Source organism: Pinus tabuliformis, chromosome 4_1, assembly GCF_031772625.1.
Source record: "Pinus tabuliformis cultivar Carrire ecotype Pingquan chromosome 4_1, CPIR1, whole genome shotgun sequence".
In the NCBI taxonomy this organism is placed as follows: domain Eukaryota; kingdom Viridiplantae; phylum Streptophyta; class Pinopsida; order Pinales; family Pinaceae; genus Pinus; species Pinus tabuliformis.
Window position 1 is genome coordinate 930,897,313 of NC_142303.1, and position 288,358 is coordinate 931,185,670.

Consider the following 288,358-nt stretch of genomic DNA (forward strand, 5'->3'; position numbering starts at 1 on the left):
AGGTATGCACTGTATCTTACTGATGAGAAGGATAAAGTTCAACGGTTTGTCAGTGGTTTGCCATTAGCATTTAGAGATCGGATTGAGTATGATGAACCTCGGTCAATTGAGGAACTTATTGGGAAACTCAAACATTTCTATGAGCAATCAAAGTGTAAGAATGAATATCAACATGGATGGAAAGGAAAGGACAAAGGTAAAGGTAAATGGCAGCCTAAGAGGACAAGGCCTCAACATGCAAATGAGAAAGAGAATGTGGCACCGCGAAAGAGATTTAGTGCAGCTAGACAGGTACATGAGTCACAACAGCAACATAGAGGTGTTGGTATTGTCAGTTGGAGTGTTAGATATGTTGCAAGGAACACCTTAAGAGATATTGTCCACAGAATTAGGGTGGTCGGCCTTAGATATACAATGAACAGGAGGTGCAGACTGTTGGGGACGTTGGTGAGATTATTACACTTATCTATGCAACAATGGACAATAGGCAGGCAGAACACTAGGCATTTATCATTGAGATGGACGGTAAACTTTGTGATCAAGTCATTTCTATTTTGGTTGACCCTGGATCTAATTATAGCTATGTTAGTCCTGACTTGGTGGATAAGTGTGGTTTGAATAAGGAATTGCATGCAAAGTCTTGGTTAGTGAAATTGGCTACAGGTACAAAGAAGCGAGTTCATCATTGGGTAAGAGCTTGCGCATTTGATTTAAATGGTATGCCTACAACAACACATTTGAATGTATTACCATTGGGATCATATAATATGTTGTTGGGCATGGATTGGTTGTATCTACATAGAACCAAGGTTGACTGCTATGACAAATCTATTGAGTGTGTTGATGACAATGGAGAACCAAGAGTCTTGCAAGGTAAGAATAAAGCCACATCAGTTAGGATGGTGACAACTATGCAAGAAAAGCGTAGCCGCAGGAAAGGGTGCAAGCTATTTGCAGTACACATTTCTAGTGATAAGGGTAAGGAGGTTGAGGATGTAGATGTGTTGAACAGGTACCCAGTGTTGCAGCAGTTTCAAGATGTATTTCCTGAGGACATTACAGAGTTGCCACCTCATAGGGAGGTAGACTTTTCGATTGAGTTAGTGCCAAGGGCATCTCCAGCATTGAAAGCACCTTACAGGATGAGCACACCTGAGTTGGTTGAGTTAAAGTTGCAGCTAAAGGAAATGTTGGACAATGGATACATTAGGCCAAGTGTATCACCTTGGGGTGCACCGGTCTTGTTTGTGAGGAAGATTTATGGTACCCTTAGATTATGCATTAATTACATGCACTTGAACAAAGCTACTATCAAGAACTTGTATCCTTTGTCGAGGATTGATGACTTGTTCGATCAGCTGAAGGGAGCAACATTGTTCTTGAATATTGACTTGAGATTGGGATACCATCAGGTACGCATCAAAGAGGAGGACATTTACAAGTCTGCGTTCGAGACCAGGTATGGGCATTATGAGTTTGTTGTAGCTCCATTTGGCTTAACTAATGCTCCAACTACATTCATGTGTTTGATGAATAGTGTGTTGCATCCATATTTGGATAAGTTTGTTATTGTGTTCATTGATGATATATTGGTGTATTCTAAAAATGAGGAAGAGCATTCCGAGCATTTAGCAATGGTGTTGAGGATGTTGAAGGAGAATCGGTTGTATGCTAAGCTCAACAAGTGTAGTTTCTTTCAGACCGAGGTGCATTACTTGGGACATGTTGTCTCCAAGGAAGGCATTGCAGTAGATCCAGAGAAGATAAGGGCCATCATGGAGTGTGTAGCTCCTAAGAATGTGGATGAGGTGAGATCTTTCATGGGTATGGTAGGCTATTATAGGAGGTTCATCAAGAACTTCTCACATATTGTTTATCCCATTACATCCTTGTAGAGGAAAGGTGAGAATTTCGAATGGACTGAGGAGTGTGAGGCTAGCTTTGACCAACTTAAGCAGTTGTTGACGCATGCAACCACACTACATATTTTAGATCTCGACAAAGAATTTGTGGTATGCACAGATGCTTACAAGAGAGGGCTTGTTGGAGTCCTTATTCAGGATGGACAGGTGGTATGTTATCAGTCCGAGAAACTAAATGAGCATGAGAAGAACTACCCGACACATGATCTTGAGTTAGCAACGATTATACATGCACTGAAGATGTGGAGGCATTATCTTCTTGGCAGGTGGTTTGTGCTTATGAGTGATCACATTAGGTTGAGGTATTTGTTTGACCAACCAAATCTGAACACTAGTTAGGCTAGATGGTTGGCCATGATCAATGAGTTTGATTTTGAGATCAGGTACATCAAAGGTAAAGAGAACAGGGTGGTAGATGCTCTTAGTAGACGGGTACATGTACGTCACTTAACAGTTATGGGACAGATTTACAGGGAAATATCTTGTGGGCAGGACAACAAGATGTCAGATATATGGAGATTGTGCATAGGTTGCAGCAGAGTATAGGTACAGGTGATGGTACAGGTACTGCACAGGTAGTGGTACAAGTACAGGTACAGGTGCACAAGACTTGGACTATTATCTTCTAGCGGATGGATTAGTCAAGTTCCGAGATAGGATATATGTGTCTTGATGACAGTGATCTCAAGAAGGTGATCTTGATTGAGTTTCATGCGAAACTGTATTTAGGTCACCCAGGTTACCAGAAGACACTAACAGTAGTGAAGAGATCTTATTATTGGCCAAACTTGAAGAGGGATGTAGCAAATTTTGTGGCTAGATGTTTTGATTTTCAGTGAGTGAAAGCGAATTGTAAACATCCAAGTGGACTGCTACAACCGATCGCGATTCTAGAATGGAAATGGGAGGTTATTTCCATGGATTCATCGCAGGGTTTCCAAAGACAGTGAAGCAGCATGATTCCATCATGGTCATTGTGGACAGGTTAACAAAGGTTGCACACTTCATTCCGGCAAAGTCTACGTACTCAGCTAGCAATGTGGCACAAGTATTCATCATAAATGTGGTTAGACTACATGGTGTTCCAAAGAAGATTGTGTCAAATAGGGATGCAAAGTTTACTTCCAAGTTTTGGAAGGAGTTATTTGTAGGTTTGGGCACAGAGTTGGCCTTTAGTACAACTTATCATCCACAGACAGATGGACAGATAGAGAGGGTCAACAAGATATTAGAGGACATGTTGAGGATGTATGTGATGCATCAGTAGTGGAAATGGGAAGAGTATCTCCCCTTGGTCGAGTTTCCATACAACAACAATTATTAGGAGTCATTGAGGATGAGTCCTTTTGAGGCATTGTATGGGCGGAGTTGCAACACTCCCATTAGTTGGAGTGATCTGCTCAGCAGGGTATTGATTGGACCATATATGTTGGCAGACATGTAATAGGATATGTAGGTGATCAAGAAAAATCTTAAGTCAACACATGATAGGCAGAAGAGCTATGCTGATAGGAATAGATTGTTTAAGGAGTTTCAGGTTGGGGAGCAGGTGCACTTGCACATCAAACTGAAGAATAACTCCTTGTGTATTGGCTCATGTGCCAAGCTGGCACCACGGTTTTGTGGACCCTTAAATATCATTGAGAGGATTGGGCCAGTAGCCTATCGAATTGCACTGCCTCTCACAATGAAAGTCCACGATTTTTTCCATGTATATTTGCTTAAGAAGTATGTTAAGGATGTTGACCATGTGATTGACTAGTCTATATTGCAGGTGGAACCAAATGGAGAATTCCAGTCGATGCCTCAATGTATATTGCAGAAAAAGGTGCTCATGCTCCGAAGCCGAGAAATCGAGCAAGTTAAAGTGCAATGGAAGCACTTTGGGCCCGATGAAGCTACATGGGAGATGGCGGATCAGATGTGGGCCATGTATCCTTCCTTGTTTGCCAATTGAGGCAAAGCAGCTTTGATATGGTGGTTTGGTGATTTCTTATGGTGGTTGGTAGCTGCTTATGGTGGTTTGGTAGTTGATTTATGGTGGTTTAGTATTTTCTTATGATGGCTTGGTATATGCTTCATGGTGGTTTAGTATTTGCTTTATGTTGGTTTAGTATATGCTTTCTGGTGATCGATATATGCTTTATGATGGTTGATATATGCTATATGATGTTTTGGTATATGCTTAGATATGATGTTAGTATATGCTTGATATATGTTTTGGTATATGATATGGCATATGTTTTGGGATCTATATCTTTTATGATGTAGCTATATGTACACCTGTGTATGGATGTAAATATCATAACGAGCTAAGTTATAAAGCTCCACTATGCAGTATGGGTGTCATGTTATTATGCTATAATGTGGCTATGTTATCATGATGTTATGATGTTATATGAGTTGGCACTCAGCAGGATGATCATTATAAATACCGTAATGAGTTGTGATATAAAGCTCCACTATGCGGTATGTTATCATGTTGTCATGATGTTCTTCTCTTAAGCAAATCTTTCATTGTAAATATTGCATCGAGTTGCGTTATAAATCTCCATGAGCAGTATGTCTTCTTTTAGCGGGTTTCTGAGGTATATGTGTGATTGAACACCGAGGATGGTGTCCCCCAAAGGAGGGGGGTTTGTTACAGCCCTGGTGAAAATTCCATGTAATAAAAGTTAAAAACACTAACCATGGATGAATGGGACACTTATTCCAAGCTAAATGTTGGGTAGGACATCCTATGGGGTGTTCATTTGGTTGTTTATGGCTAAGGCAATGGCTAAGGCTTCGGAAAGGCAAAATGGCATTTTGGCACAAGTATTTATTAAAATAATGGAAATTAGGACAAAAAGGAGGTAAAATGTCACAGGTTGCATGTGAGGAGGAAAATGAAGGAAAATAATGGAAAATGAAAAAAATAGAGGCCTCATTCATAAAAAGGCTTATGAGGATCAGTTGGTAACCTTTTGTCATTTTAGCTTTGGAGTTCTTTCATTATTCTCTCTCTCTAATACTCTTGGACACTTAGAGTTTTCTTGGAGCACTTTGGCATTGAAGTAAGAAAGGAAAAGAAGGCAAAAGGAAGCAAGGATCAAACAAGGAAAGGCAGGATCAAGCAGCTACAACAAGATTCATTGTAGGTATCGACTTGCATGTGTATTTTCATTGTTATATTTTGCATGCATGGTATTACATATGGTTCTTTTCTATCATGGCATGGGTTTTTCTAGGTGTAATAATGTTTTTCAACCTAGCCTTGCCAATTTCGGATAGCCATGGTGTGATGGGGTTCTCATGTTTGGTTGAGCTAGATTGTTGGATGGATTCGAAACTGAGTGAGGTGGATCTTTGAAATGATAGAACACATGGCCTAGTAACCCCTAAACCGGACTATCAGTTGTGGTAAAGCTGAATTTTATGTTGCCTCGGATCGCCTAGGAATCCTTGCCGATGAACGACAAGATATACGGTAAAGCCTAGAGGTGGGTTTCTCTCATCTAGGCCTAGTAATCCCAGTTTGGGATATGCGGTAAAGCCTGGAGAGTGGGTCTTGGTATAGGGCCTAATGATCCAAGTTTGGATTGCGGTAAAGCCTGAGAGACTAGGAGATAGGAAAATTCCTCATGGTGTAGGTGGATAAATCGGTGGCATCCATGCTTGTTTGGCCTAGTGATTGGGTGAAGATCATGGTAAGACATGTTATGATGTGTTCATTGTGTTGAATTAGTGATCCGGGATGGATTACAGTAAAGCCTAGTTTCTGTTGATGAGGGTGAGATGGTTTAGCCTTGGTATGCCCTGGTTGAGTTCTTTTGGTTTGAATCCCACATTCATGCTTGGAATATGGCATGGGGGTGAATGGATGAAGAGAGATTTGACTCAACGATTCTATGGTCGGGTGGAACATGGTAGTCCCATCTCTAGTTGGTTCATTGCATTGATTAATTAAAAATTCATTCCCTTGATTTTCATGCGGAAATGTACTGATGTATATATGGATTTTGATGGCTAATATGTTTATGGTATTTTTGTTCCTATTATGTTGGTTATATGTACATTTTGTGACAGCATCTATGTATGGCTCTCAGCATATTTTTACATTTATTTGAATGGATATAGTATCTATGACCTAATAAGTGATAAGGAAGCAAATGGCATGAGGGAACAATGGTTCATAACGATTCTCTGATAAGTATGAGATCCCTACACTTAATTATGTTGTTTACACCTGTAGGATACATGTTGACAATATGTTTGATGAAATGCCTATCATGGTTAGTAGGGGTCTGGTTAAGGGCTTGATCAACTATTTACTTTTGCATCATTGCTTCCTTGTACTTTACTTGATTCGAAGCTTTCATTCCATTCTTGGCAGTGGCCTAGGCTTTGGGCCTGAAAAGGTGGCTTAATTCCTGGGGTCGCTAGCACAGAAATGGCAAGTCTGGTCCACAGTCGCTGGCAGGCAGGCCTATAACAGTGACTTTAGGTTTTTGGTCGCTCCCTTGTCCATAGCATGAAAGCAACTATGGCCTAAGAGACCTAAAAAAATAGTGGGACCCAAGGACAGGTTGTTTGAGTGGCTGACTTGTCTCCTGAGGGTTCTATTGATGATGTTGGATGACTGTGTGTGATGTTCCTTCGATTCCACTTCCTTGAGGTCACATAGGAGGTCGAATATGATCATAGTAGCCTCTCATCTCATGTTTACCTGATTGGCATGGTTACTTTGGGTAGGCCTAAGAGGAGGGTGTCACAACTTTCTAGGGCTTAGGAAAAACAAGTAGAGGTCAATGCAGTTATCCTTGAGAGTTTATCATATTTGTAGAGACAAGGAAAACTAGGATCAGTTATGGACAAGAGGACAGGACTAATGGGACATATGGTAACAAATCTCGATCAAGGCAAAGGTTAGACAGGGATGACACAGTTATAGATGGTAGATTCTTGGATTCACTTGACATCAGAGGTAGCGGTTATGGATTATATTCTAGTTCTGGTTGAGCGAGGTATCATGGTCATGATCACTATCATCCTTATAGGAGGAGTGAGAGGGGATACTTGTCAGATGAGTTCAAGAAAGCCAAGCATCCTACATTTGATGGAGAGCTGAAAAAATCGGAAGATGTAGAGGCATGGTTGCTTGGGATGAAGAAGTTATTTGAGCTACATGATTACTCAGAGAACATGAAAGCTAGGATAACTATTTTCAGACTCAAGGGAAAGATAGACATTTGTTAGGAAGATGTGAAGAGTGTTAGGGGCATAAAGAAAAAGGAGTTGAGTTGGAATGAATTCAAGAGACTTTTTAGAAAGAAGTACTTGTTAGAGAGATACTTTGATGGAAGGGCTAAGGAGTTATACAAGTTGAAGATGGGATCTATGATAGAAAAGGAGTACACAACTAAGTTCCTGGAGTTGTTGAGGTACGTGCCTTACCTCAACGATGAGAAGAAAAAATTTAAAAGGTTCATCAGTGAACTGCCATTAGCATTCAAAGATTGGATTGAGTATGATGAGCCTTGGTCACTAGAAGAATTTATTAGAAAGTTGAAGCATTGTTATGAGTAGTCTAAGTGCAAGGAAAAGCCTAAGCATGGTTGGAAAGGCAATGAAAAGACTAAAGGAAAGTGGTCACCAAAGAGAGCAAGACCTCAGGATGTAGGTGAGAAGGAAAAAATTTCTCCTTACAAGAAGTTTAATATGGTAGAGAAAGGACATGTATCTCATCCTGTAGAGAAGCAAAATAAGGGTAGTGGTAGAGAATTGTTTCAATGTTGGATATCTGGAAAGGATCACCACAAGAAGGATTGTATGTGTATCAGGGCAACATACCTCATATCTATAGTGCTCAGGAGTTGTAAACAGTTGGAGATGTTGGTCAGAGGATTCCTCGATCTATGAAACATTTGAGAACAAGCAGGCGGATCACTAGGCATCCATTATTTAGATGGAAGGTAAGCTTTGTGATCGAGTCATTTTCATTTTGATTGACCCTGGATATAATTATAGTTATGGTAATCCTGACTTGGTGGATAAGTGTGGTTTGAGAAAAGAAGTGCATGCAAAGTATTGGTTGGTGCAGTTGGCTACAAGTACTAAGAAACTAGTTCATCATTGGGTAAGAGCTTGTGCATTTGAGTTGAAAGGTATGCCTACATCAATGCATCTAAATTTGCTTCCATTAGGATGATACAGTATGCATTTGGGTATGGATTGGTTGTACCTTCAAAAGACTAAGGTGGATTGTTATGAGAAAGTTATCGAATGCTTGGATGATGATGGAGAGAACAAAATCTTGTAGAGAAAGAAGAATCCTACATCAGTAAGAATGGTTACAACTATGCAAGCTAAGCACAGTTGCAGGAAAGGGTGTGTATTGTTTGCAGTTCATTTTTCCAGTGACAAAGGTAAGGGTGTTGAGGATACAGAAGTCTTGAAGAGGTATATGGTTTTGCAACAATTTCAGGATGTATTTACAACATAGATTTCATAGTTTCCTCCTCATAGGGAAGTGGATTTCTCTATTGATTTGGTACCAGGAGCAACACCAACATCAAATGAACCTTATAGGATGAGCACTCCAAAGTTAGTGAAAATGAAGCTATAGTTGAAGGAAATGCTTGACAAGGGATACATTAGGTGAAGTGTATCGCCTTTGGATGCACCGGTGTTGTTTGTGAAGAAGGACGACACTCTTAGGTTGTGCATTGATTACAGGCAGCTAAACAAGGTGACAATCAAGGACATGTATCCGTTGTTGAGGATCAATGTATCAGTTGAAGGGAGAAACAATGTTCTCGAAGATTGATTTGAGATCATGATATCATCGGGTATGCATCAAAGAAGAGGACATTTACAAGACTGCTTTCTGGACCACGTATGGGCATTATGAGTTTGTTATTGTTACTTTTGGTTTGACTAATGCTCCAACTACTTTCATTTGTTTAATGAATAGTGTGTTGTGTCCTCATCTGGACAAGTTTGTGATAGTATTCATTGATGATATATTGATATATTCTAAGAATGAGGATGAACATGCAAAACATCTAGCAGTAGTATTGAGATTGTTGAGAGAGCATTAATTGTATGCCAAGCTTAGTAAGTGCAATTTATTCGAGACAAAAGTTCATTACTTGGGACATGTTGTTTCCAAGGAAGGTATAGTAGTGGACCCAGAAAATATCAGAGCTATCATGAAGTGGGCAGCTCCAAGGAATGTGGATGAAGTCAAATAATTCATGGGATTGGCAAGTTACTATAGGAGGCTCATTAGGAACTTCTCATGGATTACATATTTTTAGAGGAAAGGAAAGAAGTTTGAATGGACAGAGGAATGTGCAACTAGTTTTGAGCAGCTGAAGCACTTATTTACAAGCACCCCAGTTCTAAATATTGCAGATCCAGATAAATATTCATGGTATGTACAGATGCTTGCAAGAGAGGACTTGGTGGAGTCCTGATGTAGGAAAGGCAGGTGGCATGCTATGAATCAAGGAAATTGAATGAGCAAGAGTAGAATTATGTGACTCACAATCTTGAGTTGACAGCTATCATTCATGCATTGAAGATGTGGAGACATTATCTTCTTGGAAGGAGGTTCATCTTGATGAGTGATCACATTGGAATGAGGTATTTGTTTGAACAATGGAATGAGCTACTTGTTTGAATAACCTAATATGAATTCTAGGCAAACTATATAGTCGGTCACGCTTAGTGAGTTTGACTTTGAGATAAAGTAAATTAAGGGTAAGGTGAACGGGGTTTTAGATGCTCTTAGCGGAAGAGTGTAGGTAAATCACATAACAATTATGAGTTCATATGGGACAGATTTGCAGGAGTGGATCTTGTAGGTAAGGAAGCAGGATGATAGGTACCAACAACTTAAGCATAGGTTACAACAATAGAGTACATGTGATCAGGATGTAGAGTATCATCTCATGACAGATGGCTTGGTCAGATTCAAGAACAAGATTTATCTACCAGATGACAATCAACTCAAGAAGCTTATCTTGAGGGAGTTTCATGTCAAGTTGTATTGAAGTTGCCTGAGATATCAAAAGACATTGGCAACAGTCAAGAAGTACTATCATTGGCTGAAATTGAAAAAGGAAGTGACTGATTTTGTGGCTAGATGTTTGGATTGTTAATAGGTAAAAGCATAGTGCAAGCATCCAGGTGGTTTAGTGCAACCGATTCCAATTCTGGAATGGAAATGGGAGGTCATTTCTATGGATTTCATTACAGGTTTTCCGAAGACATCTAGGAAACATGATTCCATTATGGTTGTGGTTGACAGGTTGGACAAGGTAGCTCACTTCATTTGGGTGAAGTATATTAATTCATCCAGTGAGGTAGCTCAGGTCTTCATCAGGGAGATAGCAAGACTTCATGGTGTTTCTAAGAAGATCATACCAGGCAGAGATGCCAAGTTCACTTCTAGGTTTTTGAAGGAGTTGTTTGCAAGTTTGGGGACAAAGTTGGATTTTAGTACAACCTATCATTGGCAGACAGAGAGGGTCAACAATATTCTAGAGGATATACTAAGGATGTATGTCATGCATTAGCAGAAGAATTGGGAAGAGTATCTTTCGATGGTAGAGTTTGTGTACAATAATGGGTATCAGGAATCTTTGAAGATGAGTCTATTCAAGGCACTTTATGGGCATATTTGTAATACTCCCATCAGCTGGAGTGATCTAATGAATATGGTACTGATTAGACTGCATATGTTAGTAGAGATGGATAGGAAAGGTAGGTTATCAAGAAGAATCTAAAGGGAGCACATGACAGGAACAAGAGTTATGTAGATCAACCCAAGGCGTTTAAGGAATTTCAGGTTGGGGAGCATGTGTACTTGCGTATCAAACCCAAGAAGATGTCCTTGAGGATTGGATCATGTGCCAAGGTGGAACCTTAGTATTGTGGGCCTTTTGAGATCTTTGAGATGATTCGACCAGTGGCCTACAAACTTACTTTGCCACCAACAATGAAAGTCCATGATGCTTTTTATGTTTCAATGCTTAAAAGATATGTGAAGGATGTTGATCATGTGATTGAATGGTATGCAGTATAGGTGGAGCCAGAAGGAGAATTCCAGTCGGAACCTCAATGCATATTGCAGTGGAAATAAATCATGCTTTGGAACAAAGCAATCGAGCAAGTTAAAGTGCAATGGAAGCACTTTGGGCTTGATGAAGCTACATGGGAGATGGATGATCAAATGTAGGCTTTGTATCCTTCATTATTTGTCATTTGAGGTAAATGAGTTTTGGTTGTAAGAATCGCAATGAGATGTGTTATAAAGCTCCAATGCGTAGTATGATTGTGACGTTTTTCATGTTGAACATGGTTTTCAACAATTGTTTATTGTAAATACTGCATCGAGCTAAGTTATAAAGCTCCACAGGCAATATGTTTTTGCTTTCAACGCTTTTGTTCGTCATAGGTGTCATAGAACACCGAGGACGTGTCCCCAAGGGGGAGGGGTTCGAACACCCCGAGTTAAAAGTCAATGTAATAAAGTTAATAAAGGCAAAATAAGACCAAGGTCATGGGACATGTATTCTAAGCTAAATGTTGGGCAAAACATCCTAGTGGGTGTCACTTTTGGTTTATTATGGCTAAATAAATTGACAAAGGCATTGGAAAGGGAAAAGAGACATTGATTGGCAATTAGTTATGGAAATAAAGGAAAATATGAGAAAAGGAACGTGAAGGGTCATAGATTTGCATGAGAGGAAAATTGAAGGAAAATAGAGGAAAATGAAGGAAATAGAGGCCTTAATAATAAAAAGGCTTATGAGGATCAGTTCACAACTTTTGTCAATTTAGTTTTGGAACTCTCTTTATTCTCTCATACTCTGGCACACATAGAGTATTCTTGAAGCACTATAGCATTGGCAAAGCAAAGCAAAGGAAAGACAAGAAAAACAAAAAAAAAAGACAAGGAAAGTAAAGGACACGCAAAGAGGTTGGATCAAGCAACTTCAATAAGAGGGTTTTGTAGGTAACGGGTTGCATGTGTGATTTCCTAGCTGAGGTGTGAATACATGGTACATGCATTTGTGTATTTGGTTAATTTGATGTCATTGGCACGAGTTTTGCCTAGTTTGACAATGTTTCCAACCTAGCCTTGCCATTTCCTAGATAACCATGGTGTGATGGGATTATTTTCTTGGTTGAGCTTCAGATTGTCGGAAGGTTTTGGAATCGAGTGAGGTGGTCTTAGGAAAATTCCCAAGAGTTGGAAGAGGAGGTGGTTTAATCTACGGGAAGGCCTCGACAGGTGGGTGGAGACAAACAAATTCCTCAAGGTAATGGTGAAGAAATTTTGAGGCATCCAAGATTGTTTTGGATTTCTGATCTCTTGACCGATTTTGGCGAGATTACAGTAGCCTAAGGGTGGAATTGGTTTAATCTCCAAGAAGCCCTAGTTGTTTATGTCTTGAGATCCCACATTCATGCTTGGAATATGGCACAAGGGTGATTAGCTGAAAGAAAGATTTGGTTCAGCCCAATCTATGGTCGGGTGATATGTGAAAGTCCCTGACTTGGTTGGATTTTGCATATGTTAGTAAGAGTTATTTCTCTATTGTGATTCACGAGTACTTGTACTTGTTATTATGTAGCTTTAATGGTTGTTCTGTCATGGTTATTAATCTAATTATATGTTGGTTATAAGCTTGGATTTGTAATGTTATCTATCTATGACTTGTTCGGGATTTGATAGGTATTTTTTGGTTAATGAATGCATGGGCTAACAAGTGTTATTGCAACTATTATGAGAGGGTATTGGACCTTCTTGGTGATTCTCAGACAAGTTTCAAACTCCTATGATCAAATATGCATTCATGACCTGTAGTTTACATGTCCACCATATGTTTGACATAATGAATGTCATGGTTAGGCTTAGTTACGTCAAGTTCTTGTTCAAGTTTTGTATGAATAACATTGTTATTATGACATTTATCACTATGATAAGTTACAAAAAAATTTGGGCAGTGGTCTGGAGGCTGGCCTAGAAAAGTGGCTCAAGTCTCAAGACCACATCCTTTGAATTGGAAATTTTGGTCTATAACCATAGGGAAGGCAGCTTGTGTGTGCGGTTGTGGGCCCAAGAGAATGAAAAAGTTATCCATCTCAGGGTTTGGTCACTTGGCGTGGTTCTTTGGTCCCTAAGTGTCCTGTAAGCCTTGAGGGATGTCAATGAGTTGTGAGTTGTCAGCCCCATTTCAATAATTGAATCTTGGAGGTCGGGTCATGTCATAGTAACTCTTCATCTCATGTTTACCCTAGCAGTCCAGTTAAATTGGGCAAATGTGGGAGGGGGTGGTTACAAAGAAACTAGACCAAGGATTAGAGTATATCTCTTTTCCTATCCTTAAAATAAGTTTTGGAAAAGATATTTTTGAAGGTAGATAGTTGTTACAAGTCAAGTCTTGGGAGATCCCTGTGCATTAATCCAAATGATGACACTTGGGGAAAAACAAATATGCGGGTGCTTCTAATTTATCCTCAAGAGTGGGAAATCCAACCTACAATGTCCCCTCATGCTTGAGAGCTAATTTACAAAAAAATATAGACAAGCTCAAAACAATTTTCTAGCTCAATTTGGGATTATATAATATAATGAAAAGGAAATCTTAGCAATTCAACCTAAAATTAACTAAAATTTCCAATTCTAGAATAACTCTCTAATCCAAACACTAGTGCAAGGTAGCTAGACACTAGTAAATCAATGAAGCTAATGGAAATGACAAATAGAAATTATAGCAAGTATAATGTAAGCACATAATCATAAATCATGCCACAGAGATGGAAGTAAGAGACCACATATGAACCCCAAAGTCTTGTTATTTCATATAAATGCAAATGTAAAAGGCACGATAATCTCCCCAAGCACAAAAGCTTATTTTTTCATGAGTACAATGGAGCCAATGGCTCACTTAAATAGGAGAATGAAAGAAAATCCCAAGATAAATCCATATGGCAAGTGGAGATAGAGAAAATCTCAAGGAAAATTAGAATTTTTTTATTGGAGAGCCTTTATCCAAGTGTAAAAATGAATTCTAGTAAGTGGCAGCGTTTTCTAGCTTCTGCCCATGTGCAAAAACAAATTTCCTTGCTATAGATGTTAAGTGTGAAGAATGTGGGTGGAAAGGGGAATAAATTCCATGAAAATCCCACCAAGATTTGCTAGAAATCCATGTTGTGATGACATTTCTGTAAAATCATCACCAAACTACCTAGCGTTGAAGCTCAAAACTATTGTAGATTGTTGTCTTCATTTGTTGCGTGGAGCTTGGAATGAATAACATCGTACAAGTGTAATTTTTGTAAAATATTATGGAGACAATAATCCATGATAATCTCACCAAATATTTTATCGAATCTTTTCTAATGCATTGATTTCCCAAGTGAAAAATAGATCTCCCAAGAGGATGTGCGTACCTTTGATTCTAGCCCACCAACTTTGATTTTCTCCATATGACTTTATTCCTTGGATAATTTGATTGCCAACTCACGATATGACTTGACTTTTGACATGGGATTATTTTCCATCTCATTTCGACATCATTTGAGCACGTGGGGATTTTTTTAATTTTTTGGGTTATTTATTTCTCATTTCCCAATTAGATTTAAGAAAAAGTAGGTTTTTTGGGTCTATAGTGAATTTGCATACCTCAAAGTGTGTGTTAGTAGAAATTTGACAAGTAGAGGTCCACTTTTGACTACTCATACCCCCTACAACTTCTCTATACATCACTTATTACATTTTTTATAAAAAAATTATTAAAAATCTCGTCTAACGAAAAAATTTAATAATTTAAAAAATGATACCTAGACCTAATCAAATTTCACGAAATTTTACGAGTGATCTATCATGGTAATATACATTGACTCTAGACACTAGGACTCAGTTAAGGCCTTACCATCAAGCCACACTCCAACTTTTAGGTTGTATATGGGAGAAAAAGCTCAATTAATTATTAAGCGTTGAAAAGCACAAATAATTAATTAAGTTAAAAAAACTCGCTTGAGTAAACTCACTTGATAACAAAGTCGTAAGTTACCTAGGCCTATTACATGACTCTATTTCATCATGCTAGCATCACTTTACAATATCCTTGTAGGGTTGCAAAATATTAGTACGAGGAAGAAGAAGAGAGAGGAAGGGGCTTAGAAGACTTGATGATATATGTAACTCTATAAGTGCAAGAATGCTTTGACATATCCTCGGGCATGGAGTATGCAAGTGTAGTTCAATGGTCAACAGGTTGGATCCACCTCGCAGGCTTGAACCATTATTATATTGTTGATTCCTTTGAAAATTATATTATAACAACTTTGATTTTTGCTCATATTTAAGGTATGGGTGAGTGTCAAATCAAACTTTGTTCTAGTTCTAATCTTCCTTGCTCCATTGTAGCCCCTTTTTTTGACATTATGTCTTCCACTATGTTCAAGTGCATGTACACATGAAAGAATTCAAGTTGTTCAAACTTCCTTGATAGTAAAATAATCCTTTGAAGAATGGGAGGATGTCTAGGACTTAGCATTTCCTTAGTCTTCGACAATTGATGGATGATGAGCCTTGAATCTCCAAACGTTGATAATTTAAGTATATTCTTAGCTAGTGTTAGTTTCATGCCCTTCCATACCACTAGGTATTCAACTTGATTATTGGACACAATGCCCAATCCCCAAGCATATTGAGACTCATTTTTTTCATCGGTACGAAGAATAACCCCTCCCACTCCTGCCTCCCTTGTATGTGTGTGTAATTTAACCTTTTATTTTTTAAAATAACACCAAATGTTAATTTACACACACATACATTTATATTCATCTCGACTTTCAAACTTGTAAGTACTAAGAAATTTATTTCTAGTTATTTTTGCTTCCTTTTAGTCTTTTAGAGCTTTCAAGTTAAGATGGATATACAATAGCTATAAATGTTTTGAAAAATAAATTTGATGTCTCTATGTTGGATATTCAAAGAGAAAATGATTTTCATCCTCTATTTTTTTCATTTTCCAAAGTTCATAGATTTTTTTGTGAAAAGGGATTTTAGGTCTTGCCAAATGTCTTGTTCACTATGAAGTTCAAGGAAAGTTGTTTTTATCTTTAGCAATATCTAGTCTGAACATTCTATAATTTAGACTTTTCCCAACAATCATCATTGGAATATGCTTTTAGAAGAATGGTTGGAATTGAAGTTTTTTATCATTGAATTTGCATTTATCATTGCAAAAATGGATTCAAAATCCTAGAAAATCCTTATTGCACCTAGATTGTGCACTTTCAACAACTGATATTTGCAATTCCAATAGTTCTTCTAAACTTTTAGTTAGATTTTGGGCAAGAATGATTGGAAGAAGATGGTCAGAAAAGCTCTAAATCAAGTATGTTTAGACAAAACAATTTATTTTATGAGATTGTAAAAATGGAAAGATAAATTTGAACTTTTAACTCCGGGTTCACAATTTATATGTATTAATTTAGCTTTATCTTATTTTTAATCTCCATATCACTACATGTTTTCATTTTAAATTAAATTATGACATTACATTTAATAGTATTGATATCTCGGAGGGTGTCCTCCTTCATGTAAATCACCTATTGGGTTAAGCGAAAAACACCTCTACTTTAACTTTTTTAAAGCCGTAAATAACTTTTATTAGGACTTAGTGTGTACATGTAGATTAAGTATTTGATCATAGCCTTTCTATAAATGGATTAAAATTTGACTTATACAAAAAGGATATGATCGTGTATTACACTTAATTATAAAGTTACTTTATTTAAAGTGTTGTTGGATTTCTTTACTTTCATAAAAAATTCCCACAAAATAATATAAACCCATATCTCATAACCATATAAAATTGCTATCATAACAATGATATCAAAGGGCCTTCTCTTTACTTAAAACCAAAATTCTACGATATATTAAAGTTAAGTTGGATTTATACAACTTTATTCATAATTGGTATTTAATGAAATTTGGTTTTTAACATTTTGGTAACTATTAATAAAAATAAGGTGTTTGTTTTTATTTTTATTTTTATTTTTACTTTTTTGAGAAAAACTTTATTGGTAAACTCTTCGTATTTCTCTAGATTTTACAAATGATACCCAATGCAAACATTCCGATGTTGATATGTCTAACCCAGTAGGGACATTGAGTGAGGCACACAATAGAGACATCCAACTTGGGGAATCAACCTAGAGATCTCCTACACAAAACTTTGAGTATTTATCATTTAACCAATAGATTTAACCCTTTCAGGTTATTCAGAGAAAACCTTGTAAGATCTGCACTCTTCCTTGGAATGTCCAAATGGAGGGAGGCTTAACCGCCAACCACAATAGTGATTAATAAACCTAAGGGATTTGACTGGATTTGAACATTTGACCTATCCACTCCCCATTGGTAACATGTCTTGCATAGATGGTTCAAACAATTAAGCAAGCCCTTGGGGATTTCTCACATATATTTGTTTTCAAGGGAAACCCAAGGGATGCTTCCCCACGTTCAGCGATGACATCCACAATAAACTCATCAATGTAGACTACTATGCCTAACCAAGGGGGATTCAAATGGATATATTAGCATACAACTGACCAAATGCCTAATAATATTGGTGAGAACTAGCTAACTTAAACCCTTGGAATTCAACAGTTTGTGCACACACATACACACCACTTATAATTTTTTTTTGTAACGAAAACTTTGTGGGATCTTCCTTCTTCCCTGGAATATTTGAATGGAGGGCCCTCTACCCCGAGGTGAAATATCAATTGGCAACTCAATGGGATTCACTTTGAATCTAAACCTTATCAAAGTTAAAACTAGAGTCCTCACCATGAACTCTCCTTGAGATAGTTTATTTGAACAACTTGAGTTAAGCCATTAAGTTATCATATATACACATATATTGTATGAGATAATTTTTAGAAATATTGTATTCATTTTTAAAATCACCATTTGGGACCAAAGTATGGTGGTCTATGCTCAGGAATATTATAGTTTGGTCTAAAACATTGATTTAAAAAATGGATGCAATATTTTCTAAAATTCTCCATACAATGAAATTGTTTGCAAAAACTTAACTACTATGGTCCATCCTTAAGAATACAATAGTGGTTTACGACATTGATTTTAAAAATAGATGCAATATTTCTAAAATTCCCCATACAATGACACTATTTGTAGAAACTTAAGGTTTAACTGCCATAAACCCTGTAACATCTAACTTTTATTTCTTTTCATTGGACAAAAAAACATATACACTTTATTTGATATATATATATATATATATATATATACACAATAGTGGTTTACGACATTGATTTTAAAAATAGATGCAATATTTCTAAAATTCCCCATATAATGACACTATTTGTAGACACTTAAGGTTTATCTTCCATAAACCCTGTAACATCTAACTTTTATTTCTTTTCACTGGACAAAAAAAACATATACACTTTATTATATATATATATATATATTATATAGAAATGTTAACGAACTCCCATAAACACTATAACATCCAACTTTTATTTCTTTTCAATGAACAAAAAAACATATATAACCATTATTCATAAGAACCAAATTATATATACAAACATTATACACAATAAATTGTTGAAGGTCTATCATAAACCCTATAACATCTAACTTTGATTTATTTTTCATTAGACCATAAAGGCGTATAATTATTATTAATAAGAATCAAATCATACAAAAAAGGGTTGAGAGCCAAATATTGGCTTGGAATTATAACGAAGTTTTATAGTTGATCATTTCGAATTTACACATATCAAGAAACAAAAGACAAAACTTATCCACTCCTCACAACATGATCTGATCTTTCATTGCTAGTCTTGGAACAACTACAACAAGTTCATCTGGAAGTTTTAATTATATCATGGATGATCTCAGTACTCATTCAGAACATCTCTGGGAGAAATTTCCCATCAAAAAATTATAAATAACCAAAAGTTCATGATTAAAAGCAAGAGACTCTTTTGACAAAAGATTCACTTTCTAATTAAAGATATTGTGTATATGATTAATCTCAATTCCCTCCATGGATTCCTGCAACTCGTGAATCCATTTATGCCATCGCTCCAAGATCATAGTATTTAAAATCCTTCTTCCTTAGAACAAGTGAATAATAACCTTTGAATCACCGACTATCTATAGATGACATATTCTTCTTTCATTTGCAAACACAAGGAGAGCCTAAGGGACATTTTTTTTTAAATAAAAAAAATTAAACGAATGATATTGCAATTAAGAAAATGCACATTCATAATTAATATTTTTAAAGTTTTGATACATACAAACTTAGATCAAGGGTTTGATATTCATTTTTTATCCCTTTGATTGATTTTGTATAGTTAGTTACAACTAAGATTATGCACCTAACTAACTAACTAAGGTTGATAAGGAGATAAAGGATTGGTTTCACTTTGTTAGCTAAGGGTTAATAAGGAAACGAAGGCTTGAGTTTGTTTCATCAACTAAGGGTTTATAAAGAGATGGAGGGTTAACTTCGGATGAGAATTTCCAAAGCTAGAACGAAAGGCCCAAAACAAATTAACCCAAACTAACAAACAAGGCCTTCGAAAAACTAGAATGAAGTATTCATCCCTTAAGGGTCACCTTACTGTCATGATGTCATTATTGACAATATCTTACTTGACAAGACCTTCTTTCTCAAAGTATTTTCCTTTGATGACTTAATGCTTCTTTGCTAGCTAAGGGTTCATAATTAGACATTCAAAGGTGTTTCTTTTTCTCCTTATCATCTCTCTAGTTAACACAAGGTAATTGGATCTCCATTTGTTTAAAATAAGCAATCAAGCTTCATTTATGACCCTTTTCCTTGAATTTCTCCTAGTTGCGTTCCAACCAACGTATGAATTATTCACTATCATTATATCTACATCATCAATCGTTTCTCTATGTCTATTGAAGTCATCAAAATTGGCTCCCTTTCTTGATATGACAAATTTAATTCTTGTATTTTCTTTCCCATTTTAGAGACTAATCAACTAGATAAGGATTATCTCTTAGACCACATTAGTGAAAATGAATTCTCCATTGCCCTTATGCATTATAGTAGCTGTGGTTGCTAAAGGAGCAAGTACTGAGCCCTAAGAGTCTTAATTGGATCTATCAAATGGTCTTTTAGTTTTGACTTTTTCCACTGCTTTTGAACTTTTCCATTTGGAGATAGAGATGGCATAGATTTCAAACAAGAGTCTACCACATGACCACGGTTGAAGCAAACATTGCAATGAAAAAGAAAATACTCGTAATCCAAGGGTTGGGACATATTTCAATCACCACATTCCATCACTAAGTGGTTAGCAAGTCTTTTGCTTAACTATGCACATATACATTATCCTAATGTAGGCAGTGAAATCATAGTGTTTGGTTTTGAAGCCAAGGAGAGGTATGCACCCAACAAATTGCATTATGAATTAAGGTTGCATGATCCAAATATTGCATTATGAGTTAAGGTTGCATAATCCAAAAACTACATTATGAGTTAAGGTTGCATGATCCAAATACTCCAAAGGAAGATTGTATTGTCTAACCCATAATGAGGTTGTTGTTAGAGCTTCTATGCAGGGTTTGAAGTTTGACTACCAAATTTTCATAACATACATATGAATGAATATCATCTAATTTCTCTTAAAAAAATTCCAAAATAGCTTGTATCCAATATGCCTAAACTAGGGCTATAAGCCATTAACTTGCAAATGATGCCACGTGCTAGTAGATACTCCTTTTTTATAGCGATTTCATTATCCACAAACTCTATGGAAGTGTACATACCCAACCCTCTTTGGATTTGAACCCCTCTTAGAAAGAAACACATGCTCTTAGCCATTAAAAAACAAAAAAGAATTTCTCATAAATAAAGAAGCTTGGGCTTCTTAGAAGACCATTATTAAAAACCTAACTTCTTTCATAGTAAAATTAACTTTTCTCAAGACTAATATACATTTATTGATAAAAATAATTTATTAAAATTTTTTTGTTGAAAAATTTAATTGGAATTAAACATGATTTGGGATAAAATCACAATATTTCATTATTTAAATAGTATTTTTGAATGTAAAAATAAATTTAATATTTACCAAATAAATTAACCAAATATTAAATTATTAATAAAATAATTTTTTAATTTTTTTGGGTAGTTTTTATTAAAATTAAACCTAATTGGAGATAAAATCACAATATTTCATTATTTAAATATCATTTTTAAATGCAAAAATTAATTTATTATTTACCAAATAAATGGACCAAACATTCAATTCGGTTGACTAAACAATTTACGGCTACAGATTTTTTAAACAGAATTATCTTTAAAACCCAAAACAAACAAAAATATATTTAAAACTCAAAACATTTAGATGATGACATATATTTTATTAGCTGGAAAATGGGCTCCTTAAATGACTAAAAGTTCATCTACTTCGATGTGTATCCTTATGGGCAAACGATTTTCAATGTTAATATTAAGTACCTCGATGATTACATGGCTTTAAAAGTTGGTTGGAACTGTAAACATGAGGGGAATGAGGCAAAATACTGGTCAGATCTAACGTACGTACAATGAGAGCAGAATTATTGTAGCGAGTTGGTTTTGTATATGATATCAGCGCATTGCATTACATCAACTTAAGGAGGCGACGACACGAGAATATGCTTTTAGACTGACCAGCTGCTACCCACATGGTAGCTTTCTTGTAAATTGCAGAAGTATTACCATATTGTGATTAAATTAAATTGTGTGCTGTTTTTATAGTCATTCCCTGCATTTTTCCCTGAACGTTTCAATCCATTACAGGCCCTTTTTCTTGGTGTCGGTCGAATCGCGTGAGCCCTTTCTAGATTCCAATTCCGTCCACTGCTGCGTAGTCTATTCGTCTCTCTCATTCTGCTGTTTGATATGATTACGAGGCTTTGAAGCCAATCGCACTTAAAAAGCTAATCGCCAATTTAGCAGAAAAAAACTGACCCATCTTAGATAAGCCCTCCAAATTCTACTCATGAGCCCTGTTTTGCACAAAGTTTAGCATACAAATCGACCCCTCTGAGACAAGCCATCGAAGGTCCAATCCCTCTGGTTTCCTTTTCCTTCAAATTTAACCGAAAATCGGCAGATAAGGCCCCATAATCCTACCCATAAACCTGTTTTCTCTTAATTTTCGCATACGAGTTGATTGATTTCGGATATTAGTATGGCCAAGCTCATTGAGACTCATTCCTGCGTTCCTTCAACGGAGAGGGGCCGTGGGATTCTCATAGCAGGAGATGCGAAGACCAACTCTATCATATACTGCAATGGCCGATCCGTGATCATGAGAAACCTGGACAATCCCCTGGAAGCTTCTGTTTATGGAGAACATTCATATCCTGCAACTGTGGCTCGCTTCTCACCAAATGGAGAGTGGGTTGCATCAGGGGACACTTCTGGCACAGCTCGAATCTGGGGACGAGGTTCGGATCATACTCTCAAATATGAGTACAAGGCTCTCGCTGGAAGGATTGATGATCTCGAGTGGTCTGCCGATGGACAGCGGATCGTTGTATGTGGAGACAGTAAAGGCAAATCAATGGTCCGGGCTTTCATGTGAGTCACTCATTTCTTCTCTTTATATTATAGTTCAACTCTGTTTTCAAAGTTAATTTTTATTTATTGCTTGGCACTAGTAGGTGCAAATGAGTATTTTGGTACCATTAGACTCAGATACAAGTCTATCGTATAGTTAAGAAACATAGCTGAAAGTAGGCACCTGGGCATGAGGATCCGACCGTAGCTCAGTCTGGACAATATCTAGCGCCTCCAAGGCACGAGATCCAAATAGTTTTAATTCTATTTAATAGTTACTGGAAGAGTGTTACTGTCCCTAGCGGGGATAGAACTCGAAACTGGCCGGAGAATTCCCCACTTTGCTGTTAGACCACAAACTCATATCTGGGTTGTACTTCTGATCTTGGGTCAGAGTTTTATTGCTTTTAGAACCAGTTGGCTAGTTTTGATATGCAACAATTAACCATATTTCTTATCGGCGGCTTTTATGATTTTGAAATATTATTTGAAAAAAAATAGAAATGGTTAATATTTGTCTGAAAGAGAGCTGTGGCTGAACTGAACAGCTTAATAATACAAAAAGGGAAGAGTCTGACCACCACTTGCAGGTATAATGATCCGAAAAAGCTAATTTTTCCCTTCAAAAACTGATTTGTCTGTCCTACTCAAACCCTATGACTATAGATCTGGCAAGTATATTGCCCTACACGGATTTAAAAGAAAAGCTACCTGACAAAACATGTAACCAAACACAGGAAATTGCATTTAGTTTGGTTCACGAGGGGTTTCTGTCGAAGCATGTAACCAAACACAGAATATTGCATTAAGTTTGCCCACGAGGGGCATCTTCTTTTTCTCCAACTTGGTTCTCTGTGGTGTGCTTCGCTGGCTGCATGTCCACGTCTGCTGAAGTACCTGCTATATCTTCTTCTTCCATGGAGTTTGTGGTCACAATGAAAGGAGACGAATTTGTTGATGCTTCCTCCTTGATGTTGGATGAGCATGAGTGCATGGGGAGAGCTAGAAGTTGATGTTGGTTGAGTTTCACAATCCTGGAAACTAGCGAGTACATGGAGTCCAAGTTGATGATGGTTCACAATGCTGGAAACTAGTGCGTACATGGAGTCCACTTTGTCTACCACCTCATACCTCCTTTGGCAACTATGCATAAGGTCAAGATGTGCTTGGTCTTTTTCTTAGAGCGCATACAATGAAATATTGATTTCCATTGCTTGATCATCTTGAACTTGTGCTTCCACGAAGAACTTGTTGTCCCATCCTTCTTGTCACCTCAACCACCACTGAGAGGAGTTGGTGAGGGCACACTATGCCTTTGATATCTGTTGCACACCTCCTTATGCTTCTCCTCACCTCTTGTTATTTGTACATGACATAGCATCTAGACCAATTATGATTAGCCACTCTTTCCTTGAGCAAGTAATGAGACAAACCCAGAGATTGCCCAATGACCAAAACCCTGGAGACCTGCAAGAATTGCTAGCAAGCCCGACAAGATCCTCGCAAGGATGGGACCTTGGTCTCTACATATAACCAAAGATTCTAGAGTAGGAGGGTCTACCAGAACCACCAACTAGAAGAAACTCTATAGAGCACAGAATCCACATTCAAAAAGCCACTTCATACTAGTGTCCTTAGTAGAGCTTGGATCATGCATGGTGTAACAACTAAGCACACTCCTCGATGAATTTAATTCCCTCACCATAGTTGCATGCTTTTTAAAATTGGCAACTAGGGCCAAACTTCATGTGGGTCTACTTATTTATGAGCTGATAGTTTTCTTGGATTCCTCTTGTCGAGAGGTGTAGGATTGATCTAAAGGTCATCCGATTCCGACATGTCTTCATGGAGATATGAATTTATTTGTGTTATGTGACAATCGTCAAAGTCAGCCAACAACCAAATTGCCCCCACTTGTCCTCCATGTTTTATTATAAATAGAGGTGGCCTTCAAGTCATTTGATACACACCTCTTGTGATCTCTTCCTCTCCACTTGTCTTTGGGTTTTGGTGGGAGGAGAGATCTTAAGATGTTACGCTGCCCTAGAGGATGCCCTAGACCCTAACGCTGTCATGGAGGAGACACAGCTTCTTATACGCTGTCAAGGAGAGCCCTAATCACAGTCAAGGAGAAGCCCTGGACATGGTGCTGAAAGGGTTTTCTAAAGAGACCTACGCTGCCCTAAATTACAGTCCATGAAGCCAGCCTTAACGCTGGTATGGAGAAGCCCTAACCACTTCTAAATGATGCCCTAATATGCTGTCCTAGACCGCAGTCATTAGGGGTGTATACGCAGCAAGAAGAGGCACTTAACGCAGTCATGATGGAGACTTCCATTCACTGTCGAAGGGAGCCTCTATACGCAGCTAAAGGAAGATCCATAAAAGCCCTAACCGCAGTCCTCTATACACAGCTAATCACAGTCAAAGGGAAGATGTAATTTAGGTGCTGTTCAAGCAGGGAGAACTAGCACATCTTAGCCACAGTCAAGGAGGGTGCTATAGGCAGCTAAAGGAGGCTCCAAACAGTAGCATTTAAGTGTGCACTAGGATGCAGTCAATAAGGCTTTAATCTGCAGTCAGAGGGAGCTCTAGTCTCTGTCCTATCCGTAGTAAAGGAGGCCTAAGAAGAGGCTCCTATCTGCTGTTCTAAACCACAGATCAAGAGGTGACCCCATCCGCAGTTAAGGGTGACTGTCCGTAGCTACAGGAGGATGGTCACAGGCAGCCTTACACAGTCACCTAGCCATTGAGATTATGCCACATTGCTGTAGGTGACAGCATGGCCATTTGTTTGGGTATGTTATGCTGGGCAGAAGTATCCAATAGGGCTGCTGCATAAAGTCTGATTGGGTCACTGTGTGAAGGGACAAGCAAAATGAATACGCTGCCTGAAGACTGTGCGTTAGGCTGCAGGCCATAACATCACAATCAATTTCGTATGGATATTTAAGGACTCATATCATTAGCATTATATATGGAGCTGTTGTGTGTAATACTGCTGAGATCTCAGACTATTAGAGGGCTGTAAGGTGATGTTCCAATAAGAGATGGACAGAGCTATGATCATGGGTTCATTGAGGATCAGACAGCTAGCTAGGTGCAGCATGGTGATAGATGCAACATGATGGATGCAACATGGTGATAGATGCAACATGATGGATGCAGCATGATGAGATGCAACATGGTGATAGATGCAGCATGATGAGTGCAGCATAGTGATGGGTGCATCACAGTGATGGGTATACCATGGTGATGTGATCAACTGTGTTTAGATCTGCTACCTCATGTGTCATCTTCTTAGAGAAGATCTCTGCTCGTATTTTGACAAGTCAAAATGTTGACTTCTGAAGTATATGTACTATCTCTCTCTGTGCTGAACTATTGAAGAACATAAGAAGAATTGATCAAGGGTTTCTTCACATTGGGGTTTGTCCTTGGCTGGCACCACATCTTGTGTCCTCTTGTCTTGGCTTGTCTTCTGCGATTTATGTTTATGTTCTATCTGCAATTTATTATTATGCTGGTGTGATTGCTAATCTGGAAAAGATATTGAGTTAATTGGAAAAATTGAAATAAATTGCTCTAAGCATAGAACATACCAAAACTTAACATGGTATCAGAGCTGAGGTGAAGACAAAGCCCAAGCAAGAGTGAAAGAGCAATCACTGAAGACAGTTGGAAAGGACAAAAGACTCAATGGGTTCCTCATCCCTCTTCAAATTCACCAAGGGTGAAGTCGAAGCAAAAGAGATTATCAAAGTGGCGCAGCAGAAACATCTGGTGGCCTACCTACAGGTCACTTCAATGAGAAGTCCGGATCTAAGGATGGAAGGAAAGGCAGATGCTTTGCTTGCATCAAGTCTGGCCATTATGCGAAGGAGTGTTCGAATAGAAGGGACATATCACTTGATGACGATAACAACCATTCCAGGGGTCGAAGGAATGACAGGTACAATGACAAAGGAATAAAAGGAATGCAGGTCATCAAGGAAATGGCCGACTCTTCAAGGAAAGCAAGGAACTCCAGATATGAAGAATTAAATGTTGTTTATGAGTATTATCTTATGTCGGCCCTCTCCACCGGACTCGTTGGGAAAATTGATAGTGGTGCCTCAAGGCACTTCATTGGATTCAAGGAAGCTCTCTCTAATTTGATAGAGAAGGAAACAATCATGGAGATTATTCTTGGAGACAATGCCACCTATCCCGTAAAGGGTATATGGAATCTCTTCAATTGGATCAAGGTAGTGTACCTTATCTCAAGAAGAACCCGGGGTCCATTTCGGCAATGGAAGACAAAGGTGGCATTCATCAATGGAAAGGTATGTGTGTGGATAAGGAATTTTTAAAGATGCTTTTGAGTTCAGGGTTGGCAATTTGTATCAAGTTGCAGAAAGTCGATTGGGGACCATGTTAGTTGACACATCTCTTCTTGGGGCCCTACCTGATGTGAGTCAGATAGTGACAGGGATACCTGAATTCAAGAAGAGCATGGAGGTACATGTCGGAGATGTACCGAAGGAAAACTTACAAGGGGACCATTCCCCTCATGTAGCAAGTCCACAAATTTGGAACAATCCGAGGGGTTTGAGATTCATGATCGAGAATTTTATGTATGCAGGTGGAAGAAAGCCCTCTATGGTTTGAAGCAAGCACCCCGGGCTTGGTATGAAAGGATAAACAACTATTTGATGAAGCTGAGATTCACTAGGAGTGAAGCCGATCCAAACCATTGCTTGAAGGTTGTGGATGATAGACCTCTCATACTGACACCTTATGAGGATGACCTCTTTCTAATAGGTGCAAACCTTCTCATTTGCAAAAGTAAGAGGGAGTTGGATTCTGGATTTGGAATGGTGAACTGTAAGCCCGTGACTACCTCGATGAAGCCTAACTTTAAGAAGTTATGCGGTAGTGATGCCGGACTTGATTTGGGAAATGCTTTTGAGCTTCATAAACTCATACTAGCATTAATGTTCTTGGTGAACTCCCGTCCGGATATATGTTTTGCAGTTAGCATGTTGAGCTCATATATGGTTGAGCTTCACTGAATTGGTGCCAAGAATCTTTTGAGATATCTTTGGGGCACAATCTCTCATGGATTGAGATACACTGCCGGAAATATGAAGCTGAATGCTGACTGGGCAGGCAGTGTGGAGGATCTCAAGGGCACTTCTAGGTGCTGTTTCTCTTTGGGTTCTGCTTCAATATCTTGGATGAGCAGGAAGCAGAAGTTGGTTGCTTTGAGCACCGATGAGGTCAGATACATCGCTGCGAGTATGACCTCGTGTGAAGCTGTTTGGTTGTGGAAGCTATTCAGTAAGCTGTTTGGACATGTATTGGATATCATCGTGATCTTCTGTGACAACCAGAGGGGGATTCGATTGTTGAGGAATCCCGTGTTCTATGATCACTCCAAGCATATAGACAATAGGTACCACATTATCTAGGATATGGTACAACGGGTAGCAAGAAGGCTCCATCACTCTGGGACTTGTTGACCCTGCCGCCTACACCTACCTACAAGTCAGTGAGAAAAGCCTTCAACCCCACAAGGTGTGGTTGGTGGCAGGGAACTCAGAGAAGGGGTTGTCACACTAATCTCGACTCTCTCCGTTTGAGCTATCTTCTAGGTTAGCTAAGGGGGGTGGTCCTTAATGAAAAGTTAAGTTAAAAGATGTGAATTTCTAGGAGAGTGTATAGTGAAAATGGATTACTTTCAAGGATTTATGAGCAAATATGAAGTGAGCAACTTGAAATAACAATGCCAATCATTAATATGATTAAAAACCATAAAATCAGTGCCTTATAAAGAATTTGCTCAAAGTAAAATGCAATGCTCTCAAAAGAGAAAACAAAGTCACCCTGAAATGTAAATAAGAATTGTTAGCACAAGATATGTAAGATACAAAATGCTTTTGAGATAATCAACTTTATAAATCAAAACATGTGAAACATATCTTGCCAAAACCCAAAAATTAGTAAACTTGGAAATGTAAAAGAAAGGAAGTGCTAAACCAAGACATCAATATGCAATTAGAGTCGAAACATGAAAATAAAACACTTGTTTGAAATGATTATAGTATTTGGCATTTGCTTTTGGAATAGACTTTGCATATAAAAACTCAAACCATCAAGAGACAAGTAAAGAAAATGTAATGGAAAGTGCTCTTGGTTAATTTTATTAATTAGCTCTACAACAAGATTACAATTTAACTTTAAAATCCTTAGACCTCACCCTCGCCCAATGATATGGATCTCATAGTGAGGAGTCAATAGAAGAGTAGAGGATCTCTAAGATGTCTACTTCAACCAACTTATGTTGGAGGTAAAATTTTAATGAGGCTTGGGGCCTTCCTACACTAAAATGCTTAGATGAAATGCAAATTGTGTTAATTCTCCAAACTAAAATAATGATACATGCAAATGTTTCAAAGAGATTGATTTGCAATGCTTGAAAATGAAATAGTGTTCAACATAAGTTGCAATTATAACTTCAATTAGAGGAATAAAATTAGCTTACAAGTGTTGTATGTGTTCCATCAATGAATTAAAATGATACAAGTAATTTGCTTGAAAGTAAAATTTGTTTCAAATAGACAATGACAATAAATTGTAACATAAGTTGCAATTATAACTTCAATTAGAGGAATAAAATTAGCTTACAAGTGTTGTATGTGTTTCATCGATGAATTAAAATGATACAAGTAATTTGCTTGAAAGTAAAATTTGTTTCAAATAGACAATAACAATAGATTGCTCCAATATTCAAGATAACAATGTAGCATAAAATTGAAGCATGTATTCAAGTGCTCAATGGAAACGAATCAAAGTTTGTTAAGAATATAAAATGCTTGTATGTAAAGGATGAATTGCCCAAAGTAAAGTGTAAGCTTGCAGATCCAAGCAACAATGAGAAAGAAAATACAAAGCTCAAATGAATTTGTAACAAACTGTAACTTAATGAAATGTGATAGTGAGGTTGTGTTAATTCCCAATTAAAGCATGCATGTAAGTGAATGAAGTATGAAAGCTTAAACCATGCAAATGCCAATCCACCCAAGAGAAGCCTCCCTCTAAATGGGGAGATAGGATACCATGGGAGAAATCCCAAGCTCCCATGAGCAAGTTAGATTTTTTATTAATATTACAATGAGAAGAGGGTCCTTCAAAGTTCTCAACTATACTTCAAGGAGAGCCCTCACAATAATTGCTTGAAACTTGGACACTAGACCTCTTTTCTTGAGAAAGTAGTGACAAGATCTCACAAAACTTATGCAAGGGAAACAAGGTGTGAGTTTCCTCCAAATGCCCACGGCTTAGAGAGGAAAATGGCCAACCCTCTAGTGAACTCGACTTGGCCAAAATAAGCCTCAAAAGGGCTCACAACATCCTTGGAAATCGAATCCCCAACATTTGCCACAAGTCTTGCAAACCCTTGTTAGATGTTGCGGGAAGTTCCTCTTCAAAATCTGCCACACAAGAGTTAACAAACAATCCAAACAATGACTGCAAAATAAGTTAAGTATTAATGGAAAAATCAACAAGATAAAATGTATATGGACAATTATAATCTACAAAAGGCTAAGCTAAAGAGTGAGAGTAAACTCTTGTTTTTGCTTAGCCATCTTCAAGCTCTTAGATAGCAAATGAAAGAAATGAAGTACAATGTTTTTTAAAAGAGATTTAAATTTAGAAGTTCTCGGCTTGTGTACAAGCTATGTGTCGAAATCCCTGCAAAACCACTTTGTAAGATAAGACTATGAAGGTTCCAAGAACAAATGAGAGCTCCTTTAAGAATTTATCAAGAGTGGGTTGGTCTCTCCAAAGACTCCCCCTCACGCTTGATTATGTAATCCCAACAAGATGTTCCCTCTACAAAACTTCAATCAAGAATTAGTTCCATATAGATTTAGCAATAAACAATGATAAGAAACTCTAGAGATTTATTTAAAACCAACTAGAACATTCTATACCTAGAGCATACTTCTAAATCAAATGTCAATGCAAGATAGCTCTACATTAACAAATCTACATGAGCATACGGAAGCAAATTAGATTAAAGCATGAGTAAAAGGAATTATACCAATGCTCAACAATTCATCACACTCAAAAAGGAGGAACACCTCATGAATGAAAGCCCAAAGTCTTTATTGATATTTTTGAAAGTGTACAAGGCAGCGATGCTTCCGCAAGCACAATAGCTAGTAACAATATTATACAATGTGAGAACCCATGGCTCTATTATATAGAGAGTTGGGAGCAAATCCCAATGAAGAATGACAATGACAAATGGCATTGGAGCCAATCCCAATGTAGAGGTGATTAAACAAGTGGCATGAGGTGACAATCCCAAAGAGAAATTCGAATTTGTTGAATGGAGCTCCAATGCCAAGTGTAAAAATCGAATTCTGGCAAGTGGACATTATTTTCTTCTTCCATTATGTGCCGGAACGGCAAGTGTATATGGGTGGTAATCCATGTTGGGACAATTTCCCACAAAAATCTCCACCAAATATTCTCTCAAATCCTCCCAAATGTGCATTAACTTCACAAATTCAAATTTCCAAACAGCTTTTTCATTTAATGCGAGAAATTCAATTTTATTTGAGCACATGTCCTTTCCTTGATTTTAGGAGTCCACATCACCTTGGGACTTCACTTTAACTCTCCCATAATTTTCCACCTCATTTCCACAACATTGAGCATGTGTGGATATTTATTTTTCTCCATTTATATAATTTCTGACTTAATTAATTGCCAGATTTCCCACTAAACTTAGGAAAAGTGGGTTTTGAGGGTCCAAAACACATTATTAACCCCTCAGAGTGTGTTATAGTAGAAAGTTGAGGGTGAGAGGTGTAATTTTGATTACTCATATCCCATACAACATCTCTAGACTACACTTATTACAATTTAAATACAATTTTATTTGCAATTTTGACCTGCGGGAAATCTAAAAAATTAAAAAATGACTACCTAGACCTAACCAAATTCCACGAAATTTTGTGTGTGATCTAGTATGGTAATATACATCGACTCTAGACACTAAGATGTGTTAGGGGCTCAACCTTCAAACTGTCACCCCGGCTTTGGGATAAAACGTGAGTGAAAAAACCCAGAAAATTATCCGCCTCTGAAAAAGAAGGGATAATTAACCATATAAAAAAACACTCCAATGTGTACTTGTTTGATGATCGAGTTCCAACATCCTAGGCCTATTACAGACTCAAAACTCATCATTACTAGTATCACTTATTACAATTCTCTGTAGGGTGTGGAATCTAGGTATAAGAAAGATGATGAGAAGATAGAAGTAGAGTTAAAAAACTCTGTTGACTGACGATATCTGATGGTACAAGTGTCCTTTGGATCATCCTTGGGCATGGAGTCTTCATGTAATCATCAGGTGCCACTCCAGTGGTCAACATGACTGATATGCTGGTCGCCGTTATTCTAATGAAACCCCTGGGAAAGGTCAAATTCGTGAATTTTCGAGAACAACTAGGAGTTGTGGAGAGATTCTCTCTTAAGGGTCCTATATGATATGGACATTGAGCTCTGGGAGCTCCGGGGGGCTTGGGTGTACTTCATGGAGCGATGAGCAACTATAGGGTGAATGGTTCAGCCTTCCCCTAGTGGTCTGCTATGTAGGCAGGATGAGTGGTTCATCCTTCTCTTGTCGAGACACAGTCATAGGGTGAGTGGTTCAACCTTCCCCTAGTGATTTGTTGTGTACAGGGTGAGTCGTTCAGCCTTCCCCTGGGATACCCCTGGCGACATGTAGGCAGGATGAGTGGTTCATCATTCTCCTGCCGAGACATCCTACCCATGCAGTCTGGGACTCATGGGAAGTACCTCTCATCTGGCCAATGAGTAGGGAAATGAGGATAGGGACCATAATAATACCGATGGACGTATCGTGTAACTACCGTACTCCCTATGCTAGGATGACATTGATCTGGGATCAATTGGAACTGACTTCGGGTCACTAAGAGCGATACAACTCACTCTCTTTTGGAATTGACTTCGGGTCAATAAGAGTGGTTTGACACACTTTCTTTATTGGAATTGATTTCGGATCAGTAAGAGTGCTATGAGACAGTCTCTTTATATGGGACTGGCTTCGGGTCAGTAGAGAATGGTATGATACATTCTCAATCACTTCTTCTTTTTCATGGTTCAGTAGAGTAGTGCAGGGCACTGATGGCAGAGATAATACTGACTGGCAGATGGATTAGCAGATGGAGTTCTCCCTAGTTGAGAGGGAGTGTTAAAATTGGCAACTAGGGCCAAATTCCATGTGGGTCTACTTATTTATGGCAGCTAATATTTTTCTTGGATTCCTCTCGTCGAGAGATGTAGGATTGATCTAAAGATCATCCGATTCCGACATGTATTCATGGAGATATGAATTTATTTGTGTTATGTGACAATTCGTCAAGGTCGGCCAACAACCAAATTGCCCTCACTTGTCCTCCATGTTTTATTATAAATAGAGGTGGCCTTTAAGTCATTTGATACACACCTCTTGTGATCTCTTCCTCTCCACTTGTCTTTGGGCTTTGGTGGGAGGAGAGATCTTAAGATGTTATGATGTCCTAGAGGATGCCCTAGGCCCTAACGCTGTCATGGAGGAGATAACTTCTTATATGCTGTCAAGGAGAGCCCTAATCACAGTCAAGGAGAGGCCCTAGATGTGGAGCTGAAAGGGTTTTCTAAAGAGACCTACGCTGCCCTAAATTACAGTCCATGAAGCTAGCCTTAACGCTAGTATAGAGAAGCCCTAACCACTGCTAAATGATGCCCTAATATGCTATCCTAGACCGCACTCATTAGGGGTGTATATGCAACAAGAAGAGGCACTTAACGCCGTCATGATGGAGGCTTCCATTCACTGTCAAAGGGAGCCTCTAGACGCAACTAAAGGAAGATCCATAAAAGCCCTAACCGCAATCCTCTATACACAGCTAGTCACAGTCAAAGGGAAGATGTAATTTAGGCGCTGTTCAAGCAAGGAGAACTAGCACATCTTAGCCACAGTCAAGGAGGGTGCTATAGGCAGCTAAAGGAGGCTCCAAACAACAACATTTAAATGTGCACTAGGATGCAGTCAATAAGGCTTTAATCCGCAGCTAAAGGGAGCTCTAGTCTTTGTCCTATCCGTAGTAAAGGAGGCCTAAGAAGAGGCTCCTATCTGCTGTTCTAAACCGCAGATCAAGAGGTGACCCCATCCGCAGTTAAGGGTGACTGTCCATAGCTACAGGAGGATGGTCACAGGCAGCCTTACACAGTCACCTAGCCACTGAGATTATGCCACATTGCTGTAGGTGACAACATGGCCATTTGTTTGGGTATGTTATGCTAGGCAGAAGTATCCAATAAGGCTGCTGCATAAAGTCTGATTGGGTCACTGTGTGAAGGGACAAGCAAAATGAATATGTTGCCTGAAGACTGTGTGTTAGGCTGCAGGCCATAACATCACAGTCAATTTCGTATGGATATTTAAGGACTCATATCATTAGCATTATGTATGGAGCTGTTGTGTGTAATACTGCTGAGATCTCAGACTATTAGAGGGCTGTATGGTGATGTTCCAATAAGAGATGGACAGAGCTATAATCATGGGTTCATTGAGGATTAGATAGCTAGCTAGGTGCAGCATGGTGATGAGATGCAACATGGTGATAGATGCAACATGATGGATGCAGCATGATGAGATGTAGCATGGTGATAGATGCAACATGATGGATGCAACATGATGAGATGCAGCATGGTGATAGATGCAACATGATGGATGTAGTATGATGAGTGTAGCATAGTGATGGGTGCAACACAGTGATGGGTACACCATGGTGATGGAATCACCTGTGTTCAGATCTGCTACCTCATGTGTCATCTTCTTAGAGAAGATCTCTGGTCTTATTTTGACAAGTCAAAATGTTGACTTCTGATGTATATGTGCTATCTCTCTCTCTACTGAACTATTGAAAAACCTAAGAAGAATTGATCAAGGGTTTCCCCACATTGGGATTTGTCCTTCGTTGGTGCAACATCTTGTGTCCTCTTGTCTTGGCTTGTCTTTTGCGATTTATGTTTATGTTCTATCTGCAATTTATTATTATACAGATGTGATTGCTAATTTGGAAAAGATATTGAGCTAATTGGAAAAATTGAAATAAATTGCTCTAAGCATAGAACATACCAAAACTTAACAATGCTTGAACTGATGATTAGAGTTATGATTCATAGCCAAGTGTTGGTGGATTAACTGTCACGGGAGGGGTAAAAGAAGCGTTCCCCCCTGCTTTAATTTCATTATGCCTTCACCCATTTCAAGTCCCTCATTCTTAGAGGTCCACTTAGGTCTTGTGGTTGTGCAAGACCTAAAATAAATCTATTTTTTTGAATTCTTCTGCCTTTTGATTGGATTTTCAGGATGAGGTGAGATAGGGGGATATTAAGCATGATTGTTTCAATGTGTAAATGTCGAACTACCATTGTAGTGCCCCTTATCATTGTTTGGCATTTGATTTCCCTCTCATTGAGCTTGACGAGACCTTGATATATCAATAATGCCTTTGCCTCGTTGTTGGATGCAAGAGGGTCTACCGGAACCATTGACTGAAAGGAACTCAACATAGCACATAACCCTCAATCGAGAAGTTGCTTCATGCTAGTGTCCTTAATAAAGCTTGGGGTAAGCATAGCGTAGTAACTAAGCACATGCCTTCTTGATGACTTTATTACCTCGCCATAGTTGCATGCTTGAATTGAAAATTAGAGTTATGATGCATAGCCAAGTGTTTGTCGACTAAATGTCATGGGAGGTAAATAACATTTCTCCTCCATTTAATTTCATTATGCGTCACCCATTTCAACCCCCTCGTTAGCCTAGATTTCTATTCATATGTTGTGGTTAATTCTATTTGGATCCTCATCAAAATCTCTTTGTAAACTTTGTAAGCATTGAATTGTTTTTTTGGCAAAGTTCAGAAAATGTTCAAAATTCCCTTGGAAATTGAAATGAACCATTGTGATGGTTAGCCTTCCAAGGCAATCCATTAAAAATGAAGGCTGTGATGAAGAAGAGCATTGAATGGAACATAGAGGAGAGAGGAGGAAGAAATGAAGGGCAATAACAGAGATGAGAGCTCAAGGGAGTAGTTTGCTTGATCAAAGGAGAAGAAGACATTGAATCTGTCCTACAATGAGTGAAGATTGTTCTTGGGCCATGGTCATTTGGAAGATTGCCTGCCAGTGAGTAACAATACACTAAATTTGTGTGTAGCTCACCCTTTTGTAATCAATGTCCTTTTTAATGAAATCCAAATCCAATCTTTTTGCCATTTGGGTTCTAGGGTAAAAAAATCTTTGTTGTCTATGGTGTAAATTTGTTGTTGTGTGATTATCTGTAGGTTCATTTTCAATTCTAGGTTTTAATTGTTGTTTGAATATTATGTAAAACACACTGATTCTCTGCTTTGCCATTGATTAAACCCAATCACAATTCATTTGATCTATGGGCATTAGACTTCGAAGACCTTGACCTCACCGCCCTCATCATCTGATCTCTCTCTCCCCCTTGACAGGTTCATGAGTTGTCCAAACTCATTCAATGTTTTGTATCACCATACCTTTGTGATGGTTTTATATATTTGTTATGATGTTATACTTATGTATGTTTCTTTCTTTATATTATTTTCAACATTTAAAGGAGTTGTGCTTGCATTTCCACATTGTATTCATACTAGTTGTACTCTTCAATCTTATTGACCTACTTTTGTGGTCATTCATCGTACATTAATATAATTATCTTATCTTATTTGGCATCAACTCAATCCCTAACGTTGGCCATACATTCTATGTCTGCTTACAACCATACACTTTGTTCCCTATATCTCTCAAAAATCGTTTGGTTGTAATATTGTAATGCTAGTTGGTTAATTGGGTGCTTTATATTATGGGTTGCTTGACCATGGGTGTGGGTAATCACTAGCCACATTCTACACATTCTCTTGCTTGTTGGTTTTCTAAGTCGTTGGTGTGAAACTTGCTGAGTACACTACATTATACAACCAAATTGGTGGTTGCTTTGTTACTAAGTAATTTGATGATGGTTGAGTAATCATACCCTACAACCATGCATTGGCACTTCTCTTGTGTAGTGCAAGTCCAAGACACCCATACATAGGTGACCTATCATCTCAATTTGTTGGATGCTTGATTAAATCTTTGTTGTGTGCCTCACAAGCCATATCTCAACTGCACCTTGAGCATAGTGTTGGTTGACATCAACAAATCTTGTTCTCTATAGTGAATTGTTTATTTCCATTGAACCACATGCTAATGCAATGACTCCCATTTGTATTTTGAGTCAATCTACTTGAAGTTGGGAATTCTATTAAATTAAACTCCACCTTCATTTAATGGTTAATGAAGTGTGAATATGCATATGTTCTATTTGCCCTCATATTAGCATGAGTGGTAAATTGTGATTTTCATCATATGATAGGTTTTGCAAGTTTAACTTGCGGGGATGATGATGAGCTTGAGATGCATACCTTTTATTTTTGTTTGATGATAATGCATCTTGAGATTGTGATCTTCCATTATGTTGCTTGAGGATTGTTGAGCATAGTGGTCCTTCTAGATGGATTGTGTAATATCCCCAATTTTGATTTTCAGCATTAGAGATGAGTTTGGGGAGAGGATGCAATTCCGACACTGGGACTTAGGAGGAAAAGAGAATATTGCAGCTCTAGTGGAAAGTGGGGACCACAAGAAAGAGAAATTCGACCCAAGGAGGGAACTCACACTCTTGGAAGAGAGAGGAAAGAGAAGGGAGTGCAAATTAGGAGAGAGAGAGAGAGTGGGGACCACAAGGAGAGAAGGAGCCACGAATTATAAATAGAGCAAGAGGCACTCATTTTGGTCATTCATTCATCTATTTAGAAACTTGTCTTTGACATAGCACACTTGAGCGGAAGCCAAGTTTGCAAGTGTTGTTTAGCACACGAGTGTCTCCGAGCGGAGATCTCAACCCTTGCTTTGGTGGACTTTGAATGCCATCCTAGGGAGGGAGTTCCATCCTTTTCCGATTGTTCTAGCAGTGGGAGTGCGAGTTTGTGTGGAGGAGACACTAGTAGTAGCGCAGGGACTACGTAGTGCTTGGAGGTGACACACTTGGGAGTCGAGGAGTGAAGGGAGGTTGGGCCTAAAACTTGAGGTGGAGATCGGGGAAGTGTTTGGGGCTTTTTCCAACATTTTGGTGGAGCAGCAAACGCAACATTTTCTACAGGTTGCATCTTCCGCTTGTGGAGGAGGGCCAAGCATTTGGGATCAATTTTGGAGCGTCAAAACTAGGACAACCCCTTTCTGGGTTTTTGACAAGGACCTCAAAAATAATTTGGCAGAATTTTTTGAGCAGATTTGAGGTGTCAAATAGGGGTCCCAAGTCAGCCAATAGCTAGAGGAGCTAAGGGAAATTTGGGCCGAAATTCCGAGGTCAACATTTGGCCAATTCCTTCGTGGGTTTTTCTGGGTTATTGGTGGAGAGCCCAGGGTTAATTTCCCAGAATTTTTTGAGCACCAAAGGAGGCCCTAGCAGCAATTATTCACAGCAAACAACATATTTTTGGGCAGTTTCAGCGTAGATCCAGGAGAGAGCAGCAACACATTTGAGAGGGACTTCTTATTGTTCATTTGGGCTTAGCTAGCTTGCCTTGAGCAAGCCCAGGTGCACTCTTTCCAACACCTCATTGTACCCTCTTCTTATTATAATAAAATGGCTCAGCAGTGTAGATTTTGGTGAAATTTCATGGATTGATTCATGTGTTTGATTTTCGTGGTTTTATGTCTATGTTTGCTTTGTTTATCATTGTATATTTCCAATTAGGAATATTACAATGTTATTAGAGCCATAATCTTGGCTCACCCTGTGGGAAACCCTTCGTTCTATGATGAGACCAGAATAAAAAGCTAAGAAATCATGGGATCCAAAGAAAGGTTAGAATCAAACAACATGGCGGTAACTTTGAATGAGGTGATTAGGATGCAACAAATGATGATTGATGTGGGGGAGAAGTTGATTCATTTTGCAATTGGGAATCCAGACATGATTGCAACGGATGTGCAGATATTGGGAGCAAACTGGAGGGCATACCAATCATTGGGTCATGGCATTCAGGCGTTCCGCACTTTTTGGGAGTCCTGTGAACTAAGAGGCATGTAGAACTAGAAACCAATGGAGATTCAGTGGAATTTTGCTGGGATGATGAAGGGGATTAAGGAAGAAGACGAGAGAGTAGTTCAAAGAGCCATGGTTGGCAAGGAGACAGTTGAGCATACAGTATACACCCGTTGATGAGATGCCATCTGTTGTTGAGGTATCCATTGATGAGGTGTCTCGGGTTGTGACCGAGTTCTCAAGTGATAGTAGCGTACCACAGGTTGATGAGGTGCCGGGAGACATCTCCACTGTTGATGAGGAGGCAATAGGTACAGGGGTATACAGATCTATGATAGAGTTGTCGGACGACAGTCACCTACAATTGACTGGTGAGCATGTCTTGCATGTTGGGTTGTTTAGGAAGGAGTAGTTGGAGGCTCATGTTGAGCCCATGATGGAGGAGGATGTGCAACCATCCTTTGGGCTAGCCATTGATGAGGGGCAACATAGAGACCACACGTTGGGATTTCAACACAGTTCGCTTCAGAGGCGCACTGACAGGATCTACAACGTTATTAGCCCATCCCTACGCATTGGATTGAGAGAGGCGGAGTTGTCTAGACATACCAGAGGGGATGGCCAGGTTAGTAGCACTGTTGGGTCACCTTTTCCCATTGGAGAGAGAGAGACATAGTTACCTAGTTAGATCTCATGTGTTGACTTGGGTAGCGGGATGAGACGATTGAAGTTGCATAGGGTGCAACATCCGCATGTTGGGGTTGTTCTATGGGTAGGACTTCGTGCATTCGATCCCTCTCTTGGGGTTAGATAACGAGAGCTTCTGAGTTGGTACCTTGTGGAGTGGGCTATGGAGATGGTGGTGGACCTGGGTGTAGCTTAGTAGGAGCTTCCAGGCACTGGGGATACTGGCAGTGCAGACTGGCATTAGTTTTCGGGTGGGATTACCTATCATTTCCCAGGTATGCCGGTTGGCTACAACCTGGATGGTATATTTGACCTAGCAGTTGAGCGTGTACATTCGCTAGGGGAGTCTCGGTTAGCACCAGTGGCCAACCAGTTTATGGACAGACTCCTTTGGCTGTCTTGGTATGACGTTTGTACATAGGATCACAGGGTAATCATCATACTCTGGTAGGAGCTTGTCAGAGGAGGTGGCATTGGCAGGCCACTTGACGGTGCCTTGTATGGGGCTAGGGACTCTGCACTTTTATGTGGGGCACAAAGGACGCAAAGGAGTAGCACAGTGGTAGCATCACTGTTGACACATAGGGAGATTCACTTCTCGGATCCCTCAGGGGGGATTTGGAGTGAAGATCCATTCATTGGCGGGTATAGTGATGCGATGGTGGAGGTGATGATATCGATCAAGTGTGGGCCGACACGTAGAGACACAGCTCTAGGCCATCACATCCAGGGATGTGTGGGAGCATCTAGTATTGAGCAGTGGACTACAGGTGGACATGGAGATGCATGGTGGTGTACCGTAGTGTGTTGGATCGCGTTGTGGAGTAGGAGTGCCTTACATCACATTGAGTACACGCAGGGAGTGACTGGTGCCTTGATGCAGACAGGACGCGGGGCGGTACAAGATGGTATAGCCTTAGCCAGGGGTATCTAGTGGTGTACAGGGACAGGTTGCGGCTTATAGTGGCATGACAAAGAGTACAATGATACTTGATGGTATGTAGTGACACATGATGCAGTACAACAGACTCTTGGAGTGTTGTCCCCAACGAGACTTATGGGCGGGGGCATTAGGTGTACCATTGAATGCAACTCACTTAGGATTGATGAGGACATTGTTGAGCATATAGGGACACCGTGTTTAGCGGAGACAGGGCTTCGAGGGAGTTATTAGCAGATTCTAGGCGGAGAGAGTGTCGTCCGTAGGATCACTCTTGAGCATTCTGATAGACTTTTGATCATACCCCTTGGGACATACCCGCCCATCATCCTCCAGTGTTACTTACAACCACAAAGTGTTTGGTTGTTCCCCCTTTACACTCTCCATTCAGGTTGCAGGGCACGGGAGGCTCACCCTAGATAGTTGGATGAGACACCGCGCTTCATGAGCCGGGAGGAGACTCTCCAATTGAGACCCTAGGTAGGTTCACGAGTTCTCAAATACAGGCTTAGGGATGGCGTGGTTGATAGTTGAGGTAACATATGTTCCACCCCTGAGCTCACACTTGAGGGACAGTGGATGGTAGACTTCGTTTTCAAAAGGGTACTCAGACTCCGAATAGTGTCTAGGTGTATCGCCATGAGTTGGGATAGCGGATTTCTCTGCGTGGTCTGGCAGGAGCAGGGCAGGTTCGCATGCGTGGGACATACTCCTAATACCTGGGGTCCACCCAGGGGATACATATAGGGGTAAGAGACGAGGGCCAGATGGGTTCTAGTAGATAATAACGCTACGCAGCGACTTTCTGTGAGGAGAGGGAGTTATGAGCTCCCTGTATGTTTGGGGGATCTAGGGACCCGGTTGGCGGGCGAATCACCCCCCTTTGTGATGAGCAGGGTCAAGACACAGGGAGATCCAGTTCACTTTGGGTTTGACACATGGGGGATCACTGAGACCTCCATGGCATGGCAAGGCAGACTTATCTTGTTATGGCTCAGGGTCGAGATTGGTAGTGGAGGGGTAGATATTGGCATCATGGGGATGCCTGGGCAAGATGAGCTTGGCTCTCACAGATCTTTCGCCACTAGGCCTCATGAGAGGAGGATACAGTCCGCACACGGTGGGGAGTATGTCATAATCAAGGTAGCGCAACTTCAGCATGGTGGCACCACTCTGAGATTAGCAGGTGACCTGATCATAATGCTCTTCACAACTCAATAACCTTTAGGGATGAGCTGGATACTATAGGGGGAGATCATGCAAATCTTCCATTGGGCTTTAGCAAGTCACCGATGGCGTGGGGGACTTCATTAGCATGGCAAGTGGGCCAACAGGATGATATCAGGAGAAGCTCATGTGAGCGAGACGCTATCTCTGCAGGGATTGGGTGGTATCTTCGAGAGTATACTCTTGGAGTGCATGGGATGGCCTACGTGGTAGGACAACTTCACGAGGAGTTGGGCATGGTGCCACATTATCATGATCCCCTACTCATTGATGGTATACAGGGGACTTCTGGTACTTATACCGGGCAGGATAGTGAGTGGAGTGAGGGGAGCTTCAGGTGGGACAGGATGGATTGGGATCCTGGTATTGAGGGATTCTTTCATGTCAGGACAGTGTAGAGACCTGGGATGACTCAGCGGCACGTTTGGGACCCCGATATTACTGATGGTGATAGGGGTGATCAACAAACAGAGGAGGCGCTGGTTCAGGCATTGCTTGAGGACAAGCAATTTTTGGCGGGGAGGACTGTAATATCCCCAATTTTGATTTTCAACATTAGAGATGAGTTTGGGGAGAGGACGCAATTCCAACATCGGGACTTAGGAGGAAAAGAGAATATTGCAGCTCTAGTGGAAAGTGGGGACCGCAAGAAAGAGAGATTTGACCCAAGGAGGGAACTCGCACTCTTGGAAGAGAGAGGGAAGAGAAGGGAGTGCGAACTAGGAGAGAGAGAGAGAGTGGGGACCACAAGGAGAGAAGGAGCCACAAATTATAAATAGAGCAAGAGGCAATCATTTTGGTCATTCATTCATCTGTTTAGAAACTTGTCTTTGACATAGCACACTTGAGCAGAAGCCAAGTTTGCAAGTTCTGTTTAAAACTTTAACACATGACTGTGTCTGAGCGGAAATCTCAACCCTTGCTTCGGTGGACTTTGAGTGCCAGCACAAGGAGGGAGTTCCATCCTTTTCTGATTGTTTCAGCAGTGGGAATGAGAGTTTGTGTGGAGGAGACACTAGTAGCAGTGGAGGGATTGCACAGTGCTTGGAGGTGACACACTTGGGAGTCGAGGAGTGAAGGGAGTTTGAGCCTAAAACTTGAGGTGGAGACCACGGAGGTGTTTTGGGGATTTTTCTAGCATTTTGCTGGAGCAACAAATGTTTGCTATAGGTTGCATCTTCTGCTTGTGGAAGAGGATCAAGCATTTGGGGTCAATTTTGGAGTGTCAAAACTAGGACAAACCCTTTCTGGGTTTTTGACAAGGACCTTAGAAATAATTTGGCAGAATTTTTTGGGCAGATTTGAGGTGTCAAACAGGGGTCCCAAGTCAGCCAGTAGCTAGAGGAGCTAAGGGAAATTTGGGCCGAAATTCCGAGGTCAACATCTGGCCAATTCCTTCGTGAGTTTTTCTGGTTTGTTGGTGGAGAGCCCAGGGTTAATTTCCCAGAATTTTCTGAGCACCGAAGGAGGCCCTAACAATAGTTCTTCACAGCCAACAACATATTTCTGGGCAGTTTCAGCGCAGAGCCAGGAGAGAGCAACAACACATTTGAGAGGGACTTCTTATTGTTCATTTGGGCTTAGCTAGCTTGCCTTGAGCAAGCCCCGGTGCACTCTTTCCAACACCTCATTGTACCCTCTTCTTATTATAATAAAATGGCTCAGCGACGCAGATTTTGGTGAAATTTCATGGACTGATTCATGTGTTTGATTTTCGTGGTTTTATGTCTATGTTTTCTTTGTTTATCATTGTATATTTCCCATTAGGAATATTACAGATTAGGTGCTTGATGGTCTTGGTAGTCTTGGATGCTTCATAATAACATACTTCTTGATGTTGATAGATAATGATGACATGCTTATCTGTTGGCGATCTTCATGACTTTGATCCATCTTGTTGGATGATGATGCTTTGCTTCATGATTGTCACTCCATGCATGTTTTATGGTATGATGGAATATGGCTATTGAGGATACCTCTATCTTGCTCTTTGCTCATTAAAGGTTCTCACCTCGAATCCCTCCCCCTTAGGACATACTTGAGGTTGGTTCTTAGAGGCTTTTCAGCTTCTCCAATCACTAACTATCTCACTTGAGCACCTACCCACATTCAGTTTCTCCTTTGATGCACCAATCCATCTCCTGCTATATGATTTTTCCTTGGGATGCGTGCCAATAAATGCTGTTGCCCAGATTTGCTGAAATGTCTTCTTGTTTCTCTCCTTCACTTCCTCACTGCTCAGAAATTTTCTCCTTGCTCTCTCTTCTCTTTCTCTCAAATGCTTATGAAAGAAATGAATTATCTTTTCCTCTTCTCCTCTCCTTTTATTCTCTAAATGACCTTTTGGGTTACCCTAAGATCTAATCGCTGAGATTCATTTAGATCTAGGGATGAGAATAAATGTGCATTTAATTCTCACTTTCTATTTTTTAACTCACCCACTTAAATAAAGACTCACTTAACCTTTTATTTCCATAGTCACTTTTTCACTTTCTAATTCTTCATTTGTTTAATAAAGTCACCTTTAAATTAGAATGTAACATTACCACTTATAAAGTCACTTTTAAATTAGAATGTAACTTTACCACTTATAAAGTCACTTTTAAATTAAATTGACTTTACCACTTATAAAGTCACTTTAGGAGAAAAGTACAAATAAATTTGGACACTTTTCCTTAGGCCAAAGATCAAAGCCTTAGGGAACCACTTGTCCTCTGGTACTAAAATTTTAACAGAACGATTATGAAGAACAATTAAATTTCCTTGAAGCATGGTTTGCAACACCATGTCTAGATGAGGTTTGCATAGAAGCTGTAAAAATGAATGTTGAAGACAACATGCATGATGAAGAAATTAATGAAATTTTTATGTATTGGAGTCTTGAAGAGATGAAATTGTATTATGGTCTTATGTTGCAACAGATTGATGATGAAAAGCACACTACAAAAGATAATATGTGGCAATAATCCACATACAAGCCATTTTTTGAAGAATTCCAAAACTTGCTTAGACAACTTGGAACAGTGGAAGACCTGCACCAACAAATGAAGAAACCGAAATTTTAAGGATACAACAAAAAGAAAAAGTTTAAACAATTTAGAGGCTATAGGATTTGGAAGAAAAGAAAAGGAAATCTAGATGACCTCAATTTTTTTAAATTGTAAGCCTAGTTGAGACATAGACCAACAGGCATCTTAGTTTAAATTTTTTATGTGGTTGTAATTAAAGGGGAGTGTTGGAGAATCTAATTCCAACCACTTGTTAGGTGTCAAAACCAGTGTTGCGAACATCTCGAAAACATCCCAATTTTATCTTGAAATCACAATTTTTTGGCCTAGCCGATGTTTGCTGGTTTTTACAGATATTTTGATGGTATCTTGATTTTGTGGATGTTTGCCGATTTTTAACGATATTTTCCCAATTTTCCCGATATTTTGGTTTTCTTGACCCTTGTCGATTTTATCCCTATCCCGATGTTCGCAACATTGGTCAAGACCATCCCTCCAAGTGTCCTAGTTCAGTTTCACTTAGTCCAGTTTAAGTCGAGTTTCACTTCAGTCATTTATTAGTGATGTTTCCAATGTAATCTTATTTAACTGATTCGTAATACTGAGAAGAGCAATCCTCTGCTCCACATTTTGTTCTCTTCAATTTTGTCACTATGGTCCCTATCCACTTTTCCCAACTCATTGCCCAGGTGAGAGGCACTTCCCATGAGTCCCAAACTACATGGGTAGGATGTACGTTGGGGCATCCGCAGGAGAAGGTGAACCACTCATCCTGCTCATATGCCATAGGAGAAGGTGAACCACTCATCCTATGCATATATCATCAATCGTAGGGAAGATGAACCACTCACCCTACATGCATGTGTCATAAATCGTAGGGGATGGTGAACCACTCACCCTACACACATGTCAACCATAATGGGGTATCATAGGGGAAGGTGAACCACTCACTTTGTACACAACGCACCTATAGGAGAAGGTGAATCACTCACCCTATGGTCGCTCATAGCTCCAAGAAGTACCCCGAGCTCCCAAAGCTTAGTGTCTGACTAAAGCGGGACCCTCACGAGAGGGTCCTTCCACGACACCAAGTCTCTCTCAGAAGGCTAAGAATTTGACCTTGCCTAAGGGCTTCGTGAGAGGCACTTCCCATGAGTCCCAAACTACATGGGTAGGATGTACGTTGGGGCATCCGCAGGAGAAGGTGAACCACTCATCCTACTCATATGCCATAGGAGAAGGTGAACCACTCATCCTATGCATATATCATCATTCGTAGGGGAAGATGAACCACCCACCCTACATGCATGTGTCATAAATCGTAGGGGATGGTGAACCACTCACCCTACACACATGTCAACCATAATGGGGTATCATAGGGGAAGGTGAACCACTCACTTTGAAGTTTGTACACAACGCACCTATAGGAGAAGGTGAATCACTCACCCTATGGTCGCTCATTAGCTCCAAGAAGTACCCCGAGCTCCCAGAGCTTAGTGTTTGACTGAAGCGGGACCCTCACAAGAGGGTCCTTCCACGACACCAAGTCTCTCTCAGAAGGCTAAGAATTTGACCTTGCCTAAGGGCTTCGTGAGAATGTCAACAATCTACTCATCAGTCTTGATGTGTTGGAGCCTTATTGCTCGTTGTACCATATTCGAATAAAATGGTACCTGATATCAATGTGCTTGGAGCGGTCGTGGAACATGAGATTCTCTGAAAGGCGAATCCCACTGTGGTTATCGCAATAGATCACAGTGGTATCCATCACGTGCTCAAATAGCTCACTGAAGAGATTCCTCAACCAGACAACTTCACAACAGGCCATACTAGCAGCAATATATTCGACCTCGGCTGTGCTTAAAGCAACTAATTTCTGCTTCCTGCTCAGCCATGAAATTGAAGCAAACCCCAATGAGAAGCAACATCTTGACGTGCTCTTTCTATCTACCACATTGCCAACCCACATCAGAATATCCATGTAGCTTCAAATTTCCAGTAGAGTATCTGAACCCATAGTTGATTGTGCCACAGAGATATCTCAAGAGATTCTTAACAACAACCCAATGTATGTGATGGGGCTCAACCATAAATTGACTAAGTATTTACAACGAAGCATATGTTCGGTTGGGAGTTTACCAAGAACATCAGGGCCCCCACAAGTTGTTGATATTCAAAAGGGTTTGTGAATTCAGGCCCAGCAACACTTCCACATAGCTTCTTGAAATTGAGTTCCATCGAAGTAGACACAGACTTGCAATCCACCATCCCACATCTCTCTAGCAACTTCACAATGTATTTTTCTTGAGAAAGGAAAATCACCCAGCTTTTGCCAGACCTCCAGGCTCTAGGAAGTAGAGCATCAGTCCTAGGTCCTTCATCTCAAACTCGGAAGTCAACTCCCTCTTGCATTGATAAATGAGAGAGTTCACACCAGTGAGAACATAAAGGAAAAAAATGAGAGGCATGTTCTTTTCATCTTTGAAGTATAGGTTAGGATCAACATACTTCCTTGTAAATCCCAGCTTCACAAGATAACTGTCGATCCTCTCATACCAAGCCCTAGGGGCTTGTTTCAACCCATAAAGAGCTTTCTTCAACTTGCATACATGTGACCTTCGATCTTGTACTTCAAACCCCTAAGTTTGTTCCAAGTAGACTTCCTCCTTAAGTGAGCCATGCAAGAAAGCAGTCTTGACGTCCATTTGATGTAGGCTCCATCCTTGATTGGCAGCGAGAGCAATAATAGATCAGATAGTGGTATATTGGGTGACCGGTGAAAATATCTCGTCATAGTCCACTCCTTCCTTTTGAGAGAAGCCTCGAGCAACGAACCTGGCCTTATATTTTTTAGCACTCCCATCAACTCCATGTTTAATTTTGTAAAGCCATTTAGAAGTGACCACAGACTTGTCCTTGGGTCTAGGCACCACATCCCAGACATCATTCTTCATGATTGACTCATACTCCTCATTCATCGCATCTTTCCAAACTTGTTGTTTTACGGCTTCCTCGAACGTGCTTTTTCAACTTGAATAATAGTACTCATAGCAGCCAAATAACCTTGATACCTGTTCGACTTCTTACTTTCACGAAATGTCCCTCTTGGAGCAATATGTCTTTCAACATCTTTGAGAGTATCTTTGAGCCATAATAGACGTTTCCTTGAGGTAGAAGTATCACCAGGAGGTGGATCGATAAGATCCATCGGGCCTTCAACATCGGGCATAGGCACATTTGTCAGAGGTTCATCCTGTTTTTCGGCATCATCATCATCGTCCTTCCTTGGTATAGGGATATCTTTGGCTTTCCCAAGGGTAGTGTCTTCGTCAAAGGTGACATCATGACTTACTTCCACATCTCTTTGACCGATCTCATAGATTCTATATACCTTTGAATTTTCATTGTAGCCGACGAATATTCCTTTCTTCCCATAAGCTTCCAACTTATTCCTTTTCTCTTTAGGTACATGGCTTCCATGGTTGTTTGATTCTTCCTTTCGGCAAATCCATTTTGCGCAGGAGTGTATGGAACAATTGTCTCCCTCTTAATGCCATCCTCTCTGCAAAAGTCATTGAATTCATTTGATTCATATTCAGTTCCATTGTCGGTCTTCAATATTTTGATCTTCTTCCTTGTTTGATTTTCCACCAATGCTTTGAAAGAATGGAATCATTTGAGCACTTTATCCTTCCTCTTCAAGAAATAGGTCCATGCTTTGCGAGAGTAGTCATCCACAAAGATTGCATAATATAAGTATCCTCCCAACGATGTTATTGGAGGAAGTTGAGGATCTCAACAAACTTCATGCTACTTTTAGTAAGCCAGTTGTTGAGATTATTATTATATTGTTATTCATTGGAAAGAAAAGTGGATCTAAGAAAACAAATTATTTTTTATTGCATGAGGAGATGGAGCTTAACTTATATAAGGGTTTATTCTCTCCATTTGCAAACTGGGAATTTGGTGAATGAAAGAACTTGTGAGTAGAAAGGCTCTAAGCTTTGGAATTAAGGTGAGGAGATGGAGCTTAACTTATATATAAGGGTTTGTTCTCTCCATTTTCAAACTGGGAATTTGGTGAATGAATGAACTTGCGAGTATAAAGCCTCTAAGCTTTGGAATAAAGGTGTGTTAATTTGTGTAAGTTATTGAGAATTTTATGGACAACTTTATGTATGTGTGGTAGATATTCTTGTTGTGTGTTGGCAAGTCTTTCATTGCAAGTTTGGATTGTAAAAATTAATCTGGGAGACATAAAGGAGTAGCTTTGTTACGTTGGGCGAGGTAATCATAGCCTCTATGTCACTTTGTCTTATGGAAAAGGAATTATATGCGCTAGATGTCCTTAATGAGTTAAAGCATATTTCCCTTCTTTAGATAGGCTACTTCGAGATCAATTTGTTTCTGGAGCTCCCCATAGAGAGTCCCTTCCCTTTGTAAAATCTGTTAAGTTCTATTTGCGAAATTAGGGCTGCTATAGGACATATCACCTTGGTTGCTTATAGCTCCTAATCTTTCTTGAAGAATAGCCCTCTTAAGTTGCATGCATGACCCCATAGCCTAGATGAATAAGGCACTGGTCGTTCCCTTTCATCCACCACCCGAAAACCATAAAAGCACATAACACTTTTTCCTTTTGTTTCACTATTGCCAAGCTCTCTCTTGCTCCCACTCTACACTGCACAAATTGAGCTTAGTTAACCTTATGGAAGCCCCTCCCCCTTTGATTAGTTGTAATATTCCCTCTTGGAAATTACCCGAACACCATCTAGGAATTTAAGAGTTCTGTGATTATTTTTAGTGTGTAATTTTTGCCAAACAGTCTGACTGTAGTGTGCTGTAGGTGCGAGTTTGTTTTTCACTACCTCACATGTAATTACACACTGGGGAAGAAATAGAGAGCGGGCATCATGCAAATCATTGTTTCATGTATTAAACTCAAGAATAAGAAATAACCACTAGCATATATTATCATAAGGTGGAATGGTTGATACATACACATCAAACTCAACATTTGTCAGACCCATAAATTATATTTATATATGTATATCAGTCCACCATACACAGTCTTCAATTATGCCAGGGAAAATACCATACAAGTGGAGGAATAGAACCTGGTTTATATATAGAGGTACATGCTGCCACAAAAGCTCCAAACCAACATTGCACGAAGCAGGGATGTTTTTTGGAAGCAGGGACGCAGAAGCGTCATTTTCCAAAAATCTAGGAAGCGAAGCGTCTCGGAAGTGTCTACTATATATATATTTGCATTTATATTCAAAACAAACATCTCAAATACAAATTAGTTGTAGAAGACATAAAAACATGCATATTTTTACATAAATCAAGATAGATATGGCATCCATGATTCCATTGTACATCAATGTTTAATTATTCGAGACTCAACCATCTATATTCTAGAAATTACAAACGTACATCAAATTTTTAAGCGTATCATAAAACACAAAACATTTAAGCATATTATAAAACATAAAACATAAAGCATATTATCTAGCAAGTGAGCAATTGTTAACATTAGTCATGTCCAAAATTCAAATAATAATGTTTACAAAATATGCCACTTGGCCACCACCAAGACCAAAGAGTTCAAATTCACAACAAGCCTACAAGTCTAATCTGTGACAAAAGTAGTAAATTGTGAATATATCTACTAACTCTCCTCCTTCCACCACGAAGAGTACGTGGCAATGGGCCTCCACGTGGTGGCAATGAAGAAGATGGTGTCCATGTAAGTTGTGGCATTGAAACTAATGAAAACGAAGCCCCTACTGTGGGTGTTGAACCATGGAACCTGGGAACCAAGGGACCATATCGGGGTGGCATCTCAACTCGATCATCATCATCTTGGATAAGAGCATCCTCTAATTGCTCTAATTGCAACACTCCATTCTCCAAATTGGGCTCCTTTGGATTCCTGTCCCAAACCTCAAGGTCTTTATTAGTCTTTGCATCATCACAATAATGGGACAACAATTGCAAGTTGTAATAAACATAAACCAGGCTCTCTGCTCGGTCTAAACTCAACCTATTCCTTTTAACACAATGGATGAAAGAATAAGAGCTCCAACACCTCTCTGCAGAAGAAGTGTTTACCACCTGTGATAGCACCCACAATGCCAAAGTTTGTAGAAGGGAGTAGAACCTCCATGCATGTTCCACCACTCAAGAGAAGAAAAAGTCTCTCGATCTCCAATTGCATGCATGCTCCCAAATGGACCAGTGTTAAGTGTATGTTTCTGTACCATGGCAACCTCCTCTTCATCAGGGACTAATTTATCCGATGCAATCATATATTTTTCTAGAACCCATGGATCTAGGTGTGGTTTTCTCCTGCTCCCCCCAGGTGCTAGTGTTGAAGGCCATGAGGGATGATAATATTTAGGTGTTAAAACATATGCTAATGCATGCAATGGAACATTTAGCATATCCCATTGCTTTTCCACCTTTGCACGAATATAATTGTACAAGGTGATATCTCTAGGCTCAATAATGTCTTTAATCTGCCCCAACAAGCTCTCCATTTGTGCATACACCTCCCCAATTATTGGTCAATCTGAATCTGCAAACTTGATCATGTAATAAATTGGTTTGGTGAATTGCAAAATATATTTAACTTGTGACCAAAAGAACATGTCAAGAATAGTGTCCTTGGCTACATTAGCACCATCTCTATCAGTGTTAATTTCCTCCCATGATTCAAGGGTCACCATATTAGTTAAAGCTTGTCTCACCTTCACTAGCTGCCTAAAGGTGAGGTAATAACTTGCAAATCTTGTTTTTGCAAGTTTAAGCAACTGCAACTTGGAGTAAGTGCCAAAGAAGTAGTTTACCCTTGTATGCCCTGTGTGATAAATTTAATGGGCTGCTTTCCTCTCTTGTAAAGCTCATTAATCCACCCACATTCTTTATGCTTCATAATATCATGCATCAAAAGGTTCAATGTGTGCACCAAGCACCCAAACCAAAAGATGTGTGGATGAGTACGCTCAATAACTTTTCCTGCTGCCTTACAATTTGCTGCATTATCTGTGATCACTTGAACCACATTATTAGGACCAACATCTTTGATTGATTGCAACAAGAGATCTGCAATGTTTTGGGAAGTTGCACTAATGGCAGAGGAGTCATGACATGTAATAAATACTGCACCACTAGTAGAAAAACTAAGAACATTTATCAAATGTTGGTTTCTAATATTTGTCCACCTATATGATACAATGGATACCCCAGAATCTGTTAAAATTTGTAAGACCCAAATTTCTACTGCAACAACTGATTAAGTATCTTCTATTTGTTAAATTACTGAACAAATTATTTACTACATCCTACAACAAATACTGAAACTAATACATTGTAGCCTTCACCAATTAAATTAAATGCGGAAACAAGAAACTGAGCAAGAAAGAAATACACAACACATGACATCGTTATTTTTGGACAAATGTCCCTGGAAAAACCCAATGCGGGAAAACCGGTGCAACAACTGAGGGTTTGTATTATTAAGTAGTAGTTTTCTGAATACAATCTTTGGATGCCTTGTTGGCTATCCAATACAGAGAATCTGATTGGCAGAAGATTAGTGAGAAATACCTCACACTATCACTGGTGATCCAACACTAATCCAGGCCCTAGATGGCTGGCCCCACGCTGGCTCTACGCAGCTACTGCGTCAGCCTACGCAGTTCTATGTCAACCTCTCTGGGGATCTGTGTCACCTCTTCCCGGATCTCCTGTTGTCTGGAGCTTCGTTCCTCTGTCTCTCCGGTTTCACACCCTTACTTCTGGCTCAGGGACTTGACTTCCCAGCTGAATTTCAGAATCTCTCTAAAGCTCTACGTTGCCTCTTCTAGATCTCTCTCTGCCTCCTCTGCGATGTATTCTCGGATCAGGAAAATCTCCAACCGGAACTATCCCTTCTCCCCACTGCAAGAAATCACTTCAATATTGTCTCTAGCAACGGTTGTGCTGCCCTCTTTGAGAAATTCGATCTCTTGATCTCTCTCCAATGTGTTTTCCAAATGCCCATCGAAGTCATTCTTATAATCCTTTAGTTGAGTAATCAACGACCCAAATTAGGTTCTAATCAATGGCTTAGATCATTTGGACTTGATCTTCGTCTTCTAGAAGTTTCATCCTTAGTTTGATTAATACCCTTTAATTATTTTAATTTCCTAAGTTTACACTTAGGCACCCATTAAAAATAATTAATTATTTTAATAAAATTGTCTCTGAGTGGAATTTTCTAAAATGATTTCTGGGTATTTTGGAATACATGTGTCCTAGCCTCCCTGCAAAATTTGAGGCCTAGAGCACATTCAATGCTACCAGAAATCAACACTCCCTCTTAGCGAGGAATTTGCTCTAGTAATGCAACTTGCTGAAGCATCACCCAGACTCTGTAACATCTCCCTCTGCGCTGCTGATGTTTGACATCATTGCCCATCGAAGTCCTTATAATCCTTTAGTTGAGTAATCAACGACCCAAATTAGGTTCTAATCAATGGCTCAGATCATTTGGACTCGATCTCCGTCTTCTAAAAGTTTTACCCTCAGTTTGATTAATACCCTTTAATTATTTTAATTTCCTAAGTTTACACTTAGGCACCCGTTAAAAATAATTAATTATTTTAATAAAATTGTCTCCATGTAGAATTTCCCAAAATGATTTCTGGGTATTCTGGAATACATGTGTCCTAGCCTCCCTGCAAAATTTGAGGCTTAGAGCACATTCGATGCTACCAGAAATCAACACTCCCTCTTAGCGAGGAATGTGCTCTAATAATGCAACCTGCTGAACCATCACCCGGACTTTGTAACATCTCCCTCTGCGCAGTGATGTTTGACATCACTGCCCATCAACTACTGCGCAATGTTGCATCTGTACTACTGCTGACCTTGGCACTGCGAACACTGCATCTATATTGCAAAGCTCATAAGTTTTGCATCTGTGCTGCTGCTGGCACTGCCATTGCCATTGCCAACACTGCATCTGCATTGTAAAGTGCAAAATTCTCCAACTGCTGCTGCTACTGCATTAGCAACGGAAAAGCATCCAAAATTACTAAATAGGTGTTCAACATGATGCATCTGTTGCTAGAGTTATGACTGTTGCTAGTCTCTGTGCTGTCACTGAAGTCTCTACGTTGTTGCTGACTATGTACTGTGCCAACTGCATTGCTGTCAATTCTGCTTTATGCTACTCAGTCTCTGGCGCTCCTAGCCATGCAACTGTCACTCCGGCACTCCTCTGCATCAACTGACACTGGTCCATCTTGCTACTTTTGATTTGGGCTCCCATAGCAAGGTATTGATCCGAGAGGTGGACTCCTCAAGGATCCTTCCCATTTGCAGTTCTTTCGAACTACAGTACTAGATCACCCCACCTCTCCCCTGGAGGTATCTGGGCAACCATGGAAAACTCCTCCTCGAACTTTGCGGATGTAGCCTTCGGATCATGTTTCTCGTCCTTGTCCTTCATCTTGAGAGGACACTACGTAGCGTAGTGACCAAGTTCACCACACCAGAAGTACTTGATCTTGGAGACATCTTTCTTCTTCTTCCGTTGCTCTTGCTGCTGCTTTGATACAAGCGCTGCATTCTCTTCTCCTCCTTGGGCTTCTTCCCACTATTGTTGCTGCTATCAAGTTTGCACTTGACTAAGTCTCTCCTCATCTCGTCCTGCTGAAGAGTGGCCCATATCCCTTCCCAATCTGGCAATGTCTCTTTGCCCAGGATACTCTGGACAAACACATGCCATTCTTCTGAAATAGAATTTAGGGTTAGCCTCACCATTTCGATAGACTGAGGTGTTGACCCCACGGCTGCCAACGAGTCTTAGATTTCCTGAAGCTTCATTAGGAACAGATCAATGCGTTCCCCCTTCTGCGTTTGCGTGGATCTCATCTTTTGCTCTAAGTACATCTTCTGCTGCTCGGAAGAACCTTTGTATAGTGTAGCCAATGCTTCCTACATCTGTCGGGCAGTATCCTTGCTGGCAATCTGACACACTACGTGATCTCTCACTCCGTCGAGGATCAACCGCTTGGCCTTTTAAATCTCAACCTTGTACTTCTTGAGCGGATTTGGATCCGCGAGTACAACTCCCACACCGTCGACATAGGTTTTGAGATTGTGCTCATCCAAAAGGCATGAGATCCTTGCCTTCCATATCACATAGTTGGATGCACCATCCAACCGATCCTAATCTCTTAACCCACTAGCTCCCATCTCTGCCAACGAAAATGTCGAACTGCCGCCTCTCTCCTCTACACAACACTAGGCTAGCCTACGCACTTCCTGCTGGAGTTAGTTGATCTGCTCCTCTCTGTTGCTGCTTAGCAATAGAGAAATCGAATTCACTGGCTAGGAATTCTTTGAGGAAGAAATTCCCTCAACAATGTCTTCTTCTTCCTTCTGACACTTTTTTGCCCTAGCAATTGTTGCAGAAGACCGCATCTCACCAGAAAACTGCTCTGCGCTGCTCCCTCTGACATTGGAAAACTTCGAAATGGAATTTTTTTATCACTGTCGACTCACTCAAAGAGAGATTTTCCCACGAAAATTATGCCCTCCTGGCTTGGACTGCGCAATCCCTCTGGGGATTTGATTCGCTACCTACACAACACTTCAACTTCCCTCCTTCTCTTTAGGATTGGGCTCTTTCGACTCTGCTCTCTTGCTTCACTTACACTCTGATACCATGTGAAAATTTAGAAGACCCAAATTTCTACTGCAACAACTGATTAAGTATCTTCTATTTGTTAAATCACTGAACAAATTATTTACTGCATCGTACAACAAATACCGAAACTGCAGCCTTCACCAATTAAATTAAATGTGGAAACAAACACCGTTATTTTTGGACAAATGTCCTTGGAAAAACCTAATGCGGGAAAATTGGTGCAACAGCTGAGGGTTTGTATTATTAAGCAGTAGTTTTCTAAATACAATCTTTGGATGCCTTATTGGCTATATAATAAAGAGAATCTGACTGGCAGAAGATTAGTGAGAAATACCTCACACTATCACTGGCGATCTAATAATGATTCAGGCCTTAGATGGCTGGCCCACGCTGGCTCTGCGTAGCTACTGTGCCAGCCTACGCAGTTCAGCGTCAACCTCTCTGGGGATCTGCGTCACCTCTTCCCGGATCTCCTGCTGTCTGGAGCTTCGTTCCTCTGTCTCTCCGGTCTCACACCTCGACTTCTAGCTCAGGAACTCGACTTCCCAGCTGAATTTCAGGATCTCTCTGAAGCTCTGCATGAGCTTACACTGGCCAGTGTGGCCTCTGCGCTGACTCTTCTGGATCTCTCTCTGCCTCCCCTATATTCTCGGATCAGGAAACTCTCCAACTAGAACTATCCCTGCTCCTCATTGCAAGAAATCACTTCGATATTCTCTCTAGCAATTGCTGCGCTGCCCTCTCTGAGAAATTCGTTCTCTTGATCTCTCTCTTATGTGTTTTCCAAATGCCCATCGAAGTCCTTCTTATAATCCTTCAGTTGAGTAATCAACGACCTAGAATAGATTCTAATCAATGGCTTAGATCATTTGGACTCGATCTCCCTCTTCTTCTAGAAGTTTCACCCTTAGTTTGATTAATACCCTTTAATGATTTTAATTTCCTAATTTTAGACTTAGGCATCCATTAAAAATAATTAATTATTTTAATAAAACTGTCTCCGGATAGAATTTCCCAAAAGGGTTTCTGGGTATTCTGGAATACATGTGTCTTAGCCTCCCTGCAAAATTTGAGGCTTAGAGCACATCCGATGCTACCAGAAATAAACACAATCCAACCACTCTTTTGTAAGACATGTCAAAGCTCTTTGAACCTTTGCTTTTTCTCTTTCTAATAATACTATTCTGGCTTTCTCATAGTTGGGGTCCTTGTATCCTTTTGGGGCTTCATTGATGGCCTTTACCATTTCATGCCAATAGGGAGAGCGAAGCACATTGAATGGTACACCATAAGCACAAAGAAATCGGACAATCTTTCCATCCACATCATCCCTCCCAACAACATTAAGGAAATCCCCTATTGTTCTTTTACCTCCAGAGCTTGCAGAAGTACCATGAGGATATGAGCTCCCAAATATAGAGGTTGCACTTGATTCAGATTGAATTTTTTGTTTCTTGATTTTTTGTTGTGCAACCTTCTCTATTTGGATGTATTTTCTTGTTTGTTCCACTGAAACTTGTGGGAAAATTGGTATCCCCACAACACCCTTTTTCTAAGCACTGTCCATCACCCCACAAAGATGCCTCCTCACATGGGTATATGAACCACTATATGGCTTTCCTCCATGACAACCATGAGGGCACAAAAACTTGTAGCTTCCACCACCTTTTCCCCCTTCAAGTTTGGTCACATAGTTCCATAAGCATGTCAATGCAACTTTCCTCTCTAGTGTTTCAATGTTCTCATCAGGTTCATCCCCTTCCTCCTCATCATACATTGGGTCACTCGTATGGGGACTACTATTCTCTTCTTCTTCTCCTTCCTCTCTATTCCTACTCCCCCTTGCCATTATGAAAACCAAAAGTGGAATGATACATATAAGCCAAAAAAACGCCATATTGGAATATGAATATAGGTGGTGGACAACCTGCAAATAAATGAGCAAGAAGAAAGAATGGGAAAGAGTAGGAGAGGGAGGAGAGAAAATACAAAAAAAATGACAAAAAAATGAGGGAGTTTGGGGTTTGCACTTACCTCTTTAGCTCTTGTAGATGGAAGCCCTTCTTTACTCCTCCAAGCTCCTCTTCCTTCAATGCTCCTAGCTCCTCCTTCACTCCTCCTTCACTCTCCTCAACTCTCTCTTCTCCAAGCTCTCTTCTCCTCTCTTTCTCATCTCTTCTCCAAGCTCTCCAAAAACATAAGAGTGAGCAAATGAGAGGTGAAAAGGACTTTTATCCTTTTCATTCTATCCCTAACCCAACAATAACCCACCCCCCAACCCAACTTAAGCCAAAAAAAAAAAAGGTTTAAGTGGGCTGCACGGTGGAACTGGTCGACTGGCCTGTGGAAGCAATCGGGATCTGCCCAGAAGCGGCCCCAATCTGTGGCGGATCCACAGGCAAATCCGCCCTCCGAAACAAGGATCTAGTGTACGGAAACGCGGATTGGGCTACACGGTTCCCACAGGCCAATGATCGTCCGGCCTGGCTCGATTCGCGTTTTGATTTTTCGGAGCCGCTTTTTGGAGGGCGGATCGGCCACTTTTCCGTACGAGATGCAGATCGGGCTTTGGAGTCGGGGGGGGGGGGGCATTTCCTGCGACACTGCTCCAAACCACAATGGACATCATGCTCTCAATAGGAAGGCTGCTAAATGCACAATAACAATGCATACTCTTCCAATGAGATGCTCTGGCATATGGTCTTAGATCTGGTGCAATGGCTTTTTGGTTCTGCAAATTCTGTCTCCTTATGACTGGTACCAATGTCTTCAAGCAAGGCTACTCAACCTCTTCATAGAGATTGTTGGACACTTCTATTATTTGGCCCCTTTTTCCCTTGTAGACGGAGAGGAGATGATATAGAGCAACTTGGTTCAGATCAGGGATTTATGGTTCTACTGATATGGCCCATTAAGATAATGACACTGAAGCTGATTTACCAGCCCACAAAGCATTCGACCTCTCAACAATTCTGCATTGAAACGATGCTGGTATACACTAAGATTCGACCTTGCTGGAACACGAGTAATTTGGCCTTGAGACTCCTATTGTAGCATAAATAAATTTGGTCCTCCTCCTGTGTATAACTCAACCTTGCTGCACAACTGATTCGACTACTCTCCCTGTGACTTTCTCAGCCTCTTGTTGATGGAATCCCTGAGAAGATTATAGAGGAATGGCGCTGGAACCCATGACCTATCTGAAGAGGAATTTCGGTCGTAAGTGATGAAAATGGGTTTTAAGATGGTTGCTAATTTCAGCCACTCATTTGGTCACCTCTGGTGCATAGCTCTATTGGTGTTAAGATGTGAAACTCGGCCCTCTAGCCCTTGGCATTTCATCGCTTCTCTGAAAATGAATCTCGGTCTCTTGGTGTATGGAGAATAGTCCTGCAATCTGAAATACAATACCAATAATCGCCTACAAATAAGAATCTCGTTAAACCTTCAAGAGACGAGTCAAACAACCAACCCAATAAGCTTTGATGGAAGATAAAAAATAATATGCCCTAAAGCTAACTAGGGTGGCACTCGAAGTCCACCAAAATTAACTATTGTGTTTCGCTTGAAACTCTTAGAAACTTGCTTGAGCTTCTTCTCAAATGTCAAATAGAAATGATGAGATAGAATGATTTGCAATTGAGTCTCTCTTCTATTTATAATTCTCCATGGAGCCTCCTTCTAGCTTCTAGATTCTCCTTTTCCCCATTAATTTATTGGTGGGGCCCATTTTCCAATAGGAGACTTTTTGCTGCCACTTTGAATAAAATAATCATTTGCCTTCTTTTTCAATAAAATATTATTTTGCCACCATTCTCCAATAAAATAATGATTATCCTCCATTCTCCATTAAAATATTATTTTGCCACCATTCTCCATAAAATAATATTTTCCCACTTTTCTCCCACAAAATAATATTTTCTCTTTTTTATTTAATATCACCAAAAATTGTTAAAACTCCTCAGTTATATTTGCATGCACAAAAATTGGGAATATTACAGTCCTCCTTGCCAAATATTGCTTGTCCTCGAGCAATATCATCCTATGCTGCTACTCCACACGCTGGCCTAATGCTAGGGTCCTAAATGTGCCACTATACTACTCCTCACTGTGGCACCGTCCCCACATTAATAATTCCTTTGAAACCAGGGTCCCAGACCATCTTGACCCATGGGAAGCCTCCTTCGCTCCACTTGCTGTCCCGTAAGGTAAAGTCGCCAAAAGCCCTCTTGCATAAGTAGAGCACCCTAACAATGTAAAATCCAGAGCAGACCCTCGAGAAGCTGCCCTCCTGCATAAGTAGAGCACCCTAACAATGTAAAATCCAGAGCAGACCCTTGAGAAGCTGCCCTCCTGAGTAAAATATCTCATGCTCTTCAAGAGTGGACTCCTGAAGATGCAGTCGAATCCCTTCGGAGATGAACCCTCGTATGCATTGTTGAAATGTGTAACTAGGTTCAGTCTTCATAATGTCTATTGTAATCATGATTTTATATATTTGATATTAAAGAGAAGAAATTTATTATTGTCATTCTTGATGCATGGGTTTCATGCTCAAGATAAATTTATTTATAGGTCAAGTACCCATTGAGTGCTTCTAGGTTTGTCATAGAATTATGAAGTCAAAAGAGTCATTGTCATACATGTAAGACCCCTTTGGGCATGTTGTATCTTGTAAAGAAAATTTTTGTAGAGTCAAAAGTGTACTAAAGACCCGCCAAGACCTTGTTAAGCAAGTCAGCCTATAAAAGGGATCAAGTCAGCCTCATGGACAACAATACAACCTCCTTAGAAGCCTATATATAAGAAGGAACTTGACCTCATTTGGACACAATGAAAAGCATGTTCGATCTTTTGAAGAAAGAAGCAGTAAGATCGAAAGAAAATGACGAAAATCAATGATAAGAAGAGAAGCAAGATCGAATTTTGGATCTCTCTCTCTATTGTGTTAGAGTTTCTAAAGCAATTGTTGGATCGAAATTACAGAAGTTGCTGGGCAAGTTGAAATTGCAAAAGTTGCTGGGCAAGTTGAAGTTGCAGAAGAAATTGCTGGGCAAGTCAAAGTTGTTGGGTCGAAGTTGTTGGTAGTTGTTGGGTTGAAGTTTCTAGAAGCAACTAGGTCAAAGTTGCTAAAAAGGTTCATCAACAAGGAGAAGTTTGACTTGGTCTTGGAGGGGTCTTTGTCAAGGGTCTCTGGTCTTGGAATTCGTCATCTAAACATTCTATAAGAAGAGAAGAATTCTTGTGGGTTTTCCTCTCAAGAGGAGAGGCTTTGGCTTTGGCTTGCAACTTATATTTTGTGTCCTCTTGTCTCATTAATCCTCATTGTTTGGTAGCTGTTTGATGATAGAGAACACAAATAATAATCAAGTGAAAAAAGATGCTAATCAAGTTAAGTAAAAATACATCACAAGCAGTTATCAAAGCAAGAGAAATCACCTAATCTAGCTAACCCTAGATTTATCAACATGCATGTGCTCTCCCTGATCTCCTCCTCCTGGACATCCTGCCATACTGGTGAAGTCTCCCAATTCATCAACATATCACTAAAGCTCAATGGAAGATCTGTGATCTTCCCCTGTAGAAACCTGCTCACCCTTGAGGATAGCTGAACCGTTACATCTTGTGATGCTCAGGTCCAATGTCAGTCTTAGAAGGGTGCCAACATGGTGATGCTGCGCCACTCTGACTATGACAGACAACCCATTGTGCGCAAACGGTATCCTCCTTTCCTGGAACATGACGACGAAAAATATGTGAAGGCCAAGCTCATCCTGCCCAGGCATCTCCATGATATTAATGTCTACCCATCCACTGTCAATCTCAGTCCTGAGCAACAACAAGAGAAATCTTCCTTGCCATACAATGGAGGTCTCAGGGATCCCCCATGTGTCAAACCTAAGGTGAACTAGATCATCCTCTGTCAATGATCCTGCTCATCACGTGATGGAGTGTCCTATTGGCCAACTGAATCCCTGTATCCCATAGCCAAATCTACGGTGGCTGAGTTCTAATTGCTGCTAGAATCCACCCGTGCCTCATCTTTGGTCCCTGCATGCTATCCATATAACTACTCCATATATCATGAATAGATCTGATGCATGCTAAACTGCCCTGCGCCTCCCATACCACACAGTGACATCTGTGATCTTGTCTCTCGCAGTCACCTCTCATCTCGACCATGTGCCTCAGCTGGGGAGCCTGCCCTTCAATGTCTTGTCCTCTGTCCAGTTGTCTCGGATGGACCTCTCATGCCATGTTGCTCATGAGGTGAGCATCAAGAGACAAGATCTAACTCCTCTGCGACTGTGTGTGGTGCCAAAGAGTGATAGATGTGTGGGCCCTGATGGGTATGTCCAAGAACCTATACGAACGCTCACAACCAACCCTGTGTCCAACCCACTCTCCAAACCTGGGTATGCCCACCTCAATGGCATGCCTGACATCCTCGTCAAGGGATCTCCCAGCTAGTAACACTCCCCTAGTCCGCAGTGTAGCCCTGAACACTATTGCGCACCACCTTGCACCTCCATGCTCCTTTGCACATCGCTGTGCATCGTTGCATCCCATACACTCCTGGGTGTCATGGTCTAAAACTTAGTCAATGGGTATTTGCCTACATCCTGTTAGTATCTCCATCTCCACTACCACACCTCCATAACCTTGGATAGGTGGATCTCTCCTCCTAAACCTCTTGGAGAGATCTGAAAAACACCCCTCCCTAAGCGCTAATGGCAGTGTCACTAAGGTGTTGCGGCTAGGTGACCTTTGCGCCCCACATATTCGCGGAAAAACCTCATCCCCATACAACGATCTATCTTATGGCATGCCGATGCCACCCCTACAATCAATTCCTACTAGAGTATGTTGGTCATCCTATGACCCCATTCTTGACTAGCACGCTAGGACAACTCATGATGTCTGCCCATTGTCATGTCAATCCAACTTGTCACTAGTGCTTCCTAGGCATCTGATGAAGACCTGAACGCATGGGCATAATCAATCTTCATATCCACTACCTCGCTAACACCATCACTAATCGAGTCCATGATGTGACGGGGAATCCCTCTCGGATCCCAACAACAGTTTGGCCCTCTAGCCCCTCTAGTAATCCACGACCTCTGCTGAACTGTGGCCATGCATGTATCCAACTTCCTGTTGAGAAATCTATAGGGAAATGGTTAGAGTGATTTCTCTTTTCTTGATAACTGCTTGTGATTTCATTTTACTTTTTCTTACTTATTAGCTTCTTTACTTATTATTATGTTTGTATATCATCAAACAACTACCAAAACTAGAAGAACAAGAACACAGAATGTAGGTTGCAAGCCAGGGCCAAAACGTCTCTACTTGATAGGAAACCCCACAAATCTCTTCTCTTCTTATAGATTCTTCAATTGACGAATTCTGAGACCAATACCCTCCAAGACCAAGTCCAACCCTTTCGGATGATGTGCTTCCCTTGTCCAAGTCAAACCCAGTCAAATCTCTTCTAGCAACACAACTTCGACCCCCAACTTCAAAATTTTGGCCTCCACTGTAGGTCTGAAATTTTCGGCCCTCCTGGCAACAGTTGTTGACACATGTGTGAACTTATTCTGGCCTCCCAAGACTTCTTTAGACCTTCGCTTGGCTTTCTCCTTTTTCTAGTGCTTGAGGATGGCCTTATGTGACCTTTGTTGACCTTCTTTCTCTTTCTTCTTCAAGATTGAACCGGCAGAAGAAAAGCCCTAGACCAGCAGCAAAAACCCTAGCCTTCCTTTGCAGATATGAGAGAGAAATAGCCCAAAAACAAGTCTTCTTCGCTGTCTTCCTTCTTTGCTTGAATGAGTTAGTGAATGAATGTCTTCCAAGGAGGTCGAGTTTCCTCCTTTATATAGGCTTTTTAAGGTGGATGTGGCTCCTCAAATTAGGTTGACTTTCCAACTGCCAGGCCGACTTGGTCTTGAAGGGTATTTTGACACTTTTAATGACAAAAATAATTTTCTTTACAAGTTACAATGTGCTCGATGGGGTCTTCAACTTATGACAATGACTCTTTTGACTTCTTGACCTAGGACAAACCCTAGAAGCACTCAATGGGTGCTTGACCTCTAAAATAAAAGACCTTGAGCATGAAACCCATGCTCCAAAAATAATAATAATAATTTTTCTTTCATTTTACAATATACAAGAATCAAAAGTACATTTCATATTTATGAAGACCGAACCTAGTTACACATTTTTCAACACTCCCTCTTAACTAGGGAGGTATTCATAAATGGTACATGGACATTCTTAATCTGAAGAGATCTCATAAGAAGACTCAGCTTGGTAACCCATCTGTTTAGCATCATACTAGCTAGCATTGTCATATAGCAAGGCCTTGACTAACAACTCTATCTCTGTACAAGATCAAAGCACAATGCTGGCGAGACCAATGATTGATAGACACCATCATCATTGTCTCTCTCAAGAAATACCCCACTCGAGTTCTCTCAAAGTATGTTCCATCAGGACTATTCTTATCTTAGATAGCCAATCCTCAAAGTATTAGTCCCCTACGAATACTCTTATCTTGGATGCCCTACCTCATCCTCAAAGAGTATCAGATGCCATATGCTTACCCAATCCTCCATTCTTTCTTCCCAAGTGAAGACAAGAATGATGTGCTTATCTCTCCCTCTCAACCAAGGAGGATATATCAACCAAACCAAACTTGTCTCTCAAATAGACAAGCTTCTTGTTAGGAAGAGATTTTGTCAAAATATCAGCTACTTGTTCATCAGTGGAGATATATTGTAGCTGCAATACACCATCTTGTACTAGCTTCCGAATGTAGTGATACTTGTTGTTTATATGCTTTGTCTTTCCATGAAACACTGGGTCTTCAGACAATCTTATACAACTGGTGTTATCACAATGTATCACTGTAGGGTCCATTGGTCCTTCAAACAAGTCAGACAACAACTTCCTCAACCAGACAACTTCTCTGCTTACTTCACAGGCTACAATATATTCAGCCTCAGCACTACTCAAAGCAACTGTATCTTGCTTTTTGCTCATCCATGAGATCATGGAGGATCCCAAACTAAAACATCCTCCTGTGGTGCTCCTTCCATCCTACTAACTGCCTCCCTAGTCGGAATCTGGAATGTTTTAAGACTCCGACTCCGACTCCGACTCGGCCGAAGATCGACTTCGAGTCCGACTCTGAAACGGTAATGACTCGGCCGACTCGATTTCAATGACTCGGTCGTTGTAAAAAATACATTAAATATTTATTTTTTTTATAAAAAAACATAATTTTAAAGACTTTAAACATAATTTTAAAGATTTTCATTCATGTTTCCAAACACACAGCATTATAATATAGATGGAAGACAACATATGATCAAAGTAGGCTCATGAACCAATCCATTATATCAAAATGGTACCCAATGGCAATACATAGTCAACTGTCATACATGATCGAAGACTCAAAACAAAAAACACATAACCAAGGAGGCTAGAAATGGCCTCTACAACAAAAGTAAACTGTGACGGTGACCAGACTCCAGTACTAGTACTACAGTACTACTGGGCCACTGGCTAGTAGCTACTGTCAGAGGAGCCAAGATCATGTCGATCAATCTCTGGATCATCATCATCAGAGTCAGACAGGGGGCCCCATGGCTCCTCCTCATCATCATCATCCCCAACTGCAACTGTAAAAGTGGTACCACTAGCAGGCTGTGCAACTGCAGTAGATGCAAGCTGAGATAGAGTAGATATGCGGCTGCGCTTCTGTCGTGGCTGAGCAGAGGAAGCACCTACAATTGGAGTCCTTGCTGGTTGTGAGACTGAGGCTGGTGGATTGGGATCTGCATTCAATTGAATAGGCTGAAGTTGAACAACATGTTCAAGTTCAACTGATGTCTCCAGATCTAAATCTAAATCAAGATCCTCATCAGGATCAAACTCTGCTGGACAACTCTCCACTACCCAATCTGATGTTGGATCAATGTCTTCCAACACAATGGGATCTGAATCAAGTCTTTTGTTCAGCAAATGGTTTCGTCTGAGCCGAAGGTTGTATTGGACAAAAACTAGATCATTTAACCGTTTTTAATCCAAATGGTTTCTCTTCTTTGTGTGAATCCTCTCAAAGACAGCCCAATTGCGCTCACACCTAGATGCACTGCAAGTTTGACTCAAAATATGAATTGCAAACCTTTGCAATTCAGGACAATGGCCACCAAAGGCCTCCCACCATTGTGCTGCAAAAAACATAGGAGTGTAATGAGTTAGCTCAACAAAATTACAAATTATATCTAACTTTCAAATTATAAACGATTTAACAAACTTTAAAAAAAAAGTAAAACTATTAAGAATTTGAAAATTGAAATTTTTGTTTACCTGGCTCATCTGCTTCTCTTGCAATCTTTGCTAGGTTCTTCCCAAAGGTACCTGCTGCATTGCTGAAGATATTGGCCTGTCGGTGTATCTTCAGCTGATCAGACTCCAATGGGATCATGCGTTCAATGCAATCAACCAGTCCATATCTGACCTCCCCCCTCAAAGCTCCTGACTCCTTAGCTTTAGAATGATACCGTGGGTTCAAAAAATACCCAGCTGCATGTATAGGGCGATGGACTTGATTGTTCCATCTTTCATCAATGATTGCCCAAATGGGCCCATACTTTGCCACTCTATCCTTGTATACCGTCTTTATTTGCTCCTTTGCTTGATCCATAGCCTCATAAATGAAGCCCATAGCCAACCTTTCCCCATCCACCAACCGCAACACCTTAACTAGTGGCTCAGTAAGCTTCACAATCTCTGCTGCCTTTCTCCAAAAAGTTTCTTCATGGACTTTCCTTTTCAATTCTTTGCCTTCTGGTTTGTTAGACCAATTGCTTTGATTCCATTCATCACTGGAAAACATCTTTTGCAAGTTTCTATGTTGGGAAAGCATAGATTGCAATGTCAAAAAATGTGTAGCAAATCTAGTGATGGCAGGCCTAATAATATCCTTGCCCCCAGTGTGTTTCCTCATGAGGCTCAAAACCAATGTATGATTGTAGATAAATTTTGTTATGCTTTTGGCATGATCTATAGTGTTTTTGACCCAATCTAATTTTCCAATATCCTCAAGCATGAGGTCTATGCAATGTGCAGTGCATGGGGTCCAAAATATGGTCTTGTGTTTTTCCTCTAACAGTTTACCAGCAAGAACATAGTTAGAGGCATTATCTGTGATGATTTGAACAACATTAGCCACCCCCACCTCCTCAACAACCTGATCCAATAGCTGAAACAACAAGTGGCCATCTTTTATCTTATTAGATGCATCAACTGATTTTAAAAACATGGTTCCCTGTGGGTAGAAGACAAGAAAGTTTATGATGGTACGGTTTCTTTGATCAGTCCATCCATCTGACATGATGGTACACCTTGTTCTTGCCCATGAGTCCCTGAACTCTTGCAAATACTCATTAATGGATTGAACTTCTTTCTGCAAACGAAACCCCCTTAGCTCATGCATAGTAGGGCCTTTGAAGCCTTTTCCAGCAGCATGTATGGCATTAAACATAGGCTCATAATATGGTGAACGAGCAGCATTAAAGGGGATATCAGCATCATACCACCATCTAGCTATGTAATCACAAGCAGTCTCCCTCAATTCTTTCTTCCAATGGTCATCTAAAGTGGGCTGCATTTGAGTTTTACTAACTTCAGGACCATGTGCATCTGATGGAGAGGAGGGAGTGAAATAACTTTTGATAGTCACATCACCCTTTTTCAAATTCATTCTACCCTTTCCCTTATCTTGAACAAAACCAAAAGAGGGAGGAACATATCGGAAAGGGTTGGATGCCTCAGTTTGAGGGATAGAGGAAGAACCCTCAAAATCATAGTGGGGGTTGGTAGCCATCATTTTTTGTATCTCCCTCTTCCTCCCAATTTCAGCCTGTATGTCTTTTTGCCTAGCCTTATCTTCTTTAAATTTCTCAAAGCTGGCCAACAAATTCTTTCTAATCTCCCCAATTTCTGGTGAGGTACATGGGGTAATTTGGCCTCTAATCCCTGCCAAGTGTTGTTTCAGCCTATTAATGCCCCCATGACCTTCCTTAATTTTCCTATGGCAAAATTTGCATTGCATTTGACTATCAACCATTTCAACATATGCCCAAGCAAGATCTATTGCTCTAGGTGCCATTTTTTGACTAGGAAATGAAAGCAAACAATCTGAAAATGACAAAAACAAAACATTGATTCAATGTTCATTTATTTGACAAAAAACACTCTCTAAGCTTTCTAGATATGCACCTAAAATTTACTAAGCAAAAACAGAGTTATAGAGGTGGAAAAAAATACCTCCAGGCACAAACTGCCTCCTCAAGCTTGCTCCAAGAATCAGCTCCTCAATGCTGCTCCAAATGGCTGCCCAAGAAGCTCCTCACTCCAGCTACAATGCTCCTCCAAGACTCCTCACTGCTGCTCCAAAACAAGCTCAAGAACTGCTCACTAACTCTCAAAGAAGACTCTCACTCAAATGCATAAGACTGCTGTGAGTGAATGAGAGCACTTGGGTGTGTTAAATAGGGTTTGGGAGGGGGAAATGGACCCCAAAAATCATTTAGCATATTCATATAACTGTTTGGGGTCCAAACCAAACAAAAAACAATTAAAAAATCCATTAAAAAATATATATTTTTTTGCTGTTTATGCTGCCTGGGCTGTTCCTTTGTGACTCGGCCGAGTCATATCGGAAACGGCCGGGTTGGCCGAGTCACCCATGACTCGGCCAACCGGACCGTTTCCATGGCCGGGTCACTCTCCTTGCTGGCGAAACGGATCAAGCCGACCGTTTCGGTTTCGAAAAAACCGAAACGGCCGTTTCTTAAAACATGGGGAATCTGTATATCCAATCAAGTGGACCTCATTCCATTTATCGTATTTCAGGCTATAGTGGATTGTTCCTTGCAGATATCTTAGCATATGTTTTGTTGCTATCCAATGATCATGCTTCGGCTCCACTTGGAATTAACTGAGAACATTTACTACAAAACATGTCTGGTCGTGTATTCCCAAGTACATCAGTGAGCTAATCAATTGTCTATATTTGGACGAATCCACAGGGCTCTATTTGAAACTCCTTAGACTTTTCAAGTTTTTAATCATCGGGGTTGTCATTGGTTTGCAATCCATCATGTCAAACCTCTTCAACATCTTGATCACATACTTCCGTTGACCTAGATAGATCTCATCAAGTCCTTGCCAGACTTCCAGTCCCAAATATTTGTGCATTAGCCCTAGATCCTTCATGTCAAATTCTGTTGCTAGATGCTTCTTACATTCTTCAATTTTACCTTCCACACTTGTCAAGAGAAGATCATCCACATACAGAAGAATGATTACCGACTCTCCCTTCAAAACCTTAATGTAATTTTCAGATCAACATGACTCTTTGTGAAGCCTAATCTTTGTAGGTATGTGACCATTCTAGCATACCATGCCCTTGGTGCTTGATTGAGGCCATATAATGCCTTCTTCAATCTGTAAACATATGCCTCTCTATCTTTAACTTCAAATCCCAAGGGTTGCTATTCAGGAATGCAGTCTTGACATCCATTTGGTGGATGTTCCATCCCATCGATGCTGCCAAAGAGACCAATGAACGTATAGTTGTATACCTTGTTGTCGGAGCAAATGTCTCTTCATAATCGATGCCTTCTTATTGAGAGAAGCCCCTAGCCACAAATATTGCCTTATATTTATCAATACTTCCATCTACTGCATGTTTAATCTTGTAGAGCCATTTAAAAGTTACCACAGATTTGTCTTTAGGCCTAGGTACGATCTCCCAAACTCCATTTTTCATTATCAATTGATACTCTTCATTCATGGCATCCTTCCATTCTTGGTGTGTGACAACTTCTTCAAAGGTGGATGGCTCTGCTTCTATCAATTTCGTCATAGAGGCTGCATACCCAGCATATCATTTGGGCTTCTTGCTTTCCCTGAATGTGCATTGAACTGCTTCATGACCTTCTGCATCAAGTAGTGTAGACCTCAACTAGTTAGGTCTCTTTCTAGTTTCGGGGATTACCATAGGTTGTATAGGTTCACTGGCACCTTCATTTTCATGATTTGATTCTTCTTCTTCACTAGCAACTTCCTTTTCAAATACTGGAAGTTCTTCATTATCAGAGTCTATAGGGAGATCCTTTGATTTCTTGAATGCAATACTTTCGTCAAATATCACATCTTCGCTGACTTCTATTCAGTGTCCTTCCTTTATGTAGATCCTATAAGCCTTAGAAGAGTACTGTAGCCAACAAATGTTCCCTTTATGCTTGATGGATCCAACTTCTTTCTTTTGTCCTTACGTATATGAATATAGACAAGACAAACAAAAATTCAGAGATGATCCGCGGTTGGTTTCTTTCCAGTGAATACTTCTTCGAGAGTCTCGTTATCTAGTGACCTATGGGGACTTCAATTTTGTATGTATACAACTGTCTTCGTAGCTTCACCCCACAAAAAATTTGGTAAATCTTGATCATGTAGCATAGCTTTTACACTTTCTTCAATGGATCGATTCTTTCGTTTTGCAACTCCATTTTGTTCGGGATTATATGGGACTATCAGCTTTCTCTTAGTCCCAGACTCCTTACAGAAGGCTATAATTTCCTTGGATGTGTATTCTCCTCCATTATCAGATCTTAATATCTTGATCTTTCTTTCTATAAGGTTCTCTACTTCAACTTTGAATCCTTGAAATTCGGTAAATACTTCATCCTTTGATTTCATTAAGTAAACCCAAGTTTTCCTTGAATGGTCATTTATAAATGTGACATAATATAGATGACCTCCAAGTGAATTTGGAATCATAGGACCACAGACATCGGGATGAATAAGATCCAAGATTTCTTTTGACCTTGAAGAATTTGCTTCGAAATGGTCTCTTGGTGTTCTTACCTAATGCACATCCCTTCATACTCCGTGATCTTCTTTTAGTTCGGGGATTCCATCTACTATTGAATTTAGGGTTGGAAGGATTTTGAAATGGAGATGACCAAATCTTCTGTGCCAAAGTTCACATGCGCTGATTTCAATGTGAACTAATGCTTGAGCAAGGGGAGTTAGTAGCCTATAAAGGCTTCCTTCATGAATCCCAATCATTCTTGCATTTTCTATGCTTGAGTTTTTACCCCATACTATCATTAATGAAAGCCACTCTATCACCTTTATCTTCTAGGCTTGAAATGGAATGTAAATTCTTATGCAAACTTGGAACAAATAGGATGTTGTTGAGATGGATATTTCCTCCATTCTCCAACTCTAGTGAGGTTGATCCAATTCCTCTCACAGGATAGCTCTTATTATCACCAAGCTCTATGGAGTAAGAGGACTTTCCTTTTGATAGTGTTTTTAGTTGCTTGTGATGGCCGGTCATATGTCTTGATGCTCCACTATTGATCACCCAAATGCTTTCATCTTGAAATGTGCCAGTGAGTGCTGAGAAGAGTCCTTCATCCTTTGTCTTGATCACTTCCTTCTTTGGAGTAAATAGAAGATTCCATACTTCTTTGAAGCTCTTCTTGAGATGGATTGCTACCTTTGAACACTTCTTTAGAACCTTCTTCAGTGTGGTAGAGATCTTCATAATGCCCTTAGCCAACCTTAGCTCTGATACCATGTTGAGAAATCTATAGGGCAATGATTAGAGTGATTTCTCTTTTCTTGATAACTGCTTGTGATCTCTTTTTACTTTTTCTTACTTATTAGCTTCTTTACTTATTATTATGTTTGTATATCATCAAACAACTACCAAAACAAGAAGAACAAGAACACAAAATGTAGGCTGCAAGCTAGGGCCAAAACCTCTCCACTTGAGAGGAAAACCCGCAAATCTCTTCTCTTCTTATAGATTCTTCAATTGATGAATTCCAAGACCTCTAGACCAAGATCAATACCCTCTAAGACCAAGTCCAACCCTTTCGGATGATGTGCTTCCCTTGTCCAAGTCAAACCCAGTCAAATCTCTTCTAGTAGCACAACTTTGACCCCCAACTTCAAAATTTCGGCCTTTACTATAGGTCTGAAATTTTCAACCCTCCCACCAGCAGCTGCTACCACACGTGTGAGCTTATTCTGGCCTCCCAAGACTTCTTCAGATCTTCTCTTGGCTTTCTCCTTCTAGTGCTTGAGGATGGCCTAATGTGACCTTCGCTAACCTTCTTTCTCTTTCTTCTTCAAGATCGAACCTGCAGAAGAAAAACCCTAGACCAACGACAAAAACCCTAGCCTTCCTTCGCATGTGTCAGAGAGAAATAGCCCAGAAACAAGTTTTTTTCGTCCTCTTCCTTCTTCGTTGCCTTCTTCCTCTTCCTCCTTCGCTTGAATGAGTTAGTGAATGAATTTCTTCCAAGGAGGTCGAGTTTCCTCCTTTATATAGGCTTCTTAAGGTGGATGTGGCTCCTCAAATTAGCCCGACTTTCCCACTGCCAGGGCGACTTGGTCTTGAAGGGTATTTTGACACTTTTAATGACAAAAATAATTTTCTTTACAAGTTACAAATTACAATGTGCCCGATGGGGTCTTCAACTTATGACGATGACTCTTTTGACTTCTTGACCTAGGACAAACCCTAGAAGCACCCAATGGGTGCTTGACCTCTAAACTAAAAGACCTTGAGCATGAAACCCATGCTCCAAAAATAATAAAAATAATTTTTCTTTCATTTTACAATATACAAGAATCAAAAGTACATTTCATATTTATGAAGACTGAACCTAGTTACACATTTTTCAACACTTCCTAGCCTGCTCCGTTGGGTACCAGCTCAATACCTCTTGCCATCCAATCCCAAAGGAGGGATCGAATGTACAAGATCCTATGTACGGAACAAGCCCTCCATGCTGTTGCTGTGCCATACTCAGCTCAAGTTGCTCGCTCCTGCTCACCTAGTCTTCCCCTATGGTCTGTTTAGTTAACTCTTCCTCTCTCAGTCCAATGCGTAGGGGTGGGCTAATAATGCTGTGGGCCCCCTGCCTTGGAAGTGAAATGTGCTGAAATTCTCGCATGTTCTCCCTATCGATGGCTAGCCCAAATGATGACTGCCCATCCTCTTCCACCATGGGCTCAACATGAGTCACTAGCTGACCTTCCGTAGGTAGCTCATCATGCATAACATCCTCATCAAGCTCATGTCCCTCTATGTGCTCAAATCTCCTTTGGTGCCTCAATGCCTCCCATCTGGCAGCCTTGGGCCCACGCTAGATGTTTTGGTACCCACCTGTACCTCATTGATGGCTGGCCCCAAAGATGAATACTCACTTGCCTCAACTATCTCTTTCTCTTGAGCCATGGGAGGGCTCTCCAAAGGTGGAAGCTTATAATCCTCATGGTATAGATCTGAGCTATAATACTCCCCATGATCATGTGAGTCAATGAGCGCCCCGTATGTCACCTTGCCAACCATGGTCCCTTTTATCTCCTTCCCACTCTGCTGGTCAGTGTCCCTTGCTGTTCTTCAATTTTTGCAGCCTCATGTAATGGTTCTAATTATGTTTGAAGGGCTGTTTTAGGGCTTATTTCAGCTCCTTCTTTAGGGTCTTGAGTCTTAGGTTTGTAATTTTTCTTCTCTTTGCCATCTCTGATGATACCCATGCTTCCATGAGTTCTGCCACCTTTAAGAAAGTTCTGTTATAGTCTTCAAATTTCTGAGCAAATTCTTCTTCTCTTGGAAATATTCTAAGTCCCACAGCCGGCCAAGAATGTGGCTCTGATACCACTGTAATATTCCCTCTTGGAAATTACCCGAACACCTAGGAATTTAAGTGTTCTGTGATTATTTTCAGTGAGTAATTTTTGTCAAACAGTCTGACCATAGTGTGCTGGAGGTGCAAGTTTGTTTTTCACTGCCTCACATGTAATTACACACTGGGGAAGAAATAGAGAGCAGGCATCATGCTAATCACTGTTTCATGTATTAAACTCAAGAATAAGAAATAACTGCTGGCATATATTATCAGAAGGTGGAATGTTTGATACATAAACATCAAACTCAACATTTGTCAGACCCAGAGATTATATTTATATATGTATATCAGTCCACCATACGCAGTCTTCAGTTCTGCCAGGGAAAATGCCATACAAGCGGAGGAATAGAACCTGGTTTATATATAGAGGTATGTGCTGCCACAGAAGCTCCAAACCATAGTGGACATCGTGCTCTCAATAGGAAGGCTGCTACAAGCACAATAACAATGCATCCTCTTCCAATGAACTGCTCTGGGATATGTTCATAGATCTGGTGCAATGGCTTTTTGGTTCTGCAAATTCTGTCTGATTATGACTGGTACAAATGTCTTCAAGCAAGGCTACATGGCCTCTTCATAGAGATTGCTGGACACTTCTATTATTTGGCCCCTTTTTCCCTTGTAGACAGAGAGGAGATGATAAGGACAGCTCGATTCAGATCAGGGAATTATGGTTCTGCTGATATGGCCCATTAAAACAATGAAACTGAAGCTGATTTACCAGCCCACAAAGCATCCGACCTCTCAACAATTCTGCATTGAAACAATGCTGGTATACACTAAAATTTGACCTTGCTGGAACACAGGTAATTTAGACTTTGAGACTCCTACAGTAGCATAAATAAATTCGGTCCTCCTCCTGTTTATAACTCAGCCTTGCTGCACAACTGATTTGACTGCTTTCCCTGTGACTTTCTCAGCCTCTTGTTGATGGAATCCCTGAGAAGATTATAGAGGAATGACGCTGAAACCCATGACCTATCTGAAGAGCAATTTTGGCCTTAAGTTATGACAATGGGTTTCAAGATGGCTGCTAATTTCAGCCACTCATTCTGGTCATCTCTGGTGCATAGCTCTCTTGGTGTTACGATGTGAAACTTGGCCCTCTAGCCCTTGGCATTTCGTCCCTTCTCTGAAAACGAATCTCGGCCTCTTGGTGTATGGAGAATAGTCCTGCAATCTGAAATACATTACCAATAATCTCCTACAAATAAGAATCTCGGGAAACCTTCAAGAGACTAATCAAACAACCAAACCAATAAGCTCCAATGGAAGATCATAAATAATCTTCCCTAAAGCTAACTAGGGTGGCACTCGAAGTCCAACAAAATTAATTAATGAGTTTCGCTTGAAACTCTTAGAAACTTGCTCGAGCTTCTTCTCAAATGTCAAATAGAAATGATAAGATAGAATGATTTGCAATTGAGTCTTCTCTTCTATTTATAATTCTCCATGGAGCCTCCTTCTAGCTTCTAGATTCTCCTTTTTCCCCATTATTTTATTGGTGGGGCCCATTTTCCACTAGGAGACTTTTTGCCGCCATTTTGAATAAAATAATCATTTGCCTCCTTTCTCAATAAAATATTATTTTGCTGCCATTCTCCAATAAAATAATGATTTCCTCTATTCTCCATTAAAATATTTTTTTTGCCACCATTCTCCATAAAATAATATTTTTCCGCTTTTCTCCGACAAAATAATGTTTTCTCTTTTGTATTTAATATCGCCAAAAATTGTCAAAACTCCTTAGTTATTTTTGCATGCACTAGTAAAAAATTGGGAATATTACACTAGTTCTAACCATAGTCTGAAGTGAGAAAGGGAAGGCTACCAAGGTGATAGTGGGTACTTGCCTAAGTTGCCACTGGGGTCTCACACTTGTGATTTGGACTTTTGCCCCAAGTGAGAGTCTAGGTGGTAACACGTTCTGCAATCTTTTAAATTGATGCATGGTCAGCAATAACACCTACAACCATGGAGATGGCCATTCAAATTCCCTCACACAAAGGAAGAGGGGAAAACAATCAATATAGTCAAAAGTTTTATGAAGTGTCCAACTGAAAGAATGGATAAATTTACAAATGGTTTTGTGCAAAATCATAGAATGTTGTGTAATTGATATCATCGATAGAGCCATTATTTTGTTATTCCTATTGGTGATTAGCAACAAAGAGCATCTTATATTTCCATAGAGATTTGTGTTGATGAAAGTTAAAACAGATAGGCCATAGGCCTATCGTTTTGAGGGTCAGTGGTTGTGCAAGACTTGAGTTAATTCTATATTTTCAAATTCTTCTATCATTGCTTGGATTTTGAGGATGAGGCAAGATAAGTCGACATCAAGTGGGATTGTTTTGCAATGTAAATGTAACACCAGTATTATAGTGTCCCCTATCACTATTGCACATTTGATTCTCCTCTCCTTGACCTTGACATGCATGCCTTCTTGTTGGATGCAAGAGGGTCTACTAGAATCATTGATTGGTAGAATCTCAATAAAGCACAAAATCCACATTCGATAAGCTGCTTCATACTATTGTCCTTAGTATAGCCTTGAGCATGCGCAGTGGAATATCTAAGCACGTGCCTCCTTGATGACTTTAATTCTGTTTCCATGTTACATGTTTGTTAAAATTGGCAACTAGGGCTAAATTCCAGTTTGGACAACTCATTTGATGGAGATGATGATTGCATTGAATTCCTCTTTTCAAGAGAACCAAAATTGACCTAAAGATCATCAAATTCGGACACGCAGAAATGTGTTTTTGAATTTATGCCCACTTGCAAATTGTCAAGGTCGTGCACATCATCATGTAGGCTCATGAAGCCCAAAAGGCATGTCACTTCACCCTCAACGATTTGTATAAATATAAGTGACCTCCAACCTCATTTGGCACCTCATTCACTCACACATTCTTCTCTCTCCTTCTCTCATTGGTTCGTACAACTATTGGACATATATTCTTGCTCACACATGTGGCAAGGAAGACAAATTTTAGACAGAAGTACAGGGCCGAAAATTTTAGAAGTTGACTGAAGTTTGACCAGCATTGACCAATGTTGACTAAGGACTGTTTGTCCAAGTTTGACTGCGATTTTGGAGGGTTTGGCTCTGTTTGACTAGGACACAATGATTGGCACAGAAAACAATATTTTCTGGGCTATTTGACCTGCGTTGACCACAGTGTTGAATTCAGGTTGACCAAGTTTGACTGCAGATTTTGTGACTGTTTTGGGCTGCCTTTGACCACTGTTGAAGGCCGAGTTTGACTGCCTTTGATTGAGCAACAAAGAGGATGATTTGCTGCTGCATTGACCATTTTGACTTTCTAGTTAGGGCTGAATTTCACTGCAGTTGACTGCAGATTTGTCAGGGCTGTTTTGACTTTGATTTGGCAAGTCAATTTTGACTTTTTGTACTCTCTCTTTCTGCTGAACATTTGATATAATAATAAGAAGAATTGATCAAAGTGTTTTCTCCAAATTGGGGTTTTTCCTTGGCATCTGCCAAATCTGTTGTTCTCTTGTCTTCTGCATTTTTTTGTTTATGTTCTATCTACAGTTACTGTCAATGCGATTTATGGTTAATCTGATTGCTATTGGAAAACTAAATTGGAAATTGTCATTGGACTGCTAAAGGAACATTGAAGTAATTGTGTTAAGCATAGAATATACCATTGTTAACTAAAATTAACATTGCTTGAATTGATGATTAGAGTTACGATGCATAGCCTTAGATGATAGGTCTGAGGGTACTATTTCAAGAAATTTGATTGGGACTTGCACTTCCCACACTGCATTTTATTGTGTCACTTGGGTGGGGTAGACCATAGTGAGAATGGAACCCAGGTGGATAGCTTAAGTTTTAACACTTTGTTAGCCTCGTAAGTGAACCAAGGCCCCTTTGGCATTTTGTATGATGTATTCAATTTGTTCACCTGTGAGCTTAGAATGTGTTTCTTTGTTCTTTTGTTGACTATATTTTTCTCTGGTCTCGATAGCTGACGTATGTGCCCATGGACAGGAAATGTCATTGATTCGCTTTAGGGTTAACTAGCCAATACTTTCTGGACTTATTTCCTAATTTGTGAAGGATGGTGCCTAGTTATATTTCCGCACATTTCTGTTATTTTCTTTGAAATTTTTTCTAAAAGATTTCATACCCTTATCGTCTCTACATGGTTTTGTATGTTCCTTGCATTTTGTTATTGTGTGCACCTCAATTTAATGTCATATGACAGTGCTTGGCAATGATAACAAACATGGAGCTCATTTAAGCTGGTATGTTTTTATCTTAGGCTTTTAGACAAGCGTCTTGTTACTATTATGTATGGAATCGCAATAGTAGGTTTTCTATTACTTATGATGACTTTCAGCTTTAGTGTTGCAGGTGGGACTCTGGCACAAATGTTGGTGAATTTGATGGGCATTCAAGGCGTGTTCTAAGTTGTTCCTTTAAACCAACGCGACCATTCCGTGTTGCCACATGTGGAGAGGACTTCTTGGTGAACTTTTATGAAGGACCACCCTTTAGATTTAAGACATCACACAGGCAAGTTTGTCTGGATTATATTATATACTAAAGGAAAAAAGGGGACCATTTTAGATATTTTAATTCATATTTTCATGATATCTATTTTAATCTGTAAGTGGACAAATGTTTTTCATTTTTCAAACAATAAATGATTGCTTCAATGAGAGGGATCTGAGGCTTATGAAAAATATCCCCAGTCACTGGATAATCATCTTGACATGGTTTATTTGAGACAGGGCCAATGCAAGCTCAGTACTTATTTACTTTTGTTTCTATTAAATCTTGATTTTAAATTAAGCAATAATAACAATAGTCAAGGTCCTATTTTCCTTGATGTTACCAGACTCGGAATCGGCAATAAATTGGCGAGGCAAAAGAGCGAAGAGTTTTAATTGGATCGGGGAAAAATAGGGAAAAAATCAGTTAATTCAATAATTTAAGATATACACATATATTGAATTAAAAGAAAAACGTTTTTCATTGATATTCAATAAAGCCATGTCCAAACAATGCATAATATCAATAGATGTCCAAAATATCATGAATGAATAACTATCTCATATATGTTATGAGTCCAAACATGATCCAAAGTATTGGGTCTTGACTCCTAACCTGTGATTACATCGAACCAGAAGCATCTGCTTCTAAAAGTTTATAAAATACTGCATACTAATCAGTAAAACAGCAGTAACTGAAATCTGTTGATTGCTGCTAAAATGATACGATAATGGTTTGCTACTGAAATCTCTGACCAAGCAATGTTGAAGCTACAATGGAGCACACTGCATACTGCACATCTATTACACTACGACTCTATTACGTGGAGTAAATTGAAACTGAAAATCATGCCTCTATTACCTTCTCAACGTATGAAAAGTCAATTACAGACCGACTTTTAATTTTTAACCTAACTAAACTACGCAACAAAAAATGCGGGAACCCTAAAAGTTAAAACCTGTGCCCCTCGAGTTGAGGGTTGAAAATCACCTCAGTTGCCTAAATCGCAATTAATCGGTGAGTCGCAAATGAAACTCACATTAACCACGAGTCAAACATGGCAACGCGAGTTTGACTCGCCCATAGTTGAATCGGATCGTTTGAGGGAAGAGCAGAGTTTGACTTGTGATTAATTGTGAGTGATCGGAGATTAATGTTTCACTGATTTTCCTAGATATCTTATTAAAAATAAATTCTTTAGCTGCACAACAGTGGGGCTGTGTAGATTAGAACTATTGAAGTGTATGCTAACAGAAGAGGACAAGGGAATTGGCTATAAGAGCATGCATTCCGAGCCATTCCTCTCATTGGTGATCCTAAATTGTGCAAATTTGACTGTCAACAACTTGTGACTCATGAGTTAATGGCTCCTATTTTATTTGTCTGATGAAAAAATTTCCCACTAACATAGTCTTATTCAAAAAACATTTGGGCACATATCAAATATTGATGGCTTGTTTCTTTAGAGTGCTACAAAAGTCCACATGATCTACTTCAAAATATTTGAAGGGTCTCCATCTTATCTTGAGCATATCTGACATTAAATCTCTGAATTATCTTGATGTATGTTAAATATTGTTAGCAAGCTTTTTATGGCCCGAAAATGTATTTTGGCTCCTTTGTGCTTTTTAAGTTTTTCCAATTCCATGTCAACAAATTGCTGTTGAAATCAAGGGATAAACTCGAATAAACATGAAAATAAAAGCACAACTGAAATAATGATGCGAGGAGGCTACATACTATTTAGCATCCCAATCACAGGTTTTCTTTGAACTTATCAGCCAACTAACCTACTCCATTCAGACACATCATGCATAGACTGGGAAGGAGCTTAAGCATGGCCACTAGCAGGTTTGAGTTGAAATCATTGCCAACTAGGTTGAAGAACACAAGCACCTAGCTTTGTCAACTTGTAACTTAGTCATTTTGTTGCTTTTGAATGCTCTTTTCATTTCATAGAAGTGCTTTTCTCAGATATGTGCAATTATAGCAAGCGATATTTCCATACAGAGCCTCGAATAGCTCAAATACTAAATGAAAAACAACTAACTTCTTGCTGTTGATATCAAAATGTTTGTCTTACTGGCATGTCAACAAGTTGCTTTCTTCTTATGTTTTGATTCTTCACATTCTCCTCTGTCCCTTGGCTACCTGAAGTCTCTTTCAGGAGCTTCTCTGAGTGTTTCTACGTTGTTGCCACTGCTTGCATTTTTTTTGTATATCTGTGCCCTCTCAGTATCATTGTTGCTTATGGTTTCTGAATCTTTCTTCCAATCAGGTAAACCTTTCTGATATCTTTGCCACTGGGAAATCCTTTTTCTGTTCCATGAATCATTTCTATTTGTTAGAATAGTCTCAAAGGTGGACTTCAACATGGCTGTTTCACTGTACATGTCAACTGAAGATTCTTCTTTCCTCCAATGCTCTACCAAAAGTGTCATTTTTAATTTTGCATCAATTGTATTTTGAATTTCCATGTACCATTTATTGACCATGTCTAACTTTTGAGAGCCAAACATACCAATTTTCCCATACTGCTAGAATGGCAGCCTGTGCTGTGAAGTTTCATAAACAGAAAGTAATATGTGGGAGATTTATCTCAGCAAATGGCTATTGAGCTACACTAAATTTTGTTTAATCATAGTTCATTGAAATCCATTATTTGTTTTATCGAAAACCTGTGATCTCAGTGAAATTGTTAAGTTTGATTGTGAGGTTGCAGAGGTCCACAAAATTTAAAGTCTTTTTAAGTTGTATCAATGAAAGCTACAGGAGGTTCAAGTTCCTTGGGGATATCTGCAATTTTTGTAAAAAAGTCAACAATAAAGATGGTGGATGGTCTGCAATATAAGCCAGAATAAGGCAAAGGGAAACGACTAGATGAAGTTGGAATAACAGAGAGATGGGCTTGAAGATGCAATTGAACAAGGAAGTTAGTGAAATAGATGGTCGAGGAAGCATATTCTGTTTAGAAAGGAGGTCATTTCACGTCGAAAATGACTTGGAGGAGGTCTTCCTAGTAATCAAAGATTAGATCAAGGTACTTAGATGACAATCGCTAAATAGTAATCCCATGTCAGATAACATCCAGTTTCTGTCTGTTTCCATTGAAGGACAAGTTATAGCCCTGCTACTTTAGCATGAATGATAACAAACTCCGTTTTTTATCAAAATACTGATACACAAGGAAGACATGTAGAAGATTATTTTTCAAAAAGGCTTCACAACTCAACACGGCAAGGAGATATTGGGCACAACACTGTCTTGCATAAACTAGAGTTCCCCAACAATAAAAAGGGCCACTTGATTACCCTGTGGAATATGAACACCTGTGATGATACTAAAGAAAGGAAGCTGAATGGATATGGCGATTCACTTAAAAACTGATATTATTGTTGGGATTCCAATCATCAACAGTAATCATGTATACACATACGTATAATTTATAACAAATAGTGGGAGATTAGGCAAGTGTAAAACCCGTGGTCTGTTTAAATGCAAGCTTCAAAATACAATTTTTGTTTCTACCTTGCATCCTTTTGTGTGTGTTGTTCTGAGTATATGCTTGTGTTATTGTTTCTTCCTTTGGGATTGTCTGATTCTTGGTTGTTTCTCTATGAAATGAGATTATTGGACAAAGAAACTCAGTCCTGCATCAGGGGGAAAACCCTTTTAAGATAGAATATGAAAGCACTTGTAATGGTTGATCCATGAGTCTATCCATGGTGCACTCTTCCCTTTATTCAATTTCTTGATCGGAAGATATTGCTAAACTGTTTGTAAGATTGCCAAGTCACATTAATAAGGAAAACGATATTCACTACTATTGTGGTGTCTGAACTTCTGCAAATCCTTTTGATGCTTTTATAGCTATGTGGATTGTGCCTTTGTCTTCCTCCTCAGTCATGTCTAGTAGATTTCATGTTTGATTTGATTTCAACCTTTACGTCTGTCAAGTTGACTTTATTCAATTATACTTTTAGCCTTGTCACAGGGCCTCAGAGACATGTTTTCTTTGTTGTTCTGCTCATGCATCCCCCTTATGCAGTACTGCACCTGATTGGAGTAAATCCAATTATTACACTATTGTCAAGAATTTGTGGTGGGCTTTTGTAGTGGTGCAGTGGTGTCCCTTAAATACAGCTAAGTCAGTCCAAATCACAGCTTTCAATTCTGGTGCAGAATTGAGATCCATGCATTATGGCCTTCGCTGGTCTAAATATTTATCTCAATTGGTCAATCTTCGTAAAGCATTTTTCTGGAGCAGATTCTTTATCATTGCAAGGTGTACTTTTCCTTCAGGAAGACCTGCTTATCACAGAAACCAGTTTTGTCTACCCGACTACTTCTTTAGAACGCCATAAGGAGGTTCCCCCTCTAGTGAAAATAGAACTGTCAACATGGTTGACCGGAATAGCTTGATTACCCGCTTCTACAGGATTATAACTATAATTATGTATATATCAAAGTCCATATGAGTTGCATAAGAATGACTAATGCATCTCCTACATCTGTAGCCTACCCCATAGGACAGTAAATGTATATAATTTCATAATTCGTAACCTTGTTTCCCCATGCAAAATGTCCTTGGGTAAACCCTCTAGGCACTTCCTCAGCTTCTGTGAATGCATCTGAGGTAAATACCTCTGGTGTACAACATGTTCCTCTAACCCAGAGGAACTTTAATGGCCTGAACCCTTGACCTCTGAGTGGTCTCTATCTTGAAACTGGTGAGTTCAAACCAATTGAGCAAACATAATGGGCTTGCAAATGTTTGGAACATCTTGTCCCACACTCAATCACTTAAGTGAGTGAGATTTCTAGTACCTAGCCATCCCCAATCAACTCAAAAGGGCCAAACATGTCACAAGTGGGATCTGAACCTGGATGGGGACCCAATCAAAACTTTGTTATCTACATGGTTTCATCTAAATTAAATTTCACAACTATTAGTTGTGAAATTTAGACAGCTAGTTTGGCATTCTTTATATTTTTCTTTTACACCTTTTAATTCTTGGAGACAATATTTTTAGTTAAACATATTTTAATTTTTACTTCAGATCGTTTGATCTGGGACACGGTCAGGATGTTAATAATAAATATTTGATATTGGTTTAACAGGTTATACATTTAATTTACTGGACTTCTGTTGTAACACAAATTTAGACATTTAAACATGACTTACAGGGTTCATATTTTAACAGCAGTAACAAATAGGTTAATGCTTTAGACATTCTGAGTGATATCTATTTGTTATTTGATTATGATGTATGACACTTCTGTTTTCAACTTCAGAGATCATTCAAATTATGTGAACTGCGTAAGGTTCGCTCCAGATGGAACCAAGTTTATTACTGTTGGTTCGGATAGAAAAGGAATGATTTTTGATGGCAAGACGGGTGAAAAGATTGGGGAGTTGTCTAAAGAAGGTGGACACACGGGCAGTATTTATGCTGCTAGCTGGAGCCCTGACAGTAAACAGGTATGCATTCCGTTAGCTTTCACATCCAGTGTATCGCACATGTGATGTGGGTATATGTATTAGTATGTTATATTCATATGCTTGCTATCTTAGTTTTAGTCTTTGTTTATAGCTGCTGGCTGTCTAGAAAGGGACAATATATTGTTCATTGTTGTAATTAATTTATTGGTATTTCCTTATATAAATAATTCTAGAGTCATGTTGTGTATCCCTATCTACATATTTTCCTGCTGGATTGACTTTATTTTTTACTGAAATTGGAGAAATATGTATGATAAAAGGCTGCAGTGTAAGTCCCCACTTAGCAAGTTTTGCTAAGTAAATACAATTTTGCACAATTTTGGCATTTTGGCATACTTAACTTAGGAAAAGTGGGTTAGGAGGACCCCACTTGACTTTTTGAGGAAAGAAGGCTCCCAAACATTAGAAGAGAAGATAAATCAAAAGTAAAGTGGGATGTGGGGACCACTCCAAAAAGGGAATTAGCACCCCTTAGGAGAAATTCAACTTGTGGGAAGGAGAAAGGAGGGAATTCGACCTAAGGGACCCACATGGAGGGAGCAAGAGGGCAGCAAAGATAAATAGAGGTGGAGGGCCTCATTTTGGGACTTTTTGCCAATTTGATAATTGAACCCCTTGTACGCTTGAGCTGTTGAGCCAAGTCTACACAATGCTGTTCAACACAAGAGATTTCCGGGTGGGAATCTCACCTCCACCTTTAGTGGACTTCGAGTGCCACTCTATGGGAGATCATCGCTACATTTCAGAGTTGTTCCAGGAGGATTTGTAGGCATATTGACCATCATTTGGAGCAGACTGGGCACAGGAGAAGGAATACACACCTCTTGGGAAAATAGCTATAGAGCACCCTTGTTTCCACGCTTTTCGGGAGGAGTTGGACCTGGTAATTGCTGGAGATTTGAGGGATTTTGCAGGTCTGAAGTGCTGGGAATTTTGGGGAAGTATTTCTGGTGCCTTTGGGTTGTGCGTAGGGGGTCCCTGGTTGGGTCTGCGTTTAGTGTGGAGTTGTGGGGTTGGGGGAGAGATATTTGTTGGGAATTTTGGAGCTGCTGCCATGATATCTGTAGGGTAATTTTTTGAGGAATTTCTGAAGGGAATTTGGAGGGTAGCAACATTTCTTTATCAGCTGGGCATACACCAGTCCAGGGAAGGGAGTGTACATTTTTAGGGCTTCCCAGGCCAGTCGGAAGTAGCGCAATTCCATGCTGGGTTTGGTGTCTACAGGTTGTGGCTAATTTGGCCAAATTTTTTGAGCAGTTTGGAGGGCTACATTAATAATTCTTTTCCAACAGGGCAACAAATTGTTCCTGGTTTGGGTGCAAGCATTCTAGCAGAGCCATTTCAACACTGGGGCACCTTCATCTCCACCTGGGTTATTGCCTTGCTTGCTAAAGCAAGCCCAAATTCCACTATCTCCACTTATATTGTACTTTCTCCTATTCAGTTAATAAAATGGCCCAGCTTGGCGCAATTTCTGGTGTCTATTCTTATATTTGTTGCATGGGCTGAATTTTTTGTGTGCATATTGTTATTCTCTTGTTATCACTGTTATTTCTTATTAGGAATCTTACAGTGGTATCAGAGCTGTGATCTGGCCAACTGTGGGAGGATTTCTTTCGATGACCCTAGAAGATAAGCATAACATCACTTACAGAAGGTACATGGACAAGAGTAGAGAGCGGGAGCTGGAAATTACCCTAGACTCATAGGCTCCAGAGCAAGGGGTAAACACAGTAGAAATGGGAGACAATAGCAAGGATGAGATGGCCACAATATTTCAAGAGCATCTTGAGTGCCTTGAATGATTTGGTGAAAGGGAAGAATGATGTGGTGAGAGGGCAAAGGGAGGTGATGGATGAATTGAGGCAACAACACATTAGGGACAACCACAGGGAGTTTATTGGAGGTGCGAGTTTAGGAGCGTCTCACTACATGGAGAATGACATCTCTCAGAACAATACCCTTATCCACCATGGAGTAACTAGATCCGCCATGCCTACATTTCTAGCTCCTAGGAGTGGGGAACAACTTGATGCCAGGGAGATGCCTATGGGGGATTATTTTTGAGAGTGGCAGTCCATGGGGGCAGAGTTTTGTGAAGTGATTAATTTCAGAGAGTTATGCCAGCTCTAGCATAACAAATGAGGCAAGGGAGCAAGCGTCTCATCGTGGCAAAGATCAAACTTACATCGCATGATTGGGAGATTGTATCTCCTTACATTTGTTGGGTATGTTAATTTTTCATAGGGCTATATTGTTCTTTGCTTTGATAATTGCCTTTCTTCATTAACACATTAAGTTCACCCCAAAACATCATAACATTAATAGATTTGAGACTTCAGCGATCTGCATTTTGTGTGCTTATGTCTTCCGGAGTCCTCGCATTTTACTGTTTTGTGTATCGACGTTTCGAATCATCCTCTGTGGTTCACATATCTAATGCTAATGATGAACCACAGAGGATGATTCAAAACGTCGATACACAAAACAATAAAATGCGATCATAACATTATTTAGATTTACATCATTATTCATCATCATATGCAACTATGTAGAAAGAACAATATCATCATCGTCAATGCAGCGAAACATAAAGGAACAATAGAAGAAAAACATTCACACATAGAGACACCAGGATATTGGTCGGAGACCAGGGCAAAACCCACTATGGGGAAAACCCTTGCAAATTCTTCTTCTTAGATTGTCATCAAATAATTCAGAAAAAGAGAGTACAACAGTCCATATCTTCATCTATGCAACTAACCAGCAAAACAACTACAACATCCATGAAATGAACCCAACATTGTATATGCTCAAAACTCTGATTCTGAACATTGTAAAGAATTGTCACTGTCTGCAATCAACTGCCGAGCCCTGCGGTCACTGAGCGAAATCTTTGGAAGTTTGAGATTTCATCTTTTAGATCTCAATCGCATGGAGGAGGTGTCATGTGAGCGACTATAGCTTTCCCAGACGCTCCCTTAAGCCTGGCATGTGAGCGACTGGGGTCAAATATGGACTGCGGAAACCCTATACCCCTAGTTGCATGGTTGGAGAGTTGTCTGTGCGATTGGAAGGCTCCAATTGCACGAATGAGCTTCTGTGCGTGCGACTACAGTCGAATCCTTCCTGTTCTGTGGCTGCGACTAGGGCCCAAAACTCTAAATCAGAGATGCGAGCTTTGGACCTTGCAATTTCATCTCAGAGCGAACCTGATCCTCCGCAGACGAGCTTCAGACCTGTGCAAGCCAAAAACCAAGATAGAAGAGTGTCTCCTCATTGTGCCCAAATGAGGTAGAGGACATTTGTATTTATAGCCTTTCAAGGTGGTCCACTTTGCTTTAGGGCGGACCTTATCAAATGTGCACATGTGGGATTTTCTTCATAAGTACACTTTCCCTTATCCGATTTGAATGATATTTAGGTTGATTTTGGTTCTCTCGAAAGAGGAGTTCAATGCAATCATTATCTCCATCAAGTGAGTTGTCCAAAGTGGAATTTGACTGCAGTTGCATATTTTTAACACTCCCTCTCAACTAGGGAGAATTCCACTTGCATCATGTCATGTCATGAAATCATATCCAATCTCAAGTATCTCATCATCATGTATCATCACAATTCGTCTCTTGCTCATTCCTGCTTATCTCTTGCTTGTCCCTGCCCATATGCTGAATATTCTCGAATCTAGAAGAATTTGTCATAGGAGGGGAGCCTAAGCTACCACCCTCTATTCATTGGGCTACTACTCGGAATCGCAACCAGCGGGCTACTACCTGGAATCTTTGTCAGCGGGCTACTACATGGGAATATCGGCGGGGTGTCAGATCTACTACCTGCATCAACATAGGAGAGCATATCATTAGGGAGCACATCTCAACCTAGAACTGCATTGGGGAGCTCAATCTCAACCCGAAATCTCATGGGGGAGCTACTACTATGACCTCATATTGAGCAATAGGTAGTATAGGGGAGCTACTACTCAACCTATGTTGCAAGAAACGGTGCCCCTAGATATGTTTCAGCCAGGAAATGAAACGGAAACGAGGAAACTCGTACTGTACGGCCTGGAAACTTGTTTCTGGCCGTACTGGCACATTTCACGCTGGGAAACGTGGCTAGTATGGCCAGAAATGAGTTTCCAGGCCATACTATGGAGTTTCCACATCAAATCGTGGTTTTCTTTTATTTTTATTTTTATTGTTTTGCTTCTAAATTTTGATTGGGCGAATAAAATATCTTGTGGTTGCTTCTAGATGCCTCTCTCAAGTTATAAAAAGACTCTCGCCTCATTCCCTCATCACACAATTGAGAAAGTCGTTTATCTTGGAGACAGATGATTTTAGCAAAGGAGAAAAGAGGAAGAGAGCAGTGGTTTCAGCTAGGGCATTTTCAACAGTGAGAAAAGGATATTTCAGCAGCAAGAGAAAGATTTTAACAACAAATTTGGAGTGCAGAGTTTCTGGCTACGACATTCTTGGCTTTTGGCTTAGCTACAACCATATTTCTCGTCTTTTCTGGCATTTTGGGGTAGCTTCAGCTACAGAAAATTAATTTGGGTAAGAAGCATTCATTTTCTTAGTTTTAACTTTTTTCCTACTATTTCTTCAATTTTTCGAGGGTTTATGCTTCCAAATATACGAAAAACGTTTTTTCTTTACATATTTGATTTTTTAATTTTGTTTTTGCAGCAATGGCTTCCAACCAAGGCGCAACCGCAAGTTCAAGCCCCAGGTCCAACCCAAGGGTTGAATATTATCCTCTCTGGGGGCATGTTCAAAAGCTTAAAAAATGTGGAGGTGGTGGCTCATGGGAATAGCGATGTAATCTTTGCAGTAATTCGTACAAGGGATCTTACCGAAGAGTGAAGGTACATCTTTTGCATGGAGGAGGGCAGGGGATTGTAGGTTGCACAAAAACAACAGACCCATTGGCAAGGAGGGCATATCAAAGAGAGCAAGATGAGGCAGATGGAATTAAAAGAAGTCATGATGAGCTTAGTCAAGCTACTCTTTGAGCTCCACCTAACATTGAGCCAAGTATTATAGTTGAATAAAAGAAGAAGAGAGCCAGTGCCACTCAACAACATGAACAACCAACATCCAAAAATACTAGAGGGGCATCCCCTTTAGTTCAGGGTAGCAAAATTGCTAAATTGGTGAATGTGCAAGCAAGAGAAGAAACTGATTCCAGAGTGGCTAGGTGCATCTATGCATGTGGTATCCCATTCAATGTTGTTCGCTCTCCTTACTGGCAAGATATGATAAGAGCAATTAACAAAGCTCCTTAAGGATACAAGGGGCCCCACTATGAGAAAGTCGGAACTCAACTTCTCAAAAATGAGAAGGACCTTGTGGAGGATATCTTATCACCAATTTGTTCTTCTTGGAGTAGCTCTGGGGTTACCATAGTCTCACATGGATGGACAGATACAAGGCGCAGATCATTGATAAATATCATTGCCACTTCCCCTAAAGGAGCATTGCTTATAAAGGCAGAGGACTGCTCAGGAGAGGTAAAAGATGCACAGTTCATTGCTGCTGATATTATAAAATCTATTGAACAAATAGGGCCTAACAGGGTGGTGCAAGTTATCATGGATAATGCACCAGTTTGCAAAGCTACAAGTTTAATTATTGAGGGGAGGTATGGCCACATCTTTTGGACACCCTGCATTGTCCATAATCTGTATCTGATCTTAGAGGAGATCAACAATAAAGTTCCATGGATAAAGGAAATCATAGGGGAAGCAAGGGAGATTGCTAAATTCATCACCAACCACCACCAATCTCAGGCAATATTTCGAGAGTACTCTAAATTGGAGTTGTTAAAAGTTGCTGAGACAAGATATGCCTCAAACTTCCTGATGTTGCACCACCTTGTCGAGGTTAAGAAAGCATTAGTTTCTATGGTGGTGAGTCAACTTTGGGTTGAGTGGAGACAAGCAGATTCAGAGCGGGGATATATGGTGCGTAGATTGTGCCTTGATGAGGACTGGTGGAGAAAAATAGATTTCTTGCTAAAGTTCACAACCCCTGCATTTGAGCTTCTTCAGAGTGTTGACACTGACCAACCTTTCTTATGAGAGGTATATGATGGCATGGATTCCATGGTTAAGAAATCTATGGAAATCATTTCACAAGAGTCTCCACAACATTTTTTTGTTGATGTTCATTTTGCTGATTTAGTCAAGAAAATCATTGTTGATAGGTGGAACAATTTCAACACTCCATTGCACACTTTAGCACATGCCTTGAACCCCAAATTTTATGATGAGAAGCTTATTTCTCAAAGCAATGGGAAGAGGAAGGTACCCCATAAGGATAAAGAGGTGGTTAATGGGGTGAAAAAAGCCCTTATGAGAATATTTCCATCTCATCTACACAAGGATGTCAAGGAAGAATTTGCAAGTTTTGCTGTAGGATTAGATGATTATTCAAATATATCAGCTTTGGAGGAGAGAAGCACCATGAATCTAGTTAGGTGGTGGATTTGTCATGGAGAAAATGGTGTACATTTGCAAAACCTTGCCATTCGTGTTCTTTCACAAGTGGCAAGCTCTTCATCAACCAAAAGGAATTGGAGCACCTATTGTTTTATTCATTCTGTGAAGCGCAATAGGTTGGACTCACAAAAGTCAAAGGATCTTGTTTATGTGCACTCCAACCTTCGCCTTGCATCTCGTAGGGGTCCAGAATACAACAATGGTCCTTCTAAAGAATGGGATGTAGATCCAGAAAGTCTTGATTTGGATCTCTCTCTTACTGCTCTGAATATTGAGGTCCAACTTGGAAGTGGAATTGGCCCACCATCTTCTTCAGCACCACCATCCACTGTTGAGCATGCTTCTGCTTCTATTTTTGATGAGGATTATGTTGATGTGGATTAGTCTTTTGTCTTTATAGTTCTTGTAACCTCGTAGTCTTTATTGTACTTGCAACTTCATATATATAATAAAGGTTGATTTTGAGATTTGGATATATAATAAAGGTTAATTTTGGATATTCCGATATTGCTATTTTTATTGTGATCATTCATGAGTAAATGTGATGTAAATTTAATCATAATGTTTAAACTTTAAATGTAACATAAACAATCATATATATATATATATATATATATCACAAAAAGGATACCATATTCATGCTCCCTCTCAAGGAGGCGCTAATCACAAGCCTGAGCTTGTCTCGTACAACAGCGCTATCTCAATATATGAAGGTATCTCATTCCCAGCTATATGCGAGATTCTCATCCAATCGGATCCCACTATTTGTCATCGCAATGTATCCATGTCATATCCAGGTCTTGCTTAGACAAGTCTCCAAGGATCTTCTTCATCCTGCCACATGGCTAGTCATGCTAGTAACATCGTACTCAACCTCAGTCATGCTATGGAGTATGGACCTCTCATCTAAGATATCATGACAGATCTCATACTAAGGCAACATCCAAATGCGCTCATCTCATCAATAACGATCTAATCATCATCGGTACACCCAAGTAGTCACATATCACAGGAAGATCGTCCCATGCAAGTATCTCGAAGGGTGCTTGGTGGCAACTCAATGTGTATGAAGCAGCTTAATCATGAGTAGACTCTGGTTTTATGCATATCATATATATATATATATATATATATATATATATATATATGGAAGGATGTTCAAAACAGAACATCAATGGTTCAATCAACTATCGGTTGCCAAGTTGAGTTCAACAAGATTTCTTCGCAACTTCTTGAAATTCAATCGGAGTGTCCAAGGATTTGCATTTCCACTTTTCAATACTTATTCAATAGATTCACAATATATATTTTCTTTCCCCAACTTCAGAAATCGATTCATCATGCCATGATTCAGTGTTTTGAGCTTCAAAAGCCATCTCCCTCTTATTTAGATCATCAAAGGCTCATTTTCTGTCAAGACTAGACCATCAGTATATAAAACCAAATTCAAAATCAAAGTCGTACCTTGGAACACTTATGAAGTAGAGGCTTGAATCAACACATCATCTTGGCTTCACTAGATAACTGTCAATGCGGACATATCTGGATCGGGGAGCTTGATCTACACAAAGCTTTATTCAACATAACAATTTACCAAAGCAATATGCCCAACCTTACAAAAATCAATATTGTGCAATCAAATCAACTAAGTCAACTTATCAAAGTCTAGACGCCAAATCAGAACCAATATCAAGATCATCACAATATCACAGTATCAAATTCTTTAGACTAGGGTGACAGGTAGAGTTCTCATCAAGTCATGACTTCATCTATTACATGGTAGATTCATTTGGCAAATCATGAGGATATCCTTGGATGTTGTTGAAGTTGCAAGGCCTATAAAAATCACCCATGATGTCTTGATTTACGGGATTAATGAAAAGAAAATGGAGATCAAGGAGAGCTTCATGTCTGAGAAAATTTAATTGCCCTCTAGAATGTAATTTGTTTAACTGGGCTCTTAGAACCTTTTCAGGATCGGGAGTGGGGTTAACCAAGCTACCAGGATTCCTTCTAGAGTAAGCTCTTGTGAATGGTTGAACAAGTGGAGTCGCCACCCAAACAAGAAACCAACCTAAATGTCTAGGTGCTAAAGGTGGAGGTGAACAAGATGAGAGAATTAATGAAAGGAAGAAAGATAAGGTGATGAAAAGACGAAGAATGATGAAAGATAAGCACCAAAAAATGTTGTGCCGCTTGATGGGCTAATGAATGGCGAAAGAGATTAGAAGATTACGAAGATTGATGAGAGTGTCGTCAATACCAAGGTCTAATAAAATGGTCCCTGACAATGGCGCCGAAAAATGTTGTTGCTCAGATTGTACAAGTACTGTGACAATGGTTCAGGGCAGGGTATGTCACTCTGATCCCTTCCCACTCCGTTCTTGTTGTCTCTCAACAGCAGGATATGGGGGGTAGTCCCTGTGGAAGTGAGATGATGGAAAGCATGTTGGGAACCAACTTCCCTGGGAGACATAGTTGAGTGGCCTAGCTACTTGGTAAAAATTTTGCAACATTTAAGGATCTAATAAGTTCTGGAATTGAGACCAGCGCCTTATGGAGTCAAAATTTTTGCTTATTATAAATTATGACCAAGTAACTGGATGGACAACTGTTGCTTAGATGAATAACTAACCGATATGAAATGCAAGTCCTAAAATCTAAGTGTGATGCAAGGATCTTGGTTAGTTTTAGATTATATGCCTAGTCTAAATGGAACCTTTCCGTTAACTGTTTTGAGAACAGTGTTTAGAGTAGGTTGTGGGATGGAAGCCAACGAGAAGCAAGCAGAGGTTTGATTAATGATACCTCCCCCTACGTTCCAACCACTAGTGCCTTCGACACTGCATAGACTATGGCTCTGACGATTACGAGGTCACTATGTTAACCACTAAGAAGGGTTGAATCCCTCAGGCTAGATGAGAAAGGGTTGTCCTAGGAGTCTATCAACCAAGCTTATGTTTGGAGGTAAGTTTTTAATGCACTTTAAGCCTAGAATGCTTATGCAATGATAATGAATGAAATTCTTAGTTTTGAGATTAGCTTAATGTTTTAAGTACTTTAAGTTATGATGAATCCTTAACTACAAGAGTACTTATCAATGAGTTATGTGCAATCTCACAACCAAGAAAGTGCCAATTTACTTTGTGCCAACAATAGATCAATCCACAAAATATTTAACCAATGACAAAAAATAAAAGAACTTGGGGTACTTATCTACTTATCAATTAGCCAATGATTACCAACACAAGATTCCAATCACAATAGCTCAAGATATTTTAATGATGATCTTATGCCAATTACATTTCAAATGCCCAAAGTAACTCAACTCTTCAACAAGATTATAACTTAGGTATATGAGTGATCTTAGTGCCAAGTTAACAAATTCTCAAAATCTAATGCATGAGAAACAATTGTTAGAGCTTAACAACAAAAACCACTATGGACCCAAAAAATTATGAAAGAGCTACTTTTGACGATGTTAGGACACAGTCAATGTATCACTCTAAAACAAGGAAATTGCCAAACATATGAGTCATAAAATGACCAAGGAGTAATTTAATGACTTTTCCAATATGAATTAGTGAATTTTGGCCCACTTAAGATGCAATATTCAGTGATATATCAGATCTGAAAACACTTATTACAACAGTAAGAAATATGTAAACAATGAGCTATCAATGCCACAAAAAGTGCCAAATTATGCGCAAAAAACTTAGAGTAAGCTTGCCAAATTGAAAAATTAGATCTTTAGGGATTTTAAGATGTGATATTCAGAAAATATCAGATCTGATTATTCAGTTATGCAGAGTTATTCCATCAAGCTAAAGAGTGGATGTAGGCTAGGTGTGTAATGCCCAAGTGGCCAAAATTTAGGAAAATTTTATTATGCAAATTTTAAGTTGTTTTGACCAATTAGATGTACGTTTAGGGATTTTAATTTACTGTTATGAAATGAATATTACAGCTGTAGCAAAATAGTGAGAGAATGAGGGTTTAGAGAGCAAAACCTAGGCCCAAGACCTTGTGGATCACTTGCCCAAATTTTCCGAAAATTTTCAATGAAGATGCCACCTGAAAAAACAAGCTTTTGAGCCAAAATTCTACAAAAGACACCAAGCTTCAATCCCAAAAAATTCAAAAATGGATGAAGGTCAAATTAGGGCCAAAGATGGCAATGCTAGGCCTGGTAGGGCTAGCATGGGGCAAGAGGGGGCTTAGGATGCCAAGGAAAGGCAATGGAGGTGGTAAAAGGCCAAGGAGGCTTGATGCAGGAAGAAGAGAGCCCGCTAAGGGCTAGCGGTTAGGGTTAGGGCTGGAAAGGGGTCAAAAGGGCCAAAAAAGGGAGAGAAAGGGGCGGAGAGGGGGCTGAAAGGAGGACGGTAGGAGAGGAGGCCATAAAAGGGCTTAAAAATCCCACGATTAGCCCTAAGGGTAGCTGCCCAAGGTCTAGTAGGGGGGACGAAGGCCCCAGAGGCCACGACTAGGCCGGAAAAAGGCTTGAAACCCTCAGCGCTAGGCCAAGGAGGGAAGGCCGAGAGGCCTGGAGGGTGATGCAGGCCTTTGGGAGGCCTGATAAGATGATGCATGGGCCTTTAAGGTTGATGCAGAGGCCAAGGAGGGAGACGCTGGCTCTGGAGAGGCCGGGTTTAGGCCCAAGTGGGCTGAAAAATGAAAAACTTGCTTCAAAAAATTTAATTTGCTTTAGATCTGCAATTGTGCTCAATTTCTTCAATGGCCGGTCCTGCAAAATTTTTAGAGACTAGATCTTACCCTCAAGGGCCTAGATCTAGCTCTATTCCAATTCTTTCACTTGATTTCACCTACAAAAATGGAGATAAAGAATATCCAAAACCCCAATGTATACAAAATATCTTAAAACCCCAAAACCCTAATTAGAAAAAATAATTTACAAAATTATTATACAAAATTTACAAATATACAATGCTTTTTAAAAGAAATTTTGAGAAATAATTTTTTATGGAGTTTTTTTTGATAAATGGATAATAATACTTTGGAAAATAAATGCAAGCTACAACCTTAGCGAAGTTAGATAAACCACAACAAATATCTGAACTCCAAACAAGGTTGGCTTATGCCCACAGTTTGTGAACTTGGAGCCCAAGGACTGGGGAACTTGCAAACAATCTATAATTTCTCAAGATAAACCGTTAGAACAACAATGAATCAGATCATCTAAGATAAGCCTAAAGCTTATCAATAGAATGCTCCTATCACCTGTGAAAATTCCTACACTCAAAGAACCCCTACTGGAGCAAAACTGAATTTACTTCTCCTACTTGATTTTAATATACATAATCAAGTTATTTTCTGAAAAATACTGCAGTAACTTACTTCTACAACCTACACCAATTTAATTTGATTACATGAAACAAGGAATTGAGTAAAGAACAAGATACATAAGACATCGTTATTTTTGGACAAAATAGTCCCTGGAAAAACCCAATGCGGGAAAATCGGTGCAGTAGCTCTGAGGGTTTTATATTATTAAGCAGTAGTTTTGAATACAATGCTGGATGCCCCCGACAATCTAGTTACAGAGAAAAATATAATGGCGGAAAATTGAGTGAGATTACCTCATTTCACCCGACAGTTTCCAACTGATCCGACAGCAAAACTGGTTAACCTCGGCTATCTCTGCGTTGGCCCTGCGTAGGCCATGCGTCAGCCTTGCGTTGTCTCTTTTGCCGCTTGGAGCTTCTGCGTCAACCTCTCCCGACTGTTCTGGCAGCTCCCCGACAGTTCCGGATTTCTGCGTGAGGGCAGCCTCACTTTTGCGCTAGCCCTTCTGGCTCTGCATCAAGACTATGTGGGCCCAGACTGACCCAACATCAGTCCCTCTAGGTGTTGTGCTGCCTCCACTAGTGGCTCTCCACCTCTTTGCCCAGTATTCTCGAACTATCCCTGCCCCTTTGCTGCAGAATGATCACTTAGTTAGAATTTCTCAGCTTCCTAGCCCCAAAAATCGAACTCTAGATTAATTCGTTCTCTGTGTGTGTGTTTCTAAATGAACCCCAAGCCTCCTTCTTATACTTTTCTCGTTGAGACTTCAACGGACGAGATTAAGTCTCTGATCAATGACTAAGATTAAAAACTTGACTTGATCCGCTTTTTAGAACATTCTCACCCATATTTTGATTAATACCCATAAGATAGAAAAAATGTAGCATGTCAAGTCAAGATTTTGTTTGAGTCATGGGTACATGTTTAGTAGGGTCATGATAGAGGACTTTGACAACCAATGTCACTAACATGAAGGTACATAGAGGGCTTGGTGCTCTTGATTAAATACGAGTCCCATACCTTAGTACATGACAAAATCCAATGGAAACATTGCAATCCCTCCAATCCTGAAATCTTGAAAAATTGATAAGTCTGCTGGATTTTGAGTGAGATCTAAAATTTTACTTTCTCCATATGAAGTCCAGTGAGGTTGGAACCACTCTCAAACATCCTGGTCATTTCATGATAATGTTAAAAATTTAAAGTAAAAGGATGAAAATGAAAGATAAAGGAGAATGTCACTTTTACTTTAAGAATTTAACATTACCATGAATTGCATATCAATACTAGGGCCATAAGCTTGAATATTAGACTTCCCTACTAAAAAAATCTTGTTTCTTTTGAAAAAAATTGCGTTTGAAACATCTTTGTGACAAATTTTTTGTGGAAAAAACTAGGAAGTGATTTTTTTTGGCGGGACCATGGCAGGAGCGAATTTTGAGAGCGCGCTTCCAGATCGCTCCCGATTTGCTCTTGCTCGAAGTGCGCTCCAGAAGCAACCTTGAGTGTGAGAACAATGGAACTTAGGCTTGCTTATGCAAGCATTGGAAACCCTAGGTGAAAATATGACAACCTAGGTGTTGGAATGGCTCTCCCCAAAAATTGTGCGCTTCCTAGAAATTCGGTCAATTGCTGCTGGAATGAAATGGGATTCTGCCCTCTATATCGCCTGGATTAATCTGAAATTGCAGCCACAGGCTCCTCTCCTAAAACCCATAAATACCGAGAAAAGGTTTGGCTCAACTCCAAGCCAAAAATAAACCCACAAAGTGATGCGAACTTTCCAGCTAACCAACAATATGCCTTGCTATAAGAATGGAGGATTCTGACCCGAATACTGCTCGGAAAATTCTACAAAGTTAGTTGGAGCCTCCTCTCAATAATCCCACAAAAACCAAAAAAAGGGTTTGGGATGAATCTGACGTGCACTAGTGACCCCAAGAAATGCGAGTGGCTCTAATTGGCTGGAAAAATGCATTGTAAGAAGAATTTTGCTTTAGAATGCCCAAATCAATCCCTGGAAAAATCTCCTCCAGCCCCTGCAAATCACTCCTTCGAATCTCCTTATTTCTCCTTAGCCCAAAGTCAAACTCCCCAAATCTCCCTATCAAAATGTATGCGCAATAGCTACCCAGTAAACCCCTATGCAGGCCCAGGAAATAGCAGCTCGACCCTCCAAATAACTGCACCTTCAACTCTGCAAATTGTCAAGGGAAGCCTGCTCTTTTTGTGGATAAATTCTCTAGCCAAGAGACTCCTTTTTGTTGGCTCTATTCAACCCCACGATTTTCCTTCTGCGTCCTTGGAGAATTATGCCCCTGCTGATGAATAGCCTGCAATTTTAACTATTCAAATACCTGGAACAATCTCCCTATCGCTCTCCTAGGGTAACACTCGAAGTTCACCAAAGGTAGAGTTGGAATTTCCGCCTGGAAATCCCTTGTGCTAAGCAACACTGGTTGTCTTGGCTCAACAACTCAAGAAACTAATGATGGATTGTGAAAATGAACAAAAGATGCAAAAGTGAGGCCCTCAAGCTTTATTTATAATTTGTTGGCCTCTTCTCTCCTTTATGGTCCCCACATTCCACTAATGTTGTAATTTTCCTTTTTCCTCCTAGGTCCCAATGCCAGAAATCTCTCCTATTTCCAAAGTCATCTCTATTGCAAAAAATCAAAATTGGGGACATTACAGTCCTCCCTGCCAAAAATTGCTTGTCCTCAAGTAATGGATGAACAAGCGCCCTCTCAATCAGCTGACCCAAATGGCTACTGCAAATGATACCGGGGCCCCAAATGAGCCACTGAGCCATCCCTATCCCCAACACTATCCTGCCATAAAGTAGTCCCTCAATACCAGGGTCCCAAGCCATCCTGATCAACATGAAGCACCCGTTGCTTCACTTATTGTTGAACTTGGTACAGGCACCCGAAGCCCTCTATATACCGTCAGTAAGTAGAGCATCATGATAATATAAAGGCTTGACCGGATTCTCGTGCAACTGCTCAACTGAGTCACCCATCTCATGCACTCCAGGGGTGGACTCCTGAAGATACAATCCGATCCTTGTGGAAATGAATGCTCGCCCGCATGAGATTCTCTTGAACTCCTCCTGTTGATTATCTCTCCATGTTGGTGAAGTCCCCCACGCCAACAACAAATCACTAAAATCCAATGGAAGATCGGAATGATCTCCCCCCATCGAAACCAACTCATCCCTAAGGGTAGTTGAACTGTCAAGTACTATGATGCCAGGGTCCCATACCCATTGCAAAAAGAAACTGTCTTGCTAACCCTGTGATACTATAGTCATGACTGAATTCCCAACATGCTTGTACCAGAGCCTCCTCTCTTGTAACCCTCAACCATGATATATATGATGATTGAGGCTATGCCCAACCTGCCAAGGTGACTCATCAATTCTAAAGCCTCTCACTCCATGGCTGGCCACAATTTTGAGCAACAACCTGCCTCGCTATATGAGGAAGACCTTGGTGATCCCCCATGTGTAAGCCCGAGAATGAACTGGATCACCTGCTATCCTTATTGTACCCACAAGAAATGGAGTGTCCCACCAATCAACTGGATCCCTGGATACTGGAGGTCCACAACCCCTAATCCATATTGCCTGCTACTGTGACATGCTGCTAGCTACTGGGGTCCCTCTGTGCCTCGTCTTTGACCCCTGTATGTATCCAATAGATGGGCACCAAGCATCAAGAATCTGTCTTGTGTATGACAAATTGCTATGCTCCTGCCATACAACACAGTGAAAGCTGCTATCCTAACTCCTGATGATGTTCTCGGATACTGCTTGGAGCCTAGGCATCCTCTTGTAAACGAGGACTACCATCCCCTGTACCTCATGCTCTCATAATGCCTTAGGCTGTCTTGTTGAAATTGCACCCTATAGCTGTCGCCTCCCGAAGTGTGATATCGAGGGTGGAACATATGCTACCTCTGCAACAAACCACACACTCCCTAAGGCTGTACCTATCAGCTCATGCCCGGACCAAATGCCCCTGAGAAGTCTCTCTGGATACTCTGTGTCCCATTAAACTACCTTGAGTGAGTCTCCCGCATCCTGCTGTTCATGACGAAGGCATCAAGGGGCAATGCCCAACTCTGCGCTTGCAAGTAATGTGGAGGAGAGACAAGCATGTGAATCCCTATGGATATCATCAGATGATGCTCATCTGCGAGCCCATCTATCGTGGGTGAGCTACCCCCAATGGCATGCTTGTTGTCTCTATCAGACGGTTTCCCTGGAGGTAAGACTCCAAAATCCCATGGGCCAGCGTCACACACCATTGCATATGGCCACCCTTGCGCTCCTCTACATAAAACCATGCACCTCTGTGCCCCTTGGCACACGATTGCACCTAGTTGCGCACCTCTATGCACTGCCAGACACCAACACCAGATGCCATATCATCCTCAATCAGTTGGCATCTCTCTTGTGATGAAGTCACTGTCACTCCATGCAGAAACTTTAGGTGGTGTGAATTGCTCCTCCTATGCAACAATGCAAGCCCACAAATCAAGACACCCCACCATATACCTCTGTACTCCTCTGTAGGCCACTACTCATTGTTGCATACTCCTACACACTACTAGATGCCCTGGCCTAAGGCTGTGGCAGTATGCGACAGTCTGCACCCTGCTGGTGTTACCACCTCTGCTATCGCATCACCATACCCTTTGATGCATGGATCCCCCCTCCAAATTCCCCTTGAGAGACTTGAGAGCTGGATCTCTTTATGTACCAGCGATGATGCCACCACTGTGCTGCTCCTCGGTGGTCGCTGTGTCCCAACTAATTGCAGAGAGTCCTTGGCCCCAAACAAAGCACTATTTGGTGGCCTGCTGATGCCACTTCCTTCCGACAAATTCCTGCCATAGTATGCTGATCATCCTATATTCCCATGTTCACCCAACATGCCTGGACAACCCATGGAGTCTGCTTGCTCCCCTGTCAATAAAACTTATTGTGTGGGCGCTTGGTTACTGGATCCATCACATAGCTAATACCACCACTAACCAAGCCCATGCTATGGCGGGGAATCCCACCTGGATCCCAGGGACAGTCTGGCCGTCGGGCTCCTTTGATAACCCACGACCCCCATTGGACTATGCTCCTGGCCATGGATATATCTAGACACCTAGTCAACTCCATCAGATACCAACTCAATATCTCTCACCATCCAACCCCAAGAGAGGGATCGAATGCACAAACACTCATACATGGAACAATCCCTCCATCCTACTAATGCTACACCCTATGCAACCGATGTCACCCTGTCTCACTAGTCTGGTCAACAAATATAAGCTGCCTAGGTAACACGACCTCTCTCTCACCAATGTGCAAAGGCAACCCAACAATGTTGCAAGCCCCATCGATGTATGCCTAAAGAGGGCTTCCGTTTGAAAGTACGACAACTCTGTTGGCTGCCGATGCACCTGTGTACTCATTGATGACGAACTCCAAGGATGGCTGCTCATCCTCCTCCACCATGGGATCAACATGAGCAACTAACTGCCCCTCCACATATAGCTCATCATGCACAACATCCTCACCATTCTGCTGTAGGTGGCTATCGTCTAGAAACTTTGTCTTGACTCTAGATACGTCTATGCCTGTTGGCACCTCATCATTGGATATGTCTCTCGACATCACATCAACGGTGGATATGTCTCCTGGCACCTCACTAATCTACTGTGGGCTGTTATCACCTGAAAACTCGGACACGACCCTGGACACCTCATTAATGGATACCTCAACAACGAATGGCACTACGGGTGTATGCTCTACTCTCTTCCTCAACTGTCAGCGAAAGCTATAAGGAATCTCTAACAAGGGTGACTCTTGCGTCACTCTAGGTATATCTACGTGCTCCTCCTGCGTGCCATCAACCTCATGCTCAATCCCCCCCTCAGGCTCTTAATATCTAAAGCGAGGTCTCCACCAGTAGAAGCGCCTCCTGGTCTCACCCTCTAACTGCTCCTGTCCTGTCCACTCCTTTTGAGGAGGTCTGGTGCCTTGATTTCGTCGACTTCCCCACATGGTGTATATCACTTCACCCCTGTGACATGCTTATCTCTAGGGTATCTGTCACTGAAAAGAAGATGGCTTTGGTTTATCCCCTTGATGCTATTCAACTAGGCCCATAATTCTTTAGTTTCTCATTGTTTATGCTGAGTATCTTATTGTTTCTATTGATTCCCTCCATGATCCTCTGTGTACTATATCTTTCTTGAGTCACTGGAATGTCCATAGTTTCACCATTCACTGTGAATGTATGCCTACACCTCCATGATATTGCTAACTTCCCCACAGGTGGCCAAGATCATGCTCTGATACGACTGTAATATTCCTAATGGAAGAATTAATAGTAATACCAAAACATGCACTAGGAACAAGAAGAAAAATATGAAATTAAAGCACCCAATTTAGAACACTAGTAAATAGAAACATAAAATCTGATCCATTTAATTAATATGGGAAAATCTGAGTACAAGTGTGAGAACAATGGAACCTGGGCTTACTTATGCAAGCTCTGTAAACCCCAGGTGAAAATCTGATGACCTAGTTGTTGGAATGGCTCTCCCCAAAAATTTTGCGCACTACCCAAAAATTCTGTCAACTGGTGTCGGAATGGAACTGGGATTCTGCCCTCTATATCACCCGAATCAATTTGAAATTGCAGCCACGAGCTCCTCTCCTAAAACCCAAAAATGCCCTGAAAGGTTTGGCTTAACTCCAAGCCAAAAATGAACCCATAAAGTGATGTGAACTTTCCAGCTAATAAACAATATGCCCTGCTATAAGAATGGAGGCTCCTGGCCCGATTACTATTGGGAAAATTTTGCAAAGTTAGTTGGAGCCTCGTATCAATAATCCCACAAAAATCCAAAAAGGGTTCGGTTGAATCCAATGTGCACTAGTGACCCCAAGAAATGATAGTGGCTTTAACTGGCTGGAAAAACGCACTATAAGAAGAATTCTGCTGTAGAATGCCCTAATAAATCCCTAGAAAAATCTCCTCCAGTCCTTACAAATCACTCCTTCGAATCTTTGTATTACTACTTAGTCGAAAACCCCCAAATCTCCCTATCAAAATGTCAGCGCAATAGCTGCCCAGTAAACCCCTGTGCAGTGCCAGAAAATAATAGCTCAACCCTCCAAATAACTGCACCTTCAACTCTGCAAATTGTCAAGGGAATGCTGCTCTTTTCTTGGATAAATTCTCTACAAATATTCTAGCCAAGAGACTCCTTTTTGCTGGCTCTATTCAACCCCACGATTTTCCTTCTGCGTCCTTGGAGAATTATGCCCTTGTTGATAAGTAGCCCACAATTTGAACTCTTCAAATACTTGGAACGATCTCCATGTTGCTTTCCTAGGGTGACACTCGAAGTTCACCAAAGGTAGAGTTGGGATTTCTGCTTGGAAATCCCTTGTGCTAAACAACACTAGTTGTCTTGGTTGAACAACTCAAGAGTACTAATGTTGGATTATAGAAATAACCAAAAGATGCAAAAGTGAGGCCCTCAAGCTTTATGTATAATTTGCTGGCCTCTTCTCTCCTTTGTGGTCCCCACATTCCACTAACGCTGTAAATGTCTCCTCTTTCCAAAATTGTCTCTAATGCAGAAAATCAAAATTGGGGACATTACAACTAATGCTTCAAGGGAAAGAGACATGTGGTAATAAAGATAATAAAGATATGATGCTTATTCACTTAAAGGAAACCAAATTACATGCCTAGAAACATAGTATTAAAACGGCCAGTTTGAACCGGAAAATGGTCAAATTGGACGATTCATTGGCTAAATCACTGGACCAGCCAAAAAACTAGGTCAGACCCTCTCTTTTGCCTTTATTTCAAAAAAATCGGGCCTAACCGGCTTGTTTTGTCATAAACTGGCCGATTTGTTGCCACTGTATTCAAAAGAAAGGATTAGAGCATTGAGTTCCATTTATGATGGTACAAGATACAAGTTATTACACTGACAAAGAAAGGAGATCAATGTAATGTTGGAGAAACTGGTTGTGCCAACGAAAATGTCATTTATTTGCCTCACCTGTATGTATTCATGATGTAAAAGGAGTATTGCCATTGCTTTGTGGTTGTCCAACATTTTTTGGAGAACACTTATCCATATGATCAAAGATCCTTTGAGTGTGCAGTAATGATCACCTCACTATCAAGTTCATTTCTTAAATGTGTCATTCTAGCCTCTAGGAGAAGGCAACAACTTTTGTTATCTCAGAAATGAACTTTCTGTTGCAGGGAATTTTGGCAGAACTTATCCCAAGGAAAACTTGAAGGCAACATAAATCCTATCCTTCTAGAGCTTGAAATGCCAAGTGCTCTTTTTTCCTTGCATGGTGTTTTTAATGGTTTAATAACTTTCACAAGCCTAAAAGTCTTAAAATTATTTGAGGTAGAATGAATTCAAGTGATAAATTCTCCCATGCTGAAGTCATGAAGCATAAATAATCACAATGGTACAAAGTAGAAATTAACATCCTCATGAGTCATCTAATTGATTTATGGGTTAGTATACATAATGCATAAAAGAGCCTTAAAATGGCAATCCTTTCTTTTGAGTTCCATTTTGATGAAATCTGTTGTTGCTGTTGCTACAATGTTTTGAAGAAGTCGAACTACTTAGTTTGGTAGAGCCAAATTATTGGACAAAATTTTCTTGATTGATTGATGACAATGATGGATTTCATCTCTTGTATAAAAGGGCATTGCGATTCGAGGGTTTTGGACACTTGGATGTCTAGGGTTTGTAAACCCTAGTAGGCAAAAAGAGCTATTGGATGTCTAGTTTTATTGCTACTGGTGCTACTAGTGAGGTTGCAGATGAGGTTGAGGCATCCTCAAACTCCGATCCAAATGATGTTTATGTAGCTCCTATTGATGATCCCGTGTCTAGTAGTTTGATCATGATGAGGAGTGATCATGTCGATCATTGATATGTAGACTTGTAGTAGGCCAATGGCCCCATAGCTTGTAGCATTGTTTTTGGACATTATAGGCCATTATAAATGAGCAAACTTTGCATATTTTGACTCCATTGTTATGGAATCATGGTTTTAAATATTAAAAATAGTTTTTTCATTAAAATTTAATTATTTCATGTATTTTTTTAAAAACCGGTTCATTGAGATCTATCCAGTCCTGGTTTGAACAATTCCGGTCTGAACAGTTCAGTTTGAAACCCGGTTTATTAGGTGGACCAATCGGTCACTGGTTCTGGTTTTTAAAACTATGCCTAGAAATAATATTGATAAGTGTTAGAAAATTAGAAAGGCAGAAAGATTTTCTTATACTTGATAATTACTTGTGATGTTCTTGATTTGTTATTACGTTTCTTTATATCTTCTTTCTTTAGTTCATTAAGCAATTACCAAAGCAAAAGCACAAACAATGGACACCAGATATAGACACTACGCCAGGGCAAAACCCCCTCGAGGGGAAAACCCAGTCAAAATTCTCTTCCTTTCAATAGTATTCTTTGAGACTCTTCACCCTAGACAAAGACCAAACCTTCACTCCACACCAAGTCAGCCTCCCAGATCTTTGATCTCTCTTCCAACAACTTTGACTATGTAGCAGCTTTTGACATTAGGCAACTTCCAGCAGCTTCCAGCATCATCCAAACTTGGAAGACTTCGATATCCCAAACTAGGGCACGAAACAAAGAGAGAGAGGCACCAAAATTTAGTTTTTCTTCTTCTCCTTAAAATTCACCCAACTCGCACTTCCTTCAGCTTCTCGGCTTCGTACTTCGCACTTCCCAACTTCCTTGGAGATATCAAACTTGCTTGAGATGAAGTACTCCAAATGAATTCGACTTGCTTCTATTTATAGGCTTTAAGGGAGGTCGAATTGATGTCCTTAGGCCACCTTGATCTTCTTCTAGGCCGACTTGATGTGGAGGATACATAAATTATATTTGACTCAATACTAAACCTTTTTACATGATTCAAAAGCCCAAGAAGGGTCTCTTTAAAAGTACAATGATTCTATTGACTCAAAATAAATCCTAGAAGTCCTCAATGGGGAATTTGACCTAAAACATGGTGACCCAAGCATGAAACCCATGCTTTAATAAGTCACAATAATAATAATAATAAATATTCTTTTCTTTATTCTTTTGACACGTACATTACAAGATGACTCAAATACATTAAATGAAGACCGAACCTAATTACATTTTCCAACACTCCCCCTTAACTAGGGAGGTATTCATCATATACAAGTACAAGGAAGATCTCAACTATATGAACCATGAAGAACTTCAGGCACTGCAATGCCATGGACTAGATTCCTGACTAGGGCAATCTATCTAGTTGTCTCTCAATAATTTATGCACCGCAATGCCACATACTAGATTCTTGACCAGGGCAATTTATTTGGGTGGGACTAAGATGGACCCAAGCTTTCAACCCCTCTAGGTACCATGAGGCTTGCTTGCTAACCACCAACCCATAAGATCCAGGCGTGTATCCAAAAACAAAGCTCTATAACCAACACCACCTTTCCAACTTTGGGACCTAGACATCAACACAAAGTGTCAGTCATATGTCCTCCTAGGCAATGCTTCACTCACAAAGCCTCAACACTCCTTGCTCTAGCAGATCAAGGATGACCAATCTCTACCAATCAAACTGATTGGTAACCAACATGCTATCAAAACCTTCGAGAGATTCACCTGTACAAACACAACCCCATTCAATAATATACTTTCATATGTACATAATCAAATACAAACCTCCGGGGTCTAGATGTTGCTTCTCAACTTTTCATAGTAGGATTTGTTACCCACCACTTCGTGGGTGATATCCCCAGGAGAATTTTTTCTCCATGCTGAGGCTCAGTCGACAGCCAACAACCCCTTGTAGCCTCCTACTAGCTCGTTGTGACATTTCTCTGCCACCTGAGCCAACCATGTGGTCCCTCACCCACTTGTATTGATCGTATGTTTGAAGGTGGGGTGGGCCTCCCGAATCTAAAGGTATGTCCTGTCATTTGGTAATTGAGTATTGGGTTTACTTATCATGGATACTTCTGTGTATGGATTGATGGGGGTATTTGGCGGAAAGGGTGGGCTTAGTTTGTGCTCTTGTCCTCTTGAACTCTTTTGGTTGTTACCCTTGGATATTAGTCCTGTGGGATCTCCTTTATTGACCATTTGGTTCTAGGGTGGTACTACTTGGGAAACCCCAACTTTGGGTATGTGGTCCCTTTCCTTTACCCACATATATTACTCCCTTTCCACTCGTTATACCCCATCCATCATTTCTCCCACCTGGGTCCACATTTCCATTTTGGGTCCACATAGGGCTAGCCTCCCTATCCCCTTGCCCCCACCTTGGGTCAGGGCTGGAATGACACCCCAGAGGTTGAAGTAATTAAAAGAAAAAGAAAAAAGCATAATTGGCCACATTTACAGGAAATTGTACCACAAAATTCAAAAGATGGCCGAGACAAAATAATTAGCATGTAGGCAAAAGCCAATGCATGAGCTCTACTCCAATCCATGGCCATCACCCTGGTTCTATAGGTCCTAGATGAGCCTCCTTTATCATTCAGGAACCCATGATTGTCCCAACCCTTGGAGGGAAATAAACCACCCTACCTTAAAGGGGTAACCACTGCTATATCTTACACATCATGCTCTTGTCCTTTGAGCCCCGAGCAATTAATTAAAGAAAATTCATAAAAGGCAAAAGGCATATAAAGAAGGGTGGAAAAATCAAGGCCGGGCACCTCATGTACCATGATTTCTCCCTTCTACCCATTACATACCCATGTATGGGCTTCCCCTCATCTAGCTACCCCTATGCCCCAATATGTGGCCCAGGATTGCCCTTCTCATTCCCTACTCCATTCCACTGATTTATCACTTGCTACCCCCATTAGAGAGATGTACCTTGGACATACTATCCCCTTTAAGGGCTGAAACCACATAATAAGGTACTTGGTTAACACCCTTTGGAGCTTGGAGACACTAGCACATGTCAAAGCTCACCACGGAAGGGCATGCTATTATGAAGTGCCCACTTTGTTATCCATGATTCATAAACTCTTTTACCCGATTATTTTAATGACTGGTTGTATTGGAAGCCTAGGGGATGCATTGGATCTTATGCAGGATTACAGGTGGTTTCCATTTGGGTTTGGTCTCCCTATACGGGATCCTAACCCCAGAGGTCTACATCGGCACATATAGGGTGTTCATAGAGAGCCATTGGCCTCCACAACAACAGACAACACTCCACGGATATTCATCGATACTCAGAGACTACTAGCAATCCACTTTTGGGATGATGGTGATATGCTTGGTACATTAGGCCCAATTGGCCCCCACAAGAGCCCCACTCTCTTGGCAGATGCCCCAGGACTTGAACAACGTCGTGGCAACATTCATTCCACCACTTAGACCCTTGCAGAGGAGCTATAGGCATCTTCGATTCATATGGAGACCCATGGGGTCATTTATGTGCCCTCAGACCCACTGGGAGCACCATAGGTCTACTACTTGGAGAACAAGCGGTCACCCCCCTGTCCATCATATTCTGAGGAATTTATTCCTCAGTATGGCACTTCAGGACATTATTATGCCTTTGGAGGGCCCCACGACATGGACATATTATTATTTGGCCCCTTGTGAGGCTTATTTTTTCACTTGTGAGCTAGTTTGGCGGGCTTGTCACCAATAGGGGTTTTATTTGCACATTATTTTATCATTAGGGGCTAATGTAGGCCGATAGGCTAATTCGAACTCCTTAGGAGGCTATATATATTGATGTTAGATACATTCATTTGTATTATCACTTGATGTGGGATTTCTCTAATATAGAGAACTTCACATTTTTTCCTTGGAGGATATTTTTTGGAGATGGATGAATTTTGACGTATGGATTTGGGCTATTTATCTTGTCTTGGAGCTTTGTCTTGTAAAAGAAATGCTGGTTGGATATACTCTATAACGTTGTAAGTAAATTGTGATGTTATTATTCTTGTTGTTGCATACTGCTAAAATTAGGGCTAGTTGTTGCACGATTGAAATGTGGAATTGAGCATGTTTTTTCTAATTTAATGTATGGTCCAATGTTATATGAATGAAATTTCCTAGAGATTATTTATCTCGATAAGCTTCCATTGTTTGCTTTGAAGTATAAATGCTTGAAGGTCACTTTTCTTTTATTTCTGTCAACATTTGATGAAGCTGACTTTCTGGGCCTCCTTGATCAAGAAACCAAGTTCTTACTCATCATCATCCTTGACTCCATATCCGCAAGTGAATTAGGCATTGATCCCTGAAAAAGGGTGGTCATCCCCTTCACCTTTTTCACCTTTTGTCACTTTTCCTAGGTCTAGCCCTCAAAAATCACCTAGGGCATCAATTTCCCGGGAGTTTATCCAAGGAAAAACTTTGATCTCCTACAGGCTACTGTGCTGGTGGGTTCCCTCCCTCTCCTCCAAATTTGAGGCAATTCTAACAATGGAATCTCCGAGAATCTCAAGCCCTAGCTCTAGGATCGAATTTTGCCTAGGGATCCCCAAGGCTAGACCTCAACAGGATCAATTCAACCTTCTGAAGTAAGTATTCTTGTTTGGTCCTTTCCCTTCACCTTGTCCAGGATAGGAACATCATTGGTTGCTGTATTCCATTCCTGAACCTGGGCTGGGTCCACTTGGCCCTGTGTGGCCCCACTTCTTAATAAAGATTATTTGTCAAGGACCATTTGGGAATCCAAGTTTCCCAAGGATTATAGGGATTGAGAACCTTATCCGTAAGTCTATTCCTACTCCATCAATCCTCCAGTCCTCACCCCTTACCCTTGGAAGACCAAGTCCCTTGCTTAAAGAGCAAGCAAGTTCCATTCTTCACTCCATCCTCTCGAAAAGGGTTTTTAGGGTCACCTTCCACCTATTCATTGGCATATACTTTACAAGTGATCCCTACACTATCGGGACTCCTCCCATCGGTGAAATTCCGTAAAGAGCGGGAGACTTAGCTGTGGTGATAGTGGGCTAAGCCTTCACCGTTGCGCTGAACCTAGTAATTGCCCTCTTAGGAGCCCCTTTCGGTCCCTTGTTGGTTTGAGTTGTAACAGGACTATCAAACGAATCTCGGACATAAGATCCCTCAATGATACACTTTTCTTTCCTACTTCTCATGCAACAACATATCCTCCGAAATTCATTCTTCAATCAAAATCAAGCTATGCCCTCCCTCTCAACCAGGGAGCATCTCTTTATCCAAACTCCTTAATCGTAGGGAGATGTCTTTTATTCAAGCTTCATCAGGGAGATCAACTTCTCCTTTTTGTTACCGGAGAATCTTTTGTGGCTTCCAAACATTTTATCAGAGTTATCATCACATCCTTATCATGCTTATCACATCAACGAGCATCTTCACCATATTGAAGATTGTGTACCTACACATCTTAGATAGCAAGTACAACCAAATCTATAGAAGCCTGAAGTTAGCCATATCAGAGTCACATAAGCGTTTCAACTTTATACATGTCAGATACCCAAACTTAATTACAAACAAGAGACATATAATCTTCAACATCTTGCTAGGGACTTTGTCATAAACCCTAGACTACTTCATAACAACTTTCATTCCATCTAGGTTTTCAATGTTTCTTTCATAGGGTGTACCCTACTACAACATATAGCAAACCCTAGAAACAATTCAAACAAATATAGATCTACAAGGTATCTAACAACTTTCATAATTCATATGTTAGATTCTCCACTAGGGTTTCACACAATTCCTAGATTTCATATAAGAGAGTTAATCAATCAAAATCAATCATAGCTTAGTCATTAACACGACCAACTTCCACTAGGGTTAGTTGCAAACCGTAGATGTTTCAATCAAACATAAATCACAACTAAAGCTCAGATTTCAACAATCTTACACAAATCTCAAATTATCACATTGTCATCATACATAAGATATTTTTACTTCTGCTAAGGTTTAACTCCAAAACCCTAGAATTTCATTTTCAGAATCTCAATAATCATTATATAAATAGATCTTAGATTGTTATATCACACATACTAGAGAATTTAACTACTACTAGGGTTTAGCTGCAAAACCCTAGATTTCCAAATATCATCATCCTAGAATCTCAGACAAGGACTTACATTAAATCCTAAGACTTATGCCCATTAATAACCAGGTCAACACACATATCTAGGAATTCATTATAAGCATATCATATGTCAGACAACATTAATATATTAGATATATACTAACCTAGACCAAGCTAGGATTTCGACCAATTGTACACATACCTAGGGCTTCATTCCTACTACTTTAAATACTTAACAAGGGTTTTGCTTATAAACCCAACCAAACCCTAAATATCTAGGGTTTCATAACATAGCAAAGAAAACCCTACTATTCCAAAATTTCAAAGGTTCGAGATCTCGTACAAATATCATTCAACCCTAACAAGTTAAGGTTTCATGATCATACCGAAATCCTAATCATGATGTCATCAACAAGAATTTCAAATAACATTTCCCAATATCCCTAAGTAGTTTTAGGGTTTCAAACATTCACATTAGCATACCCTCAGGTTAGGGTTTTCCAGAGAACCTGTTTAAGGTTCTTAGGTTAGGGTTTTCTAGAGAACCTGTCTAAGGTTCTATAAAATCAGTTAAGAATAGGAATGGGGTCGATTTATGAAGTGATGAATCACCCAAAATAAGAATCAATATGATTCACTATAGCTAGACACAACCATGTTAGTAATAGATTGTCAAATGAATAAACATTTACTATAAAGAAGTCAATGTAGGCATACCTTTGTTTCTTGACAAACCTTACCTTGAGTGGCTTTCTTCCATACTCCTTGAGGATATAGTAGACATCTTCCTAATCAAGACAATAGAGGGAGAATGCTGATTAGTATTTAATATAATCAAAACTAAATGAGTACATGAAACCAAAAACTGAAAGGAAATGAAATACTTATCTTTGGGAGTTGTTGGGGCCCCCCTCCAAAGCTTGAGGGATACCTATAAACTTATAAAACAAAAGAAAAAGTCTTAAAATTATAAAACAAAAGAAAAAGTCTTTTTCCAAAAACATGTTAAAACCGATAAATTCTAAATATCAAAAATATAAAATAGAATAACTAAGACTAAAAGCAAAGGACTTAGTAGTGTAAGTCCCTTATGTCAGATTCTTCGGGTTGGACTTTCTTTAGGTCTCCTTATTCAACAATGTTGGCTTGATCTCTTTTTGTCTTCTTGTTTCTTGGATTGTCAGGACAATCACTCTTGTAGTGACCCTTCTTATGACATTGATAGCATTCTACCTTGGACATGCCAACTTTATTTCTTGGTCCTTTAGATTTCTTTCCTTTATGTTGAGCAATGTAGGCATTTGATACTCCTTCAGGATTGGCAACTAGAGAGATTATCAATTCTTCTTGACTGCAAACAGTCCATAGTTCTTCAAAAGTGGGAGCTTCCTTCCAACTGTTAAGTCCTGCAACAAATGCACCCCAAGTTGGTGGCAATCCTAATAGAGCAGTGATCACGAGTTCTTTGTCTGGAACAATTTAATCAATGGCCAAAAGATTATCCCTGATTCTTGCTATCTTCACAAAGAAGGCCACTGTGTCTTCTTTAGTCATCTTTGTGGTCCTTAGCTCATTCTTCAAATTTCCTACTTGACCAATGTTCTTAATAGTGAATAACTTTGACAAGGCTTCATATACATTTCTTGGGCATGGTTGATGTTGGCTATGAATGGGACAAGGTTGCCCTTTATTCCTTCTACCATTAGAGTCATGGCCACCAATTCTAGTTCCCTGAATTTCACTTTGTCAGCATCACTAGAGTCATCTGTAGACTTCTTTACTTTTCCTTTGACCAAGTCTAGTACCTTGTTCTTTTCAAGGATGAAGTCAATCCTCTTCTACCAAGACCTGTAGTTTGATGCTCTTCAAGTTTGTTTTCTCCCTTGATTGTATTATACATCTTGCTTGAATATAGTAGACTTCTTCCCTGAGATAATCCTTTTGATTGTTCCTTGATCAAGTGCTTGAAACTGCCTTTTTCTACTTTCTTCACCAAAGCTCTGAAACCATGTTAGAAAATTAGAAAGGCAAAATTATTTTCATATACTTTATAATTACTTGTGATGTTCTTGATTTGTTATTACGTTTCTTTATATTTTCTTTCTTTAGTTCATCAAGTAATTACCAAAGCGAAAGCACATAAGACAATGGACACCAAATACAGGCACTATGCCAAGGAAAAACCCCCCTCGAGGGGAAAACCCAGTCAAAATTCTCTTCCTTTCAATAATATTCTTTGAGACTCTTCACCCTAGACAAAGACCAAACCTTCCCTCCACACCAAGTCATCCTCCTAGATCTTCGGCCTCTCTTCCAGCCACATCGACTATGTAGCAGCTTCCGGCGTCAGGCGACTTCTGGCTTCAGGCAACTTTCAGCATCAGGCGGCTTCCGGCTTTAGGCAACTTTCGGCATCAAGCAGCGTCGGCTTCAGGCAACTTCCGACATCAATGGAACTTGGAAGACTTCGATCTCCCAAACTAGGGCATGAAACAAAGAGGCGACAAAATTTCGTTTTTCTTCTCCTTAGACTCCACCCAACTCGCATTTCCTTCAGCTTCCCAGCTTCATACTTCGCACTTCCCAACTTCCTTGGAGATAACAAACTTGCTTGAGATGAAGTACTCTAAATGAATTCGACTTGCATCTATTTATAGGCTTCAAGGGAGGTCGAATTGATGTCCTTAGGCTAACTTGATCTTCTTCTAGGCTGACTTGATTTGGAGGATATATAAATTATATTTTGACTCAATACTAAACCTTTTTACATGATTCAAAATCCCAAGAACGGTCTCTTTAAAAGTACAATGATTCTATTGACTCAAAATAAATCCTAGAATTACTCAATGGGGACTTTGACCTAACACATGGTGACCCAAGCATGAAACCCATGCTTTAATGTCACAATAATAATAATAATAATAAAAATTCTTTTCTTTCTTCTTTTGACAAGTACATTACAATATGACTCAAATACATTAAATGAAGACCGAACCTAGTTACATTTTCCAACAATAAACACAGGAGAAAATACTTGAAGCTGCCAGCCTGGTAAGGGAATTGTTTGCGGCCCACAAAGGTGATTTCATAGTCACAAACCAACGCTGATTGTATCCTCCCTGAACTTGAGATTGCTGGTCGAGATGGAGACAAAAGGTTTGCTCTTGTGTAAAATTTTAACCCCTGTCTTGGCTGTAAACAGACTCTATAACTCGCAGACACCTTCCTCATAAGCTTTTGAGCCTCCTACGTGTAATGTTCCTAAGTAGGAATATGAATGATATTCTAAACAATTAAACAGTGCAACAACATAAAACTAAAAACATGCATTATACACCCATAAAACAATGTAACTCTGGAACTACTGAGCCATATATTATAAAAACTAAGAGCATAGGTACAATATAAATGAGATGGTGCACCTGGGCTTGTCTCAAGGACAAGCTGGACCAAACCCAGGTGATGGAATAGCTGAGTTGAAGGCTGCCCAGTTGTTGCACCACTCTGCTCTGCGCTGTTGCAATAAAACTGTTGTCCTATTGAACTTCGACCTGCTGGAATGTGCCCAAAAACCTCCCCAAAAACTATTTCCTTTCAGCCATAGACTCCTTGGATAAAACCCAGAAAAACCCAGAAGGGAATTTCCCTAATTTTGACTTTGGATTTTCGGCCTCTTTGGAGCCTCTCCCCAGCTGCTACTGCTAAATTCGACTTGCAGGAAACAACCTGCAAATCCCTCTGAAAACACCCCAAGAATATTGGGTTTGCCTATGATGACTATCTCCTTGCTCCTCGGATGATCCTTGGCTCGGATGACTGCTCTCCCAAACACCACGAGTTTGCTTCCAAAGGCCTCTGCCCAGAAATTCGTACTGCTGTAACCCCTGACTGGATGGCTGAAAAACTCACTGAAATTGTCCTCAACCAACAACCTTTCCAGCTCCTGGAACTCCCAGCAAGCTATGGACCTCCCGATTGGCTCAATCCCCTTCTGCGTGTTTTTGGTCGCCCAGAAAATAAGCAGCCTCCTCCTTTGCGTGGCTGGATGAAGTGTATGTTAATGTTGGAACCCTTGAAATCTCTGTGGAACATCCTCCCTAGGGCGGGCATAGATAGTCCCCCGAAATAGAGGTTGAATCTTCCATGCGGAAGATCCGTGGCTAAACAACCGGTAGACTCGCTAAGCAGCAAAGCGTACAAAGATAAGTTTGTTTGTAAAATGATCAAGATCAAAACAAAATGAGAGCTGATCTCTCTTTATAACTCCTTGGCCCCCCTTAGCCTCATGTGGGCCCCTCCATCCACCCATTTGATTTTCCCTCCAAGCATATCGAATGGCTAATTCGAACTCATATGTGGGTGGTCCCCACATTCCACTAGCAGCTAAATATAGTCAATTTGGCCCCTAAGTCCCCAAGTCAAAAGTGTGGGGCTCTCTTCCTTAGTAAAAAATGTGCAAAATTGTGTAGCAACACCCTATCACTAATGTGTTTGAGAAGGGACATGATAATCCTCCCCTCCCAAACGTTGCTTTCCCTCAAGCAACCTCAAAGCTGGGTGCTCCAAAATATGCTCACCCTCACAGGTGGCATCCTCATCTCGCAAGTTATTCCAATGCACCAAACATCGCTTGTCCTCAAGCAATGCCTGACAAACACCCTCTCTGACCGTGGACCCCCACTATCACTGCAAACTTCACCAGGATCCGAAATGTGCCATTGCATCGTCCTTGATCGTTGTACTATCCTATAGTGAAGGAGTCCCTCAATACCCGGATCCCAAGCCAACTCGATCAACGTGAAGCCCCCCTTGCCCCACTCACTATCCTGCCAGATATGGGCATTAGAACCCCTGTGTCTATCACCAATAAGTAGAGCATCCTAACAATGCAAAACTCTACCCAAATCCTCATGAAGCTGCTCTATCGAATAGTCCACCCCATGCACTCTGATTGTGGGCCCTTGAAGATACGACTCAATCCTTATGCGAATGAAGCCTCTCCAGCATGAGCTCCTCCTGAAATCCTCTTGCTGGCCATCTTGCCATGTTGATGAAGTTTCCCACGCCCTTAGCGAATCACTGAAACCCGATGGAGAATGTTGATGACCCTCCCCTATAGAAACCAACTCACCCCTATGGGTATCTGAACTACTAAGTACTATTACGCTAAGGTCCCATGCCCAACGTGGCAAGAAATTGTCTTGCTGACCTTGCGACACCCTGGTCATCACTCACTGTCTAATATGCTCATACCAGAGCCTCCTCTCACATAGGTCTCGGCCACAATCTATGCGATGATAGAGGTTAGGCCCAACTTAACAAAGCGACCCAATAGTGTCAGCGCCTATCCTTCCATGGCTGACCCCAATCTTGAGCAACAATCTACCTCGCCCTATGGTGAGAGCTTCAGCGATTCCCCATGTGTTTGCCTGTGAATGAATCAATTCACATGTTATCCTGCCCATGCTCACTGAGGAGTGTAGTATCCCATCAATCCACTGGATCCCTGGATACCATAACCATACTAGAGGTCCACAACCCCCAATCCTCTCTGCCTGTTGCTGTGATATGATGCTAGCCGTAGGGACCCCTCCGTGCCCCATCTTTGACTCCTATAGGTATCGAATAGGTAGGCACTGCTCATCAAGAACCCGTGTTGCGAATAACCAACTTCTCCGTGCTTGCCAAATCACACAACAAGATCTACTATCCCAACTCCTGATGATGTGCCCTGGTCCTGCTGGAAGCCTAGGCATCATCCTGCTAACAAGGGCTACCATCCCTCACACCTCATGCTCACCTAATGTATCAAGTTATCGAGCTGGAAAAGCACCATACAACTCCCTCTCGATCACCTCCCCAAGTGTGAGCCTAGGGGTGGAACATATGCTGCCTCGACAAAGCCTGTATCTGTCAACTCGTGCACCTACCAAGTGTCTCAACTGGAGAGTCTCCTCCCAGCCCATGACATGCGATATCTCATCCAATTGCCTAGGGTGAGCCTCCCATGCCCTGCTACCTGAATCGAGAGTGTCAAGGGGCAACAACCAAAAACTATGTGACTATAAGCAACATCGGAGGAGGATGGGTGGGTATGTCTTGAAGGGTATGATCAAGAGTCTGCCAGAATGATCAAGAGTAATCCTACAGACTATTGATTTGGGGTAGCATCGGATGTGCTCTAGCCATGAAAATTGGAGAGGCTAAAGCACATGAGATCCCCAATACCTAGAAATGGTTTGGGCAGATTCTAAACAGTTTGGGAGATATTAAAATAATTAATATTTTTAATGGAGTCCCTAAGTATAAACTTAGGGAAAATAAAACATTAATGTGAATTAATATAAAACTGTGTTAGAAGGGTCCAAAAGTCATGGATCAAGCCAGAGTTAATCTTAGCCGTTGATTAGGGACTTAATTTCGGCTGTTGAATTGTCAACGAGAAAAGTATAAGAGGAGGCTTGAGGGTCACTTGGAGAACACACCGAGTTGATCAAGATTTCGATTTTCTAGGGCAAGGTTTGTTGAGGAAGTCGAAAGAGTGATCAAAGTTGCAGTTGAGGGGCAGTGAATACAGAAGCATAGAGGCAAAGATAGTACCAAGAGGATCAGCGCAGAAGCCGGGAAAGAGGGATGCAGAACTAGCCAGAGGTTCACGTAGAGGCAGCCAGGGCTCACACAGAGGCAACTAGGAGCTGCGTAGTGCCTCAGAGAGCCAGCGTGGGTGACACAGAGGCTCTAAGGGCTGACATAGTGCCTCCAGAGGCTGACGCAGGGTGAGGTAGGTGACACTGGGCAGACGCTGGGCTAGAAAGGGCTGACACAGTCCCTAGAGGTTGACACTGGGGTTTTCGTAGGGCAGATTGGAGTTGGGAGCTATCAGAGTGTTTATTCGAGGTTTCAGCCGGAACGTGTGTCTCCGACCGAGAGGTACTACTATCGAGATTATTCTCTGTTGGGTGAGCCGGTTTTGGCACCTAGATTGCATTCTGAAACTACTTAATAATTAAAACCCTCAGATAGTTGGATCGGTTTTCCCGCATTGGATTTTTCCGGGGACATTGGTCCAAAAACAACGGTGTCACTTGTGTGCTTGTTTTGTTCCCTTTAGTTGATGATCTGTAATGTGTTGAGCATGTACTTGTATTTATTTTCAGTATTTACATGGTAAATAACTTGTTAATTAATCAGAACAAGTAGGCAGAAATAAATCAGAAAAGTACATGAAGGGTTTCTAACAGTTAGACTTAGAAATTCCAACATAGACGTCCCTGTCTCTGCCTTGGATCTGCTAACAACCCCCTTGAGGCCCTATCTCCGCTAAACATGGTGTCACCAGATGCTCAACCATGACCTCATCAATCCTAAGTGAGATGCATGCATTGGTACACCTACTGCCCTTGTCCATAAGTCTCCTTGGGGTAACGCTCCAGGCGCCTACTGCACTGCATCATCTGCCATTGCATACCACCCAGTATCATCGCACTCATCGACATGCCACTGTATACCGCAACGTGTCTCTGTACACCATGGAATACCCCCAGCTACAACCATACCATCCTGTATTGTCCTGTGTCCTGCCTATGTTACTGCACTTGTCATTCCCCGCACGTCCTCAATGCGATGTAAGTCACTCTTCCTACCCCATAGTGTCAACCGGCATGCTGTGGTATACCACCATGTATCTCCATGCTCCTCTGCAGGCCATTGCTCCTCGCTGCATAGCCCTGCACACCACTGGGTGCTATGGCCTAGAATTGGGTCTGTATGCATCAGGCCACATCCCTCTATATAAAACTGGACGCTACGACCTGACTCTGTGTAGTCTTGTGTACCACTGCCTACTATCATACCACCTTGTAACATATGGTATCCCGCATGTGCCAAAGTGTCTGCCACTCTGATAGTGACCCCACCATGACACGCGTCATGTCCCCTCGTCCATCCTGGTAGACCTGAGCACCCTAACTCCACTCCTGCTGGGGGGATATCTTTGCTGTGTCGATCCTCTGTGAACCGTGAGTCCTAAACCTCAATGGGAGAACATCGTCTCCATACAATATCTGGTCTGGTGGCATACGCATGCCACCTCCTCCAACCAGCTGCTGCCAGAGAATGATAATCATCCTGCACCCCCATGCGCAACCAACATGCCAAAACAACCAATGGAGTCTGCTCACAAACCACCTGGCCACTAGCATCAACTGGAACTCCCCTAAGGAATGCATGCACTCAGGCATGGGGTTGACTACCTCATCAATGCCATAGCCATCCCGCATGTTTGATATCAGATAGGAAACCCCGCCTGGATCCCAATGCCAACCTAAGCCTACATCACCCTCAATGTCTGAGAGCTCCCACTGAGCTTTACTTCGGACTACGACCATCTCCATGAGTCTAGCCCACTCCACTGGGTACCAACTCAAAATATCTCGCCATCCAACCCCAAGAGAGGGATTGAATGCACAAACTCTAGCACATAGAACAAGCCCTCCATCCTGCGAGTGTTGCACCCTGCGCAACTCATGTCGCCTCAACTCACCATCCTGGTCAACACATAAAATTTGTCGAGGAGTCTCTGCATCTCTCTCTCCGTGGTGCAAAGGTAGTCTAGCAATGTTGCAAGCCCCATCTATATAAGCCCAGAGAGAGCTATTATCTGGAAGTACTACAACTCTGTTGACGGTTTGTGCATCTAACAACTCTAAGTCAGTGGTGGGCCCCAAAGAAGACTGCTCGTCCTCCTCCACCATGGGCTCAACATGAGTCACGAACTGCCCCTCCATGACTAGCTCACGCCCCTCTATGTGCTCTCCATGTTGTTGTAGGTGGTTGTCATCCCGCAACTCTATCGTAGATTTGGGTGCCTCTGTACCTATCGGCTCCTCATCAAGGGTGGTGATGTCTCTCGGCACCTCATCATCCTGTCGTGCGCTGCTATCACCTGAAAACTCGGTCACAACCTCAGATATCTCAACAACGGATGTCACCTTCTCAACGGTGGACATGTCTGTGTCTCCTGGCACCTCATCAATGGATGGTCCTATGGGTGTATGCTCTAATTTCTCCCCCAATGTGTCAACTGGTGCTATCAAAGAGGCTTCCATCAATGGTAACTCTTGTGCCACACTGGGTATACCAATGTGATCCTCACTCTCTCGCGTGTCCTTTGCCTCATGTTCAATCTCCTCCTCAGGCCCCTAGTGTCTAAGACCAGGTCTCCACCAGCAAAATCCTCTCCTTGACTCATCCTCTAACTGTCTCTGGCCTGCCTGCTCCTTTTCTCCTTTTCAGGAGATTTGGTGCCCTGATTTTGTTGGCTTTCCCCACATAGTGTAGATTGTTGCACTCCCATGGCTTGTGCACCTCTAGTGTCTATGTTGTAAGGAAAAGGATGGATCTGGTCTGATACCTTCCCAGAAAAACCAAGAAGGGAATTTCTCTAATTTTGACTTTGGATTTTCGGCCTCCTTGGAGCCTCTCCCCAGCTGCTGTTGCCAAATTTGACTTGTAGGAAACAACCTGCAAATCCCTCTGAAAACACCCCAAGAATGTTGGGTTCACCTGTGATGATTGTCTCCTTGCTCCCCGGATGATCCTTGGCCCGGATGACTGCTCTCCCAAGCACCATGAGTTTGCTGCCAGAGGCCTCTGCACAATCCCTCTGCCCAAAAATTCGTATTGCTGTAACCCCTGACTAGCTGGTTGCAAAACTCACTGAAATTGTCCTCAACCAACAACCTTTCTAGCTCCCGAAACTCCCAGCAAGCTATGGACCTCCCGGCTGGTTCAATCCCCTTCTGCGTGTTTTTGGCTGCCCAGAAAATAAGCAGTCTCCTCCTCTGCGTGGCTGGATGAAGTGTATGTTAATGCTGGAACCCCTGAAATCTCTGTGGAACAACCTCCCTAGGGCAAGCACAAATAGTCCCCTGAAGTAGAGGTTGAATCTCCCCTGCGGAAGATCCGTGGCTAAACAACCGGTAGACTCGCTAAGCAGCAGAGTGTACAAAGATAAGTTTGTTTGTAAAATGATCAAGATCAAAACAAAATGAGAGTTGATCTCTCTTTATAACTCCTTGGGCCCCCTTAGCCTCATGTGGGCCCCTCCATCCACCCATTCAATTTTCCCTCCAAGCATATTGAATGACTAATTCAAACTCATATGTGGGTGGCCCCCACATTCCACCAGCAGCTAAATATAGTCGATTTGGCCCCTAAGTCCCTAAGTCAAAAGTGTGGGGCCCTCTTCCTTAGTAAAAAATGTGCAAAATTGTGTAGCAGCACCCTGTCACTAATGTGTTTGATAAGGGACATGACACTACACATTCAAACATTCATTAAATAGTGGATTGACCCTTCTGATGTATACATCTATTGGAAAGTAGGGAAAAAAGTTCCCTTGCATGCACACAACAACCATGTGTGGGCAAATTGATTCTCAACGTATACACAGTCCTGTCAATAAATGGATCAGCTTGCACTCGACTTGAATTAGAGGCAATATGCTTAGTATCAGTGCAACTGGAACAACGAGGGAGTATTCCTTCTTCTTACGGTTGTTACATCCTCTCCTAGACTCCCGATAGCCCTTAGACTACTAGTGTGACCTCCACGAGTTCATTCAAACATTTCCCAGGTTAAGAACGAATCACTATAGACGTGTTCCTGCCTATGATCTTCTCCTGTGTGTTTCGTCATTTGTACTTGTAGCTACGATCTCTCCTTGTGTACTCCTATATCACCGAAACTATCCCATTTGTTGAAAAGTGTAACTAGGTTTGGTCTTCATAATGACATATGTAAATGTGATTTTATGTAATTGATGTAAAGAAAAATAAAATTATTTTTGTAACGCTTGTCCCATGGGTTTCATGAACAAGAAATTTTATTTTAGTAATGGCTCCCATTGTGAGCCTTTAAGATTGGTCATAAGTCAAAAAGGGTCAATGTCATGTATGAAGGGCCCTTCTTGGGCGTGTTACATTTGTATATGAGTCAATGAAAGTGTCAAATACCCCTCCAAGACAAGCAGAAGCATCCCCCTTCAAGTCGGCTTCAAAAGAATAATAGAATCTCTAAAATAGACATGTCGGCTCATCTCCAAGTCACGTCGGCTTATTATAGCTCCAACGACTATAAATAGGCCAGTTCGGATTTCAGTTAGAGACAAAATTCCAGAGCAGATTCCGGTGGTCATCAAGTCTGCAATTTGGTCAAGGTTTAAGGTCGAAAAAGAAGTGCGAAAAGGGCCAAGGAAGGCATCCTATAACCAACGAATAAAGGGAGAAGAAGATCGAATTATTTTAGGACTGTTTTGGGCTTTGTTTTGTCACACATTTGAAGTAAGGAAGCAACATCTATTGTAGAGTTAATCGAGAGTACTACTGGAGGATCCAAGGTTGGCAAAGTCACTTATAGAAGCAGAAGTCATTAAGCCGAAATATGTGAGAGAGTCTCCCCTTTAAGCGAAGAGGCAACACGATGTAAAAGTTGATTATGATACTTCTCATATGCTGCAATTAGGGCCGAAATAAGGTACACGTCTGAAGCAGAAGTAGGTCAATGTTGAACGGTAGCCCAGAGGGAACAAGAAGCAGGAGATTGACAATCTTCAAGGATCTCATCAAGGGAACTTGTGTCTTGGTCTTGGAGTGGCAAATAGGTCAAGGGTTTCGTCTTGGTATTCGTCAATTGGAATCTCTATAAGAAGAAGAATTTGTTCGAGTTTTCCTCTCAAGTGGGAGAGGTTTTGACCCTGGCTGATAGCCTATATTCGGTGTCTCTTGTCTCTTTATGGTTTATGCATTAGTAGCTGTTTGATGAAGAAGAACACTAATAACCTAAGTAAAAGAAGATCCTAATCCAAAGAAGTAAAAAACATTCACAAGCAGTTACTAATAGAAGAGAAATCACTTAACTGCTATGCCCTAGGTTTCTCAACATGGTATTAGAGCTAAGGTGACCAAGTCAAGGAAGGGCATCTTATCAAGGGACACTCAAGCATCAAATCTCAAGGAAGGCATCAGAGCGAAGAACATCTTGAAGTCAAAGGAAGCCTCATAACCGTAGATCAAAGAAGTCTACAAAGAAGTATTAGGATCATCATCAAGAAAAGAAGGCCAAAAACCCTACATCTACTCAAGTTGAAGAAATCTACGAATCAAGTTAGAGTGTTTTGAAGACTATTCATCTGAAGGAAGCTAGATCAAAAGGCAATTTCATCTCACTCTCTTTGGGATCAAGGATCATTCTTGAAGAAAACTACCTTCATCAAGGAGAAGTTTTATATCCTCTATATCATCATCAACATCAAGGAAGCAACAAGAAGAAGGAGCATCCTATCAAGTAAGTATATTTATTTCTACATCTGAATCTGTCAAAATGTCTTTTTGCGAGGAAAGCAACAAATTGGTTGGGGCTTCAAACTATCTTGCATGGAATTAAATGACAATTTTGAATCTCATTGAAAATGAGGTTATGGAACATGTCAAAGGTTGTATCACTAAACCAAGAAACGCAGATGCTCAAGCTCTTGCGAAGTATATGAAAGGGGAAGTTAGGGTTCAAAGGATTCTCATAGAATCCATCAAGGATCCCCTCATCCCATATGTATCTAAACTTGAAATTTCAAAAGAAATCTATGACAAACTAGTAGAGTTGTATTCCGTAAGCACTGCTGGAGAAGTCATCTCATTAAGGCAAGAACTCTACAAGCTGAAGATGTCAAGGGAAGATGGAATAGCCTCATACTTTATGAGGATATCTGAGATCCGAGATCAACTACAAGATCTGGGAGAAGTCATGTCTGATAGAGAAATGAATACAATTGTATTAAATGAACTACCAAAGGAGTGGGGTAACTTTACTTCAAGTATTTATGGGAAGAAAGAAGCTACTCCATTCCAGGATCTATGGTCACTGTGCAAGATTGAAGAATCTAGACTAAAGGCCAAATCTGATGTGGGAGTATGTGAGCAAAATCAAGCTTATGCTACAATGGTAAGAAGAAAAGGAAAATTTGGAAAGTCTGATTCTCAGAAAAAGAAAAGGAACATGGCTAAGATCCAATGCTATGGGTGTCAAGAATATGGACACTACAAAAGAGATTGTCCTAAGATCAAGAAGGACAATAACAAAAGAGGAAGAGAAGAAGCTCATATCATCGAAGAAGTGGAGGAAGCTGAAAAGAAGAAGTCCAAGATAGAGGAAGTAAGAGATCTCTACTATGACTGAGATAGTCTTCCTCACCTAAGTTCTTTTTAAGTTCCTAAGTCTTCTGTGTAAGATATGGCTATCATGATTCACTAAATGGATGCATCAAAGCATTGGAAGCAAGATCTCGGGACATCATCATAGAGAAGCATTAAAGATGGCTAGAATCTATGGAAGTCAAGGATATAGCTCTTGGGAATCTCATTGGAAACATAAGTGGAAAAGTCATCTAGTTCAAGGTTCATCATACATCTGTCAAAAGGAAACATCTGCTAATGGGGATACTTTAGATCCTCAAGATTCTCTGATGGAATCTTCATTGAAAGGTTCACTGATCATGAGGGGAAGCAAGTGTTTCATTAAGAATTCCAAACTTGTGGAATTCAAGGGATGATGGTATGATGACATAAAAGTGAAGAAGATCAAGGGATTGAAGCTCTTTCAATCAAAAGACGCTGTTGCAGGAAGTTTGGATGACCCAAAGGAAAAATGAGGTATGTGTGCTTACATTTGATATTGTAGAAGTCATGTCATATGGTTGCAGGTAACATGGATCAATGCTCTATCTTGAGAGCATAATCAAAGGAAGGATCTCCTCCTTCGAAGGAACACAAAAATGCATAGGTCACTCATTCACTAGATGAAATCAACATAATATGTCCTCATATGAAGTATGAGGTGGTTGACTACAATTGAGGAACTCTGATTGGAAGCTCCTAGGAATAAAATGTGTGAAGAAAGGAAGGAAGAGATCATGGGATATGCAACCATGGAAGAAGGCAATCAACATCCAAAAACCAAGAAGATTTGACTAGGATATCTGCATGGAAGATATGAAGACTTTGATGGAGTCTGAAAAAGAAAGGGACCTTTGAAAATATATATCTTTGGGAGATGTGTCGATATGTATTCAGGATGCTGATGCAAACTAGAAGATGTCATGATGAAAGACCATCACAAAGGTAATGTTGATTTTAATGTTCATTCCCTTATTTCTAAACAAATATCTAGATGGGTTTATGCAGGGCTGACAAGGGAAGATCTATGGATGTCTTCCACCACCAATGCACATGTATTAAGGATGAAATATAAACATGGCATGAAGGAAGGCCAAATATGGACCGGTGGATCACTTTTCGATGATGACATGGTTGACTCATGAATGAAAGTGATGGATGGTTGGTGCCCTATGTAGAAGTCCCAAACATGAAGACTCCTAGATAACTAAAAGAAGTTCATGACATTGTGAGGAGGAGCTCTTGAAGCGACTGGTTGTCCCATCATCTCCACCTGAGGAGTTGCTGTAGGTCCCTAATTAAGAGGGAGCCTAGAAACAAGTTTCTTACTTGGAAGAAACTTGGAAATTTCTAAGCTAAGAGGGAACTTAGGTACATTCCTTCTGTAGGAATGAGTACATTCCTCTATTGGAATAGAAATGTCCTCCCTAATTAAGAGGGAGAGATAGACACATCATTCTTGTCTTCACTTGGGAAGACAAAATGGAGCATTAGGTAAACATCTGACATTTGATACTCTTTGAGGATGAGTTAGGGCATCCAAGGTAAGGGTAGTCGTAGAGGACCTATATTCTTTGAGGACTGGGAATCCGAGATAAGAATAGTCCTGATGGAACACACCCTGAGAAACCGGGTGGGGTATGTTTCGAGAGAGATAATGATGAGGGTGTCTATACATGATTGGTCTCGCCAGCATTGTGCTCAGATCTCATGGAGAGATAAAGCTATTAGTCAAGGCCTTGCTATGTGACAATGCTAATTGATATGATGCTAAACATATGGGTTACCAATTTGACTCTTCTTATGAGAAATTATTTAGATTGAGAATGACCAAGTACCATTAAGAATACCTACCTAGTTGAGAGGGAGTGTTGAAAAGTGTAACTAGGTTCGGTCTTCATAATCACACATGTAAATGTGATTTTATGTAATTGATGTAAAGAAAAATAAAATTATTTTTGTAATGCTTGTCTCATGGGTTTCATGAGCAAGAAATTTTATTTTTAGTAATGGCTCCCATTGTGAGCCTTTAGGATTGGTCATAAAGTGAAAGAGAGTCAATGTCATGTATGAAGGACCCTTCTTGGGCATGTTACATTTGTACATGAGTCAATGAAAGTGTCAAATAGCCCTCCAAGACAAGCACAAACATCCCCCTTCAAGTCAGCTTCAAAAGAATAATAAAATATCTCAAATAGACTCGTCAGCTCATCTCCAAGTCATGTTGGCTTATTACAGGCTCCAACAACTATAAATAGGCCAGTTCAGATTTCAGTTATAGACATAATGTCATAGCAGATTTCGGTAGTCATCAAGTTTGCAATTCGGTCAAGGTTTAAGGTAGAAAAAGAAGTGCAAAAAGGGTCAAGGAAGGCATCCTATAACCAACGAGTAAAGGGAGAAGAAGATCGAATTATTTCAAGACTGTTTTGGGCTTTGTTTTGTCACACATGTGAAGTAAGGAAGCAACATCTATTGCAGAGGTAACCGAGAGTATTGTTGGAGGATCCAAGGTTGGCAAAGTCACTTATAGAAGCAGAAGTCATTAACCCGAAATATGTGAGAGAGTCTCCCCTCTAAACAAAGAGGCAACAAGGTGTAGAAGTTGATTATGTTACTTCTCACATGCTGCAATTAGGGCAGAAATAAGGTACAGGTCTAAAGCAGAAGTAGGTCAACATTGAAGGATATCCAAGAGGGAAGAAGAAGCAGGAGGCTGACAATCTTCAAGGATCTCATCAAGGGAACTTATGTCTTGGTCTTGGTATTCGTCAATTGGAATCTCTATAAGAAGAAGAATTTGTTCGGGTTTTCCTCTCAAGTGGGAGAGGTTTTGGCCCTGGTTGATAGCCAATATTCTATGTCTCTTGTCTCTTTATGGTTTATGCATTGGTATCTATTTGATGAAGAAGAACACTAATAACCTAGGTAAAATAAGATATCCTAATCTAAAGAAGTAAAAAGCATTCACAAGTAGTTACTAATCGAAGAGAAATCACTTAATTGCTATGCCCTAGATTTTTCAACACCATTGACCTCCTATGCGTGCGAGATACCATAGGTAGCAGGTCAAACTCCTGCATGTAAATACATTCACTAAATTGTGGATCAGGCCTCTCTTGCATCTATTGTCACCCTCGAGCAGTTGAGCGGTCCTTTCCTTGCATGAAGCTCCTGTCAATGAGCCATGTGATCACTCGAGCTCCTGTCTAGTGGTGCGACCTGTATGTGGCAAGATTGCCCCCCCACCACCTTGTGATTTCGTTGTGGCTACAATCAACATTCTGCCCATTGTGATCAACCCCCCCCCTTACCCCCCTTGCGACTTCATTGTGGCTACAGTGAACAATCCGCCCACTGTTTGCGCATGTAGTTTGTGTGTATGCAATTGTCCTCCTCGTAAGCACTGGGTGGCTACAACTAGCAACCCATGCCACTGTGTTTCTATGCATCACGTCTCAACATAGTGATTAACTCCCTTACTCGTGCTTACAAACACCCCTCCAGAGGCAACTCGTGTTCTCAACCATTCCCGTACAACCAGTCCACTATCCAAGTGTCCCTCCTACGCATGTAGATAATCACAATGGACAATCAATACTCTCAGCGTATGAATTATCTTGCAGGGAATTAATTGTGACCTCCCGCGAATGAGAACCCTCCAACAACTTTCCATGATTATCGAAGTACACCCAGATCTGTGGAATGGAACCAGAGGTTCCCTGGCAATAATGCTCAATCCCGAGCAAATTCTGGCACTGTCAAACTTATTCACTTGAAAACTATTAAGAGACCTAAGCGATCTCTTCTTTGGCCAACTAGGGTGGATGGATTGTCCACTAAAACTAGTATTCTCTCCAAGAGTTTTCGTCAAAGGAAGAGTTGAAGCATTAAGCTCTCCAATCCAATCTCCAAAAAGGTAAATGCACAGTGGTGAGACAGAAATCAATTTCCCCTCTTTTAATTTCATTTTTTCCCAATTTCTTTCCTTTTCTCCAATTCAAATTTCTTTCCCTACCTTATTAATATTTTTTTTCCTAATGTTTCTCCCATCACTTTTATTATTGTCACTTTATAATGTTGATGATTTTTTATTAAGTGACCCCCTTTTATTAATTCCCCCATTGCGGCTCTAGCCCATGGGAGTTGAAATTGAGCTAGTGAGTCATCCTTCTGCTGATTATTCGAGAGGGGACATTACATATCACATGGTCCTATTAGGTGCTTCCAACCTTAAGGGGAGGAATAGTTACGAAGTTGACACTTTCAAAAGATAGGCATATGTAATAGGTGTTATGGACTGGGGTTTACTTCTTAAGTTGTGTCATGGTATTATACTAGGTTATATCAAACCATTGTCCATGAGTGACTTTGTAGAGGGAGTGCTTAGCTGCTTGAGTTACCTTTCCTCGCCTTTGTTTCTCCTAGCCCCCCCATATTTTCCTTTCTTTCTTTCTTTACATAGTTTGTTTACCAAGCTTGACAAATTATCATGTAATAATGAGATAAGCCTTTTTAGTGATGAGAAATTTATTGCATGGATACTCTCGGGGATGAATGGCTATCAAGCTATACTTTGTTTTTTTCGTGCTTTACATCTTTGCCATGTTAAATTTCCACGACACTCAAGAATTTGGTTTGGGTACTATAATCTCTGATACAAACACACCCAAATGCCACAACAATCCTACTTTGAACAACAGAATAAACAAAGCAGTGAATCAACACATACACAATACACAATTTTTAACTTTTTCAACCCAACTTCATTATATTAACAATCTTTAATACAACAATCTAGGGCTCCATGCTAGGGATCATGGCCCTCATACAATCTGCCCTGATACAAGACAACTAGGGCTTGATATCAAAAACTATGATAATCAATCTGCCCTGAACAAGATACAATTGACCTACTTGTTGATGTAGTGTGCTTCTCAACTCCTTTTAGTCCACGTACCCTAAACACATCTACTGGTCTTTTCGCTTCCTAATCTGCAGCTCCTTAATTTGCCTCTATCAATCAACACAACTCCTTTAGATCACTACTCTTGGCCCAATCACTTCTGCCCTCTAACTGCTCCTTTGTCCTTCAAGGTCTACAACAAATAGGGTCTTTATGCACTTGCCCACTTTTGTCACACCGTTGCTACAAGATGACGAATCTAGGGCAATGGAAACTTCCCACTCTTACTGAAGAATACCTCTGAAGAAACTTCACTGACCTAGGGCTCGTAATCTAGCCCACTTGGCCGCCCTACTTACTTCAAGGATCAACTCCTTAGGCTCTAACAATTCGGCCACTCCTAGCAGCCTTGTTATGCTTCACAAGTCTTGCACTTAGGGCACACTAGGACACCTTCTAACAACCCTCCAACCTGTACTTAAGCTACCCAAACAATTCTATCCCAAACCTAAACCTCACCACCTTGCATCAATCACCAAACTTGGAAGGAGAAATAACAAACCTGGGACGTCAATTTATTCACACAAATTTTGGACTTGTGCATGAACAAAGGTCGGCAATCTCAGCCTTGGTTAGGGCTGCCTGTAGCAGCTGCTACAACCCTCCAAACTTGGCCTCAACCTGCCTTCAAAAATTGCACTTAGCTCTCTTCTACAAGCCCTCCACCTGTGCTGCCTTCTATGATAAATCACCTTTGTTCCAGCTCCTTGTTAGGCCTAACGATCCTCCAAAACCAAGGTATAAGAGCTTGGCCTCCTTGAAAGTGCATAGAGCCTGTGGCCTGATCTCAAGAGAAATAGCCTTCCAAACCATGCACAATACTCCCCAGAATTTTTCCTCCAACCCTCTTCCTCAACTCAGCCTAGTCCTGTCACAAGAGAGATTCCAGAATAGCTACTCCTTAACTTTGGATAGACTCCCTGAGGCTGCAGCTAGTTCAAAGCTCCTTCTCCTTATGTGTGATGCACTTGTGATGTGCCAAATTAGGTCCCCAACTTCCTTTATTTATATGCTCTTTGGTGACAACATCTAGCCCTCTCTAAGGCATTCTTAAGGTTAAGACGACCTTAATTTTAGTACCACTTTACCCATTGCATATAAACAAAAATTCTTTTCCCTCATTTGACAAACCCTCCCTTGGTTTTCTTAGTAGCCCCTTGCTCCCTTAAGGGTGCGACATGTGCTACAAGGGTCCAATCATCAAAATCTATCTTGGTTTAAAAATTAAAACCCATCTCTTGGATACTTAGCCCACAACGAGCTTTTGTGGTGCCAACTCACACAAGCCCAGTACCTAGGGATGCCCAGTACTGATAAATCGCCCCTGTTCCAGCTCCTTGTTAGGACTAACGACCCTCCAAAACCAAGGTATAGGAGCTTGGCCTCCTTCTTGAAAGTGCATAGAGCCTGTGGCCTGATCTCAAGAGAAATAGCCTTCCAAAACCATGCACAATACTCCCCAGAGTTTTTCCTCCAACCCTCTTCCTCAACTCGGTGTAGGCCTGTCACAAGAGAGATACTAGAATAGCTGCTCCTTAACTTTGGATAGACTCCCTGAGGCTGCAGCTAGTTCAAAGCTCCTTCTACTTATGTGTGATGCACTTGTGATGTGCCAAATTAGGTCCCCAACCTCCTTTATTTATATGCTCTTTGGTGACAACATCTAGCCCTCTCTAGGGCATTCTTAAGGTCAAGACGACCTTAATTTTAGTGCCACTTTAACCATTGCATATAAACAAAAATTCTTTTCCCCCATTTGACAAACCCTCCCTTGGTTTTCTTAGTAGCCCCTTGCTCCCTTAAGGGTGCCACACGTGCTACAAGGGTCCAATCATCAAAATCCATCTTGGTTTAAAACCCACCTCTTGGATACTTAGCCGACAACGAGCTTTTGTGGTGCCAACTCACACAAGCCCAGTACCCAGGGATGTGGAGTACCTCCCAAGCTACAAACTCAACATGCCATTCATCGGATTTTGATATTTGGTTTATGCTTTTTCTTTTCTTACAGTTGCATCAACCTTGGGTATATACAACCCCTTCTCATAGGACAAGGTCAATAGGGAACTGGCATGAGCAACTGACAACAGCCAATCAAAAGATGGGATAATGGTGTATGGGGAATGATGACAAGTGTTAACTATGGATAATATTGAATGCTACCATCATCATAGTGTCCTATTTGTGCCCCTCCTAGACAGTGAAAGAAAGACCATAAAGAAGGTCACACTAGATTAGGGGCAAATGATAACCACCAAGGTGAAGTAAGGGAACAAGTATACAATCAATAGCAATCTATCATTCAATTCAACTTATGATCCATACTAGAAAAAATCAAATGAAAGCACTTGAATACAAAAATGGTTAATGTACCTCACAACAGATGAACCATGATTTTTAAAAATTGACTTGGTCTAAATTGAAACCTATCAAACCAGCCAGTTGGATAGGGCCAAGGGTCAAACCGACCACCAACATGGATTGATGGTTTGGTTTGTATCGGTTTGATATCAAACTAGTACAAATCAGTCCAAACCAATTGGTCTCATCCTGAATCAGTCATTTCGAAAAAACCTAACTCCTAAACCATAGCAATGTTGGCAACCATTAATTGTTTCAGGGTGTTTGAGAGTGGTTCCCACCTTATTAGACTTCATGTGGAGAAAGAAGAATTTCATATTCCACTTAAAATTCAGCAGACTTGATAGTTTTTAGGATTTTAGGATTGGTAAGACTGGAACATTTTCATTGAATTCTATCATGTAGGCCATGAGGGTATGGGATTGGCATTTAATCAAGAGCACTAAGCCCTTTCTGTACCTTGATGTTGGTTGTATTGATTGTTGAACTTCTCTGATGTTGGTGGCATTGATTGTTGAACTCTGCTGCTATGGCCTTAAAAATAATGAACACTTTACTCAAACCAAAATCATTGTTTAGGCATGTTAAGCTTTTCCTACCATATTATAAGGTTGAGGAATCTGAGTTTGAAGACCTTGAGCAAGATGATGTTTATATAACTCCTGTTGATGATTCAATTTCTAGTAGTGGTGATGAGTTTGATGAGTAATCATGTCGATGTGATTTGTAGTAGGTCGGTGGCCTAGTAGCTTGTAGCTTTGTTTTGGACCATAGAGGTCATTTAGAGCCTCATTGATTTTGTATTTTGTTGTTGATATGTATTGCACTCAGTGCCATTTTGATATATTCATCCTTACATGGTATATAGATGAGCAAACTTTGCGTATGTCTCTAATGGTTTGGAATCTTGAAAATAAATTTTCCCAGAAAAATTAATTAATGGTTTGGAATCTTGAAAATAAATTTTCCCAGAAAAATTAATTATTTTATGTAATTTTTAAACCGTTTCATAGATTTCGCTTTGACATTTTTTAGGAGTTGCATTTGCACTCCCATATTGTACTCATACTGGTTGTATCCTTCAGTCCCATTGACCTATTTATTGTCTTTTTGGACATTAATAAAATTATCTCGTTGAATCTGGTTTGATCTGAGTCGATCAGAGTCTAGTTCAAAACCCCATTTGGTAGGTGACTGGTTCGAAGACTGGTTCTGAGTTTTAAAATTATGAAATGGCCCACCTTCATTGGATGAGTATGCTAGATGAATGAATGCACTGACTCGAGAGTAGATGACAGGCATCTGAGACTGGCTATCTGTGGATCATGGTAGGGCTGCTGGCTGGGAAATTATATTATAGGAGAATTTTTTTCTCCTAGGGTTACCCATACATGTGGATGGGTAACATGTCCTTTCAATATATTTTCCTTATTCCGCTATATGCAAAATTAAGTAGGTTTCTTGATCTAAGGTAGATCCCAGCAATTTAAAACAATTGAATGATGATAAACTTTTGCTCAGTGATATGTAGATGGAACATTTTACAAGAGAAAATGGGAGAATTTTTCTTTTGTAATCTGAACAGAGAAACTGATTTCTTTTTGGGTTGGAATTCCAGCCCAAATCCTTGGTAAAGTGCGAGGATGGTAATCTCTCATGTGAATTGATCGCCCTCCATTTTTGGGTCTTCTGTTTACACTTGTTCTATATATATTTGTTTAAGTAGTCCCCCTTTCTTCCTTTCAGTTCTTATATTGATTATTCATTTTTGTATTTTCTTTTGGTCATTATTTCTTTTGGCTTGAAAATTACATTATATCTGACAGGTGGATATCTATTCTCTTAACCAGTATGTTTTGTTTTTTTTAATAGTAAGCTAGTATATGACTGTTTTTGTGAATGCAGGTACTTACTGTGTCTGCAGACAAGTCTGCTAAAATATGGGAGATTAGTGAAACTGGTAATGGAACTGTGAAGAAAACATTGACTTTTGGAAGCCAAGGAGGAGCTGATGACATGCTAGTTGGCTGCCTTTGGTTAAATGATCATCTGATTACTGTTTCTCTTGGTGGCATCGTCAGCTTACTCTCTGCAGTTGATCCAGATAAACCACCAAAGACAATTTCTGGTCACATGAAAAGTATAAATGCAATTGCATTATCTCTTCAAAGTGGACAAAGTGAGGTTTGCTCAAGCAGCTATGATGGTGTAATTGTTAGATGGATTCTTGGAGTTGGTTATGCTGGTCGGGTAGAGAGAAAAGATAGTACTCAAATCAAATGCCTGGCAACAATTGAAGGAGAGCTGGTAACTTGTGGTTTTGATAATAAGGTGAAGCCTCCTTCTTGCTTAGAACTTCTGAAATTTGTATCTACGTCTGAGCACTTGTTCTCATGCTTTGTTGAAAATTGCACACCGATTTTCTTCTCTTTCAACATGAACTACATCTTAGATGCAATTCATGGTATATGTCAAAGAAAATGTAGGCATGTAGCATAGAGTTGATTACAATGAGGGATTGAAAAGTGACATAATTTGTATTTATTGTTATGTGCACAGTATTTCACAGTTTGTAAATTACATCACTTTGCTTTTAGTTTGTCATTCCCAATCATGTATCTTAAAAGTTCCTTATTGGATGCTGCTAAATTTTTTTCTTACTCTTACCATAATGCCATTTGTATATAGAGAGTAAAATGTCTTCTGATGCTCATCTGTTCATAACCATCTTATGAGCAAGGTATACACTAGGAAGTTAATAAAATCACATCGTTGGAAGTTCACTTTGCCTTGCTGAACCCCATGTTTACGAGAACTAACTGTTTAGTACTGGTCTAGCATTCATTTATCCAATAATTTACAATTTAAATGCGCTTGGGCCTTACCTAGATTTCAGAGAGGATAACCTTAACAAAATTGACAATTAACAATCCAAAGGTGTGTTTTGTAATTTTTATGAGCACATCTGGATTTGTGAACAACAACAATGTAAGAAAGGCAAGGATTGTTGGCCCATTTATCATGTCCAAAATAGATATTGGTTTTAACTTTTTACTATGTGATTATGGACCCATTGAAGAGCTTGAAACTTGAAACTTGAAAGTGACAACCTGGGGCACAAAGAGCAAGCCTGGAATAGAAAGGGGATGGGAATGCCTGGTGGAAAGAGTGTAGAATGATTGGAAGAAGTTCCACAATCTTTTTGCATAACAAATTGATTGAGAAATCCATCAAACACCCATTCATGGACATTTGTAGGCTATACCCTGTAAGGTTGTCCATAGAACATGCAAAGGTGGAAATCGTGAGGACAGTATTCAGATGTTATTTGCAGAAAGAAGCAAACAAAGCACAGCTCAAAGACAATGAGGTTTATCAGATATGCCTTTAAAGCCCAATGCACCCAGGTCTGATTTGTGAGTGCAAGGAACCTTGGATTTGTGAAGTATTTGTCTGTGATTCAAATCCAAGACTATTCCCATAGTACTGAAATATCCGAGAGATGGTTCACAGGCCACGACAAATGTTTTCCATGGCCAAGAACTGTTTCTCATAATTTGGGATATAGCCCAAAATGTGGAAATTTCGAGTTTGGGAAATGTTTTGTATCATCTGCAAAACATTTCGACTTCCTTGCTGGCAAAACGAAAAGTTTAAAAGGGAAGTGTGTTAAAAAGGGGGTATATCATGAATAATCAATACTGTTGTTATTCGCTTGATAGAATCACAGAACACACACTTCTGGATCTGGTTTTAATGTATCGCAGAATTTGGATCTGGCTTTAATGTATCTCAGAAGAACTGGTGAATTGTGGACTGCTTGTTTCCTGACATGGAATTTACTGTTACATCTACTAAGTTGTCGTCCAGAGGTTGAAATCTGGATTCTGAACGCAAGAAACGTTTTCCATGGCTAATAACTGTTTCTAATAATATGGTATACGTCTCCCAAAGTATGGGAACAATTTTCCAGTTTGGGAAGTGGTTCTCATGGCCTGGGAAACATTTTCACCAGCTTGCAAAAGGATTTGAATGTGAAAAAGGGGGTATGGCATGAAGAATCCTATCAGTAGTGTCATTATGCTCTTGATAGAGTCACAGAACACACTTATGGATTTAATTTTACTGTATCTCAAAAGAAAGAAGAAATGGAAAACTGTGGACTGCTTGTTGTCTGATATGGACTCTGCATCTACCAAGTCGTTTAGGGGTTGAAATATGGACCTATAAGGAATGCCACGTTTGTAAAATAGGTGAACATTCTGTTTCTAGTAATGAGTTATGATGAGTCCTGTAAGGACAATGCAAAGCCCTCTTGCTTGGTTTTCCTTGTTTTTCTTTTGTTGTTGTTTTTCCAGTCATTGGTTCTGTTTTCAGTCTTTCTATTTTGGTGTTCGGTTTTTGCTACTTCTAAGCCATGACTTTTTCCTTCCACCCCATCTTAGGTTGGTTTTGCCATCTGGTAGCTAAAAGATCATCAGGATATGTTAGTTTTTAGAACCCAACATCTGACATTTAATTCCTAGCAAAAAAATTACTGAATAAACACACAACTAGGTTCTTCACAAAATATTCAGTGGAAGCAAATAACAATCTCAATCATAATGATACACAAATTTCTGACCAACAAGTTTTTCGTTAACAAAACCAAACTTACGTGGGCTCTTGTCTTGGGATAATGTCCCCCTTGAGAAAAATACAAAATACAAAAACTTTGATATCTCCAGATCTATATCTCCAGCTTCTCTGCACTCCCTTGGACCTAACACGACACTCATTGAGTTGCCGCTCTCAATCTTGTGCTGCTGCTGTTGTGTCTATCTCCTCTCCTCAACCTTGTTTTTATAACTTTACATTGAGCTAAAACCCTAATCTCAAAGTGATTGATGGTCGAGATTAGATCTCGCCTAATTTGAGATCAATGACTAAGATTAAAACAAAATGGCTAAGGTAAATTACTTTTCTTTTCCTAAGTTTCTATTAGCTCAATAGGCCAAAATATTAATATGTGCTTTTTCCTAAGTTAGACATAGGCTAAGTTACATCAACAATTTGTTCAACCACTTAGAGCAAGTGTTTTAAGTAGATTGTGGGCGACTTTTGAATGCCTAGACACAAGACCTGTGCATAAGTACCTGCTCGAGCTACAAACTTCAACACTCTCTCTTAGTGAGGGAGGTACTTCTGCCCCCTGAAACTGTCTTGGATCCTGCACTTGTTTTCGTTGCCTTAGCTACTCCTTTTGAACTCAAAGCCTTTTTGCCACCTGGTCTAGAAATATCCTCGAAGTCGGACTCCCCTTGGCGTTGCACCTAGAAGCCTCCTGCTCTTGAAAAACCTTCTTGACAGACGTGGAGGAATTTGCCAGTTGCTCCTCCCTACCTGAACTTGAAGGGTGATTCCTTCTGAGCTACTCAATCTTAGGAGCCTCCCGCTCCTTGTTCTTTGTCACTTCAATGCTTGTCATTGCTCTAGTGCTAAGTCCTTCTAGCATTGCTATGGGTTAGTGTTAGTCATTTAAGACATCCATGAACTCTACTACCAAACCCTCGATTGGTATGGTCTCCCTCTCTCCCTAGGTTGACCACCGCCAATCCTGTTGGTTGCTAGTATTGTCCTTTGTACCTACTTCGCTGGCTGAACCTTGCCAACACTCATTGCCTATCGCAATAGTTCCCCTGCCCGGCGACTCTGGCTAGCCATTGTGACTCGCAACTACTTGATCATGCCAGAAGGGTGTTTTGCTTGTGGCATGATCCTCTGTGCTATCTCCTTGCACAGTTCTCTGCAACCCTATCAACTTAGAATAACGCCCAATGACTAACTCCACTAAACCCGCACAACCCTACACTTTGCTTGTCAACCACTTCATAGTTGCAGAACTTGCTCACAGTCCTGCCTGACCTCTTTGTCGGTTGTTCGTGGTTGAATTCGACATTGACTGGCTTGTACCCACTGGTGGCATTTCCCTTTCGGCTTGGGTATCCTTGAGACCTTTTCCAGTGGATGTATCTTGTGCTAATGACTCGGGCCCTGTTGACCATTTACATGTCAACAGTCCAAGAAGCAGAGTATAAAGCATTCAAATACAATTTTTGAGTCAATATCATCATTGTAATCCCAAATTCTGCTTCTATATTGTAAAAAATATTCTAGTATGAATATTAAGCCATGTAACAACACCTAGGTAAGCCTATGATTCTTCTCAAAACATTTCACTCGAGGGAGTTTTTTAACCTTACCAAATTATCTGTGTTTCTATACACGCATATTTGGCAGAGTTTTTCTCCTAGATATACCCCAAAGCTAGCGTGGAGCTCATTGACAAGGTCTTAGGTGAGTCCTAGTGTTACTGAGCCTTTGTACTTTATCATACTAGATCATTTGTCTTGAGTCACAAAATTTGGCTATCTTAAAAGTTTGAGTCTATGTGTAATTTCCCCTTCTAAGGGTTGATTTTGCAATATCTTGATGTAAAAATATTTTGGTGAGTGGTTACTCATGATTAGACACCATTGCCAAAAGTATTTTAGAAGTTGGAAAAAATATTTAATCCCCTCTTGAGTCTTAATTATTTTCTAGCAAGAATAAAAGAAAATAATTAGCCAAAAAATTAATTAATTTGTGTGAAAAATAAAATGAATGGAATAATTAATTACCCTCCTATGAAAATTGAGAATCCCACCGGAATTTACTACTGCAACAACTGAGTAAACTTCTCCTATTTGTTAATCTATGAAACAAATTATTTACTCCTTCCTACAACAAATATTGAAGCTAACACACTGCAACCTACACTATTTAAATTATATGTCGAAAACAAGAACAAAACAACAAAGAAAGATACACACAAGTGATACAGTATTTTTTGGACAAATGTCCCCAGAAAAACCTAATGCGGGAAAACCGGTGAAACAACTCTGAGGGTTTTATATTATTAAGTAGTAGTTTTTGAATACAACTCTGGATGCCCTTCTGGCAATCCAGTTACAGAGAAAATAAACTGGCATAAAAACTTAGTGAGATTACCTCACTCTACTTGACAAATCCTGGTTGTTTCGACAGTTGAACCAACTATCCTCAGCTATCTCTGCGCTGGCCTTGCGTCAGCCTCAAAAGGCTCTGTGTTAGCTCAACTAAGAAATGTCTTGCCTTCTGGAGCAGTTTCCAGCCCTCCTGGCTCAGAAACGTTAGCTCCTCTGCAAAACTCGGACTTCTGATCTGGATGATAGTGTTGTCTCTGCGTGAGCCCTTCTGGCTCAGCGTCAAGTTCTGCATGGGCCCTTTTGGCCCAATGTCAACCCTTCTGGTGTCTCTTTGCTGCTTATCCTGGGTCTTAGAGAAGATACTCCAACCCAACTATCCTTGCCCCTCACTGCAATAACTCACTATCGAAAATCTCCCAGCAGCTGCTCTGCTTCAGAGAATCGATTCTCTAAACTCTCTGTATGTTTTTTCAAATGACCCTCAAGTCTCCTTGAATAATCTCCTCGTTGACATTCAACGACCCAGATTAGAAGCTAATCAATGGTTAAGATCATTTCTGCTTGATCCTCGTCTTCTTCTAGAAGTTAGACCCAAAGTTAGATTAATACCCATTAATTATTTTATTTTCCTAAGTTTAGACTTAGGGTCCCTTTAGAAATAATTAATTATTTTAATAAAACCGTTTCTGGGTGGAATTTTCCAAAACGCTTTTGGTTTCTTTGGAATACATGTGCCCAAGCCTCCCTACAAAATTTGAGACTTAGAGCACATCCGATGCTACTAGAAATCAACACTCCCTCTTAGCGAGGAATGTGCTCTAGCAATGCAACCTGCTGAAGCATCTCTATGTTCTATAACATCTCCTTCTGCACTACCGATGCCTGACATGCTGTCCACCAACCACTGCGCAAATGCTGCATCTGTATTGCTGCTGACCCTGCCACTATTAACACTGCATTCGTACTGCAACTTCCTCTGAATTTTTACATCCGTGCTGCGGCTAGCATTGCCATTGCCAACTTCCTCTGCATTGCAAACTGCTGCTGCTACTGCATCAACAACAGAAAAGCATCCCAAATTACTGAACTAACTGTGTTTAGTATGATACCATGTGAATGTTGGAGCCTGATTGCTGCTAGTATCTGCGCTGACCTTCTGAATCTACTGCGCTGCTGTTGACTACAGCTTTGTGCCATCTGCATTGCTTCCAACTCTGCTTTGCGCTGCTTAGCCTTTGGCGCTCCTTGCCACTGCTACTATCTCTCCGACACTCCTCGACACCATTCGACACTAGTCCATCCTGCTACTTTAGTTCTGGGCTCCTGTAGCAAGACAATGATCCCAAAGGTGGGCTCCTCAAGGATCCTGCCCATCTGTAGCTCTTTCGAACTACAACTCCATATCAGCCCACCTCCCTCCTGGAGGTATCCTGGTTGCAGTGTTCCACGGGGACTCCCCCCCCCCCCCCCCCCTAGGGGTCTAGTTTCCTCGCTCCCTCATGCTCCGGGGACTTGGGGACGAGTAGGGGACGTTTCCCCACACTCCCAAAAATGAGGAAACTCAAGGGGACGTGCCAGGGGGTCGTTTCCCTTTTTTGAGGGGGCGTTTCCGAAAAGGGGGATGAGGGGGGTTGTTTCCCGTCTACATCTTCCACTGCTAATGTTTTGGAGGTTGATAATATGACAGGGTGTAAGATTCCAACATCAAGTCGTATCCTGATCTCACATATGTAGAGCATGTTTTGTTGCAGGATGAAGAAACGACTCAACCCCATCACTAATAAGTAATATAATTGTTAATATTTCTAGATACCAGAGTCTCCAAGGTATAAGTACACGCACCACCCTCATATTCTTTAAATAACGTCACTCGCATTCCTATATCGCTGGAAAACAATGTATTTTGATCACTCCAAATATATATACATAAACTCCAGGATGTGCATATTCGTTTGACGAAATGGTGTACGAAATTTTCATATAGAATGTATATACACGTTGGAAGAAAGTGGTTGACTGAAGACACTCCCTTCTCAGCATTATATTTGTATTTTTGATGACTTTATAGATGCAACGATTTCTGTCATTGACTTAATATATGTGTCTGGTTTAGCAGAATTGTCGAGATCTCTGGAGATTTGAAATGAATATAATTATGCTATTAAGCAGCAACTGTTCTTGAAAGTTTGAAGCAACGCCCGCTCAGACCGCATGGCCTTTAATCCCGTAAGAAGCTAAGGATTTCGAGGGAAGATTGCCGTGGCTTGTGAGAAAAATTGTATTGCTAAGTGGCTTATCCTTAATTTCACACCGTGCTTTATAAAGTTGTTCTTGCAGGTCTAAAAGAAAACATTAGATTTGATTGTTATGGGTAAAATTGGGATTGAATTTTGTAATAGATTGTTTAGTTTAAGTGGTTTGGTTTGGTTTGGTGAATTTTGTAATAGATTGTTTAGTTTATGATGTATGATTATAAATTAGAATTTTAAATTTATATGATATTAGAAATTTAGATAATGATATTCATATCAATGATCATGCTTTGCAGCTTTTCAATTGTCATAGTGGAATCAATTAATAAATTATATTTTATATTTATAAGTTTTTAAGACCCTGACACTCCCCCACGTTTCCTAAAAAATGGTGGGGAGCTTTTGCATAGGTTGCTCCCGCACCTCCTCACTCCCTCGCCCCCTCGTCCCGGAACCTTGGTGGAATATTGCCTCCTCGATCTGCACAGGTGCAGCCTTCGGATCATGCTTCTCATCTTTGTCCTTCTTCCTGAGAGGACACTGTGTTGCGTAGTGACCCATTTCACCACACTTGAAGCACTTTATCTTCGAGACGTCCTTCTTACGTCTCCGCTGCTCTTGCTACCCCTTCAATGCAAGGGTTGTATTATCCTCCTCCTCCTTGGGCTTCGACCCACTGCTGCTGCTTCTGTCAAGCTTGCACTTGACCAAGTCTCTCCTCAGCTCCTCTTGTTTGAGAGCTACCCACATCTCATCCCAATTTGGTAAAGTCGCCCTGCCCAGGATACTCTGGACAAAGACTTGCCACTCATTTGAGACAGAATTGAGGGCCAGTCTAACCAACTCTGAGTCTTGAGGTGTAGACCCCACAATAGATAACTCATCACGGGTCTCCTGAAGCTTCGTGAGGAATGGATCCACATGCTCCCCCTTTTGCATCTAAGTAGATCTCAGCTTTTGCTCCAAGTACATCTTCTGCTGCTGAGAAGATCCTTGATACAACATAGATAATGCATCCCACATCTCTTTAGCAGTCCCTCTATTAGCGATGTGACAGACCACATGATTCTTCACTTCGTCGAGGATTCATCTCAGCTCGATACTTCTTCAATGGATTTGCATCTGTAGGCACAACTACCATGCTATCGATATATATCTTGAGGGCATGCTCATCTAGAAGGAATCACATCCTTGCCTTCCAGATGACATAGTTGGATGCTCCGTCCAACCTATCCTGATCCCTCAAGCCACTGGTTGCCATCCCTGCCACTGAAAAGTTAAAAAATGTCGAAAATCTCCTTTCTGGTTCTTACTGTTGCTGCTCAGCCAATAAGAAAGCGGACTTCGTGGCGGGAAGTCTACTGAGGAAAACTTCCCTCAACCGTGCTTCTTCCTTCTCTTCTGACGTCTTTCTGCCCAGCAGAATGGCTTGCAAAAAACACTGCGTCCCTCCAACTTTTCCTCACGCTGAGTCTTTAGTGCTGCTCCCTCTTCCCCGACAAGATCTCGAACTGGAAGTCCTCTCTGTCGACTCACTCAGAGAGAGACTACCTCAAAATTCAGCCCTCCAGCTAGAACTGCGCAAACCCTCTGGGGTTTTGAATTGCTGCCTCCTGCAGCTTTTTCGACCTCCCTCTTTTGCTCAGCGCTGGGTTCTCTGGCACTGTTCTTCTTGCTTCACCTGCACTAGCTCCGATACCATGTGAAAATTCGAGAATCCCACCCGAATCTACTACTGCAACAATTGATTAAACTTCTCCTATTTGTTAATCTTTGAAACAAATTATTTACTGCTTCCTACAACAAATATTGAAGCTAACACAATGCAACCTAAACCATTTAAATTATATGCCCAAAACAAGAACAGAACAACAGAGAAAGATACACACAAGTGACATAGTGTTTTTTGAACAAATGTCCTCGAAAAAACCCAATGCGGGAAAACCGGTGCAACAACTCTGAGGGTTTTATATTATTAAGCATTAGTTTTTGAATACAACTCTGGATGCCCTTGCGACAATCCAGTTACAGAGAAAATAAACTGGCAGAAAAACTTAGTGAGATTACCTCACTTTACCCGGAAAATTCCAATTGTTCCGGTAGCTGAACCAACTGTCCTAGGCTATCTTTGCGCTGGCCTTGTGTCAACCTCGAAAGGCTCTGCGTTAGCTCAAATGGGAAACATCTTGCCTTCCAGAGCAGTTTCCAGCCCTCTTGGCTCAGAAACGTTAGCTGCTCTACAAAACTCAGGCTTTTACTCTGGATGATTGCGCTGTCTCTGCGTGAGCCCTTCTGGCTCAACGTTAAGCTCTGCATGGGCCCTTCTGGCCCAACGTCAACCCTTTTGGTCTCTCTCTACTGCTTATCCTGGGTCCGGGAGAAGATACTCCAACCCAACTATCCCTGCCCCTCACTGCAACAACTCACTATCGAAAATCTCCCGGCAGTTGCTCTGCTTTAGAAAATCAATTCTCTGAACTCTCTGTATGTTTTTCCAAATGGTCCTCAAGCCTCCTTAAATAATCTCCTCGTTGACATTCAACGACCCAAATTAGAAGCTAATCAATGGCTAAGATCATTTCTGCTTGATCCTCGTCTTCTTCTAGACTTTACACCCACAATTAGATTAATACCCATTAATTATTTTATTTTCCTAAGTTTAGACTTAGGGTCCCTTTAAAAATAATTAATTATTTTAATAAAACCGTTTTTGGGTGGAATTTCCCAAAACACTTTTGGGTTCTTTGGAATACATGTGCCCAAGCCTCCCTGCAAAATTTGAGACTTAGAGCACATTCGATGCTACTAGAAATCAACACCTCCAAGTGGAAAAATCATTCAAAAATTATTTGAGGCTATTTTCAAAGAAAAATATTCAAGTCAAAGGATAAAAGCCTCATTTCCAAGGCAGAAGGACCTAGTCCAGAAATTTGTTGGGTCAGAGAAGATTATTTTCCAACAAATCAAAGTTTTTGGACCAAGCAATTGAATATTTTGCACAAGTAACGATAATTCAATTTTTTGGAGGTCCTCCATGGTCCAGAAGTCAAGGTTTGACCCCTCCAACACAATGGACAAGGCAAATCAAATTCTTTTGGAGATTTGTTCAAGCTAATCAAGGGATCGATTTTTTTCTTCAAGGATCAAGCCATGGATCGGTGCAACTAGCCATTATTTCCATTTGGAGGAGATAATCCCTCCGATTTTTCTATATAAGGAAGCTTTCAAGCTCCTAATTGTAACTGGGAACTTCCTCTGGATCAATTTTTTTTTTTTGTACTGAGCTAAGCTCTGCTGGAATACTTTTAATAAAAGTCTTTGGGGTTTCAATTCAAGGTGTCTCTTTCTTGATGATTCATGGTATGTGTTGAATGGGTTTAATGCTTTAAATTTGTTCTTTAACTGAAGATTATTGTTTCATAGCCAGTGGTTGGATTATTTATTAGCACATGTTTCTTGCTTTAGGTATTGGGTTAGAGTAAACACATTGAAGCTGGTAAATCTACTAGGCATCTCTAGATTTCTAGTCGATTTGTGTGAATTGAACCCCTTTGAAACTAATAATCCATCTTTCGAGTGTGTAGAGATTTTCAGGTGATTGAGCCCTTGGGGAAAACCCCCAAGTTCATGGACTTTGAGGTGACCACATCTTGTTTGGACCTCGAGCTTATCTAACAGTTTATGGTGTAGGGACTTGGCTTGTACATTAAATAAAATTATTTCTGGCACTATTTTCAAAATCTACCTGGGCTTTAAATGATTCATTTGCTAAAAGAGCTAATATTTCTCTTGTAGATATTGTAAATAATTTTCTAACCCTTGTATATTTTTTTTTTGTAAGCTTGGTGGGACTACATCATCATGTCCAATATATCACCCTGATCGGGGCGAGGAATTGTATCGATGACTTCACATCAAGGAGTGCCTTAATAGAGCACCTGATCACCATCTATCTAAGACCCCGTGGACCTCTAACCCTTGTTTATTATTTTTCTTTTTGTAAATAAGATTTTTGGGTTTTTATTTTAGAATTTTGTAGATCTTGTGGCTTGGTTCTCTTTATTCGACTTGTAGGTGCCATTAGCTCAAGGATTCATAGACAAATCTGATGTAAGGGGCTTGAGACACTCACCTAGCCTAGACGACTAGGGTTTGGGCCTAAATTTGCCTAAGAAGGAGCCGTCCAGCCAAACGAAGGAGAGCATTCAACATTTGAGGGTTGATTTGGGGTCTAAATGCCCCAAGCTACAAGACCCAAGTGACAAAATCTCAATGTTTAGCCTCCTTGAGGAAGTCGCTAGCCTTAGACAGTTAATTCACTATAGAATTTGGGGGTTCTTAAGTGTTTAACATCTGAAGTGGTTTTGCAGGTGGTTTCCCAAGGTCATAATCATTGTTTTGGACATCTTTTCAACATTTTTTGGCTTATCTAGCCTAGCCGCAAGATTTTTAAGCCCTTTGAGATCTAGCTGCAGGGGTTTGAGGGCATGTAGCCCTAACCACAACCCCTAAGTGGCCATTAGAGGATGGCCGCAACCTTATCTTGGGCTAATAGTTCTAGCCGCATCCTTAAAGGGGACTAGTAACCTCATTACATGTGGTTTGGCACTAATATTTTGTGATTGCAGACCTAAATATCACTTTTGGCAAAGGGTTTTAAGGAGTTTCCATCATTAGATTGGCATTGAGTTTTTCTGATCTCATTTGGGCTTGAAAAATTGTGAATTTGTGGACCAATCTTGGTTTTGCAGGTTCATTATCCATTGAAGAAGGGTTTCAAGGGCTTAAAGTTCATTTGTTTTATCATCCAAGGCCTTTGAGGCCTAGCCTTTAGACTTAAGGCCACTTCTAGGCCTGGCCACAAGCAGTAGAGGGCTTAAAAGCCCTAGCCGCATGCTCTAAGTGGGCTGATCCATCATCAATCTTGCTTTTACACTAATATATTTGAGTCAATGTTATTAGAACCGGACCGGTCATCGAAACGGAAAAGCTTGTGGACCAGGAACTGACCGGAGCCAGAAAAAAACCGGTTTACCAAAAACACATAAAATATTCATATTTTAAAGAAAAACAGATATATTCATGTGCATCCATATGAATCCAAACCATTTATACACAAATATGCAAAAGTTCTCATTTATATAGCAAGTAATAGTGCATATAACCAAAATAACACTTGGTGCAAAACATCATTGAACCAAAATTTTACAAACATCAAGAAGCAGGCTCTAAAAGGCCTTTATAGTCCAAAATAACATGATAGATCATAGTATTATACTACAACCTACAATACTACAAGCTACAACTACAACAAATCAATGATCAAATCATTAATCATCATCAAAATCATCATCCGATTCCTGATCATCCTCCTCATCCTCATTTGAGGAACGAGTAGCATCGAAGTCTGCAATGGGATTATGGCTTGATTCCCCTGGCCTTGAAGCTGCTACTGGTGCTTCTGATATATCTTCCTCTGCATCCTATGGAGGTGGGTCCAAGTCCAACCAAGAAAGGTCTTCATTGTCAAATGCTGGTGCTTGACTCTCGACAACCCATTTTGATGTTGGATCAAAGTCACCCAAGACAATGTTGCTTGATTTTGGGGTTTTATTTAGCAATTGATTATGCCTCAACCTAAGGTTTTACTGAACAAAAACCATGTCATTCAAATGCTTTTGCTCCAAACGGTTCCTCCTCTTAGTGTGTATATGCTCAAACACTCTAATTCCGCTCACACCTTGAAGCACTACATGTCTTGCTCAAAATTTGAATTGCAAATTTTTGCAATTGAGGGCATTCACTACCAAATTGTTGCCACCAATAGGCTGCAAAAAGGGTGGAAGGAAAAAAAGTATTAGCAAATGAATTTGAAAGTTGAAACTTGGACTCAACGATTGCAAAATTCAAGTTGAAATGGGTAAATATAAGAATTTGCAAATTTTGACAGTTCTTACCTAGGGACTCTTTGTTCTATTTCTTACAATCATAGAAATTCCAAAGGTACCAATACTCTCACTGAAATTCAAGAGCTTGTTATGAATTTGATCTTGAGTCTTGGAATTTGGGACCATGCAATCCCCCTAAAACCTCCCCATCAGCGTCAAAATTTGTAGTGTAATGGTACCTTCAAAATTAAGAAAACAAAAACATATTCATCAAGTCAAAAAAACTAAAAATTAAAACTTATAAGTTATAACTTATAAGCAATGAGCATTGGAATCCAAAATTACATACCTTGAATTTAAGTAGTAGCCAACTGCATGTAAAGCTCTATGGAGTTGTTTGTTCCATATTTCATCAATGATTCTCCATAGAGGAATGTACTTTTGTCTTTATCCCCATATGTTGCCTTTATTTATTCCTTGGCCCAATCCATGGCCTCATAAACAAGCCCCATGTCAGGTTTATCACTATCCACCATCCACAAAAACTCTGACAAGGGACTCACTAAATAGCACAATCTCCTCTGTCTTTGACCAAAATCTTTTTTCAAATACTTGGTCAACCATCTGTTTCCCTTCAGCGTTTTTGCTCCATTGAGATGAATTCCATTCATCACATGAAAACATCTTCCTCAAATTCGATTTTTGTTGAACAAGGGATTGCAACGAAAGGAAGTTGGTTGCAAATCGTGTGATGGTTGATCGAACAAGCTTTTTACCCAGTGTGCTTTCTCATAAGGTTCAAACCCCATGAGTGGTAGATTTACGTGGTTATGGATTTTTCATTTTCCACACATTTCTTCACCCACTCAATTTTGCCGATATCCTCAAGCATGAGGTCCAAACAATGCGCTGCACATGGAGACCACCAAATGGTTGGGTGTTTTTCCTCCAAAATCTTTCCCGCTGCAGCATAGTTAGAGGCATTATCTGTGATAACTTGTACAACATTCTCAACGCCTACTTCCATAACTACTTCATCCAAAGACGAAATAGCAATTGTGCGTTCTTTACCTGATTAGATGCATCAATAGATTTGACAAACATAGTACCTTTTGGACAAGAAATTAAGAAATTTAGTATGGTGCGAGATCTATCATCAGTCCATCCATCAGACATAATTGTGCATCTTGTTTTGGTCCATGATTGCTTGAACTCTGTAAGGTACTCTTGTATTCTTTGGACCTCATTTTGTAAAAGTGGCCCCCTGATATCATGAAAGCTAGGGCCTTTGAAGCCTGCTCCACATGAAGCTATAACATCAATCATGGGCTGATAATATGCAAAATTAGTAGCATTAAAAGGTATGTCTGCATCATACCACCATCTAGCAATGCATTCATATGCAACCTCCTCTATCTTCTTCCATTTAACATCAAGGTTTGGTTGAGAACCAGGGGTGGTGCGGGGTACAAAGAAGGAGTCAATCCCTTTATAGGTTGCTGTCCTCTTCAAGTTAAAAGCACTTGAACTACCCTTTCTAACTGTAGCAGGGAAACTAGAGGAATTTTCAAAACTGGGCACATATTCTTCAAAATCAGGGTCACTAAGCATAACATCATCCCTTTGACTTTTGCCTATTTTTTTAATTCTTTTATTTTCCCCTTTTCTTCATTTTAGGCTTCAATTAAACTTTGCATCTTTGCTTTAAGATTGTCAGAAACATTTTCACAAGGTTTTACTTGTTCTCTCCAATGTGCTAGGTGTTCTTTAATTCTACGGATCCCCCCATCGTTAGTTTTTTTCCCACAATAGTTAGATTTTTATCCCTTGTTCATTTAAATGGCAGTGAACCCAAGCTGGATCATTCTTGTTTTTGGGGGCCATGAGGAAGAAATGAAAAACTTGCATAGAAAACCCCAGGGTTTTTAGAATTCTATGGCATTTTTTTTTATAGAAAAATAAAAGAGTAGAGACAATGAAATCCCTTAAGAAGATTTGTAAATTTTGAGAAGAGAAGAAGCTCCAACCAATCTGAAAATAAACTCTTCAATCAGCTCCAAAATCTCCCTCAGAAATTTGCCAACGAAATCCCTCAAAATAACCTTGCAAATTTCAATAATTTTTGAGAAAAAATAGAAGAAAATAACGGCCACATTTTTTTCCAACAAAAAATTACAAATCTGAATTTTGCATAAAAACACTAGGGTTTTAAAATTTTTAGGGAAAAAAGAATAGATTTTTGAAGAAAAATAGAACATTAATGGTTGAAAAAAATACCTTGAATTTCTCTCTTAATTTTCTAAAGAAAATCAGCTCCAAAATCCTCTAAAATCAGATTTGGAGCAGCCCCTACAAATATGCAAAAAAAACACTGGGTTTTTAATTTTTTTTGAGAAAAAAACTGATTTTTGGAGACAATTGGAACAAAAAAAATGGCAAAAATATTCTTGATTTACCCCCTATTTTTTTTTGGAGAAAATCAACTCCAAAATCCTCTGAAATCAGCTATGTAGCAGCCCCAACAAAAAAAAAAAATTCTTCCACTAGCTCCAAAATCCACTGAAGAAAACCCAAAGATCTCTGAGATTTTTTTTCCTTTGAAGTAGCTTGAAAATCTGCCAACCCAACAGTGCTCCAAGACTCCAATCAACTCTTCAAATCTGCAAAAAATCTCCCTTAGAAAAACCCTGTGAAAAAATCTTCGAATTCTCTTCATCGAACTCAACTCAAGAATTGCAAGAGACTCGAACGAATAGTGTGAGTGAAATAGAGGGGGTGGGGGTGTTTAAATAGCTTTAGGGGGAGGGGAGGGGCTAGAGTAGCGCTAGAAACTAGGAAAAAAAATAAAAAAATTCGTTTTTTTATGCCCAGGCTGCGGGCCTTGCGCACTGGTTTGGATCGGTTTTGCCTCCAACCGGTCGGATCGGCCGGTTCCACTTGAATTGGTTCGGTTCCGATAACATTGATTTGAGTTGTAGAACTTTTCAAAGGCCAATCTCCAAGTTTTAAAGGATACACATCAAGTTTTGGGGCTTGTACTTGCCATATTTGCTCAACTATCATAGTCCCAGGCCTAGAGTTGCCGTAGCTGTGGGGTTTTGAGAGCATTCCTTTGGTTTTCAGTCTAATCATTGGTGGTTGCAGGTGTTGGAAGTTTTACATTGCTCTTTCAAGTCAAAATTAGCCTCTTTTGTGCCCCAACAAGACAAGTTTTCCATTGAATCTAGGTCGGTAGGCCTAAAGGGTTTAATCCTCTCTCCTCTCCTCTCTTTTGTTGGCTGTTATAAATAACCAGATCTGAAGACTAATCTAAACAATGGCATAATCAAGTATTAAACACCTCCAAATAAGCCTAATAACTCTAATAAGTAATAGCTTGTTTTTGTAAGCTTCTCATTCAAGTTTTGGGACTAATTTCTTGTTTTTGTAAGCTTCTCATTCAAGTTTTGGGACTAATTTCATGGTGAAGTCAAGCTGACCTAATTTGTTTAAATCTGAGTAATGGCATTGTTAAATAAGGAGACAACTTAAACAGAGAGGGTAGGGATCAGAGTGTCAACCCTTGCGCTAAGCTTTGTCTCAATTTTGTGTTCAATTTGGGGGACAAGAAGTCCAACCACCCATTGTTTCTAGTTGGTCGATGGCCTTGTGCCCTATGTTGCACCTAGTGACACTATGCCGCTTATCGAATCTACTTGCGTTCGCTGTCTACTAGACTCCTTCGCTGGTGGCTAGCTACCTGTGCTGACATGCTCCTTGATAGTTGCTTGTTCCTTGTGGTAGCCTTTCGACCTCTGCTACCACCGATTTGTTGCTGCCCCCCAAGCTATTGTGCATGTTTGCGACCACTCTTGGCCCCCCATGTCGACATCTGCAGTCTTGCTCTCATGGTCAACCCTTCTGCCACCCCTATAGCTGTCGGGTTCGATAGCTTGCTCTAATCTCTATCAACAACAACATGAATTTGACTTGTGATCCAACTCACAACACTTGCTCTTGTTAGCACTGTTGAACTCAGCTCGGTCCTTGTAGCTACCTCCTCCTTGATTGCTCAAACAATTGTCGTGTCATCCTTGTTCTGTGCACGACTGTTGCTACTCTCTGTGGTCTGATATCAACTTGCTTCTTGACTAACTACTGCCCCAAAACCATCTCGTGGCTTCCTCTCGCTAACCTGTCTCGACCACTACTTTCCTTCACCCGTTTGCGATTGGTTCTAACAATGCCAAGGCTGTTGTCATGCTTATCGGCTAAACCCTTCGTAGCCTCCTCAATGTTAAATTTTATAGGGCTAGATTGTTCTTTGCTGTAGATAATTGCATTTTCAAATATTTTTAACATTTTACATCATATTCACCCCATAACATCATATAAACATTAGCAATTATGTAGAGAACAATATCAACAATTTGGTGAAATAGTAAGGAACAATAGAAGAAAACATGCAAAAATAGAGACACAGGATTTAGGTTTGAGACCAGGGCAAAACCCCACAAGGGGGAAAACCCAACCAAATTTTTCTATTAGATATTCATTAAATGTTCAAGTGAGATACAAAGTACATATACCAATCACATTAGGCCTCCTAGGGCCAATCCAAGTCAGTTCACAACTTCATTTGTGAACTGAATGATATAGAGAGATGTTGCCATATCACAATTCACTAGAAACAATATATCTGTCATCCTCACTGACAAGATATCAACATACATTAGAGATACATTGCCAGTCTCTGCGAGGCACAAGGTCTCTGCCATCAAGGTCACTACCATCATTGCCATGTCAAGGCTAGGTTATCCCTGTCAATGAGATCTCAATCATTAAAAGTACTGCCAACAAGAAGCATTGCTATTAGGGTCACTACATCATGTATCATAGACACTGCCATATCAAACAAGATCACTGCCTTATCAACTAAGGTCACTGCCATCAAGAATACTGCCATAAGAGCATTGTCATGTGCAAGGTCACAACCATCATGTTATCATGATCACACATACATGTCACTAAAATCATACCACGAAAATATACAAGAGTGAGCTTCTTATTAGCCATAGAGATAAGATGCGAGCTACTGGGATCCAAATGAGCCTCTCCAGAATTGATGTGAGCCACTGTAGTATGTTATGTGAACTAGAACCTGAGCCACAAAGATATGTGAACCATTGAGATTTAGTGCGAATTATAGAGTATAGTGCAAGAGCCACAGGGATTGGGCCTTACTAGGAAGATGAACAATGCGAGCTTCTATTGAGGAATGCGAGCCAGTGAGCCTTGCCAAACCACAAATCGACTCACAGAGGCTTACAGACTTGCTTCATTAAAGAGACATACGGTATATGATCTTATTGGAGAGACATACGATTTTGTATAGGAGACATATGGCCTTACATCAGTATATGTGGTCTTGCATACGATGTTGTTGGAGTATACGATCTTTCTCAGAGATACAAAGTTGTAGAGGTAGAGATACGAAGTCGCAGAGGCATATTATCACAAGGAAAGCAAGCTGCAAACCATAAAGATCATACCATAATGTGCGCTGTTATAGAGTCATATCATCGTAGGGAATGCAAGCTAAAGACCACATAAGATCATACCATAATGCGAGTTATTATAGAGTCATATCATCACAGGGAATGCAAGCTCCAAACCATAGAAGAAGATGACATATAAACTCGTCAGATCAGATAGATAATTGCTATTCAAAATTCTTCCAAATCCACAAAGATAGATGTTGTACAAATCTCATCCAATAATAAAGAAGTATCAATAAAAGGGTGCCTAGAAATTCGTCCAAGAGACCTCAAAAGGAGGCCAAATACTACCACAAAAGGAGGCCAAAAATTATCTAAGAAGAGGGCTGAATCCCTTGCCAAATGGAGGAGCTAAGATGCCAATATATAGTTGAATGATCATACGAAGGGTCACCTCTTGTGGATGAGCCGACTTGTTCTATTTGAGGGCCGACATATAATTTTTGGAGGGAAATAAATGAATTCAAATTAATCATAATGATATTTTCTTTGACCACATTAAATAATAATCCTTTTGTCCAAATTGAATTCTTCGTTTGACCAAATTTGAATGTTGCTTGGGGTATACTGGTTTTCCTTTGGGGCAGTAGGGTTTCCCAAGGGAAATTCATCTCGAAGCTGCCCAATTTTCAACACTCAACCGTTGTCCTAGTTTCGGTGGAGTCAGACAGTGTTGGTGGTTGTCGGCCACCCTGACGACCTGCCTTTTTTTTAAAATAAATGATGCCCTAAGATTTTTTTGGCCTTTTCTTTAATTTTTTTTTTCTCTTCGACCGTTGGCTAATTTACTTCGCCCCCTTGAAAAGTAATTTTGCTCATACAATCGTGGCCGAACTTGTCCTCGACAATCCAATATGAACTTGGCTTTTGTGATTTTGAGATCGGTTTTCTTTAGAGTTCCAGCTCTGATACAATGTTAGTTTTTAGAACCTAGCACCTGGTATTTAATTCCTAGCAAAAAATTTACTGAATAAACACGTAGCTAGGTTCTTAACAAAATATTCAACAGAAGCAATCTCAATCACAATGATACACAAATTTCTACCCAAGAATTTTTTCATTGACAAATCCAAACTACACGGGCTCTCGTCTTGGGATAATGGCCCACCTGAGAAAAATATAAAATACAATAACTTGAATAGGATCCAACAGATTTGCCTTAGATCAGTGCTTGATCTCCTTGCTTATCTAGATTTCTAGCCTCTCTGCAAGCCCTTGGACCCAACACACCACTCACTAAGATGCCACTCTCAATCTTCTGTTGTTGTTGTTGTGTCTATCTCCTCTCCTTAACCTTGCTTTTATAACTTTACATTGAGCTAAAACTTTAATCCTAACCCTAATCTCAAAGTGATTGATGAGTGAGATTAGATCTCGCCTGACTTGAGATCAATGGCTAAGATTAGAACAAAATCACTAAAGTAAATTACTTTTCCTAAGTTTCTATTAGCTCAATAAGCCAACATATTAATGTGTTTTTTCTTAAGTTAGACTTAGGCGTAAGTTACATCAGCAACTTGCTCAACCTCGAGCAAGTGTTCCAAGGAGAATGTGGGTGACTTTTGCATGCTGAGACACAAGGACTGTGCAGAAGTACCTACCCGTGCTACAAACTTCAACAAGATCAATGGTAGATGGAAGGATAAAGTGGCCATCAATGGCAGTTCTAGGTTTCAAAAGTGAGATATTCTTTTAACGAAGCTTTCTAAGATTTTAAGGTGCAAAGATTTCTGATCCAATGGGGGAGTCAACTTAAATGATGAAATGCGTCAGCAGTAATGTGTTGATTCCTTAATTGTTTTCAAAATATAAAATTTGTAAAGACATATTCACAGCCATTCCCTTCATATGTACATTTGGTGAAATATGGAATCTATTACCATACTATAAGGACTATGCATTGACATATTATTCAAGTGCAAAACTAGTCATAGGCATCCTTTTGTTTTTCTATCCTACTTCCTAGTTCGTGAACATGTCAGTGATAGGGTACTTGTCAAGGGAGAAATACAGACAATCCATCACTCTAGCTGTCTGGCCTCATAAGCCACGCCATTTTCATTTCAAAATGAAAAGTTGCCAGCTTAGTATTACGAAGTTGTGTTGCTCTTTGACTGAGATTCAGTTGCTTGTCTTGTTTCTGGACCTCCTCCAAATAGGGCCAACTTAGTGCTGTTATTTTGCTGCCTCCTGGCCCTGCGCCATTCCAAAGTCTGGTTTGCTGTATTCATCAATTGTTTTTTTTTTTTCCATTTTTCTTCAGTAGGATACATACTTATTTGTCATTGTCAGTGGATTTACAAAGTAACCTTTGAATCATCATTGCGACACTGGTGCTCCCTCAAATTTCAAGCATTTTTTGTTCGTTGTTCACCTTTAGGCTTTTTCTGTCTTCAGCAAAGATGTATTTATTGAATCTTCAAAAATGTCATAGTTATATTTCATGTTTTCCTCATTGTCAAATCTCAATGCGGAACTTGATTTCCTTGCAGTACATACTACAAAATGCTTAACCTGTAATTCTTTGCTTTATGACAAACAGGTGAGAAGGGTACCTCTGCTATCAGAGCAACATAAAGAGTCAGAACCAATTGACATTGGAGCACAACCAAAGGATCTAGATGTTGCAGTTGGTTGCCCTGAGCTTACTTTTGTTTCCACTGATGCTGGGATAATAATTATTCGTGGGTCAAAAATAGTATCAACTACTAATGTTGGGTATGCAGTGACTGCAGCTGCAATATCACCTGATGGAACAGAGGCTGTGGTTGGTGGTCAGGATGGGAAATTGCGTGTGTACTCCATCAAAGGTGACACTCTTCTGGAAGAGTCAGTCCTTGAAAGACATCGTGGTCCAATAAATGCGATCCGCTTTTCTCCTGATGGATCCATGTTTGCATCAGGAGACCTGAATAGAGAAGCAGCTGTATGGGACCGTATTACTAGAGAGGTAGGAATTCTCAAATCTGAATGTTTAATATGATACATGAGTTGGGGATGATGTATCATAATCCATTAATCATTTTTGCATGCATATGCCCACACTTGCATCCTATGTTATTTAGGAGCATATACCTGGCCATCAAACTTCATATTCTTTTAAGGTATGCATTGAGCATGTAATTTTATAGTTTCCCATGGTTTCTATATTTCTTCAGTCTTTCCTGACATGCATTGTTCAATTTCTTAAACCATCCCGATATCCAGGAGTTTCTTCAACCAGGTCTCCTGATTGGAGATTGCTCTTTTCCATGACATTTCAACTAATATATTCTCACCAGTTTGTGACTGGTCATAGAGCTCTCTCAATTTTTACTGTACTGTTTTTTGTTTTGTTTTGAAAAGTAAATCTACTGAGGTAATGATGATGGGTTTTTGATTTACTTGATTGAAATTTCACATGCATTTTATTGTGCGTCTGTTGCAGGTGAAACTTAAGAACATGGTTTACCACACTGCACGTATCAATTGCATTGCATGGTCTCCAGATAGCTCTAAAGTGGCAACAGGCTCTCTTGATACCTGCATTTTGATATATGAGGTGGGAAAACCAGCATCCAGCCGAATTACAATTAAGGGGGCTCATTTGGGAGGGGTTTATGGTCTAGCTTTTAGTGACCAGAGTACTGTTATAAGTGCAGGAGAAGATGCATGTGTCCGTGTGTGGAGTCTCCCATAGCTCTGTAATGTCTGGATCTAATAATTTATATTTAGGGTATAGGGATAGATGTCTTGACATACAAGCATGGTTATTGATGCCATCTTGTGCCATGTTTGTAGTGCTTTTGCATGAGTTCAAATGTCTTTGTGACATATTGTCTTGAACCACCGAGGATATATCATATTATCTTGTAGATGGTTTCAAAAGGTGCTGCTTATCTGGGGATAATGGGGAGCATGTAGTTTTTCCTTTTTTTTTTTACTGTTATAATTTATGACTTTCTGGTAGCTTCGATGCTCGAGCTCTTTACTTTGGTGCAAAGAGTGGACTTGCAATTTGTATATGGTTGTTTTCTGGATTTGTTTAACCAATTCTGTATTTTAAATCTTAGTAACTTTCAAAACGTTTTACTAGTTCCGTTTATAGTTTAAATCATGATTTATATCAACTACTGATCCTCTCCTGCAAGGCAACTGAAATTGACCCTTTTCAATGGCCATCCAATCCACTATCCTGTTTTTTTCCTTATATTTTTCTATAATTTTCACAATGTTTGAGTTGTATGCCTATCAGCAGAGAAGACTGGCCACATGTGAACTAGGCTAAGACTGATGCTTTGAATTAAATCATCATTTTCGATGCCACATGTGAACTAGGCTAAGACTGATTCTTTGTATTAAATCATTGTTTTCGATGCCAATTTTTGCATTGTTTAGGCTAATGTCAGTGATTCTCCAGTTATTTTCTATTTTAGAATTTTGTATAAGCAATGGAAGGTTAGTGTTTTCTTGTATTTGTAGAGATTTTCAAGCAGTGTTGTTTAAACAAGAGTTATATTTTGGAACGATGGCATTTTTCGTTTCTTTTTTGTTCACCATCTTGTCATTTACTGAGAGTTTTGGACCTTGTATATTTTGGGTGTTCACTGGGGTCTGTGGTTTTCAATTGTAAAACCTTCTATGTTGATATGCAAGTGCTGAACTAGTTTTTTTTTGAATCCTTCTATAAGTTTTTTAATTCCTAATAGGAGCATGTTCAATTGTGGTTCTTTTGATAATGTTTTAAAGACCATATGGCCAAGGACAACTATCGAATCTCCAACCATTGTCATATTTTTAATGCCCCGATTCTTTAGAAGCAAAATTCATTTCAACATGGTTAAGGCTTTTGGATAATTATTTGTGGTCTTGCCAATTCCCCTTGCATATGAAGTTTCTTGATTTCATCTAAGTCTAAGATGAGCCCCCTTGTGCTTGCCACTCCTTAGTCATGTAATATTATGGACAACTATTAATGTGAATTATCAAGCCACATGCAAAAATGATTAATTGAGCTCATGACAGTTTAAACTTTAGTATTTAGTTAGTGTCTTCTTGCGCCAGTTCATTTAAATGGGGAAACATCAATGGTATGTGAACTTTCAAGTCACGACAATGATTATTTGAGCTCGCGAGAGTTCGAACTATAGTATTTAGTTAGTGACTCCTTGAGCTGATTGTTCATTTAAATTTGGAAACATTAATGGTTGGGTAAATTATTTCACTGTGTAATTATACCCTTTCAACCTATTGGATATGAGGCATTTGTGTATTGATAATGTTTTACTTGTAAAGAAGTCTTGTGTGAGATCAAATGATAAATGTAAAGTCTTAACACTCTTGTGTGTAAATAAGTCTTGTGTGAGATCAATAGTTAAATGTAATGTTTGATCATGTGAGTAAACTGATAGGATATATTCTTTTTCAAGGAAACTTTAAGGGGAAACCCTCATGCTTGTTGGAAAATGTAACTAGGTTTGGTCTTCATTAAATGTATTTGAGTCATCTTGTAATGTACTTGTCAAAAGAATAAAGAAAATATTTATTATTATTATTATTTTTGTGACTTATTAAAGCATGGGTTTCATGCTTGGGTCACCATGTTTTAGGTCAAAGTCCCCATTGAGGACTTCTAGGATTTATTTTGAGTCAATAGAGTCATTGTACTTTTAAAGAGACCCTCCTTGGGCTTTTGAATCATGTAAAAAGGTTTAGTATTGAGTGAAATATAATTTATGCATCCTCCACATCCAGTCGGCCTAGAAGAGATTGAGTTGGCCTAAAGACATCAATTCGACCTCCCTTGAAGCCTATAAATAGAAGCAAGTCGAATTCATTTGGAGTATCTCATTTCAAGCTAGTTCGATATCTATAAGGAAGCCGGAGAAGTGCAAAGTGGGTCTAAGGAAGCCAAAAAGAAGTGTGATTTGGGTGGAGTCTAAGGAGAAGAAGAAAAACGAAATTTTGGTGCTTCTTTCTCTTTGTTTCGTGCCCTAGTTTGGGAGATCAAAGTTTTTTAAGTTTCGCTGATGCTAGAAGGTGCTACATAGTCGAAGTTGCTGGAAAAGAGGTCGAAAATCTGGGAGGCTGACTTGGTGTGGAGGGAAGGTTTCCTCTTTGTCTAGGATGAGGAGTCTCAAAGAATACTATTGAAAGGAAGATAATTTTGACTGGGTTTTCCCCTCAAGGGGGGTTTTGCCTTGACATAGTGCCTACATCTGGTGTCCATTGTTTTATGTGCCATTGCTTTGGTAATTGCTTGACGAATTAAAAGAAAGAAGATATAAAGAATCGTAATAACAAATCAAGAACATAACAAGTAATTATCAAGAATAAGAAAATCTTTCTGCCTTTATGATTTTCTAACATGGTATCAGAGCTTTGGTGAAGAAAGAAGAAAAAGGTAGTCTCAAGCACTTGATCAAGGAACCATTCAAAAGGATTATCACAAGAAAGGAGTCTACTATATTCAAGAAAGATGTCTAACACTTAAGGGAGAAAACAAACTTGAAGAAGCCTCAAACTATAGGTCTTGGAAGAAGAGGATTAACCTCATCCTTGAAAAGAACACGGTACTAGACTTGGTCAAAGGAAAAGTAAAGAAGCCTACAAATGACTCTAGTGATGCTGACTTTAATGGTAGAAGGAATAAAGGAAAATCTTGTCCCATTTATAGCCAACATCAATCATGCAATTGTATGAAGCCATGTCAAAGTTATTCAAAACATTGGTCAAGTGGCAAGCTTGAAGAATCAACTAAGGACCACAAAAATGACTAAAGAAGATACAATGAATTCCTTCTTTGTGAAGATAGCAAGTATCATAGATGATCTTTTGGCCATTGATGAAATTGTTCTAGACAAAGAACTCGTGATCACTGCTCTATTAGGATTACCACCTACTTGGGGTGCATTTGTTGTAGGTCTTAACAATTGGAAGGAAGCTCCCACTCTTGAAGAACTATAGATTGCCCGTTGTCAGGAAGAATTGAGGATTTCATTAGTTGCCAATTCTAAAGATGTTTCAAATGCCTACATTGCTAAACATAGAGGAAAGATCGAAAGGACCAAGGAAGAAAGTTAACATGTCTAAGGTTGAATGCTATCAATGTCATAAAAAGGGTCACTACAGGAGTGATTGTCCCAACAATCCAAGAAACAAGAAGAGAGAAAGAGATCAAGTCAATGTTGCTAAAGAGGAAGACCTAAAGAAAGCCACACCCGAAGAATCTGACGTAAGGGGCTTACACTACTAAGTCCTTTTCTTATAGCCTTAGATATCGTATTTTATATTTTTAATGTTTAGAATTTATAGGTTTTAACATGTTTGTGGAAAAGACATTTTCATTTGTTTTATAAGTTTATAGGTATCCCTCAAGCTTTGGAGAGAGCCCCCAACAACTCCCAAAGATAAGTTTCTCATTCCCTTTTGGTTTTTGGTTTCATGTACTCATTTAGTTTTGATTATATTAAATACTAATCACCATGCTCCCTCTATTATCTTGATTAGGAAGACATCTGCTATATCCTCAAGGAGCATGGAAGAAAGCCACCCAAGATAAGGTTTGTCAAGAAACAAAGGTATGCAAACTACAAAACATTGATTTCTTTATAATAAATGTTTGTTCATTTGACAATCAATTACTAACATTGTTGTGTCTAGCTATAGTGAATCATATTGATTCTTATTTTGGGTGGTTCATCACTTGATAAATCTACCCCACTCCTATTCATAACTGATTTTATAGAACCCTAGACAAGTTCTCTGGAAAACCCTAACCTAATGGTATGCTAATGTGAATGTTTGACACTCTAAACTACTTAGGGATATTAAGAAATGCTATTTGAAGTTTTTATTGATGATGTCATGTTTAATATTTTGGTATGATCAGGGAAACCTAGTTAGGATTGAATCTTGAATCTTTGAAAGTTTTGGTGATCTTGGGTTTGCTATGTTCCTATATTGAAACCCTAACTCATTAGGGTTTGGTGGAATGTGTAAGAAAGACCCCTATAATGTTTTAGAAATGATTTCCTTGGTATGTGTGTGTTTGTCTGATCAAACCCTAGTCTAATCAAGTTTGTTGTATGTCTAACTCTTATTGATCTTTGCGAAGTTGGGTTTGACTAACACATGATATGAAATGCCTATGCATGATGATGAAGTCCTAGATGTATGAGTTTACCTATTTGTTGGTGGTCATGAATCCTAGGGTTTGGAATTAAGCCATAGTCAAAGTTTTTCTTTCTAGGATGATATTATTTGAGAAATTCTAGGGTTTTGGAGTTGAACCTTAGTAGCAGTAAATATCTCTAATGTATGATGACAATATGATGATTTGAGATTTGTGTAAGATTGTTGAAATTTGAGTTTTAGTTGGGATTGATGTTTGATTGAAAAATCTAGGTTTTGCAACTAACCATAGTGGACGCTGATCATGTTAATGACTAAGCTATGATTGGTTTTGATTGATTCTCTTGTACTAAATCTAGGATTTGTATGAAACCCTAGTGGAAAATCTAATATATGAATTCTGAAAGTTGTTAGATGCCTTGTAGATCTATATTTGTTTGAACTGTTTCTAGGGTTTTCTATATGTTGTAGTAGGGTATGTCACACCTTTGAAAGAAACATTGAAACCCTAAATGGAATGAAAGTTGTTATGAAGTAGTCTAGGGTTTATGACAAAGTCCCTAGCAAGATGTTAAAGAGTATGTATCTCTTGTTGAAGTTTGGGTATCTGATATATGTAAGGTTGAAATGCTTCTGTAATTCTGATATGGCTAACTTCACGCTTCTATAGTTTTGGTTGTACTTGCTATCTAAGTTGTGCAGGTACACAATCTTCAATATGGTGAAGGTGTTCATTGATGTGATAAACATTATGGGGATGATCATAACTCTGATGAAATGGTTGGGAACCACGAAAGATTCTCTGATGACGAAAAGAAGAAGAGATCTCCCTAAGATTAAGAGGGAGTCTGGATAAAGAGATGCACCCTAATTGAGAGGGAGTGCATAGCTTGGTTTTGATTGAAGAATGAATTTCAAAGGATATGTTGCTGCATGAGAAGTAGGAAAGGAAAGTGTATGATTGAGGAATCTTCTGTCAGAGATTCGATTGATAGTCCTACTATGAAAAGTTGAGAAGCAACATCAAGTTGTCTGGAAGACCCCGTAGGTTTGTATATATTATTGATTGGGGTTGTGTTTGTACAAGTGAATCTCTCGAAGGTGTTGATAGCATGTTGGTTACCAATCAGTTTGATTGGGATAGATTGGTTATCCTTGATTCGCTAGATCTAGGAATGTTGAGGCTTTGTGAGTGAAGCATTTCCTGGGAGGATATTTGGCTGACACTTTGTGTTGATGTCTAGGTCTTGAAGTTGGAAAAGGTGGTGTTGATTATATAGCTTTGTTTTTGGATGCACACTCGGATCCTTGGGTTGGTGGTTAACAAGTAAGCTTGATGGTACCTAGAGAGACTGAAAGCTTGAGTCTATCTTAGTCCCTCCCAAATAGATTGCCTTGGTCAGGAGTGTAGTCTATGGCATTGCAGTGCCTAGATAGTTGAGAGACCAATGGATAGATTGCCCTAGTCAGGAATCTAGTCCATGGCATTGCGGTGCCTAAAGTTCTTCATGGTTCATATAGTTGAGATCTTCCTTGTACTTGTATATGATGAATATATCCATAGTTAAGAGAGAGTGTTGGAAAATGTAAGTAGGTTCGGTCTTCATTAAATGTATTTGAGTCATCTTGTAATGTACTTGTCAAAAGAGTAAAGAAAAGAATTATTATTATTATTATTATTGTGACTTATTGAAGTATGGGTTTCATGCTTGGGTCACCATGTTTAAGGTCAAAGTCCCCATTTAGGGCTTCTAGGATTTATTCTGAGTCAATAAAGTCATTGTAATTTTAAAGAGACCCTTCTTAGGCTTTTGAATCATGTAAAAATGTTTAGTGTTGAGTCAGATATAATTTATGTATTTTTCACATCAAGTCGGCCTAGAAGAGATCAAGTTGGCCTAAGGACATCAATTCGACCTGCCTTGAAGCCTATAAATAGAAGTAAGTTGAATTCATTTGGAGTATCTCATCTCAAGCTAGTTCGACATCTCTAAGGAATTCAGAGAAGTGCGAAGTGGGTCCAAGGAAGCCAAAAAAATTGTGAGTTGGGTGGAGTCTCAGGAGAAGAAAAAAACAAAATTTTGGTGCCTCTCTCTCTTTGTTTCGTGCCCTAGTTTGGGAGATCAAAGTCTTTCAAGTTTTGTTTATGCTGAAAGCTGCTACATAGTCGACGTTGTTGGAAAAGAGGTCGAAGATTTGGGAGGCTGACTTGGTGTGGAGGGAAGGTTTGGTCTTTGTCTAGGGTGAAGAGTCTCAAAGAATACTATTGAAAGGAAGAGAATTTTGACTGGGTTTTCCCCTCGAGGGGGGTTTTTCCCTGACATAGTGCCTACATATGGTGTCCATTGTTTTATGTGCTATTGCTTTGGTAATTTCTTGATGAACTAAAAGAAAGAAGATATAAAGAATCGTAATAACAAATCAAGAACATCACAAGTAATTATCAAGAATAAGAAAATCTTCTTGCCTTTTTGATTTTCCAACAATGCTCTTCTTTATATTTCATTGACGGTACCTAATGTAAGCACGTTGGTACCTGTTACATCACCTATCCAATTGAGACATTGAGTTTGAGATGTAATAGAGGAAGCTAGCTCGGGTTTCAATGCCGACCTCTTGCATGAAACTCAAAACACTCAACCACTCAAGCTAGTCGACTGAGTTAGGATATTTGAAATATGCAAGTATATTATTGGTGGTTATACATTCTTACGTGTAATTATTCACTTATTGCTACTAAATAAGACGATGAAGAAACAATAGACCAAAGATGAAGGAGCACAACATCCTAGGAATAATGAAGAAGAGTGGAATTACATATCCCAGTCAAAGTGGAACATGAAAGGTCATTTTGTTAAAAAACAAATTCAAGATTACCAAGGTGAATATCAGAAAAATTCATTACTTTATGATAATTGTCATTCAAATTTAAGAACTTTTTGATTTCTGCGATTGTGCTATTGCAAAGCCGCACCTTTGCTCCTTGAGCAACTAATTTTATTATGATTTGCAAACCTTTTTGCTTTTCATGTGGTAAGAAATACAACATAATGCTAGCTTTCCAAACAACAGATCCCATTTATACAACTAATCTATAATTACATCTCTGCTTAAGGAACACTAATCCATAATTACATACCTGCTTAAGGCACATTGGTGATAGAGTATGGGTAAATTTGACGTTATTATTCTATCTATAAATAATGTGACTAGCTTTTTTCTATGTGGTTCATGATCCTTGGAGATCGCTGACCACTATGTACACAAAATAATTGTATCAGATAGATCTACTTGTTAAGACCACTTCTTGCTAGCTCAACTACAGAGTTTGACCCCAACAGTGTTAAGAGAATTGAACCCATTACCTCTCAATAGCAGAGGTGCTTTAACGACAGGGACTTCACCAATTGAGCAAACCCTCGAGGTTAATAATGTACCTAACTATGGGCAAGTTATTTCCTTTAAATCAAGTAGATGATCTCAAATTCCTTTGAAGATTATAAATATATATATTTTTTTCCTTTCAAATATTTTGTGTGAAGCTCATGTTGAGAAATGAATGCATGTAGGAATTAGGGTTTGATATCTCTTTTCTTGATAATTACTTGTGATTTATGTTGGCTTATTTTACTTCTTTATTATGTTATCTTTAATCAAGCAATTACTAAATTAAAATGTATGAAGGTCACAAGAACAAGGAAAACAAGATATAGGCACTCATCCAGGGCAAAACTGCTATCCAGGGGAAAACCCAGTCCAATTCTTCCACTACTAGATTCAAATCAAGATGAGACAATCCAAGACCCTTTTGACCTAGACAAATTCCTCCTCCAATCACCAAGTCAGCCTTCCTTCAAGTAGATGATCTTTGCCAAAGTGTCCAAGTGTCAACTTCACAAATACAACTTCAATCCAGAATTTCAACCCCAAGCTTCTGAATTCTGGACTTGTTTGCACTTCTAAAATTTCAGCCTGCCTGCGCTTCTGAAATTTTAGCTTGTTTTCACTTCTAAAATTTCGCATGTGTGGGAGAGATATGCCCAAAAACTTCTTTCTTCCTTCTCCTTTCTCTTCGCTCTTCTTTTCTTGCCCTAAAGTTGTAGATCAAACTTGTGAGTGAGATAATGCCAAATAGGCCAAGTTGCATTTCTATTTATACTACTTATGTTGGGCTGAATAGACCTAATCCAGGCCGACTTCATCAGGACAGGTCCGACTTGGTGTGGAGGTGACAAATGATATTTTTGACTAAAAAATAATTCTTTTTACATGATACAAAAGCCCAAGAAGGTTCTAATAATTGTGACAATGACTGTTTTGACTCTTGAGAAAACCTATAAGCTTTCAATGGAGGCTTTGACCTAGAAAATAAATAAAAGAGCATGAAAGCCATGCTTCAAAATAATTTTCTTTTACAATAAAAATTCTTTTATTCTTTATTTTCATCAAATATAATTATGAAAATCGGCACTAGTTACATTCTTCAACCCTCCCTCTTAACTAGGGAGGTGTTCATAATTACACATATACATAGGTACATGGAAACGATACGCTGTATGAAGAGACACAACACACACAATGCTATAGATTAGATAATTGACCAAGGTATCTAACTGGGCGAGACTAAGGTGTGTTCCAAGCTTCAACCACTCTAGGTACCATCATGGTTCAACACTAACACCAACCTAGGGATCTAGGTGCATATCCAAGGTCAGAGCTCCAAGACCAATGCTACTCTTGCTACTTCGAGATCTAGACATCATCACAGGTAGACCAGATGTCCTCCCAAGCGTCTTGTCAACCCAAGAAGCTTCATCTCTCCCTATGAACTAAATCATATATATCCACCAGTCCAAGCATGCTTCCAAAAATATTTAACCTTTTATTTATGGAGAGATCCTTCACAATCACCACCCCGATTAGTAATAAATTTTCAATATATATATGTTTAGCTCAAACCTTCAAGGTTTCTCAAATATACTGATGCTTCTTAGACCACCATCATATCAAACACATTTAGCCATAAGCTTTACTTCTTCAACTTTTCCAGCAAAACCAAAATGAATCTCAACACTTCTTTCAAAAACATCTAATTCTTGTTCACAACTTTATCAATCACGAATAACCATTAGTATTTCTTCAACTATTCTCCGATTTCAAACATCCTCATGGCCTTTTCATCAAGTCATTCACTTCTCTTCAAGCTCCCTCTCAACTAGGGAGATATACACTTTCCTTTATCCAAGTAACTAGGGGACAAGTCCATCAACTATCTTATTCTTCCAGTCACATAGGCTCTTCCTTTTTGCATCAACAATTCATCGGAGAATTTAGACCTTCCAAAAATTCATCATTCCTTCACATGGAAACAAGGTCATCTATCAAACTTTAATGTCATCGAGGTTCTCACAACTCCCTCTTTCCATCATGCTCAACATCATCATCAAATTATCATCAAATATGAGGTAAGAATCTTCATCATCTTGAAGACTATGTACCTGTAAACCTTCAACAACAAGTACAACCAAACACAAATATATATGTACAAGAGCATGAAGTCAATTTTATCAATATAAGGTTAGCATGTCATTATAATAGGAGCATAATAAATCAGATTTTAGACATTCAAGACCTAAATCAAGAGTTACATCCATTAGACTTCTTGCAACAACATTTACTAGGGTTTCGTCACAAACCCTAGATTTTATCATCAAAACTAAATCATATCATTAGTCAATTTAGCATTCTAATCATAGCGAAAACATTATACTTTTAGGATTTCATTATCATGCCCCAAAATATCAATCTCTACTAGGGTTTTGTTGTAAACCCCTAGATGAAATTCCAAAATTAGATATATAACAAATTTAATCAAGTTAAGAATTCATATGGTAGCACAAACACTTAAGGTTTCATTCCGAGGACTTTACTTTAACTATTACAAGGGTTTTGTTCATAAACCCTAAACCCTAAATCATCAAACCCTAAATGGGTTAGGGTTTTACTATAACATTACCAAAACCCTAAACATCAAAAGAATAGGATTTCATTATGAGATCTAAACATTATCAACAAACCCTAAGAATACTAGGGTTTCAACATTAACCTACCCTAAGTTTCGAAAGGTGAGGGTTTTACACTGAACCCTAAGGGTTAGGGTTTCACCAAAATGAGCAAACAACAAGAGATATAGTGATAAGGGTAGATTCAATCTAAAGATTAATCACTCAAACAAGAATCCTTATGATTCAAAAACCTAGACATGAGAGAGTTAGTAATGTATAATAAATTCCAAAAATAGTCGTAGCCTTTTATGTGAGGAAGACTAGCTATAAATCATGTGAACATTGAACGTACCTTGAGTTGTTCATTTTACAAACCTTGTAGGGTTTCCTTATTGAAGGACTCCCTCTTGCTGAGAAATCAATGCTAGCAGTAATTAGGGTTTGATTCCTCTTATTTGATAATTACTTGTGAATTATGTTGGCTTCTTTTACTTCTTTATTATATCATGTTTCATCAAGAAATTACCAATATATGTGTATATGAAGATCACAAGAACAAGAGACACAAGATGTAGGGGAAAAACCCATATAAGAGGAAAACCCAATCATAACTCTTCCTTTAGTAGATTCAAAGAGAAGATGAGATAGTCCAAGACTCTTTTGACGTAGATACAAAATTCCCCCAATCACCAAGTCAACCCTTCCTTCTTCTTCAAGTGATGTTTTCCCAACAACAAGTTTTACTTGGAACTTCGACCTGGTAGCAACACATTTTTGACCTCCACAGTAGTAGAACTTCGATCCGAGCAACAAAACTTCGACCTGCAGCGGAATTCAAAATTTTGGCCCCAACAATAGCCCAACAACTTTGCACGTGTGAGAGAAAGATGGCCCAAAACTTCAACTTTGTCTTGTCCTTCAATCTTCTTCCTTCTCTTGGAATTCACACCTATTTTTGCCTCTCTTTCTTGTGTGTCAAACTTGTTGATTGAGTGAGCAAATGGATCGAGCTTCTTCTCTCTATATAGCCTCTTCTGGGGTCGAATAACCTTCATATAGGTCGACTTCATCATTATAGGGCTGACTTGGTGTGGAGGATTCAAATGACCTATTTGACTCAAAACTAATTCTTTTTACATGATACAAAAGCCCAAGAAGGGTCCAATAAAATTTACAATGACTCTATTGACTCAGTATAAGACCTAGAAACCTACAATGGAGTCTTTGACCTATAAACATGATGACCCAAGCATGTAACCCATGCTTTAATAAGTCATTATAAATTTCTTTTGACAAATAAATTACATTATACAAGTATGAACATTGAACCTAGTTACATTTTTCAACACTCCCTCTTAACTAGGGAGGTATTCATATATACATATATAAGTAATGGAAGATCTTGAAAACATATGAAATATGAAGAGTTCGTAGTTCAGACACACTTAGTGCGAGAGCCTAGATACCTGAATAGGGTCATCTACCTGGGTGGGACCAAGATGGACTAATTTTTTTAGCCACTTTAGGTACCATCACACTTACGAACTAACCATCAACCTAGGGATCTAGGCGGGCTAGGTCGGGTTACTCCTTTATTTTTGACAGACAAGCCCGAGCTTGCTTGCATTCCCTAGGTGAACATATAAATTCCATGGACTGGGCATGACTAGATAGGCATTAATCTTTCCTTCCCTTGCTTCCTTCCTACAACTGCCTGATCTCATCTTTTGGACAAAAACCCCAAGCTAGATGGCTAGAATGAGACCCCCTTCCCCCCTTCGGAGCATGAGTCCCCTCGGGCTACCCTTTGGGGATTTTCCGAGGCTTATACCCTCTGGGGCCTGATAGAATTGTCGAAGGAAGGTAAGAAATATTGTAATAAATAGAAAGTGAAACCATAGCTAGATAATAACCTGTGAAAGCATAAAGCCAACAAGCAGGTAATACCTTGAAGGACTTCGATTTATGACCCTAAAAGCGCATGTGTGATCATACATCAAGGAAAATGGCTATTGGTAGGCATAGGGAGAAATATCGGGGCAGGGGGACGAGCTAAAGGTTGGCAAAGACTATCCATCTATTCACTTTATTGATTTATGGCATTCTTTCTCTACATGGAACAAGCTTTTCCATCCATCTTTCCTGCCTATTTCATCTCTCTTTCCTAATCGATCTCTTCGTGAAGCAGGATCAGAGAGAGAATGACAACTATTTACTTGGGAGGTGTTATAGACATTTTTGTGCCCTACAACCCCAAGCATGAAATGTCCATAAACCAAGGGCTCCTAAGTCCCTAAAAGTGTTGTTCTAACCCCTAAAGGAACAAGGTCAACAGATTACAGCTTCTCCCAGAAGTTCTCCATGAAAAACTACTCAGAATTGGTCAAAACAAGATCATTGCAGCTGCTCCACTGGCTAGGTGCGTTGCATCTCACCCAAATGCATTGTGAGGGTGCGTTGCATTTCAAAAGTCCTTTCTGTGGGGTGCGATGGGCGAGAAATGACAAATGGTAGTGTCATTCCGCGAGGTGGAGAGGCAATGGAAGCTTCCAGAATCTTCTCCTGTGACACTTGCCTCACTGAATTCGACCAAGGATGAGTAAGAGGCCCTCAGTCTCCAAGTGGAAGCAAGAACTATCAGAGAGAAGACACTAATCAAATCACAAGCTGACTCATCCCCCTTACAGATATCTATATATGGATCCCTCATCCCAGAGATCGAGAGGCTGGAATTTTGCATATGGTAAGGAATTGCTGTTGGTTTCTAGAGACAAACATCAGATTGTTGGGTGATCTAAGCTTTGTTTGAGGTGAAGAGGGGCTTCTTTGCTGGGAGGTTGATGCTGGATTGGAACAACTGGTTGTAACTCCTCCTGGATCTTTTCTTGTTTATCAATAAAAGCTATTTGAGTTTTCCTTCATGCTTTTGTATCATTGATGCTTGTTACATTTGTATGGTCAATTTACATTTGATCCTATATTGTTTATGAATATAGATCCATGTCTTTGTATAGTGCTATGCTTCTGTGATCTTACGGGTACTTTGTGAAGCTGGGCGTGCAAGGGAGCAAGTAGCTGGGGACTATCAAAGAAGAGAGGGATCGAATCAAGGGATTAGCGCAAGACAGAGGTTGGTCTTTCTATTCCTCTCTATCTATAATTCATAAAGGAAAAACATAAGTAGCTTTTCTCTGTTTGTTTCTGAGGCAGCTGTCACACCTTAGTGGGATAGCGCAGTTCTATATAGACACTTTTCCATGTAACAAAATGGTGACTCCGCTGGGGAGATAATTAGTTTGTTTGTTTATCATTCTTTGTTGTCTATTTCATAAACTTACAAGTAGCATTCGAACTGCATTTGCCATAACAAATGCAAAGTAGACAACTGCTACTTCAATCCATCTACTGGATCTGTTTATGATTTAAACAACTGATTTACAAACTATCTGATTGCCCTTGTGATAGCTCTTAGATCCTCCTTAGATCTACCCCTGATTGTTGCATTACTGATTTCTTTTTACTCGGCCAAAAACCAAGAACTGAACTGCAAACTGTGACCTAGAGACCGAACAGAGTCTCGTTTCTGGCCCAACGCAGGTACTGTTTAGAGATTCTGAATTTCAACGCACTTCCCGAGTGGACAACCTGCGTTGCATTTCAGATTCTCTGTGTTATAGGTGCGCTGATCAGACTAGCTCTGTGCAGTTGTGGTTTCTGTGGATCATTCTTTCCAGTTCTATTCCTGAATTTTGCTGCCTGTGATTAGTATATGACTGTTTGAAACCCTTTTTTCTTGCTGTTATTCCGCCTCCTTTGTACAAAAGAACTGTAGATGTTTTTGTGTGTTTGTTGAGTCGTTTACAGTTCTCCTTTGCAAAAGTAGCATAATCGTACTGTCGCCCTTTGATTTGAAACTGTCGCAAGTGTCGATTTCAGTCTTAGGAAAGAGTTTGATTGCTGTTGATGGTCAATTATCCTGTTACTATTGCTTTTGGTCTGAATTTGTAATTTTCTAGTGTCAAGAACGAGTATTCATTTCAAAATCGTAAGGTGTCGTAATCGTCTCCATTTTTGATTTCGAAAAGAAACTTGTTTATATTTGTCGCTTGAAAAGAAATTCAGATTTGTGCATCAGCTTTCTTTTTAGCATCCATATACTAAGAAAGTCGAAAAACAAATACATGCATGTGCATTTGCATATAGACAGTCTGATTGGCTTGATTTAGGAAAAGTGCATTTAGAGTATGCTCTTTGCTCTTTGTGAAAAGATTCTGTCTTTCTTTTCCCTAGTAGCTAGGATATTCATTGCATAAAAGAGATAAAAAGTTTATCATCTTAGATTGCATTTTAGGAATTACATCTACATCTCATGGTGAACCCGAAAGGAAAACTTCATAAACAAGATCAACTTAAAATAAATTCAATGAATCTAACAACGCTTTGGAACTTAACGCACAACATTTAGAAGTCTAGGCTAGAGACGTATTCCGGCGTCGTAAAGCCTGGTAACTGTTGTTCTCACTGATGGTTGGGTGATTCCTCCACTTTGAGACGATAAGTGCCAGTACGGACTTGTGCTCCCACGTACCGTCGAGTATATTTTGGGAGACCCCTATAGGCTTAAATCCTTTATCCATAGGAAGCCGTGTCTGCTGCCCTATCGATCGCAATGCACTGAACACAACATTCGGGAAGATTGACTGCCGTACCGTAAAAAGTATTCTGCAGTTTTGCGATTGGTTTGGTACTCCCTCTACCTAGATTTCCAGAGTAGTCCCTTTCGTTCCTTTTCAGACTCCTTAACGGAAAAGGTCCATCTGAGCACTTGTCACTTTAGGCTCATTAAAAATCGAAGGCGACTAGAGTCATCTTTTGTTTTTTCTCGACTCTTAAAAACTGAAAAAACAAGTTGTGTCAAAGCGTCTAAAATTCATTTAATTCGGAAACATACTTCCCCTTTATTTTAGTTGATCAAGTAATCCGCAAGAACTCGTTTAACCGGTTTCAAATCTCCTATTAAATTTAGAACAAGTGTTCCAACAACATTAGAGACTCCGGTTACTCCAAACATTTATGGAATCCCTGCCTCTACAGAAGAAGTTCAGCAGCCACAGAAGGACAGTGATACTGATCCTAGTCTGAGAGTAAACACTTGTGTTACCGAACCAGTTCCACTTTCGACCGGTTCGGAGAGTCTTGCTCTTCAAACATCTGTCGCTTTCGATTCCATACCTTCTTCGGCACCAAAAATATTCTACGGACCTGACGGTCTTCCCCTTCCACCTGGTTTGATTGCCATAGAAGAAATTGTAGAAGATCCTCCAACGAGTACTCCATCGCAATTTGGAGTCGGTATCACTCTATATCCTTCTTCATCAGAAGTTAGTCTACCACCAGTGGAAGCTCCTGTAGAATTGCTAGGTAATATTTTGGATAGACTACAAATGTCTGAACAACCGTCAACATCTAGGCTGTGTCGTCTGACACAGCGACGACAGAACTCCCTGCTATCACTCCGACAATGTTCGCCGGTATACCATCTGTCCCGACTAGCTCTCAACTGCTAGAAGGAGTCCACTTAGGGGCTATTTCGACAGTATGGTCCCCAAGGACAAACAATTCCCTTGAGTTCTGGATTACCACCGTATAGGGGGCAGTATATCCTTTCATTATCCCCTCCGGGAGGATATCCATACGGGAGTTCACAACAACATTCAGGTTATATTGGAATTACCTCAAGCGGTTGGGTACCAATACTACCTCAACAACCAAGAGTTGTATATTCGATGCAACAATGCTTACCTATGTCAAATATCCCAACTACACCAGCTATTGTGATGGTATCGCAAGTTCAAGCGCTGCCTGTTGTATGCCAACCTCAGGTTTCTCAGGTTGTAATGCAACAGCCCCTTGACCCTGCGACTCAACCACAATCGCCGACCGGTTGAACGACACAGGTTCAGACGGGTACAATTACCCCTCATCTTGGTCAAACTGTTAGTATCGGGCAATAGCACATGGCTTCACAACCATGGCTGGTGCAATACCAACAACCGCAATTCCAACAAGTATACCAAGGTTCTGAGCAACAAATCTTTTCTATTAGTGGGCAACCGTAAATTCAAAACGGTCAAAATCAACCATTTTACAATGGTCATGCCCACCAACCTTACCAAACATACCAGCATCAAATGCATTATGCCAGTATGCAAAGACCAACTGCTCAGGCAATCCCATCTTATCCTGGGTATGCTTCGCATAACCTGAATCAGCAGTTACCCTTTGTGGCGACCTTAGAGTTACCTGATTTAAATAGGTTAACAAACGATCCAATCGCTTGCGCCCCTTGGTGGCCAGCGATTCCGCATAAACTTCCATCAGATATTCCTAAATTTAATGGAAATCTGGGTGAAAATCCATCGAATCACATGATGATCTTTCATCTATGGTGTTCATCAAACACTCTAAATGATGATTCGATAAGACTTCGCCTCTTTTAGAGGACGTTAACGGGTCCAGCGGAAAAATGGTACATTGAATTGCCTAGAGCTTCATTCGACAACTTCAGTACCTTAGCCACAACCTTTTTAACCCATTTTCAGTTACCAATAAGGTACGAAACGGGAACAGAACTTCTTACCAACTTCAAACAGACAACGACCACTCACATATCTGATCATATACATGAGTGGCGACGTCGTCGTAGAATGGTAAATGGTTTATCAGCTCTTAGATGAATGGTTTATCAAGTCATTACTACCTTCCATCACGGAAGATGTGGCAAAGGGGGGAGTCGTAACAGAAGAGCAAGTTATCGCTTGTGTGCAATATCTGGACTTGATTTACACTCAGTCCGGCATGCTCTACGATAAAATACCTGACGCCCCTAGACCGGAATTCTCAATTCCTCCTCCTCCTAAATCGAACAATGACTCTCATGCCGGTGATGGCGTGATTGGCACAACAGACACGAAATCGAAAAAGGCTACATCCAAAAAGGCCCGTAAGATTTCAAGTCAAAATGCAAAAGATGAACTTCTTGCTTCGGAAGTAAATGCCGTATCGACAGATAAAGGCAAAGAAACCAAATAACCAGGAAGCAAGAAGAAAGGCAAAGGGAAGAAGAAGAAACAGGAGGAATCATCACCTGAAAAATCTTCTTCAAACCCTCCTGGAGATAGGAAACCAAAGAATCCATGCTTTATATGCGATGAGGATCATCGGACCGCGAATTGTCCACACAGAGCTGAGCTTAAAAAATTCTTCAAGAATTCAAAAACCTCCACAGTGTTAACTGATCCGTTTCCAAATCCGGGAACAAATCTGGTTGAAAGTGAAAATGCTTCCCCATCTCAAGTGCTAATGTTGTCGGTTTTAAAACAGCAAAATGATGCTTTGAGATCGACAAGGAACAAAGATTATGGGAATCCACAGCTGTCGAACAACAAGGATAAAGATCAACCCAATAGTTTGACAACAACTTCGACAGAAGTTGCGCCACCCATCATCCCTGAATTGACAATAAAACCGCCAAAGGGAGTAGTACACAAGTCGACGTTTAATCCCCGCGCTAGAGCGGCACAACATTATAATATAATGGAAGATTTGGCCCAATCGCCATCCGCTATGTCGACTCTTGAAGTACTACAGAATTGCCCATCCCAAAGGCAGGCTTTATTATCAGCCATTGGTGGGATAGACCCAAAGGATTCCAATCTTGTATCCTTCGACCATAAAGGATACGATCCTCAATTACCAGCTCAGCTAGCTTTCCTTGTTCAAGTGAAAGCCCTCAACAAAACTGTTCATCGAACAATTATTGATGAGGGAGCATCTACATGTATTATGTCGATGAGTTGCTGGAAAACTTTAGGATCTCCAACCTTGTCGAGATCTTCGACGACATTAAAAGCATTCGACGGAAGGACATATACCCCATATGGTATCCTAAGTAACTTGAAAGTTGAACTAGGAGGGAAAACGGTAGAAATAGATGTTGAAGTCATCGATGGAAATCTTGATTACAACATCCTACTAGGAAGACCATGGATATATGCTATGGCAGCTGTTGTGTCGACCTATTTTAGGAAGATTACATTTCCTTTTCAAGGAGGGATTACAATCGTCGATCAACAAAACTTCCTCCCCAACGGTTCTCAAGTTAAAGGAATCATTCCCATGATCCATGGAAGCCCCCATTCACTTCAGAATATCGGAGTAGGCCTACTAAAAGATCCTATACTAATGGGAACTTTCGCCTTTCCACCTCCAATCAACTTGGCGGAAGTGGCGTCGATAGGAACCTGCAATATGATATCTTCTAAAAAGATCTTAGAAAATGATATCGACATAGATCATGCAATGGTTTTGCCCCCAAGCCCAACGGAAGTATTGTAGCAATCAATGTTCCTAGCATGGGAGGCAAACCCAAATCAACGCTCATCAAGCGTTTGGATAGATAGGTCTAAAGAATATGGTACCCCTTTAGATCCTTGGTCGCAAGTGCATGTCACCAACGAAGGAATTATCCAATCAATGGTAATTGAAGGAGCACCATGGAATGATTCCCACCATCGTTCCCTTCTTCCGGATTGTGGAGAAGATACTAAAGATGACCTTTATCATCCTTCAGCCTTTGATTTCCTATCAAATACTGTAAACACGATGGATTCCGAGCGAAACTTGTCCAACATTGAAGAGACTATCGCCATAAATATCTCGACCAAAACAGATGTTGTAGAGAATATTTATGTCGGCAAATGTTGTTCTCCTTCAGAACTGGAAATATATAACACTCTTTTTCGCGAATTCAGAGATGTCTTTGCTTGGTCATATAGTGAAATGCCAGGCATTGACTCGAGTATCATTGAACACGAAATTAAGATGTATCCAGATGTCAAACCAGTACGACAACGGCTAAGGCAGGTGTGCACCCCAAGAAAGCCGCTGCCATTAAGGCAGAAGTAGAAAAACTTCTCCATGCTGGTTTCATCTACCCGGTTCCTCTAACAGATTGGGTATCGAATATTGTCCTTGTTATGAAAAAAAAAAGAACAATTAGAGTGTGCGTCGATTATAGGGATGTAAATCAAGCTTGTCCAAAAGACAACTACCCTACACCCTTCATCGACCAGATAATAGATGAATGCGCCGGATGCGAAATCTTTTCATTCATGGATGGATTCTCCGGGTATAATCAAATAAATATCCGCCCACAGGACCAGTCAAAGACTGCATTTATTTGTTCGTGGGGCATGTTCGCATATCGAAAATTACCCTTTGGTTTGAAGAACGCAGGGGCGACGTTTCAGAGGGCAATGAATTATGCCTTCCATGACATCAAGAACATCGTTCAACCATACCTCGACGACCTTCCGGCTCATTCGCGAAAGCGGACTGATCATCCGCAACATTTAAGAGCGATATTTCTACGTTGCCGACAATACAAGATACGACTCAATCCATACAAATGTGTATTTTGCGTCAGTTCTGGTCGTTTACTTGGCTTTGTAGTCTCGAAGGACGGGATTCTTCTCGACCCATGTAAGGTCCAGGCAATCATAAATTTGCCTCCACCTTCGAATTTGCTTTAAATTCAGAAACTCCAAGGGAAAACGAACTTTCTTAGGAGGTTCATTCCAAATTATGCCGAACTTGCTAAAGGTTATACACGTCTTTTGAAAAAGGAAGTGCCCTTTGTTTGGGATAAGGTTGCGCAAGCTTCCTTTGATGTTTTAAAAGAATCACTAATGAAAACATCATTAATTTACACTCCTGATTATCAAAAAGATTTTAATCTGTATCTGGCTGCAGCGGATACGAACATCGCAATAGTTTTAGTTCAAGAAGTCGATGGAATAGAACATCCCATATATTATTTAAGTAAAAACTTAAATGATACAGAAAGCAAATATTCTTACATTGAAAAGCTAGCACTCGCAGCTGTTCAAGCGATACAAAGATTTCGACACTATGTCCTCTTTCGGAAAACTACCATTCTGTCAGATTGCAACCCCATGACTTATATATTGTCGCGACAGTTGCTGAGGGGCAAATATTCAAAATGGATAGCAATCCTACAAGAGTTTGATCAGGAATTTGTAAAATCCAAGTCAAAGAAAGCTCTAGTTTTCGTAGAATTATTGTGCGATCTCCCATCGTCGTCCAACGATGACACATCCGAAGAAACAATCGTGGACGAAAATTTGTTTATGATATCTGCAAGCAATGAATGGTATGGAGATATAATCATTTATCTCCAAACCCAAAAATACAGGCCAAACACCTCCCACTCCGAACAAAAACGTATTCAATACCAAGCAAAAGACTACATGATCGTCGGTGACACGCTTTACCGTCGTGGTATTGATACAGTTCTGAGAAGGTGCCTCACCCATGAGGAGGCCAAAAAAGTCCTGAATGATTATCATTCAGGCGCGTGTGGGGGGCATCAGTCTGGATATGCTACAACGCAAAAAAAATTACGAGCAGGATACTTCTGGCCAACAATGTTCAAAGATTGCATAACCGCAGTCAGAAGTTGCCATGCTTGTCAAATTTTCGATAGCAAAACCAGAAGACCACCCGTACCTCTGCAGCCAATAGTTGTTGTTGGGCCATTCGCCAAATGGGGCATCGATTTCATGACATGTAACCCCACCTCGACCGGGGGGCATGGGTATATCATAGTCGCAGTTGACTATTTTACCAAATGGGCCGAGGCGATGCCTACATTAGATAATACTGGTGAAACAGCTGCCCTCTTCTTTTTCAATCATGTAGTCGCCAGATTCAGCATACCACAGGCTATAGTCACAGATCATGGATCACATTTTCGCAATCACATGATGGTTGAATTAGCTGCCAAACTAGGGTTGTCTCACGACAGCTCCACTCCATATTATCCGCAAGCCAACGGACAAGTTGAAGCAATCAACAAGGTCCTAAAGCGCATGCTGCAAAGGATGATTGGAGTTCACAAGAGAAAATGGCACCTAATAATGTACTCAGCTTTGTGGGCTTACCGAACATCGGTAAGGAATGCAACCAGGTTTACACCTTTCCAACTGGTATATGGCCTGGAAGCAGTCTTACCAATCCAGTGTGAAATCTCGTCTCTCAAACTCGCAATTGATCTCCTCCCCGGAACTTCAGAAGAAGAGGCTCGTTTCTTGGAATTAATCCAATTGGATGAAACTCGTCGTGATGCCACTTTGGCTAACGAAGCCCATAAGAAACGAGTCAAGGCGCAGTTCGACAAAAATGTCAAACCCCGTGTCTTCTCAGAAGGTGACTTGGTCTTGCTTTACGACCAAGAATCCGATAAATTGGGAGCAGGAAAATTTAAGTCTTTATGGATGGGCCCCTATATTGTTAAACGAGTGTTAGCAAAAGGAGTCTACGAGTTAATGGATTATGACGGAATTCCACTGGCCCAACCTCGTAATGGGTTGTACCTCAAGCGTTACTATGCGTAATGGTAACCTGTATGCTTTTGTTAAGTTTTTGTTTTCGCTAAAGTGTTTATTTTGGTCAAGTAATCCACTTTTTACACTTATTGCAGATGTCAAACCTATTGGAATCATGTGTTGGATATGCCGACGGAGCGAGTCGTAGTTCGCGGAACCTATCTTTCGCAGCCTGGGCTATTTTTGATCCAAGCGGCGAGTTAGTAAGTTTAAGAGGGGTATGTATTGGTCGATCAACAAATAACATCGCTGAATATAGCGCGTTGATAGAACTTCTCTCTGATGCCATCACAAATGGTATACGCTGACTAATTGTCAGGCTAGACTCACAACTCGTAATACTACAACTCAATGGTATATATTCCGTCCGAAACCCAGCTATTTATCGCATGTTCCTAAGGGTTAAGATTTTGGAAAGACAATTTGATGTTATTCAATATCAACACATTTCCAGAAACTTAAACACATTAACTGACTTACTAGCAAATTATGTGTTAGATAGACATTTGCAACATTTATAAAAAGAAACATATCATTAATGTTTGCATTTGGATCATGTAACTTAACCGAAGTAAAACTCCGAAAATCAAAAATATATATAACTGTTTATGGTTTACACATAATGTTCTGTAACCAAGACAAAATCAGTCAAATGACCCAAAAACTCAAATTGCTAGGGGGCACTAGTCTAATGATGCTCGTGATAGCAAGTCACAGCCTGTGCGATCATGCGTAAGAGACGAGTCCATCGTCTTGGCACACCAGTAGTATGCCGCTGTAACCGCAAAGGTAGCTCGTCAGTCCTCACATCTGGAATACCAAGAGTGAGGCCCTCAACCTGCTCCTGCAATGCTGTGAGAGTCTCGGCCACATCGAGGTCATGAAGAATAGCCCTTCCGACGGCCTCTCCTGCTGGGGCAGCAGCTGGTACTCTCAGGCGAACTACTTGACGAACAGGACCAACATCTGCATGTACACATGAGTTTGATTAAAGTCTTGATAGAATAAAGCACAAGGACATTATAACCAAAAAACGATAAACAAGGATATGGTCAAAGATTTTACCAATGGCGCCCCACTGTTTGCCATCCGACAGTACTAAATCTGGATCACCCCGGAAGTCCATGCCAGCGTATGGATACTCGGAATAAACCATCTCCTGACGATCAAACCACCTGAAGAAGGTATCGGAAAATGAAATCTGAGACTGGCCAGCATGCCTAGACATATGGTCAACCCATCTCTGCATACGTGGTTCAGTAGGAGAAGGTAAATCGAGTGCAATATACTGCGGCTGCATCAGTGGTATCTTCTCCAAGGCAAAGGCAGTCAAAATAGAACCATACCCAAAGTTCTTCAACCTCCCGCTCTTTATCTTGGTCAACTGTTCTTTCATTACAAGAAGTACTGCGTCGCACCAGTTGAACACCTTCGGTTGGAGGCATTCCAAGGCATGCTGCATATAAGATTAGTTGGCTACATGAAGAGCCGCACCACCGGCCATCCTACGAAAAGTAAACAGAATAGTCCTGAGGGACCTGTCAGTGACATCACGGATGATGATCTTGCCGTCTTTACTCGGCTGAGATCCTTCTCTGTAGTACCGGCGAACATAATCTCTCACAGAGTCGCCTCCTCGGGCCGAACCTGACAAAGAGATGGGGGCACCCCGCCTCGACAAGCCAGTCAAGAAATAGATGTCTACTACAGTCAAGGGGACAGATTTGCCCCTGATCTGGAATACCTGATTGGTAGGATCCCAAGCATCGAGAAAATACTGCATTAAGTTGATCTGCTGTCTCATGCTAGAAATGCGGAAGAACTTCAACAAGCCACAGTTCCGCAGTGCGTTTACAGTAACCGGATCATGTAGGGCAAGCATGTCCTCTTCTTCATGCTCACGTTCTCGCCATGTAATGGCCATCTTACTCTAAATATCTCTGAAAAGCAAACAAGAGAAGAGTTAGATCTTGATTTTGGTAAGAAAGAGGCAAAATTTCCATCAAAAATTGTGCATTAAATTCCTTTTCTGCGCCCAACGCACCTGCAGCAGTGTTCTAGGTGCGTTGAATGTCAGATAGCCTTTAGACAGGTCAACATTCAACGCAGCTTTCGATACATAGAGGGTGCGCTGAAGGCAGAACGAGTTCTTCAAACCCCAGGGGCTCAGAAAAGCTAGGAATCAAGCTCAAAATGCAAAATGGAAACCATGAAATGAAAGAGCTCAGGTTTAGCTCCTACCTGGTCCAGACGGCACCGAGAATCGTCCACAGAATCTCCCGAAATCAGCTGATGAAAATCAAGGGGGAAAAGCACCTCCAAAGCTCCAACAAACCAAAGTTCAAATGAAATGGTAAAATGAGAGGTAAAAACACTTTTTCATTACTTTTTACGTAGTTCAAAGTAAAATATTAGTGTTCTAACTCGTTTTCAAGCATATATTGTTCATTTCTGACTAGTTTGATGAAGTAGTTGAAAATACAGTACGATCTTTGAAAGAACAAAACTATTTATGGTAAAATAAAAATAGGACCATCTAATCGAGCAGTTTTAGCACATAGTTCAAGCTCGTTAAAAAATAAACATAAGACATGAGCAAATGTTTCCACCCATGTTTAAGCTCGTTAAAAAATGAACTATTCCCCGGTAAATAACCATCGTGAATGTAGTACTTCAGCCGTTAAAGCCTTGGTCGTGTTTGCACCGTCACCTCCACTTTTTCATTGGCCGATCATTCACCTCCATTTGATTGTTTACCCATTTTGAGGAATAGCTGCGAAGAGTGATTTCACTAACCATCCTTGTGACACTGCCGTGATTGGAAAATTCCAAACCTTACCTGGAATCAGCTGCTACCCGTTTTATCACTTGTTCCTCAAAAGATGAGTCTCCTTTAAGCTCTTTTCAACTGACTCGTAAAATATGAAAAGATTGCCGAGCCATTGGCCTCTCCAGCTCGTTAAAGGGACAGGAAGTGCTATCCCTCCTCTAGATTTTAATCTTTTTGGACTTGGGGGATTATTACACAAAAAGATTGAGCGCTTGTTTTGTTCGGCTCGTTAAAAGTATCGAAAATTCATCCCTTCTGTATTGTTTTATACTTTTTCGGACTTAAGGGATTAGATGACGAAAAAGGGATTTTGGAGTTACCTTTACGTTCCTTTTCAGACTCTCTAAAATTGAAAAGGACTGAGTTATCTTTGTCGTTAAACTCGTTAAAAAGATTAATAGCGTCCAACTTGTCTATAGACGAGAACGAGTTTCACTATCGCTAGGCTCGTTAAAACATAGCGATGGGTTTGCCCGAAGGGAAAATTATAGAACAAGCATATGTTATCCTCCTCAAGCTTGAAAAAAATAAAGAGGTACTGGTCAGCAATGACTGGGGAAAATTTGGGAAGAAAACTCAAACAAACTTTGTTGGTAGCAAGTCGCCCTTGAACATGACACTTCCGCTCCGTGTCCGAGTCGGGTTGGGTTGTTTCATTCACCGGCCACATCACCATGGTCACGCCATACCATCCACATTTGGGGTTAATGCTACCGATCCATCACATCAGTGTCGCCGATATGTTCAAGAGAAGTCATTCAGAGAATTCACCTGTGTCTCACCCACTACCATACATTATACTCCATTCTTTCATGACCGCCACCCTGAACCTTATATCACCGGATCGTTTTCACCTCCATTAAAATCATTTGCTCCGTTCCATGTCATTGATGTGGGATTCATTAAGGCCCTCCTATGACGGATCACTTCTTGTCGACGTCAGCTCATTATCCAAGAAGTTGATCTAGGAACACCCCATTTAGTACTTTGAAGCTTGCATGCCTTAATGGCAAGTTTCTCACTTCCGGCGACATGTTTACATCAATGGCCTTCGACTGAAAGATTTTGCATGGTGTTCGACGCCAAGTCCTTTATTCACACCCCGTGAATTGTACTGCAGTACCTTGAGGGTCATTATCATTATCGGTGATTCCTCTCGCGCTTGTTAACAATTTACATCATTGACTGGTAATCAAGCGATGTCTTTCCATGTTCGACTTCAGAACATTTCTCACATGGATCGACTTGTACTTCGAGTCAAGATCGGATGAGATTGAAGACCCCGGATCTAGTTTCATCCATCCAGGCTGCGATATATATTCAGGGAAATAAAGACATTAAATGTACATCATTGCAGCACAGATAATCATCCTACCAAAAGGATGATGGCTCTACCAGAATCATCAGTCTACACTCAGACGATTGTCTGTCCTATGTACATGAAAATGAATTTATAAAGCTGAGCATGGGAATGCCTGCCTTAGCTAGATCATGAAAATATTATGAAGATAATGTATTGTATTGTATCTTATTACAGGTCTCCTCCCAGCATTGAAAGAACTTCGGATCCTCATAATAAAGCATTTCACCTGACACCAAAAGGTTAACGACCTCATACTTTAGGGGGCAACTGTTATAGACATTTTTGTGCCCTACAACCCCAAGCATGAAATGTCCATAAACCAAGGGCTCCTAAGTCCCTAAAAGTGTTGTTCTAACCCCTAAAGGAACAAGGTCAACAGATTACAGCTTCTCCCAGAAGTTCTCCATGAAAATCTACTCAGAATTGGTCAAAACAAGATCATTGCAGCTGCTCCACTGGTTAGGTGCGTTGCATCTCACCCAAATGCACTGTGAGGGTGCGTTGCATTTCAAAATTCCCTTCTGTGGGGTGTGATGGGCGATAAATGACAAATGACAGTGTCATTCCGCGAGGTGGAGAGGCAATGGAAGCTTCCAGAATCTTCTCCTGTGACACTTGCCTCACTGAATTCGACCAAGGATGAGTAAGAGGCCCTCAGTCTCCAAGTGGAAGCAAGAACTATCAGAGAGAAGACACTAATCAAATCACAAGCTGACTCATCCCCCTTACAGATATCTATATATGGATCCCTCATCCCAGAGATCGAGAGGCTGGAATTTTGCATATGGTAAGGAATTGCTGTTGGTTTCTAGAGACAAACGTCAGATTGTTGGGTGATCTAAGCTTTGTTTGAGGTGAAGAGGGGCTTCTTTGCTGGGAGGTTGATGCTGGGTCGGAACAACTGGTTGTAACTCCTCCTGGATCTTTTCTTGTTTATCAATAAAAGCTATTTGAGTTTTCCTCCATGCTTTTGTATAATTGATGCTTGTTACATTTGTATGGTCAATTTACATCTGATCCTAGATTGTTTATGAATATAGATCCATGTTTTTGTATAGTGCTATGCTTTTGTGATCTTACAGGTACTTTGTGAAGCTGGGCGTGCAAGGGAGCAAGTAGCTGGGGACTATCAAAGAAGAGAGGGATCGAATCAAGGGATTAGCGCAAGACAGAGGTTGGTCTTTCTATTCCTCTCTATCTATAATTCATAAAGGAAAAACATAAGTAGCTTTTCTCTGTTTGTTTCTAAGGCAGCTGTCACACCTTAGCGGGATAGAGCAGTTCTATATAGACACTTTTTCCTGTAACAGGAGGCGATGAAGTTGATGTAGAGACAGAGAGCTCAGTCCAAGATTGAAAATAGGGGGACCCTGGGTTAGGGGAAATAAAATTCAAGTCAGGCTCAACAGACAGGTGGAAAAATGCAAGGACTTCCAAATGAGGGCATAAGGCCGAATGAAATCATGAAGCTGAATGATGACAATATGTAGTCAGATCAAGGACAACGGTCTCAAGCAGGCAAAAGGGTGAAAGACTAGTGAGCGGAGGTCACCAGGGTCAGGTAAGATTTGACAACGGGTTCATCCTCCTTGTTAGTTCTTCTTTGGCTTTCAGTGAATTCCCTACTCTCTTAGATCCAATTCACATATGGAAACTTTCGTTGAATAGTCAAACTCTCTTTGATTGTATATCTAAAAAAGTGCTTCTCTCGGTTCAAGGAATTCTACGATCCATCTGCCCAATGGTGGGAGTGGCGGTATGGCTCCCCTTCCCCTTTTTTATTTGGATCTGCTTTTTTTCTGATGTCTGTGGGTTGGTGATGAGTGGGGTGATGTTCCCCGTTGGTTCTCTGCTTCCAATGGTGCTTTCTCATTGCCTAGTGCTTCTTCTAGGACTCCTACTTCCCCAGTGGTTGCATGCATGGTACTTTGCTTCTTGTTTTGCTTTCCTTCCCCTGACAGTTGAAGGAACTCCCTATTTTTAGATTGACTCGTCAAGTGGAAAAAGAAGGAAAGGAGTGATGGTCGTATTAATAAATGAGAAGGAGGATGCCCAAAAAATTCCTCAAGTGGACGAAGAACCTCCTAACTAAAACTTGACTTTCACATTCATTGAGAAGAAGCGGATTTCAACGTTTGACGTTCCCACAGTAGACTTTGAAAGCAAGGGAGATATCCTTTCCAAGCCTCTGCTTGAGGAGAAGGAATCACGTGCAAGGGGAAGTGCTTGGGCAGAGTTCTTTAAGGAAGATGAATGTCATGGAAGGCCTAAATCACTCACTAATGGAATCAATCTCATGCTTCCAAGGCTTAATAAACTGCATCATAAACTTCGGGTAAGTCAAATAGGGATCATAGGCCTCACTTTTCTTTTCTTTTCTTTTGATACCCGAAAAGAGAGCTTACCCTAAAGCAAGATAGCACTTCAACAAAAGGGCTTTTTCCAAAACCATTTATTGCTTTCCTCTTTCACTAGTCTCACCCGGAGATCCAAAAACCCCAACATTTCTGGGAACGAGCATTCATAGGCACCGTGTCGGGAGCAAAGAAATTCCTTTATGAACCATAATTCCATCCCTTGAACCTCAAATGCAGAGTTCTCTAAAACTGAAAGAGGTATCGCTTGACTCGACCAGTCCTTTTTCCTATGCATTTTAGATTCGATTTGATGCATTCAATTGCCTCATTTTACTATTACTTCATTAGAGGTAGTGGAAGTTCCTCTTTTCCTATGATTAAAAGCTATCTTTTTCTATTCTATTTTATTGATTTGGGAGGGTTGGGGATAAACAAAAAAGGCCACTGAGACCGTATCCATGCTTAACTACCTCATGAATAGATAAACCAAAGAGCTCTAAAGAGAATCATTAGAGATCGAAATGCTCTCCTCTATTCGTTCAAGAAGAAAACCCTTTATGTTATGTGAGTTTTTCACTTTCCATAACAAATATTTGCAATCCCCCTATTTATATAGTGCTTCTGGGGAATCATGGCCGGAAATTGAATAGAATAAAGCCATAGGCAAACTAAAATCCTGAAGGGGAATACATGGCCAGCCAACCTTGTTCCCTTCCTGTAACCCTTCTATCTATTCATAACTCAAAGTCTGTTTTCTTTGCTTGCTTCTATCTGTATTACTAAGGTAGGAGATGTGGGATCTAACAACAGGAAATGAAGAGATTCTGCAACTGGACAATCACACCCTATGGAAACGGACCCTATGGAAGAACTGGACACTTGAACCCTAGGGAGACGAACACCCGAACCCTATGGAATCAGAAATATCCATGCACCCAATAATACAGGGTTGTGCAAGATCGTTCGAATATGAAATATATGTAGGCTTATCCGAATATTAGATAGATTCTTTTTAGGAGGGGTGGGAAAGTGCTATATCTCCTTTCAAACTACTAAATACACACTTATCTCTCGCAGTTCATACCCACCTTCTTCTCAGACTTTGAAACCACCTTCTCTTCCTAATTCATACTCACCTCCCTCTCGGACTTAAGATCTACTTACCTAATAGATTTTAAGGAAAAGTGTAATTACATATATAATGAATGACCCAATATCTCATACGAATATCCGTGAAAATATCTATCAGAATTAGTCGAAATGAATCGATATCTCTTCATCTGTGATGATTGAATCGGGAAAGAACATACCATAATCACATATATAACCAATAAAGGAATTCCCACTCTCAGAGCAACTAGTAGTTGGTCAAAACAAGATATCTAATGACTTGACTACTCACATGCCCTGAGAAACCCCCTCAAATGTCTCAACTCCAATTACTTGAGGCAATAGGAGCCAATGATGAGCGCGAAAGTAAGGCGAGGGAAGACTTCGCGGATACCAGGAGCCTGCCGCACAACATTGTGATTAGGCACTACTGGAAAAAAGGGAGGTAATCCTGATGACTTCGGCAGGTCAAGGTAAACCTGTCTATGACTTGATCCCGGTTTCATTCTTGCTATTGGATGAAGCCTCCTTCCTTAGAATGAAAAGGAAACAAGTAAAAGGAAAGAATGGGTGGGGAGAACATGGTCGCGTCCTATCGATCCCATAGTAGCTGGCAGGTTACCAATCATACCAACACCAAAGGTATGGATAACGTGTCGCCTTTCATCTCCTTTCATAAGGGAATGGAAATCTCTAGATCATGGACAGATCTAAAGAGCAATGTCACGAACAAGTCATTTGGTTCTATCTTATCGGCAAAGCATATAATTTATTGGGAATTTCACTTATATTTTGATTGGTATAACATTCACTTGATTCTTACGTGAGGGATAGTGAGGCAAAGGCCCTTCATCCTTTCACTTGAAGGACCTATAAGACAACTAACCGTCATACTATGTTCTATGGGATCTGTAGGGATTGTTACTTTCTCCTTTTCAATGCTTGATTCCTTTCCCCAAACCAAGACTTTACCATCTACAAAAGAAACCCTATCTCCTTTATCTTCTAAACAAGAAATTGAAAGTAAATTCTTTTTCAAACCTGGAACATAGAGTATATTGTTGAGGTGTAGCTTTGCTCCATTTTCCATCTTTAAAGATGTAGATCTAATGCCCTTGACTGCGTAACTATTATTGCCTCCTAGCTCTACTGCATGAGATGATTGTTCATTTGATAGAGTATGAAGTTGTCTGCTTTCTCCTGTCATATTTCTTGATGCTCCACTGTTAATGATCCATGCATTGTCATCATCAAGAGTACCTGTAAGTGCAACGAAGAATCCTTCTCTTTTGACCTTCTTAGATAGGTTGTAGAAGATCCTTCCAATCCAACTTCCTGTAATTCTTATGATATTGAGTCCCATATTCAAGTAACTTTCCATAGAGGGAGTATCCTTTCTTATTAAGCTAATAAAGTGATCTCCAACCTTCTTCGCGCTTAGCTCTGATACCATGTTGAGAAATCAATGTTAGTAGTAATTAGGGTTTGATTCCTTTTCTTTGATAATTACTTGTGAATTATGTTGGCTTCTTTTACTTACTTATTATATTATGTTTCATCAATCAATTACCAATATATGTGTATATGAATATCACAAGAACAAGAGGCACAAGATGTATGTGGACAACCAAGGAAAAACCCCTATAATGGGAAAACCCAGTTAGAACCCTTCCTTCAATAGATTCAAAGACAAGATGAGATAGTCCAACACTCCTTTGACCTAGATACAAACTTCCCCCAATGACCAAGTCAATCCTTCCTTCTTCTTCAAGTGATGTTATCCCAATAGCAACTTTGACTTGGGACTTGGGAGTAACAAAATTTCAACCTCCCCAGCAGCAGAACTTCGACCGACCCCAACAATAACCCAAAAAATTCACACATTTGAGAGAAAGTTGTCCCAAAACTTCCACTCTGTATTCTTCGTCAATCTTCTTCCTTCTCTTGGAATTTTGCACCTTTTTCTGCCTCTCTTTCTTGTGTATCGAACTTTCTGAGTGAGTGAGCAAATGGATCGAACTACTTGTCTGTATATAACCTCTTATGGGGGTAAAATAACCTTCATGTAGGCTCACTTCATCATTATAGGGCCGACTTGGTGTGGAGGAGTCAAATGACCTAGTTGACTGAAAAATAATTCTTTTTACATGATACAAAATCCCAAGAAGGGTCCAATAAAATTTAGAATGACTCCATCGACTCAGTATAAAACCTAGAAGCCTACAATGGAGGCTTTGACCTATAAACATGATCACCCAAGCATGTAACCCATGCTTTAATAAGTCATTATAAAATTTCTTTTGACAAATAAATTACATTATACAATTATGAAAACCAAACCTAGTTACATTCTTCAACACCTCTTAGCATCTTCATGGTCTATCACCATATGAGTTAGTTTGTGCCCAAGGATCAACCTTTTTCTTCCTTCAATATATCCCTGCAGTATTTATTGACAAGCATATCCAAAATATATGAGTACAATAGTGTAATGATTATCTAGGGTTTTCATTACCTTTTGGAGATTGAATTTCAAGGGATTTTGAATACAAACCTTAACTAGCTCTAGGGGCATTACATCAAAATCTAGATATCATTCAATTCTATATATCTACAAACTAAAGTTAGGAAGAAGAAAATTTCCATCTAAGGTCCACATTCCTAGATATTAACAATTCTTATCACAATGAAAACTTGCAAGAACTAAACTCTCAAACACTTTAATGAACAATCTCAAAATTACATACCTATGTCTTTCATGATGAAGGATTGGTGTTCCATAGAGTTTGTTTCTTATTCTAGTAAACTGAAAACATATTGTTAGATATTTGAGATATAAAGAATAGAGGTAATACTTACCCAATTTTGATGAGATCTTCAATTATTCTTCCGCAAGTTGGTGCAAGTTAAATTGAACAAGTTCTTCTTCATGTTGTGGACTTATTCTTTCCTTCAAACAAAGATACAAAGCTTGCTCAACAAGTTCTATATTTGAGATTCATTTTGATTGATTATTATAATATTGTGAATGCTCGACTTTCCCTTCTGCACAAGTTTCCTTTCTAGTCCTTGTGATGATAGTAGCTTGAAGTAAGGTTTTACAATGATGGTTAAGAATGCATTTATGTTGCTTGGTTTGGGTTCCTTTCTTCAAGAGACTCTTCATTGGAGATTAGGACTGTAACTAGTCTTTTAAATATTGGATTCGGTCACCCTTTAATCACTTGCACATAAACTTGTAATTCGTTCCTTCTGAGGTGACACCAAAATTCGGATGAACACAGATCTCTTCAGATGGATATATGAACAATAAATTTGGATGGATCTTCAACTATAGCTTTAGATTGATGACATGAATAAAAAACTGTAGCTTTGGGTGGCTCTTTTCAGTCCTTATATTAAAGCAACTACACTCTGTGACAGTAATATACCTTCTGATCTATGTAATACTCTTAAGAATTTTAGACCTTTGTATTATGGGTAGAATTATTGTATTTTTCCTTGTTTTTTCTTATCTTTATCTCTATGTATGAGCTTCAGATTACTGCGATTCTCAGACTTGTACCTTTCTTTTACCTTTGAAATTGGATTCCTGTAACTTCAACTTGCATTCCTATAACTTGAACTTGGATTCCTGTACTCAATTTGGAATTATTCAATCTTAGATCATAGGACATGTAGTTTTTTTTGGATGACTGTGAAATCTTGATAATGACCATGAGTTAGTGATTTTTCCATCTTCATTCAATGTAAACCTTATCTTTGATACCATGTTGAGAAATTAATGCATGTAGGAATTAGCATTTGATTCCTCTTTTCTTAATAATTACTTGTGATTTATGTTGGCTTCTTTTACTTCTTTATTATGTTACCTTTCATCAAACAGTTACAAAATTAAAATGTATGAAGGTCACAAGAACAAGGAACAAAAGATATAGGCACTCAAGCATGGAAAAACCCCTATCCAGGGGAAAAGCTGTTAGGATATTCCGACACATAGGAAATAGTTAAGTATAACTTGGTCTAGTATAGAGTTAGGTAAAGTGTGTTTCTTTACTATGTACATTTTGTAACTTACAATCCGACGGTCACGATATGTAGTGATCCGACAGTTCATTCTCTCCTCGATATTACCGACACTTGATCCATGGCTTAACACCCGATTGGTCCGTGATCTCTATTTAAAGAGAATGGAGGGTCATTTGTAGGTTAACCGTCCATGAGAGAAGCTTATGTAAATTTTCATTCTTTTATTAATAAATTGCCTGAAGTGGCCGCGTTGGCTTAGGTTGTGGACTGTTTTCCTCTTTGAGGGTTTTAACCACGTCAAAAGTACTGGTGTATTGATCTGTGATCTGTTTGTGAGCGGTGTCCTTTGGTGTTCTGTCTGAGGAACTTACCCTGTAAATTCCTACATGGTATCAGAGCTATTTGAGGGCCACGTCCATTGGTGATCCAAATCTAAAGCCGGTAGAACTGCATCCGACTACCGTTTCCTAGATCTACTATTTCTGGCTGCTTTCGGGCTGAGAGGACTACTCTGTTGTGTTGGGAGCATCTGTTCCAGTGAGGAAACCCTTTTGTTTCACGCGAAAAGGTTTCCGGTAGCCCTAGCTGCGTCATTTTTAAGATCTGGAGGTATACAGTGTTTATTTGCAGTTTATAGTTATTTTCTCTCTGTTTATTTCGGTTTCGGTTTATTTAGCTTTTTTTATTACCGGATCTGAACCTTCCATTTTTGGGTATGCTCTTTGCCCCGCGACTCTGTGCGATCTGGGCAAATCAGAAACAGAAAGGAAGGATTTTTCTCATGCGTATGCTCTTTTCCGCTGCGCCTTAGTGTGATCTCGGAAAATCAGAGACATTGAGGAAAATATTTAGTTTCCGGCTAAAGCTAACTTCGAGCCGTAAGGTTCATTTTTTCTTGTATGTCCGTGTTTGGTTTTGTGTTTTTTGTTTTGTAGGAAAAAAGAGCTTTCTCAAAGCAAGCACGCAATCCAAAGCTTCAACCTCTCTCTCTCTCTCAAACTTTTTGTATAGATCACTTGGTCCAAAGCTAATTTATGAGAGTAGAGGTCTTGAGTTCAAGTCTCCTTTTTGTGGGGGCGGATTTTTCATTTCCGCACATTCCCGCACTTCGTCGGCATCTTCATCAAATTTTTTTCAAAAAGCCATAACTTCTTCATCCGGAAGCCGTTTTCAGAACTGTTTTTTTTTTGAATCAGCCTAATTTTTCGAGATCTTTCCATTGGAACACTTAGTATCAACATCTATAGCTTCAGTTTCTGTTAAAATGGAAAGTCCATGCCAAGTTATTCTTGACAGCACCAACTACTTCCAATGGTGGTCCTACATTATGGATTTACTTAGAAGTAAAGGTCTCTACAGAATAGCCTCAGGCCAAGAAACCAAACCGAAAGATGAAGATAAGGCAGCTAAATGGGAAAATAGGCAAGATCAAGCACGTGGGTTGATAGGGATGTCTATTTCTCCAGATCTTAGATTCCATATTGCAGAACTTGATACTCCTGATGAAGCATTGAAACAGATTACTAAAGTTTTTGGAATAAAAAATGAACTTAGAGCCCATCAACTTGAAAATGAGTTGCTTACATTGGACTCCAATAATTTTTCTTGCATTGAAGATTTTTTGTCCAAGTTCAAGACCCTTAGACTTCTCTTGGAAGGTGTTAAGGTTAAGAAAGAATATAGTAACCTTATCTATTCCATTCTTACTAAGTTGGGACCAGCCTACTCTGTGTTTGTTTCCACCTTCCATTCTACAAGAGAAGCCTTCATTTCTCAAGGACAAGACTACAAGTCCCCTTCCTTTGATTCTTTTTGTGATTCTTTAATAAGAGAACAAGAAAAACTCTTACACCTTGGTCTTCTTAATCTTGGAAACTCTTCTAAGAAAGCGTTAGCCGCCCAACAACAACCAAATCCAAAGAATCCTAAAAATTTGTATCCTAAAAGGAATGGTCCTAAACCAAACAAGGGTCCTAAGCAATTTCAGCCTCAAAATGAAAAATCATTTCAACAAAATGATAAGACAAATAAAAACAAAGGGAAGAAGACTGATAGACATTGCAACTTTTGTAATCGAGATGGCCACTTAGAATCCAAATGCTTTAAGAAGGTGGAAGCCTTGGAAGCAGCAATGAAGAAGCATAACATCCATTTGGAGCACTCTTCAACTTCAACTTCATCTTCAGGAATGGCACTTTCTGCATGTGGTTGTCAAGCATCTCGGTTTGGCTATGCACTAAATGTATCTTCTTCTTCTCATTCTCATGAGTGGCTCATTGATTCTGAAGCTTCTTATCACATGGCCAAAAAAAAGCCATGTTTTCTTCTTTAAATGATTGTAACACCAAAAATATATATGTTGGTGATGATAGATCTCTTAGTGTTGTAGGGACTGGAACTGTTCATATAGACAATGGTCAGTTTAATGATGTATTATGTGTTCCAACCTTATCCTGCAACCTTCTATCTGTATATCAGATGACTCATTCAGGTGAAGGTAAAATCGTTGAATTTTCACCTCACGATGTTGTAATTAAGGACCTAAGAGATCCTAGACAGATTTTAGCTACTGGCATTGCTGATGATTTTACAAGGTTGTATAAGTTTCACAACTTTGGGTCATCAAATCTTCCCTCAGTATTTGTTGCTCATAATGATGAATTGAGTAAACTTTGGCATGAGTGATTTGGTCACTTAAACTATCGCTCTCTTCAGAATCTATGTAAATAAAATATGGTGACAGGTCTTCCAATGGTATCTTGCAGAGATGGTGTTTGTTCCGGATGTGTACTCGGAAAACATCATCGGGACAGTTTTGAAAAACGTGCCTCTTGGCACGCCTCAACCCCTTTATAGCTCGTGCATAGTGATTTATGTGGTCCACTTCCAGTTGTTTCATTCTCTGGCTACAAGTATTTCTTAATTTTCATTGATGATTTCTCCAAACGCACTTGGGTAGACTTCTTAAAACTCAAGAGTGAAGCATTTAACATGTTCTTGGCCTTTAAGGCCTTTGTTGAAAAACAATCTGGACATCAAATTCTTAAGCTAAGATCTGATAATGGCGGAGAATATGTTAACAACAAATTCATCAACTTTTGCACTGAGAATGGAATTCAAATGCAACATACTGTTCCATATACTCCACAACAAAATGGTGTAGCTGAAAGGAAGAATCGTACCTTAAAGGAAATGGCTAATTGTATGCTTCAATCTAAAGGACTTAGTCTTAATTATTGGGCAGAAGAAATTAACTGTGCAAAGTACATAATAAATCGCACTCCTACTAAGGTTTTAAAGAATATCACTCCAGAAGAAGCATGGAGCTCAATTAAACCAGATGTAAGTCACTTTCGTGTTTTTGGAAGTGAAGCATGGGCCCATATTCCAGATGAGAAACATAAAGCTTTAGAACCTAAGAGTGAAAAATTTATTTTTGTTGGATATTCTGAATATGTCAAAGGATATAGACTTATTCCACTTAAGTCCAAAAATGTTATCATTAGAAGAGATGTAAAGTTTGCTGAAAATATATCAGCCTACGAGCCTAGTTCGGCGGATGTGCCACCTCTCCCTATCTCTTCTACTTTTGAAAATATTTCTTCTTCAGATGATGAAAGCAAGGATGAAAATCCTCCCCCACCTTCTTAGGATCCTCCTTAAGCTCCTCAGCTTCCAAAATGGGTCTGCGCTACTCGGGATGCAGCGGGTGATCTTGCCGGTGATCCTACAGATCAGCGACATACACATTCTCAGTTTGATAGAGCCTCTTCTTTACTGGCTCAAGCTTCAGTGAATTATGATCCTGACACCTTTGCAGAAGCTTCAGGCCATCCAGATTGGGAAGTAGCTATGAATGAAGAATATCATTCATTATTGGCAAATGATACATGGGATCTTGTTCCTCTACCAAAGGGACGAAAACTTGTTAGATGCAAATGGGTTTACAGAACCAAGTATGGACCAGATGGAAAAGCTGATAAACATAAAGCTCGTCTTGTTGCTAAGGGTTTTTCAAAAGTTGAAGGCATTGACTATACTGAAACCTTCTCCCCTGTTACCAAAATGAACTCTATCCGCCTTGTTCTTTGCCTTGCTGCCTCTTTCAAATGGGAAGTCCATCAGATGGATGTTAAATCTGCCTTCTTGCATGTGGACTTGCATGAAGAAATCTATATGGAACAACCTATTGGCTTTATACAAACAGACTCCAGCCTTGTATGTCGGTTTAAGAAATCCCTTTATGGTCTCAAGCAAGCTCCTCGAGCTTGGTATGCCAAAATGGATAACTTTCTTTTAGAAAATGGCTTTTCTAGGTGTCATTCTGACAATACTGTCTACACCAAGAAAGTGGGCAAGTCTCTTATCATTCTTGTTCTTTATGTTGATGATCTTATCCTGACTGGTAGTGATCCCAACCTTATAAACCATGTGAAGTCTAGCCTTAAAATGAAGTTTGAAATGACAGACTTAGGACACTTACATTATTTTCTTGGTCTTCAAGTCTTGCAATCCAAGGAAGGTATTTCCCTTTCCCAGTCCAAGTATGCTTGTGATATTCTACGCCATTTTCACATGGAAGACTGTAATCCAAACCCTTCTCCCTTTCAGTCTGGAGTAAAACTTTCAGTCACTTGTACTTCTCCTGAAGTTGATGCTACCTTATACCATCAACTTGTAGGAAAAATTTTGTATCTAACCCATACTCGTCCTGACCTTTCCTTTGCTGTTGGCCTTGTTGCTCGGTTTATGCAAAACCCACGTGAAAGTCATTGGAAAGCAGCTAAAATAATACTTCGTTATGTTCGAGGTACAATTCAGTTTGGGATTCATTACAGTGCCGAAGCATCTCCTCTATTGGTTGGTTTCATTGATTCCGATTGGGCTGGTGACCCTGATGATCGGAAGTCTACTGCAGGTTATGTGTTCACTCTTGGTTCAGGACCTGTTACATGGGCTTGCAAGAAACAGGGTGCCATTTCTCTTTCTTCAGCAGAAGCAGAGTATCGTGGTGCCATAGAAGCTAGTAAGGAAGCCTTGTGGCTTCGTCAGATCCTCTCAGAGTTTGGCTTTCAGTAGCAACATTCGACTACACTTTGGTGTGATAATCAAAGTGCCATTCAACTATGCAAAGATCCAGTCCAACATCAGCGCAGCAAACACATTGAACTGCACATGCACTTCATCAGAAAGCTCATTCACGACCATGTTCTTGAAGTGCAATATTGTTCAACAGATGATCAAGTTGCAAACATCTTTACAAAGGCTCTCATAGAGGCGAAGTTCACTAAACTTCGATTTATGGTTGGAGTTCAGGAAGTTGTCACTAAGGGGGGATAGGCTCTAGTGCCTCCTTCCTTCTCCTATTGTGTCATATTTGTAAATCCTTCAATCCTATCCCAAGTTGTTCTTAAGGGGGGATGCTAGGATATTCCGACACATAGGAAATAGTTAAGTATAACTTGGTCTAATATAGAGTTAGGTAAAGTGTGTTTCTTTACTATGTACATTTTGTAACTTACAATCCAACGGTCACGATATGTAGTGATCCGACGGTTCATTCTCTCCTCGGTATTACCGACACTTGATCCGTGGCTTAACACCCGATTGGTCCGTGATCTCTATTTAAAGAGCATGGAGGGTCATTTGTAGGTTAACCGTCCATGAGAGAAGCTTATGTAAATTTTCATTCTTTTATTAATAAATTTTCTGAAGTAGCCGCGTTGGCTCAGGCCGTGGACTGTTTCCCTCTTTGAGGGTTTTAACCACGTCAAAAGTACTGGTGTATTGATCTGTGATCTGTTTGTGAGCGGTGTCCTTTGGTGTTTTGTCTGAGGAACTTACCCTGTAAATTCCTACAAAAGCCAGTCCAATTCTTCCACTAGTAGATTCAAATCAAGATGAGACAATCCAAGACCCTTTTGACCTAGACAAAGACCTCCTCCAGTCACCAAGTCAAACCTTCCTCCAAGTACATTATCTCTGCCAAAGTGTCCAAGTGTCAGCTTCACAAATACAAATTCAATCGAGAATTTGGGTCCACAACTTCAAAATTTCGGACTTGCCTGCACTTTTGAAATTTCGGCCGGCTCGCACTTCTGAATTTCAACTTGCCTACACTTATGAAATTTCGCATGTGTGGGAGAGGTATGCCCAAAAAATTCTTTCTTCCTTATCCTTGCTCTTCACTCTTCTTTTGTTGCCCTAAAGTTTCATATCAAACTTGTGAGTGAGATAATTCCAAATAGGTCGAGTTTCACTTCTATTTATACTACTTTTGTTGGGTTGAATAGACCTAATCTAGGCCGACTTCATCAGGTCAAGGTTGACTCGGTGTGGAGGTGAAAAATGACATTTTTGACTAAAAAACAATTTTTTTTACATGATACAAAATCCCAATAAGGGTCTAATAATTGTGACAACGACTGTTCTGACTCTTGAAAAAACCTAAAAGCCTTCAATCGAGGCTTTTACCTAGAAAATAATAAAATGGCATGAAACCTACAATTCAAAATAATTTTCTTTTATAATAAAAATTTCTTTTTCTTTCTTTTCATGAAATATGATTATGAAGACCGACACTAGTTATATTCTTTAACACTCCCTCTTAACTACATAGGTATTCACAATTACATATATACATAGGTATAAGGAAGATCCCAAAGTGAGATGTTGTATGAAGAGTCACAACACACACAATGCTACAGATTAGATACTTGACTAAGGTATCTAATCGGGTGGGACTAAGGTGTGTTCCAAGCTTCAGCTACTCTAGGTAGCATCAAGATTTAGCTCTAACACCAACCTAGGGATCTAGGTGTGTATCCAAGGTCAGAGCTCCAGGACAAACACCACCCTCCCTACTTCGAGATCTAGACATCATCACATGCCGCCCAGATGTCCTCCCAAGCATCTTGTCACCCCAAGAAGCTTCATCTCTCCCTATAAACTAAATCACATATCCACCAGTCCAAGCATGCTTCCAAAAATATTCAACCTTCTTTATGGAGAGATCCTTCACAATCACTACCCCAATTAGTAATAAATTTTCAATATATATATGTTGCGCTCAAACCTTTGGGTTTTCTCAAATATAATGATGCTACTTAGAAGCATTACTTCTTCAAATTTTCCAGCAACACCAAACTTGGCCTCAACACTTCTTCCAAAAACATCAAAGTTTTGTTCACAACCTTATCAATCACGAATAACCATCAGTATTGCTTCAACTATTCTCCGATTTAAAACACCCTCATGGCCTTTTCATCAAGTCATTCACTTCTCTTTAAGCACCCTCTCAACTAGGGAGATATACACTTCCTTTATCTAAGTAACAAGGGTACAAGTCCATCAACTATCTTATTCTTCGAGTCAGACAGGCTCTTCCTTTATGCATCAACAATTCATTAGAGAATTTAGACCTTCCAAAAATTCACCATTCTTTCACACGGAAACAAGGTCAACTATTGAACATTAATGTCATCGAGGTTCTCACATCTCCCTCTTTCGATCATGCTCAACATCAGCATCAATTTATCATCAAATATGAGGTAAGCATCTTCATCATCTTGAAGACTATGTACCTGTAAACCTTCAACAAGTACAACCAAACACAAATATATATGTACAAGAGCATGAAGTCAACTTTATCAATATAGGGTTAGCATGTAATTATAATAGGAGCATAATACATCAGATTTTAGATATTCAAGACCTAAACCTAGTTAGTTTTATAATTAGTGAAGAGTTACCTCCATTAGACTTCTTGCAACAACATTTACTAGGGTTTCGTCACAAACCCTAGAGTTCATCATCAAAACTAAATCATATCAATAATCAAGTTAGCATTCTAATTATACTGAAAACATTATACTTCTAGGATTTAATTATCATGCCCAAAAATATCAATATTTACTAGGGTTTTGTTGCAAAACCCTAGATCAAATTCCAAAATTAGATATACAACAAATATAATCAGGACAATAAATCATATGGTAGCACAAACACCTAGAGTTTCATTCCTAGGAAATTACTTTAACTATTACAAGGGTTTTGTTCATAAACCCTAAACTCTAATTCATCAAACCCTAAATGGGCTAGGGTTTTACCATAACATTACCAAAACCCTAAACATCAAAAGAGTAGGATTTCAATATGAGATCTAAACTTTATCAACAAACCCTAAGAAGACTAGGGTTTCAACATTAACATACCCTAAGTAATGAAAGGCTAGGGTTGTTGTTTTAGATTGGGCTGACTCAGGTTTGATCTATACTGGCCTTTTTGGAAATGACCTACAAGTAGATCACATTCTCACCCGAAGTGACTATGGGAAGATGTAGAACAAGGTTTCTGCTACCTTGAGGGATGATGCAATGTGGTATTTTTATGTTATTTTATCTTTAACATACATATACTACTTTGTCACATTAATTTAATCCCATAAACATATCATATAAAACCATAATAATTACTGCACTATAATAAAATGAAACTGTAATAAAATTGCTACACTACAACAAATAATAAGCAAATACACATGAAGACACAAGTTTTACCGTGGTTCATCCCAATGTGGGACTATGTCCACAAGAATTGTTTCTTATAATAATGAATCTTGTACAACAAACAGTTCTTGACCTGTGCACTAAGCTGCAGGTCGTCTGTGCACTCAGTTGCAGACTCAGGCCTTTGCACACTCAGTTGTAGAGCCTTTCCTTCGCCACGACTACAGATCACAATAATTCAACCATAAACATAGATTTGGACCATAAATATGATTCTTATTCTTATTATTGATGCCTATATATACTATTATATCGAGGGATATATCATCAAAATACCATGGTCCACATACCTTGGACTCCCCTAATACAAGATACTATGGTCTGAAAACCATTTCTATTTTACAACATTACATTCTTTGATAAAAAGGAGGGGCTTCAACCCCCAAAGCCCATACATTGCATTGCATATCTACTGCGCGGTCCACTTTGCGCTTCACTGCTTCACTGCGCGGTCCACTTTGTGCTTTGCTACATTATTTACTTTGCACTCCGCTCCAAAAAAATGCAGAGTCTTCACCATAAACTAGGCCATGTTGGGTTGTGTCCAACAGGCCCCCAATACTCACTTGTAACTCATCTTGAGTCACTCAACTACTTTGCCTTTGATTTTTGCTGCGATGTTGTTGTAGGCCTGGTTAAACTGCTACCGAGTCTCTATTACATGTTTTTCCTTGCTGCCCAATTCTTCCAACAGTGCCTTTGTCACATGTTCTGTAACCTTATGTACCAACATTATATCTCTCTGTCGAAGCTCTTGAAGCTTCTCATCCACTGCGTGCGATAGTTGGAGGGCCTCATCCTGTTAAGGCTGAGTCCTCTCTGTCAAAATTTGTTCTTCTTTCTTCAAATCCTCAATTTTCTTTTGGAGGGACTTTGAATCATTGATCTTCGCGAGCTTCTGTAAGATTGGTAAGGTCTTCACAGATGCTCAAATATCCTCTAACTACTGCTGCTTCTGCTACATTTCTTCCTGCAATTTCTGTACATTTGGATCTTCTTGCAGTGAAGTCCAAATTTGTAAATGTTGGTGCTCCCGTGCTATTTGATCCTTTTCTTGGATCACCTGATCGAGTTTTTGCCAAAGAACAACTCACTCTTTTTCTACTTGAATATTTAGCTGTGAGATATGCTGTGTGCGCAACTTCAACTTTTCAATTACCTCCATGTGCAGCTTGTGTAGTCTTGGAAATGGTACCATTGCGATGTTCATATTGACATGCTTCCATTCCTTAGCCTATTGCTGCAGTTTTGCGGAGTCAAACTATAGGGCTCCTGCAGGTATCTATGCTAACCTTATTGTAAGCGTAGGCTCTATTTGCGTTTATACTCCAACCCTTTTCTCTATCTGTGTTGGTTGTTTGACTGTCTGCGCCAGTATATTCAATTCTGCGATATGCTCTGTGACAATGGTCAGAAGCGTGCCGTAGCAATCTTCTACTATGTTCTAGGATTCAATTATCACCTCCTAAATCCTATCTCCGATCTTCTCCAAGTCCCCATCAGTAAGGACCATGGTATTCTTCATTTTATCTGCCTTATGCTTTTTCTTTTTCTTTGAGGTAGCTTCACCCTCTACCTTGCTTTTTTCTGTGACAGCGGGATCTGTCTCTGTCTTTTCTGATTCTATGTTTTTATCTTCTAGAGGATCCTGGTGACCCTCGTCATGTAGCTCTTCTTCCTCTGATTCATGGCCATCCTGATCCTTGTCCTTGCCTTTTCCACTTTCTTCGTTGTGCTGTGAGGTGTCCTCCTGATTCTGCCTCCAGCACAGTCATCCATTCTGCGGGCCATTTATGTATTAGTGCTAACATATCATCTTTTGTGACTAAGTATGGTAGGGCATGCCATTCCTCCTTGCCTGCCTGTATGTACACTCTATGAAAGTATGCCTTAAACTTTACAACATCGCTATATTGCTCATATATGTTGGTTCACTACCATATGCAACTCCATATGATACAATATGAAGAACATCCTGTTATCCATTGCTCACGATGGTTGGGTGGTAAAGCATAGTGAGGCATAATGTGCGACTTCACAGACATCTGATGCTACCGAGGGGAACTGTGAGTCCTCCGTTTCTCTCCATGCTAACATTGCAATAATAGAAAGTAACAACGCATAATGGAATGTGGTACCTTTCTTTTGGACTTTGGGACAATCATCCATAAATTCCTTGCACAGGGATTCAACCCAGTTGTACTGAACCCCGTTGGCACATTGCGTGGCTAAGGAAACCACCGACGCAGGAAATTCATTCTTTTGATACTTTCTCATGATCTTTCCAGCCAATATGTGCATTATGATGCGAACTAATAGGTCACTGATTGAATTTATGTCGTAGCATCGCTTTCCTTTTTCTAGCCCAAACTTCTTCTTCATACTGTCCGCTATGCCACGTTCTTGATCTTTTCCAACGAACTCCTCTGCGGGGTTCCGCCCTTGGTACAATAGTCTCGTGATCCTTCAGATCAACATTGGCTCTATAGGGATCTTATTTCCCATCCAAAAGCATCCATCATGTACCAACACGAGCAACTGATGCACACACGCTATGTTCCCCAGACTTCTACTGAAGTGCGATACATTTAACATATTTAGTAGTCCTGACTGCGCCAACCCATTTTCCCACTACTGTGGTTCTAGCCTTATTACTCCGATGTCTGGGAATTGCACCTGTTTCAAATATCGGTTTGATGTGAATTGAGGGTACTTCTTGCTGTTGTTAAAGTCATAATATGCAAACTTCAACTACAGTATTTTTCCAAGTAATTCTCTAGTAAATAGTACTTTTTTTGGCAGTAGGGGTGTGAAGGTACCAAACTTTGCATCCTTTGAGTCTTTGACTAGTTTTTCATTTGGTTTCCTCGACGAAATGTATGGTGGTAGAGGTGAAAATGCTACACCCTCTGTTTCCATCTGTTCTGCATGCCCAAATTCTTCCTCACTATCTCTGACTTGCTCGGGTTGTTGTTGAGGTTTTACATCTTTCTTATCATGTTTCTTCTTAGTTCTCTCTTCCTTGGTCAATTTTTTTCTTGGTAATCTCTGTTATTTTTGTGTTGATGCTGTTGCAGTTGATGCCCCTGCGGGCATCTCAGTTGATGCTGCAGGTGTACCAGTGGTTGTTGTAGTGGCTTCTTCCATGACTCCTCTCCTTCTAAGACTCTCTCGTTGAATATACACACAAATGATTCAATTGACAGGGCGTTCATGCGGAAATTCTCTGCAATTTATTCGCACTATCAGTAATTGAATTCTCAATTCAACAAAGTGTTTGATTTGGGCCGGAGGCTGATTTTATAACAAGTTTAAAATTCAAACCCCATCATTAGATCATATTTTGTCTAGAGTGCATTCAGATTGTGTTCATTAATTTCATATCTATCCTTAGATCTTTCCAATCTGTCCTCATAAATGCAACTTTCCACGTATTTTCCCCTTTTAACTTTCATATTTCTCATTTCCGGTGAACTTAGATGCATCCCATAGTGTAGTGAACATCCGTCTTACGTCGTAGCTCCTATGTACTTCAACATAATCTATACTATAGCGAAGTAACTTCCTACGCTGAAGTTCTTTTTGCATCATAGTTTATATTCCCCTGCCCATTTTCAACTCTAGGTGGCATTAAGACTTTTCCCATTTCTTCTTTAGAGTGAGGTTGTAGGGAGAGGGTTGTCCCTGTACAAATTCAACCTATTTCCATTTACTCTTCGTTGAATCAACTCTCCATTTAACTTCGCTAATTGAACTGTGCCTCCATCAATAATATGCTTAATAATATATGGGCCTAACCAATGCATCTTGAATTTTCCTGGAAATTTTAAAAAATTACTATCATAGAGGAGAACAAGGTATCCTACTTGGAACTTCTTCTTCTTAATACATATATCATGCCAAGCCTTTTCTCTTGCTTTTTGTATTTGCTGATGGAATCCTGCTATAAATCTGTCTTCCTCTAAAGCAATCAACTGCGACATTCTTTCCTCCATTATGTTAGGGTCTGCCATATTTGTAAAAGCTGCAATCCTCAAGCTAGGCACAATGTATTCCATGGGCATCACAACTTCTTGCCCATAAACTAATCTGAAGGGTGTCTGACTTGTCAACTTCTTACATGTGGTCCTGTAAGCCCATAATACTACTAGAATTCTAAGGTCCCAGTCATCTTTGTTCACATTGCATACCTTAGTCAGTGCATTCTCCAAAATATTATTAAATGCTTCTACTGTTCCATTGGCCTGAGGGTGATAAGGAGTACTCTTCTGATGATAAACTTGGAATTCCTCAGTCAATGCTTCAATGGTTTTATTCAGGAAGTGGGAACCTTGGTCACTCATCAAAATCTTTGGACATCCAAATCTCGACAATATGTATTCAAAAATAAACTTCACAGTAGTCTCTACGTTGCAATCCTTTATTGGTTGTGCTTCGGCCCACCTTGTCAAATAACCAGTTGTAGTAATTATGTACCTCACATCAGTCCTATTTCTAGGTGGGTTGATAGGTCCAACAAAATCAATAGCCCATTTATCAAAATCCTGTAATGTAACTTGTGGTACCAGTGGCATCTCATCTCTTCTTGAAGGTTTCCCTGTTATTTGACATACATCACATGCTTTGCAATACTTCTTTGCATATTTGTGTAGTGTAGGCCACCACAATCCTTCTCTCAAAATATTCTGTGTAATAGCTTTCCTTGCATAATGTCTACCAACTGCGCCTTCATGAGCCTCTGTTAGAATCATCTGTCTTCCATGTTCAGAGACATACCTATGTAGTATCTCATCTAATCCCATCTTATATAACTATCCTACTATCAATGAAAAGTCAGCTGCCTTAACCACTAATTCTTTCTTCTATTGCGTATTATATTTTGAAGGAGCCATTCCTGTGTTAAAAAATTGAATACTATCTGCAAAATGGTCATATGCAATTATGATTGCAAATAGTGTCACATAAGGGAGATTATCTTCTATGTTGGTTGGTTCTTCCCCTGTTTCCAATCTTGACAAATGGTCAGGTCCTGCATTCAGTCTTCTTGGTTTAACAATGATCTCAAAGTCATATTCTTGAAATAATAGTAACCATCTGCAAATATTTCCTCCTAAGATAGGCTTATTAACCAAATACTTCAGTGCAGAATGATTTGTAAACATTTTAAAATGTGATCCCAACAAATAATGTCTAAATTTTTGCAAAGCATATACCATAGCCAATCCTTCTCTTTCTGTAGTTGTGTAATTATTTTCTACCTTGGACAAATTTCTACTTACAAAGGCTATAGGATGATCAATTTCTCCTTCACCAAGCTATGCTAGTACCACTCCCAAAGCTATACAAGAGGCATCCACATGGACATGGAATTCCTTATTCCAATCAAGGAACACTAATATAGGTGCAAATACCATCTTTTCTTTCAATATGTCGAGGCTCTTTTGACATTATTCATCCCACTAAAAAGTTACATCATTCTTTAAAAAATTCTCCATAGGCGTAGTGATTTGCGCATACCCTTTGATGAATTTCCTATAATACCCAATATGTCCCAATGTAGTGTGAAGCTATCTTACTTTCTTAAGTGCAAGAAAATTCACAATGATAGCAATCTTAGCAGGGTCCACCATTAATCCTTTCTTGCAAAACAATATGTCCCAACAATATACCAAAATGTACACAAAATATGCACTTCTTTAAATTCAAGGAGAATTGATATTGTTTGCATGTGTCAAGAATAAGTCTTGAACTTCCAATATGTTTGCTTAACAACCCAAATACTGTCCAATCATCAAAGTGTACCTCCAAAAACTTGTGGATATATTCTTTAAAAGCCACAACCACCACTCTAGAAAATATAGCAGGGGCATTCTTTAATCCACAAGGCATTACTGTATATTGATATGAGCCCCATTCTATAGCAAAGGTGGTCTTATTCTGATCTTCAGGTGCTATCTTAATTTGATGATAACTTGAAAATCCATCTGTAAATGAATAAGCTTCTTTACCTCCTACATTGTCTAGTACTTCATCTATGAAAGGGGTAGGGAAAGGATCATGTAAAAATGCATCATTTAACTTTCTCAAATCAACATAAATATTGATTTCTCCTTGATTCTTATTTTCTTGCACCACCATAGGACTTACCCATTCTGATTCTTCTACTGGTTCAATAATTCTTGCTGCCATCATCTTATCCAACTTTATCTTTAATTTCTCCTTATACTTTGGGTTCAATCTGTAAGGTTTTTGCTTGAATGGCTTCACATTAGGCTTAAAGGGAATCTTCATAACTCCTATATCTCCTAATATATCCTTCATTTTTGAAAACTTTGTGGGAATTAGTTCTTGATATTCATGAAGTAACTCTGTAGCTTTATTGACTGTCTCTTCATCCCAATAATCTCCTATTGATGCAAACATTGGTTCCTTCTTTGATCCTATGTTCAACTTCTTGGTCTTTAGTGGATTTGTTATATTTGGTATCTCTAACTCAGGCCCATTTACTTTGCAGTATCATTCTGATTCTACTGTGTCAATGTTGCAAGGATCTTCTTCTTCTTCTTCTGCAATAAGGTTATACCATTCTAGTGAATTTTCTATCTGCGCAACCCAATCAGGTTGCTGCCATGTCAGTGGAGTTACATTCTCAAAGATTTTCTTCTTAACTGTTTGAAGGGAAAAATCTATGTATGGACAATCATCTTCAAAGCTGAATGTTAAGATGAAACCATCAACCATGTCTTTCTAGTTTACTGTACCATGTCGAAGCTATGTTTCTAAGTACCAGTTCTTAGGGATTGCCTCTAATGTATGAATGAATCCATGTACCCATTCTTGCCATGGAATCTCCTTCCATGCTATAGTGCATAGTTGGATATTCTTCCTAGGGTTAGTTTCACCATCATATTTTATCTATATTTCTGTATCTATCTGTCGAAACCTTATCCACATTAATCTTCGACATTCTTTCCAGCCTTCTATATTCTTCTTGTGTGCAACCCACCATCTAGCAAGAGTAGCTTTTAGGGCTATATCCAAGGGTAAATTTTTTTGAATTTATGGAACCTGTTCCTTAAATTCATTAAGAAAAATATTCGCATTATCTAAGCCATCATAAGAAGGAAAATTACATACCTCAGATGTCATGGAATGAAATGATTTGGAAATTCTTGCACAATGCCTTGTAGATACTTCATGTAGCTTGTTCTGCCAATTCTCCAATTCTTCTTTTGAGTCTAACGCACAAGAACTATCATGCTCCAAAGTAAACTTGCCTTCTGTTGTAGGGTTAAAAAAAATCCTATTCTTGTGCTGTCATTTGATAAATATTATCTATATTAGTTATGCAGTACTCTTGTTTGACTGGTTCTGTACATCTTACTCCTTCTGAGGGATCCAAAGGAACAATTACTCTCATATTTCTCCCTTCAAATATCATCTGCCTCTTCTTCTGATTAATTATGGCCATATTATCAAATTCACATTCAAGTCCAAGAAATGTAGGATAAGGGTTACTATCATCAACGATCTCTATTACTTTAATGTCAACAGTAGTGCGAACTCCTTCAATATTAACTATTACACCTGATAGTCTTCCTAAGGGGAATATATTTTTTATAGAGAAGAGTTTTTGGGAATATCTTTTGCTGATTTTCCATCCTTAACTGAATAGGCGACCACTGTAGCTTCGACTTACCCATTAATTCCCATGTCTACTTTGTCAAAATATTAGCATCAGATTCCAGATCTAGAATAACTCGATTCATCTCATATTCTCCTATCTGTGCACTAAGCCTCATTTCTCTTCCAGTTCCCTTATGTTGATGCAAATTATTCACTGTGCACATCTCACTTTGCGGTGTTTTTTTTATGTACAAGAATCTATCAACTGCTGAAGCCCTTCTACAACATTTTGATCTCTTATTAATTTCATACAACTTTGCAGAAAAGACTTTAAAATACCTCCTTGATTTGTTGACTCCTAGTCCTGTGTTAGAGCTCGATCCTGTGTCGAGGCTCGGTTCTGCATCGAAACTTGATTCTGTGTCAAAGCTAATGATATGTCATAGCTAGTTTTCTGCTTTGGATGCACACTGGAGTTCGAAGCTCTAACATCCATAAAGCTTTTCTTTGCTTCCATAAACACTTATTTTTCCTTCTAAATATAAAAACAAGAGATTTCTCAACAATTTTTCTAACCCATGTACTTTCAGATTCTTTCTTCTCATCTGCTTTATCACTTCCGGTCGCAACTCCACTTCTAGTAACAATACTAATTTGTGGTTCGTCATTCCTTCTTTCAGCGGTCATCATTTGAATATTTTGTGTTGGCTATGATTCATTTTTTCTTGCATTTTTCCATAACTACGAGACATTCTTCAATTACACGGTCAAAAGATTTACAATACTTACATGTTGTAGTAGGGTTTTAACAATCTCTTGCAAAATGACCTGCTTCGTCATAGTTGTAGCAAATAATATGTCCACGTCCTCGACCAACTCCAACACCTCGACCTCTTCCTTGGTAGCCTCCTCGACCACTATGCTATGCAATTCCTTCATGTACATGTTCTTTTGCTTGCATTCTATAAGTGTCAGCAATGTGCTCCATCATTAGTTCATACACTTGACAATCGTTCTCATCATGTCCTACTGATTTACAAAATTTGCAATACAAGTTCCTATGAGTCTACACATATTTCTATAACAGGTAACAATCTTTTGAGTGATGTTGGCCGCTAGTCTTGTATATCTCACACCATAGGATGGATCCTGCATTTAAGGGATTCAATGCCCCACTAGTCATGTAAACCCTAAAGATAGGACATTGTTCTTTAGAATGGCCCTCCGATCTACAATTTATACACCATACTTTTTCTCTAACTTCTTTGATTTTCTTGATATCTTGTATCTACAGGGTTAGGCTCATCAACTGACTCTGAATCTATTGCATACATGCATTATTATCTCCTATAGGCGAAGCTTCCAACTTCATTGCACGCTGCAGAGCTTCACCTTGACTTATTACCTTTTGTTGCATTAATGGTAGTCTGACATGCGGTAACAACGCAACTATAAACCATTCTTAATTTTGTTGCGAAGCTATTTCGAATCTCACTTGATCTAACAATTCCTTAAATCTCTGATCAAATTCCTAAACAGACTTAGTAGGTTTATGTTTAATTTCTTTTAACTTAGTGATGCATTGCGACTTGGACTTCAACTTCTTAAATTCTCTTATCAGCGTTGCTATAAAATCTGCAAATGTTCTAATCTGATTATTAGAATACTTCATATACCATGTCAGAGCTCTATCTCGAAACGTCATAATAAGATGCATTTTCTTTATATTTTCATCATTCATCTGCTTCACAGTCCATATAGCTTCACATAAAAACCAAAAATGCCCTGGATCCTTCGATCTAGTTCCTTTGAAGACATGCAACTTAATATCATCAATGATATTTCTTCTTGGATGGGGAGGGGGAGAAGTAAGGGGAGGGGGATGGGGCATAGGAGGAATAGGGGGAGAAGGGGGAGGCGGAGGGAGAGGGGGAGAGCCAAAAACACCTTGGTTATTACTATATTCTGGCTTCTATGAGCTCTTAGGCTTGGAAGGTGAATACTACGAAGTTAATTGAGGGTTATTAGGGTGGCTATCATCTATTTCACTTTCAGACTCACTCAAAAGAGGAATATACTCAGGTTTTACAAAGTTCTTCAGATCTTGTCCATGCACTCTCTTTCTGGTATCTATTCTATATATTTTTCCACTTCTCGTTGTTCCAATCTCTTGCTCAGATTTATTTTCTCTTCTTCCAAACATAAGTAAGCTAATAATATGGCTGTATCCGTAAAAATCCTTTTTCACATAGAAGCATCTTAATCTAGAGTTCAAAGATTTCAAATACTTACCTTGAAACGATTTAAAGAATCATCGTTCTGCTTCACTATAGGACATGGTCTGATCTACTGTGATCTCAGCAATAAATCCTCCAAAGATGCTATCAATCCAGAAATTGACAACCATTGAAATCCTGTTGTCAGTTCTCTTGAGTTGTTGTAAAAATTTAGGAGTCCACGTCGTAGATTCTCCACCTTTAAAATAGGTCTTTCTTTCAGTCAACCTTGATATCCACTCGTACAGTTCAACAGGAAATGATGTGAAGAAAATTTCGTATTGATCTGTGAAAATATATTTCTGTAACCAAGATTTAGACTTTAGACGAGGGTTTCTGTTCTCTTGATCTGCAAATTATCACTCCTCTGATTTTAACCAATCTTGAATTTCCTTGTTCGACGGATGCCACATAAACATATCCCTCAAACAAATCCAGGTCCCAGAAACATAACCATTTTTTGGTTTGGATTGGGCTGACCCAGGTTTGATCTATACCGCACACCAACAAAACCCTTAATCACTGGCCCTTTTGGCAACATACTGCAAGCAAATCGCAGTCTCACCCGAAGTGACTGTGGGAGGATGAAAGACCAGGTTTCTGCCACCTTGAGGGATGATGCGATGTGGTTTTTTTATGTTCTTTTATCTTTAACATACATAGATTACTTCACCACATTCAATTAATCTCATAAACATATGATAAATCCATAATCATTAATGCACCGTAATAAAATGCAATTGTAATAAAACTACTATGCTACAACAGGTAATAAGAAAATACACATGAAGACACAAGTTTTACTGTGGTTCATCCTAATGTGGGACTACCTCTACAAGAACTGTTGCTTACAATAATGAATATTGTACAACAAACAATTTTTGACCTGTGCACTAAGCTGTAGGTCCTCTGCGCACTCAGGTGCAGACTCAGGCCTCTACGCACTCAAATATAGAGCCTTTCCTTCGCCACAACTATAGATCACAATAATTCGACCATAAACATATATTTGGACCATAAAGATGATTCTTCTTCTTATTATTGATCCCTATATATACTATTACATCGATGGATATGTCCTCAAAATACCATGGTCCACATACCATGTACTCCCCTAATACAAGCTATTGTGGTGTGAAAACAATTGATATTTTACAACATTACATTATTTTACAAAAAATGAGGGGCTTCAACCCGCCCCAAATCCCATATTCTGCATGGTATATCTACTTTTTAGTCCACTTGGTGCTTCGCTACTCCACTGCACAGTCCACTTCGTGCTCCGCTTCATTCTTTACTTCGCACTCTGCTCCACAAAATGCAGAGTCTTCAACAAAAACTAGGCCAAGTTGGGTTGCACCCAACAAGGGTTTTACAGTGAACCCTAAAGGTTATGGTTTCACCAAAATGAGAAAAAAACAAGAGATAGAGTGATAAGGATAGATTCAATCTAAAGATTAATCACCTAAACAAAAATCCTTATGATTTAAAAACCTAGACATGAGAGAGTTAGTAATGTATAGTAAATTCCAAAAATAATGTACCTTATTATATGAAGAAGACTAACTATAAATATTGAGAACATTAAACGTATCTTGAGTTGTTCCTTTTATAAAACTTGTAGGTTTTCCTTAATTAAGGACTCCCTCTTAGCATCTTCATGGTGTATACCATATGAGTCAGTTTGTGCCCAAGGATCTAACTTTTGCTTCCTTCAATATATCCTTGCAGTATTTATTGATAAGCATATCCAAAATATACAAGTACAATAGTGTAATGATTATTTAGGGTTTTCATTACCTTTTGAAGATTGAATTTCAATGGATTTTGAATACAAACCTTAACTAGCATTGGGGGCATTATATCAAAATCTAGATATCATTCAATTCTATATATCTACAAAGTCTATATATAAGTTAGGAAGAAGAAAATTTCCATGTAAGGTCTACATTCCTAGATATTAACAAGTCTTATCACAGTTAAAACTTGCAAGAACTAAAATCTCAAACACTTTAATGAACAATCTCAAAATTACATACCTCTGCCTTTCATGATGAAGGTTTGGTGTTCTATACAGCTTGTTTCTTATTCTAGTAAACTAAAAACATATTGTTTCATATTTGAGATATAAATAATAGAGATAATACTTACCTGATTTTGATGAGATCTTAAATGATTCTTCCACAAGCTGGTGCAAGATAAATTTAACAAGTTATTCTTCCCATTGTGGACTTTTTCTTTCCTTAAGTCAAATATGCCAAGCTTGCTTAATGATTTCTATATTTGAGATTCATTGTGATTGATTATTATAATATTGTGAATGCTTGACTTTCCCTTGGGCACAAGTTTCCTTTTCTAGTCCTTATGATCATATTAGCTTGAATTAAGGTTTTCCAATGATTGTTAAGAATGGATTTTTTATGCTTGGTCTTGGTTCCTTTCTTCAAGAGGCTCTTCGCTGGAGACTAGGACTATAACTAGTCTTTTAAATATTTGATTCGATCACCCTTTAATCACTTGCACATAAAATTTTATTTCATTCCTTCTGAGGTGGCACCAAAATTTGGATGAACACAGATATCTTCAAATGGACATATGAATAGTAACTTCAGATGAATCTTCAACTGTAGCTTTGGATGGATGACATGAACATAACCCTATAGCTTTGGGTGGATCTTTTCGGTCCTTGTGTTAAAGCAACTACACTCTTTGATAGTAATATACCTTCGGACCCGTGTAATACTCTTTAGAATTTTAAACCTATGTATTATGGACAAACTCCTTGTATTTTCCCTTATTTTGTATTATCCTTATCTCTATGTATGAGCTTCAGATTACTCTGATTCTCAAACTTGTACCTTTCCTGTACCTTTAAACTTGGATTCCTATACCTTGAACTTGGATTCTTGTACTCAATTTAAAATTCTTCAATATCAGATCATAAGACCTATAGTTTTTTTTTTAGACTGTGCAATCTTGATAATGACCATGAGTTAGTGATTTCCACAGCTGCCTTCAATGTAAACCTTAGCTCTGATACCATGTTGAGAAAACAATTCATGTAGGAATTGACATTTGATTCCTCTTTTCTTGATAATTACTTGGGATTTATGTTGGCTTATTTTACTTCTTTATTATGTTATATTTCATCAAGAAAGTACCAAATTAAAATGTATGAAGGTCACAAGAACAAGGAACACAAGATATAGGCACTCAAGCAAGGAAAAACCCAGTCCAATTCTTCCACTAGTAGATTCAAATCAAGATGAGAGAATCCAATACCCTTTTGACCTAGACAAAGACCTCCTCCAATCACCAAGTCAAACCTTCCTTCAAATAGATGATCTCTATCAAAGTATCCAAGTTTCATCTTCAAAAATACAACCTCAATCCATAATTTTAGCCCCCAACTTCAAAATTTTAGACATGCCTGCACTTTTGAAATATTGGCCTTCCTGCACTTTTGAAATTTTGGTCTGCCTACACTTTTGAAATTTCGGCCTACCTGCACTTATGAAATTTAGGCCTTCCTGCACTTATGAAATTTTGCATGTGTGGGAGTGATATGCCCAAAAACTTCTTTCTTCCTTCATCTTTCTATTCGCTCTTCTTTTCTTTCCCTAAAGTTGCAGATCAAACATGTGAGTGAGATAATGCCAACTAGGTCGAGTTGCAATTCTAATTATACTGATTTTTGTTAAAAATATGCAACCACAGTAAAATTCCTCTTTGGAAAACTTATCTAATAGAGATATCAATTTCATTGAATTCCTCTTTTCAAGAGGACCAAAATTGACCTAAGGATAACTGAAGTCAGACAAGGGAAAGTGTACTTATGAAGAAAAGCCCACATGTTCACATTTGATAAGGTTGACCCTAAAGCAAAGTGGACCACCTTGAAAGGCTATAAATACAAGTTCCCTCTACCTCATTTGGACACAATTATGAGATACTCTTCTATCTTGTTTTTGGCTCATATAGGCCTGAGGCTCGTCCGCGGAGGATCAAGTTCGCTCTAAGGTGAAATTGCAGGGTTCGAGGGTTACATCTCTGATTTAGGGTTTTGGGCCCTAGTCGCAGGTACGTAACATGAAGGATTCAACTATAGTCGCACACAAAAAAGATCATCCATGTGATTGGAGCCTTCCAATCGCACAAACAACTCTACATCCATGCGACTGGGGCGTTAGGGTTTCCACAGTCTAGATCTGGTCCCAGTTGCTTGCATGCGAGGCTTAAGGGAGCATTTGGGAAAGCTATAGTCACTCACATGACACTTCCTTCATGCGACCGAGACCTAAAAGATGAAATCTCTGTCTTCCAAAGATTTTTTCAGTGACCACAGGGTTTGGTAGTTAATTGCAGTCAGTGACAATTCATTACAAACTTTAGAATCAGATCTCTGAGTATAAGCATTGTTGGGTTCATTTCATGGATGTTGTAATTGTTTTGTTGAATAGTTACATAGATGAAGATATGGATAATTTTACTCTCTTTTGCTAAATTATTTGATGACAATCTAAGAAGAAGAAGAATTTGCAGGGGTTTTACCCATAGTGGTTTTTCCCTGGTCTCCTACCAATCCTGATGTCTCTATGTGTGAATGCTTTTCTTCTATTGTTCCTTTATGTTCCGCTGCATTTTTGATGATGATGGTATTGTTCTTTCTACATAGTTGGATATGCTACTGAATAATGGTGTAAATTTGAATAATGTTATGATGTTATGGGGTGAACTTAAGGTATCAATGAAGAAATGAAATTATCAAAGCAAAGAACAATATAGCCCTATGAAAAATTAACATGGTATCAGAGCTGGGCTAAAGAAAAGTCATGGATATCACCCCCATGGAGACACCTTTGGTGGAAGCAAGAGAAGATGAAGGAGACCTAAAATAATTCTAGGGTTTGAAGAAAACCTTAGGAAATTTGTGTATTATGGTTTGATGGATATTATGAAGTTAGGGTTTGAGAAAAACCCTGGTTTATGACAAAGACTTGAGATATTAAATCTAGAAACACTAGTAGGGTCAATGTGAAGATGTTCAAGCACCTGTGACATATTTGATGAGGCACTAGATGGGATAGTCTCTAGTAGGTATGGTTATTGATAAATTTGATTGAAGGCAACATTGTTATATGGGCAATGGATACTGATGGCTCTTGAAGGTTGGTTCAAGAGGGACAGGATCACCTATCATTGAAGATAAGTTCTTTCTGATTTATGATGGTTCTTTATATCCTTATTTTTGTTTAGAATTATGGATCCGGTTATTGTTTTGATCATTACTTAAACTTCTTGCATACATATTTGAGTATTTTGATGTTTCTAACCTCCTTGATGAGATGTCATAAGAGGATCCTCCTTGAGGATCATTTGGGATGCAGGAAAGAAAAGCTAGAGCTGGGAAAGGTAAGGAGGCACTTGATGAAAAAATGACTAAGTGCTACATGATGCCTATGTCAAATAAAAGGATGCAAACATATTTGAATACTAAAAGGTATGCATGGTATATTGTTTCAATATTATGGCAAGGTAATCCCTAATGTATGATGAGAATGTATCCTTCTCAAATGGTTCATGCATGCATATGAACATGATTGGGATTCTTGGTTCTTATGGTGCACTTGGTATTGAACAAGTATCTTACTTCTTGAACATTATGAACTTCTTGATTTTATGAGGCTACTTAATATTGATCTTTGATATAGTGGAATACTTTATGTTTAGCTAACATCTATCATTTTTGATATCCTAATCCCGTGAAGAAGGTTAACACCTTGATTCTAGTAGATGGTAACTTGACACTACTTGTTTGTGAAAAGCATAACTACCATGATGATATAACAATGAGATTGATATTCAAGATATTTTGTTGACCATGGTTATGATTTGATGTGCTTAGTAATTATAGCATATGGTAAAATTGAATGCCATGACTTGATGGATTGAGTTACGAAAAAGTAATGTTCTGATAATGTTTCTTGTGGTATGCTCGTATCAACTACTTGACACTAACCCTTGATGAAAGATTGATTTCATGATATAATGGTGAAGTAGCTTATGCTAACATATATGACCATGATGAATATGTGGATATAGTCCGACTTTATGATCTAATAGATATGTTGATGCATGACAATATTATAGACAAGTTGATGACTTGATTGAAATTAACTGAAGTGGATTCCCATTCAGAGGGAGAATCTCTCCATAAGATCCTACTTCTATTATCATTTGCATTATATGTATATTATTTACTGTTGAAGTATGATTTATGGGCATGGATAGACAAATATATGACAATGTTGATCTGAAACAAAATTATGATATTAGAAGAGAGATTTTTCCCTTACTCTAAGCCTCAGTCACATGGAAAAAGAGTTATAGGTGCGAGTGTATCCTTTTAGCCGCACAAAATTAAGGTCAAGAGTGTGAATGTAGCCTCCCAACCGCACGCAGGAATTCCCATGGGTGTGACTATTCATGCTGGACAAAAAAATGAAGTTTTGTGCATGAGATCAGATGTTCACCTGAAGGATGTCAGTCCTACATATATAAAGAAAACAACAGAAATATTTGTGAGCAGGAAATCTTGCATTTTTACTGTAATATGCATATATAGACTGAACTTGTGTTTGCAGGTGACTGAGCAATGCACAGAGAAATGTCATTGTGTTTGAAGTTTGTGCTACAGGAGTTTGACATGATTTGGTTGATTGATATAGATGAGCAGGGTTTGGATTTTTGACATAATGCTTGATAATGACTTATAACTTTGACTTGATATATAGATCTCTCTATGATAGAAAATTTGGGATTTGACTTGATGACTAATGATTTGATTTGACGTCTGATGTTTTGCCTTGATGAGAATGATATATGAAATTCCAATGAATAAGATTGGTATTCAATAATGGTTATGTATTGACCTCCTCATTCTTAGCACATTAGTTGAAGTATTGACAGTTGTGATTCAGTATGAAGCTATCTGCATGAATGGATGGAACTTGCATGACTTATTATTGGTGTATTCATTTGCGTCTAGTGAAAATAATGACTTATATTATGTTCATGAGGATGAATTGATGAAATTTGGATTGATATTTCTTATGTCAACATGTTGACATGATAATAAAAGAAGTCATGACTTGAAGAGAGTTCTAATTGTCACATGGTCTAAAGAATTTGATACTGTGATACTGCTATGATTTTGATATTGGTTATGATATGGCATCTAAAATTTGATAAGATGAATTAGCTGATTTGATTGTACAATATTGACTTATTTGAGGTTGAGCATATTGGTTCGGAAAAGTGTTATGTGTGCAGAGAGATTTGAATAAAGCGAGCTCCTTGGTCTAGATATGTCTGCATTGATAGTTATATGGTGAAGCCAATAAAATGTCTTGCTCCAAACCTCTACTTTAGAAGTGTTCCAAGGTATGACCTTGATTTTGATTTTGGTTTTTGTTTTATAGTGATGGTTTACACTTGACATGAAATGAGCCTATGATGATCAAAGTAAGATGGAGATGGCTTCTAAAGCTCGAAATGACGAATTATGGCATGATGAATTGATTTCTAAAGTTGCGAAAATAAAATATATATTGCGAAGCTATTAAGAAGTATTGAAAACGGGAAATGGAAATCCTTGGACACTCTAATTGAATTTAAATAAGTTGTGAAGAGATATTCTTGAACTTGACTTGGAAACCAAAAATTGATTGAAGCATTGATGTTCCGTTTTGAACATCCATCCGTATATATACATGACGTGCTTAGAACTTGTCGATTCACGATTAAGGCACTTCATTCACATTGAGTTGCTACCTAGCATCCTTAAAATTACTTGCATGGGATGATCCTCTTGTTATATGTGACTACTTGGTTGTACTGATCATGATTAGGATCATTATTGATGAGATGAGCACATTTGGATGCTACCTTAGTATGAGATTTGTCATGATATCTTGGATGAGAGGTCCATAGCAAGACCGAGGTTGAGTACAATGTTGCTAGCATGACTATCCATGTGACAGGATGAGAAGATTTTTGGAGAGATGATTGAGAAAGTTTTGGATATAACATGGATACGTTGCAATGACAAATATTGGGAAGTGATTGGCAGAGAATCCCATATATATATATATATATGTATGTACTGCTGTACAAGATAAGCTTAGGCTTGTGGTTGGAACCTCCTGGAGAGGGAGTATGAATATGGTATCATTTTATGATATATATATATATATATATATATATATATATATATATATATCATAAAATGATACCATATTCATACTCCCTCTCCAGGAGGTTCCAACCACAAGCATATATATATATATATATATATATATATATATATATATATATATATATATATGACTATTTATGTTCTAATATGATATTTGATTTGATGTCCTGTATGAAACATGAGACGACTACTATTGAGACATGATGTTTAACAGATATGAGCACGATGATATGTTTATGATCTATAGAGGGCAGGACTAATCGAGAACCCTGAGCCAACTCTTCCTCCCCTATATAAGATCCCAGGATGTGGAATTGAGATAGAGGGATCTTGGGGTTGAGGGAACTATGAACAATAGGGTATCACCCCTATCTGTTACCCATAGGGTTGGAGTAGTATCTAACCCTATCTTGGTCTTGTAGAGTATACCCCAGTTAGCATCATACCCACAAGTAGGGTTTGTTGAGATTAACCCTCCCCGTCTGACCAAAAGGTGGAGGAGGCTTAGAGGCCTGTGACCTAATCTCCTGGTAAGTTAGGTATCTCGTCCAAGATTAGATTATGATGCAGGTGTTCTACCACATGACTCTTGAGGGCCATTATTGGGAAGATCGGTAGGAAATATGTTAAAACTGGCAACTAGGGCCAAACTCCATGTGGGTCACCTTATTTATGGCAGTTGATATTTTTCCTTGATTCCTCTCGTTGAGAGGTGTAGGATTGATCTAATGATCATCCGATTGCGACAAGTATTTATGGAGATATGAATTTATTTGTATTTAATTGACAAATTGTCAAGGTCGGCCAACAGCTAAATGTGTGGCACACATTCCCAACACATCATATAAGTACAAGTGAGGTTGAGTCATTATCAACTCATCTCATCTCAACTCATCTTCTCTCTCCTCATCTCATTGGGCCAGTGAAGGAGCAACTTCTCTCACACGTGCAAGAAGAAGGGCACATTTTCTTTTTAGGGCAGTGTTGACTTTCTGGGCAGTGTTGAATTTTCTAGGGTTTTGTTGACCACGCGAAGGGCTGTTTTGTGAAGCGTTGACCAAAGGCTGATCTGTGCATGTTGTTTGGGTGCTACGTTGACCAACGTTGACTGGTTAGGGTTGACCGTAGACTGCAGATCTTTGATTATTGTTTTGACTGTTGACCAAGGGCTGTTTTGGGCTACTGAAGTTTGTTGTTGAAGACCAAGTTCTTCAAGGTTGAATAGAGGTCAATCCAAGGCTGTTTGACTAAGTTTGACTTTTTCGATTTAGGGTTTGTTGCTGCTGTTATAAAATTACAGATTTATGAATTGTACTATTTCTCTCTGCTGAACTATTGAATATTAAAGAAGAATTGATCAAAGGGTTTTCCCACATTGGGGTTTTTCCCTGGCTAGCCACCACATCTTGTGTCTCTTGTCTTGGCTTGTTTTATGTCGATCTATTAATGTTCTATCAACATTTTACTTTATGTTTATGTGATTGCTAAACAATGGCTAATAAGATGAAATCGAAGTAAACTGCACTAAGCATAGAACATACTATAAAATAACATGGTATCAGAGCTGAGGTGAAGATAAAGCCCAAGAAAGAGCAAGAGAAAGAGCAATCACCAAAGGCTCTTAAAGCAATCTCAAAGACTTCATGGGGTCCTCATCACACTTCCCTGCTGAAGACAAGCTCCGTGAGAAGTCTGACTATCACGGATGGAAGATGTCTCTTGATCTGACATTAGAAGAGCAGGAAGTGTTGGACCATGTGAGAGGTAGAATTGTTGAGCCTCCATCAAATGCATCTGTTACTACTAGGAACAAGTGGACCAGGGGAGAAGTCAAAGCAAAGAAGATCGTCCAGGACTCTATCGACAAGTGCCTAGTGGCCTATGTTTCCAAGCTGACCAGCTCCAAGGAAATATATGATAGATTGGTCAGCTTATTTAAAGTTAATGATGCAAATCAAGTTTTGTTCCTTAGAAATAAGCTGAAGGAAATTAAGAAGGGAAAATATGAGAGCCTGCAAGCATACTTCTTAAGGATCACCGAGATCAAGAATGATCTTTTATCAATTGGGGAAGTCGTTCCTGACAGAGAAATGACTATCACAACTCTCGAAGGGCTCCCATCTAATAATGTAATCCTAGGATTTGAGGAACTGATAGCGAGATGCATTCAAGAAGAAACTAGGATGGAAAAGTAGGAAATGATTGCACTTAGAGGAAATCCTGCTACATTCTCCTCTCATGCTAAAAGGAGAAATAATTTCGGGGAAAAATCTAAAGGAAAGGTTGTACCAAAGTGTGGAAGAAAAGGAAGATTTTACAATTGCAACAAAATGGGCCACTATGCAAGGGAGTGCCCTGATAAAAAGGACTCACATCATGACGATGATCAAAATCACTCCCGAGATAATCAAAGGAATGGTAGGTTAAATGGCAAAGGAAAGAGGAATGTCGGAAATCAAGGAAGTGGTCAACTCTCCAAGAAGGCAAGAAACTCCAGGTATGAATCTAACGTTGTTAATAATAAGCAAGATGAATATTATATACCAGTGGCCCTCTCTACTAGCTATCCCCCGGACTCGTTGGGAAATTGGCTTATTGATAGTGGTGCCTCAAGGCACTTCACTAGTTACAAAGAAGCTCTCTCTAATCTGATAGAGAAGGAGACCAATCTGGAAATTGTTTTCGGGGACAACTCAAAATATCCCATGAAAGGCATAGGGAATGTCACTCTTCAATTGAATCAAGGTAATGCAATTCATTTGCAAGAAGTCCTATATGTACATGATCTCAAAAAGGACCTGGTGTCCATTTCGGCAATGGAAGACAAAGGCTACAAGGTGGGCTTCATTGATGGCAAGGTACGTGTATGGAAAAAGAATTTTAAAGATGCTTTCACTCTTGGGTTTCGAGTTGATTCATTATATCAGGTTGGAGGAAGTCTGCTGGGTGTCATATCTTGTGACACATCTCTTCAGTCCAAACTATGGCATCAGAGGTTTGCTCACCTTCATTATAAATCTCTACCCGATGTGAGACAAATGGTGACATGGATGCCTGAGTTCAAAGTAGAGCAAGAAGGTGTATGTCCGGGATGTGCTGAAGGAAAACTCAAAAGGGGACCATTCCCATCAAGCCATAGAAAGACCTCTGATATATTGCAGTTGGTTCACTCAGACATATCTGGTATGATGCCTGTGAATTCCTTGGGAGGATATTTATATTACCTCACTTTAAAGATGATTATTCTCGCAAGACTTGGATATACTTCTTGAAAAAGAAGGATGAAGTGTTCTCCTGGTTTCGTCACTTCAAAGCCTTGATCGAGAATCAAACTGAAAAGAAGATCAATATCTTAAGGACTGATAATGGGACTGAGTATGAATCCAATGAGTTCCATGAATTTTGTAAAAAGGTTGGCATTAAGAGGGAGACTACAACACCATATACTCCTGAATAGAATGGTGTGGCGGAATGGAAGAATTGTATGATTGTGGAAGTTATCTGTGCTATGCTCCATGATAAAAGGCTTCTAAAGTTTCTATGGGCCGAAGCTACGAATACCACCATATATGTACAAAACTGATGTCCTCATCAAGCATTGGGTTTTGAGACTTCTGAAGAAATGTTCATTGGTAAGAAACTTGACGTATGTCATTTTAGAATTTTTGGAATTCCTATATATTTTCATGTGCTAAAAGAGAAAAGGAATAAATTGGGTGCATCTAGAAAGAGAGGAATCTTTGTGGGCTATAGCGAAAATACTAAGGGCTATAGGATCTATGTGGCTAGTCAAAGGGAATTTGAGATTAGCCACAATGTCACCTTTGACTAAGATATGGCTCTTAGCAAAGTTGACAATATTCCTACTCTAAGGGAATCTAAAGAAGATGACACCAGAAAACCGGAGGAAAAGGAAGATGAGATGATGCCTGATGTGGAAGAACCTATGGATCATATTGATCCCCCTCCGTAAGAGCATTCCTCTTCTAGGAAGAGGCCTTCATGGCTCAGGGGAACACTTGATGATGATGAAGGACACATTGCACCCAGAGGGACTTTTCGTGAAAGTAAGAATCCGACCAGGTATCAGGGATACTTGACCATCATGAGCACAATCATTCAAAATGAGCCTTTGTCGTTTGCAGAAGCTTTCAAGCATCAAGTATGGAAGGATTCTATGACTGAGGAATATGAGTCCATTAACGATGTTTGGGATGTGGTCCCCAGACCCTAGGACAAAGCCATTGTCACTTCGAAATGGCTTTACAAGATAAATCATGGAGCTGATGGAAGTGCTGAAAAGTATAAGGCTTGTTTTGTCACTCGTGGCTTCTCTCAGAAGGAAGGTATAGACTATGATGAGATATTTGCACCTGTTGCTCAATATACCACCATCCGTTCGATCATAGCCCTTGCTGCTTCGCAAGGATGGAACCTACATCAGATGGATGTCAAGACCGCATTGTTGCATGGTTTGATCAAAGAGGAAGTCTATGTGGAACAACCCGAAGGATTTGAGATTCATGATTGGGAATCTCACATGTGCAGGTTGAAGAAAGCCCACTATGAGCTGAAGCAAGCACCCCGAGCATGGTATGATAGGATTGATAGCTACTTGATGAAGCTGGGATTCACTAGGAGTGAAGCCGACCCTAATCTTTACTTTAAGGTTGAAGATGAAAAACCTCTCATACTGGTGTTATACATTGACGACCTCTTTCTGATAAGTGCAGACCCTCTCATTCACAAATGTAAGAGGGAGTTGGCTTCTGAGTTTGAGATGAAGGACCTAGTACTCATGCACTATTTCCTAGGACTGGAAGTCTGGCAGATGCCAGGGGAGATTTTCCTATCTCAAGGAAAATATGTGGTGAAGATATTGGAGAGATTCGGTATAGTGGACTGCAAGCTCGTGACTACCCCCATGGAGATTGACTTCAAGAAGTTAAGCGGTATTGCTACCGGACCTGTTTTAAAAAATGTTACCGAGTATTGTCAACTCATCGGAGCATTGATGTTCTTGGTGAACTCCCGTCCGAATATATGTTTTGCAGTCAACACGTTGGGTCTACATATGGTTGAGCCTCACCACACACATTGGATTGGTGCCAAGAATCTGTTGATATTCCTTCGTGGCACAATCACTCATGGGTTGAGATACACTGCCAGAAATGTGAGATTACATGGATATACCGATGTTGATTTGGCAGGAAGTGTGGTGGACCGAAAGAGCACTTCCGGGAGTTGTTTCTCTTTGGGATCTGCCTCGATATCCTAGATGAGCCGGAAGCAGAAGTCGGTGGCTTTGAGCACCGCTGAGGCATAGTACATTGTTGCGAGTATGGCCTCTTGTGAGGTGGTTTGGTTGCAGAAGCTCTTCAGTGAGTTGTTTGGATTTACATTGGATACTACCGTGATCTTGTGTGACAACCAAAGCGGGATTCGTTTATAAGAGAATCCCATATTTCATGATCGATCCAAGCATATTGATATCAGGTACCACAATATCTGGGATATGGTGCAGCGGGGAGCAATAATGCTCCAACATATCGGTACAGATGAGCAGGTCGTCGACATTTTGACAAAGCTCCTAGGAAAGGTAAAATTCTTGACTTTCTGAGAATGACTTGGTGTCGTTGAGAGACCCTCTTATGAGGGTTATGTATGATGCATACATTGAGCTTTGGGAGCTCCAGGGGGCTTGGGGTACTTCTTGGAGCGACATATGACCACAGGGCGACTCACCCTCCCCTAGCGGTGTGCTATGTACAGGGTGAAAGGTTCAACCTTTCCCTATGATACCTCGTGGTGACTTTGGGACAAGATGATTGGTTCTCCTGTCAATGCATCCTACCCATGCAGTTTGGGACTCATGGGAAGTACCTCTCATCTGATCAATGAGTAGGGAAATGGGGTTAGGGACCATTATTAGTACTATCGATGGACGCATCATTGCATCTACCATACTCCCTATGCTAGGATGACCTCTATTGATATGGGATCAATGGTATTTATCTGGGATCAGTGAGAGTGGTATGACACACTCTGAGACTAACTTCGGGTTAGTGGAGGATGGTATGATACATCCTCGATCATTTCTTCTTCTTCATAGTTCAGTAGAGCATAGCCGAGCAGTGTAGGGCAGTGCATTTGATGGCAGCGATAGTACCGACAGTCAGACAGAGTAGCAGTTGGAGTTCTCCCTAGTTGAGAGGGAGTGTTAAAATTGGAAACTAGGGCCAAAATCCATGTGGGTCATCTTATTTATGGCAGCTGATATTTTTCCTTGATTCTTTTCTTTGAGAGGTGTAGGATTGATCTAACGATCATTTGATTCCGACAAGTATTTATGGAGATATGAATTTATTTGTATTTACTGACAAATTTTCAAGGTCGACCAACAGCTAAATGTGTGGCACACATGCCCAACACATCATATAAGTACAAGTGAGGTTGAGTCATTATCAACTCATCTCATCTCAGTTCGTCTTCTCCCTCCTCATCTCATTGGGCCATTGAAGGAGTAGCTTCTCTCACATGTGCAAGAATAAGGATGCATTTTCTGTTTAGGGCAGTGTTGACTTTTTTAGGGTTGCGTTGACCAAGCGAAGGGCTGTTTTGTGAAGTGTTGACCAAGGGTTGATCTGGACATGCTATTTGGGTGCTACGTTGACCAGTGTTGACTGGTTAGGGCTGACCGCAGACCGCTGATATTTGACTATTGTTTTTACCATTGACCAAGGGTTGTTTTGGGCTACCGAAGTTTAATGTTGAAGATTGAGTTCTTCAAGGTTGACTAGAGGTCAATCCAGGGCTATTTGACTAAGTTTGACTTCGCTGATTTAGGGTTTGCTATGGCTGTTATAAAATTACAGATTTCTGAATTGTACTGTTTCTCTCTGCTAAACTATTGAAGATTAAAGAAGAATTGATCAAAGGGTTTCCCCACATTGGGGTTTGTCCCTGGCTAGCCACCACATCTTGTGTCTCTTGTCTTGGCTTGTTTTATGTCGATCTATTAATGTTCTATCAACATTTTACTTTATGTTTATGTGACTGCTAAATAGTGGCTAATAAGAATAAATCGAAGTAAACTGCACTAAGCATAGAACATACTATAAAATAACACAATAATATGGGTGGAGTAGTAGCTCCCCTATATCACCTATTTCTCGACATGGGGTCATAGTAGTAGCTCCCCCATTAGATTCCGGGTTGAGTAGTAGCTCCCCGATGTGCTTGAAAGGTTATAAATACAAGTGCCCTCTACCTCATTTGGAAACAATGATGAGACACTCTTCTATATTTTTTTTTCTCGTATAGGTCTAAGGCTCATCTGTGGAGGATCAGGTTCACTCTGAGGTGAAATTGCAGGGTTTGAGGCTCGCATATATGATTTAGGGTTTTGGCCCCCAGTCGTAGGCACAAAACATGAAGGATTAGATTGTAATCACACACATAAAATATCATCCATGCGACTGGATCCTTCCAGTTGCACAGAAAACTATCCATCTATGTGACTGGGGCATTAGGGTTTCCGCAGTCTAGATATAACCCCAGTCACTCATATGCTAGGCTTAAGGGAGCGACTAGGAAAGCTATAGTCACTCACATGACACCTCCTCTGTGCAATTAGGACCTAAAAGATGAAATATTAGTCTTGCAAAGATTTCTCTGAGTGGCCGCAAGGTTCGGTTGTTGACTACAGTCAGTGACAGTTCATTACAAACTTCACAATTAGATCTCTAAGTATAAGCATTGTTGGGTTCATTTCATGGATGTTGTAGTTGTTTTGTTGAATAGTTGCATAGATGAAGATATGGATCATTTTACTCTCTTTTTCTAAATCATTTGATGACAATCTAAGAAGAAGAAGAATTTGCAAGGGTTTTCCCCATTATGGGTTTTTCCCTATTCTCCGACCGTGGGTTTTTCCCTGGTCTCTGACCAATCATGGTGTCTCTATGTGTGAATGCTTTTCTTCTATTTTTCCTTTATGTTCCGTTGCATTGATGATGATGATATTATTATTTCTACATAGTTGCATATGCTGCTGAATAATGATGTCAATATGAATAATGTTATGATGTTATGGGGTGAACTTAATATATTAATGAAGAAATGTAATTATCAAAGTGTTGTGCTGTGCAATAACCCCCATTTATTTTTCTTAATTCTTAGGTAATTATTGTACAAATAAATGGGGACCCTTGGAAAATTAGAAAAGCATAAGAATATAAATTTAATTTAAATATTTTCTTAGGAATAAATTTGATTTTCCTTTTAATAAAACCTCACTAAATCTTGAATGACCAAAGAAGGCCACTTTAAAGGAAAATATGACCATATCACATATCGCAGTCTTAAGAGTATAATAGTTCATCTACCAAGTCAAGACTTGCGATTGCAATAAAGGATAGCCCTCGGGGAACCCAAACATATTCATTCTTTATAAAAGCTTAAAAATATTAATGAGAATGCCTTATGGCAGAAGCACCCCGCATCGCAATTCATGTATCCAAAAGGCCTCCCTCTTGCAAAATGTGATAATCATCGAACCCAACAAAATATTAAACCATACCATTAAAAATACAATCACATCCGATGTATTGCAAGAATGCTAATAAGCTCCGCCCATAACATTCCAAATGGTTCTGATTGCGATAAAGTTATTTATTAAAGGAAAGCACCCAAGGAAATTATAAAGGCTAAACGAAAGATCCACCTAAATATAAACCTAAGGGCCCACTACACTGCCATGTCACTTATCACAATCAAAATCGCTAAAATATTTTTGTGCAACATCTATTCTCCGCTGTCCTGAAATCGTCGATTGCGATATTGAGATAATGCGATTATCGCAATCACAAATATCCCATGCTTAACACATTGATACGATGATATCGCTATTGCATATCGGCGCAACACTCAAAGAATGAACTTGTTTCACCATCCAAAGAAATATTGCGATGCGATATATTAATGAATAATAAATAAAACATGTAGAGCCATGATTTTAGTTAATAAATGGGTTCTAACTATATTAATGGTTTCAGGGCCCAAGGAGATTTGGTGATCTGTTTAGATTGATTTGCATTAAAAACTCTCTTTCCATCATTTCAGAAGCTTTATGTGTTCGCATGCCTTTACATTTAACTCCTATTTGCTCTTCATTTGCTCTGTATTATTTGTATTGCAGGATTTCTCCCAAAAGAGAATTGTGTAGCAAAATGACTAAGTTTAAGAAGGGAAAGAAGTTTGGTGAATCCACTCAATCCTCTACATCTGATGTAACTGAAATTCCTCAATTATTTTCAGATACAACATGCACTATTGATAGCGGGACTTCCTCATGGAAAGCTATGTACATTCTAATGGAAAAGGAGGGTCCAAGGATAATTGAAACCAAAACAACAACAAATGCTACCACTTCTTCTGAAGCTTCTTACTTTGAAGCTGCAAGTTCTTTCCTACACAAAATTGCTGCCAAACCGAAGATTTTACCATACACTGATATGGTAAAATGGATTATAGACAACATCAACATTTCAGACCATACATTCTAGACTTCAAGACAAGAGGTTAATGGTTCCTTCAAAGTAGAAGACCTGAAGAGAACATATCATATACTAGACCCACAAAAGGTATATGGTAAAGCCTTCCTCGAGCACTTCACGAAGGAGAATGATGAACCATTAGACCCAATTTGGAAATGGAGGTCTAGTTCAAGCAAATTCAAACAAGAGAAATTAGATATGTATCCTATAACATCTCTTGTTGCTCCCTACTCTTGTGTCGTAGCTATGATGTGTAGATTATTTGGGCATGCCGATACAACCAAGTTTTCTGTTGAGTGGGTTCCCCTAATAGATGCAACAATGAACTCTTTTGTAATGGATTGGGGTACCATTTTGTCTAATAACCTGGCTATGCAAATTCAGGAATATAGGCAAAAGCGATTTGTCTCTACTCGAATAGTCCCTCCATTTTTTATGAGTGCCTATATTATGGATGCAGTCTATTTCACCACTAGTTTTCCAACTATGGGGTGGAATGGACTATTCAAGACCCTACCCCCATTCACATATATCAAAAAACTCTGCGGAGTCGAATTAGCAAGTCCATTTCTACAAAATCTCCTAAGGAATCATGTTACCCATCCACTAAGCGGTTTTTGACAAGAAGGTCCCAAGGTTATCCGATGAGGCCAAGGTTGTTATTTTTCCAGTAGGTAGGTGGTTTGGGGAAGAGATGTTTACTTATGTCCAAGTTTTTGGAGGCATAATACCCACTCATGTCCTCCGTTGGTATGTACCGGACAAGCTTCTTGCTAGGGAAATTGCTTACCAGACTGTAGGGGATGGGATAACCAAAACCTTGAAAGAATCAAAAAATTCCCTTTGGCCTTATTTTCCCCTTCAATGTGGTGCCTATGCATTGCATGATTTTAGGCATGTTGCACTTGAAATCAAACACATTTTATGTTTGAAGCTCGCTACCATTCCTGGCAAGCGGTATGACCCCAATAAGGTCTCACACGACTTTACTGCTTTAGTTAAAATAAGGAAATTAAGACATGAGGTGGATGATTTTGATGATCTATTTGAGTCAGTCGAGCTATTTTCACAAGTCCAACATCTGACTCCTCTGATACTCAATCCACCAGATTTGGTTCGTTTCCACCAGTACAGGAGGAAAAGGTTACTTAAGGTCCCTTTGTACTTATTAGAAATACCTAAGCCAGGTACTTAGAAGGAACAAATACCAAGTCATAGCTCGAAGAAGGGCTTAGAACATGATTCTGAGCATGATTCAAAGAAGGTCTCAGAACATGATTCTGAGCACAATTCAGAAGAGAAATTAGAACAAGGTTCTGAACAAAATTCAGAGCAGAGATCGACCTAGAGTTCAAAACAAGCCTCTCAACATGACTCAAAAATTATTCAGAGCATGAATCACAGAAAATTTCACAGAAAATCCCAGAAAAGAGTCCTGAAAAGGACATTGAGAAGGAATTTGAAAAGCCAATGATAGAGAAAGAAGAGGAAGATGTTTCCACTAAAGTACACATAGAGGAGACCCCCTTGAAAAGCCAACTAGATGAGGCATGGAAACAGTTTGATCGACAACTTAGGGGACAACAAGGGGAGGAAAATGTTGAAACATAGAAAATACCCAACACACCCCAGAATGCTGAACAAAGCTCACTTACTAACAGAGGTACTGAAAAAGCTGTTTCCACTGAAGAGATTGAAATCATCCTGGCCTCCCCCTCAACAAAAATTGTTCTCAGAGTAGAGGAAATTTCTCCTCTTGATGTCTTTTACAGTCCAAAGCATGGGGCTGTGGTAAAACGAAAGATGAAGGAAAGGAAAATAGAATAGTCCTCGGTGCTAAGTCTTGACAATGAGCCAATGGACATTGTTTGGAAGGATACTCCTATAGATCCTTCGGATAATTTGACCAAAATATCACAGTTTGCAGGTGCTTATGAATTTTCCACTATTGGTAAGGCATTAGAGGTCAAATAACTAATAAGGGAGAATGATGAGAGGATACAACAATTGGAACGAAAGTTGGACAAAGAAAAACATAATGTGAATCATCAAATTGAAGCCCAAATGTCACAACTACAATAGAGCTTTAATCAGTTAAAGCTCCAGTATCAAGCAGAGACAAGTACCAAAGATGCTCAAATACAACAACTGCAATTCTCTGTGGAACAACTGAAAGATAATCCTAAAATTGAGGATTTTGTCAAAGAAGCACTTGAACTAAATTCTTTGTTGTCGAAGCAACAAGAAACATTTTGTCAGAGGCTATCGATCATCAATCCGATGTGCAAGGAAATCGATTCACTGATGAATTGAGTATCCGATATGAGGGTCACTTTCAACGATATTGATGAGAAAATTTCAGGATACATTTCATGGCAAGACACTCAAGAATTAAGGGTAGCAGATATCCCAGGATAGAGGAATCTCACAAAGATATCCTTTTCACTCATTGGGATATTCAACTAAAACAAGCAGAAAGGGTAGTCACAATAGAAACTGATGCTACAAGAAATATCATTGAGACCATCAATGGCAATTTACATAATGCCAATTTGATACAGGAATGCCCACTTGGGAGTCTTCCCAATATCATAGACTTAGAAGCAAAATGGCAAGAAACTTCTACAGAAAAAGAAGAAGTGATCAAACGACTTACAAAAATAGACTAGGAAGTGTATTGGAGGTATCTAGTAAAGCCACACAGTCAGTGGCTAGTACTACACTGCCTAGCTAACTCAGCCATGCACATGCTACCTTCCCTTTCAGATGCAGTGTACACCGACCAGATGTGCACAAGGATGAAACAACCTCCTGAACTCAAGCCGATGATGGACATATATCATCTTAGACAACAAATGAAAGAGTAGATACCGTTTCATGCTAGAATTAGTCATTTTAATAATTTTTCTTTTATGTAATTCTATCACTTATTTTAAGGAGAGTTGTTTAAACCTCCTCGGAACTTCATATAATGCCTATTTTTGTACTTATATTTTATTATTTAAACCCTTTCATGTATTTTAAGAAAGGGTCCATAATTTTATAAAGAAACTCTTTATTTGCTTGTAGTTTTGTACTATAAATTTTCTCTTGTTAGAATCCTTGGATCAGAGTCTTGAACTTTTGTTGGAGAAGGCTTACAGAAGCTTGTACTTTTGTACTTTTGAAAACCATCTTAATAAGACAGACTGGACTAGAGCTACTTATTTTATGAACAAATTGATATGCATCGGGTAATTTTATCTTTGTGTATTTATTTGTTTATGAATTAACAACCATTTTTATTATATGGTTTATCACATGTATCTTTTTTACATACAGTGATGTATCCATTCTCTTTTGAACATACTAGGACTGTTATTTTTTAATACATTGATGAGCAATTGGTCAAGCGATATTTGATGCGATATATGGTTTATAAATTATTTTGATTAATTGTTTAATCAAAATAATTATTTTAAAGGCTTTTAATTTCTATTAGTTTATGGTTAATCTTCATTATCAAGTACTAAGGATCATCATTTTAGATCGCACAAATATAAGTAAAAATTCTCGAGTAATACATATAGATAGGTTACACACACACACACATATGTGTGTGTGTGTGTGTGTGCGTTTTAATTGAAAACCACCCTATCTATCACTTAGCTTTCTCAATAAAACACCCTATCCATCCTATCACATTTTGATTGGCAAACTGGTCCCATTATATCCAGTAGGAGCCACTAATCCAAATGAAAAAGGGACAATATTCAAGTCCTTGACCAGGTGGTTTTCCCCCATGTTGTTGCAGCGATTTTTGAGGCTTCAACATTTTGGCGCTAGAAGGAGGGTCAAGACTATGAATGGAAAATAGAACTCAGTCTAAATTAACAAGCCATTCCAAGAGTCACTCTCCCTCAAGATCACTTTCAACTTATCGATCCTCATCTAAAACTCCTATTTCTAGATCAGAAGTTGAGCAACCACTCCCAAAATCTCCTGGTACTATTCTTAAATTACCTTCTTCTAATTATAATCCTGAATCACATGAGGTTCATACTTTAATAAAGAAATTAGAGGAAATCTCTATTTCAGCAGAAAATTCTATCCCATATGAAGCATCTAAAGGAAGTATCACTTCTGTTTTACAACCCACTTAGATTCGAACTCATTCTCAAAGTGAGAATCTTGGGGTTCCTCCATTTGAATTTCCTCTTCCTTCTTTCCGAAATAAAACTAAGAAATCCGAGTCACAGACATCAACTAGTGAGGTTTTATCAAATTCTCCTCCACAGACACCTTCATTCCCTCCATTTGTTCGCACTTCTTCTTCTCAAAGTACTGGTGCTAGCTCGTCAAACCCTAACACTCAACCTACCTCTTCTTCTAATCAAACTCTATCAATTTTCACTTTTGCTCAAACTCCAATAATGACAGGACAACAACCACCACCATAAGTCAGACCATGGGCTAATCCTGGTACTGTACAAATGGCACCTCCCCTTCATGACCTACCTAAGCATCCTGAAAGATGGTTGCCAAAATTCAATCCTGATGATGGATTGCATGCTGAGGAACATCTCCATAATTATATGTTAGCTATCAATCTTAATGGAGTAGCTGAAGAAGACTGTGTAGTAAGATTATTTCCCTACACTCTCCAAGGATCAGCAGGTTCATGGTATTTTTCATTACCATTGGGATCTATTACTAATTGGGATACATTTGAAGAGTGATTTATACCAAAATTTGGTGATGATCATACAATCACATCCCTTATCAATGATCTTTCTAATTAAAAGATAAATCAGGTGAAAAGATCAAAGACTTCAACTCCAGATTCAATAAACTGCTAAAAAAAATCCCAGCTGCATCAATCCTTGGTGTCAATGTACAAATCAAGTGGTATATTTTATCTCTTACTTCCAATATAGAAATTTTTGTAGATAGAGCTAATAAGGCTACTTTGGTAAAAAATATTAAGGAAGCCCTGTCTGTAGAAAAGAGAATAGTTGCGTTAGAAAAGAAAACAACTCAGGAAGATAAAAAAATGAAAAATGTTAAATTTAAGGATGAACCGAATAAAAAACCCCCTAAAGATCCCTTTGACCATGAAGGTCTGCAAAAAGTCCTAAAAACCATGTCAAATGAAATGGTAGAGATTAAGAAACAAGTAGCTGAATCCTCTTCTTAAAAACCTTTTAGATCCTTCAAGAGGAATCATACTTCTAATCCTCAGCCACCAAATACAATATCCAATGTTGAATCTGACTTAGAAGAATTGGAAGAATAAATTGCATTGACTGATGAAGAGATTGAAGATGAAGAATTGGTTGAAGTACATGGAATGTGGGATTTCATCCTCCCTATTTTCGACAATGAATAAGAACAAGAAGCTCACCTGTTAGCACTAGGAGAAAATGACCCATTGATCTAACACAATCAAATCAAAAGCAAAAGACCTCAGACCTTGCTGCCAAAGAAAAGGTGGCCAATAAAAATATTCTCCCAAAAATCCTCAACCAACCCCATCCTCATCTAATCCTCCATCTTCATCTAAAACTTTGGTAGTTACAGATACCATGGAATATAACATAGTGGAGGACATGAAGAAAACCTGAGCCAGTATCTCTCTTCATAAGCTCAACAAGCTTAAACATCAACATAAATTATTGCTGAAAGAATTGAACGCATTTCATGCTTCTCCTCTTCTTGCTGCTGTTGTATCCCAAGATGCCATAGGAATGGGTAAACCCCCTAAAGGTTCATCAAATAAGTTTGATCCCACTGATGTTATCTTAATTGATGACAGATCCAATTCACACACTCCCCCTTTCCTCTTGGCTTATGAAATCTTCAATCAAAATTTGTAGAATTGCTTAATAGATTCAGGGGCCTCTTCAAACATAATGCTGAGAACAGTCTGTTCTAAATTAAATTTATCACCCCAAAAGTATGTTGTTCATATTTTGCAACTTGATAGGACAAAAGTTGAGGTATTAGGAGAAATGAACACAGTTACCATTAGACTCTCTTCTAATTCGAAAGTTTGTAAGTGATTGGCATATTAGTTGCTGATATACCTGAGTTCTATGGTTTATTTATGAGCAGAGATTGGTCTGAAAATCTCCACAACTATTTTGCAACAGATTGATCTCACATGTGGCTCTCTTACAATGGAAAGCCAAATCAAATTAGAATTGACCGAGAAAAGCATTTAAAGCATATAACAACTGAATTTGAAGGTGAGAATGAGCCATCAACTTTCAACAATAATATCTTTGGAAATTACTCCACTGAGTCATTTTTAGGGAATTTCAACGCACAAAAGTCTCCTTTTCTGGACAACTCTGTTACTTCTTAAATTGAGAACTTTTCTCAAACAGATTCTTCCAGATGTATAAACCTTGTAGATAAACCATTAGTTAAAAGTTTGTTTTGGACATTATACTTTGATGGATCTTAACCCAATGATGGTGAAGGAGATGGTAGTATATTAATCAGTCCAAAAGGAGAAAAGACCATGCCAGCATGTAGGTTAGAATTTGAATGCACAAATAATACTGTTGAATATGAGGCACTGATTCAAGTTTTATATAAAGATATAGACCTCGATATCAAATATCTTCAAGTCTTTGGAGATTCATAAATTGTTATCAAGAAAGTAAGAAACACCATTCGTTGTCTCTCTGTACATTTAAAACATTATCAACATTAGTCTAGGATCTTACTTCACATTTTGTAGAATTCAATATCTCTTCTATACGTAGAATTCAAAATGCAAGTGCTAACCTTCTGACTAACATAGCATCCAAGCTTATACCATCAGAGGATTATAGTCTAGATAGGTTTTCCATAGAATTAATTTTTATGCCATCCATTCCCGATAATGCCACCAATTGGCAAGTCTTTAGTTATGATGAGGATATCATAAAATTTTTAACATCAAAAGGGTCATATGATGACTAGATAATAGATGAAATGAGCATGATAATTAGTTGAAACACAAGTATAATGAGAATCCCATACCTAAATCTGTGGTAAAATTAGAGGATCTTTATGATCTTAAGGACATATTAAAAAAGGTTACTAATTCTAAAATCCAAAGCTCAACCTTAAGGTTTGAACTAGTAAGCCTTGGAACTGATGACAAACCTCAAAACATCAATCTAGGACTTTATCTCTCTCTTGATGAGATGTTAGCCTTTATCCACTTTGTTAAGAAAGTAAAAAGGTACCTTTTCTTGGAAATATGATGATCTTAAAACATATGATACCTCTATTATACAACACACCATTCCCATGTTATCCGATGACAAGCCTGTATAATAGAAATTAAGGAAAATTCATCCCAATTTAGAAAGTCAAATCAAATCTGAACTGAATAAACTTCTTAAAGCCAAAGTTATCTTTCCTATTAGGAATTCAAAATGGGTTTCAAAATTAGTACTTGTCAGGAAGAAGAATGGTGACATTCACATCTGTATTGATTTTAGAAATCTCAGCAAAGCTTGTCAGAAAGACAATTTCCCATTACCGACCATGGAACAAATACTGCAATTAGTAGCCGGTTCAGAATTAATGTCTTTTCTTGATGGATTTTTAGGATATAATCAAATCCTTGTTCATCCAGATGACATATTAAAGACTACATTCAAGACTAAATGGGAAACCTATGCCTACCAGAAAATGCCTTTTGGGTTAATTAACACAGGGGCAACTTTCCAAAGAGCTATGGATATAGCCTTTAAAGGCCCGATAAAAAAAACTATTGTCATTTATTTGGATGATATCACTATTTATTCTAAAAACAAAAACAATCGTCTACATGACTTGAGGCAGGTCTTTGAATGTTGTAAGAAATATGGGATTTCATTGAATCCAAAGAAGTCTTATTTTGCTCTAAGTGAAGGTAAACTTATAGGGTTTATTGTATCCAAAAAAGGAATTTGTATTGATTTAGACAGAATACAAGAAATTGTTGAATTTTTTTTACCCCAAAACAAAAAATCTATGCAGTCTTTTTTAGGTTAGATAAATTTTGTTAAAAGATTTGTCCCCGAATTTAAACAAATTATTTTACCATTACAAACAATGATTAAGAAAAATTCAATCTTTAAATGGGTATATAACGAAAGAGAATCTTTTGATCTTATCAAACAAGCCATTATGAATGATCCCTCTTTAACAACTCCAATATTTTCTAATCATTTCATTTTGTATACATTTGCTTCCAAAACATCATATGTTGCTGTTTTAACACAACTCAATGATCAAGAAATTGAAGCACCCATCTCGTTCTTTAGTTCTAATTTTCAAGGTGCTAAAATTAATTATTCAGAGGTGGAAAAACCGACTTTTTCTGTTTTCAAATTTGTAAAGCACTTCATGCCTTTTCTCCTCAAAACCCATACCAAAATAATAGTCCCATTCTCAGCAGTGAGGCAATTACTTATGCAAAGGGTAGTAGGAGAAAAAAGGGAAAATTGGGTAACAACTCTGCAAGAATATGATATTGACATTAAACCAACCAAGATTGTCAGAGGAAAATGTTTTTGCAGATTACTTACAGGAGATTCCAACCTACCAGCAAATGAGGACTTAGGTAAAAATGTACATATATCAGAGGTAAGTCTAAACGATTTAGAGTCACAATATGCTAATCTTATTTTCTATTTGAAAAATGGATATGCTCTTATTAAACTCAATCATAAAAGGAAGACAAATTTAAGATTGAAACAAAATCAATATGAAATCATTGACGATGTTTTATTCATAAGAAATTACAATTTTGTATTATTAAGATGCCTTGAAAGGTCTGAAGCACAAAATTTTTTGCAGGAACTCCATGATGGACCAGCTGGTAGATATTTTGGAGGAGATACTACTGCACATAAAATCCTGCATGGTGGATACTATTGGCCAACCTTGTTCAAAGATACCCATGAATATATAAGGAAATGAAAAATATGTCAAACTGCTGCTGGAAGGCAACGAAAACCTGCCTTACCCCTACAACCAGTTAACATTGATAAACCTTTTGAATAATGGGGATTAGATATCATGGGTGATATTTTTCCTTATTCCGCAAAGAAACATACATATATCCTTATAGCTACAGACTATTTTACTAAGTGGGTGGAAGCAATTCCACTAAAGGTAGCTAATTCTGATGCTATTATTGAATTCATTAATCAATTCATTATTACTAGATTTGGCTAACCAAATGCACTTATGTTTGATAATGCATCTTACTTTTCAGGAAATAATCTGACTGAATTTTCTCTTAGGATGGGTTTGAAACTTAAATACTTTGCTAACTACTACCCTCAAAGAAATGGTTTAGCAGAATCAACCAACAAGAACCTCATAAGGATTATTAAAAGAACTGTTGATCAAAGCCAAAAGAATTGACATAAATCTTTGACATTTTCTCTATGGGTAGATTGGATAACTCAGAAGGCCTCAATAGGCACTTCTCCATTCAATCTGGTATATGGAAAAGAAGCTATCATCCCTTCAAATCTAGCTATTCCATCTTTAGCCCCTAGTCCAATTTATTTAAGAATCACCTTCTTCTTCTTTACAACTAAGACAATCTCAAATTCTTAAATTAGAAGAAGAAAGGGAAAGATCAAAACTTACACATACTCGCCATCAACAGCTAGTCAAATCTTCTTTTGATGCAAGTTTTGTTTCCACAAAATCTTTTCAAATTGGTGATCTCATCCTTAAATGGGACAAGGCACATGAGGAAAAGGGAAAGCATACCAAATTCTAGAAAATGTGGCTTGGACCATTTAAAATTACATTCGTATTGCAAGATTTATCAGGAAAGAGAGATTCTCTTCCTGTTAATGGGCTTATTTAAAACAAATATTTTCTTAGAATATTATATTTTCTACTGTACATTATTGCATTTAATTTTTGTGTTTTCTTAGGAAAATAATGTTAAATAGCAACTTTTGGCTTTACAATAAAATCTCCTGAAGTATTTTGATCTTTCGCTCTCAAAGTAGAAATTCTTAAGGAAATGATCACAACATTTAAAAATTAGCTAAGTATCATAAAACTCTGAAATTTTCTTTTCCATTGAAGTTATAAATTCTTTGAAAACCTCAAACTTTATAAAATCCTTTATTTTGTGATCAGTAAAAAAAAGTTATCTTTAACAAAGTAAAAACTAATTACAACTTAGCATTCCTAACTCTAAAATTGTCATCCAAAACTCTTAAGGAGTCAATGATTCTCCCCATCCATTAACTTTACTATTTTTAGAGTGTAATTCAAAAATATGTTAAATTTAAAAGATAAGGGGTCTCATCAAGAGCCTTCTTACCATGTTCATAGGGAAATAATAGACTAACATTACTAACACTGAATACCAAACTAGGGTAATGGCTTATGATTATTTTAATATTAAGATAAGGGGTCTCATCAAGAGCCAACTTGTTTAGTTCAGTTACAACTAGTGAATGACATTGTCACTTTCTGGTCACCAAACCAGGACAATCACTTTTAGGTATTAAAAAATTGTTAAAATAAAACTAAAAAAATAAGAAGAAAAAAGGAAAAATGAAATGTATATATACTTTTGAAATTATCTCTAAAGACTTCACCCTTATATGAATGGGATTCTGAATCATTGTTGATTAAAAGGTAACCTTGTCGAGGCTATGGATGCCTCCTGGCAGTAGTGGCTCTACCTATGACAAATGAGTATATTAAAATGCAAAGTTGTAAAAAGCCCCCTACTTTATCTTTACAAATAATTAGTGACTGATATAGACAAAAGGATCTTCATCTATAAGAGGATATAAAAAGAATTGCAATTAAGTGAGTTTTTTATGTTCAGAGGAATGTTACTTATTTAAATATTTCAAAGATATTTTTCTTTCCTGAATTTTTTTTACTTAGAAAAGTTTTATAAATTTCATTATTATTAGAGATAACTGGTTCTTCCAGTGAATCACCAATTGTTGTGCTGTGCAAAAACCCCCCATTTATTTTTCTTAATCCTTAGGTAATTATTGTACAAATAAATGGACACCCTTAAAAAATTAAAAAAACATAAGAATATAAATTTAATTTAAATATTTTCCTAGGAATAAATTTGATTTTCCTTTTAACAAAACCTCACTAAAGCTTGAATGACCAAATAAGGCCACTTTAAAGGCAAATTTGACCATATCGCATATGATAGTCTGAAGAGTATAATAGTTCATTTACCGAGTCAAGACTTGCGATTGTGATAAAGGCTAGCCCTCGGGGAACCCAAACATATTCATTCCTTATAAAAGCTTAAAAAAAGATTAATGAGAATGCCTTATGATGGAACCACCCCGCATCTCAATTCATGTATACGAAAGGCATCCCTTTTGCGAAATGTGATAATCATTGTATCCAACAAAATATTAAACCATACCATTAAAAATACAATCACATTCTATGTATCACAAGAATGCTAATAAGCTCCGCCTGTAACATTCCAAATGGTTGTGATTATGATAAAGTTATTTATTAAAGGAAAGCACCCAAGGAAAGTGTAAAGCCTAAAAGAAAGCTTCGCTTAAATATAAACCTAAGGGACCACTACACTGCCACTTCACTTATCACTAAAAGATTTTTGGCCAACATCTATTCTCCGCTGTCCCAAAATCGTCGATTGTGATAATGCAATTATCACAATCTAAAAGCTCCATTGCTTAACACAATGATACGATGATATCGCTATCGCATATCAGCGCAACACTCAAAGAATGAACTTGTTTCACCATTCAAAGAAATCTCGTGATGTGATATATTAATGAATAATAAACAAAACACATGGAGCCATGATTTCAGTTAATAAATGGGTTCTAACAGTATTAATGGTTTTAGGGCCCAAGGAGATTTGGTGACCCATTTAGATTTATTTGCATTAAAAACTATCTTTCCGTCATTTCAGAAGCTTTATGTGTTCACATACTTTTACGTTTAACTCCTATTTTCTCTTCATTTGCTCTACATTCTTTGTATTGCAGGATTTCTCCCGAAAGAGAATTGTGCAGCAAAATGACTAAGTTTAAGAAGGGAAATAAGTCTGGTGAATCCACTCAATCCTCTACATTTGATGTAACTGAAATGCCTCCATTATTTTCATCCACAACATGAACTATTGATAGCGGGACTTCCTCATGGGAAGCTATGTACAATTTTCTAGAAAATGAGGGTCCAAGGATAATTGAAACCAAAGCAACAACAGATGCTACCACTTCTTCTGAAGCTTCTTAATTTGAAGCTGCAAGTTTTTCCTACACAAAATTGCTACCAGACCGAAGATTTTACCATACACTGATATAGTAAAATATATTATAGGCAACATCAACATTTCAGACCGTGCATTCCAGACTTAAGACAAGAGGTTATTGGTTCCTTCACAACAGAAGACCTAAAGAGAGTGTATCATATACCAGACCTATAGAAGGTATATGATAAAACCTTTCTCGAGCATTTCACGAAGGAGAATGAGGAACCATTAGACCAAATTCAGCAATGGAGGTCTAGTTCAAGCAAATTCAAACAAGAGAAATCAGGTATGTATCCTATAACATCTCTTGCTGCTCCCTACTCTTGTGTCGTAGCTATGATGTGTAGATTATTTGGGCATGTCGATACAACCAAGTTTTCTGTTGAGTGGATTCCCCTAATAGATCCAACAAAGAAATATTTTGTAATGTATTGGGGTACCATTTTGTCTAATAACCTGGCTATGCAAATTCATGAATATAGGAAAAAGCGATTTGTCTCTACTCGAACTATCCCTCCATTTTTTATGAGTGCCTATATTATGGACGCAGTTTGTTTCACCACTAGTTTTCCAATTACGCGGTGGAAATGGACTATTCAAGACCCCCACCATTCACATATATCAAAAAACTCTATGGAAATCCAATTACCAAGCCCATTTATAAAAAATCTTCCAAGGAACCATGTTACCCATCCACCAAGCAGTTTTTGACAAGAATGCCCCAAGATTATCTGATTAGGGCAAGGTTGATATTTTTCCAGTAGGTAGGTAGTTTGGGGAATAGATGTTTACTTATGTCCGAGTTTTTGGAAGCATAGAACCCCCTCTTGTCCTCCCTTGGTATGTACTAGATAAGCTTCTTGCCAGGGAAATTTCTTACCAGACTGTAGGGGATGGGATAACCAAAACCTTGAAAGAATTAAAAAAAACCCTTTTTTCCTTCTTTTCCCCTTCAATGTGGTGTCTATGCATTGCACGATTTTAGGCATGCTGCGCTTGAAATCAAACACATTTATGTTTGAAGCTTGGTACCATTCCCAGCAGGAAATATGACCCTAATAAGGTCGTACACGACTTCACTGCTTCAGTTAAAATAAGGCAATTCATCCATGAGGAGGATGATTTTGATGATCTATTTGAGTCAGGAGAGCTATTTTCACAAGTCCAGCATTTGGCTACTCTGAGACTCAATCCACCACATTTGGCCCATTTCCATTAGTATAGGAGGAAAAGGTTACTGAATGTCCCTTTGGACCTATTAGAAATACCTAAGCTAGGTACTCAAAAGGAATAAACACCAAGCCATAGCTCAGAGAAAGGATCATAACACAATTTTGAGCATGATTCAGAGAAGGTCTCAAAACACGATTCTGTGCACAATTCAGAAGAGAAATCAGAACAGGTTTCTGAAAAAGCTCCAGAGAATAGATCGGCCCAGAGTTCAAAATAATCCTCTCAACATGAATCATAACATGATTCAGAGCATGACTCAGAGAAAGTTCACAGAAAAGCCCAGAAAAGAGTTCTGAAAATGGCATTGAGAAGGAATCCAAAAATCCAACGACAGAGAAAGGAGTGGAAGACGTTTCCACTAAAGTACACACAGAGGAGACCCCCCTGAAAAACCAATTGGATGAGGCGTGGAAACAATTTGATTGACAACTTAGAGGATAGCAAGGGGAGGAAAATGTTGAAACAAATAAAATATTCAACACACCCCAAAATACTGAACATAGCTCGCTTCTTGATAGAGCTACTAACAAAGTTGTTTCCACTGAAGAGATTGAAATCACCTCGGCCCTCTCCTCAACAAAAAATGTTATCATATTAGAGGAAATTCCTCCTCTTGATTTCTTTTACAGTCCAAAGCATCAGGCTATGGTAAAAAGACAAAGGAATAAAAGGAAAATACAATAGCTGTAATTCTCTGTGGAACAACTAAAAGATAATCCTAAAATTGAGGATTTTGTCAAAGAAGCACTTGAACTAAATTCTTTTTTGTCGAAGCAACATGCAACATTTTGTCAAAGGCTATCAGTCATCAATTAGATGTGCAAGGAAAGTGATTCACTGATGAATTGAGTATTCGATATGAGGGTCAGTTTCAACGAGATTGATGAGAAAATTTCAAGATACATTTCATGGAAAGACACTCTAGAAGGATCATCATTTTGGATCGCACAAATATAAGTAAAAATTCTCGGGTAATACATATAGATAGGTTATATATGTGTGTGTGTGTGTGTGTGTGTGTGCGTGTTTTAATTGAAAACCACCCCATTTATCACTTAGCTTTATCAATCAAACACCCTATGCATCCTATCACATTTTGATTGGGAAGCTATTCCCATTATATCCAGTCAGAGCCACTAATCCAAACTGAAAAGGGACGCTATTCAAGTCCCCGACTAGGTGGTTTTCCCCCATGTTGTTGCAGCGATTTTTGAGGCTTCAACAAAAAGCAAAGAAAAATATAGCCCTATGAAAAATTAACACTTATGTTGGGTTGAATAGACCTAATCCAACCTGACTTCATTAGGACAGGGCTGACTTGGTGTGGAGGTGACAAATGGCATTTTTGACCCAAAATAGTTCTTTTTACATGATACAAAAGCTCAATAAGGGTCTAATAATTGTGATAATGATTCTTTTTAATCTTGACACAACCTATAAGCCTTCAATGAAGGCTTTAACATAGAAATAAATAAAAGTGCATGAAACCCATGCTTCAAAATAATTTTCTTTTACAATAATAATTTCTTTTCATCAAATATAATTATGAAGAATGACAGTAGTTACATTCTTCAATAGCTAAAACATTAGAATATAATATAAATCTTTCCACCATTATGCCTGTATTAAACAAAATAAACACAAATTCTTTGATAAACCCTAATTATTTGATACATACATTTTTGTTTGATGTGCAACGAAATATCAATGTTATATTGACATGCTCTATGGAAGTTATCTTTTATTTTCCACACAAACAAGATCTTCCACTCAACATTCCACAACAAATTCCTTCTATGGTTTGATCCTTAGATTTGTTGTAGCTATGGCTTGTCTTCATAATTTATATTTTTAGTCTAATGTAGTTATAATAATGAATGTAAAGCATGTTCTTCATGCTTTGGTCAAAATAAATATTAAAGGCATGTTCTTCATGCCCTTTGCAAAAGAGAAAATTTGGAATTGTAAAATTAAATTTATTTGGCTCAAAAATTAGTCATGCTGATCCTCCTTCTATTCAAGTCGTCCCTGTCATGGAGACACCCATTTGGATAGCTAGTCCATTATATATATGCGGAATTTGGTCTCCTTCCAAGTGTAATTTGGTTTTGGTTAAAGTAATTTTAGATTTCTATGGCAAGGATGAGCCAATATTCCGAGGCATAATCTTTCTTTTATCCATGCGAATGAGACAAGGAATAAGTATGGGTTTAAGGACAAATTTCTATCTCAAGTGAAGAATCAAATATCTGTGAAGGCAATCTGTTGAAGGATGAATATTGAATGATGAAGGATCAAATCTCTATGGTAGCACTTGTGAGCAAAAGCGATGGATTTCCAAGGTATAACCATGTTGTAGGATTGAGCTTATGGTAAAAAAGGATACCAAAATTCTTCCTAGCAAATCAGATTACTTAGGACTTCTTGGGAAAAATTATGACTTGACTAGGATGGAGTTGGACTAGGTTTTATCTATCTATTTTGTTGGTTTGTTTGAGCTTGTATTTGACTGATGTATCTATGTTGAATTTGATGATTTATGTAAGGAAAAGGTTGTTGGGTTTTTCCCCCATGTGGGTTTTCCTAGGGTAAACTCTTGTGTTCTTTATGTGTCTGTTCCTTCATTATCCTTCTGTCATAAATATTATAGTGTTGATGTATTTTGTGTAATTTATTAATGGTGGAATAATGAATAAGAATGTGAAAAAGATATAAACCATATGAAGTAATTTAATATAGAAGACCCTATACAAATTTCAACATGGTATTAGACCTATGGTAATTTAACAACCTTGAAAAAGAAGTCATCTCTAAGGTTTGATCTATTAACTAGCCTTGGATTTCCTATTTAAGAATCATTTTCTAGAAGAAGGTCAAAAGTTTGTTATAAGCACTAATTTGAGCCACAAAATTATAGTTATTTGAAAAAGGTCGATTCCCTAGCATAAGTATTTAGACCAAGCCCTATCCAAGCCTCGAACCTATTACATGTTCGAGACATCTCAGAAAATCTAAGAGCTTCAAGAATTTGTTTTAGAAGGCCAAAAGGCCTCAGGGCTAATCTAAAGTAGGTCGAGAAGGCCTTAGGAAAAATTTTCATAGTCAATGGAAAGGCCAACCTACAATATATTTTTAGAAATGCTTCATAAGATTATGAAAAATATGCTTGGGAAAAGATCGAAGTCCTTGTGAAGATATTTCATTTTAGTAACTTGAGATTGCATAAAATTGAAGCTCATACCTCAAGTCAAAGTTACCTCAGAAGATTATAGAGGTATGAGAGCCTCATTAAGTTGATAACACATTCTCAAAAATTACTTTAAAGGCCAAGGTTGCCTTTCAAGAAGATCAAAGAACTCAGGCTTAATGGTTTGTTGCAATAGGTTGAAGACCCATAAAGGTATAATAAAATATTGCAATGAGAATCGATATTATGAATAACTCAATGAATTGATCGTGTCATCAAACCTAAGTTTGTGTAGAAATAAGAACTGTCTCAAGGAAGAAAGTCAAGAAGATTTTAAGCACAAAGGCTACATAATAGTACAAGTACAGAGATATAATTAAATAAGCTGAGCTCCTTAGTTCTTGAGTAGCCAGATTAGTCTCTCTTTGGAGGAAACCGTTAAAAGAAGTTTTAGGGATCTTTGTTTGAAGTTTATACAATGATGAAATGTTCAAAGGCTAGTGTGTGGCTTAGGAAGCACAAATACATATAAAGAGACCGTTGAATCCATTTATTGCATGGAACAAGAGGTACGTATCATCACTTGAAAGGTACGTATCATCAGAGGAAATGTCTGCCAAATATCTTTGTCAATATGCTTGGTTTAGAAATACATGTATCAAGGTTGTTTTCAAGTATATGATATAATCTTGAAGGGATCCTCAGATAAACCTTGATAAATTTGAATTCTGAAGGAATCTCATTAAATTCACTGATGAATTCTACAAATAACCTTCGATCATGTTCATGAGAGGTATCTTGTAGTGTGAGAAATCATACATGTATATCCAGAAGCAGAACATTGTTGACATCAATCATGGATCTTGCTTATCATTTCTAGAATATAATATTCACACACCAAGGAAAGGATCATTTTTAGCACATCTTGGATATAACAATCTTAAAATGAAAAATAGGTTGAGTTCCTCTTCAAATTTTGAAGACCGATGCAATTCATTTGTATATCTGGAAATTTTCTTATGAGAAAGTTAAAATCAATATTTAGCCAAAGATATATGGCTATTAAAATAACTAAAGCAATGCTTAGTATGCCATGATTATTTCTCTTAATTTGGACTAGAGTATTCCCGATTGGTTGCTAAATAATTGAAAATGTATGAAAATTTATGTGGAAAGAAAATTTGTACTTGACCAAGTCTCCAAGGATGAGTTATTGCTGCTACAACAATGATTGTGAGGAAGTCGAATTGCTTGGTTCGAAGAGATCAAGAATAATCGTTGGAAGAAATATACTTGATTGATTGATGATATGAAAAATCATATTGGTTCTAGGTTTTCAATATTTGAATGTAAAAATTGAAAAAATAGGGTTTGAAAACACTAGGTAGCTAAAAGTAGATTTGAATAAGAAATATTTAAGCTCTTGGATCGAAAAGGTGAAGATCATTATGTGATCAAGTATGCTATGGAATGAATTTATGTTTTTAGATATACACATTACAAAGTCTGTTGACACCTAATCTTCATGATTGGGAATTTTATGTAAATAAATAAATTGGGAAGGTGAACAGTCATCGGGAGATGAACTGAACAATCACTCCCTATTGTATATAACAATGGGTTATCTATGGAATATACATGAATCAGTTTTTTCTGCCTTTGGAGAGTTATTGCCTGGCATGCCATGGTATCAGAGCCAATTCTAAAAATAGTCGTAACTCCCTTCATCTCTGCCACTGCCTCAGTGCTGAGCGCTGCTCTGCCTCTGTTGACGGACTGACATGCCCAGAGATGCGTTGGTGCCTCCATGCAGGACTGTCCAAGCATCATTTCGCTCTTACCCAACGCCCATGTCCTTGGCCAAGGAATAACCCTGTATTGCGAAATTGTGTGACCCGTTAACAACATTGGTAACTGATCTCGAGCTCATTGCCGTTCTTAGGGATTCCATGCGCAGCGGAAAAGTGGTATTATCGTGAGACTTCTTTGAATGCACTGGTATCTGCTATTGTGTTCAGTCTCCCAATTCGCTTCATAGACTTCTTTGAATGCGCTGGTATCTGCTATTTCAGAGACTTCTTTGAGTCTCCCAGTATGCAGAGACTTCTTTGAATGCGCAGAGACTTCTCAACTTGTTATTGCAAACTGTGGAGATTCCAGAGCAGTCTTATCAAGGGGAGGCAAAGCTATTCCCCTTTCCAGTGACCATAAGCCCAAACGAGAGGACGAGTTGAACCGCATTGAAGCTGCTGGTGGACGTGTTATTTTTTGGAATGGTATCAAAGGGAATGAACAGAGCATCGGTCTGATTGTATCTTATCTTCCGTGTTCTCGGAGGCGAGCACCGGCTACGCAACTACAACTCGGTGACCACGCTGAACGAGTTCACGGAGTCCGCCCGCACCTGGACCGTGGTCCTGGAGTTGTATGTCGTCGACATTCCGGAAGGCAACACCAAGGAGGACACCTGCATGTTTGCCGACACTGTCGTGAGGTGCAACCTCCAGTCCCTCGCTCAGGTATCGGAGCACCTGTAGAGATATCGGGAGAGGCACGGTCCCCTGCCTGCCCTACCCCGCCGCTGAGCCACACTGCAAAAACAAAGATCAAGAAAGCTCATATTGCATTGCTTTCTCCTCCACATCGACATCGTCATCATCAGAAGGTTGTGTATACTTTCGTCGTTTCTGTTTATTGTGTACATAGGCTGTGCTGCCTTTGTGGGGGATCTGCCATGTAATTTTTTCTGTTCTTTCTGGGAAGCCCCGTATTTTTCACCAATTAATGCCTGACATGGTATTGCGCAGTTTTGTTAAAAAAAAAAAATCATTCAAAGCATTTGTGGAGGTGAATAGTAGTATTGCATAGTTTTTTTTTTGATCATTTGAATGGTAATGCTGCGTTGAAGCATTAAAGTGATATGCAATATTGATGTGATATGTACATAATATTTCAATGAAATGTTGATGCTTCTATCAAACATTAGAGGGATTTGAAGAAAATATATTGCATAAGGCTGTAACGTAAGGAAGTTTTTTTTATCAGCAGAATTTATTTATCAGCAGAAGTATTTTTTACAGAATGCATTCAATCATCTCTATGGTAGGAATAGTTCTCACTGGAAAGGAGAACTATCCTGAATGGTACCGGATGATAAAACACACTCTCATCTTCAATGAGTTGTGGAAAGGAGTGTGTGTCGGAGAAGGAGACAATGACCTAGTGCAGCCTACATCAGACAAAGAGCTCGTCATTTGGGAAAACAAGAACAACAAAGCCTATGCATTAATCGCAACATCTGTAAATGAAGAAGTAAGTCGTCATATTTCATCATATTCAACTGCCTTTGAAGCTTTACAAAAGCTGAAAGAACTCTATGACTCACATTTTGCACTTGAAGTTGTTCAACTCATGATTAAACTCTTCACTCTTGAACTAAAAAATAATGATCCTCTTGCTCTTGCATCTGAAGTAAAGTCTATAATGCATGATATTAAATCCACTAAGGTTGAGCTGGATATCCCTCTTATTGCTTTTCTCAAGGCACTCTATCCTACCTACTCCAATTATCTTGAGTCTTTACAAGCAAATGGAAATCTTAAAGATATAACCTTTGACTCTCTTGTGAAAAAGTTTGCTGAAAGAGAGAAAGCCTTTGGAAAGAAGACAGCTCCTGAATCTTCTGAAGAGACTGTGTGCCTTGCTCATAAAGAAAAGCATCCTGCTCAAGATTCTACAAGAGGAAGAGGTGGACGAAGAGGAAGAGGAAGATACTTCAAAGGCAGGGGGGGCAGACATTCTCAAGGAGAAAAGGTAGATCTGCATTGCATTCGCTGCAAACGAAATGGATCACATGATGCTTCTACATGCAAGCTACCATGGGACAAAATTGAGCAGAAAAGAAACCAGCAGAAAGGTAAAACTGATGATACAGAAAAAGGTAAAGCACCTGAATCCACTCACTATATTGAGGCACAATGTAACATTGGAGTAAATGAAGATTTGTTTAATGCTTCACTTGCTTCTTCGAAAAATGATTGGTTGCTTGATTTAGGAGCAACCTGTCATATGACTCATAGAAAATATTTTTTTGAAGATTTCACTGACAATGTTGATGGAGTAGTATACTTTGCAGATCAGTCAAAAATCAAGCCATCAGGGCTTGGCACAATCAGGCTTAAACTGCCTGGTCTTCTAGACTTTCTTCTGGATCATGTTCTATATCTCCCACAACTCAAGAGAAACTTGCTGTCCTTGGTCCACATCTGCCAGCAAGGTCACTCCATTCATATGTTTGATGGCAAGCTTGAGGTAAGAAAAGCATCTGACCACTCACTTGTCATGAGGGGAATAGAAGAAGAAAGGCTTCTCAAACTGCAAGGAACCTCTGCTCATGCACAACATTTCTCATATATTTCTCATCATGAAGAAGGTACACTTCCATCAAGTTTATTATGGCATGCTAGATTTGGACATTTAAACTATGATAGTCTCCGCTTATTGAAGAAAAATGGTGTTGCTGGTTTGCCTACAATTCCTAGAAAACATAAGCAATGTGATGCTTGCATTCTAGGAAAGCATAGCAAACAGTATTTTCATGATTCACATTCAAGAGCACATTGGAAGCTTGAACTCATTCATTCGGATTTATGTGGGCCAATGCCTGTTCCTTCTGCAAATGGAAATAAATATATCATGACATTTATTGATGATTACACCAAAATGTGTTGGGTTTATTTATTGAAGAACAAATCTGATGCTTTTCAAACATTCAAGAATTTTCATAAATGGATTGAAAATGATGCACAATCTCATATTGGGTCTATTCGCACTGATAATGGAAAAGAATATACATCAAATGAATTTGAAAACTATCTTCGCCAACATGGGATCAAACATCAAACAACTATGCCTTATAATCCCCAACAGAATGGTGTAGCTGAAAGAATGAATAGAACAATCTTGAATATGGTACGATCCATGCTTTTCTTCAAAAATGTAAAGATAATGTTTTGGGCTGATGCTGTTCTATGTGCTGCATATATAAAGAATAGATGTCCATCTAATGCTATAAGAAACAAGACTCCTTATGAATTGTGGTATGGACATGTTCCTTCGGTAAAACATCTCGGGATCTTTGGTTCCACCTGTTATGCTTTGATACCAAAGGTACATAGAAACAAACTTGGTGCTAGAAGTCGTAAGTGTATCTTCCTGGGGTATTCAAACACCTCTAAAGCATACCGCCTCTATGATGAAGTAAATAAAAAGTTTGTTGTATCTAGAGATGTCATTTTTCTTGAATCATCCAAATCTGACAATGTTGTTGAGCGGCAACTTGATCACTTGGATAGATTCGCAAAAACGAAATCATTTCAAGAATTTGATAATCAAATTCCACATCTTGAAGGGGGTATTCCTATACTAGATCAACATGTGGAATCTTCTTCTGAAGAACAATCTCCCCTGCATGAAACTCCAACAATGGATGATGCTTTAAGTAATTTAATTGATAGAATTGGGAGACTCAATCTTGATTCAGTCCCAACTCAATCAACAGAGCAGCCTGGACCATCTCAGAAAGGTCCCCCAAAGTGGCTGACAAAGACAATTGAAAGTGTTCATCCTGATGAAATTGGAAAAACAGGAACCAGAAATTCAAACTGTTGAGATTGCAACAAGATGATGGAGCTTAGTGAAAAGAGTTGCCTTCACTAAGTGGGCCCGCAGGAAAATTATAGCGCAAGTTCTATTTTTGATCACAGTGTGGATGACCACAGTGTGGGTGATCACAGTGTGAGTGATCACAGTGTGGGTGACCAAAGTGTGGGTGACCACAGTGTGGGTGATCAAAGTCTATTTTTAGACTGGCTGTCAAAAATAGAAAAGTCAAATATTATTGTCTCATAATAATATTTGGACTATAAACTTGATCTTATTCTCTTGGAGCACTTTAGTTTGAGGTACAGATGTGGCCCATGCAGCTGTCAGAAGGAAGTACGCTTTTCTTATGAGTCAGTTGAGTTGTTGCATGCATGACTTCAGTTAGAACTCAATCAGTTGAGTTTGGTGGAGTTGATTGTGGAGTTGATGGAGTTGTGTTCAGTTTGACTTGGTTAAACTAGTTGTAGTTAGTCTAACTGCAAATAGACTAATGATGAGTTGTTAAACTAATTATTAACTCATAATACAACTATATAATACATCAGTTAACTCAGTTGCATGTCAGTGCATGTTCTGTTCAGCAGGGACAGGTGTTAGAGAATCAGATTGCTATCAGTTGTGACTATAGTTTTTTTTTTTTTTTTGTGCATTAGATCTTGCACAATCAAGGGATTGAGTATGCCAATGAGTTTGCTCATGTATTTGCCCAGTTTGTAGCTTCTTCTCACGTCTTACACATTGTGAGTGATTCTTTGGAGGTGAAATACGAGTTTGGTAGACCATTCTCATTCATTCTTGAGCAGGTATTGAGCAGTGGAGGCAGGCAAGCAGTGGAATAGATTTGGAGATCAGATCTTAGCTGTATTGTGTGTAACAGGTGGAGATAGTACTGGATTTCTTGTGATAAGCATTGTTCTTTGTAATGTTACATGGTTTCAATCATTAATATACAGATAGTGTGGGGTTTTTAGCGAGATGCTTTCCCCAGGTTACATACTGTGTTAATGTGTGAATGCTCTTGATGTTTTATTGTTATTGATGCTGCTATATTGATGATCAACGTAGAGGAGCATATGTATTGTGTATGTATTCCACAATAGTACATGATCAGGATAATCTCTGTTGAATATGTGTTAAATTATCCAAAATTTCTACATGGTATCAGAGCGAGCTAGATAATTGTAGAAAAAGTTTCTACATGGTATCAGAGCTGTTGATAATCAGATCTACTATTCAGGAAGTGTTTACATTCTATTTCTTCAGGCAGAGTCTCTAATCGGGCCAGGTAGCCTCTGGATTCATTCTTCCTTTGGAAGGTGAGATATCCGGTGAATGCCCATACAGTCAATCTCTGTACGAGAAATATTGTGTTCTCATGAATCTTAGATCCGAGGCGGTTGAGTTGGTTGCTGGTGGAATTCGAATTTGCAGCAGTGTTTTCTTGGTGACAACGCAACAATGTCTTTCAACGGATTGCGATTGGAGTATGCTCTTGAGGGCAGCTCAAACTATATTGCATGGAAGGACATGATGGAGGCAGTATTGGATGATAACGAGCTGAAGGAGTTCATAGATACAGATATCCCAAAGCCTACTGATGCTGCTGAGGCGGAAGTTTGGCAAAAGAAGACCGCAAAATGTCGAAGGATTCTGTTGGAGGGCATGAAGGATCACATTGTGTCCAGCCTCCATGGAAAGGCTACTCCATATTTGATGTGGAAATCATTAACAAAATTATTCCAAAGCAAGAGCGATCAGAGGAAGCTGGCGCTCAAAGATAAACTCAGAAACATCAAATGCGAGAAGGGTGACATTATTCCCAAGTATCTCACGAAGTTCACTCAGTGTCGAGATGAGCTGGGAAGTGTGGGGGTTACTGTCGATGATGAGGACTTGGTGAGCTTGGCTCTCCTTGGTCTTCCGAAGAGTTGGCATTCCTATCAGGACTCTGTCAATGGTCGGGAGAAATTGCCAGGATGGGAAAGACTATGGTCAGATCTTGTGCAGGAGGAGATCAGGCGGAGTACCAGGGACGGATCTTCGTCAAAGGGAGCTGATGAAGAGAATTGTGCTTTGGCTGCCAAAGAAAAGAAAGGGAAGAGCAAGAAAGCTTCTCAGTCTAGTGCGAAAGGCAAGAAGCAGGATATGTCCAAGGTGAAGTGTTTTCACTGTCACTAGCACGGACACTATGCCACTAATTGTCCGCAGAAGAAGAAGAACAAGCAGGCTGCTGGATCTTCAGCAGGAGAGGCTCTAACCTCACAATTTGAGCTTGATTTTTCATTGATCGCATGCTTGGTTTCAAGTGTGATGGGATCAGTGTGGTTCTTGGACAGTGGTGCGTCTTTTCACATGACGGGAGATAGAGATTTGTTCTCTGATCTGGAGGACAAAGATCTTGGAGTGCACATCGAGATGGGCGATGATGGTAGATACAGTGCGACCGATATCGGTACCATTTCCTTTGAGAGGGAGTTTGGTAAACCCTTCGTATTGAAGGAAGTCATGCATGTTCCAGGATTGATGAAGAATCTTGTCTCAGTGGCGATGTTAGAAGACAAGGGGTATGCTGTTGTGTTCAGCGAGGGAAAGGCTTTCCTGCGCAGCAAGACAACTGGTGAGACCCAGAAGATAGGGGTTCGAGTGAGGAACCTTTATCAGTTGCATGTAGATGGATGCGTAGCAATGGCGGGCAAGGCAGAAGGATTGGTGAGCCGGGATGATGGCGAGTTGTGGCACAGGAGATTGGGTCACCTTCACCATGGAGCCTTGAAGATACTGCAGCAGATCACTACAGGGCTTCCTAAAGGCACACTTGTGCAGTCAGATCAGTGCAAGGGGTGTACTTTGGGGAAGTTTGTGAAAGCCACCTTTCACAAGAAGGATAGTCGCGCCACGACGATCCTTGAGAGAATTCACACAGACGTGTGTGGACCTTTCTCAGTTGCTTCGACAGCAAAACACATGTATTATGTGATTTTTGTTGATGATTTCTCTCGTAAATGCTGGATCTTCTTCATGCAGAAGAAGAGTGAGACATATTCAAAGTTCTGTGAATTCAAAGCACTGGTCGAGAAGGAGTCGGGGAAGAAGGTGAAGGCTCTTAGGAGTGATAATGATGGTGAATACATCTCGGACGAGTTCAAGGATTTCTGTAAGGCAGAAGGGATTCGTAGAGAGCTCATAGCTCCCCATAACCCACAACAGAACGGGGTAGCTGAGCGGAAGAACAGAATGATTGTGGGTGTTGCACGGGCAATGTTGCATGATCAGGGCCTACCCCTTCACTTGTGGGCGGAAGTATGCAATACAACAGTTTATGTGCAGAACCGTTGTTCTCATAGGATACTTGGCATGAGTACACCTGAGGAGACTTATTCTGGTAAGAAGCCTGATCTTTCTCATTTGAGGATTTTTGGTGCTAACGTTTACATGCATGTGACGAAGGATGCCAGGAAGAATTTGGAGCCAACCGCAGAGGTTGGATATTTGTGGGGTACACTGATATGCCCCACAACTATCGTGTGTATTTGCCAGACAGTGGTAAAACTGTTGTGCGACGGGATATAAAATTTCAGGAGGAGAAATCCATGAAGTGTTCGCTTGAGAGGGAGCTACACTTGCATGCAGATGAGGAGATATTAGTTCCTAGGGATGAGCTTCAGGACGTGGATTAGCCACAGGACGAGGTTCATGGAGTGGAAGAGACCACTCATGCAGCGCCAACCATCAGAGGGCGAAAGCGCTTGACAGAAGCTGATCGACTGGCTCAAGATGCAAAGAAAGTTGTAGGACCACCTATAGCCCAACGCAGGCAGAGACAGTCACCTGATCGGTACACTGGATACATGGCTCTGATGAGCAAGTGTGTTGTGACTGATCCATCCTCTTTCGAGGAAGCTGTGGAGGATTCCGTATGGGTAGACGCCATGGTGGAAGAGTATGATTCTATTGTCAGAAACAGTGCATGGGAGATTGTTCCTAGATCGGAAGGGAAATCAGTGGTGGGTTCGAGATGGATCTACAAGGTCAAGCAGGCAGCTGACGGGAGTGTGGAGAAGTACAAGGCAAGATTTGTTGCCCAAGGCTTTTCACAGATATAGGGGATCGATTATGAGGAGACCTTTGCACCTGTCGCAAGGTATTCTTCCATACGGATGATTCTTGCTTTCTCAGCGCAGATGGGATGGCACATTCATCAGATGGATGTGAAGACTGTGTTCCTCAATGGAGTCATTGAGGAGGAGGTGTACATTGAGCAGCCTGAAGGTTTTGAGGTCTTCAGCAGCGAGTCGCATGTGTGCAGGCTCAAGAGAGCGCTGTATGGGTTGAAGCAAGCACCACGTGCTTGGTACACACGGATAGACAGCTATTTCACAGGACTTGGATTCTCCAAGAGAGAGGCGGATCCTAACCTATACCAGATTGTGGTGGAGGGTAAGTTGCTTATCATTGTACTGTATGTTGATGATTTGATTCTAATGGGTGATGAGCTGTTGATACTGTCATGCACGAAGGATCTTGCTACAGAGTTTGAGATGAAGGACTTGGGCCTCCTTCACTATTTCCTAGGATTGGAAATATGGCAGCGCAGTGGTGGACTATTTATTTCTCAGGGAAAGTATGCTCGGGAGATACTGGAGAAGTTCAACATGCATGGCTACAAGCCTGTTGATACTCCTCTTCCTGGAGGCTGGAGGAAGGAGGATTCCACTTCGGGAGAAGAAGTGGATGCCACTATTTATTGACAGTTGGTGGGGTCGCTGATGTATTTGGTCAATACACGACCTGATATATGCTATGCAGTTAACTAGCTTTCACAAGCTATGGTTAAGCCTACCAAGCTCTTCTGGAAGGCGGGCAAGCATGTATTGCGCTACTTGAGAGGCACATCGGGATATGGTTTCTGGTACAGACAGGAGGATGAGGTGAAGCTATGTGGCTTCACGAATGCAGATTGGGCAGGGAGCCCAATGGACAAAAAGAGCACATCAGGAGGGGTCTTCAGTATTGGATCGACAATAGTTTCTTGGTACAGCAGGAAGCAGAGATCCGTGGCACTCAGTTCAGTGGAGGCCGAGTATATGGCAGCAAGTTTGGCTGCATGCGAGGCTATATGGATGAGGAAGATCCTGGTTGGTTTGTTCGGTTCTCATTTGGATCCTACTGTGATTTACTGTGATAACCAGAGTTGCATTAAACTCTCGGCTAATCCTATATTTCATGATAGATCTAAGCATATTGACATCAGGTACCATCATATCAGAGATTGTGTGCAGCGGAGGATCATGTTGCTTTCATACATTCCAACGGAGGATCAAGATGCTGATATTCTGATGAAGGCTCTCACTAGGAGCAAATTCGAGTACCACCGAGGCAGGATAGGGGTTGCTGATAATCCATATCTTGTCAAGAGGGAGTGTTGAGATTGCAACAAGATGATGGAGCTTAGTGAAAAGATTCGCCTTCACTAAGTGGGCCCGCAGGCAAATTATGGCGCAAGTTCTATTTTTGATCACAGTGTGGATGACCACAGTGTGGGTGATCACAGTGTGAGTGATCACAGTGTGGGTGACCACAATGTGGGTGACCAAAGTGTGGGTGACCACAGTGTGGGTGATCAAAGTCTATTTTTAGACTGGCTGTCAAAAATAGAAAAGTCAAATATTATTGTCTCATAATAATATTTGGACTATAAACTTGATCTTATTCTCTTGGAGCACTTCAGTTTGAGCTACAGATGTGGCCCATGTAGCTGTCAGAAGGAAGTATGCTTTTCTTATGAGTCAGTTGAGTTGTTGCATGCATGACTTTAGTTAGAACTCAATCAGTTGAGTTTGGTGGAGTTGATTGTGGAGTTGATGGAGTTGTGTTCAGTTTGACTTGGTTAAACTAGTTGTAGTTAGTCTAACTGCAAATATACTAATGATGAGTTGTTAAACTAATTATTAACTCATAATACAACTATAGAATACATCAGTTAACTCAGTTGCATGTCAGTGCATGTTCTGTTCAGCAGGGACAGGTGTTAGAGAATCAGATTGCTATCAGTTGTGACTATAGTTATTTTTTTTTTTTTTTTTTTTTGTGCATCAGATCTTGCACAATCAAGGGATTGAGTATGCCAATGAGTTTGCTCATGTATTTGCCCAGTTTGTAGCTTCTGCTCACGTCTTAAACATTGTGAGTGATTCTTTGGAGGTGAAATACGAGTTTGGTAGACCATTCTCATTCATTCTTGAGCAGGTATTGAGCAGTGGAGGCAGGCAAGCAGTGGAATAGATTTGGAGATCAGATCTTAGCTGTATTGTGTGTAACAGGTGGAGCTGGTACTGGATTTCTTGTGATAAGCATTGTACTTTGTAATGTTACATGGTCTCAATCATTAATATACAGATAGTGTGGGGTTTTTAGCGAGATGCTTTCCCCGGGTTACATACTGTGTTAATGTGTGAATGCTCTTGATGTTTTATTGATATTGATGCTGCTATATTGATGATCAACGTAGAGGAGCTTATGTATTGTGTATGTATTCTGCAATAGTACATGATCAGGATAATCTCTGTTGAATATGTGTTAAATTATTCAAAATTTCTACACAAACCGACAAGATGGAGGTGATGTAGATGACTCTAATTCACCTGTTGATATGGATGTTACTTATGATTGTGAATTGAACTTGTCTACAGATTTTGAACCAACTTCCTTCAAAGAAGCTGCTTCTCATGATGAATGGAAAGAAGTGATGAAAAAGGAGTATGATGCCCTCATAAAGAATGGCACTTGGAAGCTGGTTGATCCTCCATTTGGAACCAAACCAATTGGCTACAAGTGGGTCTACAAGAACAAGTACAAAGCTGATGGCTCACTTGACAAGCACAAAGCTAGGCTTGTGGCAAAAGGTTTTGCACAGAAGGAAGGGGTCAATTATGAGGAAAATTTTGCCCCCACAGCAAAATGGGCCACCATCCAGACACTCTTTGCACTAGCAGCTCAGAACGGTTGGAAAGTCCATCAAATGGATGTAAAAACTTCCTTCTTGAATGGAGATCTAAAAGAGAATGTTTTTATGTCCCAACCTGAAGGATTTGCTGTGAAAGGACATGAACATAAAGTATGCAAACTTGTGAAGTCCTTGTATGGCCTCAAACAAGCACCACGAGCCTGGTATGAAAAACTAACTGAGCATCTTCTGAAACTCAACTTCAACCATTTTGATCTTGATGATGCAACTTTATTTGTCAAGAAAGTTGGCAAAACAGTTGTGTATCTTGTGGTATATGCATATGATCTTTTAATGACAGGGAACAATGAAAGCTACATTGCATCCATAAAGAAGGAATTGGGGAAAAGTTTTGAAATGACTGATTTGGGCTATGTTCATTACTATCTTGGCATTGAAGTAACCCAACATCCAAAATCCATATTTCTTTCTCAAAAGAAATACATTGGAGATTTGTTAAACAGATTTGGCATGACAGAGTGCAATCCTCTTTCTACTCCAATGGAACAAAACTTAAAGCTCACATCTGTTGAAGGAAAGGAATTTGAGGATGCAACAAAGTATAGACAGCTTGTAGGAAGTCTCATCTACCTCACTACTACCAGACCAGACATTTCATTTACTATTGGAATCCTCTCCAGGTTCATGCAAAAGCCTTGTGAGGGACATTGGTCTGCTGCAAAAAGAGTTCTAAGGTACTTGAAGGGAACTCAAGACCTTGGAATCAAGTATACACAGGTGGACGACTTCAGCTTGATTGGATACTCTGATTTAGACTTCGATGGAGACAAAGAAACTGGGGTATCTACTTCAGGATATGCTATGAGTCTTGGATCAGGAGCTGTCTCCTGGAGATCACGCAAACAATCAGTTCCAACAGATTCCACAACAGAAGCAGAATACGTGGTAGCAGCTGAAGCAATGAAAGAAATTGTGTGGCTCAGGAAAATTCTTGAAGATTTGCAGGTAAAACAAGTACAATCAACTCCACTCATGATTGATAACACCTCTGCAATGAAGTTGGCCAAGAACCTAAAGTTCCATGATCGAACAAAGCATATCAATACTAAATATCATTTGATTCGACATCATGTTGAGGCCAAAACAATCCATCTCCATCATTGTTCCAAAAATGAGCAAATTGCAGACATCTTCACCAAAGCACTTGGAAGGGAAAAGCTTGAACGATTCAGAATGATGCTTGGACTCACCAACATCCCTTAAGATTAAGGGGGGGGAATGCTGACACCTAATCTTCATGATTGGGAATTTTATGTAAATAAATAAATTGGGAAGGTGAACAGTCATCGGGAGATGAACTGAACAATCACTCCCTATTGTATATAACAATGGGTTACCTATGGAATATACATGAATCAGTTTTTTCTGCCTTTGGAGAGTTACTGCCTGGCCTGACAAAGTCTAATGATATAAAATGAATATTGCAATGGTTAGGGTTTGTAAACCATAAAATAATGTTTTAAAGGTATTAAAGCCCTAGGGTTTGGAAATAAGACCCTAGCTAAACATTTTTGACTAAAAGTAAGAAACCATAGAAAGAATGACATCATGTTGATGACATGGGCAAGGGTGATAAAGCCACAATATGGATGCATGAAAGCTAATATTAAGAGGGAGATGGCATTATTATATAATCCTCAAAAGATAAGTGAATTATGTCTCTCCTCTTTGATTATTACTATTGTTATTGTTTTATCATTAGCTAATCTCTTGTCATTGTATCCTTTGCTTTAGTCTTAATTGTTCTTCCATGAACTCCTAGTGAGGATTGTAGGTAGATAGTGAGGGATTCCAAGGATTTTGGAATGAAATGGAAGAAGTGGAAGAACAAAGAAAAGTGTGTGATGAGAGGACTTTCCCAGATTGATAATTCATGTTGAGAGAGATTGTACTAGATGAGACTCGAGCTAAGAGGGAGAAAAAAAATCAATAATATTGAAGTATTGTGCTGAAGGGAATTCAATGGTAACTTCCAAATGGATCTCCAAGACATGACATTCAAAAAAGGGTAGCATAGACAATAACCAAGTGAAAATTGAGAATAGAAGTTTTCCCCAGAAAGAGGGAGAGCCTTCATGACCAAAATTTTACTCTAATTTTTAGGTACACTTTTATTAAAAATATTTCTTTATAACTTGCACTAGGTGGATGAAGTAATTGAGGAAGAAGAAGTGCACAAAGAGACACCTCGCAACTTTTAGGTACATGAGAAGAAGTCTCATAATCACAAGAATGCACATTGAGATTGGGCTTGAATTGATGGATCAATATTGATCATATATGATTTATATCTAACGATAGCAGAAGGAATCATGTGAAAAACAAAGTAGTTAGAAAGTATTACTTTAACTTCAGAGGGAGTACAAATATAAGTTCAAGATGATGGATTGTCATTGAATTTTTCAGGCTAGATACTTGAAAGGAAATAGTAGCAGAGGGAGCATACATAATAACCATTGCAAGATATGTCTCAGTGTGAGGGAGCACCCAGTTAGGGTGACAGGAAAGCAGTTTTGGTGATGAACCCATTGAAAGGAAGTTGATCAATTTTATGAGCCAAGGCATCTTTCTCAACATGATTTTTAGGATCAATATGGTACAATTATGTTAACAGTGCTAGAAATCCATCAATCAAGGGGTCTCCTTGATTGGAAGTCCCAATTAGACCTCACACTATTTGGAGTAGGAGCCCCGACCGGAAAATAAGGTAGGTTTCCTTTACTCTTAGGAATTTTCCTTGGCTACAATTATCAACATAAGAGATTACACAAACAAATATTTGATTCAAGCATGTTGACATTGCGAGGCATACACTCATAATGTATATAAGGTTCTTTCATGACAAGGAAAGAGAGATTCAACCTCTAGAAGAAAAATAATAATACTATCCTAAAAGAGATGCACAAGAGCATGAAAGAATAATCATTGATTAACCTGCAAAGTAGTTCACAAGATAACAGTGATTGTAAAATAAAGTAACAATGCACATTTAACAAGATGCATACTAAAGCCAACATAATAATTCATTTTCATTAGTATGTGTTAAAATAAACATACACTACAAAAAATGAAAGAATAGTCCCACAATTATTCACGGCATATGCATGAAAGTGTGCCATCTTTGAGAACTTCATATATTAAGTGAAATTCCCAAGATACACAATTACAAAGTTGCTACACTAGTCCCAATAGTGGAACATTGAGTCACTACTTTCTCCTCAAAAGAAATATCTTCTCTCCTATGCCAAGCTAGAGAAGCCAAGGTGAAAAGTCCAAAGTCCAAAGTCACTTTTCTTGAGCTATGAGGGCGTATTTATAGCAAATGATATGACTCTCCATCTCCCACGTGACTCTTGACGTCCCTCATGATTCTCGAGCTCCTATTATGACTTGTCGAATTCCTATATGACCTTTGAGTTTCTATATGACCTTAGAACTTACTAGTGACTTTTCACATTCTATGTGGGACCCTTGGGCTTCCACACATTTTACATTTTATAATTTGGAAATTACACAATTACATTCTACAAATGATGTGGTAAAATAAATTCACACATATGACTCTTTTTTATGACCCTTTGAGAAGCCATGACTTGGTGACGATGAGATAAGACTTCATTTCATCAATGCCAATATCTTCTCCTTGCTACTATGACTTTGACTTCTTCATGATGGATATTTACTTATTCTTTATCTTCACCCTCCAAAGGGTCTAGATGAGTGTCAGAATCTTCCAAGTGAGCATGATTTTCCACCTCTTTTGTCCTAGTTCAAGACTCCTTCATTTCCTTCACGATGGTTCTTCCTTTTTCTCCTTCTTCGTAAGTGCTCTCATGTAACTCCTACTTGGAATATTCCTTTAGAACCACCTTTCCATGTTGAGATGGTACACTGACAAATGAAGTTGAATCATGAAAAGGAAAGGTTAGTCTGAAAATATCCTAATCTAACTTGCTTCTTATGCATCTCATTCATTGAGTTGGGAGAAAGTGCATGATTGAGGAAAAGGCTCAAGGATTATGTAGAGCATACAAACGAGAGGCATCGATGAGGGTCTAATCATTGTGACTATGAAATATGCAGTGATTAAAGGACATGAAATAAATTTTCATAATTGAGGGAGTTAGGGATGCAATGAAGCAGGATTGTTCAAACTGATTAGAGTTAAAGGGATTCAGGGACACAATGAATTAGGCTTTCTCACTGTGATTGCATAATGTGCACTTATGGAAGGATTAAGATAGTTGTTTGCACATTTGAGAAAGTAAAGGACTGAGACATGGTCTTACTGCTGACTGAGAATGGGCAGTGCATAGTGAAGTCCTGAATGGGAAAAAATTGAGAAGTGAGAAGTGTAAGAGGTCGGGATTGGACACTGAGATCGTGTAATGCATAGTTTTTGGAGGCAGTGACTATGTAGTTGGGCATGATAGTGACATAGGGATGACCCCACTATCTACTGAGATTACACAATGCATCGTAAGGGCAAGCTTGACCAAGACATTATGCAGTTGAGTAAGTGAAAGAGGCAAGAGTAAAAATCTTGGGTACTGTGATTGCACTGTATGAAGTTGAGCAAAGGAAGGGTCCAAGGATGACCTGATTGTCCATTAGAAATGCACAATGCACAACAATGGATAAGGTTGGTCAAGGATTGCGCATTGAGTAAGCGTAGTCAATAGAATGGAGTGACCGAGATTTGGAATTGTGCAATGCATAGTTGAAGGAGGCTATCCTATATGATTTCACAATGCGAAGCTCCAGGAGGTAAGGCTTCATCACTATGGCTTGGAAATTCATAGTGCGTAGTTGGAAGAAGCTGAGGGATCAATCATGAATTGTGCAAGTTGAGAGGACTATGAAAAACTCCAAAATTGACTAAGTGTGGGATCAATGGGAACATGTGATGAGTCGTAAACATGATCACACACACTTATACAATACAAAACATGACCATAAGAAATTTAGTACCCAAAATCAACATGTACACAATGAAATGACAACAAAGAGACACTTATTTCTAAGTGCAACAGTTGAAACATAGCTTTGCATACTTAGAATATAAGTTATGACAAAAGTGTTGACTACAACTAGAAAGTGCGCTAAGCTGTGGGAATGCGTCTGACGCATATTTTTATGATATATAAGATTAACTAATGCAGAAGAGTGCACTAGAGCTACCTCTATAGGTGCGCCATAGTGCGACAAATGCAAGAGTGAAAACAAGCAAAAGTGACACTTGTGACAATTAAGAAAAAATGAAAATGACACTTGTAAAAGCTAAAGAATATTGAAAAATGCAACAAGAAAGTCTCAATTTTTTTTTGCCTTGGTCAAATTGAGAAAATTTGAATTTACACATCAACAAAAAACTTGGATGTAGTTAACTTGTGTGACATGGTTTGTGTCACCTAGTTTACTTAGTAAATTTGAGTTAGAGGGCTTGGAGTTTAGTTAAACATGTGTGATTGCTAATTTGTAGCAATCAAGGCCAGCTATTTCAAGTTGTTTTCAGTTAAACTAGTTCTAATCATTGAAGGAATTAGTGGAAAGTCAGTTGTGCAATCAGACTTCAGTTTAACTTAGTGATAATCAAGTTAACTGATCAATCAACCCAAAATAACTAGTGCATGTAGAGAATTTGAGTTCCCCAATTGTGGTGGAGATTCGAAATCAATGTAACATCAATTGTAGACAAGTATTGAGTGTATAGGTGTTACGTGCAGTCAGATGAGCAACCTTGGGAATTATGCAATCATTTTGGACGAAATTCCTAAATTATAGGGGCCTAATTTCCTCAGGAATTGTGCAAGGAAATAGGGGTTCAAGAAGAGGAAAAACTTGACTAAGTCTAGGTCAAAGCTTCTCAGTGAGCGAAGAGATAGGTTATTCACTTGCAAGTTGAGCTCATATTGAGCTAGAAATTGTGATACATCTCCGTTCATTAGATTAATGCAAGCAGGAAAAGGGGTTTTTAACAAATTTCTTTCCCTTGGAAAAATATTGTGTGCATGTGTGTTATTTCTCATTTCATGTTTGTGATTGATGTTCTAAATTGTGAATTGAATTCCATAGAGTAGTAGAGTAGGTTTGTGTCTTGTGATTTTGATTAAAATTTCATGAGAAGTTGCAAATATACACCATAATTTCTACATGGTATTAGAGCAGGATTCACATTAGAATAAGAATTTTGAAGTTGTTTCTTAGGAGGTTTGAATTTGTAGTTTAGTGTAGCAGGATCTCTTCAGAGTTGGGAAGATGACCTTCAACAGGTTGAGACTAGAGTATGCCTTGGAAGGAAACTCTAATTTCATTGCATGGAAGGATCACATGGAGGTGGTGTTGGATGAAAATGGATTGCTAGAATATGTCAAGACATATATTGTAAAACCACAAGAATTTGATGCACAGAACCTAGCCCAATGGAAGAAATATGTAGCCAAGATGAGGAGAATAATATTAGAGGGAGTATGAGACCACATTGTCTCAAATATCCATGGGAAAGAAACTCCTTACGTAATGTGGTAGAAATTGATAGATATATTCTAGAATAACAGAGACCATAGGAAACTAGCCCTCAAAGACAAACTTCGAAATATCAAGATACAAAAGAATGACACTATTCCTTAGTATTTGAGCAGATTTATACAAGTTCATGATGAACTTGGTGGGGTTTGTGTTAATGTTGCAGAAGATGACTTGGTAAGCCTATTTCTTGTAGGCCTTCCAAAAAGTTGGCATAGCTACCAAGAATCAGTGAACAGGAGGGATAAATTTATGAATTGGGAATGCTTATGGTCCGATTTGGTACAAGAGGAGATTAGGCAGAATACCAGAGATGGAATTTCATCCAAGGGTGAGGATGAAGACAATTTTTTATTGGTTGGAAAGGGAAAGAAGGGAAAAGGGACTAAATCTCAAACCAAACTAGAATCTAGCTAAGGGGGAAAGAATAAAAAGTTGTCCAAAATTAAATGCTTCAATTGTCATGAATTCAGGCACTATGCCACATAGTGTCCACACAAAAAGTAAAGCAAGAAGACCTCAGGAGGAGTAGCAGTTGAAGCTTTGGATTCACAGTTCGAGCTCAACTTCACCCTTATTACATGCATGGGGATCACAATGATGGGGAGCATGTGGTAATTTGAATCAGGTACATTGTTCCACATAATAGGGTGTAGAGAGTTTTTCAAGGACCTGGAGGAGAAATATCACATGATCGAGATTGGTACAATCACCTTTAAGAGGGAGTTAGGCTCCCCTCTCAGACTCAAGGGTGTCATGTTCATTCTAGGCCTAAAGAAAAATCTCATCTTTGTTGCAGTTTTGGATGAACATGGTTATGATGTGATATTCAACAAAGGGGAATCATTCTTGAGACACATATCCACTAGATAGGTGAAGCATATTGAGGATCATGTGAAGAACCTATACAAGTTAGACATGGAAGATTGTGCTACATTAAGCAATATGATAGAGAAAGTGTAGAGCCGCAATGTCGGTGACATTTGAGACATAAGACTTGGCCATTTGCATCATGGCGTCTTGAAGATTATGTAACAAATAACCACTGTCCTCCCCAGAGGAGCACTTGAGAAGCAGGATGTATGTAAAGGATTTACCTTGGGAAAGTATGAAAAATCCACATTTTATAATTGGGACAACAAAGAACATGCAATATTGAAAAGGGTCTACTATGATGCCTGTGGACTTGTCTGATGATGTCAACCATGGGGGATGATTCACCATTTTTGGAGCAAAAAAGTAAAAAGATTAAAAAATAAAATAATAAAACTTCTTTTTCAACTTATCTCCCTATGGTTTTACTCAAATTTTGAGAGGGAGTACTCATTGGATGCAAAATTTGATTCCTCATCCGAGGAGTACCCATGTTTCATACTTTCGATGGACCCTGCTACATGAAAAATGAGAAATACATGAAAAAACGTGATTGCAATCATGTTTTTTCATGTATTTCTCATTTTTCGTGTAGTAGGGTCCATTGAAAGTATGAAACATGCGTGCTCCTCGAATGAGGAATCAAATTTTGCATCCGACAAGTGTTTCCACTCAAAATTTGAGTAAACCCATAGGGAGATAAGTTGAAAATATGAGTTGAAAAAGTAGTTTTTTCATTTTTTTCCAAGGATAATTTTAGGGGCGAATGTTCGCCCTTTTGCGAAATTAAGGGGTTTTAAATTTTTAGTGGGCTAATATTTTGTATCATAGTACATTTTTACAAATCACCTCAAATAGCCCACCTTATTTTAAGGGAGAGGGTAAAAAAGGTCAATTTAGCCCTTGAAATTAGGATTTACAACCTTCCATTCGCCCATTTTCAAGAATAGGTTTTATCTAAGTGAATCCATTCGCCCATTTTCAAGAATAGGTTTTATTGAAGTGAATCCTATGGGCCAAATACCATATTTATAAAAGAGGTATGGTAAATTAATAAAAATATAAATAAATGAGAGGTATGGTAAATAAATAAAACATTTTTTATATTTACTCCATAAGTCACCTTATATACATGTAAGGTGTAAACAAATAAAAATATAAGTAAAGTGGAGGTATGGTAAATAAATAAAACGTCTTTTTATACTTACTCAAAAGGTATGGTAAATAAATAAAAATATAAATAAACTAGACGTATCGTAAATAAATAAAACCTCTTTTTATATATAGTCCATAACCCTCGTTCTATATATGAAGGCTCAAGAAAGAGGTTTTATTTAAGTGAATCCTATGGGCCAAATACCATATTTGTAAAAGAGGTATGGTAAATTAATAAAAATATAAATAAACGAGAGGTATGGTAAAAAAATAAAACATTTTTTATATTTACTCCATAAGTCACCTTATATTTACGAACACTCAAAAAATGGGTTATATTTAGGTGAAACCTATGGCCAAAATACTATGGGACAAATACCATGGACTAGATTGCTATTAATACCATGCAAAATACCATTATTAACCCTAATATTAGAATTAATAAAAATAAAAATGGCACATGGTATTGACCCATGGTATTCACCAAAATGGCACATGGTATAGACCCATGGTATTCACCTGGAATGTAGCCTATTTAAATGGGAGAATTAAACCAGCATGTAGCCTATGCTAAGATTCACTAGGACTCGCGAAGATCTTACAAGATTTTATAATTGAGTAAAATATTCGCCATGCCTGGTGAGAGATTCGCCAAAAAATTATATATACATATTATATTATTGATAAAATCGCCTTCCATTTTTCCTATATACCATGGAGATTCGCCCATTTATTATATTTATAAATTTAGGGGGGGTTCTTAAAATTTTCCCTGTTTTTTTCCCTTTAAAATTTGATGATGTAATCTAATTTTATTTTATTATTTCCACTATTATTTTATAATTTCCTTAGGAGGCCCATTTTAGACCTCAAAAGGCCTCTAATGAAACACTTCACAACCCACAATAGAATGGGGTGGTTGAGAGAAATAACCATAACATTGTGGGAGTTGCGAGGGCTATGTTGCCTTACCAAGGCCTACCACTGCATTTGTGGGAAAAGACATGTAAAACATTAGGCTAATTATAGAAATAATTTCCTCATCAGATTATTGGTATGATTACATCGGAAGAGGCCTTCTTAGGGAGAAAGCCAGATGTGTCTCACTGCAGGATTTTTGGAGCCTAAGTTTACCGCCATGTCTCCAAAGATTCTAGGAAGAAGCTTGAGCTGACACAAAGTTGGGGGTATTTGTTGGTTAAAAAAAAACCCTCACAGCTACCATGTGTACTTGTTTTCCATCAGAATGATATTCATGCAGAGGGATGTAAATTTTGATGAGGAGAATGAAATGTGGTGCTCTCTTGAGAGAAAGCTTTAGATCCCACCAGAAGATGAGCTTTAGCTCCAAAGGAGGAGCCTTAGGAAGTTGTGGAGAAGCTAAAAATTAAGGAGCAGAGAGTGGAGACATCCACTCAAGTAGAACCATCTAGAGAAGGAGGAAAAAGGACCAGGGAGGATGATAGACTTGTGCTAGATGCAAGGGAAAATGTGGGAGCTCCTTCAAAATTTGTGCAGGCATAGAAGGTCACCTGAACGGTCCAATGGATACATGGATCTAATGACTAATCTTGTAGACACTGAGCCATCCTCTTTCGAGTAAACAATAGAGAAGCTTGCATAGGTTGATGCAATGGTGAAAGAGTATGAATCCATTGTAAATAAGAATGTTTGGGAAGTGGTCCCAAGACTGTCAGATAAATCACTTGTGGGTTCAAGATGGATATTCAAGGTTAAGAATGCATAAGATAGAAACATAGAGAAGTATAAGTCCAAATTTGTGGCTAAGGGATACTCTCAAGTTGATGGAATTGACTACGAGGAGACCTTTTCTCCTGTAGCAAGGTACTCATCCATTAGATCAATTCTTGCACTCGCTGCGTAGATGGGGTGGAAGATCCACCAGATGGATGTAAATTTTTTTTTTCTCAATGGAGTTATTGAGGAGGATGTGTACATCAAGAAACCATAAGTTTTTTGCAAAATTTGATCGAGAGTCTCATGTGTGCATATTTAAGCAAGCATTGTACAGTCTCAAACAAGCACCTCGTGCTTGGGACACCAAAATTGAGAATTATCTCACTGGTTTGGGATTCACTAAAAGTGAAGTGGATTCGAACCTCTATCATATCTTGGTAGAAGGTAAATTGCTTATTATTGTCTTATATGTTGATGATTTAATTTTCACTAGTGATGAGTAGCTGATCAGATCTTGTAAGGACCTTGCAAGGGGATTTGAAATTAAGGACATGGGTCGATGCACTACTTCCTCAAGTTGGAAGTATGGTAAGGCTATGGGGAACTGTTTGTGTCTCAAGGCAAGTATGAAAATGAAGTACTACATAGATTCCGCATGGACAATTTTAAACCCATGGAGACACCTTTAGCGACAAACTGGAGGAAGGAGGATGCCACTTCAAGTGAAGAAGTGGATGCTACCATTTATCGGAAGCTAGTGGGTTCATTGATATATTTTGTGAACACATGACCAGATATGTGCTATATAGTCAACCAACTAAGTTAAGATATGGTTAGGCCAACCAAATTATGCTGGAAGGAAGCCAAAATTTTTTTACGATACTTGAGAGGCATTACCCAGTTTGAACTATGGTATAGACAAACAAAGGTAATGAAGCTATGTGGATTCACAGATGAAGATTGGGCAGGGAGTCCATCCAAGCAAAAGAGTACATTGGGTGGAATTTTCAGTTTTGGGTTCGCAATGGTTTCTTGGTATAGCAGGAAGCAAAGATATGTGGCAGTCAAATTGGTAGAAGCAGAATACATGGCTGTAAGTCAGGCAACATGTGAGGTGATCTGGATGACAAAGATACTTGTGGGTTGTTTGGTTAGATGAGGGATCCAACTGCGATCTATTGTGATAATTAGAGTTGCATCAAGCACTCTGAGAATCCTATGTTTCACGATTGATCCAAGCATATAGATATCCAACATCACCATTTATGGGCTGTGTGTAGAGGTGGATAATGTTGCTATGATACATTCCAAAAGAGGAACAAGATGTTGACATTTTGGCAAAATATTTTTCAAGAGGGAAGTTCGAGTTCCATAGGAGAAAGATAGAGGTGGTTGATAATCCATTTCTTGCTGAGAGGGAGTGTTAAAAATGTAGAAAGAAAGTCTCAATTTGATTTTGCCTTGGTTAAATTGAGAAAATTTGAATTTCCACATCAGCAGACAACTTGGATGTAGTTAACTTGTGTGACATGGCTTGTTTCACCTAGTATACTCAGTAAATTCAAGTTAGAGGGCTTGGATTTCATTTAAGCATGTGTGATTGCTAATTTGTAGCAATCAAGGTCAATTATTTCAAGTTGTTTTCAGTTAAACTAGTTATAACTGTTGAAGGAATTAGTGGAAGGTAAGTTGTGTAGTGAGACTTCAGTATAACATAGTGATCATCTAGTTAACTGATCAATTAGCCCAAAATATCTAGTTCATGCAGAGAATCTGAGTTCCCCAACTGTGGTGGATATTCCAAGGCAGTGCCACATCAGTTCTAGACTAGTCTTGATTGTACAATTGTTGCATGTAGTTAGATGAATAACCTTGGGAATTACACAATCATTTTGGAGTAAATTCCTAAATAATAGGGGCCTAATTTCCTAAGGAATTGTGCAAGGAAATAAGGGCTAAATAATAGGTAGAAATTGACTAAGTCTAGGTTAGATATTCTCAGTGAGAAGAAAGATAGGTTATTCACTTGTAGGTTGAGCTCAGATTGAGTTAGAAATTGCAATACATATCTATTCATCAGATTAATGCAAGCAATCAAAGTTGTTTTTAGCATATTACTTTCCCTTGGAAAAATACTGTGTGCATATGTGTTATTTCTCATTGCATGTTTGTGATTGATTTTCTAAATTGTGAATTGTTTTCCACAGAGCAGTAGAGTAGGTTTGTGTCTTGTGATTTAGATTAAAATTTCATGAGCAGTTGAAAATCTACACCATAATTTCTACAAATAAAGTGAAAGCAACACATTTTATAGTGAAGAGAAAGAAAAAGATGTTGAAGAATCTAGGGAAATTCTATGTAATGTGATTCTTCTTGACTTGATAAAAATTTATGGAGTCTTTTTACTTTTCCTTGTTAGCTTAATCTTCTTCTTCTTAGTAATGCATGAGTGTGTACTTCATCAAAATGCTACCAAAAACATAAGCACAAGAACACAAGATATTGGCTCTTTGCTAGGGCCAAAATCTCTCTTCTCTTGAGAGTAAAACCCTTTAGTAATTTCTTCATATTGAAGCTTCTTATTGATCAATGCCAAACTCTAGACCCCTGATTCGAATATCCTCCAAGCACAAGTCAAGTCCTTCCTCCTTCCTACACTTCGTTTCCCTGACACTTTGTCTTTTTTCCTTCCGACACTTTATTCTCGACACTTCATCCTCCTTATTTATGTACTTCGTTCTTCTTTTAATTTTTTGGTAGTCCTTAGTATACTAGCTCTAGAAGAGACTCCAATCTTTGATCCTTAGTGAGATCCTTCACCAAGAGGATACCTTCTTTTTCTTGACTCAATCGAGCTTCTTCTTGATGTATAGTGCATACTTGATATAGTGGTACCACAACCCTAGTTTCTCATACATGTGGGAGGCTTCCCTTATGCTTTTAGCTCATTTATCCTTTGCTTGAGAGACCCTCTTATTTTCTTGAGCATGAGGCCTTATAGGCCTAAGTTACTAGGCCAAACAAGGAGGAACATATAACCGTGATCTTGCTGCTATTATATCCACAGACTACGCTTCTTTTCTCGTACGTGTGACTGCGTTTCTTCCTTCGAACAACCCTATAAAATTCAGTTTGTGTCTCTCCTTCTTCGCTGCACTAGAGGCTCCTTGTACTTCGACTTTCTTCACCTTTTCTCGGTCTTTATTCTTCGCTGATTTTAGAGGTAGATTGAGTTATTATTAGAGGAGTGGACATCCTCTATATATAGAGGATTGTCCCTCCTTTAGGTCGACTTGAGGCCAACTAGAGGACAATAGGCTGAATTGACATATATAATTCAGATTTCTTCTTTTGAGGTGTCATTGCATGGAGGAGACTTGTTGAATTTGCTTGGAGGTATTCTCTTGACTCTAATACATAATCATACATGGTGTAACATGCCCTTAAGGCCTTCAACATTTTCTTTTGACTATTTGAATCACCTATAGCACTTTAACATGTGCTAGACCTATTTCAATGAGAAAGAAACCCAAATTTGACATATATTATAAAAATAATATTTGTTTTCTTGAATAAGTAAAAATATCAAAAGTACATTTATGAAGAACAAACCTAGTTACATTTTCTTCAACAAAAGAGACACTTGTGAAAGTGAAAGCAAGCAAAAAATTACAGTTGCGAAAATGAAAGCAACACTTGTGAAAGCAACACTTATGAAAGCAAAGGTGCACGAGAGCGAAAATTGAGAAGACTCACTAGAATGATGATACAATTTCCACTAAGAGTGAGAAAGACTGTCAAATAATGTTGCACATTTATTGTCAGCATGGTTTGCACAATCACTATCATCAGAATCTACGCATTTACAAGGTTTGTTCAGTGCTAGACTTTCTAGGGTGCACATTGACTGTTAGGCTTGCTAGAGAAGAGGTGCACTTGCGAATACATAAAAATATAAGAAATGTGTATAAGAAAGTGGCTTCAATGGTTAGAATCTCAGAAAACATCAACCGGCCATGAAGTGACTGAGATAAACTTGCAACAACATATTGTAGAATCATAGGGAGGCTCCAAAATTCAAGTGGAGGAAAAATTTTGGAGGGTGTTTGTCACTGTGACAACACTTGGTGACACGCTGAAGAACTCCAAGTTGGCATACCAAATACCCTGAACATATTATGGAGATGAAGATATTTTGGGTCTTACTTGAGTCAGAGTTGACGATGGTGATTAATGAGTGGCTAAGGTTATCACGAAGTTTGCACGTGCAATACAACAATGTTGCAGATTTCAAGGAAAATTTTCATAATCTGCACATCCACATGAAGAAAGACGGCACACGAACATGGCATAAGTTTCCATGCTTAGACGTCGAGGATGATTTTCTGGGGGTCATCAGTAAATGACCGAGTGACTGGCTTACCCCCTTTGATGCTGGTGCGGGAACTAGTAAGGCTGTTGAAGGCAAAGTAGCGCAGACCACAACAATGACGGTGGCGGCAACATAAAAGAAGAAGGAAGCACATAAGGATTCTGCGAAAGAGAGGGAAGTGGAAAAAGAAAAGGCCCGCAGTAGAAAGAAGCTATTGCAAGGGAGAAAGAAGCAACCAAAGAAATGGTCTCTGCCAAAGATATCAACGTGCCAAAAGAAAATACTGCCACTACGTCATAGGCCACTATTGACCTCGATAAGCCAGAGACAAAGCACACCAATGTCAAGGGCTAAACAAAGGGAGAAGAGGAAGGGGGAATGGGCTTGGAGTCCCCCTTCTTTGTAAAAAAGAGGTAGAAGAGGAGTTCTATAGGGCCGCAAAAGAAGTAGAAGTCAGACAAAACAACCAGCGTGATGCCTTTGTTCCTCACGAGGGGGACTTAGATGAGATTGGAGATGTGGTCTGTGACGCAACATAGAACATATGGAGCCACATCGAAGACCAATATCATTAGACGCTGGATAAGGTGTAGTAGGGCCTAAGATAATTTTAGGTCCAAACATGTATCATTCAAGAGAGCGTGGGATAGGTGAGCCTGAAGCAAGTGAGATTGAAACATGCGAGTGGGTCGACCTTAACAGTGGAGCTCACCACAAACCTCTGCACAATGCACTTACTAGAGGGGCCGCTGTGAGTCAAGGCATCAGAAGATAGGGCGTGCCTCCTACACATGAAGGATTTGAGTCTGAACCTGGCAGCGCTTCATATCCAGACATTGCACGAGCTGCATGAAGGGGTATCTGATGAGTTCAAAGTTCATGAACAACACACACTGCTGATCATGAACAAAGTCAAAACCAATAATCAACAGATGTTTGAGGAAAAGTTGTAGGCCCTAAAGGAAATGGAGGATGTGATGGCACGAAGTCAGCAGTTAGAAGCAATAATCTCGCAAGCCTAGAGTGAGCTTCTCGAGCTCTAGATTTTAGCCGAAGTGGCCTTTGCAGAGAAGATTCAAAAGCTAGCTGCCACGATAAATGATTCAAAGGAGGAAATATGAAAAGTTATATTTGAGATGTAGCTATAGATCTATGTGTTGCAACTTAAGCTGCAACCAACCACTCCTCCAGAAGTTAGAGAGAAGCACAAGGCTACTATGAAAGAAGAGTTAGCTACCTTAGAAGCTACAGTCAAGGGATGCACTCAGTTGTTTTAATAGGCCATGGAACTGTGGACCTTGTTGCAGGAGGATCCGAATTTGCAGAAGATTCAAGTAGATATCAGAAAAAAGAAGAGGTAATTCGACGAGATCAGGTCTACCGCACGAACCTTAGCATCAGTGCAAAGGTTCACAAGATTACAGGAGGGAAAGATCATCCAGAGAGAGATCGATGATCTACGTCGAAAGGAAGTCATCATATATTCAAGGATGCAACCTTAGGCGGGTGAGGAAAGTCAGTTGACACTGTCAGTACATAGCAAGTTAAAGGCGATGTAGAAGACACAAAGAACCATGGGTGTTGTAGTTGAAGGCCCAACCACAGAAGAATTGGTTGAGGAAGTCTGTCAAGCCACTGTGCAGGGGAAAATAGACCTGCAAGTGCTGAAGATAGAGTTCGGTGAGTTGTAGGCAAAGAACTAGGTGCCACCAGCAGAGTGACTTGAGGACGAGTCATGACTTTGTGTTGGGAGCCTGTTGGAACAGGATCCCCTGGGTCAATTTTGCAAATAGTTTTGTTATTGTTGTAAAGTCTCTGCATTTTGAGGAGTGGAATGCGAAGGTCGTTAGAAGTCAAAGGGGATTTAGGAAGGTCAAAGCCCCTTAGTTTGTTAGAAGTTAAGTTATTTTATGACTCGCCCATGGTTCATGGACCATGGTATTGTAATGAAATAATCTATAAAAGAAGTCATAGAGAGTCATAGGATATATCTATCAGTAGTATATCTATGTATGAGAAAGTGATCGAAGTCAGAGAAGTCTATTTTCTATACTTAGGTGAAGGAGAAGGCTCCTGCAGCTGTGTGCGTGGAGACATTAGTAAGTCTGCAACTATGAGCGCAAGCCCCTGCAGCTATGTGTGTAGGGAAGAAAGAATCTGTAATAGAAGATATGAATATAATAAAGACTATTTTGGAGAAATACCTGTGCATTTGTGTGTTTATGTTTTTACTATGCATTCAATCTATTTACTGCATTTATCATAAGAAATACTTAATGGATGCATGAAATTGGTAGATCTAGTCCATTACATGATGCTATGAATGTTTATAACACTTAGCAAAGAGTTAGATATGTTTTCTATAAGTTACTGTAATTTATGTGTTTTAAGGGTTAGGGTTCGTGAAGGTTGGTATAAAGACCTAGGAGTAATGGAAACACATCACATAGGCCTCTGGATGTAGAGACCTGGTTATGTCATCCCCCAATACTGCCTCAGGTGAGATTGCAGCCTGTGCTATGTGGGTTGTTTCCGAAAGGGCCAAAAATGTAGGGTTTTGTTGGTTGGCGCAGCTAGCTCTGAACCTGAGTCCAGACCCCCTCAAGCCAACAACAAGACAAAAAGTAGAAAAAAACCAAATGTAAAGACTAGATATGGAAGGGGGAATGTGAGGCCATGTGATGCAACTAGAAAAGTAAATCTATAGCTAGACATACACCTAACCTAACCAACTTGAAGGTCAAGACTAAGTGAAGTGAAACTTTAAATGTAGCCACAGAACCTGCTCCTGACCTACAAGTACAAATATGCGAACAATTAAAAAAACATAAACTAATGTGCAAAAGTAAAGATAACAACTTGAATATCTTGCACAAGAAATTGAAGGTCTTGCTTATCAACAGAAAGATGTGCCATAACAACTAGTTGTAACCAATATGAAACTTTACCATGTCGATTAAAGCAATAATCATACAAATATCAAAATATTCTTGTGAATATGCCTTCATTCGTGTTCTCATTCTCAGCAAACATCAAGAAAGATCAAGACTTTTTATTTGCAATAGAATTTTCTAAGTAAGATGTTTCCAACCAATCATAGATCCGATCATGGAATTCAAAACAATCCTTTTGAAAACCCTGAAACTCTTGAGAGAATGAGCTTTCAATTAATGCATTAGAATCATAAAGAGAATCTTGTGAGGGGAATTTGATCCGATCTTGTTCAGAAGCCTTGTCAAGATTGTGAGGACATACCACAAACATCAACAAGGGTTGAAGTGCCTTAATTGCTTGACAAGGATATGAATAGTGAAATGACGGATCATAATAATTTATGGCCTTGATGAGACCAAAAAATGTAGAACAACTAACATCAAACATGTTAGCGCTCAAATCTGCCTCAGGCTGAGGAAGGAAAAACTCGAGGCCACATCAAACCAAGCTCAGCCTCGTAGCTAGCCCTACGAGGACAGGAGAGGGCTCTCTCTGGGTCTATCTCGGCAAAAGGTCTTCAAAAGGGCTGAGATGACTCAAAATTAATACGGATTTTAGGCTAGTAAAGAGATAGGAAAGTTTGATTTATATTTTTGAGTGTTTTTTTGGAGAAACGGGAAAACCAATTTTGGGTCCGGGGATTAAGGTCAGATCTTTGCAGAATTCGAGTTGGGGCGAGGTAGGCAGTAGTCTTGATGCTTTTGATCAGGTGTATGGATGGATCAGAATGACAAGGAGCTGAAGAGGGCAAAGGAGAACATGGATCCTCTCCAAACTGGTGAAAACATGTAAAACTAAACAAATTTAAAGGAAGAGCACTGCGAACAATGAATTCAACCTCATTTATTCATTCATTTAGTTTCAGAAGCATAAGAAGGGAATGGCATACATTTAAACATGAATAAACTTACAATAAACTAAGAGATAACACCATCAAGAACTGAAAGCCACAAGAATCCCAACAGGTGCTGCAAAACCTATGATCTTTCCTTAGCCAAAGTGTGAAAAATATGTACAATAGTGTGCCAAAATCTTCCCAAGAGTCCAACCTTGCTACTGACTGAAAATTTACATATATAGACCAAGCCAACCCATTCCATAACCTATATGGGTCGAGCTCCTCCTTCTAGGAGTAGTTTGAACAAATTCTAAACATGGAGCAAGAATCTAGGTGACCAAAACAACCTACCTCTAAAAAGAAGGAAACTGATTCATTACATTAAATTTTTGCTATTTTGTGAATGAATCATCTAGAATAAGGTAAATAAGTGCCATGTTACCTCACACACATCAAATTACATCATGCTAGGTCAAAAATCACATCAAGAAGTGAAACTGGTGAAAACTGGCCAAATTCCTGAGCTGGAGGATGAAAATTTGACCAAAAACCTCTATGCGTAGCTCACCTTTCAGCCTATTTTTGGGGCACTTCCTGACATCGAAATCAATCTCACAATAGCTGGTTGGAAAGCTCTGGATGTCTGCTATCCATCCCAAGTGGAATTTCCCAATTTGGAGCTCATTTGCCCCCTCAAAATTGCATTCTCCCAGAAGTACTTCCTGCTGTTGCAAAAGGTGGCAGCAAGGTGGTTTTCATGGTGTTTTTAGACCTTTTGATCATCCAGAACTTGATGAAATGCTTCAGAAATAACTGAGCATGCATAACTTACCATGAAAAACCCAAAAATACAAATTTTTCCTCCAGCAAGTGTCCCAATCAAAAGCGAGCGCGTCGACGCGCTACTCGTACAGCTGAAAAAACTGTTTTTGGGACCAAAAATTTCAAAATGACAAAAATTTCTCCGAATTTGCTCAAATTCGGAGCGAAGACCCTCCATCATGTATCATGTTCAGCCAGCGAAGCCTCGGCCAAAACTTGAAGTGGATCTAGCCTCTTTCGCCGTTTTAGTGCTTTGCTCAACCTCCTTTTCAAAATCTTCATTTTTGCTTTGCCGACATGCATGCGAGCCCAATAATGATGTATCATGTGACGGAGCATGTCTTTGTCACTATTGGCCTTCGCCAACAACTCCTCCAGATGTCGATTGACTTTCTCAAGCCAAAATTTCCTCTCAACAGGTGTCAAATCGCCAGGTCTTTTTCGGGCCAACCTTCGGTCTTCACGAATTTGTCGCAGCTCTATAAGTGTATGCTCATCCTCTAGCTGCTTATTGCACTGCTCCAAATATTTGATCAGACATTCTGCCTTCATTAACTTCTCATTCAAGCTGTCAATCTCGGCCTTCTGCTCTTGGATGATCTCTTTCAGCTTCGAGATAGGAGAGCTCCTATCCACATCATTCAATGTAACATCAACATCATGACCTCCTGAATGGCCCACCTCATATATTGACTTCTTGCCCCTGTCCTGAACTTGTACCTATACTGAAGAAGAAGGCGAGACCCCTTCCACGCCATGTGGAGATAGTACTCGTCGTGTAGCTGCAAATAAGGCCCTGTGGCCTCGCTGATATGTCACATATACTGGAGCATTAACATGCTCGGTCTCAGGAATGTCAAACTGATGTGAAGGCTCTCCCTCATCATGAACTATCTCTAGAGGTGGCTGTGGAGCTGTGAAAAAGTCACGAGAAATAAAATCCTCCCAAGTAATGCCCTGCTGTGCCAACTGATGAATCACTACGATCTTGATCAGCGCGTAATGATAAATACTTCTATGCTGCTGTGCTGGGGTCTTCTTTTGTACAAAAAACACCATCCTCTCTATGTTGCGACACATGAAGTATGGAATGTTCATCATACGTACCCTTGTAAAATGCATCAACAAACGGACATGGTACGCATAAAGACGTGAGAATCTGCCCTCACAACTAAAATACCTAATGATGAGTTTCATCAAAGGTGCAAACTCATCACTCAGGTATTGGAAAGGAAAACACCTGCTCAGGTGCCTCATATACCCAGGTTTGATGTATGGCTCATAGTAGGATTTCTCTAACTGCTAACGTTTATTCCATTTCTCTCCAATATTTGGTATCCTAGTGGCCTCTACAATAGTCTCTGGTGACAAAATGAAATCAACTCCGGCGAGGTTTACATGGCCATCATGTAAATGTAGAACAAACAAATGAGCTAGTTCACGATGATGCTGGATTTGTGAAATTAACTCACAATAGTGATAACATGACTGATGACGAAAACAATCCATTGCAAGCGGGAAAGCCTGCAATTGAACCAAAGAAGTAGGCTCTTCCATGAGATGCTTACCACCTTTGCCACCTCTGCGAGGCCTCCATGGCACATTACCCTCTGTTGTGGAATCACTGTCATACTCCTGCTCATAAACTGAATCTGTGTCTGACATGGCTTTGAAAACAAGATTAACTGCAATATGCATGTTGAGATAGGTGTGGTGAAATCAAAATTTCAATGCATACTCAAAACCCAAATATGTTTACCAAAGCATCATAAGAACCAAGCCATAATGGTAATAACTCTGTTTCAGTGGATTGGCATAAAATAGTCACTGTTTTGATCACAAGGAAAGTTTTGACAAATGAACAAAAGTGTAATGTGCACCCTTTGCAATGTTGGCTAAACTTTAACAAATGAGTATGGGATTGTATTTCACCAATGGAGAATGGGAAAATCTTCACAAAGCCACCCACATGTCTTTAAAAACCCTAAGGAATGATTTTGGTATGAGCATAGGGTTTCACTTTTCTACACCCGACACATCAAATTTCCCACTTTAAACACACTACAAACATTTTAAAATTGATTGAGCAGCCATCAAAAACCTACTTGCAAGCTTTGGAGTCGATTTGGCAAGATCTGGTCGCATTAGCAAAAATTTCTTGGTGCTGTAACTGTGTGCGTAGCGCACGAACCCAACGCGTAGCGCACACTATGTGCGTAGCGCCTGTGGTTTTTTACACTGGCTGGTGAGGCCCAGTGCGTAGCGCACACTATGTGCGTAGCGCACACCTTGTATGGGTAGCGCACGCCTCCAAACGCTGTCCACGGGTATGAAACACGGCTTCGGCCTTCCAAAAGCTCAAACACGATTTTTGCCTTGGGATTTTTGAACAAATGAACTTGTTTGCCCCTTTTATATGTGAAGAAAATATCTCATCAAATCAGATTTGATTTAAATTTGTTTAATAACCCATTTTATAATGTTTCAGCACTTTGACATTTGATCTTTTAATACAATACTGCTCTTTGACTTTCTCTTGCTTTTTCTGAGTTTTGGACTGATAATACTTTGTTGATTTTTGCAGGGATCCGGCATTTTGGCTTTGGAAAAGATCAGAGGCTTGCTCTAAAACTTTTTTAAGATAAAACAAATACAATTATTTACAATAACAATTTTTAGTTCCAAAACAGAGTTTTGGACTAAAAATGTTTTTAAATGCTTTCTGAGAAAAATATTAAATGAGAACCTTTTGAATCCAACCTCATGGCCTGCGGGCTTTTATTATGTGTATGCAAAGGACTGAAAACCCTAGACTCTAGGACTAAAGACTTTTTTAACGAAACTAATCTTTATGACGATGAATGAAATGATCATATACTTTGGTGAATTTTGAGAAATTTTTGACTAACCCTACAGGGACAGGCATGAGGAAACACAAGACAACCAGACCCCCTCGTCAGTTAATGGCATGCCCCTAACGAAATGCAACGAAGTGGAACGAGCGAGACACCTAAAAATGATATGCAAAAGCGAAAAGATCTCTGACGGAGGGTTGTAAGGACCGACTCTAACATTGGCTCCAATGGGGATGGTGGCTCCTTGGAGATGCCAAGAATGGCAGATCTCTGGGAGAGCAGACCAGTGCTTTCATCCATTGGGCGATGGAGTCATTATTTCAACAGTTAACACAAAACTTTGACACATTTATTGACTGCAAATTTGACTGAAAGCTGAATACAACGCTGACAAAACTGACTCGATTTTAAAACTGAAAGGACTGATAAAACTGACTCGACAAATTTCAAACCAACTAACCTTCATCTCCAAAATTATAGCCTTCGCTGCGGGCCCCAGACTGAAGATGAGAGATCAGTACACACATGCAATAGAACAGAAGTAAAACGATATATACAATGATGATGAAATGAGCAGAAAATACTCAGAAGTAGTATCGCTTTAGCAACCGACCATTGATCGGCCCTCCAGGACAATAATCTCCATTCATTTCCTTGAGAAGAAAAGCATTTTGACCACGATATGCTGCAATCTTATAAGGACCCTTCCATAAATTTTCAAATTTTCCGTGCTTTCCTTTATCTTAATTCCGGGCATCCCACTTCAAAACCACCTCATCCAGCTGAAACTTATCTGTTTTTTCCTTCCTATCATAAATTTTCTTTATGCGCTCCTGCAACTTGAAAGTATTTTGAAATACTTCCTCCCGTGTCTGTTGTAAATGAATCATCTGATTAATCCTCCTTTGCATGGGATCTTCCTCACTACCAGCTTCTTGAAGCAATTTGACTACCAGAATAGCAAGCGAAGTAGGAAAAACCGTGTCTGTCCCGTACACCAACTCGAAAGGAGACATGCCAATAGAGTTTTTCTGACTTACCCTATCAGCCCACAGTGCATTCACTAATTTCTTGTGCCAACCCTTTTTATTGATTTCCAGCAACTTTTTAATGATATTTACCAAGGACTTATTTGAATATTCCGCCAACCCATTTCCTTGCGGATGGTAGGCAGTCGAATGCCCCAAGCTGATATTGTACTTATAGAAAAATTTAAACATTCTCTTCGACTTGAATGCCACTGCATTATCTGTGATGAGCTTACTAGGACACCCAAAATGTGACAGAATATTATTTTCAAGAAAAAAGATAATTACCGCATCCGTGGCCTGTCGGGTGGGAATTGCTTCGATTCATTTTGTAAAGTAGTCCATAGCTGTCAATATCCATCTATGTTGTCTTGATGATGCCGGATGGATTTCCCTGATGAAATCCAAGCCCCACTGCTGAAATGGTGGCATGCACTAACTTCAATTGGTTTGAGAGGCAAAGGCTGTAGTTTCTGCTTTCCTTAAAAAATTTGGCATTCGTGACAATTCTTAACAGCCTTATATACATCTGAAAATAACAAAGGCCAATAAAAACCTGCCCTTAGAATCTTATTCGCTGTGGTTTTCCAAAACATATGGCCCCCGCAGTCACCTCTATGAAAATCTTCCACAACTCGTTTGGCTTCCTCCTCTACCAAACAATTCAACAACATTCCACCAGGGTCTTTCCAATACAATGCAGAATTGAGTATGCAAAATTTGGCAGCTTTCAATTTCAATGTTCTACTCTTATTTCTAGGCATCCTGGGAGGTGAAGACAAATTTTGAAGTACGTATATAATGTCAGCATACCAAGGGGAAGAAACAAAAATATCAGATACCTGATTTACCGGACTCTCCTCATCTTCATCGGACATAGCAGCAATCAAATTTATATCCAGAACATGCAGATTTGTTTCAGCCATTAATTTGGCGAGTCCTTGTCCTTTGATCAGCTTGGTTGGTTTAATATCCACATCATACTCTAACAACGCAGCAATCCACTTACCCTGTCTTCCTTCTGGATCTGCCTGTACCAAAACATCTTCTACTGCTGCTTTAGGAACATATGCTATAATGTGGGAATGCAATATATACACACGGAAATCTTTCAAGGCCTTTACAAGCACAAGTGCTTTTTTTTCAATAATGTTGTATTTCAATGCTCCGTCCCTTATAATATGACTGAAAAAGGCAATGGGCTTCTCAACTCCATCCCTTTTTTGCATTAGTACAGCTGCCAAAGTGTGCTCAGAAGCAAATGAAAACAAAATGAAGTCCTGTGTGTAGTCCGGGCTAATTAAAGTATTTACCAAATTGAATGATTTCACCACCTCTTCTGTCCACTTTAAATGACTGTCCTTTTCCAGCATGTTTGTGATTTCTCCAAGATGCTCGGCAAGATTTGGAATGAAACGACGCAGAAAATTCAGTTTGCCATTAAATGACTGTATTTCTTTCTTGTTCCAGGGTTGTTCAATCTGCTGGATGGCCTCAACACGTGCAGGGTCCACACGAATGCCGTCTTTTGATATGATGTGGCCAAGGAGCTTGCCTTCATCCATGGCGAAAAGGCTCTTTTTTGGATTCAGTGAAATGCCATATTTGCTGCACTTTTGGAAAACAATTTTCAAATGATATAAATGCTCCTCATCAGAATTTGAAAACACGGTTAAATCATCAAGGTAAACAACCAAAAATACATCTTTCTCGTTGGTGAAAGCCATGTCCATTGCACGCTGAAAAGTGGCACCTGCATTTTTCAAACCAAACGACATCTTTGCATAATGAAACGTTCCCCATGGAGTGGTGAACGCAGTCTTGTCACGATCATCTTCATGCACTAAAATTTGATTGTATCCTGAATAGCCGTCGAGTAGTGACATCCTTGATGCTCCAACTACTCGCTGCAATATATGGTCCATTTTGGGCAGTGGATAATTGTCTTTTAAGGACACCTTATTCAAATTTCTGAAGTCGATACATAAACGGATCTCACCGGTTTTCTTTCTTACGGGTACTAAATTTGATATCCAATCGAAAAATCTGATAGGCACAATGATTCCTGACTTATACAACCTGTTCACCTCTTTTTCTATCGATGGCAGTAGCTTAGGATTGATTCTCCTCAACTTTTGACGGAAAGGCTTCTGATTTGGTTTTATAGGGATAGTATGCTGAATGATATTAGTGTCATATGTTTTCAGATCTGAGTAATCCCAAGCAAAAGCATTAGAAAATGAAGACAACAATCTGACATACTCTTCCTTTACCTTTGGTGATAATGACTTTGATAGCTTTACCATCTTGGGATTCTCAGCTGTCCCAATGTTTACCTCTTCAACACCTTTTTCAGTCGGTCTCAATGTCGGTTTGCGGGCTACATCGTCTTGGTCAAACAGCTCCTCCAAAGGAATCAATCCCTTAGGAATAATGTTATCTTTAAGTTGCAACACTTCCATTTGATTTACTTGTATATCAACATCACCATCATCATGTTCTGTATCTATGGAGGTATCTTTAAACTTACCCTTATTCTGCAGAAAGTCATTAATCTCTTCATCATCCTGAAAGACTTGCCAACATCGCTGATCGTCTGGAACGGTGGGGTGGTGTTTCACATGAATCTCGAATTTGTTGCTGGAATTCATTGGAATTTTTAAATTACTTGCTGCCTTAGCCAGTCCATCAGCAACACCATTTTGTATGCGAGGCACACATGTCAAAGTATGATCAGAAAAGAGTTTCAAAATATCTAAAACTGCATTTCAATATGCTCTCATGCGAGGATGCTTGGCTTGAAATTCACCCTTCACCTGCTTTATCACCAACTCTGAATCACCATATACTGCAATTCTTTTTGCTTTCAGCTTTCTAAGAATCTTAAGGCCAACAATGAGAGCCTCATATTCCGCTTCGTTATTAGAATAGTCAAATGCTAGTTTGTAGGAACATACTCTCACCTTGCTTGGAACCTTATCTGGAGCGGAAAATGGACTTCGAATCCACACACCAATTCCAGCATTGTCACTACCTACCGCGCCATCAAAATCCATGGTCCAAAGACCATCTTCATCCTCCTCCAAGTGCTGAAATTGTGTCAGCTCTGTTTTTCCTGTTTGCTGCCCATTATTTTCAGCTGATTGCTCCATAGTAGCTTGCTTTTCACTTCTTTCTTTCTGCAGAACTTCTCTAAAATTCTCAGTGATTTCTAGTATATCTTCTGCCTGAACTAATTGACTATATATATCATTAAAACTATCAGCAAACAAAACAAATGACTCCAAGGCTGTATGTACATAGTTTACAGGATGATTGATTGGTTTTTCCTTGCTTGTTATCATGTATTTCATCTTCTGCTCTCAATATAGCTTTCTCATTTGACCGAAGACTGGAATTGTAGCATAAGAAAAATCTAACTGTAGTGTACCTTTCAACTTAGCCCCCCAAGATCTTGAAAGAAGCATACCAAAACGCGGAGGAATGTCCGCCACAACCACATCCAGCAAGACATTCTTAGCTGGAATTTGATCTAAGCTTACCACCAAATCCTTGATCAGTCTGATACACTTTACACGGTTGGAATCGAATGAATACAAATCATGGTATTTTCTTGTAATATCTAATCCCAACTTTTCCATAATTGCTTTTGGCATCAAATTGTGCAAAGCACCCGAGTCAAACATAACATTGTGTAATACATATTCATGCAACCTCAAACTGATATAAAAGTGAGGAACGTCACTATCAGGAGACTCACCATCTAAAGCAGGCCCAAAAATCAATTCTGGCTGATCATCTTCAACATTTACCGTGTCAAACATTGGATCAAAATTCAGAATTTTGGAGACTTGACCTCGGTAGCTGCTGTTCTTCATGATTTCAGTCAAAGGAATAGACACTTTCAGTTTTGAAATTTTATTTTCCAAACTAAATGCCGAAACTCTTTCAACTTCTTTGACCGGAACTTCTCTTTTTTTAGCTTTATCCCTCATTGTGTTTGGTGACTGATTTACCTTGTCTGCTGATGATGATTTACTAGCTGCGGGATTGATTATCTCTTTTCCTTTCTTCTGTGGTACATGTGAATAATTTTTTGCTGAAATCTCCTTCTTCTTCTGAATGGGGTTTATGGGCACATCTCAATTTCTTAATGAGTATTGCTTCTGTTGGGCAGACAAAGCATTCATGTATCCTCTTTGGTACTCCTCCGATTCTTCTTCAAGTGCTGCATCGTTTGATAGAATAAAATCCTCATCTTTGTGTGTGGCAGAGTTTTCAACATATTCTTCCTCTTCCGTGATGTAGATAGGCAGATCATCAGGAGTAAAGAAATGGTTTTCCTCCCCTACAGTATCACCATCATCATCAGATTCTTGACTAACAAAATTTTGCTGAAGAGGAGTCTTTACCTGCTGCTGAACTACCGACTCTTGTGTTCTTTTTTCACGCTGCTTAATTCTGAATTGTCGCTGCTGCTGAACACAAAAATTGGGATTACGGATCTGCGGTTCCGGCTTGTCAAGAGTGAGCTTTTCGAACATCCTCTCTACCTTGCGAAGTATCTTATCTGATGTAGAAGCTTCTTCCTTTATGGTCACTCTTTTCAGCTTTCATCATGGCTCTTTTATCATTCAAATTTGCTTCAACACTAACAACAATCTTTTGCATATCCTCCAAGGTAGGCGGATCTCTATCCCGTAATGAATAAGCCATCTCCAGATCAAAACCATCTGGGAATTTAAGAAGAGCTAACTTTCGAGATGGTCTTAGATCATTTGGAATAGCATTATAAACTGTATTAAATCTGATAACATAGTCTTGGAAAGACTCACCAGGATTGCGTTTGATATTGTTATACTCGGCATTGATCTGAAGTGGATCTTTTCTGATTTCCCAACAATCTAGAAACTGTTTGTGAAGCTCAGCCAATGTAGTTACACTTCTAGCTCCCAAACCCCTGAACCATTTTCTTACCTCTCCTACGAATGTTTGCACAAAAAATCACATAGTTACATCCTCCTCATCAATCTCATGTAAATCACAAAAATCTGCCATTCTGTCTATGTGTTGCTGAGCGGGCACAATTTGAGGAGTGCCATCAAATATAGGGATCTTACTCTGATAATCCACGGGAATATCATGCAATTGTTGAGGTAAAGCAAGAGGTGCAAAACGAGCAGCCATTACTCTTGACGGATTTGGTCTAAGGGGTTGTTTGAGACAGTGTATGCGAAGGAGTAGCAATGTGGGATGAAGAAGGAGAATTTACTGCAGAATTTTGATATGTGATGATGGGTTGCAGGGGAATAGTGGGAATGAAAGGCGGTTCGGTGGAAATTTTGGAAGTGAAATCAGTGATAGAAGATCCAATATTTGCAGATGCAGCTTCTAGGAAATCAGCAAGATTTGCAGCCTGAATGTTTCTCTGAAGGTGCCTCAAGATAAAATTTTCAATTAATTTATTGTTTCTTTCAACTTCAAGAGCTACAACAAAGTCAGGATTTGGAACTAGAGAATCAAGTGCACTTTCGGATTTGGTTTTAAATAGTGACAATTCAAACTTCTCGTCAAAGTCAAGTTCTTCAAGATACTTAAAAATTGCAGGACAAAAGTGAGACTTAAACAAAGGAATTATGGGACTTTCTCGTCGGTGTATTCTCGCAATTAGATTTGGGTTCTCATATACTGGAGGTGGATCTGGATCAGGATTTAATCTCGTGTATCTTCTGGAAGCCAGTGTGGAATTGTTTCGAACAATCAAAAGGACACAAACAAGTTTTTCAGCCTATCAACTTCTAGACTCAATCATCCAAGGTCTAGAACAAATAAGTATACTGGGGTAAATTGCAAATCAAGTGCTACATTCACAAGCTCACTGGAGATCGACTGAAGCAACGTTTATCTACTTCCGCTTATGCATAGCAAAAGCGTTTCAAAGGCTACCTGGCATGACTTCAGACTCCGTCTAAGACTCATGAAACAAACACATCAACCAGCAAACAATTACAATTTTCTCCCCAGTATGGTCGCCACTATGTTAGCGCTCAAATCTGTCTCAGGCTGAGGAAGGCAAAACTCGAGGCCACATCAAACCAAACTCAGCCTCATAGCTAGCCCTACGAGGACAGGAGAGGGCTCTCTCCGGGTCTATCTCGGAAAAAGGTCTTCAAAAGGGCTGAGATGACTCAAAATTAATACGGATTTTAGGCTAGTAAAGAGATAGGAAAGTTTGATTTAGATTTTTGAGTGTTTTGTTGGAGAAACGAGAAAACCAATTTTGGGTCCGGGGATTAAGGTCAGATCTTTGTAGAATTCGAGTTGGGGCGAGGTAGGCAGTAGTCTTGATGCTTTTGATCAGGTGTATGGATGGATCAGAACGACAAGGAGTTGAAGAGGGCAAAGGAGAACATGGATCCTCTCCAAACTGGCGAAAACATGTAAAACTAAACAAATTTAAAGGAAGAGCACTGCGAACAATGAATTCAACCTCATTTACTGGTTCATTTAGTTTCAGAAGCATAAGATGGGAATGGCATACATTTAAACATGAATAAACTTACAATAAACTGAGAGATAACACCATCAAGAACTGAAAGCCACAAGAATCCCAACATGTGCTGCAAAACCTCTGATCTTTCCTTAGCCAAAGTGTGAAAAATATGTACAATAGTGTGCCAAAATCTTCCCAAGAGTCCAACCCTTGCTACTGACTGAAAATTTACATATATAGACCAAGCCAACCCATTCCCTAACCTCTAGGGGTCGAGCTCCTCCTTCTAGGAGCAGTTTGAACAAATTCTAAACATGGAGCAAGAATCTAGGTGACCAAAACAACCTGCCTCTAAAAAGAAGGAAACTGATTCATTACATTAAATTTTTGCTATTTTGTGAATGAATCATCTAGAATAAGGTAAATAAGTGCAATGTTACCTCATACACATCAAATTACATCATGCTAGGTCAAAAATCACATCAAGAAGTGAAACTGGTGAAAACTGGCTGAATTCTTGAGCTGGAGGATGAAAATTTGACCAAAAACCTCTATATGTAGCGCACCTTTCAGCCTATTTTTGGGGCACTTCCCGACATCGAAATCAAGCTCACAATAGCTGGTTGGAAAGATCTGGATGTCTACTATCCAGCCCAAGTGGAATTTCCCAATTTGGAGCTCATTTCCCCCCTCAAAATTGCATTCTCCCAGAAGTACTTCCTGCTGTTGCAAAAGGTGGCAACAAGGTGGTTTTCATGGTGTTTTTAGACCTTTTGATCATCCAAAACTTGATGAAATGCTTCGGCAATAACTGAGCATGCATAAATTACCATGAAAAACCAAAAAATACAAAGTTTTCCTCCAGCAAGTGTCCCAATCAAAAGCGAGCGCGTCGACGCGCTACTCGTACAGCTGAAAAAACTGTTTTTGGGACCAAAAATTTCAAAATGACAAAAATTTCTCTGAATTTGCTCAAATTTGGAGCGAAGACCCTCCATCATGTATCATGTTTAGCCAGTGAAGCCTCGGCCAAAACTCGAAGTGGATCTAGCCTCTTTCGCCATTTTAGTGCTTTGCTCAACCTCCTTTTCAAAATCTACATTTTTGCTTTGCTGACATGCATGCGAGCCCAATAATGATGTTTCATGTGATGGAGCATGTCTTTGTCTCTATTGGCCTTCGCCAACAACTCCTCCAGATGTCGATTGAATTTCTCAAGCCAAAATTGCCGCTCAACAGGTGTCAAATCGCCAGGTCTTTTTCGGGCCAACCTTCGGTCTTCATGAATTTGTCGCAGCTCTATAAGTGTATGCTCATCCTCTAGCTACTTATTGCGCTGCTCCAAATATTTGATCAGACATTCTGCCTTCAATAACTTCTCATTCAAGCTGTCAATCTCGACCTTCTGCTCTTGGATGATCTATTTCAGCTTCGAGCTAGGAGAGCTCCTATCCACATCACTCAATGTAACATCAACATCATGACCTCCTGAATGGCCCTCCTCATATATTGACTTCTTGCCCCTGTCCTGAACTTGTACCTGTACTAAAGAAGAAGGCGAGACCCCTTCCACGCCATGTGGAGATAGTACTTGTCGTGTAGCTGCAAATGAGGCCCTGTGGCTTCACTGATATGCCACATATACTGGAGCATTGACATGCTCGGTCTCAGGAATGTCAAACTGATGTGAAGGCTCTCCCTCATCATGAACTATCTCTGGAGGTGGCTGTGGTGCTGTGAAAAAGTCACGAGAAATAAAATCCTCCCAAGTAATGCCCTGCTGTGCCAACTGATGAACCACTACGATCTTGATCAGCGCGTAATGATAAATACTTCTATGCTGCTGTGCTGGGGTCTTCTTTTGTACAAAAAACACCATCCTCTCTATGTTGCGATACATGAAGTATGGAATGTTCATCATACGTACCCTTGTAAAATGCATCAACAAATGGACATGGTACGCATAAAGACGCGAGAATCTGCCCTCACAACTGAAATACCGAATGATGAGTTTCATCAAAGGTGCAAACTCATCACTCAGGTATTGGAAAGGAAAAACCCTACTCAGGTGCCTCATATACCCAGGTTTGATGTATGGCTCATAGTAGGATTTCTCTAACTGCTGACGCTTATTCCATTTCTCTCCAATATTTGGTATCCCAGTGGCCTCTGCAATAGTCTTTGGTGACAAAATGAAATCAACTCCGGCGAGGTTTACATGGCCATCATGTAAATGTAGAACAAACAAACGAGCTAGTTCACGATGATGCTGGATTTGTGAAATTAACTCACAATAGTGATAGCATGACTGATGACGAAAACAATCCATTGCAAGTGGGCAAGCCTGCAATTGAACCAAAGAAGTAGGCTCTTCCCTAAGATGCTTACCACCTTTGCCACCTCTGTGAGGCCTCCGTGGCACATTACCCTCTGTTGTGGAATCACTGTCATACTCCTGCTCATAAACTGAATTTGTGTTTGACATGGCTTTGAAAACAAGATGTCTGCAATATGTATGTTGATATAGGTGTGGTGAAATCAAAATTTCAATGCATACTCAAAACCCAAATATGTTTACCAAAGCATCATAAGAACCAAGCCATAATGGTAATAACTCTGTTTCAGTGGATTGGCATAAAACAGTCACTGTTTTGATCACAAGGAAAGTTTTGACAAATGAACAAAAGTGTAATGTGCACCCTTTGCAATGTTGGCTAAACTTTGACAAATGAGTATGGGACTGTATTTCACCAATGGAGAATGGGAAAATCTTCACAAAGCCACCCACATGTCTTTAAAAACCCTAAGGAATGATTTTGGTATGAGCATAGGGTTTCACTTTTCTACACCCAACACATCAAATTTCCCACCTTAAACACACTACAAACATTTTAAAATTGACTGAGCAGCCATCGAAAACCTACTTGCAAGCTTTGGAGTCGATTTGGCAAGATCTGGTCGCATTAGCAAAAATTTCTTGGTGCTGTAACTGTGTGTGTAGCGCACGAACCCAACGCGTAGCGCACACTATGTGCGTAGCGCCTGTGGTTTTTTACACTGGCTGGTGAGGCCCAGTGCGTAGCGCGCACTATGTGCGTAGTGCACACCTTGTATGGGCAGCGCACGCCTCCAAATGCTGTCCACAGGTATGAAAGATGGCTTCGGCCTTCCAAAAGCTCAAACACGATTTTTGCCTTGGGATTTTTGAACAAATGAACTTGTTTGCCCCTTTTATATGTGAAGAAAATATCTCATCAAATCAGATTTGATTTAAATTTGTTTAATAACCCACTTTATAATGTTTCAACACTTTGACATTTGATATTATAATACAATACTGCTCTTTGACTTTCTCTTGCTTTTTTTGAGTTTTGGACTGATAATACTTTGTTGATTTTTGCAGGGATCTGGCATTTTGGCTTTGGAAAAGATCAGAGGCTTGCTCTGAAACTTTTTTGAGATAAAACAAATACAATTATTTACAATAACAATTTTTAGTTCCAAAACAGAGTTTTGGACTAAAAATGTTTTTAAATGCTTTCTGAGAAAAATATTAAATGAGAATCTTTTGAAACCAACCTCATGGCCTGCGGGCTTTTATTATGTGTATGCAAAGGACTGAAAACCCTAGACTCTAGGACTAAAGACTTTTTTAACGAAACTAATCTTTTATGACGATGAATGCAATGATCATATACTTTGGTGATTTTTGAGAAATTTTTTACTAACCCTGCAGGGACAAGCATGAGGAAACACAAGACAACCAAACCCCCTCGTCAGTCAATGGCATGCCCCTAATGAAATGCAACAAAGTGGAACGAGCGAGACACCTAAAAATGATATGCAAAAGAGAAAAGATCTCTGACGGAGGGCTGTAAAGACCGACTCTAAAAAAACAAACTGGTGGGAAAATGATACATTGAAAAACAATTTTTAAGGCCAATATTACTATCAAGTGGATAAATTAAGCATAAGATTCTCAATTCATGATTGGTTCCCTTTGTATGCTATTCCATACCTGGCCAACAATAAAAGTTTGGGGACTTAAAGCAATTGTTGGCCTTGTAAATCTGGGAAACTAATTAGAATAACATGCAGACAAAAGGTTAGAAATATGTGTAAAATCAAATTTAGCATCAATATCGGCATGAGTGTTTTAATCCACCAAATGATTCAAGTATTGAATGATGCTCAAAAGGGTTGATTGTACCAAAAAAATGATTGGATCCAAAACACAGATAAGAAGGATGAGGAGTTGATTGATCATGGAAGAATTTGAGAGGAAATACTATTTTGAGAAATGATTATCTCTATCTCAATAATCAATATGGAAGACTTCAAATCCGTGCACATATATGAAAGGTACATGTTCCAAGCCTAGATTTGATACAATGGATTTCCATAAATAATAATTAGCCAAGAGGAAATATTCTATCTGATCAAAGATTCTATCTTGGGGATTTGG

At 39.4% G+C, this 288,358-nt stretch overlaps 1 protein-coding gene across 1 annotated transcript; it reads left to right on the forward strand.

The window, feature by feature from the left end:
- Positions 1-21,423: 21,423 nt before the first annotated feature.
- On the forward strand, positions 21,424-155,382 carry LOC149179206 (transducin family protein / WD-40 repeat family protein). The gene is made up of 7 exons (XM_089420563.1): positions 21,424-21,681; positions 21,794-22,579; positions 77,500-77,661; positions 82,936-83,122; positions 132,547-132,972; positions 153,847-154,254; positions 154,732-155,382. Exons 2-7 carry the CDS (start codon positions 22,188-22,190, stop codon positions 154,981-154,983), a joined length of 1,827 nt encoding a protein of 608 aa, XP_089276689.1. The 5' UTR covers positions 21,424-21,681; positions 21,794-22,187; the 3' UTR covers positions 154,984-155,382.
- Positions 155,383-288,358: the final 132,976 nt, after the last annotated feature.

Coding starts and splice junctions, on each gene's coding strand:
- LOC149179206 (XM_089420563.1), top strand. CDS start 22,188: ATGGCCAAGCTCATTGAGACTCATTCCTGCGTTCCTTCAACGGAGAGG. Junction 83,123..132,546: donor GGAGCCCTGACAGTAAACAG/GTATGCATTCCG, acceptor TTGTGAATGCAG/GTACTTACTGTGTCTGCAGA. Junction 132,973..153,846: donor CTTGTGGTTTTGATAATAAG/GTGAAGCCTCCT, acceptor TATGACAAACAG/GTGAGAAGGGTACCTCTGCT.